The sequence below is a fragment of the Somniosus microcephalus genome, chromosome 7 (assembly GCF_052327205.1).
Source record: "Somniosus microcephalus isolate GS21.2 chromosome 7, FLI_Smic_1.0, whole genome shotgun sequence".
In the NCBI taxonomy this organism is placed as follows: Eukaryota; Metazoa; Chordata; class Chondrichthyes; order Squaliformes; family Somniosidae; genus Somniosus; species Somniosus microcephalus.
This window is the reverse complement of record NC_140993.1, coordinates 37,091,353-37,374,997: the sequence shown is the minus strand read 5'-3', so window position 1 is coordinate 37,374,997 and position 283,645 is coordinate 37,091,353. Positions and strand designations below refer to the sequence as shown.

The following is a 283,645-nucleotide window of genomic DNA, read 5'->3' as shown; positions in this document are numbered from 1 at the left end:
GTGCAATTCTGGCCGCTCTTTAAATGGTGCCTATAGAAGAGGCGCCTGTTTGTAAACTCTAGTTTTTTTGTTGCAGGCTTTTCCATGATCTCTTGCGCCTGTTTAATAGTTTATCTGCCAACTGTGTCCTGTTCTTCGAGTTTACAAATGAAATCTGATCCCATACAGAGTATTGCGCTCGATTATTTGACAACTGGGCTGTAGTAAAGGCGCCGATTTGTTTTATTTAATCGATTTTTACTTTTTTTGGTCCATTCCTGTCTCTTTCCGATCCCAATTTGATTATGTATAATTTTGATTCCAGTTTGTTGTATGGGGCTAATTGCAGTCTCCAGATTATGCATGCATTCTGTACGTTTCAGCTTGTTTAAAAAGGCTTTCGCGATTTCCAGCCACATTCCGACCTCTGTCTATTTTCGCTATTTTTGTGTACAGGCAAGTGCGTTGATTTCAGCGTTGTAGGGTAGGAGTGAAACTCCGATCACCTAGAATCCCTTCGGAATTGACTGCTATTTAATGGGAGGTGTGCATGTATATGCCTCCTAAAATGGAAGTGACAAGGAGGCCTGTTGGCGGAGTCTTTTTTAGAAACTAGAAATTGGACCGGCTTCATAAAATGCGTCGCTTTTGTAATCTTTCTGCTATGTTTTTTAAATGTCTTTTTTTGTTAAGCGTTTCTGTTGACGAACCTCGCGTTTTTTCTAATCTGTGCCATATTGACATTGACTGGGATTAGGTTAAACCATTCAGCCACAAAGGTCAGGACACGATTGCATAATATCGCATTTACCGTTACATGATCATTTCCATCAGTGACTGACTAGCTTTCCTGGTTCCAAGTCTTACTTTAAAAAAGCCTGCTGATATAACGTGAGCTTGACGTTACGTACTGCAGGCTGTAGATGTGAGGCTTTCTGCATTTTGGACTCTGCCGGAGGTGAGATGGGTAGGAACTATGCAAGTGAAAGATGAGCGAGTCGTTTTGTACTGACTTTTTTTAAATTAAAAAGTGAACATCATTAGGGGGGGGGGGGGAGAAGAGAGATTTTTGTAGTGCAGTATTGTTTAAAGACTTTTGGGTGCCTTTTTAACAGATAGAATTAATCGCTTTAGCTGTAGGTGCCTTCATTACGACGCTGCGTTCTTGCTGTCTTCTGCAACTATCGGAATAGAGATGTTCATTTTGGCCTCTATTCTGCAAGCTTCCTAATTAAGATAAATCGAAGAAATGCAATGAACTGGATTCATTTTCATAATTTTTGGTGTTAAAATGCAGCCAGTCCTTGCTGTATAATCAATGTTAATTTGAAAGCAAATTTGTGGATTAACTAGTGAAGGTTATTTTAGAGACAAAAGTATATTTTTAAAAGCTATGTGGACTCCACTTAATTAACGTACTGCAACTAGTCCGATTTTTTTTGGGTTGCTGCCTGGATCAGGGCTGGAAGCTTTTTTTTTTAAAGGAATTTTTAATGGTTCTGTGAACGTGTTACACTGAATAAATATTTGGTGTTTCCTGAAAAAAGGAATTGCTGTCCAGAAAGGAGCACAAGGGCTTCTTTGTGCCTGCTGGTTCGGATGAATGGTAAGGATTTTAGCACCAAACAATATCCCTGGAGCTTCTGTCTGCAAATAACCCTCAGACTTGGAACTAGTGTCTTCCAGTAAGTCGTCAATCTATTAACAAATTACTTGCATTAAATTTTAAATTGTGTTGTAGGCAATTTCCATAGTTAGTTCCCCATTTTATTCAAGCTTAAGATAATTGTTTTAGTAAATCCTTGGAGTTTAATGTGACTGCCCCACTATCTTTGTCATAGTTTAGTAGGAATATATGTGCAGCTGACCTTTTTTGGATGATCTGGAAAATATACAGTAGTGGGGGAAGAAAAACTTCTCAAATGCCTATACCTATTTTTAGGAACTGTAACCAGTAACAGAATTAAAATCTTGCCTTTTTGTATCAACCTGTTTTAGAACCTTTGTTACGATAATTATAGATATATGTAGTACTGCGTGCAAGCTTTAAACATTTAAAAAATATGTTCACAGAACCCACAGCTTTAATATTTTAGAACAAATCTGAATGTCATTTTTAGGGTGATGTATTTTACTCATAACAGAAAATCTATATATACGCAGCTGGTCAGTTAGCATTTGAAAGAAGCAGGTTGATGTTTTGGGTGGTTCTGATAAAGGCTCCCTCTCAAAACATTAACTCTTTTTTGTTGTTGACATGCTGTGTATTCACAGCATTTTCTGTGTTTTTTCTTTCAGGTTGTCAATCCTGAGTTTTTGTTTAGCATTTCTAATGTTAGATTGGCACATTTGGTAACCTTCATGCCTCCTGAGTTAGAAGGCTGTCGGTTCATGCTCCACTCTAGGACTTGGGCACATAATCTACACTGACATTTTAGCACACTGCTGAAGTTTGCTGCATTTTCGTACTGTCTTTCAGATGTGACGGTCAACCCAGAACCCCCCCCCCCCCCCCCCCCCCCCCCCCCACCCCCATCTGCCCGTCCAGGTAGATGAAAAAGATCCCATTGCAGGGTTTGAAAAGGAGCGGAGAGTTCTTCAATGTCTTGGCCAACATCCATTCCTTAATTATCACCAAAATAGATTATCCGATCACTTGTCATATTTGCTGTTTGGGGATCTTGCTGTTGATTGTCATGTTTGCCCACAAAATAACAGCGGTAACACTCCAAAACTAACTAATTGGCTGTAAAACACTTTGGGTTGTCCTGGTGAATGATGGTACTATAGATATGAGTTTGTTCTTGCCATTAATGATGTCGCCACTCCATCTTGAGAAAATTCAAAAACAAGCTTTGCATCAATTCTCTTGAAGGTGACCCATAGTCTGACTTCTCTGGAATCAAGGGGGGTGGGGTAGAGCAAGAGCGTGGAAGTATTTTTGGTAGAAATGAGACTGACAAAGACTGTACATTGTTCATTTTTAATGTGGTCTATTGTGCTACAAGAGGAGGGAAGGTTCTGGAACTAGCACGTGGATTTTTAAAAGGTTTATATGTGGATGCTCTGTCATTCCAAAGAGTCACGACCCTCTGATGAAATCTTTCCTCATCTCAGTCCTAAATGGCCGACTCCTTATCCTGAAACTATGCCCCCTAGTTCTAGACTCACCAGCCAGGGGAAACAACCTCTCAGCATTTACCCTATTAATCCCCCTCAGAATCCTATGTTTCAATGAGATCACCTCTCATTCTTCTAAACTCCAGAGATTACAGGCCCATTCTACTCGATCTCTCCTCATAGGACAACCCTCTCATCCCAGGAATCAATCTACTCAATTTTAATTGCACCCCCTCTAAGGCAAGTATATCCTTCCTTAGTTAAGGAGACCAAAACTGTACATGGTACTTCAGGTGTGGCTTCACCAAAGCCCTATATAATTGCAGCAGGACTTCCTTACTCTTGTACTCCAAACCTCTTGCAATAAAGGCCAACATACCATTTGCTTTCCTAATTGCTTGCTGTACCTGCATGTTAACTTTGTGATTCGTGTACAAGGATACACCTATCCTTTGAATACCAACATTTACTAGTTTCCTTTTATAAAAAAAAAAAAAAAAATTCTGCTTTTCTATTCTTCCTACCAAAGTGGATAAGTTCACACTTCCCCCACATTATATTCCATCTGTCACCTTCTTGCCCCATCTATGTCACCTTCTTGCCCAATCACTTAATCTCTCTGTATCCCTTTGCATCCTCCTCACAGCTTACTTTCCCACCTAACTTTGTATTGTCAGCAAGCTTGGATGCATTGCACTTGCTCATTAGTCATTGATGGATTGTAAATAGCTGAGGCCCAAGCACTGATCCTTGCGGCATCCCACTAGATACAACCAGCCAACCCGAAAATGACCAGTTTATTCCTGTTCTCTTTTCTGTCCGTTAACAAATCCTCAATCCGTGTTGATATATTGCCCCCAATCCCATGACCCCAATGTCACTACTTTTGAATTCTATACTCCTAGAAATAAATCCCAGTGCTTTGTTAGCATTTTTAATTGCTTTGTTGACCTGCAATGCTGTCTTTAATGATTTATTCATCTGTATCCCTTTGCTCTTCTGTCCGATTAAGTTTCTTATTTTCTAGGGTGTAGGTGATGTTTCTATTTTTCCTACCAAGTGCATCACCTCACAATTATAAGTTCATTTGCCACTTAACTGCCCAGTCTGCAAGTTTTCTAATGTCTTCTTGCAAAGTGGAATTCAGAAGGTTGGAGAAGAAAATATCAGTAATTATGCCTAGAGGTGACTAAGGCATCTAAAGATTTCACTAGCAGGGAGTAAGATGGTGGTGGTGTTGATGTCCAGTGTTGTGAAGGCAGAAATTGGTTATCTTTAATTGTAGCTAAAATGTGGGGTTTGAGGCTTGGCGTGAAACAGGATGAGGGATTGTGCACTAACCGGTTTCAGCCAAAGCGAGCAGCCGAGGAATGAAATTGAGTCTGAGTCTAGTGTATGAAGTTTGGATGTGGCACTTGTAGCAACCGCGGGCTCAATGAATTTTACAGGAATGACATTTGAGACTTGAGCAGTGAAAGACTAGTGGAGTATGAAGCTTCGCCCCCATTGGGGGACTCTAACGCTTGTGGCCTCGTGCTCTTCTTTTGCCAGTTTAAATTTGCATTGGCATGTAGTTCTTGTGATCAGCATATGGAATGGGCACCCAGATCATGGAATAGTTTAAGAAACAATTGGGCATGATATTCGGGGGGGGGGGTGGCTATAGGGTTTTTGTCAGGTGAACTAAAATAAGAACATAAGAAATAGGAGCAGGAGTAGGCCATTCAGCCCTTTAAGCCTGCTCCGCCATTCAGTGAGATCATGGCTGATCTTCTGCCTCAACTCCATTCACCGGCCCTATCGCCATATCCCTTGATGCCCTTACCAGTCAGAAATCTATCGACTTCTGTTTTGAATATACCTAATGACTGAGTCTCCACAGCCCTCTTGGGTAGAGAATTCCAAAGATTCACCACCCTCTGTGTGAAGAAATTTCTTCCCATCTCAGTCCTGAATGGCCTACCCTTTATCTTGAGGCTGTGGCCCCTGGTTCTAGATTCCCCAGCCAAGGGAAACATTCTCCCAGCATCCATCCTATCGAGCCCTGTAATCATTTTGTATGCTTCAATGAGATCCCCTCTCATTCTTCTGAATTCAAGAGAATACAGGCCTAGTTTACTCAATCTCTTCTCATACGACAGTCCTGCCATCCCAAGAATCAATCTCGTGAACCTTCGTTGCACTCCCTCTATGGCAAGTATATCCTTCCTTAGGTAAGGAGACCAAAATTGTACACGGTACTCCAGGCGTGGTCTCACCGAGGCCCTATATAATTGGAGTAAGACTTCTTTACTCCTGTACTCAAATTCTCTTGTAATGAAGGCCAGCATACCATTTGCCTTCCTAATAGCTTGCTGCACCTGCACATTCACTTTCAGGACACCCAGATCCCTTTTGAGCATCTGCATTCCCCAATCTTTCACCATTTAGGAAATACTCTGCCTTTTTTTTTCTACCAAAGTGGATAACTTCACATTTATCCACATTATATTCCATCTGCCATGTTCTCGCCCTCTCACTGAGCCTGTCGAGATCCCCCTGAAGCCTCTTCACATCCTCTTCACAACTGACACTGCCACCTAGCTTTGTATCAGCAGCAAATTTGGAAATGTTACATTTAGTCCCCTCATCCAAATCATCGATATAGATTGTGAATAGCTGGGGCCCAAGCACCGATCCTTGCGGTACCCCATCAGTCATAGCCTGCCATCCTGAAAAAGACCCGTTTATCCCTACTCTGTTTTCTGTCTGTTAACCAATTCTCAATCCATGCTAGTATATTACCCCCAATTCCATGTGCCCTAATTCTGTTCACCAACCTCTTGTGTGGGACCTTATCGAAGGCCTTCTGAAAATCCAAATACACCACATCTACCGGCTCCCCTTTGTCTACTCCACTAGTTACATCCTCAAAGAACTCCCAATAGGTTTGTCAAACAGGATTTCCCTTTCATAAATCCTTGTTGACTCTGCCCAATCTTACTATTAGTTTCTAAGTGCCCAGTTATTGCATCCTTTGTAATATATTCCAGCATTTTCCCAACTACTGATGTGAGGCTAACTGGTCTGTAGTTCCCTGTTTTCTCTCTCCCTCCTTTCTTAAATAGAGGGGGTTACATTTGCTATCCTCCAATCTGCAGGAACCCTTCCAAAATTCTATAGATTCTGGAAGATGACAACCAATGTGTCCACTACCCCAATGGCCACCTCTTTCAAAACCCTAGGATGTAGGTCATCTGGTCTTTGGGATTTATTGACTTTTAGTCCTATTAATTTTGCTAGTACTGTTTTTTTTTACTAATTTCTTTTAAGTTCCTCATTCTCGCCACACCTTTTGGTTTTCTCGTATTTCTGGGAGGTTTTTTGTGTCTTCAGTGAAGACAGAAACAAAGTGTTTATTTAATTTCTCTGCCATTTCCTCATTCCCCATTATAAATTCTCCCATCTCTGACTGTAAAGGACCTACATTTACCTTTGCCAGTCTTTTCCTTTTCACATACCTATAGAAGCTTTTACAATCCATTTTTAGCTAGCTTGTGCTCATATTCCATTTTTCCAGTCTTTAGCAATTTCTTGGTCTCCCTTTGCTGATTCCTAAAAAATCCCAATCCTCAGGCTGACTGCTTTTTCTGGCAACTTTATAAGCTTCCTCCTTTGACTTAATACTAGCTTTCATTTCTTTTGTTAGCCATGGTTGGATCACATTTTTCCTTTTGGGTTTTTATGCCCTAGAAGAATATGTTTGTTGCAAATTAATTCATCTACCTTGTTGCGAATGCTACGTGCATTTAGATAAAGTGCCTTCAACTGTGCCTGTTTAATATTTTTCTGCACTTTGACCTCTTTACTGTTGGCTTTTGTTTCTGCTCCTTACTAGTTTTGCTGATTACTTTTCTAACTTGCACTTCCAGTTTTGTTTCTCTCCATTCTGGGCCCACACTTGGGTTCCTAGCCCCCTGACAAACAAGTTTAAATCCTTCACAACAGCACTACCAAACCCCCCTGTGAGGATGTTGGTCCCGTTTCTGCCGAGGTGCAACCCATCCAGGTCCCACCTTCCCCAGAATCGGTCCCAATGCCTCAGGAATTTAAATCCCTCCCTCCTACACCATCTCTCCAGCCACGCATTCATCTGGTCTATTCTCTTATTTCTGCTCTCGCTAGCACGTGGCACTGGGAGTAATTCTGAGATTACAACCTTTTGAGGTCCTGCTTTTTAATTTATTTGCTAGCTCCCTATATTCTGCTTGCAGGACCTCATCCCTCTTTCTACCTATGTCGTTGGTACTGATATGGACCACGACCTCTGGCTGTTCACCCTCCCCCTTTCAGAATATCCTGCAGCCGCTCAGTGACATCCTTGACCCTGGCACCAGGGAGGCAACATACCATCCTGGAGTCATGTCTGCGGCCACAGAAACGTCTTATCTGTTCCCCTTACGATAGAATCCCCTATCACTATTGCTCTCCCACTCTTTTTCCTCCCCTCCTGTGCAGCTGAGCCACTCGTAGCGCCACGGACTTGGCTCTTGCTGCATTCCCCTGAGAAACCATCTCCCCCAGCAGTATCCAAAATGGAAAATCTGTTGGAGAGGGAGATGGAACCAGGGGACTCCTGCACTACCTTCCTAGTTCTTTTACTCTGTCTGGTGGTGCACTCTTTAGCTGCGGTGTGACCACCTCGTTAAACGTGCTATCCACGAAGATCTCAGCCTCGTGGATGATCACAGTGACTCCAGCAGCAGCTCCAGCTCCGAAACGTAGATTTCGAGTAGCTGCAGCTGGAGACACTTCCTGGACACATGTTCGCCCTGGACACCAAAGTGTCCCTGACTTCCCACATAGCACAGGAGGAGCACTCCACACTGCTGAGATGGCCTGCCATGTCCTACCCTTAATTTACTCCCTTTTTACTTCCTTTAAATTCACAGATTCACAGAAACCCCACAATGCAGATAGAGGCCACTTCGGCCCATCGAGCCTGCACCGACACATATTCCACCCTATCCCCACGTATTTAATCCCCCTAACACTAAGGGTCAATTTATCATAGCCAATCAACCTAACCTGCGCATATTTTGGACTGTGGGAGGAAACCGGAGCACCCGGAGAAAACCCACGCAAACTTAAGAATATTAAATACATTAGGGACCTTACTTCACTTTGCACACTACTTACTCTAAACTAGAGCCCTTACTTTTACTTTAACGACTGGACCGTAGAAATACTCACCAGGTCCTAATTACCAATCTTCCCTTGTGCCGACTTCACTTTTAATCTCTGACGTCACTTTTGAATGTTGCCTGTTGAGGTCCGCTCTTGCTGCTGCTCCCAATAGCTCAGTCTGGGCCTCGAGCCTCAGGCTTTATTTCCTTGCTCCTCCTTCGCCTGTTCCCTCACAGGTTGGTCCACTCTCTCTGCCGCTGAGCCCCCTCCTCATCCATATTTATCTTGTAATGCTTGGTTCAAGAAAAATATGAGTGCAGTTGAATAGATGAAAATCTGAGATTCAGGTAACATGCTCAAGTAATTTGTGTATGCACTTTTACTTTGATAGTGTTCCATCAGCAGCATCCTATTCTTACATTTTGAGGATGACTTTTTTTTAAAAAAAAGCACAAGGGACTGTTTCTTATTGGTCCTCGGACAGGTGGCATGCTGATTCAGTAAAATTGGAGAGCAATGCTAGTCGATCATGGTTCTCTGCTTGAGTAACATTCTCGCGCTGTCCCAGCATCAGTGTGATCATCCTTATTTGTCACCTCATCATTTCTGATCACTGCCATTGCCAGTGATGGGCCAGTAACCACCTGTATTTCACCCGAATGGTATACAGCTCTCCAGGCACCACCCAGGTTTGGAAGACAGAATGTGCAATTGTGCACCTAGTATTTATCCTTGAAGGAATATCAAACTGACTGGCTTCTGAATTTTTGAGCGGACTCCTCATGTTGTGGAAGAGTTGCTGGGATTTCCTCAATTTTGGACATCTGACCCCTCAAATTCTAAACGGAACTGCCAGTTAAATACAAACCAACACAGCCACATTGTTTAAGTTTGAATGATCTCTCTCTGGCCTGTAACCAGTCAAACCTGCAATACTATCTGGACAGGCCCAGCACGACACTTCTGGCTTTAGTTGGCTGCTAAGCTCTACGTACATACATTATAACTGTTTGACAGGACAGGTACCAAATCAACACTAGATTCTTAAATTTTTTTTTAAATGATTTTGTCAGTCACTTGGATTTTTTTTACCCAAATAATCTTGCATTGTCCTGTCCTCTCCCCTCATCATTATGCTCCATGGACAAGATACAAGAAACCTTTTTTTTTTTATCCGGGACCGGCATAGTGCCGGCTGATCAAAGTCCGGATTACAGAGAGGTATACTTACTGAGGTACGAGAGCCCCGTACACGGCCACAGATCCAGGCATCCCTGTTGCATGGCAACATGTGCAGGAACCCTGGTTACACGGCCACTAATATGAAGTAAAACTTACCTGAACCTACTCCTGAATTTTGCCGGTTAAGAGAGATTTCTGGTTATTTAGGCGCCGGTAAAGAGTTTCCTGTACAATTCTCCACTTAATTTTCTTTACAGCATAAGAAGTTGGGAACGTGGAGTGTGTCTTAGTATTGGGAGGGAACAGAGGTTGACATTTCTGATGAAGACTGTTCATCAGAATACCATGCTGGCAAGGCGTGTTTTTGCCTGGTGCCAACCCTTGGTGAGAACACAGTGATGACTGGGGTTTTGCCCCCAGAGTGTTGGTCTGTTATCTCCAGGACTGTTGGATCCATTGTGTTTTAATGGCATTTTCTGTTTGCAGTTCAATTGCAGGGAATTTTTCCTCTCTTTAACCAAGTTCCTCCATTTTCTCACTTTGTTTGTGGGTGTCTCCCAGGTCTTTTCACCTTCAACTACACACTTTTATTGAGAACTTGTATTTTTCTGTTGGAACAATGCAGATTATGAGAAGTGTTTAAAATTATGAAAGGATGGGACATTGTAGATAGAAAACAGCTTCCAGTTGTTAAGGGGCCCAAGAATGAGGAGCCATAGATACAAGACTAAATGCAAGAGATTTCAAACCAAGAACAAGGTAAACCTCTTAAAAGTTGAGGCTGTGGAATTCACTTCCAGGATTAATAGTTGAAATTGAAACTGGGCACGGTGGCATAGTGGTTAGCACTGTTGCCTCACAGCGCCAGGGACCCAGGTTCAAATCCGGCCTCTGGCGACTGTCTGTGTGGAGTTTGCACATTCTCCCTGTGTCTGCGTGGGTTTCCTCCAGGTGCTCCGGTTTCCTCCCACAGTCCAAAGATGTGCGGGTTAGGTTGATTTGGCTATGATAAATTGACCCTTAGTGTTAGGGGATTAAATACGTGGGGTTACAGGGATAGGGTGGGATATGTGTCGGTGCAGGCTTGATGGGCCGAAATGGCCTCTATCTGCACTGTGGGGATTCTGTGTTGCATTCAAGATTGGATTGAATAGGTGCATGACAGAAATGGGATAGGTCAACAGGGCGGGTAAATTTTTGATTAGGACTATTTGCTTGAGTGGAAAGTGACGCCAACAGACTGGTTGGGCTGATTATGTATTTGACTAATTCTGAACTTGTCTGTCTTAAGTCAGTTTAACGGTGTTATGAATTTGTTTTCCACCTGTCTGTCTTTGACTGTGACAATGTGTAGGCTATCTCCTCAGATTTGTACCACTGGAGCCATTCATGTTGCCTGCCAAGTTTTGTTCTTTTGCAGAACTTGCAATGTCTTCATTTATGAAGAAAATTATCGTGAATGGACTGCTCTCTAACCAGTGGCACTTAAGCCGTTTGTGGCAGTTGTACTGCTGATAACTTGTCCTACGCCCAGTAACAAACCAGATAAATCAGCCCTACATGAGAGAAACTTGCTGAGCTATTAAGGGAACAAGTTTAAGAATGTTTTGATAAATATTAGAGGTTAAATTTGTACGTGTGTTTTTGAATGTTTCTACTCCAACAAAGAAGGAAATACTAATTGGTCTCATTTTGGGTAATGAATCTAAGCAGGTAGGTGACCTAAAGTAGGGCACCATTTGGAAGCAGTGACCACAGTAAAGTTAGGTTAAGTGTAAGAATCTCAAAGTCAAAGACAAGGATACTTCTTTGAGTGGGAAAATAACACAGTTAGAAAAAAGGGATTGTGGCCAGATTAAATAGAAGGAAATTTGGCAAATAGAACTGTAGATCAGCAATAGGCAATATTTAAACAAGATGAAAAGGGCAAGTATATCCAGTAAGGAGAAAAGCAAGTATATCCAGTAAGGAGAAAAGCAAGTATATCCAGTAAGGAGAAAAGCAAGTATATCCAGTAAGGAGAAAAGCAAGTATATCCAGTAAGGAGAAAAGCAAGTATATCCAGTAAGGAGAAAAGCAAGTATATCCAGTAAGGAGAAAAGCAAGTATATCCAGTAAGGAGAAAAGCAAGTATATCCAGTAAGGAGAAAAGCAAGTATATCCAGTAAGGAGAAAAGCAAGTATATCCAGTAAGGAGATACATACTGCACGGTGCATACTAACCATACAGCACGGTGGCATAGTGGTTAGCACTGTTGCCTCACAGCGCCAGGGACCCGGGTTCAAATCCGGCCTCGGGTGACTGTCTGTCTGTGTGGAGTTTGCACATTCTCCCCGTGTTTGCGTGGGTTTTCTCCGGGTGCTCCGGTTTCCTCCCACAGTCCCAAGATGTGCGGGTTAGGTTGATTGGCCATGATAAAAATTGACCCTTAGTGGTAGGGGGGATTAAAGACTTGGGTGGGATGGCTGTCGGTGTAGGGACCGGGTGCTAGGGTTTGGATGATCAGCCATGATCTCGTTGAATGGCGGAGCAGGCTCGAAGGGCCGAATGGCCTACTCCTGCTCCTATCTTCTATGTTTCTATATCTAGTAAGGAGAAAAGCGAGTGCATCAAAGGCTGGTATTGCATCAAAGGCTGGCATTCCATAGATGAATAGGGAGATTAGTTGAAATTTGAAACTTAAAAAAAGAAACATTTAATGCTTACAGGGGAGAAATGAAAAATATATGGGAAAGTTCCAAAAAAAATTCTAAACAAGCATGAGAAAATTAACAAACATAAAGGGCAATAAAAAGGCTGCCTAAGGCATGTTGATGAGATAGTCAAGGTAGGGGTTGGGCAGCTTAGAAGAGATGAGACCAGCTTGTACTGGAGAATGAGTGGTAGAGATACCAGATGAGTACCCTTTTTCCACAGAAGTGTTGGCTATTGAAATTGTACAAGTTAGTGGGAGTTATTATTCAGAGATATGATCCTAAAGAAATTGTTCAGATTTGAAGTAGAAAAAGCACTTTGATTTGGTGGCTCACATCTAAGGATCTTGAGTGAAGCTGCAGATGAAATGATGCACATTGCGTGTAATTTACAAAAATTCTGTAGAAAGAAAAAATTGTCCCGGGGTGGTGGGGGTGTCTCTCTTTTCCCCCATAAAGGTTGTAAATTATAGCCTACTTATTCTTCAGTTATTTGTAAGCGCCTTGGAATGCTTTATGTTCAAGGTGCTGTATATAAACGCAACTTGTTGTAAAATATGTGCCTATAATAATGCGGAATTGAATTACTAACTATTTTGAGAAATGAGAGCTAATCAGGGCCAGGAAGCCCAGATTTCTGGAAGGCAGGCAGTGCTTGACTAACCTTTGAAAAGATGGATGAAGGAAATGAAGTACATTTACATTGACTTTTGAAAAACATTTGATAAGCTACCACACAAGCCTGAACATGAACACAAAGGGAATGTGGCTACTTGGATGCAAGAGATAATTGAAGGGCAGAGAGTAAAGGGTATCTTAATGGAATGGTGTTCCACAGGTGTTCATGGTAAGGCTGCATTTATTCACTGCAGACATAAATGATCTGGACTCCAGGATTGAGGGAACAATCAATTTGTTGATGTCACAATTTGCCATAATTTGTTCGGGATTGTGAAAGACTGCAGAGACCTAGATAGGCTAGCAGAATAGGTATATCGACGGTAATGCCGTTCAATGTAAAGTAATACATTTTGGAAGTAAGAATCGAGAAAGCAAATACATTTTAAAATGTTAAATGCCGTAGGGAAGCGGAGGGATGTTGGTGTACAGCTATGTAGGGAGAAGTGCAAATCAAAATGGCCACAAAACAGCAAATGGAATCCTTGCTTTTCTAACTAGGGGAATAGAATACAAAAGCAAGAAGCTTATCTTCTAAAAATTCAATATCTTAGCTGCTCCTCAATTGGAGTATTGCTTATAGTTTTGTGCACCTGCTTTCTATAAGAAAGGAAATGTGTAGTATCGATTCACTGGGTTCTTACCAGGGATGATAAACTTGAAATTTTGAGACCCTGTTGCTAGAGGTGAGATGGTTGAAGAGTGACCTGATAGAGGTCTTCAAGGTTATAACGGGTTAGAATCTTGGAGCACAGAAGGAGGCCATTCAGCCTGTCGTGCCTGTGCTGACTGTTTGAAAGACCTGTCCAACTTAATCCTGCACCCCAGCTTTCCCCCCCCCCCCCCCCCCAATAACCCTGCAAAGTAATCCTCTTCAAGTACAGGTGCAATCTTTTGAAAGTTCCTATGGAATTGGCTTCTACCATGCTTTCAAGCAGTGTTTCAGATTTTAATAACCCTCTGTGGGGGGGGGGGGTGGGTGGAATTCTCATTTCCTCCCTAGTTTCTTTTCTCAATTATTTTTTAATCTGTGACCACAGTTTACTGACCCACTTGCCAGAGGAAACAGTTTCTCTCCATTTGCTCTATCAAAACCCCATATTATTTTGAATACCTCGATTGGGTAACCCCTTAACATGCTCTGATGTAAGGAGAACAATCCCAGCATCTCCCATCTCTTTCCCATACCTGAAATCCCTCTTCGCTGGTGGTGTCCTGGTAAACCTCCTCTACCCTCTCCGAAGCCTTGACATGCTTCCTAAAGTGTGGTGGCCAGAATTGTGCATAATACTCCAGCTGAGGCCTAACTAGTGATTTGTAAAGATTTAACATGACTGCCTTGTTTTTTTATTCAATGCCCATACACTTAATGGCCTTATTAACTTGCCCTGACATCGTCAAAAATTTGTGAACATGGACCCCCCCCCCCGGTCCCTCTGCTCTTGCGCCCCCCCCCTTAAAATAGTATTATTTCGATTATACTGCCTCTCCATGTTGTTCCTCCCAAGTGCGCCACTTCGCACTTAGCAACATTAAATTGTGACTGCCCATTTCACTAGTCTTTATGTCCTCCTGAAGTCTGCTACACTCGTGCTCACTATTTACTATGTTGCCAAGTTTTGTATCATCCCCAACTTCAAAATTGTACTCCCCAGTCCAGGTCATTTTATATACAAGAAGAAAAGCAATGGTCCTAATACTGATCCCTGGGGGATCCTACTGCATACTTCTCTAGTCAGAAAAACAGCCATTCAGCGCTACTCTGTCTCCAATCCTTTGGCCAATTATGTACCACAGTTCCTTTTAATCCCATGTGCTTCTATTTTCTGAATAAGTCTGTTATATTAAATATGCAGCACAGAAATGGGCCATTTGGCCCAACTGGTCCATATCGGTAATAACAGAAAATGCTGGAAAAACTCAGCAGGCCAGGCAACATCCGTGGAGAGAAATTAGAGTCGACGTTTCGGGTCGAAACCCTTTTTCAAAACTGGAAAGGAAATGAAATAGATCGAAGGCAGGGCTGCGATAGAACAAAAGAAGTAAAGAGACATTAAGAGGTATTCAAAACCAGACGAGATGGTAATAGGACAAGTGGAGACAAAAGATGGCTCAGATTAGGTGTGAAGTGTACTGGCAGAAAGAGAGACAGCTGCCATGTGGGAGAGAGGGGGAAAAAAGGGAGGGGGGGGAGGGAAAACACAAAACAAAGGGGTGGAGAAAAAAAAAATAAGTAAAAATGTAATAGGGGCCGAGGTTATGATCTGAAATTGTTGAACTTGATATTGAGTCCGGAAGGCTGTAAAGTGCCTAATCGCAAGATGAGGTGCTGTTCCTCGAGTTTACGTTGAGCTTCCGTGGAACAATGCAAGAGGCCAAGGACGGTGAGGTCCGAGTGGGAATGGAGCGGTGAATTAAAATGACAGGCGACCGGTGTTTGGTCCACACGAGCCTCCTCCCACCCCTTTTCATCTAACCCTATTGGCATAACCTTTTATTCCTTTCTCCCTCGTGTTTATCTAGTTTCCCTTTAAGTGCATCTATGCTATTTGCTGCAACTGCTGTTCCACATTCTAACCATTCTCTTGTTTCTGCTGAATTCCCTATTGGATTTATTAGTGACTATCTTATATTTATGATCCCTAGTTTTGGTACACGCGCGCGCACACCCTTTCTTACAATATGCAGACCAGCCAATGTTCTCTGCGTTTCGATTCTGTTCCTTTAGAAATCAACCCCAGTGCTTTTTTTTTTTTTTTAATGGCCTTATTAACCTGTGTCGCTGTTTAGTGATTTACATATCTGTACCCCTAGATCCCTTTGCTCCTCTACCCCATTTACACTCTTATTTTCCAAGGACTATGTGGACGCCTTATTTCTTCTACCACAATGAACCACCTCACACTTGTCCATATTGGAATTAATTTGCCAATTGCAAACCCATTCTGCAAGTTTATTAATGTCATCTTGTATTTTGTTGCAGTCATCTTCAGTATTAACTATGGTAGCGTAGTGGTAATGTCACTGGAGTAATGATCCAGAGACGTGAGTTCAAATCCCACCACGGCAGCTGGAGAATTTAAATCCATTTAATTAAATAAATCTGGAATAAAAAGCTACTATCAGTAATGGTGACCACTGAAACTATCGGATTGTCGTAAAAACCCATCTGGTTCACTAATGCCCTTTTAGGGAAGGAATTCTGCCATCCTTACCTGGTCTGGCCTTTTATGTGACTCCAGTCCCACAGCAATGTGGTTGACTCTTAATTGCCCTCTGATATGGCCTAGCAAGACACTCCGTTGTAACTAACTGCTACGAAACAAAATAATAAGAATGAAACCGGACGAAACACCCGACATCGACCTCGGCACCAGCTACAGACACGGCAATGGCACACCCAGCCCAGTCAACCCTGAAAAGTCCTCTTCAACATCTGGGGACTTGTGCCAAAATTGGGAGAGCTGTCCCACAGACTAGCCAAGCAACAGCCTGACACAGTCATACTCACAGAATCATACCTTTCAGCCAATGTTCTGAACTCCTCCATCACTATCCCTAGGTATGTCCTGTCCCACCGGCAGGACAGACCCACCAGGGGTGGTAGCACAGTGGTATACAGTCGGGAAGGAGTGGCCCTGGGAGTCCTTAACATTGACTCCGGACCCCATGAGGTCTCATAGCTTCAAGTCAAGCATGGGCAGGGAAGCCTCCTGATTACCACCTACTGCCCTCCCTCAGCTGATGAATCAGTACTCCTCCATGTTGAACACCACTTGGAAGAAGCACTGAGAATAGCAAGGGCACAGCATGTACTCTGGGTGGGGGACTTTAATGTCCATCACCAAGAGTGGCTCGGTAGCACCACTACTGACCAAGCTGGCCAAGTCCTGAAGGACATAACTGCCAGTCTGGGCCTACAACAGGTGGTGAGTGAACCAACACGAGGGGAAAAACCTACTTGACCTCGTCCTCACCAATCTCCCTGTTGCAGATGCATCTGTCCATGACCGCATTAGCAGCAGTGACCACCGCACAGTCATTGTGGAGACGAAGTCCTGTCTTCACACTGAGAACGCCCTCCATGTTGTATGGCACTACGTCCGTGCTAAATGGGATAGATTCAGAACAGATCTAGCAGCTCAAAACTGGGCATCCATGAGGTGCTGTGAGCCACCAGCAGCAGCAGAATTGTATTCCACCGCATTCTGTAACCTCATGGCCTGGCATATCCCTCACTCTACCATTACCACCAAGCCAGGCGACCAACCCTGGTTCATAGAAGCGCATGCCAGGAGCAGCACCAGGCGTACCTAAAAATGAGATGCTAACCTGGGGAAGCTGCAACACAGGACTACATGCATGCTAAAAAGTAGAAACTGCATGCTATAGACAAGGCTAAGCGATCCCACAATCAACGGATCAGATCAAAGCTCTGCAGTCCTGCCACATCCAGCTGTGAATGGTGGTGGACCATTAACGGGAGGAGGAGGCTCCATGAATATCCCCATCCTCAATGATGGTGGAGCCCAGCACGTGAGTGCAAAAGACAAAGCTGAAGCGTTTGCAACCAACTTCAGCCAGAAATGCTGAGTGGATGATCCATATCGGCCTACTCCTGAGGTCCCCACCATCAGAGGCCAGTCTTCAGCCAAGTCGATTCACTCCACGTGATATCAAGAAACGGCTGAGCGCACTAGATACAGCAAAGGCTATGGGCCCCGACAACATCCCGGCAATCATGCTGAAGACTTGTGCTCCAGAACTAGCCGCGCCTCTAGCCAAGCTGTTCCAGTACAGCTACAACACTGGCATCTATCCGACAATGTGGCAAACTGCCCAGGTATGTCCTGTCCACAAAAAGCAGGACAAATCCAACCCGGCCAATTACAGCCCCATCAGTCTACTCTCAATCATCAGCAAAGTGATGGAAGGTGTCATCGACCGTGCTATCAAGTGGCATTTGCTCACTGATGCCCAGTTTGGGTTCCGCCAAGACCACTCTGCTCCCAACCTCATTACAGCCTTGGTCCAAACATGGACAAAGGAGCTGAATTCCAGAGGTGAGAGTGATTGCCCTTGACATCAAGGCAGCATTTGACGGAGTCTGGCATCAAGGAGCCCTAGTAAAACTGAAGTCAATGGGAATCGGGGAAAACACTCCACTGGCTGGAGTCATACCAAGCACAAAGGAAGATGGTTGTGGTGGTTGAAGGTCAATCATCACAGCCCCAGGACATCGCTGCAGGAGTTCCTCAGGGCAGTGTCCTCTGCCCAACCAGCTTCAGCTGCTTCATCAATGACCTTCCCGCCAACATAAGGTCAGAAATGGGGATGTTTGCTGATGAGTGAGGAGTTGTGAATGGTGCTGAACAGATAATGAAGCAGTCCATGCCTGCATGCAACAAGACCTGGACGACGTTCAGGCTTGGGCTGATAAGTGGCAGGCAACATATCTCCAACAAGCGAGAGTCTTAACCACCTCCCCTTGACATTCAATGGCATTACCATTGCGGAATCCCACACTATCAACATCCTGGGGCTTGCCATTAACCAGAAACCTAACTGGACCAGCCACATAAATACTGTGGCAACAAGAGCAGGTCAGAGGCTAGGTATTCTGCGGCGAGTGTCTCACCTCCCGACTCTCCAAAGCCTTTCCACCATCTACAAGGCACAAGTGAGGAGTGTGATGGAATATGCTCCACTTGCCTGGATGAGTACAGCTCCAACAACACTCAAGAAGCTCGACACCATCCAGGACAAAGCAGCCCGCTTGATTGGCACCCCAGCCACCACCTTAAACATTCACTCCCTCCACCACCAGTTGCAGTGTGTGCCAACTACAAGGTGCACTGCAGCAACTCGCCAAGGCTTCTTCGGCAGCACCTCCCAAACCTGCGACCTCTTCCACCTAGAAGGACAAGGGCAGCAGGCGCATGGGGACACCACCGCCTCCAAGTTCCCCTCCAAGTCGCACACTATCCTGACTTGGAAGTATATTGCCGATCCTTCGTCGCTAGGTCAAAATCCTGGAACTCCCTCCCTAACAGCACTGGGAGTACTATCACCACACTGACTTCAGTTCAAGAAGGCGGCTCACCACCACCTTCTCGAGGGCAACTAGGGATGGGCAATAAATGCTGGCATTGCCAGTGACTCCCTGATCCCATAAACAATTTTTTTTTTTAAACTCCCTAATTTGGTGGCGTCTGCAAATTTTGATTCCGGAGTCCAAATTGTTTATGTAAATAGTGAACAATGGTTCCAGCACTGATCCTTGAACACCACTTCCCATTTGTACAGATCAGCAACATGAATACTGAATTTTGAAATCTTCATTATGGTTAGTAGTCCTCTGAACCTTTTTTCATTCATTTCAAGCATCAAATATGCTCTTCCTCCACAAATCGTCAGTGTTGATATTACTCATTACAGTCTCCTACTCACTTATTCTTCTCGGATCTCAACTGTAAAACCTGTCCTCTCCCTCAGACTGTTCAAGCTTTTAAAACATATATTTGGCATCACCTGACCCAATTTACCTCACCTTTTACTCTCTCCAATCTTGATAGTGCAGAAAACAATGACTGTACCCTGGTCCCTCATTTTAAAGTCTTTTTAAAAAAAAAAAAAAAAAATTAAACTCTTGGACATTAACAAGTTCAAACTGCCTCCTCCTAACCATTCATCATGGCTTTTCTTGATGTGTTGTGATTGCATTGTATCCATGATTCTGGATACCTTGTAATGATTTCAAATATTTGTTAAGAGATACACGTCATGGTATTTCATCAAATGCTTTTTTTGAAAGTCCATATATATCTACTGCACTACCTTCATCAACCCCCTCTGTTACTTCATCAAAGAACTCAATCCGGTTACTCTGACACGATTTGCCTTTAACAAATTGCTGATTCATGTTCTGATTCAGGATTAACGACTACCAATGAAGCAACAAAGCAAAAACCATAAAGTTCAAATCGAGCAACCCACTGAATAAGAAATCGAAGTGCAAGGACTGGGTTGCTAAGGATTGAGGGTGGCATGTGGCCCACAGGTCACCGTTTGAACACCTCTGGTATATTCAGTCCTAAAGTTCACCTCTGCAGCACAGATTTTTGTGAGTTGCAAATCCTTCAGAAGGTGTTTGTTGCATTAGTAGTAGTGCTCAAGATTCCCATGTTTATGCCAGGAGCAAAAGCTGTTACAGCTGCATCTCAATATTGTGTAGTAATCCAAAAGTAAGTCTGGCAACAGCGTTTCTCTTGTCTGCAGACTGCCACTGGTGAAGTTGTTGCCTAGCACTTTGTTCCTTGGCAGTTCATAGCAGAATTAATCACCTTGTTGCACTAGGGCTGCAAAACATTAATTAGACAATGGGAAATTTGGCTGCTTTCGTTACCCTGGAACAATTTGTTTTTCCTGTACTCTGAGCAACCACTAGGGACAGATGTACAAGTCTTCTGTGCATGGTATACTGGAGTACAGCTGGAGACACCTGTACACCAACTAATAGTTTTTTTGTATAGTGGCTTACCTTTGGTGGTGCACACACTGCTTTTTAGGAAGCATCAACTTCCAACACTACATAAATTTACAAAAATTGCAATTTTATTCTGAACTTTGTATTTTCACTAATTCAAATAACACTAGAGAATTTCCTAGAAGCATAACATCACTGACATTTAATTGGTTTTGGTTTAATCAGTTGAAATAATGGACACCAACTGCACTTGCTTTGTTTATCATTTATTCTAGGGCGTCACTAGTAGTTTCACTGCCTGCATGATTGGAGTAGTGCCAGTGTAGCCAGTCTCTGCAGACTTCACTTGTTTGTTCAGTTTTCCACATAACCTAAAGATGTCCCAACATCTTGAGCCAGCTCATGAGCTAACTGTTGCCACATAATGGGGTGTTCTGTTTCCCATCACTGAAGTATTGTACATAGATTAAAAGATTTAGGCCTAGAAATTCGGTGGAGGCCCAAATGGGGCGCCAAGCTCGCCTGGGCGCCGGAATTACCACTGCGATCGGAGCAGTTGCTGTAATGTGTATATACCTTTTTAAGGGGGGAACGACTTTTTACAGCTCATGTATACTGTAGTACCGGCAGTGACCACACCTGTATATAGCACTGAGTAGTAATCTATACAGGCAGTTCCACTGTGAGCCACGTTGAGTAAACACCTGTTGTACCGTTTCTCCTGCAGTCCGTGTCTTATTATACACAGACACAACATTGGCGACGAGGCAAGTTCGAACCTACCTGCAACTCTGCATCACCTCCTGGGGATTCGTTCCTGGAGATCAGTGGATTGGAGGTCCAGGCCAGAGACTCGGGCGTCGACCACGGGCAACCGCCCAGTCATCCAGCAGCGACTCGAGAATTGTGGGGGAGGCTGTCGAGAGCCAGGCTTGGCTTTCCAGTCGAGGTGGTCCAGCGAAACGGGGGGGTGGGGGAGAAAGAGAGAAGAGCGCACAGGGCGCAGCCAGTGTTCAGGGGCCGAGCAGCGTCGAAGAAAGGGAGAGAGAGACGCGCAGAAACCCTCGAGGCGCCGCTATTGCCACGAGGACCGCCGAGAGCGGCGTTGGCAGCAGCGCAGGAGAAGCGCGCGAAACCTACAGGGTGCCGCCATTGCCACGAGAGCCGCCGGGAGCGGTGTTGGCAGCAGCAGGGGAGGAAGGAAAGCGCGGGATACGCCATTTTAAACCACAACCAAAATGCCGAAGAGTGGCAGTATCACCGCATTTGACAATGAAGTCGAAGATTGGACTACATATGTCGAACGAATAGAGGTGTACTGCAAGGCAAATGAGGTGTCAGATGACAAGAAAGCGTCGGTATTAAATCTAATGGGTGCAAAGACGTATAGATTATAACGAAATCTAGTAACCCCAACGAAGCCAATGGAAAAGAGTTTTGAAGACATAGTAACAATACTACAGGAACATTTAAACCCCACACCGCTGCTGATAGCAGAAAGATTCAAGTTTCACAAACGGAACCAGCATAAGGATGAAAGCAATGCTGATTATTTAACAGAACTGCGCAAACTATCGAAACACTGCCAGTTTGGAGCGGGACTGGCAGATACCTTAAGGGACAAGTTTGTGTGTGGGCTTCAAAGTGAAGGAACCCAGAAACGGCTTTTATCTGAAAAGGACCTTACACTGGAAAAGGCTTTCAGCATTGCGGTATCATATGAAGCAGCAGCACGGGGCGCTGCAGAGATACAGAGACCGCAAGAATATGGCACAAACGAAATGTCATATGGAACAGAGAAGTGCTATAGCTGCGGCAGAACAACACATGACCAGAATGATTGCTGGTTCAAAGACAAAGTGTGCAGACAGTGTGGAAAAGTAGGACACATAGCACGAGTCTGCAGGTCGGGAAAGAAAACCAGCAATAAGAAACCTACCAAAAAAAAGTACAAGAAGGTACATAAGATGACGGAGAATAGTTCAGATGAACAAAAGAGTGATGACTACTCCGAAAGCAGGGAACTGAGTTGTCTGAAACTACATAATGTGATCACAACGGAGGATCACCGAACCATTTGGGTCACTCTCAAGATAGCAGGAGTCCAGGTAAAGATGGAATTGGACACAGGATCAGCCCTAACCGTCATAAACCGACGGGACTACGAGCGGCTATTCTCACACATACCCTTGAGAGACACAAATTATTTTGAAGACTTACACGGGGCAAAAAGTCTACCCCAAAGGAAAAATAAGGGTGACCGTTATATATAACGGTAAGGAAACACCAAAACTAGACCTGTATGTATTGCAAGATGGAGGACCACCATTACTGGGACGTGAATGGATCTGGAAAATACAACTGGATTGGCATTCCATACAGGCACTGACTGTGGCTGACAAAAAGGATGACGACGTCACACCTGGGCGACTGTCAAAGATCCTAACTGACGCGAAAGAAGTGTTCCAGCAAGGACTCGGAACACTAAGGCATGACAGCGACGATTAAAATTGAAGAAAACGCAAGCCCAAATTTTTTTAAGGCCAGACCGGTACCTTGTGCGATCCGCCCAGCCGTCGAAGCAGAGCTGGAGAGTCTGGAACGTTCAGGTGTACTGTCCAAGGTAGACTGGAGCGAGTGGGCTACACCCATCGTCCCTGTGATGAAAAAGTCGTTGAGCAGCATGCCTGGGGAACCAAGGAAGGTTCACATCTGTGGGGACTTTAAGGTAACCGTGAACCCGGTCCTTCACACCGTACAATATCCACTTCTGCGGATTGAAGATATTTTCGCCTCGCTATCTGGAGGGAAACGCTTCACTAAGATTGATCTGGCCCAGGCGTTTCTGCAAATGGAGGTAGAAGAAGCATCAAAAAAATACCTCACAATCAACACCCATAAAGGCCTCTACCAATACAACCGGCTGGTATTTGGGGTAGCATCAGCTCCGGCTATTTGGCAGAGGGCAATGGAACAAGTCCTGCAAGGGATCCCAGGGACCCAGTGTTATTTGGACGACATCCTGGTCACGGGCGAAAATGACAGTGATCACCTTGCCAACCTGGAGCAGGTGCTCACTAGATTGCAGGAATATGGGCTCAGAGCTAACCGCCCCAAATGCGAGTTTTTTAGAAAACAGATCTCATATTGTGGCCACGTTATCGATAGAGGGGTTACATAAGTCCCCAGAGAAGATTGAGGCAGTAGTCAAGGCTCCAGCACCGGAAAATGTGTCACAACTGAGGTCGTTCCTCGGGCTGGTAAACTACTACCATAAGTTCTTGCCAAATTTGTCTACAATACTACACCCACTGAACACCCTACTGCAAACTGGGGTGCCATGGCAGTGGAGTGACGAATGTAGAAGAGCAAAACACTAATCACATCAAAAGAGGTATTGGCCCACTACAACCCGGCATTACCAATTCGGTTGGCATGTGATGCGTCACCCTACGGCATTGGAGCAGTGCTGTCGCACAAATTCTCGGACGGCTCAGAGAGGCCAATAGCCTTTGCGTCACGATCACTAACCTCCGCCGAGCGTAACTATGCCCAGATTGACAGGGAGGCCCTCAGCCTAGTGTGGGGAGTGAAAACATTCAATCACTATCTGCACGGGCAGAAATTCATCTTGCTGACTGATCACCAGCCTCTTGTCTCCATTTTTAATCCGAAGAAGGGCGTTCCGGTGGTGACTGCGCAACGACTACAAAGATGGTCACTTTTTCTAGGGGCGCACCACTATGAGATTGAATATAAGGGCACGAAACAGCATGGAAACGCTGATGGGCTATCACGCCTGTCACTGCCTACTGCGGAGGAAGCACCAGCAGTGGATCCTGTCGAAATATTCCATTCGACAAAATTGAATACCTACCGGTAACTAACGCTTGTATCGAAAAGGAAACCCGAAATGACCCGACACTGTCTCGGGTATATGAATTGACGGTGAAGGGATGGCCAGCACATGGCGACTCACTGTTGCCAGCATTCTCGACTAGGAGAGAACCGCTGTCAGTGTGCCGGGGGACCTTGATGTGTGGATCCCGAGTGGTAATTCCACCCAAGTTAAGGGATAGAGTGCTCAATGAGCTTCATGTGGGTCATCTGGGAGGGGTAAAAATGAAAAGCCTAGCCAGGGCTTGTGTGGTGGCCGGGAATCGATAAACAAATCAAGGACCTGACCAAGAGCTGCTCAGGAAGCCAGAGTCCAAAATGCACCACCACAGGCCCCTCTACACCCATGGGAGTGGCCCTCATCTCCATGGCAATGGGTGCATATTGATTTTGCTGGTCCATTCATGGACTGAATGTTTTTAATAGCTGTGGATGCGCACTCAATGGCCTGAGGTCATCAAAATGTCCTCCACCACCACGGAGAAAACTATTGCAGTCCTACAGACCATTTTTGCCAGGAATGGCTTGCCAGAACAGATTTGCTCCGACAACGGACCACAGTTTGTGTCCGAAGAGTTCCGGAGGTTCTTGAAAAAGAATAGGGTAAGGCATTCCACATCCGCCCCGTATCATCCAGCCACAAATGGATTGGCGGAGAGGTTCGTACAAACCTTTAAGAAGGCAATAAAGGCTTTGTACAAAGACAACATTCTGCTGCAGCACAAGGTGGACAATTTCCTGCTCGCCTACCGGAATGCGACACATGCGGTCACCAACCAGGCCCCAGCCATGATGTTCTTTTAACCAAAAGTTAAGATCTCGCATGGATTTGCTCAGACCAAACTTACGAAGAGATGTTGAGAGTAAGCAATTCCAGCACATCCATGAGAAGCCAACAAGGAGCTTCAATGTAGGGCAACCAGTCTTGGCCCGCGACTACCGAACAGAAAAATGGCAGCCAGGAATGATATGCACACGGCAGGGCCCACTAATGTACACAGTGGACGTTGGGGAGAGCATCGTGAGACGCCATGCTGACCAGATCCTAGAGTCACAGGAACAAGTCAACCCCATGCCTCGCCCATACGTACCTGGTGATGAACCCGGCATACAGGTCGCATCTACCCCAGAAACAGTAGCGTCGGAAGCTGATGAACCAACCGACGACAGGGGGCCAGAATCGCCTCCCCACCAAGAGCAAGACACTCTGGAAAGGCGCTATCCAGAAAGGATCAGGAAGCCTCCCCAAAGACTGAATATATAAATAGACTATTTTCAGCTAATGTTGCATGTTAAGTGTTAATTGTAAGTTTGATATTTAATTGTTAAATGAGTGTTATGGTACTGTTAATCTAAAAGGGGAGGAATTGTAATGTATGTACCTTTTTTAAGGGGGGAACTACTTTTTACAGCTCCTGCATACTGTAGTACCGGCAGTGACCACACCTGTATATAGCACTGAGTAGTGATCTGTACAGGCAGTTCCACTGTGAGCCACGTTGAGTAAACACCTGTTGTACCGTTTCTCCTGCAGTCTGTGTCTTATTATACACAGACACAACAGTTGCGACCGCCGGAAATTCAGCTTGAGCGCCCCAAGAAGGACGCGGGGCGCTGCTCGAGGCGCCCCGCGTCCCCCTTGGGGCGCTGAAACTGAATATCGCAGCGCAACGTGCGGCGCTGCGGTACTGCAGGCCTTCCTCCCCTTAAGGGGGAGGGGCCTGCACCAGCGCCATGACCGATCGAGTGCCGGCAAAAGAGCCCGGCACCGAGGCGAAGTGCTGGGCTCTCAGTGGAGGGCGGAATCATCAGGAGGCCGGGGATGGAGGTGCTGGCAGGCGGCCACTGAAAAAATGGCCGCCCCGCACCGCCACCTTAATTTGCGCCACTACCGCCACAGGTAGGCCCCGTGAACCGGGCACGATTTGCGATCAGCGTTCGAGGCGGGCACTGCCAAATATCGGGGCGGTAGCGGGGCGCTGCGCACACCGATGACGTCATCGGTGGCGGTGCAGAGCTACAGGCTAACGCCGCCATTAGCGCCCCGCTAAATATCGCGGGAGGCGCGGCCAGTGGCGCTAAAGCCACTGAGTGCCCTCTTTAGGCGCTAACTGGTGGCGCAGCCCACCAAATTTCTAGGCCTTAATGTTTAGAAATGGGTGAAAACTGGCTTTTAAAACTTCTGTAAATAATCCAGCATTATTAATTTTGCTAGTTTGTTTGTACAAGTTGTATAAAGCTATTACAAGCATTGGAATGGATGAATGAACAGATTCAGTTTTATCCTTTCTGGCCACATTAAAAATGACTTGCAGCAGTGCTTTATGGTCCTGAATTGGTTTTGTGTTTCTAAGAGCCATGTGCCCAAAATATAAACTATCAATCTTGCCATTTTTATAGGCATGAAATGTATTTAGGGTCAGTAGTGCCCTTTTTTAAGTTCTGGATTTTGTAATTGTAGAAACTTGGGAAGATTTCTCCCCTCCCCTGTATTAACCTTTTCAGCAGTTTCTTTGGGAAATTGGTCATAAACCAAGGTACATGCTGAATGTGAAATATTTTAAACCTTTTCAGTGTGAGAATGCAACCTCTTTAGTCTGCACTCAGTCTTGGAGTGTATACTATGGAAAAATTCTGTCTCTACAAAAGCAAAAGTTGATGATTATAGGTTGCAATAATTAGAATAATAAAAGAAAGAGTTGCATTTATATAGCGTCGTTCATAACCTCAGGACGTCCCAGAGCGCTTTAGTCAACAAAGTACTTTTGAAGTATAGTTACTGTTGTAATGTAGGAAATGTGGCAGCCAACTTGCGCACAGCAAGGTCCCACAAACCGCAATGTGATAATGACCAGATAATCTGTTTGTGATGTTGCTTGATGGAGAAATATTGGCCAGGACGCAGGGAAAAACTCCCCTGTTGTTCTTCGGATAATGCCATGGGATCTTTTACGCTTGGTTTAACATCTCATCCGAAAGACGGCACCTCCGCCAGTGCAGCTCTCCCTCAGTATTGCACTGGAGTGTCTGCCTAAATTTGTGCACGTGTCTCGAGTGGGACTTGAAACCACAACCATAGAATGATGCAACACAAGGAGACCATTCAGCCCATCGTACCCGTGCCAGCTCTTTGAAAGCTATCCAAATAGTTCCATAGCCCCGCAAATTTTTCTTCAAGTATTTATCCAATTCCCGTTTGAAAGTTATTATTGAATCTGCTTCCACCGCCCTTTCAGGCAGCGCATTCCAGATCACCATCACTGTTTTTAATTTAAAAAAAAAAAAAAATTCTGTGTTGCCTCTGGTTCTTTTGCCAATTGCCTTAAATCTGTGTCCTCTGGTTGCCAACTCTTCTGCCATTGGAAACCATTATTCCTTATTTGCTGTATCAAAACCATTCAAGGTTTTGGACACCTATCAAACCTCCCCTTAACCTGCGCTGATCTAAGGAGAACAACCACAGTTTCTCTTGTGTCGAAACAGGTCTTTCATCCCTGGTAACCATTGAAGTAAATTTCCACTGCACCCTTTCTAAGGCCATGACATCCTTCCTGAAGCATAGCCACACTACTCCTGCTGTGGGGCCTAACCAGTGTCTTAGAAAGGTTTAGCATAACTTCTTTGCTTTTGTACACATCAACCACATTACCCTCATCCACTCTGTTACTTCATCAAAGAACTCAATGAACACCGAGTCAAGAACAATTTTCCTTTAACAAATGGCTTTCATTTATTAATCCATATTTTCCCAAGTGCCAATTAATTCTGTCCCTAAAAGTTTCCCCACCACTGTGGTTGGGCTGACTGGCCTGTAATTGACATGTTTATCCACCTCCCCCTTTTGAACAGGGGTTTAACATTTGCAACCCTCCAGTCCTCTGGCACTATCCCCATATGTAAGGAGGATTGGAAGATTGTGGCCAGAGCCTCCACAATTTCCACCCTTGCTTCCCTCCGCACCCATCCCATTTGAACTAGGTGACTTTTCTACTTTGAGCACTGCCTACATTTTAAGTACCTCTCTCTACCTAATTTCTCTACTGTGATTTGGCAACATCTTCTTCAGTGAAGAGCATTCCAATGTACTTTCTGGTCCCTAATCGGCCCCACCCTTCCTTTGACTACCCTTTTACTATTTTATATGTTGACTTTTGGGTTTCCTCTTATTACCTGCTAATCTATTCTCGTACTCTCTTTGCCCCTCTTGTTTCCTTTATCAGTTCTCCCCTGTACTTTCTGTATTCAGCTTGGTTCTTGACTGAATTATGAACCTAAGGCAAAATACTGCAGATACTGGAAATCTGAATTATAAAACAATGCTGGAAATACTCCGGTCAGGCAGCATCTGTGTAGAGAGAGAGAGAGGATATTTTCTCCACGGATGCTGCCTGACCTGAGTATTTCCAGCTTTGTTTTTGTATTTATCATAAGCCTCCTTTTTCTGTTTCATTTTAATCTATCTTTCATTATCCAGGGAGCTCTAACTTTGGATGCCCTTCCTTTTCCCCCTTGTGGGAATGTGTCCAGTCTGCACCCAAATCATTCATCTCCTTGAAGGCCTCTTAACTCTAGAACCTTCTGAGTCGAGTCGGGCGAGGGTGCTACCACTGAGCTACGGCTGATTCTGGGCCGTGGATGGGAGTACTAGATAGGGTTTTTTTTTTCTACACAAGGTAGATGCATTTAAGGGCAAGCTAGATAAACACCTGAGGGAGAAAGGAATAGAAATTTCTGTTGAGGGTTCGAAGAAGAGGGATGGGAGGAGGCTTGTGTGGAGCCTAAACACTGGCGTGGACCAGTTGTGTGTATTTCTGTGCTCTACATTCTGAGGTAGCATTCCATATACGTAGTTTAGAAATTACTTGCTTTCTCATCCTATCCCACAACACTTAATTTTTAAAATATTAGTCTTCATTCCTCTACTGTTTCACCCCAGCCTATATACATACTCTAGTCATTCAACTATCTCTATCTCTTTTATGTATTCCACCCACACTTTGTAGCACCACTTATGACGACTGCTTCAGTCCGATTCTCTGAAAGTTTCTCCCTGCTTGTTTCACAAAAAAAACTTCTCAAAACTCATCTCCCACCAAACTTTGTCACTCCTCCTAATTCCCCACCATGCCTTGGTCTCTGTTCCTTTATTTTTTTCCCCCCAACCCACCCTTAAGATGTTCCCTATATTTAAAGAAGCTATATAAATGCAAGTTGTGTACCATCCCAAGATAAAAATGATTCTAATACCAAAGAATCAAAGCCAGCAATGAGTTTGTAACTGAATTTGATTGACATTATCTAGATGCAGCAAAGATAAGCTATTTGACTTTGAAGCTCTTCCCTCTAGTAAATTATCTGAATACTGCATCTAATTGTATAATATTACATTGTTCTCTCTCGCCTGCATTGGTAGATTATTCCAAACATTTATCAAAGTAGCACAATTAGGTTGTAAATTTACTTTTCATTAGTCTAATTGCCTGCTGACCCTATTTTCTTGGTTTACCTCTTCATTGTAAAAGACCTCTTTTTGTGCTAAATTTTCTGTCATGTATTTAAATGTGAATGCATTGAAGTCTCTAACAATTATGCAGCATCAGGTATAGGAACATTCTCTTGCAACACACAAGTGTGTCATTAGGAAAAACTGTTTACAGCATTTCCCAGCATGCTGCCAATTAACCATGGAAGTGAGATGTCGTGGGGGAGGGGAACTGCATTCATCTTCAGCTAGCCAAGAACCAAGCTGGGTTTTATTTACTATTTTAAGCATTTTTATAAATGGGTAAATCGCTGCATGGTATGGTGTCAGTCAGGTGCTTCTTCAAGGCCTTCCTAACAAACAACAACAGCAACTTGTATTTTTATAGCGCCCACCCCAAATGCATTACCTCACACTTCTCCGGATTGAATTCCATTTGCCACTTTTCTGCCCACCTGACCAGTCCATTGATGCCTTCCTGCAGGCTATAGCTTTCTGCTTCACTATCAACCGCACAGCCAATTTTTGTATCATCTGCATACTACTTAATCATGCCCCCTACATTGAAGTCTAAATCATTGATGTTTACCACAAAAAGCAAGGGAACTAGTACAGCATCCTGCGGAACCCCACTGCTTCCAGTCACAAAAACACCCGTCAACCATTACCCTTTGCTTCCTGCCACTGGGCCATTGTTGGATCCAACTTGTCACTTTCTCTTGGATCCCATGGGCTTTTCTACCCAGTGTGCCATTTGGGACCATGTTAAAAGCCTTGCTAAAATCCATGTAGACTACATCAAACGTGCTACCCTCATCGACCCTCCTTGTAATCTCCTCAAAAAATTCAATCAAGGATCCCTAGTAAAACTAAAGTCAATGGGAATTGGGGTGGGCAGGGAAACTCTCCACTGGCTGGAGTCATATATCTAGCACAAAGGAAGATGTTGTGGTGGTTGGAGGTCAATCATCCCAGCCCCAGGACATTGTGGCAGGAGTTCCTCAGGGCAGTGTCCTCTGCCCAACCATCTTCAGCTGCTTAATCAATGGCCTTCCCTCCATCATAAGGTTAGAAGTGGGGATGTTCGCTGATGACTGCACTGTGTTCAGTGCCATTCGCAACTCCTCGGATAATGAAGCAATCCATGCCCGCATGCAACAAGACCTGGACGACATTCAGGCTTGGGCTGATGAGTGGCAGGTAACATTCGTGCCACACAAGTGCCAGGCAATGACTATCTCCAACAAGCGAGCGTCTAACAACTGCTTCATGGCATTACCATTGCCGAATCCCCCACCATCAATATCCTGGGGGGGTCACCATTGACTAGAAACTTTACTGGACCAGCCACACACATACTGTGGCAACAAGAGCAGGTCAGAGGCCACAATACCCAGCGAGTGTCTCACCTCCTGACTCCCCAAAGCCTTTCCACCATCTACAAGGCATATGTCAGGATTGTGATGGAATACTCTCCACTTGCCTGGATGAGTGCAGCTCCAACAACACTCAAGAAGCTCGACACCATCCAAGATAAAGCACCCCATCCACCACCTTAAACATTCACTCCCTCCACCACCAGTGTACCGTGGCTGCAGCGTGTACCATCTGCAAGATACACTGCAGCAACTTGCCATGGCTGCTTCGGCAGCACCTCCCAAACGCATGACCTCTACCACCTAGAAGGACAAGGGCAGCAGGCGCATGAGAACACCACCAACTCCAAGTTGCGCACCATCCTGACTTGGAAGTACATCGTTGTTCCTTTATTGCCGCTGGGTCAAAATCCTAGAACTCCCTCCCTAACAGCACTGTGGGAGTACCATCACCACATGGACTGCAGCGGTTCAAGAAGGCGGCTACCACCACCTTCACTAGGGCAACTAGGGATGGGTAATAAATGCTGGCCTTGCCAGCAACGCCCACATCCCATGAACGAATATTTAAAAAAAGGTCTAAACTGACCATTGCCCTTCATTGCATCTATAAATATAAAGCAAGTCTGTCTTGCGCTTACACTTTGTCTTCTTGCAGTCACTTAACAGGCAAAAGCTAAAAATTTAATATTACTGCAATTTATTTATACTAGTATATTGTAGTATGTTGGTTCCTAAAGATGGGTACAACTAATGAATAGCATCTCTGCTTTCTTTTTGCCTTTTAAACTCTACATGAGGTGCAGATGCCTGAAACACTAATCCAAATAGAAGGAAGGTACCATTTTGAAGTTGCAGGCTACCAGAAACTCCCTTCAGAAGCCAGATGCCAAAATGACTACTTTTGTCTGCTGCCAACCCCTTAAACCCCTCTCCTGTGTCCCCCTCCTCCCCTTAAAATCCAGCAAGTAGAAAGAGCTCATGGACTTCTTTGTCAATAAGAATGAGACCACCATTCAGCTGCCTCTTGCTCCTTCAACCCTTGCTGACAATCCTGCACCCCTCACCCCTTTCCCAGCAATTTGGTGGGGGGGGGGGTGGGGATGGACAGGACATCTTCCATTGGTGAGCTAGGTTCACTGGTCAGACAGTGCCCTGGAATACCAGTGGTACTGTCTGGCTCCAGTATTGGATTACCAGGTCTGCCCAGGGGGTTGACATGATTCTATGGTTCTATTTCTGGTAGCTCATTGCTCCACCCTAAAAACACCTTGCTTTCTCTCTTTTTTGCTATGATTAGGCAATGAGAGTGTATTTGTAGGGCATATCAGGAGAGGTGTTTATGAACTTGCTGCTAGTTTTATGGTGATGGTATATCTAAATTGGCACAGATCTGAAAACTGCGTGCAGTGGGTCTAAATTGCTCGTTCAAAAATTAATGGTATATTGAGGTCACATTGGTCCCAGATTCTGCCCTTTTTGCTGTTCTAGACTAGGTATTAGAAGATATTGAGTAATATCTAACTATGCCGAGGCCCTGGTATACCGCCTGATGGTTCATTTTACTGTTAGTGAAAACGTTGTTAATGGTCTGCCAATTCAGGTATGGTTATCTCCCAGAAAGTTTGTGTATCGTATTTGGTGATTTAAAAATGATTTAGTTTTGACCGTCATTAGCTGTTTCTATTTCACCCCCGCTCCTTTAATGTTTATGTAGGGCTTGGTAGGCATATTTATTATTTTTCCCCAAACTTATTTCAGCCAAAGTTTCTCAATCTTTACAAATAAAAGAAAATAAAACTAGAAATCTGATGTAAAAGCGAAAATAAAAATGCTAGAAATACACAACGGGTCAGTCAGCACCCGTGAAGAGAAAAGACAAATTTACTTATTGCAGCTCTGGACTAAATACTGCGTACTTAACTTAAAAATTGTTAACTTTCAAGAAATTAGTCTTGATCTTATTGAATGGCGGAGCAGGCTCGAGGGGCCGATTGGCCTACTCCTGCTCCTATTTCTTATGTTCTTATGTAGTCTCTTAATGAGAACTGTATTGAGTAGCTGCTGCAATTTTTGTTTCCCTCTGTTTAAAGTGGGTGGGAGGGAAAGGCAAATTGAAGCTGGCAGGTTGCGCAAGTGGGCAAATCTGGCAGGTCTATTTAAGGAAGATCAGTTAATAAATTTCTTGTATGGCAAGTAAAAGATATGCACGTTAACAGGGTTTTTAAGAGGTGTTCTGGTAATCTAAATTGTGATAGCAAAACTGAGTTACCGTTTGTAACCTTTCCAACTTTATTTTTGTGGATAAGCCAATTGGAGTGTAATATGGATCTAGGTAGGCTTGGTGCACTCGGTATATGCGATGACTGCATATCTTTAGTTTGGATTTATAAGTAAGCAGGGATTTCTCTGAACCTGATGACATGCCTGCTCCAATAGCATCACTTTATTCTGATGTCATAACTCGTACTAGTATAGCATTTTGTACTGTAATGTGTGTAAATGACGTGATATACATTTCCACTTCATGGGTTTTTTATGCCAGGCTTTGTATAGATGAAAATTACTCTTGTACCTTGGGTCCATTCTGGTTCTTGCTAAAAGAAACTTCCTTAAATGTGCAATTTGAAGAGGTAGTTTAATGCATGCTGTTTAACTGGAATGTCAGCCAATATACAATGGTTTAACATCATTAAGTTGTGGCATAAGATAGTATAGTAAAGGGATTGAACTATGTTTGAGCAAGATATATGATCTGTAGAATGGAAAATGGGTTACTGAAGGTTAATTTCTGTTTTACTTTCTGGCAAGGCACCGTGTAATTGAAGTAGACTTCTACGTCATTCAGTGACTACTTAAATAAGACACTTGCTAAGCCAGGAGCGTGCTAATTAATTGATGTTTATTGGGTAAAACCCAAGTTAAGAATTCTACTCCAGAAAGTAACTTGGTGAATTAAGGATGTTTGTATCTTTTCTGGGTTCATGATGCCAGAAGTATCTTGACTACCTTTGTGATCAATTTCTAGTTTTTAATTGTAGATGGCTTGCATGTGCTCATATAGCAATTGTTGCTGGATCCGCATTCTGCATGAGACATTGATTGTTCGAAGCCGCTTGTTCGTTTTTGTGTGGAGGTTGGGCCCACAGACTGTCTGAGCTTGAAATCCTTATCCTTAAGTATGTTGTGCCCAACCTTCACGCAGCAGCATCTAGAGTTCATAGCAAAATACTGTGGATGTTGGAAATCCGAAATAACAACAGAAAATGTTGCCTGACCTGCTGAGTTTTTCCAGCATTGTCTGTTATTTCTAGAGTTCATAGTTGCTGGTTCGAGTACTTTCTACTTGACCACAGTCAAAATGCTGAGTGTGTCTTGATACAGTTTTTGTAATTGTATGTAGTAAATTTGCATTAAGACCTCAAGTCAGCTGAATTACTCCTACACCCAAATATTTTAATTTATATGGGCTTTTTTTCCCCCATCCCCAAAATTCTGGATGGGAGTGGGAATTGTGCCAGGGAGCCAATTCCAGCTGTTCTCAAACATCTGCTACTCAGTTGCTTCCAAAATAATTGCTGCACCCCAACCTGATTTTCCTCCCTGCCCCCGCCCAGCACTATTAGTGAGGTGAGCACTATTAGTGAGGTGAGCACAATTAGTGAGGTGAGCACTATTAGTGAGGTGAGCACAGTTACTGAAAAAGCAGTCATCTGTTTAAAACTGCTCGAGCAGGAATGGCTGATCTCAGATTTTCCACTTTAAAAAGTGATGGCAGATATTTAATATGTCTGCCCATATTTGAACAAACATAAGTAAATTGTAGGTTAATGATGAGAAAATGTTATTGGACACACTTCCTGTCTTTACAGCTATAGCATTTTTGGTGTCTGCCAAGGAGGTGAGGTGGACCAAAATGGATGGACTCAAGTGCCTAGTGCAATGGATAGTAGAGCAATGCAATAAATTAGACAGATATTCAAAAAAAATTCAGTTGGCACTGAGGTGCATCATGCTGAGTTTTGGCCTGTCCTGCCTGGATCTGTATACATGTAATTTTACAGAACATAACACTGGATGGCATTGAAAGATAGATTTTAGTCCAACATACAGGAACTGATGCCAATTGCAACATCCCTATTGCCATGGTTTTTTTTATAGTGCCGTGGGACTGGGGTGCTGCTGGCCGTGCTTCATTTATTGCCCATCCTTAGTTACCCTGTAACGGTCTTGGTGGACCATCTTGAACTGCTGCAGTCCCTGTGGTGATTGTGCTTCCACATGGTGTTAGGTCGGTGACTCTTGGATTTTGATTGGGCAATGTTGAAAGAACCGAGACCTGTCCAAGGCAGGATGGTGTGTGGCTTCAGAGGGGACTTGGTGCTGGTGTTCCCTTGATATTGCTGCTCTTGTCCTTCTAGGTGGTAGGTTTTGCAGGGCTGGAAGCTGCTGTTGAAGTAAATTTGGTAATTTCCTTCAATGCATCCTGTACATACTACATTATCATAACCACAGTATGCTGGTCATTGGACATAGCAGCCAATGGTAAGGTGCCAATAAAGTGAACTGCTTTGTTTTTGATGGTGTCAAGCTTCTTGAGTGTTGCAGCTGTATCCATAGAGGAAGTGGCAACTATTCCATCTTGCCAGGGAAGTGTCCTTGGACTAACCATCTTCAGCTACTTCAACAGTGACGTTTGCTCTCATCATTAAGTCAGGAGCAGGGCTGTTTATTGATAATTTCAGTGTTCAGCTCCATTTGCAACTCCTGATAAAGTAGCTCTTGACAGCCTACAGAAAGGCCTGGATAACATCCAGGCTTGGGCTAACATCCAGGCTTGGGCTAACAAGTGACTTGTTGGAGAACGTTACCTGCCCATCTCCCCTGACATTCAACAGTACCACCACATCTTGGGTGCCACTCTTAAACAGAAGCTTAACTGGATCATTCATATCAACACCATGGCTACATGGTCAAGGTAGAGACTTGGTGGTCTGCAACAAGTGCCTCACTTCCTGACACATCACCATCTGCAAGACTCAAATCAAGAATGTGATGGAATACTCACCACTTAACTTAGATGGGTGCAGCCACAACAAAACTACAGAAGCTTGACACCATCCAGGGCATATCAGTTTGTCGATCGGTGCCCCTGTCACTTAGACTCAGTGCAGCTACAGTGTGCCGATGGTGGATACTATGTACAGGATACAGTGCAGTACCTCCCTCCCCGCAACCTCTACTACGGAGAAGGACAACAGCAGCAATGTTATGGGAATGCCATGAACTCCAAATTGCATACCATCCATTGGGTCAATATCCTGGAATTCCCTACTTAAATCATCATTGGACCACGATCAGAACAACAGCTCAAGGAGAAGGCCCACAAGCACCTCAGGGCTGTTGGGGATGGGCAGTAAAGTTGCCTTGCCTGTGTCTCCCATCTTGAGAACAAATAAAAAATGTACAATGAGGAGCAAAATACTGCAGATGCTGGAAATCTAAAACAAAAATGGAAAATGCTGGAAATGCACAGCAGGTTAATCAGCATTTGTAAAGAGAACAGGCTAGCCAACATTTCAGGTTGGTTTTGCTGCTTCAATTTTTGAGGGCTGCTATTCTCCCACCATTTGCATTGAGCTCCTGTGTCCCGGTCTAGATGAGGACTGTGATTAGGTCTGGAGCCACGTGCTTCTGGTAGAACCCAAACTGATCATCGGTGAGTTTGTGATACTTGATGGCGCTACAACTCTGCCAATCACTGAGTATAAAGGAAGGCTAATTGGCTGGGTTAGATTCATGTTTACATTCATGATTCGTGTGGGTAGGACATACCTAGACAACTTTTCAACATTGTCCAGTAAATACCAGTGTTTTAGGAACCGGTCCAGCTACACTGAGAATTGTCGAATGTAGAAGCAAGGAAGATGAGTTGGGCAAGGAATTAATTTTGTGATGTTTTTAGACTGTTGGTATACAAATTTAAACAATTGGGTGTATACTGTAGAGGTATCTCTGATTGCTTTTCCAGTATTTTTTTCTTAAAAGTCTTAATTATGAACCCAGAAATTGGTTCGCTTAAGCCTCTAATGCTGCTGATGTGTTTGCAAACACACCCCTGGGATGATGTATATGAAAACATATTAAGAACTTGATGGTTCCAGTGCAGTCACAGCTCTTGGTCTATCATCTTTGGATTAGGTTCAGGCTCCAAGGTTGTAATCTAAATCTTCTTTTGGGTGGCTGACCATTCTACAACCTACTAGCACTGTTATTTATAAATACTTATTTATATATTTGAGTACCTGATGAGAGGGAACAGTTAACAATGTCGACTAACGTGGGCACCAGAAAAGGAAGTTGGGTGGTCAGCAGTTTGGTGGGAATGGGGTCGAGGGAGCAGGAAGTGGTCTCATGGACAAGGTGAGCGCAGAGAGGTCATGAGGGGAGATTGGAGAGAAACTGGAGAAAGATGTGAGTTCAGGGCTAGGGCAGGGGGGCACTTTGGAGGAAGTTTGGCCAGGGAAGGAAGGGAAGTGGCAGAGGCAGCCGAATGGATGGTCTCGATCTTAGAGAGAAAGAAGCCCATGAGCTCCTCACACTTGTTGTCGGAGGTGAGGGTGGAGGAGACAGGGGAGAGGGGTTTAAGAAGATGGTTAGCAGTAGAGAATAGAAGCCGGGGTTTATCTTCACTATTCCAGAATGATCCTGGAATAGTGAACAATTTTGGCAGACAAGAGCAGGACCCGATAATGCTTTGTGGTCCAGCCAGATCTGGCGGTGAATGGCTAAACAGTTGTCCGCCATATCTATTCAAGTCTCTGTCACTTGGACTTAAGGGAGCGAAGATGAGGGCTGTACTGGGGAACAGCCAGAGTGAGAGAGTATAATTGTTTTAATATGTGAACAGATAAACCCAGTCAAAGAAACCTGTGATACGAAGGTTTTCTTCATGATGCCACACTGAGAGTAATATTTGGAAAGTAGTGTTTCCTTTGTGAAACTGCTGTGACTCTTTATATATTGCCTCTTTGTATTTGCTTATGCACTTGGAACTGTATACAGGCAACACATTTTGTGTTTTTTTTTTGCATGTTTCTCCTGATCAAAATTACTTGATTGTCGAAAATCCTCAAATACAAAAGTGAAGCTTGGCTATATTGAAAGTGCTGCGACAGCTAAACCGGTTTATTGCAAATTAGCAGTGTAAACCGAGGAAACTCAGCAGTCACTGCCTTGGTAGTCATTCTCAGAGCTGTGCCATAATGGTCGGAAAAATTCTAATTTAGTGGAAATGGCTAGTGATAAACCTCATTTGAAGTCACAACCCCATCCTGTAACCATTATTATGGCTTTGATGGTCTTGACGTTGAACTTCCATTTACCATAGATTTCAGTAATGTATTTCAGCACAGCTGATGAGGAAGATGCACATGGTATAGATTGATTGCTCGATTTAGAATATCTTTCTAAATGAAAATGATTGCAGAAGTAAGTCCTGAATCCAAATTATTCTCCCCTGGCCAGTTTATGTAACGCACTCCATTTATCAGGATTCAACTACAAGCTGTGAACAAATCTAGCTTGGAATTTGTTTTGGTGAGTCACCAAAAGTCTGAGCTTTATACAAAAAATGTTCTATTCTTATAAATAATCTATGGTATAATTTAAATATTACATGAACCAATCTCTGGTACAAGTAGAGTCCTGGGAGTAAGCACTTTGTCCATCTGCGTTGAGAATCAAGATGGCGACCGAGATGGTCCAGTGCTAGCGTGCTCTCCCTGCTTTGGGCGGCCCGCTCGCTCCCGCAACCGGAGCGAGGTGTTCGGCGAGTCTGGCGGAGGCAGCGCAGCGCATCGAGCAGCAGCCACGTCGACCCACTAGAGCTCGTCGGCCGGCAGCTCCTCAGCGGGAAGGCATTCCGACTGGGAGGCGGGGAGCCGAGCATGGCCAGAGGCCGGACCGGAAGCGGGAGAAGCAGGCCCCGGGCCGTCGGACCGTGGAGCTGGCGACTGTGAGGTGGAGGCCGCGGCGACCGGAGGATGTGTTCGGCGAGTCAGGCGGAGGCAGCACAGCGCATCATGCAGCAGCCACGACGACTCGCAGTCCGACTGGGAGGGGAGCCGGGAATGGTGGCCAGAGGGTGAGCGGGAGAAGCAGGCCACCACACATGGAGCCGTGGTGATGAGGAGGACGGAGCAGCTGAGGGACATCGTGCTGCCACTGGATGCCAAAGAATTGACTTTCTGAACACGGCGCTGTAAGAATAGCTGACGTGTCCCCACGGGGAGTAAGCATTCCATTGTACTAGTTACATATGGCAAATAAAATTGAATTGAATGTTGTAAGTGGGATCTGGAGTTGGGAGAGGGATGGTAACTACCTGAGTGGTATAAGGACTTCTAAAGTGAAAATTTGAGTGTTGGAATTGGATGCAGAGCAGGAAGGAAGTGCTAAGTACACTGGCTGATATTATACACAAGTGAGAGAAACTTTTTAAAGTCGAACAACCTAACTAAATCCAATATTGGCGCCACAGGGAGGGAAAGTGATGCCGTTCCTGCTAGATATGAGTTCTGAGCACCTTGTGTTGGCTTGGACAAACGCATCTGTGGGAAAGTCGCCATCTCTGCTTGAGCTTACAATCTTACTTGAAGGAAATGGAAACGATTGGACACATGAGTTTTTCAAGCAAGGGTTTGCGAGGGTAGTCACATCACTGAGCGATGGGGAGCAGTCAGTGGAGGGGGAAAGACATTTGACTATCCGAGGGGTAGGGAAAAGGCAAGAATGAGTTCAGAACAAGAGTGCTCAGAGCTCCCATTCTCAACAGATTTGAAGCTGTAGCTTCCTGTGGAGAAATTGAGGACTGTGGGCAGGGCCATCAAATAAATATCAATAGCGCCAACAAAGCAGAGATGGCTCGAACCTTGTTACGTTTAGGTGTGTAGTACAGACTCATTGTGGGAATGAAATAGATTACAAAAAATGACAGAAGTATTTAGTAAGTACTTCATATTGGTCTTTACTAAAAAAGGAAAGACTTGTATTTTTATAGTGCCTTTCATGACCGCAGGACATCCCAAAGTGCTTCACAGCCAATGAAGAAAAGGATATCTGAAGAGGTGAATGCTGAAGTGATTGAGTGCAAAATGAGCAATTGTGATGAATAAAAGTAAAATATTAGATAAGTTGGCTAAAGGAAGACACAACACCAGTGCACAACAATACGTCTCTGGGTCCTGAGGGAGATCGGGAAGTAAATTGCAAAGGACTGAGAAATTGTATTTCAGGGTTCTATTGAGTTGCTTATGTGCTGGAAGACTGGGAACTGGCCAATTTTAGTACCCATTTTTAAAAAGGAGGCAGCTACTCTGGTTAATTACAAGTAGTCGGTTAGCTTGACATCTGTGGTACGGAAAATTTTCAAAACTATAAGAATGAAATTACCACGTAACTAGATAAAAGTAACTGGCACAGATTCGAGACAATTGTGCTCGACAAAGGGGACTTTAGGAACACCTTTGACAAGACACCACGTGGATGCTTAGTAGAGAAGATCAAGGGGCATGGAATTCGGGGCAGGATATGCAATACACGGCGCTGTATGAATAGCTGACGTGTCCCTACGGGGAGTAAGCATTCCATTGTAATTGTACTTGTACTTGTACTGGTTACATATGGCAAATAAAAATTGAATTGAGGATAGCAAACTGGAATTGAAATTGGTTAGAAGGGAAAAGGCAGAGTGGGAGTTGGGCAGTTTTTATGGTGGCTGGTAGTGGTGTCCCACTGAGTTCGGTTTAGGGGCCACGTCTGTTTGCAATGTATATCAATTATCTGGATATAGGCCTAGAGGAGTTGTGTTGCAGAAGATGCCAAAATAGGAGGTATAATTTATTATTTAATAGTGGCAGCTGGTGACTTTTTTTGACAGATGAGGCAGAGCTTTACATGCCTAACCAAGCCTGCATGTCACCGTGACCATGGAACCCACTGCGCAATGCATTTTATTTTCATTAGAACAGTGCAGATTGTGAGAGGATATGGAATAAAATTATGAAAGGAAGGAACAGGGTAGACAGAAGCAGCCTGTTTCCAGTAATTGAGAGGTCTAGAACATGGGCAATAGATATATTAAATGTAAAAGAATTGGAACGGAGAGCAAGAGAAATGTCTTCAGAGTTGAGGCTGTGGAATTCACTTCCAGGGTTAGTGGTTGAAGAAGAAACTATTAGATTAGTTTGGATAGGTCCATGAAAGAAAAGACAATAAAGGTACATCAGAATGGTAAATGCGATTTAAAACTATTCTCCTGTGGAGCGTAAATGCTAATATGGACTAGTTGGGCCAAGCGGCTTGTTTGTGTTGTAACTTATATGTCAGGCTCATTGAGTTTTCGAATTATAATAAGTGTTGCCAATTTAAAGAAAACAAACCTCCTTTAATGTTCAGACAGCACATACTGGTGCAGAAAGGATCAATATCATTTAGTTAATGTAGAACCTACAACAACAACTACTTGCATTTATATAACACCTTTTTAATGTAGCAAAAGGTCCCAAGATGCTTAAGAGAGTTATCTCGTGGCATGGTGTCAAAAAATTTTGCTGGTACCAGGTCAGGTGACTAAAAGCGTGGTCAAAAGGTAGGTTTTAAGGAGCATCGTAGAGAGGCGGCGAGGTTTAGGGAGGGAATTCCAGAGCTTGGGGCTTAAAATCAGGGATGCGCAAGAGATCACTAAGGCTTGCAGGGCTGGAGAGGTTACAGAGATAGAGGCCAAGGAGGGATTTGAAAACAGGATGAGGATTTTAAAATTTGAGGCGTTGCCAGACTGGGAGCCAGTGTAGATCAGCAAGCCCGGATTATGGGTGAATGAGGCTTGGTGCGAGTTGCAATTCACGTAGCAGGGTTTTGGATGAGTGCAGGTTTATGTAAGCTGGAAGATCATTGGAATATTCAAGTCTAGAGTTAATAGCGGCATGCATGAGGGTTTCAGCAGATGAGCTGAGCCAGGGTCAGAGTCGGGCGTTGTTATGGAGGTGGAAGTGGGCAGTTTTGGTGATGGAGTGGATATGTGGTTGGAAGCTCATCCCCTTGTCAAACACAACACCAGTGTTGTGAATGGTCTGGCTCAGCTTCAGACAGTTGCCAGGGAACAGGGATGGAAACAGTGGCCAGAGAATGGAGTTTGTGGCAGGGACCAAAAACAATGGCTTCAGTCTTCCCAATATTTAGTTGAAGGAAATTTCTGCTCCTCCAATACTAGATGTCGGACAGGCAGTGGGTCAAATCATACTGTGGAGGGGTCAAGGGAGATGGTGGTGAGATCGAGCTGAGTGTCATCAGCGTACATGTGGAACCTGATTTCAGATGATGTCACCGAGGGGCAGCATGTAGACAACCTATGTAACTCTTGATAAAGATCATGTTGAGTATCTACAATGAAGCTTTACAAAATACTCCCTGCTACTGGAGCTCTTTCCCAAAAATATAGTCTCTATATGCTGAAGTTCAGATGTAGAATAAGCGCTTGCACAGGTTACTGGAGCACATGTTGGGCAATGTAAATCTCTGATTTGCTCATGGACGCCACAGTTTCTTGATGCCTTACTCTGCTCTCGACGACCAAAGTCAAATTTTGAGATGTCTGTCCTTTATTGCAGTTGGTTATAGTTACAACTTTTGGGATCCAGTGCTCTGCTATAGCTTCTAGTTTACCTTAAAATAGCTTTTATAATACTTTAATGTAGGTATCTTTTAAAACCTATCTGCATATCTTCCAGCATAGACACGATGGGCTGAATGGCCTCCTTCTGTACTGTATCATTGAGATTCATTTTTTCTTCCCTTTTTTATGTTGCAGAACAGTCGCTCGATGGGGAGTAACAGAGGACCTCTTTGTGTCGCCTTCCCATCTCTATACTGCAAAGAAAACACCTCTTCTATAATGAAACTAGTATTAACTGAATGGCAATTAATATGGATTTTTAATAGACAATAAACAAGCCATAATTCAAAGTTTCTACCAAATAGCTTTTCTTTTGGTGCATGGTTTTTTGAATACATTTGAAGGAAATTGTGGAAGAAAAGTACTAAGCCTACAACTGAAACAGAAAACTAGAGGAAAAGACTTCATTTAAGCTTTTACCCCCAAAAAAGCGCATATTCTATATATTTTTATGGCAGCAATGGCTCCACAGAAGGATGACACAGAATCTATGCAAGCGCAAGAATTAACCACAAAATTGAAAAAGAAGGAAGATAAGGATGAAACTGTTAGTGAGGGGTCCATCGATCACATTCCTGTCAAATTATGGGTGATGCACGGTGCAGTGATGTTTGGCAGGGAGTTCTGTTATGCTATGGAAACTGCCTTGGTAACACCAGTATTGTTGCAGATAGGTGAGTGCTAAGAATCTAAGCAAGACTATAAAATGCCTCTGCAAATGTCTTTCTATAATTCAGCAGATCAGCTATATGGACCTAAAATATTGGGACTAGGCTGGTGTTATTTATACATGCGTAGGCTATTTCTACACACACTGACTGTTTACACTTTATGTAATAGGACAACTGATTTAAGAATAATGCAGTAAATATCTGCAGCCTTACTACAGCAAGTATGCATACCACTTTTTAGAAACAAATTTTGCATTTTGAATAAGAAAACACAAAATTCCCAAGACCTTGCAGGTGATATTCTGTATTGCTCTCACAGGAAACTTTCTGGTATCCGGCACTGATGGGACCGAGCTGGTGCCGTACCATCAAAACTGCCGTAGAAACCAGCGCTAATGTTAAAACATACGGAGCTTTTGAGCTCCGTGTGAATCAACAAACCCTGTTGCTTAGCAACAGCTTCAAAACAGTCGGCCGCAGCTTAAAAGCGTCTCTGTAGCTAAGCAACAGCTTCAGCTAGACCTTGCAGAGCCTGACTGGAAAAAAAAAGCAACGAGAAGAAAAAAAACTTATAGGAAACGGCTCCTGAATTTTGCCGGTAGATAGCGCTTTCTGGACATTTAACCTCCGGTTAAACAAAAGTTTCCTGTATTTACCGATTTTAATGTCACTTATGCCTCCAGGGTTTTAGGATTGCATCTGGACATACTACCCAGTCTAATACCACTATTGAGAAGATCACAACTGTACTTTTCTCCTGCATATTTTTATTTCTAAATAGAAATTTGATTTACAGTTCTTGATGAATACCCAATTTTTTGAACTTTTTTTCCATTTCTGCAAACACTGGCTGAATTCACCAAGCAGAGAAACTGTGTTGCTTGCTATTTAGCTTGTTTACTTCCAATATCTTCGGTATAGTAATTGCTAACTTGCAGTCAATTATTATATATTGGTCTCCATGATTATTGTGTGTAGTAGGATTTTAATCTTTGTAGGTAATTATACAGGGAGCCTGATCTAAATGTAGCAGAAGCTTAATGTTTATAGTAAGAATTAGCACGGCTGGGAGTACTTCTAATATTGTATTTTTATTAGCAACAATCTTTCAAATGTAATTTAAATAAATGGGGCAGCAGTTGGGTTTGCTCCGTTAAATAGCCAAATTGCAATTGCTGCCTTTGTGACGTTGCTAAAGAGGATCTTGTAATGAATACAGTAGAGAAGTTCCCTTAACAACTAACCCAGTAATACTGCAAAAAATGTAGCATCTTGAATTAGGAATGATGGTTAAAAGAGCTCTGACCTTTATAGTTAACCAGTAACTAATCTCTTTTTGATAAAACAAGATTATGTTGCTACCTTTTATAATTTAGATATCCATTAGTGTGTGTGTTCTCTGCACTGAATTAGTTGGTTCTGGAACTGTGCTGACAAGTGAGTCAGTGACTCGACTTTTTTTTTAATAAAAGCATTTGCAGCCTCGCAAATAGTGATCTTTTGGCTCTTGGACCACTCCTGATTTGTATCAAGATTTGGTAAACTGGTATTTCAAAAATGTATTTAGATGTATCATTTTTTCACTTTTTAAAAAAAAACCTGGATTAACTTTACTTTCTCCCATCTCCCATTATTAAGTAATGTGTCATCTACTTGCTTATTTACAACAACAGGTCTGTTGTTGAGCTGTTTCAAGCAAAACATTTCAAAACGGCACATGCCAAAGTAAATAGGCTTGTTCAGAACTTCCTCATGGCTGAATGTGTTTTGGGTGTATGTAGACCTAAAAAATAGTCTTAAATCTGTTGATTCTCAGCTGAGACGTGAGAAATGCATAACACCACCTCCTGGACTACTTCAGCCTTGTCCTGGGAAATAGTATAGGATCTAGTTCCTAGCATTGTTCAGTGTGACTGTGTTGACTTGTTTATGGAAATAGAATTGCCCTGACCTATCGCATTTCAACAATAGAAAAGGGTTGAACAATGCTGGAAAACTTTTTTTTCTTCTATCCTGGTAAATGTTAAGTGAAATAGGGTTAAATTAAATAATGCAGGTAATATTACCTCATAATTTAGCTGACAGTTTAACTGCTGTGATATTACATTGTGATCTTTAGATACCAGATAGATACTATCCATATCCATTTCTGTATTACTAGTATGAAATTATTCATCCCATTGTTTGATCATGGCTACATCAGTACAATTTCAGCAAGTCCCAGTTGAACAAAAGTGAGTTTAGTATGCTAATACAGCTATTGATGTCGATCTGTTGCTATGTCCACCAACGATAAGACATTAATTATGGAAGGTCAAGTGCAGTGGCACAGAATGATGAATGAGACCATTCCAAAACTGCTAGATGATTGATATTCTGGAGTAATTTTGATTGACCGCTGTGCTTGGGGTGACATTGTGGGTATTGCCTTCGCAAGAAGTCGGAGCCTGGTTTTTGCTGCTTTTTGGACAGCTTTATGGCTGTGCAAGCACATCTGGGACTGCCATCCATCTCTTCAGTCCGCTTGAAGCCAGCAGCAAGACTGAGCTGCATCAGTGACTTATTTACATTAAGTAAGCACCAGTGCTTCAATAATTATGTTGAGAAGTTGCTCAGTAGAAACACTTTTTGTTTGACATTTTGAGGAAGTTTGTAAACTACAGTAAATATACTGTTTGTACTGAGTACTGTTCATTTACTGTTAACTAAATTAGTTTAAAGACTGAGCCATGGTTGGATGTCATATATGTTCATCTGTCTACTAAAGACAAGGTTATACAAAGCCAGAATACAGTGGCGAGGGTACTATGTTTGACTGACTTGCTATTTAGTTTTTAGCTAGTTACCATCAAGTAAAACCTCTCAAGTTCATAGGTCAAGGCCACTTGTGGAGTGGTCAGTGACACTAGCATAAAATCCCAAAATGTTAGCAAATGGTTTTAGCTCTTAAACTAGCAGAAAGCTATTACAAATTGATTTTGTGGGAAAAATGCTCAAGGCTAGAGATACGTAAACCACAATGTAGAGAGTTCTGTTTTCTGTACAGTATTATGTAAATAGGGCAATCTGATGCTGTAAATCAAATGCCTAAGATGTAGTCCAGTACATGATTGAACCTGTTGGTAACCACTTCACGTATAAGCTGACTTTCAGCATTTTAGGAGGAGCTTGGACATGATCCCAGTCCTACCTAATTTTGACTCTTTCAACTGGATTGGCTGGGTCTCTCCTCTGCTGTTCCCACCACTAACGGAGATTGCACCACTTTATACTGTAAGGAGAAACTCTTGAGAATGATAGTTCCAGCCTACAGCATATAGAGGCTGCAATTGCTGCCGTTGATGAAGGGAAAGAAGAGACCCGGTGCTTTAGCAGCCAGCGTCTGGTAGGAGGAATGGCAATGGAAAGGGAGCAAATTAATGCTAATAAAAGCAAGGGCAATTAAATGGTAATTGTGGGAACAGTGCTTTGATGGAGGAAGCCTTTGGGATGGAATTGGAAGGGCAGTGCCAGCATTAACTAAAGGAATGCAGAGGGAGTGTGCCAACATGAACTTGGGTGGGGGAGGTGAAGAGCACCAGCTTAACTAGGTTACAGAAGAGTGGCAGTATGAGCTGGGAGGGTTGGAGACGTGAGAATCTCTGAAAGGTTAGTTTTAGATGGGCTGCGCTGAGTCCAAAATGGGTAGAGTGCCTTTGTGAACTTGGGTGCTGGGGGAGCAGTTGGACATAGGAAACTGGTTATCGAGTTAACTGTTAAGTAAGCTGGGCAGGGGCAGATGAAAGGGAATTTTGGTGATGGTGGTCATAATTTGGTTAGATTTAGTGTAGTTATGGAAAAGGACAAAGACCAGGAGTAAAAGTCCTCAATTGGGGAAAAGGCCAATTTTACTAAGCTGAGACGCGATTTAGCAAAAGTGGACTGGAAATAGCTACTTGAAGGTAAATCGGTGTCTGAGAAGTGGGAGGCATTCAAGGAGGAGATAGTGAAGATTCAGAACAAGTATGTTCCCAGAAAGACGGTGGGGCTCCCAAATCTAGAGTCCCCTGGATGTCAAGGGGCATACAGGGTAGGATAAAGAAAAAAGGGAAGCTTTTGTCGGCTACCGAGCGCTCAACACTACAGAAAGCCTAGAGTATAGAAATTGCAGGGGTGAAATTAGAAAAGCAGAGAGGGTATGACAAAAATATTGGAAAGTAAAACCCAAGATGTTTTATAAATACATAAAGGGCAAGAGGATAACTGAAGAAAATTAGGGCCTATTAGATGCCCAAAAGGTAACCCGTGTGTGGAGGCAGAAGATGTGGGTATGGTTCTTCATGAATACTTCATGTCTGTCTTCACTAAAGAGGGATGATACAGACACTAGTTGAGGTGTGAGATATTAGATGAGATAAACAGTGAGAGGAAATATTAATAGGTTTAGCACCTTTTACTGGAATTTTTTGAGGATGTAACTGGTAAAATGGATAAGGGAGAACCAGTGGATGTGGTGTATTTGGACTTTCAGAAGGCTTTCGATAAAGCCCTGCATAAGAGATTAGTGTGTAAAGTTAAGGCATATGGGATTTGGGGGTAAGGTACTGACTTGGATAGAGAACTGGTTGGCAGACAGGAAGCAAAGAGTTGGAATTAACGGGTCTTTTTCCGAGTGACTAGTGGGGTACCGCATGGATCGGTCCTAAGACCCCAGCTATTCACAATATATATTAATGATCTAGACGAGGGAACTAGATGTAATATCTCCAAGTTTACAGACGACACAAAGCTGGGTGGGCGTGTGTGCTGAGGAGGATGCCGAGAAACTCCAGTATGATTTGGACGGTTGGGTGATTGGGCAGATGCAGTATAATGTGGATAAATGTGAGGTTATCCACTTTGGTGGCAAAAACAGGAAGGCAGATTATTATCTGAACGGCAATAGATTGGGAGAAGGGGCAGTGCAATGAGACCTGGGTGTCCTTGTGCACCAGTCGCTGAAGGTAAGCATGCCGATGCAGCAAGCGGTTAAGAAGGCAAATGGTATGTTGGCCTTCATAGCGAGAGGGTTCGAGTACAAGAACAAGGATGTCTTGCTGCAGTTGTACAAGGCCTTAGTGAGACCACATCTTGAGTATTGTGTGCAGTTTTGGTCGCCTTATCTGAGGAAGGATGTTCTTGCCATGGAGGGAGTGCAGTGACGATTCACCAGACTGATACCTGGAATGGCAGGAATGACGTATGAGGAGAGATTGGGTCGATTGGGCCTATACTCGCTGGAGTTTAGAAGAATGAGAGGGGATCTCATTGAAACTTATAAAATTCTAACAGGACTAGACAGGCTGAATGCAGGAAGGATGTTCCCGATGGCCGGGGAGTCCAGAACCAGGGGTCACAGTCTAAGGATAAGGGGTAAGCCATTTAGGACCGAGATGAGGCATTTCTTCACCCAGAGAGTGGTGAACCTGTGGAATTCTCTACCACAGAAGGCAGTGGAGGCCAATTCATTAAATATATTCAAGAAGGAGTTCGATATATTTCTTAAGGCTAAAGGGATCAAGGGATATGGGGAGAAGGCAGGGACAGGGTACTGAATTTGGATGATCAGCCATGATCTCATTGAATGGCGAAGCAGGCTCGAGGGGCCGAATGGCCTACTCCTGCTCCTATCTTCTATGTTTCTTTGAAAGTAGATAAATCACTAGGCCCGGATGAAATGTATCCCAGGCTGTTAAGAGAAGCAAGGGAGGAAATAGCAGAGGCTCGGCCCATCATTTTCCAATCCTCTCTGGCTACAGGGCTACTGCTAATGTAGTACCGTTGCTTAAAAAGGGAGAAAGTGATAAACCGAGTAGTTCAGCCTAACCTCAGTGGTGGGCAAATTATTGGGAAACATTCTGAGGGACAGTATAAACGTCATTTAGAAAGTAATGGATTAATCAAGGACAGTTGTTACGGGAAGGTTGTGTCTGACTAACTTGATTGGCCCGCCTTGTTACCTCAAAATTCAGTGAGGGTAGTGTATTTGATGTAGTCTACATGGATTTTAACAAGGCGTTTGACAAGGTCCCACATGACAGACTGATCAGAAAAGTAAACGCCCATGGGATCCAAGGGAAAGTGGCAAGTTAGATCCAAAATTGGCTCAGTGGCAGGAAGTGGTGTTTCGCAGGGCTCGGTATATGTGATTTAGACTTCACTGTAGGGGACGTGATTAAGAAGTTTGCAGATGATACAAAAAATGGCCATATGGTTGATAGTGAGGAAGAAAGCTGTAGACTGCAGGAAGATATCAATGAACTGGGCAGAAAAGTGGCAAATGGAATTCAATCTGGAGAAGTGAGGTAATGCATTTGGGGAGGGCTAACAAGACAAGAATACGCAATAAACAGTAGGATACTGAAGTGTAGAGGAACATGTGTTGAGTGCATGTCCACAGATACCTGAAGGTAGCAGGACAAGTAGATAAGGTGGTTAAGAAGGCATATGGGATACTTTCCTTTATTAGCCAAGGCCTAGACTACAAGAGCAGGGAGTTTATGCTTGAACTGTATGAAACACTAGTTAGGCCACAGCTGGAGTACTGTGTACAGTTCTGGTCACCACATACAGGAAAGATGTGATTGTACTAGAGAGGGTAAAGAGGAGATTTATGAGGGTGTTGCCAGGACTGGAGAATTTTAGCTGTGAGGAAAGATTGGATAGGCAGGGGTTGTGTTTTTTTTGGGACAGAGGAGGCTGATGGGAGACTTAATTGAGTTGTATAAAATGATTGAGGGGCCTAGATAGTGCATAGGAAGGACCTATTTCCCTTAGAGAGGTCAATAACTAGGGGGCATAGATTTAAAGTAGTATGTTTCTATGATGTGATTGTCTGGTTTGTCTGTTCAATCCAAATGTTTCGGTGGGTGTCATTTAACAGTGTAACTATCCACTTTTTAATCTGAAAGTTTCAAATTCATTTACTCCTCTCATGGCCATTTGTCTTTATTCTTTGTTGGGCTGATTAACAAGTTCCAGATGACTGCCTAGATTCTGATACTGTTACACTGGATTGCTGCTGATGGATTAATTCATTTTCTCTTCTGTAATGAAGTGGTTCACTACTGCAAAATGTTCCTTTTATGGATGTGTTTTAAATTTCTATGTTTAAGTGTAAATGTGCAACCACTCTCTTCAAACCCTGCAATCCAACAGTGTGAATGTGCAGCAAGACTGACTGACTCTGCAGGTATTTGATGTGTCTTCACGCTAATGCTGATCCTGAAAAGCTGTGCAGCCCCGATTGCAGACAATGTGATGAGTTTGAGATTGTTGAATCTTAGCAATAGTGACTACACTAGAAGTGTCATCATCTCAAAAGGACCCAAATTAAAATTGTATTACTTCGAATTCTGCACTCGTAACCTACAGTGCTATCCACTATTAGTTAATGTCTATTGTTTTGAGAAATATTTGGCTAAATCTGTTTGAGATTTGTCATGTTTTTAACCTGCATAATTATGGTGAAACTTCATTAAGTTTGGGATTTAAGTTTTGCGTGGTCAGCAGCTTAAGTTCAGTGAAATGCTTATGTTCAGCTTGCTAGATTCAAAAAGGACACGTGTTGGTAGCATGTCGATAATATTGAAAAGCATATTTTTATTGGGATTTTCAGGATTTTATTAATCATGAGTCCGTTTTGTTAAGACCGTTTTCTGTATAACGCAGCGAAAGGTGGGAAACTATGGGCCAGATTTTCCTGTAAAAATGACTGAGGCTCACCGTTCTTTATATACAAATCGGACAGCAACTTCTGGTTACTGCACATGTGCAACACGGAAATCCAGAAGTTGCTTTCAGAGATGCCCTGCTCCTCCAAAAGCTTCCAAATAATGGCATTTCACTGTCTGAGTCACCATTTAAATGCATTGAATGGTGTGAAGTTACTGCACTTGCCTCATAGATACAGACTAAACTTGCCTCCCAAAAAATCAGGACTCACCCATTCCAGTTACATACCCTTTTAGTGCCGTGGTAAATCTTAATTACTGACAAACAACCACTGAAAATTTACATTTTTATGGAATCTAATTTCTTCAGCTTTTAATTATTGCCAGAGATTTTTAATGTAAATAAAAATGCATTTTTCTCACTCCCTCCCTTAAAATCCAATTTTTCTTTCCCTCATTTTGCTTTCTGTACTTGATTTGACATTGAATTCACTATTCTAACTGATGCTTTTTTGGTTCTGACTGTGCTGCTCATTAACAATTCTGATTGGTTAAGGAGATACAGTTGCTTGCCCTGTTCACACAGCTCCCAAATTCCTGGATCACTGGGTCTGCTTCTGGGGAAGGTGGGACCTGGTACAAATTGGACGGGTTGCACCTGAACCGGAACGGGACCAACATCCTTGCGGGAGGTTTGCTAGTGTTGTTGGGAGGGTTTTAAACTAACTTGGCAGGGGGATGGGATACGAGTGGAGCTATAGTAGGGGGTGATGCACAGCCAAATATAGAGGAAAAAACAAGTCAGCCTGGAGGGCAGAGCAAATATGTAATGGCACAAGGGAGTATGGCAAGGCTGGATGCCATTTATTTTAATGCAAGGAGTCTTGCGAGTAAGGCTGATGAATTGAAGGTGTTGATGAACACATGGGAGTATGGTATTGTTGCTATCACAGACATGGTTGAGGGAGGAGCAAGATTGGCAGCTCGGTATTCCAGGGTATAGAATCTTCAGGCGAGACAGAGGGGGGTGTAAAAGAGGGGGTGTCGCAATATTAATCCAAGGAGTCAATTACTGCTGTAAGGAGGGATGATATCTTAGCAGGTTCCTCTAATGAGGCCATATGGGTAGAACTTAAAAACAAAAAGGGGCAAGCACTTTGCTGGGAGTGTACTATAGGCCCCCAAAAAGTATGGGGGAGATAGAGGAACAGATATGTAGGCAAAGCTCGGAAGTGTAGAAATAATAGGGTAATAATAATATGGGATTTCAACTTCCCCAATATTAACTGGGATAGTCAGAGTGTGAAAGGCTTAGAGGGTGCGGAATTCTTAAAGTGCATCCAGGAGAGCTTTTTGAGCCAGCATGTAAAGTCCTACAAGAGAGGGGGCGGTACTGGACCTAATTCTAGGGAATGTAGCTGGGCAAGTGGTAGAAGTGTCAGTAGGAGAGCATTTTGGTGACTGACCATAATTCGGTGAGATTTAGGGAAAAAGACAAAGATGGACTGGAAATAAAGGTTCTAAATTAGGGGAAGGCTGATTTTAATATGATATGGCAGGATCTGGCCAAAGTGGACTGGGATCAGCTACTTGTAGGAAAATCCACATCGGAGCAGTGGGAGTCTGTCAGGAAGGAAATAGTGTACAACGCCAACATGTTCCCGTAAAGGTCAAGGATGGGACCGACAAGACCAGGGAACCCCGGATGTCAAGGAGGAGGTACTAGTGGTTTTAGTGGGCTTAAAAGTTGATAAATCCCCAGGCCCAGACGAGATGTATCCCAGGCTGCTGTGTGAGGCAAGGGAGGAGATTGCAGGGTTCTGTCACAAATTTTCAGAACCTCTCTGGCCACAGGGAAGGTGCCAGAGGACTGGAGGACAGCTAACGTAGTACCATTATTCAAGAAGGGTAGTAGGAATAAACCAGGGAATTACAAGCCAGTGAGCCTAACATCAGTGGTAGGGAAAGTATTGGGAATAAATGCTGAGGGACAGCAATAGTCTCCACTTGGAGAGGCAAAGATTAACCTAGGATAGTCAGCATGGCTTTGTCAGGGGGAGATCATGTCTAACCAATTTGATTGAATTTTTCAAGGGGGTGACTAGGTGTGTGGATGAGGGTAGTGCAGTTGATGTAGTCTACATGGACTTCAGTAAGGTTTTTGACAAAGTCCTGCATGGAAGACTGGTCGAGAAGGTAAGAGCCCATGGGATCCAGGGCAATTTGGCACATTGGATGCAAAATTGGCTTAGTGGCAGGAGGCAGAGGGTGATAATCGAAGGTTATTTTTGTGACTGGAAGCCTGTGTCCAGTGGTGTACCGCAGGGATCGGTACTGGGTCCTTTGCTGTTTGTAGTGTACATTAATGATTTAGATATGAATGTAGGAGGTATGATCAGTAAGTTCGCAGATGACATGAAAATTGCTGGCATGGTAAATAGCGAGGAGGGAAGCCTCCGGCTACAGGACGATATAGATGGGTTGGTCAGATGGACAGAACAGTGACAAATGGAATTTAACCCTGAAAAGTGTGAGGTGATACATTTTGTGAGGACTAACAAGGCAAGGGAATACACAATGAATGGTAGGACCCTAGGAAGGACAGAGGATCAGAGGGACCATGGTGTGCATGTACATAGATCCCTGAAGGCAGCAGGGCGGGTAGATAAGGTGATTAAAAAGGCATATGGGATACTTGCCTTCATTAGCCGAGGCATAGAATATAAGAGCAGGGAGGTTATGTTGGAGCTGTACAAAACGCTAGTTAGGCCACAGCTGGAATACTGTGTGCAGTTCTGGTCACTACACTATAGGAAGGATGTGATTGCATTAGAGAGGGTGCAGAGGAGATTCACCAGGATGTCACCTGGGCTGGAGCGCTTCAGCTATGAAGAGACACTGGACAGGCTGGGGTTGTTTTCCTTAGAGCAGAGACGGCTGAGGGGAGACCTGATTGAGGTGTACAAAATTATGAGGGGCATAGATAGAGTAGATAGAAAGGAACTTTTCTCCTTAGTAGAGGGGTCAATAACCAGGGGGCATAGTTTCAAGGTGAGGGGCAGGAGGTTTAGAGGGGATTTGAGGAAAAACGTTTTCACCCAGAGGGTGGTTGGAATCTGGAACTCACTGCCTGAAAGGGTGGTAGAGGCAGGAACCCTCAACATTCAAGAAGCATTTAGATGAGCACTTGAAACGCAATGGCATACAAGGCTACGGACCAAGTGCTAGAAAATGGGATTAGAATCGACAGGGCTTGATGGCCGGCGTGGACAAATGGGCCGAAGGGCCTCTTTCTGTGCTGTATAACTCTGACTCTCTTCCCTGCAACTTGCTGTGCAAAAGCCCATAGAAAGTCTGTGGGCAAGTACAAGTTTAACTGTTTGCCACTCAGTTTTTCAGTACATTTTCCCTCTGTCACCTCCCTGATCCTCACACTTCCAGTTTCACTAATGTGCTTACATTTATACAGTTTCATTGATTAACCAAAGGTTTCCTGAGCTTAGTATTTCTTTCAAAATTGTTGATCAGCAGGTTGGGTATAGTTTTGTAACTTTTATAGAATTTTCATTTGGCCAAAACTTAGTGCAAAACAGCCCACCTAAGATCTCTAATTTCCAGAAGACTTGCAGTTTGCCAGTGGTTGCTTTGAGGCATTTTATCAAGTGCCACAGATCGAAGTCTGTGGACAGTACCCATACGATGCCATGCAGTGTTGTATCATTTAAGTGTGAAGCCTATGTTATGAAAGTGTGTGCAATCTCCTCCCAATAAGGATTTTGAATCTCAATTCCAGGTTTAAAGATCAAGTTCTTACTCAAGTGCATGTCAAACAAGGAAGAAAATGTTTGCAGCAGCACTATGGCATTCCATGAAAAGTGCACTGGATGAGCAGTATTGTGTATTACATGGTTAGGGAAAAGATAAAAGGATCCTTGGACTTCATTCAACATTTGTAGTACTGTATTAATCACAAGCCCACTCGACCGTAGGGTTCAGTAATACTCTGCTACTGTGCAAGACCAATTTTTAGTATGTGACTCGAGTGCAGAAGTGTTTAGGACTGTTGGTCACCCTTATACAACACAGGTTTTGATCCCAGTCAATACCAGCAATAATGCAGATCAGAAGAAACTTCTAAGACTTTTAAAGAACTTTGTCAGTTGTTTTGGCTGCAGAGAACCTCTCTTAGCACATTGCTGACTTTACTAAAATACCTGTGTGGCTCATCTCCAGCTATGACACTTCTCCCTGGGCCACCAGTCCTGACGATATTGGCTGTGTTACAGGCTGATTAATCCATGGCCAGTGAACTTTTGTGTGAAATAAAGGAGGAGTATCCTTTGCAAAGGAGGAGGAGGAAAGGATCTTTGTCGGGCGCAGGAAATTGGGGCCATGGTTAATGCCCAATTTAATGTGCATTTCCTTTACAGTGCAATGACTAGATTGCATTTTCACTAGAAATTCAGATGCTAGAACTTTCTGGGGCTGGTAACATTCATTCACAGACTTGATGTAGGACAGACATTCCCTAACTCTACCTTCCATAGTATATAGTCACTAAAATTAAAATGGAAAATACTGGAAGCGGTTGGAATGTTGACCAGAATCTAAGAACAGATAAGTTCGATGGTCCACACCTGAAATGTTTACCCAGATTTTCCTGCATCAGCGAGATCAGGGACGTACACCATAATTTGGCCGATACCTTCCTCCATAATTTTCCTGCATTTCTAATTCGAATCGCTGCAGTGATCATGGCAACAAATCTGAAGCAACATGGTCATTTTCTTCCAGCTTTCAGATGAATATATTTTATCAGCTCACTAAGCTGGAAGTTTTCAGTCTCTCGGCAGCTTCTCCGTCTCCAAGAGATGGTCAGGCAGGACCAGCTTGCTTGTCTCGGATAATTCAAACTCGTACCTGTAATGGAGTCCATCGTGGTCTATAAAATAACGGCCACAGTTGTCCATGGGAGTCAGCTTGATGTTACTGGAAAATAGATTTGCCAGGAGGGAACCGGAGACACTGACCAGGGAATTAATTGTTTCTGATTTTTTTTTTAATATTATGATTTTTAAACACTCTCTCTCCTGGATTCCGACTTTGATATACTGAGAGAGTGAAGTTGCTATATGACTTAACAACTCCAAAAGGCAACATTCAGCTAGGGATCAGTCTCTAGGAGCTAAGCGAAAGAACTCAGACCAACAACTCTCACTGCTGTCCAATCACCAAGGGCCCTCCGGTGCTATTTTTAAGTCTCGAGTGGCAGCAGCTTAAACTGGCATTAATCCAGACATTTGTGATTGCCATTGATTTTAATAGGGTACCGTGATATTAAGTTCTCATTGTGCTCTAATGGTAGAGCAGTGGAAACATCCCAGGAGGAGTGGCGTCATTAATGGTGTAAGTCTCTTACACTCTTCAACTTTTACAGCGGTTACGGGCCCCTATACCATAGCAAGATGCAAGTCCCGAGGAAAATCTGGGCTGTTACTCATCTGTTCCTTCACAGATGCTGATTGACATCCTAAGTGTTTCCAGCATTTTCTGTGTTTTGATTTCCAGCGTCTTGTTTGTTTTGGCAAGTAATGAGAATTTGAATCTACTATTTAATGGTCGAACTGATAAACTTATTTAGCCTGCTTTTGATGAGTCTTTCAGAAGAACTAATGAAAATCCAGTAGAGGACCTTGTGTGAAACATGCCTTTTGCCTTCACTTGAATATATTGGGTTCCTTCACTTGAATATGTTGGGCAATCTCTATACAAATGGGTCATCAAATAATGGAGATGATGAATAAGTTGAGATTTTCCCAAATAAAAGGAACAAATCGGGAGAGGGAGAGAAAATTCAATTTAAAGCAGTTTCTGCAATTGAAACTAATTTCAATGTAGTTCAATAATTCCTTCCAATAAATGCCCTCTGTTTCTGCCACTTTGTATATCACACTAGCAGGTGCATCCATCTGTTTCCTGTTCAGATTACTAACTGCATTCATGGCCAGTAGTACTAAACTTATCCACCTGCCATTTATCTAGGGGCCAACAGGAAAAGCAACTTTTCTTGCGGCCAAGGAAAATTATGTCATTGTTCTGACCAAGCTGTGAGGGTGGACGGCCAGACTTTACTTCTGTAATGAGTAGGCTGTCGGTCAGCCTGAGTTTGAGTCATTCTCTGTGAACTGGAGAAACACAATAAGTGTTTTCCTGCATCATGGGATTTATGCAGACATTGTTTTCAATCAGCGAATTGATGCTCAATACAGTCACTTATCCTGTGTATGGCATTGTGAGAAAGGCTATTTCAACTAATCCCACTACTTTCCTGTTGTAGTAAAAGATTAGACTTTCCCTTTGATTTTGTTTTTGTTTTGAACGCTCCATTTCCATCAAATTATTGTGTACAATTACCATGAAAGATTTCCAAAAAATGTTTGATAGCTGCTGCTTTAATATGTAGAACGTACTTGTATAACTCACTAAGGTTTCTGACTCTTATATTCACGTGCGTTCAGCTTGAGCTCAAACAGAAATGAAAACCTAAAGCCCTAAAATCTTACAAATTCCACAAAGTTATCATGAAAAAATAATCTTACACAATAACTCCAAGTATCCATTGTTTTCTACCCTCCAGCTAGTTTCTTGTCCATCCCCAAGATTTATCCTGCATCCCCATAACTTTGACCTTGCGCAGTAGCCTTTCATGTGGAACTTATAATGTATTTCCACTCAAGTTGTCACTTGTCAGCCGATTAGGTAGGATCTTTGCATTCTGAATCAATGTTAACTGCAATTTAGTAGATGGTTATGCTACAGATAATCGATTCCATTTATACAACAATTTTTCTGCAATTGCTGTCTATTTTTACACTTTCTGAATATAAACATCGCATCCTGTTTCCAATCTACTGGTACCACCCCTGTGTCTACCGACTCCCTCTTAACTGCTAATGCGCCTCAAATCTCCACCCTAGCACTTAGCGATAAATGCCATCTGTCCCTGGGAATTTTTTCTTTTGAGCCCTTTTAGCCTCTCTGACATCCATCTCATTTATATTGAAGGAATTACTTTTTGCCGAGATCATTTATGTTTGAGGAGATTATGTTGCTTGTCTTCTCTGGTGATTTATTTGAAGGAAGTAGTCATAGAGTCATAGAGTTTTACAGCACAGAAAGAGGCCCTTCGGCCCATCGTGTCTGCGCCGCCCATCCATCCCTGTCCAGTCTAATCCCATTTTCCAGCATTTGGTCCATAGCCTTGTATGCAATGGCATTTCAAGTGCTCATCCAAATGCTTCTTGAATGTTGTGAGGGTTCCTGCCTCCACCACCCTTTCAGGCATTGAGTTCCACATTCCAACCACCCTCTGGGTGAAAAAGTTCCTCCTCAAATCCCCTCTAAATCTCCTGCCCCTTACCCTGAATCTATGCCCCCTTGTTATTGACCCCCCCACTAAGGGGAAAAGTTCCTCTTTATCTACCCTATCTATGCCCCTCATTATTTTGTACACCTCAATCAGGTCCCCCCTCCGCCTTCTCTGCTCCAAGGAAAACAACTCCAGCCTGTCCAGCCTCTCTTCATAGCTGAGGTGCTCCATCCCAGGTAACATCCTGGTGAATCTTCTCTGCACCCTCTCCAAAGCAATCACATCCTTCCTATAGTGAGGCGACCAGAACTGCACACAGTACTCCAGCTGTGGCCTCACCAGCGTTTTGTACAGCTCCATCATAACCTCCCTGCTCTTATATTCTATGCCTCGGCTAATGAAGGCAAGTATCCCATATGCCTTTTTAACCACCTTATCTACCTGCTCCGCTGCCTTCAGGGATCTATGTACATGTACACCAAGGTCCCTCTGACCCTCTGTACTTCCTAGGGTCCTACCACTCATTGTGTATTCCCTTGCCTTATTTGTCCGTCCAAAATGCATCACCTCGCACTTTTCAGGGTTAAATTCCATTTGCCACTTTTCCGCCCATCTGACCAATCCGTTTATATCGTCCTGTAGCCGGAGGCTTTCCTCCTCGCAATTTACCACCCCACCAATTTTCGTGTCATCTGCGAACTTACTGATCATACCTTTTACATTTTCATCCAAATCATTTTATGTAGATCACAAACAATAAGGGACCCAGCACCGATCCCTGAGGTACCCCACTGGACACAGGCTTCCAGTCACAAAAGCAACCTTCGACCATCACCCTCTGCCTCCTGCCACTCAGCCAGTTTAGGATCCAACGCGCCAAGGCACCCTGGATCCCATGGGCTCTTACCTTCTTGACCAGTCTCCTATGCGGGACTTTGTCAAAAGCTTTACTGAAGTCCATGTACACCACATCCACAGCATTTCCCTCATCCACCCCACTAGTCACCCCCTCGAAAAATTCGATCAGATTTGTTAGACATGATTTACCCTTGACAAAGCCATGCTGACTATCCCCGATTAATCCTTGCCTCTCCAAGTGGAGATTAATTTTGTCCCTCAGAATTTTTTCCAATAATTTCCCCACCACAGATGTTAGACTCACTGGCCTGTAATTCCCTGGTTTATCCCTGCTACCCTTCTTGAATAATGGTACTACGTTAGCTGTTCTCCAGTCCTCTGGTACATCCCCTGTGGCCAGAGAGGTTCTGAAAATTAGTGTCAGAGCCCCTGCAATCTCCTCCCTTGCCTCCCACAGCAGCCTGGGATACATCTCGTCCGGGCCTGGGGATTTATCCACTTTTTGGCCCGCTAAAACCGCTAGCACCTCCTCCCTCTCGATGCTAATATGTTCAAGTATGTCACAGTCCCCTTGCCCGATTTCTATGTCTGCATCGTCTTTCTCCATAGTGAACACAGATGCAAAAAATTCATTTAAAACCCTGCCTACATCCTCTGGCTCTACACACAGATTGCCACTTTGGTCCCTAATGGGCCCTACCCTTTCCCTGGTTATCCTCTTGCCCTTAATATACTTATAAAACATCTTAGGATTTTCCTTTATTTTGCTCGCCAGTGTTATTTCATGGCCCCTCCTCGCCCTCCTAATTTCTTTTTTAAGTATGCCCCTGCACTTTTTATACTCCTCTAGGGCTTCTTCTGTCTTTAGTCTTTTGTAACTGCCAAAAGCCCCCCTCTTATTTCTAATGCATTTTTGTATCTCCCTTGTCATCCAAGGTTCCCTTTGCTTGTTGGTCCCACCCTTGACCTTTACAGGAACATGTTGGCGTTGTACTCTCTCTATTTCCCTTCTGAAAGTCTCCCACTGTTTTGATGTGGATTTTCCTATAAGCAGCTGCTCCCAGTCCACTTTGGCCAGATCCTGCCTTATCATATTAAAATCGGCCTTCCCCCAATTTAGAACCCTTATTTCCGGGCCGTCTTTGTCTTTTTCCATGACCACCTTAAATCTCACCGAATTATGGTCACTGTCGCCAAAATGCTCTCCTACTGACACTTCCACCACTTGCCCGGCTACATTCCCCAGAATTAGGTCCAGTACCGCCCCCTCTCTTGTAGGACTTTCTACATGTTGGCTCAAAAAGCTCTCCTGGATGCACTTTAAGAATTCTGCACCCTCTAAGCCTTTCACACTCTGACTATCCCAATTTATATTGGGGAAGTTGAAATCCCCCACTATTATTACCCTATTATTTTCGCACTTCTCTGAGATTTGCCTACATATCTGTTCCTCTATCTCCCCCTGACTGATTGATTGGGGGCCTATAGTACACTCCCAGCAAAGTGCTTGCCCCCTTTTTGTTTTTAAGTTCTACCCATATGGCCTCATTAGAGGAACCCGCTAATATATCATCCCTCCTTACAGCAGTAATTGACTCCTTAATTAATATTGCAACACCCCCTCCCCTTTTACACCCCCCTCTGTCTCGCCTGAAGATTCTATACCCCGGAATATTGAGCTGCCAGTCCTGACCCTCCCTCAACCATGTCTCCGTGATAGCAACAATATCGTACTCCCATGTGTTCAACAACAACTTCAGTTCATCCACCTTATTTGCAAGACTCCTTGCATTAAAATAAATGCCCTCCAGCCCTGCCATATTCTCTTTTGCCTTCACATATTTGCTCTGCCTTCCCAGCTGACTTGTTTTTCCCTCTGTATTTGGCCGTAAATCACCCCCTACTATAGCTCCACTCTGTACCCCAACCCCCTGCCAAGTTAGTTTAAACCCTCCCCAGCAGTGCTAGCAAACCTCCCCGCAAGGTCATTCAAAAAATATACTAAAATAAAAACAGAAAATGCTGGAAATACTCAGCAGGGCAGGTCAGGCAGCATCTGTGGAGAGAGAAAGAGTTAACATTTCAGGCTGATGACCTTTCGTTCATTGACCATTCTGACGAAGGGTCATCGACCTGAAACATTGGCCCAGAAATTCGGGTCCCAACGCGTGAGTACGGACGGAGTACCCATGCGTGGACCCGATGGAAGTGCCGGTTTCTTGCATGCGCGGGAAACCGGCATTTCCGATCCTCTGAACGAAGGGGTTCAGAGGTCGAATGCGTGCACGCAGGAGTCTGCGCATGCGCGTTGAACTTCTGCTTTTTTTACAAGTTTGCCCGTGCGTGAAGGCCTGTACTTTTTGCACATTTAAAAACCAGACGTAAGAACTTCATTTTAAAAGGTAACTGGTCAATTAATTAAAATTAGAACATTTTTTCCACAGGTTTATTATTTTTAAATACTTTACAGTAAGGTAAGTGTATTTTTAGCCCCGTGTTTTTTTTTTTTTTATAAAATTATTTTTTTCAAAAATTTAAATTATTGTTTAAAATAGTTATTTAATTATTTATAGCTGATTTAAATAGTGATGTTTTTTTCAAATTTATTTTAAGGTTAAGTACTGTTTTGGGTGCCTGGAGTTTTCATGAGTTTGACAGTTCTTTCTGTCAAACTCATGAATGGACTTTTCCATCCTCCGATTGGTTGCCCAGTGCTCACGTGATCCCAGCTGACGCATCGCACTAACTACGCCGCTGGATCACGCAAGCACATGCACGCAGGCCCAGGCCTCAACGGCCGGCGCGCTAGGTAAGTGCAGGTCGGGGGCTTGCACCCGCGGGAAGCCCCCGACCTGAATTTCTGGGCCATTAACTCTGTTACTCTCTCCACAGATGCTGCCTGACCTGCTGAGTATTTCCAGCATCCACAGTATTTTTTGCTTTTGCAAAAAAAATACTACCTCGTTTTCATTCCCTTTTCATGTATGTTTGCAACTTTTTTGGTCCTACCCTCTTTATTTCACTTGATTTGTCATGCTTGTTTATTCTGATTTTTGTAGAAGATAAAGATTTTCTTTAACAAAGTAGAAGTCCATCTTGTATTTAGATCTATCCTCTGATTAAACAAGACTAGTTTGCCCATCATTTGAGTTATAATCTGACCTGGACACTTCAAAAGGAGGTCTCCTATGAATTTAGTGATGCTCAGCCTTGATTGGATGTAGAATTTATGTGGATCTCTTGACCCCTTTGTGTTGTAGTAACCTTTTTTGGCAGTATGGGAATATAAGTTTTATATAATTAATTTCATGTGATAAATTTATTTTTCTAAATTGGCATTAAACAAGGAAGTATATCCCCATTTAAAAACCGCTCACGGTACGATGCCGTTTAAATAATCAAATAGTAAATAAATGAGCATAGTACTATCAAATTTTAATTGTTGAGTAAATGAGGAGAAATATTAAGAGGGCAACTAAAGCAGGAATGTCAAAATGGGCCTTAGGAAAAACTATCATAGACAATTGCTGTAATGATGGCGAGGCTTTTTTGGTTATGTTGATGTAAATGAACAATGGTTAGTAATTCAAATTGTAGGCTAACTAAGTTAGGTGACTGGCTGATATTTATTAATATATTTATATTTCCTGCACACGTATCCCAGAAAAAAGGCCTAAGCAAATAGGGTTTTGGGTTGTATTGTTAGGACCATCCATTACAGAAAAAAGTCATTGATGAAACAGCTGAAGATGTTTAGGCCAGGGACTCTTCTCCTGAAGTGAGGCTCTGATGATGTGGTGATCACCATCTCCCTGTGTCTGGAATGACTCCAGCCATGGAGAGTTTTCTTTGAGCACGATTGACTTTAGTTTTGCTATATGAATTGCAACACTGGAGCACTTTAACCTATAATCGTCATAGGAATAAATTCTGCAGCTGTAGTTTTGATGTTTTTTTTATATATTGGTATGGAGACCGAATTGTGGGTTGATTATGGGGAGCTTTTGGGCTCACTTTTTAGTTGACATCTGTGATTGACTAGATTACTTTCAGGCCCTTCCATCAGAACTGGAATAAAAATAACAAATGGCATTTAGAAACAGAACAATGGGATGGGGAAAACACACAGGCAGTAGAGTGCTTAAAAGGAAAACCGGAGATTGTTAAATGGCTGCAGATACACGAGATGATGGGCAGAAGCAGCATAAAAAAGAAATGCTTTATTTATTTGTTTATAGGATGTGGACGTCGCTGGCGAGGCCAGCATTTATTGCCCATCCCTAATTGCCCTTGAGAAGGTGGTGGTGAGCTGCCTTCTTGAGCGGCTGCAGTCCTGGAGTGAAGTTACTCGCGCATTGCTGACTTTGTCGCAGCGGTTTGGTACAACTGAGTGGCTTGCTAGGCCAGTTCAGAGGGCAGTTCAGAGTCGACCGCATTGCTGTGGGTCTGGAGTGACCGGGTAAGGACGGCAGGTTTCCTTCCCTAAAGGACATCTGTGAACCAGATGGGCGAGCCGTGGTGAGATTTGCACTTGCGTCTCCGGATTATTACTCCGGGCCTCTGGAATACTAGTCCAGTAACATGACCACTATGCTATCATACCGTACATTGAGATGCAGAATGTGTGAATAGCTGAAGTGGTGGGTGTAAAGGCAGATCTGAAATGAAAGCAGGAGAAGCTGTCAAAGTAGAACAGAATCCAGCAGTCTAAAGAAATGAACGAGCTGATACCAAGGGTGCAGATTACCCCGCCAGCACAGTGTTCTGATGGAGAATCTCCAACCCAAGCTTCATCCTTCTCCCCATCTCCTCTCCCTTCTGCCCACCATCTGAACCTGATGTATCCGTCTTGCATTGCCAGCATCTCCTGTCATAAAGAAAGTGGGAGCTAAAGTTAAATTTTGAAGTTATTAAAGTCAATCATTAAGGCCAGACTTTAATCTCAAACCTTGCACTTCTTTGGAGCCCTGTGCATATAACTTCAGTATGTGAAATATGGAATCTTTTTAATTGTAATGAGAATATTATGTGCAATATAATTCCTACATCTGAATAGTTTGCTTCTGCTTACAGAAGATATCTTTATCTGAAGATTCATATTTGTTCTTGCAGGTCTTCCAGAACAGTACTACAGCCTCACCTGGTTTCTTAGCCCAATCCTAGGATTGATCTTCACTCCTCTGATAGGTTCTGCTAGTGACCGCTGCACCTTGACCTGGGGCCGCCGCCGGCCTTTTATCCTGGCTCTTTGTGTTGGAGTTCTCTTTGGGGTTGCACTATTCTTAAATGGCTCCCTCATAGGTAAATATGGAATTGTTGCACAGATTTCAGTAGTTACAGTGCAAGTAATATTTTGTATTCAAGCTTTGTAAATAATTTGGATGTAAATTGGCTTAAAATTATAATTCCAAAAAAATTTGGAATGTCTAAATTTCCTTGATTAGAAGCCTTAGAAGTAGTATAACATTCATTTTACACTTGAAACCTGTGTTTTGTTTGTTGCATATATGAAGCTGAAAGAATTAACTTCTGTGAATCCCACAAGCAGCTGTATGGATTAATGGACAACAAATATTGACGTGCAAGATCTTAGTTCAGTGTTTTAGTAACCGAAATGAGAAGCTGTTAAGTGGTAAGATAATGGGAGCTACAACCCACATTAAATACCACAACTGAACAGCCTCTGTTTCCCATACGCACAATTCGATTCAATATTAACAAAAATTTAAATACTGTAGTCTGGGCTTTGAGATAATGGGGTCAGGTTTGGGAAACTAGGAAGTGGTCCAAGATAGATCGTGACCCTTCAGGTAATGGTGGGTGTGTACTGAGGTTTAGTGAGGGTAGCGAAGTCTCTGGAGAGAGGAAATGGGAATTAATTGCGTAGGTTAAAAATCAGAGGATGAGTTGCCAATTGGTGTATAGACTCCAGGGAGACGTCTCGGCAAGGAAGTCTCCATGAGTCTTAGGATGGTGGTAAACAACGACTTGAAAGAAAAGTAGGTTTTCCATCATTCTGAAAGCAAATTATTTCTCCGTTGGACCACTAGGCCAAGAAGACATTAGAAAACTTGCAGACTGGGCAGTTAAGTGACAAATGAACTTTAACATTGGTAAATGAGGTGCACTTTGGTAGGACAAAATAGAAACTTCACCTACATTTTGGAAAATGAATGGGGTAGAAGGGCAAAGGGGTCTAGGGATACAGGTGAACAAATCATTAAAAGCAGCATCGCAGGTCAGCAAAACAATTAAAAATGCTAACAAAGCACTGGGATTTATTTCTAGGGGTACAGAATTCAAAAATAGTGAAGTTATGTTAAACTTGTGTAGGACCCTGGTCAGGTTGCACTTGGGAGTACTATGCAAAGTTCTGGTGTCCATACTATAAAAAGGACAATGAAGCACTGGAGAGTGCAAAACATATTTAGAAGGATAGTGCCAGAACTGTCTGGAAAGAATGAACTGTTTGGGGCTTTTTATTTTAGAAAATAGAAGGCTTCGAGGTGACCTGGTAGAGGTCATTAAAATTCTGAATGGATTGGACAGGGTAGATGTGAAGAGAATGTTTCCACTTGTTGGAGAATCCAAAACTGGGGGCCATAAATACAAGATGGTTACTAATAAATCCAATTGAGAAATGTCTTTACTCAGAGCGGTTAGAATGTGGAACTCACTACCACAGGAACTGGTTGAGGCAAATAGCTTGGCTGCTTTCAAAAGGAAACTAGCTGAGTACAGAGAGAAAAGGGAAAAGAAGATCTACTGAGGCAGATGGAATAGAGGGGACTCGTGTGGTGTATAAACACCACAGACTAGTTGGGCCGAATGGCCTTTTTTCCCCCCCCCCTGTGCTGTATATTCTATGTAAATGCTGCAAGTGCTTTTTTGAAAGCTGTAATCTGCTACTAAAGGTCATAAAGACCTGTGTTTTCAGAGACTTTGCAGCAAGGGACAAGTACCCGAGAAGATCTGAATAAGACGAAGCCAAGCAAAATTTCTATAATTGTTTGGCATACCTTGATTGCTTTGGTTATAATTTTTTTTTTTAAATGAACATTTCAATAATTCTTGACCTGGCTGTTCATTCATCGGGGACCCCAGTCTGAGCCTTCCACCTGCCCCAGACATGGACTATAAGAGTAAAGTGATAGCTTGCTCTGTGGTTGCCAAGGACTGAAGCAAAGATCAATTGCAGCAGCTTAAAAACCAAACAAATAGCACTTGATCAATATTGTGTTTGATGTTGGATATACACAGATCAGTCAGCAAATTGTCACCAGTGTGTAATAATATGCAAGTCGATATCTTTTAAATGTTGAATTTTGTTTTCACTATACAACAATTTGACTGTTAAATAGTGTGGCAGCCATGTTCATGCAGTGAGTACCTCTGGAGAGCGACTATTGTTTGTCGATGGCAAACTAAAACGCTTACATAATACAAGAAACTTTTTATCCGGCACTGACTGGACCGGCATGGTGCCGGTTGATCAAAAAGTCTGGATTACAGAGAGGTATACTTACTAAGGTATGAGAGCCCCGTACACGGCCACAGATCCAGGCGTCCCAGGAACCCCGGTTACACGGCCACAGATCCAGGTGTCCCTGTTGCATGGCAACAGGTGCAGGAACCCCGGTTACACGGCCGCAGATCCAGGAACCCCCATGGCCACTAATATGAGGTAAAACTTACCTGAACCTACTCCTGAATTTTGCCGGTTGAGAGACTTCCGGTTATTTAGGTGCCGGTAAAAAGAGTGTCCTGTACTTCTTTGACTTGCACGTAATGTGAAATTGTCTTGGATCATTTTATAAGTACATAAGACGTAGGAGCAGGAGTCGGTCATTTGGCCCCTTGAGCCTGCTCTGCCATTCAATAAGATCATGGCTGATCTGATCTTGGCCTCAACTCCACTTTCCTGCCCGCTTCCCATAACCCTTGACTCCCTTATCATTCAAAAATCTGCCTATCTCCACCTTAAATATATTCAATGACCCAGCATCCACAGCTCTCTGGGGAAGAGAATTCCAAAGTATGTAACCCTGTACTGCAATGCATTCCTGGACTTACAAATAATTGTTTAGGCTAAATAATGGTCAAAGCTTAATTTAGTAGTTAAACCCTGGTACTGGTAGAAAATGGGCTTTTCTGATCAGGTATTTTATTAGGAGCATGAAATTGAAGAATTTGAACAAATTACATTAGAAAATGTACACCCGAAACAAACTGGCTGGTTTCGTAGGCACTAATACTCTGGCAATTTGAATAGTGTCAATCCACAAGTACTGATGCTATTGGTTGCTAAGAATTTTAAGTGAAGTAAGCTTGATGATCCTTGATTGAGAACTGACCTGAATTTTGCCACAATTCAGGAATCTTACTGCGAGATTAGAGACAAACAAAAGTGCGTTCTGACTTTTTTTCTCCTCTCCCTTCCTCCACATGTTTTTTCCTCTCCCTTCCTCCACATGTAATGAATGTGCTATCTTTTCCCTTTTTTTTTTTAAAAGGTCTTTACGCCTTGACTCTTCCCCTATTTTGGATCCCACTCACACCCATAGTACATCTTTCCATTTTTATGGAAGTCCTGCTTCCTCATATTGGAACCTAATCCAGAGATGCCCAAGCTAGGGAAAAAAATGAGCATTGCTGACTACTCCGCCTTCAAACTAGTCCAAAGCACCTACTCCCACAGCAACTAATGGAGCCACTTCTAGACTTAAAACACTAAATATCCGCAGAGGAAATGAGTTGAAGTATTTAAGGTATCAGTAACATTGTAATGGATGCTCTTCCTAAATTGAAGATTAGATATTTCTCGCAAGTGGAAACACATTTCCCTGCACCACACAATGATTTGTGATTAGTTTCATTTATAAAAAAAAAAATCACAAAATACAAAAAAGATGATGCATTCTATCAAGGTGGAAGTTTTCAGTTTGATTCATTCACACGCTTTGGGAATTCCATAAATCCAACCTCTTTCACATGAGAAAAATGGTAGGAAGCAATTCAGAGGAAATGTTTCCTGTTGTTTTCCTTTTAATAAAACAATTCCCAAGCAATTGTCGGAGGAGTTTAGATCTACATCCTTTATTATTGGAACACTGCTCTTATCAGATTCAAATCTTTAAACCACCTCCTGTTATGGTTTTCAGAAGAAAAAGCTAATTTCTTCACAAATAAACACTTTCATATGTGCAAAAACACTTAACAGAACAAGCATTTTTCATGCAACATTGGCACCAATGAGATGACATATTCATTTAGAATTGCTTTCCCCATGGCTAAGAATCAGTGTGACTGGCACAGAAATTCAGATTTCAGCAAATCTTAGATTGGTGGGTTATATCTACACATGAAGCATACATTTACATTCAAGTGTCATCCTTGCTCTAAAAGTGTTTAGTAATTGGCTATATTTTAGGAGGCAGAGAGTAGTGAACAGATGTTTTTCTGACTGGAAAGAAGTATGCAGTGGGGTCCCCCAGGGGTCGGTATTAGGACCTGGACTTGGGTGTCGGGAGTACAATTTCAAAATTTGTGAATGATAAAATTGGCAACGTAGTAAATAGTAAGCAGACAGTAGCAGACTTCGCGAGGACATAGACTGGTGAAATGGGCAGATACATGGCAAGTGCATTTTATTGCGGATAAGTGTGAAATGATGCACTTTGGGAGGAACAACATGGAGAGGCAGTATAATTTAAATGGTGTTATTTTGAGGAGGGGTACAAGAGCAGAGAGACCTGGGGTGCATATTCACAAATCTTTGAAGGTGGCGGGGCAAAAAAAAGTACTAATTACAACTGACCATGCCTGTCTTAGAATCTACTTGAGTCTTAAAACGTTGTGCTGAGTTTGTTCTGCAAAAGGCCCATATGTTTACAGCCTAGAGGTTTTAAAAAAGACTACCCTGAATCTAATCCCAAAGTATAGTCACATAGTGCACTCTTTTGTTCATGAGTTTGTACAAACAAATAGGGTCCGGGTAAGAAAAAATGGTAAGACAAATAGGGCCAAAATACAAAAATAATGTTAAGATGTCTAAAAATGTTAAAGACAAATCTAAAAGCACCTTATCTGAATGCATGTAGCATTCGTAACAAGGTAGATGAATTAACAGCACAAATAGATGAAAATGGATACGATATAATTGTGATTACGGAGACATGGCTGCAGGGTGACCAAGGCTGGGAGCTGAATATCCAAGGATATTCGATATTTAGGCAGGACAGGCAAAAAAGAAAAGGAGGTGGGGTGGCATTGTTAGTAAAGGATGAAATCAGAGCAATAGTGAGAGAGGATATTGGCTCAGAAAATCAAGATGTAGAATCCGTCTGGGTGGAGCTACGAAGCACCAAGGGGCAGAAAACATTGGTGGGAGTCGTATATAGGCCTCCCAAACAGTGTGGTAATATAGGGGATGGCATCAAACAAGAAATTAGAGATGCATGTAACAAGGGTACTACAATAATCATGGGTGACTTTAATCTACATATAGATTGGCCAAACCAAATTAGCAATAAAACTGTGGAGGATGAATTTCTGGAGTGTATACGGGATGTTTTTTTAGACCAATACATTGAGGAGCCAACTAGATTGGGTATTGTGCAATGAGAAGGGGTTAATTAATAAACTTGTGCGGGATCCTTTAGGGAAGAGTGACCATAACATGATAGAATTCTTCATTTAAGATGGAAAATGAAGAAGTCCAATCCGAAACTAGGGTCCTAAATCTAAACAAAGGAAACTATGAAGGTATGAGGAGGGAGTTGGCTATGATACATTGGAGAGCTTCATTAAAAGGCATGATGGTGGATAGGCAATGGCTAATATTTAAGGAATGAATGCATGAGTTGCAACAGTTATATATTCCTTTCTGGTGCAAAAACACAAAAGGAAAAGTGGCCCAACCATTGCTAGCAAAAGAAATTAAGGATAGTATTAGACCCAAAGAGGAGTCATATATAAAGTTGCCAAAAAAAGTAGCAAGTCTAAGGACTGGGAGCAGTTTAGAATTCAGCAAAACAGGACCAAGAGATTGATTTAAGAGGGGAAAAATAGAGTGAGAGTAAACTTGCAAGGAACATAAAAGTGGACTGTAAAAGCTTCTACAAGTATGTAAAAAGAAAGATTAGTGAAGACAAATGTAGGTCCCTACAGTCAAACAGGAGAATTTATAATGGGGAACAAGGAAATGGCAGAGCAATTAAATAAATACTTTTGGTTTTGTCTTCGGTAGAGGACACAAATAACGTCCCAGAAATGCCAAGGTTCTAGTGAGAAGGAGGAATTAAAGGAAATTAGTATTAATAAAAAAATAGTGCTAGAGAAATTAATGGGACTGAAAGCTGATAAATCCCCAGGGCCTGATGATCTACATCCCAGAGTACTAAAATTAGTTGCCATGGAAATAGCGGATGCATTGGTTGTCATCTTCCAAAATTCTATAGATTATGGAACAGTTCCTGCAGATTGGAGGGTGGCAATTGTAACCCCACTATTTAAAAAAGGAGAGAGAAAACTGGGAACTACAGACTGGTTAACCTAACATCAGTAGTAGGGAAAATGCTAGTCTATTATAAAGGATGTGATAACAGGACACTTGGAAAATATCAACGGGATTAGACAAAGTCAATATGGATTTATGAAAGTGAAATCGTGTTTGACAAACCTACTGGGGTTTTTTGAGGATGTGAGAACCAGTGGATGTGGTGTATTTGGATTTTCAGAAGGACTTTGATTAAAGTCCCACAAGACATTAGTGTGCAAAATTAAAGCGCATGGGGTTGGGGGCAATATACGGGCATGGATTGAACATTGGTTAACAGACCGTAAACACAGAGTAGGAATAAATGGGTCTTTTTCAGGGTGGCAGGCGGTGATTGGTGGGGTACCGCAGTGATCAGTGCTTGGGCCCCAGCTACTCCATATATATCCGTGATTTGGATGAGGGAACCAAATGTAATATTTCCAAGTTTCCTGATGGTACCAAACTAGGTGGGGTTGTGAGCAGGATGCAAAGAGGCTTCAAGGCGATTTAGACAAGTTGAGTGAGTGGGCAAATACATGGCAGATGTAGTATAACGTGGATAAATGTGAAGTTATCCACTTCGGTAGGAAAACAAAGGCAGAGTATTATTTAAATAGCGATTGATTGGGAAATGTTGATGTACAAAGGGACCTGGGTGTCCTTGTATACCAGTTACTGAAAGCAAACATGCAAGTGCAGCAGGCAGTTAGGAAGAAGGCAAATGGTACATTGGCCTTCATTGCAAGAGGATTTGAGTACAAGAGCAAGGATGTCTTACTACAGTTATACAGGGCCTTGGTGAGACCACATCTGGAGCACTGTGCAGTTTTGGTCTCCTTACCTAAGAAAGGATATACTTGCCATAGAGGGAGTGCAGCGAAGGTTCACCAGACTGATTCCTGAGATAGCAGGACTGTCTTATGAGGAGAGATTGGGTCGACTAGGCCTGTATTCACTAATTTAGAAGAATGAGAGGGGATCTCATTGAAACATAAATTCTGACAGGACTAGACAGACTGGCTGCAGGGAGGATGTTTCCCCTGGCTGGGGGTCTGGAACAAGGGGTCACAGTCTCAGGATATGGGGTATGATATTTAGGACTGATGAGAAATTTCTTCACTGAGGGTGGTGAACCTGTGGAATTCTCTACCACAGAAGACTGTGGAGGCCAAGTCACTGAATATATTTAAGAAGGAGATAGATTTCTAGACGCAAAAGGCGTCAAGGGGTATGGAGAGAGAGAGAGCGGGAATATGGTATTGAGATAGAGGATCGGCCATGATATTGAATAGCGGAGCAGGCTCAAAGGGCCACATGGCCTACTCCTGCTCCTATTTTTCTATGATTTGAACAAAAAATAGCAAAACATTGGGTTCAATTTCCCACTGTACACTTCAAACACAAAGTTGTGAGCTAATACTCTGGAATGCAAACATTTCCACTGTATGCTGCAGATTTTGAAGTACATGGGTAATTTGAATACTTTTGAGGATAGACTAAAATGAAGACTTGGGCATGTATTTATATAGCACCTTTCACATCCTCACGCTGTTCCAAAGCACGACTAATGAGCAAATGAATTGCTTTTTGAAGTGTAGTCACTTGTGTTTTGGTACACAAATGTGACAGCCAATTTGCAAAGTCGCACAGACCTAACATTGGCATTGGTTGAGGACACTGGGGGGGGGGGGGAAATTCTGCTTCACTTTGGAAAAAGTGCCACTGGATCTCCAGTTGAACACTCGGACGCCTCTTAGTTAATCTGAAAGACAGTGGGCCGGATTTTCCGACCCCCACAGGTGCGTACAAGATGTGTACGCACCCATTGGGGTCGCGCAAGTGCCGGGTTTAGGCATGTGAAGCGCATGCGCTAAAACCCAGCACTTGCGATCTGTCAAGAGTCTTGACAAATCGCACGCATGCCCTGGGAGATGGGCCTGCGCGGGCAGGGAGTTGCTTTTTCTGCACAACTTCTGCCTGCTGAAAACCTTTAAATATATTACGCCTGGTAAAAGCGCGCGTAAGGCCTGCTTTTACCTGCATAAGAGTTTTAAAAAATAAAATATTTCACTGATTTATAATTTTAAAATACTTTATATTAAAAAAAAAGGTAATTTAAAAACAGGAAATGCTGGAAATACTCAGCATGTCGGGCAGCATACCTGGGATGGCAGGAATGACTTATGAGGAGAGATTGGGTCGATTGGGCTTATACTCGCTGGAGTTTAGAAGAATGAGGGGATCTCATTGAAACTTATAAAATATTAACAGGACTGGACAGACAGGACTGGACAGACTGGATGCAGGAAGGATGTTCCTGATGGCCGGGGAGTCCAGAACCAGGGGCCACAGTCTAAAGATAAGGGGTAAGCCATTTAGGACAGAGATGAGGAGGAATTTCTTCACCCAGAGAGTGGTGAACCTGTGGAATTCTCTACCACAGAAGGCAGTGGAGCCCAAGTCATTAAACACATTCAAGGAGGAGTTGGATATATTTCTTAAGGCTAAAGGGATCAAGGGTCAAGGGATATGGGGAGAAGGCAGGGACAGGGTACTGAATTTGGATGATCAGCCATGATCGCATTGAATGGCGGAGCAGGCTCGAGGAGCCGAATGGTCTACTCCTGCTCCTATATTCTATGTTTCTATCTGTGGAGCGAGAAACCGAGTTAACGTTTCAGGTTGATGACCCTTCGTCAGAACTGGAAAAAGTTGGAGATAGAAAAAGTTTTTAAGCAAGTGTCGGGGCAGGGAAAGGGGGGAGGGAGGGGAGGAAAGAATAAAAGGGAAGGGCTGGGCTGGAAGGCAGGAGAGATTAAGACAAAAATGAATGATGGTGCAGGACAAAAGGAGATGGTAATGGGACAAGTTAAGAAATAAAAGATGACTCTAGATGAAGTGTAAATGGCAATGGCAGAATGATCGACAGCTGCCATGTGAGTTTATTTTTTAGCCCTAAAAAAAAAAAACTTTTTTTCAATATTAAATTTAATGTCACTGAATTAATTTTAAATGTGATTTAAAAAAAATGTATTTTACTGTTAGTGATCCCCATTCATATTTTTGACATGTGCGTACAGACCTGTCAAAAGTGTGAAGGGGGATTCCCTTCTTTGAAACATAGAAACACCAGCGAGTATAAGCCCAATCGACCCAATCTCTCCTCATACATCATTCCTGCCATCCCAGGGATCAACCTTGTGAACCTTCGCTGAACTCCTTCCATGGCAAGAACATCCTTCCTCAGATAAGGCGACCAAAACTGCACACAGTACTCAAGGTGTGGCCTCACCAAGGCCCTGTACAACTGCAGCAAGACATCCTTGTTCCTGTACTCAAACCCTCTCGCTACGAAGGCCAACATACCATTTGCCTTCTTAACCGCCTGCTGCACCTGCATGCTTACCTTCAGCGACTGGTGCACAAGGACACCCAGGTCTCGTTGCACTTCCCCTTCTCCCAATCTATTGCCATTCAGATAATAGTCTGCCTTTCTGTTTTTGACACCAAAGTGGATAACCTCACATTTATCCACGTTATATTGCATCTGCCATGCATCTGCCCTATCACCCAACCTGTCCAAATCATCCTGGAGTTTCTCGGTATCCTCCTCGCAGCACACACGCCCACCCAGCTTTGTGTCGTCTGCAAACTTGGAGGTATTACATCTAGTTCCCTTATCAATATCATTAATGTATATTGTGAATAGCTAGGGTCCAAGGATCGATCCCTGCGGTACCCCACTAGTCACTGCCTGCCACTCGGGAAAAAGACCCGTTAATTCCTACTCTCTGCTTTCTGTCCGCCAACCAGTTCTCTATCCAAGTCAATACCTTGCCCCCAATCCCATGCGCCTTAACTTTACACGCTAATTTCTTATGCGGGACCTTATCGAAAGCCTTTTGAAAGTCCCACGTGATCCCAGGGATGCTTGCGAACTGCCTGGGCCTCTGCACATATCTTAGTGGAGAGGCCCAGGACCACAAGCCTCGGGACCTACGGAGCCAGCAGGTACGTTCGTAGAACTGCTGAAGTACGCTTGTGGATTGCTTGGCCCACAAAGTCAAGTTTTCACATGCAGTGGTGTAGTCATACAGGTAAATTAGGCCTTAATGTTTTCCAGTTGTAACTGTTGAAAAAGGTTTTGCACTGTTCAATATCAACAAAACTACAGCTCAGTTTAGATATTATGCAAGCATATAGAAAATAAAGCTACCAAATGTGCTGTAATTTTAGTACGACACTTCTGTACTTCTTTGCTCTTTGAATTTCTCCCATGCGTCCCTCATGCCTACTGAAATATGGTTTAAAGTTTTATGCAGCTTCCTGATGTTTAGTGCTGTTTTGACATTGCTTGTAAATGAAAGTCTTGGCAATGGTTGTGCATAGATTTTCACAAAATTAGAAATTACCACATCCTATTTAAATTTAAATTAGCCTACGTCCTTCTCCTACTTAGTAACCAAAATATTAGCGTGAAGTTCACTGTAGAAGACTAGATGACTGTTATTAGAGAGTGCACCTGCCAACCTAGAAACCTAGCAGACACAGTCCCGTGCTTCCCCCCCCCCCCCCCACCCCAAACTAACAACTTGTCTTAAGACGTGTGAAGACAGAGTTAAGTTTAAAATGCAGCAGGACACCACCTTCTCATAGGTTTAACTGCACTCTTGTTGCAACAAGGAAATAAAAAGTGCATAAGATGGAGTTAGAAGTTGCTGAATGAGAATGGAAGTTATGTATATGGAATTAGTAGTGAAGGTATAGATTCATTTTCTAATGAGTTGATTGACATTTGGTGCATTGTCAATTTTTGGAACCTAATGGACCAGACTTTTCTGTGAGCAGCAAATGAACGGCGCCCACTGTTCGTTAGACTTGCGCTTGCCCATAGACTTTCGATCAGATTTTGCACGACAAGTTACTGTCAGTGGGACATCCTCTACAGGGCATCTGGAACCTGAGAACAAGGCAAGCAACTTTTTTTTGATATTCATTCATGGGATGTGAGCGTCGCTGGCAAGGCCAGCATTTGTTGCCCATCCCCAATTGCCCTCGACGGTGCTAGTGAGCTGCCCTTTTAAACCACTGCAGTCTGTGAGGTGAAGGTACTCTCACTCGCACCCAGTGCTCGCTGACCATTGGCTCCCAGTGTGGCAACGCCTCTTTTAAAAAAAATTCTCATCCTTGTTTTCAAATCCCTCCATGGCCTCTCCCCTCCCGATCTCTGTAACCACCTCCAGCCCTACAACGTTCCATGATCTCTGCATGCCTCCCATTCCGGCCTCTTGCGCATCCCTGATTTTTTAATCGCTCCACCATTGGCAGCCGGCTGCCTAGACTCTAAGCTCTGGAATTCTCGTGCCCCCCCCCCCCCCCGCCAAACCACAAACCTCTCCTCCCTTTCTAGCTTGTTTTCCTTTTAAGACTCTCCTTAAAACCTATCTCTTTCACCAAGCTTTTGGTCACCTGTCCCAATATCTCCTTATTTGGCTCCGTGTCAATTTTTGTTAACGTGCCTGTGAAGGGTCTTTGGATGTTTTACTACATTAAAGGCACTATATAAATGCAAGTTGTTGTTGGCCCTCATGACCTTGTTATATCTCATGACTTGCAGGAGGATAAATTGAGACATTCTGACTTCACATTAAAATTCAAAGTTGGAATAGTACATATGCAAATAATGGCAATCTGGTATCAAGAGAATAGTCTTGAATGAAAAGTCTACTCTTCATTCAAGTTGCTTAATTTGAAACCTCTGATAATTCAGTTGTTTAAGCACTAATTTCCCACTTTGCTATTAATCAAATTTATTAAATAATTCACAATTTTAAGCAGAACAATAGACTTCGAATCATCAGGAGTAGACTGCAGTGAAATCTCGTTGTGCCCAGAGGTGCGTGTAATCGCGCGTAAAGCAAATACCCAGCGTAAAAGATAGCGGAAACTCTAGTGCATGTGTATCACATACATAATTACACAATACCCAAATTTCCTTGTTCTTGTGCTGGTTTCTGTGCCGATTTTGCTGCCAGTAATTTATGTCCAAATTTCCTGCGGAGCTCGTTTGTCTGCGCCAGAATGTAAACTGGCATACAACGAGTGCAAATTCAGCAATACCTTGTATTCTAAATGTCTGGACGGAGGCTTGAATCAATGGTTATTTTAGCCCTATCCTAATGAAGCTGATGCAAACTATACACCTGTATGCTACCATTTTTTTAAATAATCAAATTTAGGAATTACATTAAACATTGTTCTTCACTATGGCTAGGAAGCCCAAATGCAAATTTTTTGAAACACCGATCCGAATAGCAGCTACAACTGGCTCACATGGTTTCATACAAGTGCCATAATAAATTGTGTTGCTGAATTGGTCCAGTACCTATTCATTGTGATAAACACTTGCAAACTCAATGCTACCCAATGCGTCAATCTCTGTTTTAGCAAACCACAATATCGAAGAAGTGAGCAATTCTAATTCTACAACTCTGCAGCAGTGCTTTAGTTATTTACAAAACATGGGATAAAAAGAAGCATCCCGCCCACCGAGCTTTAGAAATTGCATGGGTGCACTAATACAGGTCTATGGAGAATGTGCTGGCTCTTCCCATTTATGTATTGCGGTTTGAACGTTCACTTCGATAAGTTGATGTGCACTGGAGGAGATGAAAAGGTATTTGAATCTCTAGGGCAGACACTGCAGTTTCTATAACAGTTTATTTATATAGAAGGAAGTAATTTTATTTTTGAACAAGGAACTATCAATAGTTATAAAAGTGACTCCTTTTTAAAAAATAAAAAAAAAAATAAAAAAAAAATTGTAAAGCTTCAGTCCTGAGATGCAATTACTCCTCCAGCTATGCCAATATCGGGTGACTTTGGGTCCTGCCATGCCTTAAGATTTTAGAGGTAAAACCTTCCATCAGCACGTAACACATAGTAATCATTTTTAAAATATAATTTATTTATATATTGAGATCTCTTTAATGCAGAAAACTCTCTTGAGCTGGTCTTTTGCACGGGGGTGGAGTTATGTAAATGAGTGGCAGATGGTTTTGGCAAATGTATCTCAAACAATCGAGGAAATTCACACGTAGCGATGTTTCGCCATACAACCGGCGTAAATCATTACACGTGAATTTGCTTGGAAGAAAAGGCGCAACACTGTTCTTGCGCTGTAGTTATGCCCAGGAAATTCCAGGCCTGCCATGTATCTTGTTTGCTTTGTGAAATGACGATTCCACTCTGAATTTTTGATAACATCAAGTATCATTGTCACGTGTGCTCTGGGTGTCGTCTTTCCATTATTGTGATTTAAAAAAATAGTTGCTGAAAATGGGTTATCTTAGTCTTTAACATACAGACAAAGGATTGACCTTTTTGCAGCAGGTAAGTCAGGACTCTCATGTTTTTCAACAATTTTTATTTTAAATTCCATGGAAATCAAATGGATTAATTACTTTAACCTTTTGTAACTTCTTTCCTTCCCCTCCCCAAAAGAAATGAGACTGAAAAGTCCAGCTTGTTAATGGCCTTCAGTGTGTCTCCTTGTAATTTATGCTGGTATAGTCTGTAGATATCTTCATTTTATCTCTTCTCTTGCCATTTTGCTCCCCCACCCAAACAAAAAATACTTAAATTAACCCATTGAGACATATAGGCCACATGTCAGGATTACTGTTCCCTCCGTACTTAAGGGTATGGTTGCATTTTTTTTTAGGTTTCCCCAGATCTCTCTCTCGGCTTCGTTCAGAAAATGTCCACTTTCTCCCAGTTGCAAATAAAATTATTTTCAGAGCTTGCGTGAAGGATGGATTAAATATTACATTTTGAATCACTTGTATTACTAATAATCTTCTGTATTTGAGTGCAGGTGAGTAGTGCTTGTTGCTGACACCTGTTAACCCTGTTCCACGTGGATATGCAGACACCTTCTGTAGTGCTACTTGGATACTATCTCCATGGCACACTTTTTAAGGTCAGATTTTCCGATCGGAGGCTTCCTGCGTGCGGATGCCTCTGATCGGGAAAAATCTACGAACTTACCTGCTTGCTCCGTAGGACCCGACACTTCCGATCCTGGTCCGAGCGCGCAGAAGCCCAGGTATCCCGGGGCGCAGGCAGTTCGCAAGCGTCCCTGGGATCACGTAGGCCATGGGGAACCAATCAAAGAAGGGAATCCCCCTGCGCACTTTTTTGACCGGTCCCGCCACATAGATCTGTCAAAATGGGGATCACATTAAAAAACAGTTAAACATTAAATAATTTTTTTGAAAATCACAGTTAAAATGACATTAAATATTTTAAACAAATTTAATTTTTGAAAAAAAGTTTATGGGGCTAAAAATAAACATACCTTTTATATAAAAAAAAAACCTTTTAAAATTATTAATGAGTGAATTTTTTTTAACTTTTTTTAAGCTCTTATGCTGGTAAAAGCAGGCTTTTACCAGGTGTAAGATTTTAAGGTTTTCAGCGGGCGGTGGTTGTGCAGAAAGCGGAACTCTCCACCAGCAGAGGCCCTTCTCCCAGGTGGGTGGATGATCTGGTAGGAGGATTCTTGACAGATCGGAAGTGCTAGTTTTCAGCGCCTGCGCTTCTTCGCATGCCTGAAACTGGCACTTGCGAGGCCCCTACAGGTGCGTGTACACCCGTGGGGGGTCGGAAAATCCGGGCCAATCTCTTATTTTCCTGCCTAATTTTAGAGAGAGGTCTAGAAGTGGGCTCAGTTGACTGGGGTTACCCAAGATCAATACACTGTAGCTAACCTGTAATGTTGGCAGTGAACAAGGCTCCCTTCCCAGTCTAGACGGTGTGAAACCAGATACTTGGCCCCCATTCTCCAAATAGCTACACATCCAGGTTAGATGGTGCATGTTACAGGATTTCTTCAGATGTGGCCTCTTCCCAAATGCTTGATCTTAGCACTGGGCTGGCCAGGTTCTAATCTGTGGGCTAAATGGCTTTCAGCTATCTGACTCAACTCCTTCTGTAGAATAAGGGACTTGTGCAGATCGTCCCTACTGTTTGAATGCAGTCTTGTGCACTTGGCTTCATGCTTCTGTTGTAGCTGTAGACTTGCTTCAGATGCCCTTTGAGCAGGTAGGATTGTCACTGAGCAATTGGAGGAGCTGCCAAAAATTTCAAATTTTATTGGTTCCAATACAGCGCAACAGGGCAAATTGTGATTCAACTGAATAAGACGATCTACAGTTACGCCTTGGGAAACCTTGAATGGGTTATTTGAAAGTTGTTTGTTTTGAGCAATCCTCATACTTAGATATATTTTTTTGAACCTCCAGCAGAAGGATTTTGCCTTTTGGTTGATCTGTTTCAAGGGGAAATATTCTTATAAAACATCCCGCTGATTCCATTGTGTGTTTCAATCAAAACCTTTGGTATTTGTTATTTAAGGATTTTTTAATTAGTTTATGGGATGTGGGCGCCACTGGCAAGGCCAGCATTTATTGCCCATCCCTAACTGCCCTTGAGAAAGTGGTGGTGAACCGCTGCCTTGAACCACTGCAGTCCATGTGGTGAAGGTACCCCCGCAGTGCTGTTACATAGGGAGTTCCAGGATTTTGACCCAGCGACGATGAAGGATCGGCGATATACTTCCAAGTCAGGATGGTGTGTGACTTGGAGGGGAACTTGGTGGTGTTCCCATGCGCCTGCTGCCCTTGTCCTTCTAGGTGGAAGTGGTCGCGGGCTTGGGAGGTGCTGCTGGAGAAGCCTTGGCGAGTTGCTGCAGTGCATCTTGTAGATAGTACGCACTGCAGCCGCGGTACGCCGGTGGTGGAGGGAGTGAATGTTTAAGGTGGTAGATGGGGTGCCAATCAAGCGGGCTGCTTTGTCCTGTATGGTGCCGAGCTTCTTGTGTTGTTGGAGCTGCACTCATCCAGGCAAGTGGAGAGTATTCCATCACACTCCTTACTTGTGCCTTGTAGATGGTAGAAAGGCTTTGGGGAGTCAAGAGGTAAGACACTCACCGCAGAATACCTAGCCTCTGACCTGCTCTTGTTGCCACAGTATTTATGTGGCTGGTCCAGTTAAGTTTCTGGTTAATGTTGACCCCCAGGATGTTGATGGTGGGGGATTCGGTGATGGTAATGCCATTGAATGTCAAGGGGAGGTGCTTAGACTCTCGCTTGTTGGAGATAGTCATTGCCTGGCACTTCTGTGGCGTGAATGTTACCTGCCACTTATCGGCCCAAGCCTGAATGCCGTCCAGGTCTTGTTGCATACGGGCATGGACTGCTTCATTATCTGAGGAGTTGTGAATGGCACTGAACACTGTGCAGTCATCAGCAAACATCCCCATTTCTGACTGTTGGAGGGAAGGTCATAGATGAAGCAGCTGAAGATGGTTGGGCCTAGGACACTGCCCTGAGGAACTCCTGCAGCAATGTCCTAGGGCTGTGACGATTGACCTTCAATCACCACAACCATCTTCCTTTGTGCTAGGTATGACTCCAGCCAGTGGAGAGTACCCCCACCCCCCCCCCCGCCCCCGATTCCCATTGACTTCAGTTTTACTAGGGCTCCTTGATGCCACACTGTCAAATGCTGCCTTGATGTCAAGGGTAGTCACTCTCACCTCGCCTCTGGAATTCAGCTCCTTTGTCCATGTTTGGACCAAGGCTGTAATGAGGTCAGGAGCCGAGTGATCTTGGCAGAACCCAAACTGGGCATCAGTGAGCAGGTTATTAGTGAGTAAGTGCCACTTAATAGCACTGTCGATGACACCTTCCATCACTTTGCTGATGATTGAGAGTAGACTGATGGGGCGGTAATTGGCCAAATTGGATTTGTCCTGCTTTTTGTGGACAGGACATACCTGGGCAGTTTTCCACATTGTCCGATAGATGCCAGTGTTGTAGCAGTACTGGAACAGCTTGGCTAGAGGCACAGCTAGTTCTGGAGCAGAAGTCTTCAGCACGATAGCCGGGATGTTGTCAGGGCCCATAGCCTTTGCTGTATCCAGTGTGCTCAGCTGTTTCTTTATCACGTGGAGTGAATCGAATTGGCTGAAGACTGGCTTCTGTGATGGTGAAGACCTCGGGAGGAGGCCAATATGGATCATCCACTTGGCGCTTCTGGCTGAAGATGGCTGCAAATGCTTCAGCCTTGTCTTTTGCACTCATGTGCTGGGCTCCTCCATCATTAAGGATGGGGATATTCACGGAACCTCCTCCTCCCGTTAGTAGTTTAATGGTCCACCACCATTCACGATTGGGTGTGGCAGGACTGCAGAGCTTTGATCTGATCTGTTGATTGTGGGATCGCTTAGCCCTGTCTGTAGCATGCTGCTTCCGCTTTTTAGCATGCATGTAGTCCTGTGTTGCAGCTTCCCCAGGTTGGCACCTCCTTTTTAAGGTACGCCTGATGCTACTCCTAGCATGTTCTTCTACACGCCTATTGAACCAGGGTTGGACCCCTGGCTTGGTGGTAATGGTAGAGTGAGCGATATGCCGGGCCATGAGGTTACAGATTGTGGTGGAATACAATTCTGCTGCTGCTGATGGCTCACAGCGCCTCATGGATGCCCAGTTTTGAGCTGCTAGATCTGTTCTGAATCTATCCCATTTAGCACAGTGGTAGTGCCACACAACATGATGCAGGGTGTCCTCGGTGTGAAGACGAGACTTCGTCTCCACAATGACACTGCGGTGGTCACTACTACCAATACTGTCATGGACAGATGCATCTGCGACAGGTAGATTGGTGAGGATGAGGTCAGGTAGGTTCTTCCCCTCGTGTTGGTTCTCTCACCACCAGTCGCAGGCCCAGACTGGCAGTTATGTCCTTCAGGGCTCGGTCAGTAGTGGTGCTACCGAGCCACTCTTGGTGATGGACATTGACCTTTCTTGGTTTGTGACTTTTGTTGGACTTTTCGAATGAACAGAATAGTTTTGTGGGAAAAGAGCCTGAGGGTCATGTGAATGACATATTGTTCCTGATGTCAACCATCTTAAGCCACTTGTGCTTGTGGTTCTTCCTGTTGGCTATCTGAGTTTTGCTATGTTAATGCCTCCATTCATAGGGTAAAGAGAACACTACAAGGTGGATAACTTTGGGTTTCTCGCTTTAGATCACTTGTGGATTTGACACATTATCTGGGTTTTTAATCTTGCCTTTATTCAAAGCAACATGGATCAATTTTCTGTCTTACAAAATATGAATACGGTTTTCTTTGATCAAGGGTTATCTTTCATTCCTTTTGTCTAAGCTGGGTGCAGCACTTTAATATGAAATGTGTTATTGATTAACCGCATTCTTTAGCATTTTTAATTATTGACTTGACTACCCATCAGTCTAGAATGGAAAGTATTTCAATCCAATTTTTATAATGCATAATGGAAAGTTGCAAATTAAAAAAAAAAAATTTTTTTAAAAAGCTGATTGGTGCAAATCAAATTCTACTTGGCATGTGTACGGGAGCAATCATTCTGGTGCTGTTGATTCAGCCAGTGTGAATGGAACTTTTGATGGGATGGGGAAAGTGAGTCGTCATGTTTTACCACTTGCTTCCTAATGGCTTCTGTTTATCAAATATTGGAATCCTTTATTGTCTATAAAGCTGCTCCTAATTTTAATGAACTTTTAAATAATGTGGAAGGCAATTCAAATGTGGGTCTCCACTAATGGTGACTAACGACCAGTTATGTCGTCTTAACAAAATTAACATTTGCTGAAGTATTTTTGCTGCTTATCTAAATAAAAATATACTCAAAAGGACAACTTGGCACGTGATGGTGCATGATGTGTTTGAGAGCATTTAAAAAGTTGAACAATATATTGTACAACAATTCTGTACAAGAATGTTTCACCAGTTATTGCATTTTAAGGGAAAAATAAAGATCTGCAACATTGCTAGTAATGTAGTTTAAGTATCTAAATCTTCCCCTCTACTGAAAGGTCTGACTTTTTGGCTTTTCTTCAAGACAACAACATTTTAAGATAAAGGAGCTTGGGATTGAAATGTATCCATTTTGGGAACTGTTGTGTAGTAACTTTTTAGTACAAGTATGTGTTTCTGGCAGTCCTGTTTATTTTTAGAAATTCTGTTTCTTAGGTCTAGCCATTGGAGACATCCCTGACCATCAGCCAATTGGTATAGTCCTGACTGTTCTAGGTGTAGTAATATTGGACTTTTGCGCAGATGCAACAGAGGGACCAATCCGAGCTTACTTGCTGGATGTGGCAGACACGGAAGAGCAAGATATGGCACTCAATATCCATGCATTTTCTGCAGGTATGTGTCTTGTATTGATTGCGAGTTTGACACCAGTCAATACGGTAATGTAATGTGTGAGTTTAACACCAGTTAATACGGTAATGTAATGTGCATTGCATTATGGGAATTACCTGGGAAAGCAGCAGTCAGCCATTTTACCAATAAAGTAAAGATCACAGTTAGAAGCCTGTCTGCCTGACTCCGATTTAATTTGACGTATCTACATGATTGAACGTATTAAAGCATAGATACAACAGTATGTAGTTTATAATCTGTTTACTTTTTTGTGCTGTTTTTAAATTTACCTCCGTAAAATGCGAGGGGGAGAAGACCTTGATAAAATGGGGAACTTTACACGATTGTGATGTGAATCATGTAATTGATCCACACAGGTACAAAAATAGTGTACAATTCAAAGTGCCAACCATCTGTAGGTGAAAGTATTCCCATATCTTTTGTTAAATTGTTCTGTTTTTAAAAGCCATTTGGACAATTTACTTTTTAGCTCAATATGCATGAGAAGCCTGTTTTTTTAAAAAGGAATTTTATATATAATGTACTTCACAAGTTACAAAATCCATTTTAAAAATAGACTTGCAATTCTGTATTGCCTCCGGACATCCCAAAGGGCTTTACAACCAATTAAGTACTTTTAAAGTGTAGTCCCTGTTGTAACGCAAGAAATGCCGGAGCAAATTTGCGCACAGCAAGGTCCCACAAACAGCAGTGTGATGATAACCAGATAATTTTTTTTTTTTTTTTTTTTAAGTGATGTTGGTTGAGAGATATTGTCCAAGACACCAGGGAGAGCTCCCCTCGAAATAGTGCCATGGGATCTTTTACGTTCACCTGAGAGAACAGACAGGGCCTCAGTTTAACGTCTCATCCGAAAGACGGAACCTCTGACAGTGCAGCACTCCATCAGTACTGCACTGGACTGTCGATCTAGATTTTGTGATCAAGCCTCTAGAGTGGGACTTGAATCTACAACCTAAAGATTTTTTTAAAACTTGCATTGAATACGTTGCTGTTTATTGCCCTAATGTATTGCACAAATATTCAGCATGGCTATTCCAACTGGTTTTTGCACTTGATTCTTACTAATTGTTTTATCCATTAATACTCCCACATCCCTCTTCTATATGGGAAATATATTCTCTAGTCAAGAGAAACTAAGCTTTTCTATCTTTGTGGGTGACATAGATGTGTATACTATAGAGCCTTGGAGGCCACACATAAAGTTTAAGACCCATCGTTTCAGCCTGTTCTTGCCCCGCGGAACTTATCTCTTCCTATCTTCACTTTTTTTTCTCCCCTTGTCCAGTCTCTCTCCACCTCCATCCGCGACTCTTCCGGCACCCTCCGCCACTTAACAGTTTCCTGGCCCCAACCGTCTCCTTTTCACTGGACATCCAATCCCTCTACACCTCCATCCCCCACCAGGATGGCCTGAGGGCGCTCTGCTTCTTCCTTGAACAGAGGCCCAACCAGCCCCCATCCACCACCACTCTCCTCCACCTGGCTGAACTTGTTCTCACATTGAACAACTTCTCCTTTGACTCCACTTGCTTCTTCCAAATTAAAGGTGTTGCTATGGGAACCCGCATGGGTCCTAGCTATGCCTCCCTTTTCGATATATATGTGGAACATTTTGTTCCACTCCTACTCGGGTCCCCTCCCTCGCCTCTTTTTCCAGTACATTGGTGACTGTATCGATGCCGTTTCCTGCTCTTGCCCTGAACTAGAAAATTTCATTCACTTTGCCTCCAATTTCCACCCTTCCCTCCTGCCATCTATCCTATCACAGACTTTCCCTTTTGTTCTTTCCTCCCCTCCTCCCTGTCCCTACACTTGCTTAAAATCTGTTACATCTCTAACTTTTTCCAGTTCTGACAAAAGGGTCATTGACCTGAAACGTTGACTGTTTCTCTCTCTACAGATGCTGCCTGACCTGAGTATTTCCAGCATTTTCTGTCTTTATTATAAAGTTTAAGGCCTTGCTCCCATAAACAATCCGTTAAACCATTTATTTTCATATAACTCTGGGTGACCATCTGTTTAGAATTTAAAGCAACAGTGCTAAGAACAGCTATTTCCAAACCTCCAGCCCCACAAAATTCAAACTGGATAAAGTAACAAATAAGAAATACAAACACAAACCAGGCCTTAAACTTTATATGTGGCTTCTGAGACTCTGCAGTATACACATCTATGTCGCCCACAAAAACAGAAAATCTTGGATTCTCTCCGATATAGAAGAGGAATGTGGGAGTATTAGTGGATAAAACAATTAGTAAAATCATGAGTATAATGGCAAGGGGTATCGAACATTTGTTCACCTCCCCTCTGCACCCTGGCCCTCCCAAGCTAGAGTACTGTCTACAATTCACCTTCCTGTAGTTGGGACATCCTAGCTTTTGAAGCAGATGCGAAGAAGGGCAACCAAACTTATGGGAATTAGGCACCGGAGCTACAAGAGGGAACTCTAGGTAGTTGGGGATGTTTACCTTGGAAAGAAGATTCACAGGAGACTTCATCAAAGTTTAAGATTCGAAGGGGCATTGATAGACTGATCCCATATAAATTGTTTGACATAACTGCAATGTTGTTAACCTGGTGGCAAAGACTTGAGCTCAGAAGAGTGAGTTTAAATGTAACTACTTCACACAGGGTAGTGAAGATATGGAACAGACTGCCTGGGTATATGGTAGCCTCAACTAATTCAGGAGACAGCTGGCAGTTTTCTTAATTGAATGAGTTTATGGAATTTTTTTGACCTTTTTGGGGTGAATCACACTGATTTTTTCTGATCCTGTACATTCCTAAAGTTCCTACTCCTTGGCTTTTTTTAGATGGGACTTAAATGATTTTAACTTTTTTGGGAGACGGCCCATAATTTTGACTAGAACTTGCATTTATTAAGGAGGGCCTGAAACCATTCAAAAAGATAGTTTCTAGATGCAGATTAAGAATCTAATTTGGTTTTCACCTCTAATTTCTCCCTAGGTCTGGGTGGAGCTGTTGGCTATATGCTGGGTGGCTTAGATTGGACACAGACCGCTTTGGGTCGGATCTTCAAATCCCAACAACAGGTCCTCTTCTTCTTTGCAGCCATCATCTTTTCTGTGTCTGTTGCTTTACATCTTTTCAGCATTGAAGAGGAGGCGTATAACCCTCAACAAGACCGCGTTGATGAAGAAACTGAGACACGGTCAACTGTTAAACTAAATGACGGCCTCCCACCACTCCCTCGGCTTGACCTGCTCCGCGACGAAGGACCTTACTCTGCTTCAGTCTTCCCTGATGAAACATGCTCCGTGCAAGATGTCAATCTCGATTTCCTGGATGTAAATATTGGACGCAGCCAAAGTGACTCTGTTTTGCACATGCCTGATGCAACAATAGAAATTGAATCGGAGTTGTTTTTTTTGCGGGACATTGAACCTTCCATTTTTCAGGACCAATGTGATAGCCAGTGTCACTCTTTAGCAAGTTTACCCAAAAGTAACAACCATGAGATTATATCCAGGTTCAATCAAGTGTCTGCTTTGCTCAGGGAACATGATTTTGAAGATGTTTTGCAGGATGATCTGAAGACTGATTCCAAAGCGGCAAATGGGCTTGCTGGTGACCTTACTAATGGTAGTATCAACCATAACACCTGCAGGGTTGGAATGAAACCATCGACGACCTGCAACTCCATGCGCAGACGGAGGCACATGTTCTACCGGCAGCCATCTCACACTTTTTCATACTACGGCAAGATGGGTTCCCACCGTTACCGCTTCCGTCGTGCCAATGCCATTGTCCTGATCAAATCCTCACGCAGCATGAATGACCTGTATGATCTACAGAAGAGACAAAGGCAGCGACAGAGACAACGTAACAAGAGTGGTGTGACCAATTCAAGCAGTGACACAGAGAGCGAGGAAGGGGAGACTGAAACTACTGTGAAGCTTCTATGGTTGTCCATGCTGAAAATGCCAAAGGAGCTTTTAAGACTCTGTGTATGCCACCTGGTAACCTGGTTTGCAGTGATTGGAGCTGCAGTGTTTTACACAGACTTCATGGGGCAGGTTATCTATGAAGGAGACCCAAAAGTAAGTTTTTATTTTTAATTTAGCCATTTTCTTTGTTCTTCATACTTTACATTCTTATTATGCAAGATATGGCCATTCTGCCCACTAAGTCTGTTTCTTCTACGAGATGTGGCCGAACATACAGTATTGTGGAATTTAAAACTATTTGGCCTTGCTATACCCAGAGTTCGAATCTAACCATCTAGATTAGACGACCCTGACTTTTTAGGGATGGGCAATAAATGCTGATTCTATAGATTCCATATTTTTTGCAACATGAGCCATACTGTAGTTGATCTTTGCAACTTTAGACTTTGTTTCCTAGATGATTATCTAGATTTCACAACATCAGAAATTTATAGCACTGAAGGAGGCCATTCAGCTCATCATACCTGTGCTGACTTTTGAAAGAGCCAAACACTTGGTCCTATTCCCCTGTAGAATTCTAAAAGGAGTTTATTGACCTAGTATTAACTGTTTATGTTGGTATTCTTTAGCATATCTACTGTTTGGAATGATAAATGTCTTCTAATATGCTGTTTAGTCCTTGATGAAACCCCTTATCTTTATAGCTTGGTGATGGGTGTCTCTTCATCTGATTTTTAAAAATTTGGTTTTAATTAAAACCACATTCAAGTTGCATAATTTCAGATTGAAATTCAAGCTGCTTTTAAACCCAGCCCAGTTATGTAAGCGAGGATAAGTCAAATGAAACTCCACACACACTACATAGGTTTAGAAATGAGTAGATGGGATGTTGCGATTATTGGACGGTTTGTTCTTTCCTTTACAGAGCATCTAAAGTAACAAGGTTATAATTAAAAAGTATAATGTGTATAAAATTCAGTTTGCTGGAAAACGTGGGTTTGCTATCCAAGGAAGACCCAGATTAAAAGAGTTGAGTGCGAATCCTAGCAGTGACATCACAGAATGTCCATTATGCTATTGCTAGCTTTTCAACTGTAGTGATCAACTCTACTCCTGTTTCTCTGCCCTTTTTTTATATTCCTCATCAACTACTTATTCGGTTCCCTTTTTCTCTCGATAGCAAATTTTGTTAAAGGCACCACCAGAGCTGTTGATGGAAATGGCGCAGGTTAAAGAAAGAACATAAGAGATAGGAGCAGGAGTAGGCCATTCGGCCCTTCGAGCCTGCTCTGCCATTCAATGAGATCATGGCTGATCTTCTGCCTCAACTCCATTCACCGGCCCTATCGACATATCCCTTGATGCCCTTACTAGTCAGAAATCTATCGACTTCTGTTTTGAATATACCCAATGACTGAGCCTCCACAGCCCTCTGGGGTAGAGAATTCCAAAGATTCACCACCCTCTGTGTGAAGAAACTTCTTCTCATCTCAGTCCTGAATGACCTACCCTTTATCCTGAGGCTGTGGCCCCTGGTTCTAGATTCCCCAGCCAAGGGAAACATTCTCCGAGCATCCACCCTATTGAGCCCTGTAATAATTTTGTATGCTTCAATGAGATCCCCCCTCATTCTTCTGAATTCAAGAGAATACAGGCCTAGTTTACTCAATCTCTTCTCATACGACAGTCCCGCCATCCCAGGAATCAATCTCGTGAACCTTCGTTGCACTCCCTCTATGGCAAGTATATCCTTCCTTGGGTAAGGAGACCAAAATTGTACACAGTACTCCAGGCGTGGTTTCACCAAGGCCCTATATAATTGGAGTAAGACTTCTTTACTTCTGTACTCAAATCCTCTTGTAATGAAGGCCAGCATACCATTTGCCTTCCTAATGGCTTGCTGCACCTGCACATTCACTTTCAGTGACTCATGTACAAGGACACCCAGGTCCCTTTGAGCATCTGCATTCCCCAATCTTTCACCATTTAGGAAATACTCTACCTTTCTGTTTTTTCTACCAAAGTGGATAACTTCACATTTATCCACATTATATTCCATCTGCCATGTTCTCGCACACTCACTGAGCCTGTTGAGATCTCCTTGAAGCCTCTTCACATCCTCTTCGCAACTGACACTGCCACTTAGCTTTGTATCAGCAGCAAATTTAGAAATGTTACATTTAGTCACCTCATCCAAATCATTGATATAGATTGTGAAACGCTGGGGCCCAAGCACTGATCCTTGCAGTACCCCGCTAGTCACAGCCTGCCATCCTGAAAAAGACTTGTTTATCCCTACTCTTTTTTTTCTATCTGTTAACCAATTCTCAATCCATGCTAGTATATTACCCCCAATTCCATGTGCCCTAATTCTGTTCACCAACCTCTTGTGTGGGACCTTATCAAAGGCCTTCTGAAAATCCAAATACACCACATCTACCGGTTCCCCTTTGTCTACTCCACTAGTTACATCCTCAAATCCTCAAAGAACTCCCAATAGGTTTGTCAAACAGGATTTCCCTTTCATAAATCCATGTTGACTCTGCCCAATCTTACTATTAGTTTCTCAGTGCCCAGTTATTGCATCATTTATAATAGATTCCAGCATTTTCCCAACTACTGATGTGAGGCTAACAGGTCTGTAGTTCCCAGTTTTCTCTCTCCCTCCTTTCTTAAATAGCGGGGTTACATTTGCTATCCTCCAATCTGCAGGAACCGTTCCACAATCTATAGAATTTATCAATTTCTTGGTCCCCCTTTGCTGATTCCTAAAAAATCCCAATCCTCAGGCTGACTGCTTTTTCTGGCAACTTTATAAGCTTCCTCCTGTGACTTAATACTAGCTTTAATTTCTTTTGTTAGCTGCTTAATTTTCAAGTTTGACCTGAAGCTAAAATATTTTTTGTAAATGGGAACAGGAAAATTTTAGTGCTGTATCCAGATGATTAAAAGTTCTTCTGACCACAGTTCAGAATCAGTACAAATTCACAAATTGGATAGTATCATTCCACCCTCATTTGGACCACAAAAGAGGTTTGTTTTTGTAACCAGTGACTAATCTTTCAGCTTCTGTTATCCTAAATTTGCAGCCTAAGGAAAGCCAGAGTGTGAAGCAGTCATGATTTAAGAAAACAGGATGAAATGCAAATGTGTGACTTGACCTTTTACTTTTAACAATATCCAAGCTCTTAAAACATCAACTAAATAAACGATAAAACAATTAATGAACATACTTTGTGCTACGGTCACATTAGATGTACACAATTTTTCATTCTATCACAAAGCATCCTTGATCTGTTTTCTTACAAAAAGCAAAAATGATTTTTCATACTTCAGATTTTCAAGTCGGTGCGTAGAGCATGTTGTATATTTGTTTTCTTTAAGGCGAGGGAACAAACGCAATGCTTTGTACATTCTAACATCTGAAATGATTCACTGGAAGGCACCTGACATGTCAATTTAATTTGTGTTCTCTTTCTCCTCCGCCGCCTCTTTCTTCCCCACCCCATTGCCGCAAAACAAAGAGCTTAGACAATAACTGAACTGAGAGCAGCAGTGATATCTTGGCCATATTTACACATTGCTATGACTTGGCAGCTTGGGGAGGTGTTAATAAGCATTACAGATTGACTTGTGGTCTCACTTTTTTTGTATAAATGACTCACTAACTAACATACAGTGCATTCTCAGAAGATTCGAGGTGAAAATTTGGATAAGAACTGCAAGGGAAATTGGTGTGCAACTTTTTTTTAAAGCAGTGTGTTTGTTGACCAGAATATGTCTAATTGTTTTAGCACCGTACATCCATTTCTCAAACTACCAGCCTGCAGTCAACTAATTTGGGAGGAAACATTGACTCTCTTCTATACACAAGCATCTAATGCTGACCAGAGAGCCTCAACTGAATGGATGTCTATAAGGGCTAAGTTTCAAACAATTGCTCAACTAATAAAAACTGGATAATGTGTATGTGTCCCTATAGCCAAAATAACTTTATTATGGTTGAACAAAATGCATAGAAATAACTTTAGCTCTTTATAATCAGATGAATTTCATCATGAGCTAGGTTTCAGCCATACTCAATCTTGGTCCCGTCATTAGATTAAAAATTAAACATGCCCACAGAGTCCTCTGAAGATTCATTTCCCCTTCCACACCACTCCACTCTTGACAAGTTGATTTGTCTCTGGCCCTGGCATTCATTCTCTTTCCTGCCCATGAAACTGGAGTATATTGAAATTTTAGTAACATATTGTAGTTATTGAGCCACAAATGGCAATTTTAGTTGTTAGTGTTGATGTCGTTGGCTTAATCAAAATTCTTCAAATAATGATTTGTTTCTCCAGGGTCCTTCCAATTCTACTGAGCTCTGGAACTATAACACTGGTGTGCAGATGGGATGCTGGGGACTTGTTATTTATGCTGTTACTGCTGCCATCTGTTCAGGTTAGTATTGAGGCTAACTGTGCCAGAACCAGGCTGAGGGCTACCATAAAATCCAGTCCTTGTATTGAAGCCAAGGTCTTGTTGACGTAATCAATTGCATGATTATGCTCGGTATTCATCCTAATACTCGTGTAATTAGACTGCTGTCAACTTGAGAGAAAAGTGCTTGTGCTGTAGGTGAAAGGCCCCAAGGCAACAATATGCAGGTCATGAATGGAGATTAGTTGGTGTATCCTTTAGTATTGACACAATGATACCCAAATGTTTTCATAACTATACAGTAGACTGTCCCTTTGTCTATGTAATGCTGCTTTTGGGAGCCATACAAAATGTGTGTTTTGTTAGAGGTTGTTTTAATGTGGCAATGAACAAGGAGGTATTGTTGTTTTTAGCACAGCAGGGACCAATTTGGCACAAGAGGAGCCAAGTACTAAAACCTGTGTAAACGCACTCCTCTAATTCATTACCATTAGTGTGTGTTTTTATACTATTTCTGAATTCAGTTAGTCTGATTCTCTTGACTTTACAGCAATAACTCTGCGGAATAATGAGGGGTTTGAAGACCAAATGAAATTTTAGATTGATGGGATGGGGGGTATACAATGCTTCTAAGATAGCCAGGATGTCTCTTGCCTATTATCTAGCTATAATTTATTTGGTTCTTCAAAAGTGTCTCTCTGAGGAGCTGCTGAACTTTCCAATTGAGTAAGATATTTTGAGATTATATTGGACAAAAGTTGTCTTTGTGCTATAGGGTAAAATGTATTAATGCAGATGTTGCTTTTTAAAAATTTACAAATTTACTCCAGTGATTAATACTTCTGAAAAGCTGCCAGTTATGGTAGTAAAACGTTCAGTAGTTTTGCTTCAATGTTGAATCAGTAAGTTGTACAGATATAAACAGCGAAGGGACAAAATGTGACACTTGGTGTTGGAATGTGGATGTGCCCCTGCATTTTTGGATAGTTTGCCCACCACTTGTGATATACATATTCAGTTTGCTACTCTGCACACTTCAGATTGCTGCATATATATCTGCAACGTCGGTAGATTTACCATGTGTGCAATTTCCCCTTCCCTATCACCCTGTTGAGTTTGGCTGTTGTGTACAAGTCGGGAGAGAGCACTTTACGCGAGCTCGAGTATTGTCAGAACATTGGACTAGAAACCAAATTATTAACTGGTGGGAAAATAGTGATTTAATTATTTTCAGAGATTGGTGGCTGTTGGTTAAAATACATTCACTCTGCTTAATTTCACAACAGTAATAAATAGTATCTCATTAAATCACTGATTTTGTAAAGTTCAATTATTTTTCTTTTTCCTGGCAGCCATTTTACAAAAGTACCTGGACAACTATGATTTGAGCATTAAAGTTATCTACATATTGGGAACACTGGGGTTTTCGATTGGTACTGCAGTGATGGCTATTTTTCCCAATGTTTACGTGTCGATGATAATGATCAGTACAATGGGAATCGTGTCCATGAGTATCTCTTACTGTCCCTATGCTCTTCTTGGACAATACCATGAAATGAAAACGGTAAGCAGCATGTTTGAGGGTTCTGTTTGCTGCCACAGTTTGAAAATTGCAGTGCTTGGCAGCAGAACATCATCCTAAAATGATGTAGACTAAAGGTGGGATCCAAACTGCAGTATAATGAATTATCTGTAATTAATTACTTTTGAGAAAAGCTGGTCCCCTATTCTAGGTGTGCCATTATGCATTCCAGGTGTTGTGCTGTAATGGAGCACACTTCTCCCATCTGGGTGCACCGAATGGCATAGATTGGAATTGGAACTTTTAAACCTGTGACTTAAATGAGCCACGAAGGGCAGACCAAGCTTTGTGTTGAAGTGTGTGGCACATTTTAAAATGTACAGTATCCCACAAATCTAAATTTGTGTGCTTTCAAATAAAAAGACTGGTTACTGTTTTGCTTTGTAAAGCCTTTAGAGAAAGGCACCCTTATTTTTTGTAAAGCATACAATTAGTGGGTTTGAGAGCCTTTGTAACATGCTTCACATTGTTCCTAATTTTTAATTTTATAATTGGTGAGCATTGTAGGTTTATAAAAAGGATGAATCTTCATTATCAAGACTAGTCAAACTTTTTTTTGATTTTGTTTTGCAGTACAGAAATCACAGTCCTGGAAACTCCAAGAGGGGCTTTGGGATAGACTGCGCGATCCTATCCTGTCAAGTTTATATTTCCCAAATCCTGGTAGCATCAGCACTGGGCAGTATGGTGGAAGCAGTTGGTTCAGTTCGAGTCATCCCTATTGTGGCATCTGTTGGTTCATTTCTTGGCTTTTTGTCTGCCTTATTTCTTGTGATATATCCTGGGAATCAGGAGGACCAAGTGGAGGAAGAGAATAAAGGGATTCTTATGGCATCTTCAGAAAGTGGGAAAAATACAGAGAAGCCCGTTGTACTGAAGCTGACTCGTAAAGGCACCATCTCTGAAGTGGAGATCGAATCGGCTGTTTGAATTGACACATCAGCAAAACATTCCAGAAATTGCATGATCAGAAATGCACAACAAATTTCCTGTCCTCCATTCTCTTCTGCAGTCTTAACCCACTTTGCAAAAAAAAAAAGCAAAAACTAACCACATTAGGTTCTGGTAAAAGCCTGCCCCAGCAGTCTGGTATTGTATACTGTGAACCAAGACAGTTTCATGAGTAACATTTTTTAATAAGTTTTAAAAATGAACATTTTTCAGAACAAATTTAACATTTTGCTGCTTTTATGTACCAACAGCTACAGTGAGGCATCAAGTGAATAGGCAGATTTTTGGTACAGTCAAAAAAAAATTGTCTTGATCCACTGCGCAAACACATTTTGTAGCTCGTAAAAATAAAATAAAAAATTCTATTTTGCAGTAATAATCGCTTTCCTAAAAAGTCACTTTTAAAAGTCTCAATTTATACCATTGCTGGCACTCCTGATTGAAACTTTAAAAGTTCTGACCTAGCTTAACATAAATAGAATGTTAAAATGGTAATTTGGAACAGGAAATGTGCCATTGATTTCTTAGTGTGGAAATGTTTGATCAGTATAATCTGAACAACTGATTATTTTCCCGGGCAACTTCAAAAAAAAAAAAAAAAAAAACTTCAAACTCCATTATGCAATTGTTTTTCCTTTTACATTTGCTGTCTTCATCCAGGTAGGTTTCCAGGTAGGCCATGAACATCTTTGGTCACCCTTTAAAATTCAAGAAGAAATGAGCTGCCAAATTTTCTCTCGTGTAGGATGCATATCGTTAGCTGACTTATAACTGGCTTTACCTGTTAACTATTGTGGTAAACCGTACACCACAAATACCCACTTTATATAATATCTGTGGGTAAGAGAGTTTAGTATAATAAGCCCTGATTTAAATGACAGAGAACTGTCTTGTGCTATTCTTATACAGTATACAACTAGAATGTTGGCCTCTTGAGATGTGAGCCTAGCCCATGAAGAACACTATCTGTTTTAGATAGCAACTGTCCAGGTTTTCGGTTGTTCGAGATTTTGAAAGCAGTCATTTACATTTTAATACTAACTTTGCTGTACGTTCATTTTTTTCATATCTTCATCTGGGGTTGACTTTTAAATGAAAGAACAAACATCTGACATGAATGCTACAAATTAATAGCCTTGATTAAATCAGCAAAGACTATAAATGAAGAACTTGCCCTGAAAATGCAAATGGCTTACAAATTCTTAGAAGATCTGCTACCTTCGTGCTGAACTTCCTATACTCTGCTTTGCTAGGTTGCTGGCTGTGTTATATATGTTCTAATTATATACTTTTGCTCTTTCGTCCAAGACTGTTTTCGTAGCTGCTTTATGATCAGGAGATACATTTCTACAGGATGGGAGTAGCTCTGCTAGTTTCCCCTCCACAGGGAAGATCTTCCATCTTTCAGCCTGTCCAAACTGCTTCACCTCTCCCAATGTGGGTTTCAGAGCTTGAATGTTGTTTGAGACGGCAACTCTGACTTTGAGGCATTAATAATTGGCAGTCCCAGCATTATAGCACTAGAAGTAATAGGTTAGCAAATTGTCTACTATGGAGGGAATTGTTCAAATGCCTGAAATGCCACCTATAGGAAAAGAGTGCAGCAGCCCAATCGGGGTTGCCTTTTATCACTGGGTGAAAGTTCAAGAAACATCATAAAATGCCAGTCTTTCGAAAATTGAGCTGGGGGCCAAAGAAGCCAGAAACTAAATGTGGCCTGGTTTTTAGAGAGAGAATTCTGAGGTGGGTTGAAGTTTGCCTGTTGCTATCGGGAAAGGACCGCAAAAATGTGGCATACAATAGTGACACTTCTGTTGCACAGAAGCTCTTCTCAATGCTGGAGCGAAAGAGAACTACTCGTCACAGCCTTGATATTTCCAGAATTAGCCTGGGCCTTACTCAGCTTGGTTTTAAATTGAGAAATGCAATTCAGAATGATTTTCACACTGACGAGGAAGAAGAAAAAACTGAGACTAACCACTGAGTTTTTTTGTTGCGTGCAGACGAATCAAACAAATGTTGCAATAATTTATCTACCTACCTTTGTTGTAAAATAGACTTCCAAATGCATGCAGAAACTGTGCTGTGTCATCACCAGGAAAAAATAATGGCATTGTATGTAACATCTATTCTGAACTCATCAGTAAACCCATTATTAGTACTTGAAGTGTGGGTGCAGTGCAGGGACATGTGTGTTTGGAACAAAAACACCATCTTGCCAAAGCAAATAGACATCAACAAATGGCAAAGGAAGGGACTTTGCAGGAATTCTATAGTTCGACATGTTGGTCCTGTACCATCAAAATGTTGACGACTAAAGCAAAACTCTATGAATGTAGTATGCTTGTTTTTTGAATGCTAAGGCAATCCAACAGAAAAATTGCACACAATTCTACATCAAAAGACTTTTAAACACTTTTTTTCAAGGTCCTATTTATTTTGCAATTATATTGTGAATTAATTTTTTTTGTAATTTAAAATACTACTGAACTTAGCAGACCTGTTCTAACAAAATGTCAACTTATGTTGGGTGAAGTTTATATTTGAACTGTTCTGATAAGGTAATTATCCTCAAGAATTTTTTTAAGTTTCAAATTTCCTTTTTATATTTGTATGGGGAAAAAATTAAAATTTAATGGGTCTTTGATTTTTCTGAGCTTGTCCAGAGTTTTAAATCTATTGCTAATCCATGCCCAGCAAAAGTGGAACTACTTGCTGTTCAAACATGCTATAATAGACTTTGAGGATAAAGATAATGGGAAAGTGCAGTATTTTATGAATACTCAATGCAATTTATAGTAAGGTCTGTTCTATGTCGATTGGGGGAAAAGCTGTTCAAATATAAGTTTAAATTTATTTATATTAACAATGACCAGGGACTAAGATCTTAATTTGTTTCAATGGTATGACTTGTTCACTTTATTTAATGCAAAGAATTGTGCTTGTTCACACCACCTGTTAAGATGTGCCCAGTTGACAATGATCAATGTATAACTTATTTTGTGTGAACAGGTCCCAAATACAATTGTAGTGTTTTCTCTCTGTTCTGCACATTCAGATCAACAGCTAAAGCAATTGTACTTTTAGCATGTCTGTTTGTTTTTAAAATCCTCATAATTGTGAAGAGGAGCCTGGCTGCGTGCCAGTTTTTTTTTGTTAAAATGCAGCAAAGATCTTGCATTTGACCCATCCATCAACAAAACTTAACTGAAATATGCCAAAATGACAATGATTGCTCCAAATTTGCACAGCATGTACGTGGTGTTTCTTTTCTGTATATTTAAGGATTACCAAAATTGTCTATATTAAGAGATCCATGGTTTTAGGAGGCTAGTGTCACCTTGTAACTATTGAACTGCACTTCGACGGAATGGAGGAGGAAAAACATCAAATGCCTCCCATTTATACCAATTGCTATATAAAGGCATCTCATTTTAAATATGGTTCCGTAGTGAACTGGCCAAAAGACAACTGCTTTTTTAATCAACTTATTAAGTTGGGGCACTAGTAGCTCTTGCTGAGTGGAAATATTAAATGTGTTAAACACATATGCTTTAGTTTTTAAAAAGGGATGAAAGCAAAGAATGTTTAAGATAGAATGATATGAGTGACTTAATGGCATAGACTTTATTTCTATATTTTCAAGCTTTTTTTGTTGGAGGGATTTAAAATGAGTCATTGCATGAAACAGTGACTGTTTAACTATGTTCAGCACTTTCCATTTTAACTGTATTCAGTTGATTTTAAGAAAATTAGAAAAGATTCTATTCTTCCATATACAGTGTGTTTCAATATATTCTCTTTCATGAAGAATAAAAATTTCAGTGACACTTTTTGTCTGTGTGTACTTACTTCCACTGCAGACTACCTTCCGTTGGGTAGTTCATTGTATGCCTGACCAATGCAGATTGTCTTTAAAATCGAGAATAGCCGACTGCAAATTATTTTTTGATAAATTTGCTGTAGCTGCATCATAAGCGTCAACAACATTGCACAATGACATGGAAATGCACTGGCAGTTGTCATGAATACAAAACTCAAATTACCCCATAAACCTTACCATCTATATAGTATAAACTGGAATGATTTGCAGGCTGTCAAGGTTTAGATCATAGTTATTTACTGGTTCCATTTGGCTTGTGTTATCTGAGCACCTTAACTGAAATTGGATTTCTTGTAATTTTATTTCCCTTACATTGCTTTATTTGGGCTGCAGTTAATGATTCATCCTCTGGCTGTTTGTTGGCTATGGTTTTGTTCTGTATTCTGTCATTCCTTCTCTATAGAAACATAAGAGCAGGAGTAGGCCATTCGGCCCCTCGAGCCTGCTCCGCCATTCAATGAGATCATGGCTTATCATCCAAATTCAGTACCCTGTCCCTGCTTTCTCCCCATATCCCTTGATCCCTTAAGGCTTAAGAAATATATCTAATTCCTCCTTGAATATATTTAATGAATTGGCCTCAACTGCCTTCTGTGATAGAGAATTCCACAGGTTCACCGCTCTTTGGGTGAAGAAATTCCTCATCTCAGTCCTAAATGGCTTACCCCTTATCCTTAGACTGACCCCTGGTTCTGGACTCCCCGGCCATCTGGAACATCCTGCATCCAATCTGTCCAGTCCTGTTAGAATTTTATAAGTTTCAATGAGATCCCCTCTTTCTTCAAAACTCCAGCGAGTATAAGCCCAATCGACCCAATCTCTCCTCATACGTCATTCCTGCCATCCCAGGTATCAGTCTAGTGAATCTTCACTGCACTCCCTCCATGGCAAGAACATCCTTCCTCCGATAAGGCAACCAAAACTGCACACAATACTCAAGGTGTGGTCTCACCAAGGCCCTGTACAACTGCAGCAAGACATCCTTGCTCCTGTACTCGAATCCTCTCGCTACGAAGGCCAACATACCATTTGCCGCCTTAACCGCCTGCTGCACCTGCATGCTTACCTTCAGCGACTGATGCACAAGGACACCCAGGTCTCTTTGGCAATAGATTGGGAGAAGGGGAAGTGCATTCAGATAATCTGCCGCTTTGTTTTTGCCACCGAAGTGGATAACCTTGCATTTATCCACATTATACTGCATTTGCTATGCTTCTGCCCAATCACCCAACCTGTCCAAATCATACTGGAGTTTTTCGGCATCCTCCTCACAGCACACACACCCACCCACCCAGCTTTGTGTCGTCTGCAAACTTGGAGATATTACATCTAGTTCCCTCGTCTGATCATTTATTTATTTATATATATAGTGAATAGCTGGGATCGTAGGACCGAGTCACTGCCTGCCACTCGGACAAAGCCGTTTATTCCAACTCTTTGCCTCCTGTCTGCCACCCAGTTCTTCCAAGTCAGTACCTTGCCCCCAATCCCATGTGCCTTAACTTTACATGCTAATCTCTTATGCAGGACCTTATCAAAAGCCTTCTGAAAGTCCAAATAAACCACATCCACTGGTTCTCCCTTATCTATTTTACCAGTTACATCCTCAAAAAATTCCAGTAGATTAGTCAAGCACGATTTACCTTTTGTAAATCCATGTTGACTTTGTCCGATCCTGTCACTTTTCCAAGTGCTCTGCTATTACATCTTTTAAATAATGGATTCTAGCATTTTCCCCACTACTGATGTCAGGCTTACCGGTCTGTAATTCCCTGTTTTCTCTCTACCACATTTTTTGAATAGCGGGGTAACATTAGCTTTCCTCCAATCCATGGGAACTGTTCGAGTCTATCATCTCTCTCTTTCTCCCTTCTCTTTCTCCACCCCACCCCCCAATTCAATCATTGTCTCCCGCCTTGTTTATCAGCAGCTTCATTTTGCATCTGATCAATTGCAAAGCAATGGTCAAATCACCAGATTTTGATTTACCCATGCCTTTTTGGGTTTCATATCTCACATCCAACCTACACTGCACTCCCTCCAAGGTCAACATATCCTTCCTGAGGTGTGGTGCCCAGAACTGCTCACAGTACTCCAGATGTGGTCGAACCAGGGTTTTGTACAGCTGCAGCATAACTTCTACCCCCCCTTGTACTCTAGTCCTCTAGATATAAAGGCCAGCATTCCATTAGCCTTTTTGATTATTTTCTGTACCTCAACACCCAAGTCTCTTTAGACTTCCACTGTTTTTAGTTTTTCACCATTTAGAACTTGCCCTGTTCTATCCTTTTTAGGTCCAAAGTGGATGACCTCACATTTGCTTGCATTGAAATCCATTTGCCACAGTTTTACCCATTCACTTAATCTATCAGTATCCCTTTGTAATTTTATGCTTTCATCTACACTACCTACACTGCTGCCTCTCTTAATAATAATCAACTTTGTCATTGTTAGTGCACAAGTGCAGTACAACGAAATGTAGGCTTGCGGCTCCCGAGAGTGTACATTTAGATTAAGACATTTAAACATTCAACATTCATTTGGCTTGTAATACATTAACATAAACATAACCATAATAAAGTGCATTGGCAGATGTGCAGGCTTTAGAGTTTATTTATTTGTGGAGTTCAGTAGGATGACAGCCCTGGAAAAGCTGTTCCTAAATCTGGTCGTTCGGGTGCAAATGCATCTGTAGCGTCTCCCAGATGGCAGGGGGGCGAACAGACTGTGGCTGGGGTGGGTAGGGTCTTTGATGATGGTCCGTGACCTCGGTAAACAGCGTTTCTGGTATATGTGCTCTATGGTTGGTAGCCGGGTTATCGGCAAATTTGGATATGTGACTTTCTATGTCATCTAAGTCGTTAATAAATATTGTGAATAGTTGAGGCCTCAATACAGATCCTTGTACATCCACTAGTCACATCCTGCCACTTAGTGCCAACCCATTATCCCTACTCTGTCTCCTGCCACTCAGCCAATTTCCTAACCAGGTCAATAATTTGTCCTCCATTCTGTGGGCTACTACCTTTGATAACCGTCTCTTTTTATATGGGACTTTATCAAATGCCTTCTGGAAATCCATATAAATAACATCCATAGGCATTCCCCTGTCCACTAATTTAGTCACCTCTTCAAAAAATTCAATCAGGTTTGTCAGGCATAACCTACCTTTCACAAATCAATGCTGGCTCTCTGCTCAACTGAGAATTTTTGAGGTGTTCAGTCACCCTATCTTTAATTATAGACTCTAGCAATTTCCTGACAACAGATGTTCAGCTAACTGGTTTATAATTCCTGGTTTCCCTTTCTTGCCATTCTTAAATTGCGCATGTTACTCCACCTTTTTCCAATCTAAAGGGACAGTTCCAGAATCAAGAGAACTTTGGAAGATTATACAATAGCAAAATACTGCAGATGCTGGAAATCCAAAATAACAAAACGCTGGAAAAACTCAGCAGGCCAGGCAACATCTGTGGAGAGAGAAATAGAGTTAACGTTTCAGGTTGAAGACCCTTCATCAGTTTTTCCAGCATTCTCTTATTTTGGAAAATTATAGTTAGGGCATCTGCAATATGCTCACCTACTTCCTTTAAAACCCTGGGATGGAAACCATCTGGCCCTGGGGATTTGTCACTCTTTAGTGCCATTATTTTCTTCTTCACTGTTGATTTACTTAGGTTAATTATATTGAGTCCCTGTTTCAATTAGTTTATGGGATTTCTGGCATGCTATCCTCTTCTACTGTAAATACTGATGCAAAGCAATTATTCAACATGTTCATTATTTCCCCATCGTCATTGACAATATCACCACTTTCAGTTTTTAAAGGGCCAACATTGCTCCTGACCACCCTCTCTTTTCTAATGTAACTGTAAAAAATCTTTTGATTTTGATATCCCTTGCCAGTTTCTTTTCATAGTCCCTTTTTGTAGCTCAGTAAAGAACCAGCACAAGAGGCATATCAGGTCTTTGCTAACAAAGGGCTTCCCATGGGTTCAGGCAAGGCAGAACATCTTTATCTCTCCATTAATGAGCCATCTCCTGGCCTGTGGTCTTGATGGCTTGTCTTCTGTCCCCATTAAAGGTTTTAAAGGAGCATCTTAAAGGAGGAAAGAGGCGGAGAGGTTTAGGGAGGGAATTCCAGAGCCTAGGCAACAGGAGGCACAGCCACCAATAGTTGAGCGATTATAGTCAGGGATGCTCAAGAGGGCAGAATTAGCGCAGATATCTCGGGGTGGGGTGGTGGTTGTGGGGCTGGAGGAGATTAGCGATGGGGAGGGGCGAGGCCTTGGAGGATGAGAATTTTGAAATTGAGGCGTTGCTTAACCGGGAGCCAATGTAGCACAGGGGTGATAGATGAACAGAACTTGGTGCGAGTTAGAACACGGGCAGCCGAGTTTTGTATCTCCAAGTTTACGTAGGTAGAATGTGGGAGGCCAGCCAGGAGCGTGTTGGGATGAGGCAACAAAGGGTTTCCGCAGCGGATGAACTGAGGCAAGGGCGGAGACTGGTGATGTTAGAGGTGGAACTAGGTGATCTTAGTTATGCTACAGAAGCTCATTTCAGGGTCAGATATGACAGCAAGGTTGCAAACTGTGGTTCAGCTTCAGTTAGGGAGAAGGATGGAGTCAGTGGCTAGGGAACAGAGTTTGTGGCAGGGACTGAAAACAATGTTTCTGCTTATCCAGTCAAGGATGTAATTTGTGACAGAGCTGTTTTGGTACTGTGGTAGGGGCAGAAACCTGATTGGAGGGGTTCAAACATGGAGTTGCAGGAAAGATGGGCACTGATTCGGGAGGCGACTACACCCACAAAAGCAAAATACTGCAGATGTTGGAAATACTCAGCAGGTCAAGCAGCATCTGTGGAGAGAGAAACAGTTAATGAAAACTGTTATTCTCCAACTTTTTTCAGTCCTGATGAAAGGTCATCGACCTGAAACATTAACTTTCTCCACAGATGCTGCCTGACCTGAGTATTTCCAGCATTTTCCATTCTTCTGCCATATACATTTAGTTTAGATTGACTGGGAAAATTTCAAACTGTTCCTTTTTAAAAAGAGTTGTTACTAGCTCTACCCTCAAGTGCAGCTCTGATCATCTGTCCCCAAGTTGTATAAAAACCATAGCATCCTGAAGATAACAGCAGAATCTTCTTATGCTTTCCCAAGGAGACAATGGGCCGGAATTTGCGGTCAGAGGTGTACCTCTGGAGAACGCCTCCGACCCATCATTCTTTAGACAGTAGTCTTTGTTTCCATGTCTAAATAAATCGCACAAATGATAAATACCTTTGTTTGACTATAATTTGTAGTCTGTACTTCCACCCAAGTGGTATAAATTACTTATGCCGCATGTAAAAATCCTACTCAAATAACCATAAAAACATAGATGGAATGAGTAAGCTCGTGCAAATTAGGATTTTGTACTGAGTATATCTTAACTACCAACAATCTGTGTATAGGACTGAATTTATGGATTGTGATATGCAGGTGCTGTCAGTGAATGCATTCTGTTAGCACTTGCTTGCAGGAGGTTGCGCTCTCCCGATTCAAGTCAGTTATGGATCTAAGGACAATAGTTTTATTTTGATATAGAATGATTAAGAAGTGCTGCCTGTTTTCCTTGGTTTTGAACATTTGCTACAAAAATAAAAATAACATTGCAATGCTGAAAAAGCCTCTGAACATCAGCATCAGATTAACCTCCCACTAAATTCTGCTGAAATGGAAAAAAACCTGCCTTCTACGAAAAACAACAACACTGGTTGTGCTGTTTGAGAGCAAATAAATTTCAGCACCACAACGGAATTATGAAGCAGAGTCAAAGGGTAAAGTTTTGGTATTTTGAAAGGGGGTTATAGCTATGATGAACTTTTGTGCTCTGCTTGAGGGATGTTAATACTCCTGATTGGTACACAAAGTGGAAAAATATTCCACAGTATCACCCATCAAACACACCCAGGTCAAGTATAACAGAGACCAGGTGCATAGTAAAACTTGTTCTACAGTCACACTTTCAAACTCCCAGCCGCCTAGCCTTTAGCTCCCCATTTGCCTTGACACTTCTGCAGCTGTCAATTTGCTCAACCACTCCCTTACCTCCTTTGTGTCAGCTGTGGCTCAGTTGGTAGCACACTTGCCTGAGTCAGGTGGTTATGGGTTCAAGTCCCACTCCAAGGGCTCGAGCACAAAAATCAAGGCCGACACTCCAGTGCAGTGTCGGAGGTGTCGTCTTTCGGATGAGACGTTAAACTGAGGCCCCATCTACTCTCGCAGGCGGACGTAAAAGATCCCATGGCACTATTTCGAAGAAGAGCAGGGCAGTTATCCCTGGTGTCCTGGCCAATATTTATCCCTCAATCAACCTAACAAAAACAGATTATCTGGTCATTATCACATGTGGGAGTTTGTTGTGTGCAAATTGGCTGCTGCGTTTCCCACGTTGCAACAATAACTCAACTTCAAAAGTACTTCATTGGCTGTAAAGCGCTTTGAGACGTCCTGTGGTCGTAAAAGGTGCTATACAAATGCAAGTCTTTCTCTCTTTCTGATATCCTTGTACCCAGCAAAACCTTCACTCGCTCCCATCCCAGTTGTACTCTTGGAACGGCCCCTATCTTCTATCGTGCAAGATTTGAGCATATCTGATGCGCAACATGTTTAGCCATCCACCACTAGATCTGTCTGGACCACATCAAGCAATGACGGGTTGCACTCCCTTCTGTCAAAACCACCCACTCCTCCTGGATCGTTATGGAAAGCAAAAATAGCCCATGGCTTATTTTCTCTACTGGCAGCCATCTCCTTAAACCCCTTTTCCCTACCCACGACAAGTGCAAGAAGCTCATGGACTTCTTTGTCACCAAGATTGAGACGGTGCTCCAGATGGGGTCTGACCAAGGTTCTGTACGACTGAAGCATCACTTCCTCACTTTTGAATTAAAACCCCCCTCGACAAAGGCCAAAATTCCATTAACCTTTTTGATTACTTTTGGTACCTGAGGTTTGTGTACATGGACACCTAAATTCCATTGTTGCTCCTAGTCTCTCACCATTAAGAAAATATTCTGATTTTTTTTTTCTTGGCTACAGAATGGATGACCTCACATTTTGCCACATTGAACACCATCTGCCATAGTTTTGCCCACTCACTTCCTGCTCCAATCTGCACAACTTAGTGAATCCTAACTTGGTATCATCTGCAAACTTGGATATACAACTCTATATTCTCTTATCCAAGTCATTAATATATATGGTGAAAAGCTGAGGTCCCAGTACAGATCCCTGGGGCACACCACTTGTCACATCCTGCCAATCAAAGAACATTCCCTTTATTTCTACTCTCCTACAAGTACATAAAATTTGTAAATGCAGGAGAAAGCTATATCCAACCAGTAAAACAAAACATGAGAGAAAAGAATGTGGGAGGGTTCTGACACTATAAATTATCAATTTGTTACAAAGAATCAGTGCAATCATGTCTCCCCCCAATGGCGAAGTGACAAAGTGCATCGATAGCAAAATACTGCGGATGCTGGAAATCCGACATAACAGAAAATGCTGGAAAAACTCAGGAGGCCAGGCAGCATCCATGGAGAGAGAAATAGAGTCAATGTTTCAGGTCGAAACCCTTCGTCAGGACTGAAGAAACACAGGAAATGAAACAGATTAAAAGGCCAGTTTGGGGGCTGGGAAATGGGGATGAGCGAACAAAAGAGAAGTGAAGAGACATTAAGAGGTATTCAAAACGAGACGAGATGGTGATAGAACTAGTGGAGACAAAAGACGGCTCTAGATTAGGTGTGAAATTCGCTGGCAGAATGAGAGACAGCTGCCATGTGGGAGAGAAAAAGGGGGGGAAGGGCACAAAACAAAGGTGTGGATAAAAAATATATATAATATTGTAATAAGGGCCGAGGTTCTGATCTGAAATTGTTGAACTCGATATCGAGTCCAGAAGGCTGTAAAGTGACAAAGTGCATCTCCTGTTGTAGTGCAGAGCTATACAGTACATATGGATCACAAAAGTCCCTGATTTGATCTAGGCTCTGTGGACGTCAAGTGAAGAGAGAATTGGGTTAAGCTGCAACATCCCCTATAATAAAATAGCTGGTCAGCCCTCAGTATCCGGTTAGCATGTCGTCAGCTCATCACTTTTGTAGGTCAGAAGGTTGTGTATTCAAGCTTCCACATCAGGAGTTGGGCTCATAAACCAGGGTGCCTCTCTAGTGTAGACTGAGGGAGCACTGCATTGTTGGGAGTTGAAACAGAGAACCTGACAATTACTTAACAATTATCAGAATAATATTTAAACTTAACATTTTCAAAAAACTATTTTTATAAAAGAAAAAATTCATACACTGCATTTCATATCTTCAGACAGTTCACACAAAAAAACCCTCAAAAATGGGCAATCCCAGACAGGATTGTCCTGTAAAAAGGCATCAGAGAGAAAACCGTACCAAGTTCTCAAAAAGTCAATCCTGCAAAAGTATAACCAAAATTAAAAACTTGGTCTCTGGAATGTGGTTGCAGTTGGAAGCACAGTAGTTCTCGAGACAGAGTCATCAGTTCGCTTTGAGATGTTGCACAATTGAAGCATTTTCTGGTTTTAGTTCAGATCTCCAGCACTCACTTTTTTTTCCATTTTATAAATGGTTGGGTTGTAAAGCAGCAGTTCCACAGGCAGCAAAACAAGAGTTGAGAATCACTTCCCGAGATTGGTGTTCTATCCCTCCGGATTACTGTGTTCAGTTTTGGGCACCGCACCGCAGGAAGAATATAGTCACCTGGCAGATTCGCCAGAACAATACTGGGGGCTTAAAGGGTTAAATTATGCAGACAGTATAAACTTGGCTTGTATTTCCACAAGTTTAGAAGGCAGAGGCGCGATCTAATTGAGGTGGTTAAAAAAAAAGGGATTCGATAGAGTAGATAGAGAGAAACGAGTTCCTCTGGTGGGGAATGCAAAATAAGTGGGCAGAATTTTATTAGAGCTAAGCCATTTAGAAAGAAGAAAAAAGAGACGACGACTTGCATTTCTATAGCGCCTTTCACAACCGCCGGACGTTCCAAAGCGCTTTACAGCCAATGAAGTATTTTTGAAGTGTAGTCACTGCTGTAATGTGGGAAACGCGGCAGCCAATTTGCGCACAGCAAGCTCCCACAAACAGCAATGTGATAATGACCAGATAATCTGGGTTTTTTTAGGTGTTGATTGAGGGATAAATATTGGCTAGGACACTGGGGATAACTCCCTTGCTCCTCTTCGAAATAGTGTCATTGGATCTTTTACGTCCACCTGAGAGCAGACGGGGCCTCGGTTTTAACGTCTCATCCAAAAGACGGCACCTCTGACAGGGCAGCACTCCCTCGGTACTGCACTGGAGTGTCAGCCTAGATTTGTGTGCTCCATTCTCTGGAGTGGGACTTTCGCCCCCGAGTCAGAAGGTTGTGGGTTCGAGTGCTACCCACTGAGCCACATTCAAGAGTGCAGCAGGTGATCAGGAAGGCCAATGGAATCTTGGCTTTTATTGCAAGGGGGATGGAGTATAAAAACAGGGAAGTCTTGCTGCAGTTATACAGGGTATTGGTGAGGCCACACCTGGAATACTGCGTGCAGTTTTGGTTTCCATATTTAAGAAAAGATATACTTGCTCTTGAGGCGGTTCAGAGAATGTTCACTCGGTTGATTCCAGAGATGAGGGGGTTGACGTATGAGGAAAGGTTGAGTAGGTTGGGACTCTACTCATTGGAGTTCAGAAGAATGAGAGGCGATCTTATCGAAACATATAAGATTGTGAGGGGGCTTGATCGGGTGGATGCGGTGAGGATGTTTCCACTGATGGGTGAGACTAGAACTAGGGGGCATAATCTAAGAATAAGGGGCTGCCCTTTCAAAACTGAGATGAGGAGAAACTTCTTCACTCAGAGGGTAGTAAATCTATGGAATTTGCTACCCCAGAGAGCTGTGGAAGCTGCAACATTAAATAAATTTAAAATGGAGATAGACATTTTCCTAGCTGATAAGGAGGAACTACTTCACTCAGAGGGTGGTAGGTCCATGGAATATGCTGCCCCAAAAAGCTGTAGAAGCTACATCATTACATAAATTTAAAACAGAAATAGACAGTTTCCTAGAAGTAAAGGTAATTAAGGGTTACGGGGAGCAGGCAGGAATTTGGACATGAGTCTAGGTTCGGATCGGACATGGCCCTGTGGGTAGCGGAGCAGGCCCAGGGGCCGTGTAGCCTGATCCTGCTCCTATTTCGTGTGTCTAATTCTGTTAGATTCAGGAGGTGGTTCTGTGATAGTAGATTGGCCGTTAGGATCAGATCAGCCATGATCTTATTGAATGGCGGAGCAGGCTCGAGGGGCCGATTGGCCTGCTCCTATTTCTTATGTTCTTATATTCTTATGTTACGGGGAGAGGGCAGGGAAGTGGACATGAGTCTAGATTCAGATCAGCCATGATCCTATTGAATGGTGGAGCAGGCCCGAGGGGCCGTATGGCCTACTCCTATTTCTTATGTTCTTATGTAACATTTTCTTGAACAACCTTATCCCAAAAGGCTATAGATGCTGGGTCAATTAAAAATTTCAACCAATTTTTATTAGGTAAGGGTATCAAGGGAGATGGAGCAAAGATGAGTAAATGGAGTTGAGGTACAGATCAACCATGAGCTAATTGAATGGTGGAACAGGCTCAAGGGGCTCCTGTTCCTATGTTACCACTGTTTATTATCCCTTTTCAATCTCATGAATTTGTATTTGACCACATTAAATTACATCCGTCAAACATCAGCCCAGCTCTCTATTAAAAAAAATTAAAAAAAAAATGCTGAATTATAGTTTGAACACGATATTTCTTAGAAGTTCGGCTCAAGTAGCATGAGATTTTTTTGCTAGTCAAGTAATTCAAGCCTTGAGATTTTTTTAGTGAAAAGTGAACATTTCACTAAAAATGAACATTAGGGCTTCAGATCAACCAAAACCATCTCACTTGGGATCCTTCAAAATGTCATTGCTGATACACCAGAAATTCACTTACAAACATGGTTTTCTGAAGGGAATATATTTTTAAAAAAGATAGAAATCTGCAGTTTTTTAAAAATGGTCTTTATTAAAATTTGTAGCACCACCTGAGAAATAAGTAACTGTATAAAAGTATATGAAATATAGCTGTTGTGCTGCATTAAGGATGTGATATATTATAGAATAATCAACTTTAGTGTACAATGCATCAAATTCTGATTTAACATAATTATTTCAATGTAACTGTTGGGAAAACAAAACACTACCAGTTTTCAGCAGTTTAAACATATTTTATATGCCCCACGAAGTCAATGGTTCTCAAACTTTTTTGGTTGAAGGACCCTTTTTCAAATCGATTAGTAATCATAGACCCCCCCCCCCATCTAAATTATAATACTATATAATACTCATAATATGAAAGTGCTACATGTAAAGAGTGTTTCAATAATGCTTTTAAGGAAACAGGTGGTTACTTAAAGATGGGTGTGCCTGCTTCTCTCACCGATTCTGGGTACTCCGCAGTCACTGTCAGCCACTGAGTGCTGGACAATTATTAAAGCAGTCAGCAGGCTGGCCAAGGTGAGTAAGGGCACGAGCACCCACGCACGTGCTGTTGGAAGCACGACTCACCGCCACGCTGTCCCACTGGCATGTCCTGTAACAGCTGCAATGTGGGCTTGTACGTGGTTACGTGAACACGTTCAGGCACTTGTTTGAAGGGCCCCCACAAGCGCTCCGATCACGTGTCGGGAGGATGGCACAGGGTTGCAGTGCCAGGGAGAGGAATCGGCTCGACCGGCAGGAGATTCTCATTCCAAAGTGAGCGAGAGCTGTGGGCCTGTGTGAGGAGGCAGGGCCAGCCGTTGAGAATAATTTGCAAGAACTGAATTAGTGTTGGTTTTATAAAGAGGAGCAGGCTTGAAATTACCTCCGGCCGTGGGCACCTTGGAATGTCTCTACGGGCCCCCAGGAGTCCGCAGACCTCAGTTTGAGAAACACTGCACTAAGTGTCTTCTTTTGGTTTTGATCATGCCTACTAAATATTGCTTGTTTTAAAAGGCCATTTGTGGTACTTAGACTTACTATGAATGATAGTTTTTTAAAAATTCTATGCCACAGCTTAACTGTCTGAAATGCTATACGTACTGTATTTAGTAATAAGACATCTCAATGAGAAGGGCTCAATCGCTCCATGGGTAAAATGTTATATGGATAGTTTCTATCACGACTCAACTACCAATCCAAGCATTCAATTTATTTTTAATTAATTAAATTACTGGAAATAAAATCTTTGACTGATTAAAACATTTTCATAATTAAAATAGTTACTTTACTGACTTGCCCAAATAGCTTTTGGATAACAAATCAACCCAGGAACTACATTTACATTTTCAATATTTTTTTTTAAAACTACCAGAATGCTACTAAGAAAGCCATTTTAAGCTGGGTTAATTATATTGCTTTAACAGATAATTAAAAAGTTAAATATTGATATTTGCACTTGGTCACTGATGAGTGTAATACACTAATACCTTTATTTGTTACAGCAATAAAAATATCTATTTTACAGGTGTGATAATCAATTATCTCACTACGTGCTGCACTGTTCATTCACTGCTCACCTCACAAACAGCAGCATCCCTGTGCGCACGATAAGGAGAAAAACATTAATATCAAAACGGACCCAAAAACTTTGTCGCGGTGGGAATCATAAATATTAATCGTTTTGTAAATCTCTCAGTAAAACAAAAAGATTTCCCATTAGTTTCCTCTTCTAAACTATAATGGACAGAATTATTTCACATAACAGTATGTACATCACTGGTTTTTACTCCGAAGAAACGTCTTAGAATTTACTCAAGCCTGCACTGATTATGAACTACTGAATTTCCACATTTGGGAAATAACCACTGTTGGAATAGCTTCTAGATAGCATTAAGAGTCTTCGGTAACAAATTAGCAGAAATATTCTTGCAGCATGGGCACCTTCCTATCAGGATACTGCAGTACCTGCCCATCTAGGACATGCGGATAACTAAGGTGGTCATGGCAGATAATGGTGAATGTGACAGTATCTCAACAACTGTACGCTCCAACACAATTGGGGGTTACTTAACAGTTCCTGGGGTTCAGATGGCATTCACAAACCTCTCGGGATTCACTTTTATAGAATAGGTTCATGATGAACCCTTGTGATGTTGCACCTTCAAACACACTTAATCGCCACTATTATAATAGGTTTACTGATTTGGGGGGGATGGGGGGGTAAGTGGAATGTAGCGTTGTAGTTTTCTATGGAAGGCTGAGGTTGATGGGCCGTTCTTATCTTCATGATGCAAAATTAGTAATTTAATATTACGCTGCAATTAACAGCATATATGTAGTAAGCCTATACAATGCATGCAAGACAGTGAATTGTGTTATTTGCCTACATTTCAGATTATTTAAATAAGAACTAGTAACTGATCAAGAACTTTAACATTTACACAATTACACAAATGGATGTAGGTTATTTAAACATATGCTATGATCAGTTAGAAGGGCAGTGATGTAAAATCACAGGCTTTAGACAACCTCCCCACACTGCTCAAGGTTCAAAGTTCCACAAGCTGCTCAGAGTTGTATTTCGGAGCTTTCAAATTACTTGAAAAAAATATTTGGGTATGATATTTCCTAGACACAGGGATTGGTCAGATGGACCACAATGGCCTTTTCCAGTCCTATATATTCCTTTATATAGCACCACAGACCTTTATTTAAAAAGACCACATAGCAGATCAATCACAATATACTGATCATATTCCATTTAATATTCAAGGCTAAGTTTGCTTCTTTGTAAAGCTCTTAAATTGCAATTAACTTCATTTTAAATATTTCCTTAGGTTATTCCCCACCCCATTTTAAAACATGGTTGCAATGCAATCTCCCTACAGCTCTGCGATGGTGTTTTTCCATTCAGCAACTTCTTTCGATTAAAGGAAAAAGTAATGCAATTGAGCAACACTTTAAACTGCAGACAGAATACAGAAATGTTGCAATCATATTTGGCAAGCTAGTTACTATTTTGTTGGTTATTCTGATATGTGAAAAAGTAGGTAATAGTCAAGTGCAATTTGATGGATAAGTCAAGTGACAAAATAGCAAATAAGTTATGGTCAATTGCACAATTAGAAACATTATTTTTCAAGGCTGCCCAGGACATTCCACTATAGCACAAGTTTAAATATGTCTTTGTATCTACTATTTAATTTCAACAGGTATTTTGTACTGTTTATATGGAATCAAAGTGAAAAATTCATATGAAATGTTTCACCTCTCTGGAGCCAAGACTACTCTGCATTAGTATAGATTCCTGATCACTCTATATAAAGAGGAATGTTTAACTAAAAATATTTTCAAAAATGAAGCAGATAAAGCAAAACAAACAGGTGTCAATGTTATAAGCAATAAGTAATTCTTGTGACAGTTTTTAAAAAGGGGTTTGAGACACGCTTTGAGAAACAAACATTATTTAACAGCTGCACGTAAGTACAGGACATTGCATGCTATCTTATGCACCCCTTTGATGAAAAAAGTTCGACACTATAGCATCATTGGGGTAAAATGTACACAAAGAAAATAAATTATTCTACTTTCCAGATGGCAACTTTCCCATCTTCTCTGCCAGCTCCACTAAGAACATATCTGTCTTCAGCACAGCACAATGCTCGAACCATGTCAACATGAGCAACCAGTTCCTTTTCAACACTGTATTTGTCTGTGTCGAGCACATAGATTTTCCCTCTGACTTTGTCTGATCCTTTGCCTCCAATCCAGATCTGAAAGAATTTAAAAAATAAATATTGGTATTAGCCACCTACACGCCTTTGAATACAACCAACACGTTAAATATACAAAATAACAACAGAAAATGCTGGAAATACTCAGCAGGCCAGGCAGCATCCGTGGAGAGAGAAACAGAGTTAACGTTTCAGGTCTGGGACCCTTCATCAGAACTGGAAAAAGCTGGAGATGCAACAGATATTAAGCAGGTGCAGAGACGGGGGGGTTAGGAGGGGAGGAAGAAATAGAAAGAACATCCTGTACTTTTGTAAGAGGCAGGAAAGATAAAATGTTGCAAATGGGAATGGCAAAAGTCATACTGCATGAAAAATGGGGGTAGGGATAATTATCTGAAATTGTTGAACTCAATGTTGAGTCCGGCAGGCTGCAAAGTGCCCAATCGAAAGATGAGGTGCTGTTCCTCGAGCTTACGTTGAGCTGCATTGGAACAATGCAATAGGCCGAGGACAGAGAGATCAGAGTGGGAGTGAAGCGGTGAATTAAAGTGACAGGCGACCGGAAGCTCAGGGTCACCCGTACGGACTGAACGGAGGTGTTCCGCAAAGCGGTTGCCCAATCTGCGTTTGGTCTCCCCAATGTAGAGGAGACCGCATCGTGAGCAGCGAATACAGTATATTAAATTGCAAGAAGTACAAGTAAATCACTTTCACCTGGAAGGGGTGTTTGGGGCCCTGGACAGTGGGAAGGGAGGAGGTAAAAGGGCATGTGTTGCATCTCCTGCGCTTGCACGGGAAGGTGCCAGGTGAAGGAGCAGGGCTGTTGGGGGTGATTGAGGAGTGGACCAGGGTGTCGCGGAGGGAGCGGTCCCTTCGGAATGCTGAAAGGGGAGGTGAGGGGAAGATGTGTTTGGTGGTGGGATCACGTTGGAGATGGCGGAAATGGCGGAGGATGATCAGTTGAATGTGGAGGCTGGTGGGGTGAAAGGTGAGGACAAGGGGAACTCTATCATGGTTCCGGGAGGGAGGGGCAGGGGTGAGAGCAGAAGTGCGGGAAATAGAACGGACACGGTCAAGGGCCGTGTCAACCACGGTAGAGGGGAATCCTCGGTTGAGGAAAAAGGAAGACATGTCAGAAGCACTAGTATGTAAGGTGGCATCGTCAGAACAGACGCGGCGGAGACGGAGAAACTGGGAGAATGGAATAGAGTCCTTACAGGAAGCGGCGTGGGAGGAAGTGTAGTCCAGGTAGCTGTGGGAGTCGGTGGGCTTGTAGTGGATGTTTGTTGAAAGCCGATCGCCAGAAATGGAGACGGAGAAGTCAAGGAAGGGAAGGGAAGAGTCGGAGATGGACCATGTGAAGGTGAGGGCAGGGTGGAAATTGGAAGTAAAGTGAATGAACTTATCCAGTTCAAGGCGAGAGCAGGAAACGGCACCAATACAGTCATTGATGTACCGGAAAAAGAGGTGAGGGAGGGGACCCGAGTACGACTGGAACAAAGAATGTTCCACATGTCCCATGAACAGGCAGGCATAGCTAGGGCCCATGCGGGTTCCCATAGCAACACCTTTAATTTGGAGGAAGTGAGTGGAGTCAAAGGAGAAGTTGTTCAATGTGAGAACAAGTTCAGCCAGGCGGAGGAGGGTGGTGGTGGATGGGGACTGGTTGGGCCTCTGTTCAAGGAAGAAACAGAGCGTCCGAAGGCCGTCCTGGTGGGGGATGGAGGTGTAGAGGGATTGGACGTCCATAGTGAAAAGGAGACGGTTGGGGCCAGGAAACTGGAAACTGTTAAAGTGATGGAGGGCGTCGGAAGAGTCGCGAACGTAGGTGGGAAGAGACTGGACAAGGGGAGAAAAAAGAGTCGAGATAGGAAGAGATAAGTTCCGTGGGGCAAGAACAGGCTGAAACGATGGGTCTACCAGGGCAGTCCTGTTTGTGGATCTTGGGAAGGAGGTAGAAGCGGGCTGTGCGGGGTTGACGGCCATGGAGGGAAGATCTCCAGAGGAGATGAGGTCAGTGACACACTTGGAAACAATGGCTTGATGTTTGCTAGTGGGGTCATGGTCCAGGCGGAGGTAGAAGGAGGTGTTGGAGAGTTGGCGTTCAGCTTCCGCACGGTAGAGGTCGGTTCACCAAACAACAACAGCACCACCCTTATCAACAGGTTTAGATCGGAGAGAATGGAGTGCTGCAAGTTAAATATACACCTGTTCCAACAGAAAATCATTAACAATGACTAAACTCTATATACGTTTTTGAAGAATTGTGATTTTATGCCGTTCAAAACATTAGATGTCATTGCTGGTGAGGTCACCATGCTGAAAAGCATGATCAAATACCTCATCCTACAACTCGATTTTGTTTTATTTGGGACCAGAGAAAAGAAACCTATTCCCACGTAAGTCAAGGAAATCTAAAACAGTTAAACACATTTCTTTACAAACTATGGGGGGGAAAAAATTGTAATAACCCTGCTAGACTGGGATAAACATGTGGTATCCAACAGATGATAGTTTGACTCCCACAAGGCCCACCTTAAAACAATGTTGGGAGGCACTTTTTAGCTGGTAAAAGACCAATCAGAAAACCTCTGAAAATCATGGAGGCAAATGTAACCTTTCCAACACAACGACAACTTGCATGTACATGTTGGAGGAACTCAGAGTTCGCAAAGTTGTAGGGCTGGAGGAGGTGAAAAAGATAGGGAGGGGCAAGGCCATGAAGGGATCTGAAAACAAGGATCAGAATTTTAAAAATTGAGGTGTTGTCAGACTGGGAGCCCATGTCGGTCAGCAAGTACAAGGGTGATGGGTAAGTGGACTTGGTGTGAGTTAGGATATGGGTAGCAGGGTTTTGGATGAGCTCAAGTTTACTGACAGGAAAAGGGTAGACGAGCGACACAAAGAGAGAGAAATAGGTGTACATTTTTCGTGATGATTGCAGATGGGGCTGGCACGTTGTGATGTAGGTTTTGCATCTCTGGGATCCTGATGTATCTTCTGGGGTCGGTCCTTAGGTATTCAGAACATAAATTGACCAGTATGAGGTGTCTTGCAAATTTAGGGCAGGATATCGGATGATGAAACAGCTATTTAAAGGTCTAATGTTTATTTAAAGGCAGCTGTTTAAGGACAGGCTCCTTTTTTGTGGAGGATGAGAATTTCTGCAGCAGATGAGCTGAGGCAAGGAGAGAGACAGAAGATGTTATGGAAGTGGAAGTAGACACCCCCTTGGAGAGGGTGCAGCACAGCTTCACCGGAATGATACAGGGGGTTAAAGGTTAAATTACGAGGGCAGGTTACATAAACTTGGCTTGTATTCCCTCGAGTTTAGAAGTCGGTGAGGTGATATCTAATTGACGTGTTTTGATAGGGTAGATAAAGAGAAACTATTTCCTCTGATGGGGAAATCCAGAACAAGGGAGTATAATCTTAAAATTAGAGCCAGGCCATTCAGGAGTGAAATCAGGAAGCATTTCTTCACAGAAGGATGGTAGAAATCTGAAATACTTCCCCAAAAGGCTGTGGATGCTGGGACAATTGAAACTTTCAAGACCGAGATAGATAGATTTTTGTTCAGTAAGGGCATCAAGGGATATGGATGAAAGGCGGGTAAATGAAGTACAGATCAACCATGATCTAATTGAATGGCCCGAGGGGCTAAATGGCCTGTTCCTATGCTCATTGTAATGGAAAGGATACGAGGTCAAAAGCTCAGCTTGGGATCGAATGGGATGCTGAGGTAGTTCAACCTGACACAGTGGCTATGGTGAGGTATGTAATCAATGGAGTTTGTGGCGTGGATCGAAGACAATGGATTCGGTCTTCCAAATGTTTAACTGAAGGAAACTACAGCTCATTCTGGACTGGCTGTCAGACAAGTAATCTGATAGCACAGAGGCAGTGGAAGGGTGAAGTGAAGTGGTAGAGAGGTAGAACTGATGTCATCAGCATGCATGTGGAAGCTGACCCATGTCTTCGAATGATGTCGCCAAGAGGCAGCATACAGATGAGGAAGAGGAGAGGGCGGAGGATATATCCTTAGGGGGACTCCAGAGGTAACAGTGCGGGAACGGGAAGAGAAGCCATTGCTGCAGATGCTCTGGTCATGATTGGATAGGTAAGAATGGAACAAAACAATGGCAGTCCCACTGAACTAGACAACAGAGGACAGACATTGGAGGAGGATGGTGTAGTCGATGGTGTCAAAAGCTGCAGAGGTTGAGGAGGTCAAATGCACAGAGGCTATTATTTGTGATATTCAGTAAGGCTGATTCTTTGCTGTGACTGCGGTACAAACCTGATTGGAGAGATTCAAACAGTGAAACGTGGGAAAATTGGGCACGAATTTAGAAAGCAACAATACGTTCAAGGACTTTGGAAGGAAAGGAAGCTTGTAGATGGGATGGTAATTTGCAAGGAGAGGTCGAGGTTGGGTTTTTTTTGAGGAGGGGAATGATTATGGCTTTTTGATTACAGGGGGACAGTATCCAAGCAGAGGGAACCATTTACAATGTCAACTAGCGTGGGGGCCAGGAAGGGAAGATGGGCGGTCAGCAGTTTATAGAGAATGGGGTCAAGGGAACAGGGGATGGGTCTCAGACAAAATGAGCTCAAGGAGGGCATATGGGGAGATAGGAGAGAAACTAGAGGAAGACATGTACAGTGTACTATAGCATGTGCTCTGTATGAAATAATTTCCTGAAAGAATGGACAAATAAATTAAAAATCATTAAAAAAATTGCAATGGCAGAACCTAGCAAGTATTCCTTCCATCATCTACTTAAGCACATCCATTCAAAATTAAATTAAATTGAAAAATCTAAAACACAACTACACATATTACAGCCAATATTTACTAAAAGTAAGAACCTGTAGAAAACAAACCTGTTACTATTAGTTTAACAATATTATTTCTTAATTTGTTTTTACAAAAGTCAAATGTGTTTGATAATTATTTATCATCACAAAATGAGACTGTAAGCAAACACTAAACCTGTAATTAGTGGGTCAAAAGTACCAACTCCATAACTGCAGTTCTTACTAATACTAGTCAGGTGTCTGAGTATCGAGGAACCTCAGCCTAACCACCACATGCCAGTTTTGGTTAGTAACAACTGAGGAAAGAAGTTGGGACATTTATGTTTGATAACAGAGGCTCGGAGTACGATTCAACAAGGTAGTATCGAGGAACATGGGCTGGAATAGCTTGGACTCGCTGCGTTACTGAGAAATAATATTACCATGCACTGTACATTTTCCAATCATTAAATAAACTTGAAATTGGAATTATATTACCTGCTTTTTGACAAATATCATACAACTAATACTGTTGCAGTCCTGAAGCTGAATCTTTTGCCAGGGTTTCGATAGATTCTTCATATCCCAAATACAAACTTCTCCTTTATCAGCACATGCTGTCACCAGTTGATTTTTCTAATGAGAGAATATGAATGAAATATTAAAGGAAAAAATACTTCGGAAAGTCATTACTGGCTGATGCAGCTTAAAAATGAGGTTAGCCTCATAAACCACGAGTTCCAAGATAACAGCTTCTGTCGCTACTAACACAGTAATCTATCAAGTCTAGAAATGTAACGCATGTATGTACATGCACAAGCATCACCTTCCAGTGAGCTAACTGGCCCATGGAATGATGTACTTTTCTCGTGATTTGATCAGTTGCTGCAAACATGTCCTTTTTCTAAAATTAAATGCTTACAACATTGCCAAGTTTACAGAAGGTCTAAAGTCATTACTATTAGCCAGGCTTATTTTCCCCAATCTGCCTGGCTTTTCCTGACATTGACAATTTTACTGATTTTTTTTTCTTTAATTTATTGAACATTGCATGTTTTATTTAACTTGAATATATATTTCTAATGATTTATAGATAGTGCCTTTCATATAGAAAAATATTCCAAGGCACTTTACAGAGGTGTAATTTTTTTTTTAAATGGATGCCAAGCTAAAGGAGGAGATATTAGGAACAATGATCGAAGGATTGGTCAAAGATGTTTTTTTTTTCATTTATGGAATGTGGGCGTTGCTGGCAAGGCCAGCATTTATTGCCCATCCCTAATTGCCCTTGAGAAGGTGGCGGTGAGCCGCCTTCTTGAACTGCTGCAGTCCGTGTGGTGAAGGTACTCCCATAGTGCTGTTAGGGAGGGAGTTCCAGGATTTTGACCCAACGACGATGAAGGAACGGCGATATACTTCTAAATCAGGATGGTGTGCGACTTGGAGGGGAACTTGGAGGTGGTGGTGCTCCCATGCGCCTGCTGCCCTTGTATATCTAGGTGGAAGAGGTCGCGGGTTTGGGAGGTGCTGCCGAAGAAGCCTTGGCGAGTTGCTGCAGTGTATCTTGTAGATGGTACACACTGCAGCCACAGTACGCCAGTGGTGGAGGGAGTGAATTTTTAAGGTGGTAGGGAGATGGAGTGGCGGATGGGTTTAGGAAAGGAATTCCAGACTGTGGAGACTAGATGGCTGAAGGCATTGCTTCCAATGGTGGGGCGAAGGGGAGGGAGGCCAGAATCAGAGGAATGGAGAGTTCAGGGAGGGGGTTGTAAGCTTGGATGAGGTTCGAGGAAGGGGGGAGGCCATGAAGGGATTTAAACATGAGGATGAGTATTTTAAATTGGGGGACTGGGAGATGATGTAAATCAGCCAGGACAGGGACTTGGTGCAGGATAAAACATGGACAGCAAAGTTTTGGATGAGCTGAAGTTTACGTAGGGTGGAGGATGGGAAGCCGGCCAGGTGAGCATTGGAATAGTTGTGACTGGAGGTGACAGAGGCATAAATGAGGGTTTCAGCAGTAGATAGGCTGAAGTGGGGGTGGAGGTGGGCAATGTTACGAAGGTGGAAGTGGGCGGTCTTTGTAATTGAAGGACATTAGGTCAGAAGATCAGCTTCGAGTCGAATGAGAAGGCTGAAAACAGTCTTTTTCAGTGTGAGTCAATGGGTGGAGAAGGGGAGGGGAATGGAATCAGTAGCAAGGCTACACAGCTTGTGATGGGGGCTGAGCAATGGCCTCTATCTTCCCAAAGTTTAGCTGGAGGAAATTAAGGCTCATCCAAGACAATCAGTCTGACAACATAAGAATTAGAGGGGTTGAGAGAGATGATGCAGAGGTAGAGCTGTGTATCATCAGCATACATGTGGAACCTGACCACAGTTTTATGGATAATGTCACCAAGGGACAGTATGTAGATGAAGAGGAGCAGGCTTAACATAACAGCGTGGAGGCGGAAACGCAACCCATTGCTGGAGATGCTCTGGCTAAGATCAAATTGCTAAGATGAAACCAAGTAAGGACAATCCCACTGAGATGGACAACAAAGTAAAGTCTTCGGAGGAGGGTGGGAAGGGATACGGCACACGGTCAAAGACACAGAGGGTGTCACTTGTTACTTTGGTTAGGGCCATTTTAGTGTTTTGGCAGGGGTAGAAACCTGACTGGAGAAATTCCAGCAGGATGTTTAACAACAACTTGCATTTACATAGCGCCTTTAATGTAGTAAAACGTCCAAAGGTGCTTAGTTCAGGAAAGATGGGCACAGATCTGGGAGGAGACAGCACATTCGAGGACTTTGGAGAAGGACAGTAGTTTGCAAAGATAGAAGGGCTAAAGATTTTGAGGAAGGGGTGATGACAGTGGTTTTCAAACGAAAGGGAACATTACCAGGATTTTTCTTTGCTCTCCAGGATGATCATGGAGTAGTGGGTAGTTTTGGCCCAATAGTGGTTGATGTGGTCCAGCCATATCTATTGATGGACTTCTAAACCAATTGTACACCAGATACATTCAAGTCTCCATTCCTTGGACTTAATAGAGCTCTTTAAGGAAATAACAGATGGTATTGATAAAGGAAATTTTAGTGGAGGTTGCAGGCATGAATTTTGGAAAAATATTTGATGCTGCATAAGAAGCTTGTTGATAAAGTTAAAGTACATGGTATTAAAGGGAAGGTAACAGTATAGATAGGAAGTTGGTTAAAGGACAGAAAACAGAGCACATGGTCTTGTTGGTCTATAACTTTTTCAGGTTCTTAAAAATTCTTACATACACACCAAAAATGAAGTTGTAGAGCTAGCAAATAAAAGATGCTATGTACTGAGTTGTGAGAGGGAAAATGTTCCTTGCCAACAAACCCATCGGTGAATGAGGTGGGAATGAAGAAAAATGGTAAATTGCACAGTAGGCACATTTTTTGGCAATCTTAACGGCCCAGAAATTTGGGTTGGGGGCTTCCCGCGGGTGTAAGCCCCCGACTTGCACTTACCTTGCGCGCTGGCAGTTGAGCTGTAGGGCCCCGTGGAATTCCGCTCCGGGGCCTGGCCCAGCTGCCGGCGCGCTGTGCTTGCGTGTCCCAGGGGCGTAGTTAGTGCGATGCGTCCCCTGGGATCACGTGAGCCATGGGCAGCCAATTGGAGGAGGGAAAAGCCCATTCATAAGATTGACAGGTAGACCTGTCAAAACTTATAAATACTATGGGCCCAAAATAGCAGTAAACCTTCAAATAAATTTTTTTTTTTTTTTAAATCACACTTTTTAAATAAACTATAAATTACATTAAATAACTATTTTAAACAATAATTTAAATTTTTGAAAAAAATAATTTTATAACGGGGCTAAAAATAAACTTTAAAGTATTTAAAAATAATAAACCTGTGGAAAAAATGTTTTAATTTTAATTAATTGACCACTTACCTTGCAAAAATCAGGCCTCATGCCTGCTTTTTAAATGTGTAAATCCTGCAGGCTTACCCTCCCGGGAAAACCTGTAAAAAAAAACTAAGTTCAAAGCGCACGCGCAGCCTCCCCTGCGCGCGTGTTCGGCCTCTGAACCCCTTCGTTCAGGGGATCGGAAATGCCAGTTTCCCGTGCAAATGCAGTGCATGCAGGAAACCGGCAATTCCATTTGGCCTACGGGTGAGCACCCCGTGCGTACTGACCCGGGGAGAGCCCAATTTCTGGGCCATTATTAACCACCACCCCAGTGGAGAAAATCATCTAGGGTGCCCATGTACAGAAGCGTGAAATACTTCTATCCCCAGTGGCACACCCACTGAATTTGCAGGTTATGCTAATGAAAAGATAAGTCCACAAATGGGCTGGCCTGATCCTCAATTATCTTCACTCAAGGAGAGAATTTTGTTTACTGTAACAGTTCCAAAATGTAAGGAAAGCTTTTGCTTCAGTACAGTTACTGTATAGCTCTTGTATTTCTAAAAGGAAATGAATTATCTTGTTTCCATATCGGAGGATGGAGGTTTTAGCTTATGAAAAAAATCAAACAAAGAACAAGACTCAACCAGAATTAGCTACAGGAAACTCTCTTTTAACCGGCACCTAAATATCCGGAAATCTCTCTTAACCGGCAAAATTCAGGAGTAGGTTCAGGTAAGTTTTACTATATATTAGTGGCCGTGTAACCGGGGTTCCTGGATCTGTGGCCGTGTAACCGGGGTTCCTGCACCTGTGGCCGTGCAACAGGGACTCCTGGATTTGTGGCCGTGTAACCGGGACTCCTGCACAAGTGCCGTGTAACCGGGGCTCCTGCACCTGTGGCCGTGTATGGGGCTCTCGTACCTTGGTAACTATACCTCTCTGTAATCTGGACTTTTTGATCAACTGGCACCACGCCGATCCAGTCAGTGCCAGATAAAAAAGTTTCCTGTAATTAGAAATAAATTATTTCACTGTTTTAACCTACCTCAGGAAAGACGAGGAAACAGCTAAAAGAGACGTGGCTTCCTTTTGGATTTTCCAGTAACATCACCCTACGGAACAGCTGCCCATTTTTTTTCACTTCCAGCAGTGCGTCTCCTACACCTAATAGAGTCGAGGCAGACGTGCTTGCAATATTATTGCCACAGACAATCATTTAGGTGGAAATATATAAGGCATAGTATGTAAGGAAACATCCTTCATATCAATTTTTAAGTGAATATTTAAATAAAATGCAGCATACAGTTGTTAATTATAACAAAAACAGAAAATGCTGGAGATACTCAGCAGGTCAGGCAGCATCTGTGGAGCGAGGAACAGAGTTTCACGAAAGGTTATCGGCCTAAAACGTTAACTTTGCTTCTGTCTCCACAGATGCTGCCTGACCTGCTGAGCATCTCCAGCATTTTCTGTTTTATTTCAGATTTCCAGCATCCGCAGTATTTTGCTTTTGTATGCGTGTTAAATAAAACACATTAAAATGCATCTGATTTGTAATTAAGCACTAGGATCTTTTATGCAATTTAAATAGATATACTATCAACACCCTCAATTTGTCCTTGATGCAAATTGCCGGAGAAGTTTAAAAATAAAAGTATCTTTAATACTCACAGCACCAGAGCATATAATTGTGGAGTTTAATGGCAGTTAGCTTGTGGCAGTTGGGCAACTGAAAATTAGTCTTTATCTCTAAAGTGCTCACATCCCAGCAAATGACTCTTCCATCCAGACTGCATGAATACACCTGCTTTTGACTAGAAATAAGAGAATTTTCAGTTTAACCAAACCTTAATTGTCTAATACAAACTTATCAATAAATGCTTACTCAAGTACTACCACATCCAATATTAATTCATTTATTATTCATATCTTACCTTTAAATACTGAAATTTTCAAAGCTATAAATTAAACTTCCAGGCAGTAGGAACATACTTGTTCAAGGTACTATACCTGAACTTTGAGCCCCGGTCCTCCAAGACCATGTCAGTGACATCAGTGCAGTGTTCAGTCAGTTGTTTGTTGCAGGACATGCTGCGAGTATTTATTATGTAAATAGACGAATCTTGTGAACCAATCCAAACTTGGCTGAACTCCACTCCCAGAATACAGTTCTGAAAATAAATGATAAATATAAGCAGCTAATTTCAATGTGGAATACAAGAGTTTCAACTACTAGAGATAATGCATTACCAGCACGATTTATTAATGCATCGTTAAAGGGGAAGGCAAGTCTATTAGAGTATATTTTGTCCCAAGTATTCACATTTTATACTGTAATTTTTGAACATTTGTGAAAGTTAGACCAGCCAGATAGACCCTCCCTCCCTGCTAAGCTACTCTGTGATGTTACCAACCCTGTACACACCAGAAGGGTTTCATTCAATGGGGCCACAACTTTAGACCCACTGGATAGCCAACCCTCAGAAACTATAATACCGGCCACGTACTTTGCAGATCTCATCAGTATAAAATGGGAGAGTATTTTGAACAACAACAAAAAAGTCCTGCAGGTATTCTGCATTAAGCATGGTTTTATTAAAACAATTAAATGGATAGTCACCTGGTACTGGATCAAAAAGTGCATTATCAAATGCAGCTAAAATGGCAATACAAGCAGGCAGCTCTATTCTATTGTTTCCTCACTCGCATTATTGTTGACTAGGGGGGAAAAAGGAAGAGCTCCACAAGCACATTCAAAAACTTGCATAGCGCTCAAATATGGAATTATACCATAGTGGTTGCACATCACTGGCATTGTCTCCAAGTGGTGATCCAAACAATTCTGGAATGCCAGATCAACAACTGAAATATTAGTAAGTATGGAATAAGAAATGCTCATTCAATCCTGTCCTTTTGCAGGCTACGTATAACGTACTAAATTAATCTTCATTTAACGTATTGTCTCCACAGGGAAGATTCTGTGTTGTTTTCCCCAATCAAGCAGAATTCCAAAACATCTATCTGACCTTGCAATCAATGTTCTGACCAATTAGGGATGGGCAATAAATGCTGGCCTTGCCAGCGACTCCCATGAACGAATAAAAAATTGTTTTCCACGACATGCACTCCCATGGGCTCAGCAGCTCAGAATCCATCCTGATTTAAATAGCATTTGTTAAGATCATCAAAATGAGTTTTTACCTATTTCCAGAGACAAATTCCCGGATTTTTTTTTAAGGTGATATATATATATATATATATTTTTATAATCGATTTCCTCCCGAATTTTCCAGTTTTCTTACCAAAAATCAGGTCTGGAGATGCACGCACATCACATCACTATCAGCACACACATTGCATGCTGTATCTGCCGTGCTGACATCATAGATGCAACGCTCACACATCCCCATACCTGATTTTCAGCAGGGAAAGAAACAAAGGCTGTGCAATTTGGATATTTTTTGATGTGGGCCTGAATTTTCTTGCTTTAAGGACAATATTCTTCATATTGCAGCAAACATCAGTCTTTCATTCCAAGTTAAAAGGTCAGCCTTGGCTCAGTGGTAGCACTCTCACTTTTGAGTTAGAACATCATGGATTCAAGCTCCTGGGATTTGAGCATATAATCTAGGATGACACTTCAGTGTAGTACTAATGGAACACCGCATTGTCAGAGCTGCTGTCTTTTGGATGAGACATTATATCAATGGAACAGAATACACGGTGGCGCATATAACTGGCGGCAGATGCAACACCGCCTGCTTTGCATCCCTGCTCAAGTCGGATTTTAATCCCATAGTGTACCCCCACACAATATTCCAAATGTTGCCTCACAATAGCTTATCAAATCCTTCAAGCTGTATCCCAGCACAAGGCCTATAGTACGACAGGGACATTAAAGTGCATCCTTCCAATAATCTCAACATGATTTGTGTAGTTTCACACCACCGATGGATTATTCTGCATTTGCCCAAATTCCTTTCCACATTGTATTTCACCTGCCTTTGATACTCTGTTGTATTTTTTAAAACTTTTTTAAATTTTTTTTTTAAACTCACCAATTTTGAGTTGCCCACTTGAATGCAATGCTGCTGAATGGACCAGGATGCTGCATTGAAGAGCACTACTTTTCCTTCACTTAATGCACACCATAACCTTGGATTTGTATTCTCATCCTCTTCCACTTGTATCAGATGACCTAGCACAGTGAAGTGTTTAATTCATGATTTAGTGCAGTACTGACAGCTTTGTAAAAAAAAAAATACAAACTCAAACAGAAACCTGCTATTTTTTTCATTTTAATGTTTGCAGTTTATTATTATTATTTTTTTTTTTTTTTTTTTAAAAAGGCTGGTTTAAAAAAAAATCATGTTATCCACCCTTTTGTTTCAGCACCACGACTGTTTCCCACCTCCACGTAGGATTTATACCATCTGATAACACAAACTGCCGGATACCAAAGAGTTTCCTGTACGTGTGTTATTTTTTCTGCCTGTAATTATTTTCTATATTTTCCCCTTTCAAACATTAATTTCCTCAATTTTACGCTAGGATCATCGTGGAGAGCAAAGATACACCTTGACTTCTTTTCTCCATTCCCAAATGCCTCCTCAAACTCCTCTCACTTGTCCTCTTTCCCCTCCAACTTCAACTCCAACAAATGCCAGGAGCTCAAGCACTTCATTGCCACCAAGATAGAGGTGATCCCTACATTTTCCTACAATATAACAGTGAATACACCTCAGAACAATACTTTGGCATGAAGCACGATGAGATGTAGAGGTCATTAAAGGCACCATATAAATGAAAGTTTTTTCTATCTATCTATTCATCTTCCTCTGCTTCCCACTTTCCCTTGCCCAAGCCAAACCTCCCATCAGACTCTCCAAATCTAGCTTTTCCCTTTCATTCCTAGATATTTTCCTCAGGTTCAATGTAACAGAGTACTCCTGTAACCACTCTAGAAGAAGACGACGACTTGCATTTCTATAGCGCCTTTCACGACCACCAGACGTCTCAAAGCGCTTTACAGCCAATGGAGTACTTTTGAAGTGTAGTCACTGTTGTAATGTGGGAAATGTGGCAGCCAATTTGCGCACAGCAAGCTCCCACAAACAGCAATGTGATAATAAACCAGATAATCTGTTTTTGTTATGTTGGTTGAGGGATAGATATTGGCCAGGACACTGGGGATAACTCCCCTACTCCTCTTTGAAATAGTGCCATGGGATCTTTTACGTCCACCTGAGAGCAGACGGGGCCTCGGTTTAACATCTCACCCGAAAGACGGCACCTCCAACAGTGCCGTCACTGACACTCCTTCAGCACTGCACTGGAGTGTCAGTCTAGCTTTGTGTGCTCAGGTCCCTGGAGTGGGACTTAAACCCACAACCTTCTGACTCAGAGACGAGTGTGCTACCAATTGAGCCACAGCTGACTCTACAACCTGGAGTGTGCCTTTACTAACCCCGTATTACTGTAGTCGTTAAAAAATGGTACGACCTGAACAACTGCCACAAGACTCCTCACAACCCAAGTGGCAACAGGAAAAACACAAGAATAATTGCAGAAATAACCACCAAATTCTCATACCAATCTTTTTACAAGGTTCTTTAAGCTGCTTTGGTTAAAAAAAAAAGCACAGTTCCTAACAAGGCACACCGCTAAGCCAGCAGAAAAATAGGAAATTGCATGCACGACACAACACGGTATTTTGACCTCACCTGCTTGGATCCAAACAATGAACTGGCATTGGTTTCTAGAGCCCTTCAAATTTAGTGTCAGTAACTTGGACATGGTGCTAAATAGATCGACATTCAGCATCACTGATCGCCACTCAATTTCCACCTCAGTTTTGCCCGTTTATCAGGCATAACTGATTGGAAAACCTAAGTCAATATCTCAGGGATCTGAAAGTATTTACATAGCAGAAACCATGTCTCAATTCTGATTTGTGAGGAGGCAGATACAATAATACGAGAATAATTTCTTGACCCAAATGGTGAGATCTAGCCACACCACCAAAAGAGGTGGGTTTGTGAAATGAAGAGGGTAGCCCTCTCATTCTTTCTGGGATCTACATGTCCACACCAATTCTTTTTCACAGATGCATATTCCTCGAAGTGGCAACCTCGCTGGTTAGGAGCTAAGTCATTGGCTCAGATCTACAGGAGAACCTCTGGGATGGATATTACGAAAAAGTAAGGGTGCTCCAAGATAGAATGCACAGGAGCGCTAGGCAGTAGTAACAAAGATCGGAGAGAGAGATTTAGCTATTGACTGTCTATTGAGTGACAGGGCTCTTAAGAAAGACCAAGGCCTAGAAATTCAGTATCGCCACGTTTGGGGCGTTATAGTTGAGCGTGTGCTAAATTTAGCGCCCGGCGCAAATTATCACCACCTTCAGCGAAATTGACCTGCTTCGCCCCAAGAGGTGCTTGGAGCGCTAAAGCAGGCGTTGCACGACTGTCCTAAGGCGCTAAGCCGGAGAAGCGAGGCGCTACCACCGAGGGCGGGCGCAGCGCAGGTGCGGCCAGTTAGCGATTGCAGGCAGACACGCTGGCGCAGGTCAGCTCTTAAAGGGGGAGGGTCGATTTGGACTGCAGCCACGCCCTGCACATTGGAGCCATGATTCTCGGCCTGGACAGAGCTGCTACCACATTCTAACGCCTAGGACCATGGAGAGGGCCAGGGAGCGAGCGCAGCGGTTCAGTGAGGGGGCCCTGAAGGTTCTGGTTGGTGCAGTGGCGCGCAGGCGATCTATCCTGTTTGTGGACAGTGGCAGGAAGCCGCTGCCCAACGAATATCGAAAAGTTTGGAGGGAGGTGGCACACAGAGTGACCTCCAGCAGCATGGTACCTAGGACCCCTGTGCAATGCAGGAAGAAGTTCAACGACCTCACTCGGATTGTCAGGGCGAGTACCCTTTTCAGTATCCTCTTCATCCCTGCATGTGCACCTCACTTTATGGCCAAAGGGTCCTGAAAGCCCCAATGCCCAGCCCTCATCCAGCACCTATGGGCCTTTCATGAAACTCACATGCACATTCACCACTTTACACACTGTAAGGGCTATTCGACCATGGGAGGCAGTGCAGCCAAGATCAGGGCTTCACACTGTACTTGGAGCCCGTCCTCTCTCTTGCAGGGCAAGCTGGCCCACAATAGGAGGCAGCAGCAATGGACCGGGGGAGGCCGGCCTGACCTCAAAGACCTCAGCGATCTGGAGCAGCGAGTGGAGCGGATTATGGCAGGCCGGATGATTGGCCCCGTCGCCATTGGAGATGCCGACCCCATTCTGGACAGCAATGGTAAGGTCATCACCTTTTTGACCTCTCTTCTTCCACTTGTGCCTCACACCAGCATCCTTTGCCACTATTGAACCAATACAGTGCATCGCAGCACTCATGCCTCCCTCGCTGCCGCCCTGTCCTCACGCTAAAGCAACTCTTGTACCTCCCTGCTTTCAGATGCTGATTCGCCAGGTGAGGAGGCAGGCCCTCAAGCTGCCACTGTGAGTGATTCTGAAGGCGAGGAGGAAGAAGAAGCCGGACCATCAGTGCCACCCTCAGCTGAGGCAGCCCATAGCCATAATGGGGACAAGTCTTCCCTGGAGGGGAGCGGGGGAGAAGGGTCTGAGGAGGGTGAAGCTCCGGGGCCCAGCAGGCTGCAGCAACGCGGGGGGGGGGGGGGGGGGGGGGGGGTAATGAAGCTCGGCGGCCTTCTCCCCGGAGGGAGAGTCTAGCCTCCAGTCCTGCCACAGTGAGCGCAGAAGAGGTGCGGCTCCTCACTGAAATGGGCGCCCAGGCGGAGCAGAGGCACACTGAGCTCATGGCTGCAGTGGCAAGGATGCCCGGCTCCATAGAGTCACTGGCAACGAGTGTCCAGGACTTCGGGGCAGCACTGGCAAGGAGTCTGCAGGAATTCAGTGCAGCACAGGTGGCTTCCACGCAAGTGCTTAGTGGTGCAATGCAGTCAGTGGCTGGTCTGATGCAGACACAGATTGAGGCCACACGAGCACTGACTGCTGCCACCCTCACTGCATCGGGCACGAATCGCCGGGGCCCTCGCCACGCCACAGAAGGCCAGCAGTCTGTGCTTCAGCAGATTGCTCTGCATGCTGCAGTGCTGCCCCGTGGGAGTGCCAGTGTGTCGTCCGACCAGGGAGTGCCTGTCCTCTGTCAGGATGGCAGCATTCCTGCTGCCAACACCGTCACTCCTCCACTGCAGCTGCCACCACACGAAGGACAGATTGCTGCCGCCTATGCAGAATTGGAGCAGTCAGCAGCCGGGCCCTCCAGGCCCAGAGCTGGTCCAGGCTGTACCTCAAGGGCATCTGCCGACTCAGTTTCTGACACTCAGCAGCCTTCCCCCAGCCTTGCTGCAGCCACTGGGGTCCCATTGCGGAGGAGCTGCAGGGTGGGAAGGGGCCAATCTCGCAAGCGAAGCAGATCACCCTCGCAGGCCAAAAAGTAGGGTGTGGCAAAATGCTGTTAATTTTTTTAGTGAAGGCCGAGGATCATGGTCATTTTTGGTTAACTCTTTTGTTCATTGTCTCCAGGTTGTGAGAGCCAGTTATGTGTCTGACTGTTTTTTTGGGGGTGTCTCTGTATTTCTTTGTCATGCGGGAAGGACACACAGCTTGTTAAATAAATAATTGTCTTTATTCAGATTGTGCATGTTTGCTCTTTGAACTATTTGTTGCCTTGACCGGCTCAGGGTTTGCGGAACCGTTCCATTCACGTTCTTTCAATGGCACAAGCCATTCCCTCAGAGGGGGCCTAGAACCGACTTGCAATAAGCCGCTGACGGATGGCCCTTGCACTTTGTGCCTCCTTCCTGTCTTGGTGCTCCTCCTCCTCCTCCTCTTCCTCTGGTGGTGCTCCAATGTCTGCTGGCAGTGGCTGAGTCCTGAGGATAGCCAGGTTATGCAGCATGCAGCACACTACAACGAAATGGGAGACTCGCTCAGGCGAGTATTGAAGGGCTCCCCCGGAACGGTCCAGACAGCGGAACCGTTGTTTTAGCACGCCGATTGTGTGCTCAATGATGTTCCTGGTCGCTTGATGGCTGTCATTGTATCGTTCTTCAGCAGGGGTGCTGGGCGCACAGAGCGGGGTCATCAGCCAGGTGCTCAAAGGATATCCCTTGTCCCCGAGAAGCCAGCCTCCTGGGTGAGCCGGGGCTTCGAAAAGGTCTGCTACAGAAGTCTGGCGCAGGATGAAGGCGTCGTGGCTGCTGCCTGGAAAGCGGGCATTGACAGCTAGTATCAGCTGTCTGTGGTCACACACCAACTGCACGTTCAACGAATGGAACCCCTTCCGGTTGCGGTAATCCTTGGCATTCTCTTGAGGCGCCTGCAAAGCCACATGCGTGCAGTCAATGGCGCCCTGGACCATGGGGAAGCCCGCTATTCTTGCAAATCCCATTACGCGCTCTTGCTGCTTGTCCAGGGTCATGGGGAAGGAAATGTACCGACGTCTCCTTTTGAAGAGGGCATTCGTGACTTTGCGGATGCAGCAATGCACCGCAAACTGGGAGACATCGGCACCTGCCGCTGTCCTAGTCTGGCAGCTATGTCCTTCAGGACTCGGCCAGTCGGTCAGTAGTGGTGCTACCAAGCCACTCTTGGTGATGGACATTGAAGTCCCCCACCCAGAGTACATTCTGTGTTCAACATGTACTGATTCATCAGCTGATGCAATCAGCAGGAGGCTTCCTAGCAATGGGGTTCAGAGTCAATGTTGAGGACTCCCAGGGCCACTCCCTCATGTATAACACTGTGCTGCCACCTCTGGTGGGACAGGACATACCCAGGGATGGCGATGGAGGAATCTGGGACATTAGGTACTTACACAGTTAGTGTGAGTATGTCAACTCTCCCAGTTTTGGCACAAGTTCCCAGATGTTAGTGAGGGGGACTTTGCCGGGTCGACTGGGCTGGGTGTGCCGTTGCTGGGTTGAGTGTGTCTTTGTCGTGTCTGAAGCCGAGGAGTCCGTCTGGTTTTATTCATTTTATTGTTTTCGTAGCGGTTGTGTACAACTGAGTGGCTTGCTGGGCTATTTCAGAGGGCAGTTTAAGAGTCAACCACATTACTGTGGGTCTGGAGTCACATATAAGCCAGACCAAGACGACAGATTTCCTTCCCTAAAGGACATTATAACCAGATGGGTTTTTAAGACAATCCGATAGTTTCATGGTCACCATTACTGATATTAGCCTTTTATTCCAGATTTATTTAATTAACTGAATTTAAATTCCCCAGCTGCCATGGTGGGACTTGAACTTATGTCTCTGGATCATTAGTCCAGGCCTCTGGACTACTAGTCCAGTAAGCTAACCACTATGCTACCGTTCCTATGATTACGTATTTGTTACTAAGTTTGTTAGCTGAGCATATCCAACTACATATATTCAATGTCTTACAGCTTAGTTATCTCTTCCATGGTAAATTTTCCATGTCAGAAGACCTGAAGTACAACTGTCGAGTCTGCAACTGATATATTGCACACAGGTTCAGCCATGTCTTTGTATTTCCTGTCTATTTTAGAGTTAGATATTGACAACTTGGATATCAATTACTTAGCTGCTTTTATATTGTGCTAAGACCATGTTAGTGGCAGCAGACCCCAATGCAAAGACTGCAAAAAAGTTAACTCACCGGAATTCTGCAAGGCCCATTTTTGTAGACTCTGGACTCAATATAGAGTTCAACAATTTCAGACTATAACCTCGGCCCCTGTTTTCTTTTTTCTGTCACATGGCAGCTGTTGATGATTCTGCCATTGTCAATTACACTTCATCTAGAGTCATCTTTTGTTTCTTTTCTTGTCCCATTACCACCTCCTTTTGCCTTGCACCATCATCCCTTTTGCCTTTTAATCTCTCCTGCCTTCCACCCGATCACAGACCTTCCCTTTGTTCTTTCCTCCCCTCCTCCCTTTCCCTGCCCCACACTTGCTTAAAAGTCTGTTACTTCTCCAACTTTTTCCAGTTCTGACGAAGGGTCATCGACCTGAAACTCTTAACTCCGTTTCTCTCTCCACGATGCTGCCTGACCTGCTGAGTGCTTCCAGCATTTTCTGTTGTTGTTCCATTTTTGTAGAGTTTTCCCAGCTGCCGACTTTAGTGAATACTAGCAAACTTACATTTGGCTTGCAGCCAGTGCCACTAGCTCAAGTCTTGACCATATAAAAGCTACTGATGTGATCGCTATCCACAGGGATGCGGCCATAAGGAATCTAATGAAAATTCCCTGCTCTGGTCTACACGCGATCCGAAGGAAAGCACCCACTCCAAGGGCAAGGATCCCTAGAACTATTGAGGTTTAAGGGGCCTCTAACTTTAAACATCTGTGTATTTGGAGCTGGAGTCTAAAAATGTGCACTCTTGATGGTTTGTCCCCATCTTCCTCTCTCCCTTGGAGGAGTTCTGTTCCCAATCATTTCCATGTAGCAGAGAATGTACACGAGAACCCATATTTCCACTGGCTATGGGTGTTTGGTCTGCTCCGTTATTGATGGAACTATAATTCTCATCAATTTCACTATCAGTTTCTTCAAAAAAAATTTCAGATGTCCCCAGCATAATGTCTGGAGGAGAGTAGCACATGAGCCTCCGTTACCTCAAATCATCCTTCCCAGGAGAGTTTGTGGGTGTCAAAAGATTGCACTCTAAACGAAAATGGTACAGAGGATAACCATATACATACTGATAGAGGAGGTTACCCACTTTGGATTATGATTTTTAGAAACTCTCCAGTGTCCAATATGTACATTTGTTTTTTGATGATCCCTTGGGGACTGCAGTCCAGTTGGTGATCTGTATTGTCTGGTACTGTGATGTGGTCTGACCAGAGCACTATACAATTTGATTATGACTTTCTGAATTTCTTTCACTTAAAGTAAATCTATTCTTGCTTCCTCTTTCATTTTTCTCTGGCTCTGTCATCAGATCTGTAGGCATCAGGTCAGTTCAGCAATACAAACTGGTCTGAATTCTTGACATTATTGCTGCCGCTTACAGTACTGTTTTGAACATGATTTTAAACCTTATACTTCTCTATTTAATTAGGTTAGAAACTGAGAATCAAAAAAAATATTTTGCACAACCTATAGTGGTAAGATTTCCTCAACCCTCCTAACATTTATCCCCCCCTTACCTTTCTCTCCTGAAGGCAGCAATTTGTGCTGGGATTCACTGGTGGCAATGATCATTTTGTACTTCACCTTTTCTTGGGTAAACTTGGTTAGAACATACTGCTTGGATATTCTCACTGTACGAGGCCAATACAACCTTGTCCAATACAGACAAAACTTCCAAAAGACAGGCTGGATAGTAATCAGCAAGTGAGTATTTATTTTCTCCTTTGCTACGGAGCCATACAGATGGGGCAGTTTAAGAGTGTTTCCTTTTAGTTCTCACTGATTAGTTGTATTTCATGCATTTTAATATTTTGGAACATAAAACGGTGCAGATTGATGGCCCTGTGAAATCCCCTTCAGACCAAAACAAACCTGTTCAATTTTAGAAAGTTTGATGCACATTTATATAAACATACTTCTGCAGTATCTAGTTACCCAAAATAATTGATTTATTCTTACCTGGTGTATACAAGAGCGCATTCACAGCCTGAGGACTAGTTTGACCAGCAGAAGGATTTATCTTGTGTTTTAAAGTCTCTGAAGTTGTTTTAGGAACCACTAGAACAAATTCACAATAAAACTGAAGTTAGACACAAAAGTCTAATATTAGAAAATGCTGGGAATGCACAGCAAATTAGTCAGCATCTGAAATGGGGAAAAAAAAGGTTGAGTACATTGAGTTTAGACATAGGAGAATTCTACACCCATGAACATTAACTATCTAGTCTCTCTGCATGGACCAATTGTGTATTTCAAGCATTTTCTGTTCTTATTTTAGATTGAGCATTTGCAGGTTTTTTTTGCAATTTAGATGTGGTAATTAAAATGAGTTTGGTTAACTAATGGGTTTATGAGTGTACTGTGCTGTCATTACAATCTTTAAACAAGTCAATATTGGCCAATATTTGTACTTGTATGTTTTACTTGTAATAAGCAATTAATGGTGACCTCGTGTCTGGAAACAAGATTGCTATAAAAAAATTAAAAGCAGTAAAAATAACAAAGATTTCTTTATTCCTACCCATATTCTTCATTTGGTCAAAATAAGCCAATCTGGAAGCTGCATAAATAGCTCGAGGTGACTGCATGCATCCAACCACAGCATCCATCAACAGAACATTTGTTAGTGCTTGCTGAATGTACTGCGGGTCCTAAAAATGAAGTTAAAAAAACATTCACTGCTGTTGGCAAATTAGACAATTATGCACTGCTGAAGTCTTGAGAATATTGAGATAATACAATGAAACTGGCTTCCACATTAATTCATTCGATTACAGAAATGAAGATGATCTACGTTGCAAGATTTTAGAAGAATTACTTAGCAGTCTAGAATCTATATATTTTCATCTAAGACTATCCAGATGAGCTCCCATGAACCCCAGCATTCCTAAAATATCTGAAATGTTTCTGTACCCTACTCCAACACTGAATATATATTGTTATACAGTGAAAAGGATTTTTTAAAAAAAATTAAATTTTTTTTTTTTTTTTTTTAAGTACATAATATGGATTTAGGATATTTGTGACACAAGCACATATTCTCCAAAACAAGATGTGGTCAAATTAGATTAGCTTCTGCACAGGATTGTTGGTGTACAGAAGAGTCTGATAATCTTGGAAAACTGTAATGCACTTTCATGCACATAACCAAAATTGTGACTGAAATCTGCCGTGATTATGATTGCGATTGTCCCTCCTTGCCCTCCAACCTCTCCCCATGTCACAATTAACTGAGTCATCCTCCTCCACCACCCAGCTCCAAGTGCCTGTTCTTGCATGGTTCCATTCTTAGCTATATGGACGAAGCCAGCAGACCTCCAACATTGGCTTTTCCTCTCTCCTTGGCACCATCACCTTGCAAGTCGCCAAAGGATCGATCATTGGTGCCCCCACCCCCCAGTCTTTCTTCTCTATGCACTGTCCCAGGTATGGGGTCAACTTCCATATTTATGCTGATGACACCCAGATCTAGCTCTCAATTCCACAACCACTTCTGTGCTGTTGGACTGCCTGTCTGACATTGTTTTGAATGAGTCACAACGTCCTTCAGCTCAACATCAAAGCTATCATTTTAAGTGCCTGCACTCCTTTGTCACTGATGCTACCCAACTCCCCAGGCACTTGCTTAGGAAAACAAAACCATGCACAACCTCACCATCATGTTTTGCCTTGTTCAGAGCTTCATACCCCACATCCCCTTCAAGTCCGCTTACTTCCACCTCTGTAATGTTGCCCATCTCCGCCTCTATCAGGCCTCTCTGCTGCTGAAACCCTGATGCACACATCTGTCACCTCCAGATTTGATTACTCCCACTCTTTGCTGGCTTTCCATCGTTCAATCTCCATAAACTGCTGCTTGCCCAAGATGCAGATGTCGCCTCCAGTTCTACACCAAGTCTTCCTCATTCATCAGCTCCACCAATCCTTGCTGACCTACATTGTCTCCCTGTCCTCTAATGCAACCAATTTAAAATCTTTGTCCTGGTCTTCAAATCCATCCACAGCTTCTGCACCCACTGTTGCTATGGATTCTCTTAAAGACATGCCTTGATACACTATTTTTGTTATCTCTGGCTCTCCAGCAAGAGAAAGCAAAAGAATAATGCAAAGCCAGAATGTGCTGGCACAGTGCAGTCAAAAGATCACAACTTCCCATCAGATTCTTGCCAAATGAGGATAGTTGGTATACCCATTGAAGTCAATCAGAGATTTGGATTATGTAAGTGTCATAAAACAAATTTAAAATACCAAGCATTTCAAAAAAACTATCAAACCTTGTGCTTATCTGCCATTGTTTTCCCAGCCCACATTTCCTTCACAATTAGTTGCCAAAGATCGCGTTCATTCTTCAGGTTTCCTACAAATGGCTCCTTCAGAGCGGTTTTAATTTTTAGAGCAGGGATTCGAAGTGGGAAAAACATCACGGATATGTTTTCAAGATCCTAACAATTGAGAGAGAAAAAAATGACAATAAAAAAAGACATTATTCAATGAAACACTTCAGAGGTGATAGTTTAGAAGTAAAGCTAATATTAATTTGTGCTATCAAGAATCATATAAAAAGCATAAAAGGACAGTAAAACATCAAATCTCCTCTCACCTCCATCTGATCAAAAGTGACTACAGAGGTGATTGAGCTATTTTTAAAACTAATTTCTTTACTTCCCATCTCTGGAAGCCCAATTATATGTTTATCTAAAGATCAAAGGATCTCAATGGTCAACGAACTAAGATATGAACCATTTCTAACACATATCTGGTGTTTTCTTTTGACAACAACAGAAACCATTCTTTTTTTTTTAAATGTCTGACTAGATTCTACAGATAAAATATCCATCGTTCTTTCAGGGCCGATTAATTAAATTATCCCTTTAGAACAAAGCTACTGTATCTTGGCAGATTTAGAACATAAGAAGTAGGAGCAGGAGTAGGCCATACGGCCCCTCGGGCCTGCTCCGCCATTCAATAGGATCATGGCTGATCTGAATCTAGACTCACGTCCACTTCCCTGCCCTCTCCCCATAACCCCTAATTCCCTTATCTGCTAGGAAACTGTCTATCTCCATTTTAAATTTATTTAATGTTGCAGCTTCCACAGCTCTCTGGGGTAGCAAATTCCATAGATTTACTACCCTCTTAGTGAAGAAGTTTCTCCTCATCTCAGTTTTGAAAGGGCAGCCCCTTATTCTAAGATTATGCCCCCTAGTTCTAGTCTCACCCATCAGTGGAAACATCCTCACCGCATCCACCCAATCAAGCCCCCTCACAATCTTATATGTTTCGATAAGATCGCCTCTCATTCTTCTGAACTCCAATGAGTAGAGTCCCAATCTACTCAACCTTTCCTCATACGTCAACCCCCTCATCTCCGGAATCAACCGAGTGAACCTTCCCTGAACCGCCTCGAGAGCAAGTATATATTTTCTTAAATATGGAAACCAAAACTGCACGCAGTATTCCAGGTGTGGCCTCACCAATACCCTGTATAACATATGAAATAACCTGTCAACTCTGGTGTAAGGAAGAACTTGAACTTATATAATTGGGCAGTGGCCCTGCTTCAGTTCCCTGCTTCACACTACCTGTGTCGAGCTTTTTAAAAAGACAAAAGAATTACAAAGCATTCAGAAAAAGCCTAAATCGTATGAACTATTCCAAAGCATTACCTGTATGTCTCTAAATTTGGCAATCTCAACATAGCCAGGTCTTCCCTCTATAAGAAGGAACAGTCGCTTCTGTGTCAATGCAATTTTGCCCACACCATAGTTGGTCTTCACAGACGACGACAATTTATAGACACTTTCATTTTTGTCTAGGTGTTCTATCACTCCCAGAGGCAGGTTAACTTCCCGAGCCTCAGTCTCGGATTCCTTCCAAAAGTTGTAAAAGTCTTTAAATGTCTCAGGATCAATCTGTTTCAGATGCCCTTAAATATGAAAAAAAATGAAATTCTTATTGCACGACTTACATTAAACAAGAAACTGACAACCAGTACTCCTTTCAAAAGTTAGAATTCCTTCTAAATGGATATTAAAAGACATCCTGAAGGCAATGACTATCTTTTAAGGCGGAAGATAAAATTCACACAAAGCAAGAAAGCAAAGCCAATATTAGTTTTTCTTTCACGCAATATCCAAAACAGCTATGAAAATGAACTTGACTGATTATTCCAAATTTATAATATTTGGGGTAAAAAACACAAGGACCAATTTTACAAATGCATGCTTCCAGTAGAAAGCCTCACCCATATGGAGCATATATTGGGAAATAGAGGCATTCATCCCAAGATTTTCCATCCATTAAAATTAATGGGTACAAAATTGTGGGAAGCACTGCCACGATTTCCTGGTATGTGCTCCCAGCAGGCAAAACTCAAATTCATAAAACTGACTGTAAAAAATGTATTGTGTTGGCAACTTAATAATGTGGCATGTTGGCACAGCATGCTGAAGCACCAAGACACAGTGAAGTAATAGGTCAATCCCCCTTAGCTGAATTATCAATTTTGCTGCATTACTGTGTAAAGCTACCGAATGCAAAGCAGCGCTTCCCCACAGGCAGGTAAAGGGAGAAACTATTAGTTAAAGCAAAGCAATGTTGAAGCCATAAGAACCACCTGAAACCGAGTAACCCAAATTACTAACCACAATTCCTATGTGTAAAATCATATAAATATACAGCATAGGAGGAGGCCATTCAGCTCATCAACATAAGAACATAAGAAATAGGAGCAGGAGTAGGCCAATCGGCCCCTCGAGTCTGCTCCGCCATTCAATAAGATCATGGCTGATCTGATCCTAACCGCCAATCCACTATCACAGAACCATCTCCTGAATCTAACAGAATTAGACACACGAAATAGGAGCAGGATCAGGCTACACGGCCCCTGGGCCCGCTCCGCTACCCACAGGGCCATGACGGATCCGAACCTAGACTCATGTCCAAATTCCTGCCCGCTCCCCGTAACCCTTAATTCCCTTTACTTCTAGGAAACTGTCTATTTCTGTTTTAAATTTATGTAATGATGTAGCTTCTACAGCTTTTTGGGGCAGCATATTCCATGGACCTACCACCCTCTGAGTGAAGTAGTTCCTCCTCATCTCAGTTTTGAAAGAGCAGCCCCTTATTCTAAGACTATGCCCCCTAGTTCTAGTTTCACCCATCATCGGGAACATCCTCCCCGCATCCACCCGATCCAACCCCTTCACAATCTTATATGTTTCAATAAGATCGCCTCTCATTCTTCTGAACTCCAATGAGTAGAGTCCCAATCTACTCAACCTCTCCTCATATGTCCATCCCCTCATCCCCGGGATTAACCAAGTGAACCTTCTTTGTACTGACTCGAGAGCAAGTATGTCCTTTCTTAAGTATGGACACCAAAACTGTACGCAGTATTCCAGGTGCGGTCTCACCAATACCTTGTACAACTGAAGCAATACCTCCCTATTTTTATATTCTATCCCCCTAGCAATGAAAGCCAACATTCCATTGGCCTTCTTAATCACTTGCTGCACCTGCATACTAACCTTTTGAGTTTCGTGCACCAGGACCCCCAAATCCCTTTGTACTTCAGTACTTTCCAGTTTCTTGCCATTAAGATAATAACTTGCTCTACGATTTTTCCTGCCAAAGTGCATAACCTCACACTTTCCAGTATTGTATTCCATCTGCCAAATCTCTGCCCACTTACTTAGCCTGTCGATGTCCCCTTGAAGGTTTTTTATGTCCTCCTCACTCACTACTTTCCCCCCCATCTTAGTATCATCTGCAAACTTTGATATGTTACACTCGGTCCCCTCCTCCAAATCGTTAATATAGATTGTAAAGAGTTGGGGACCCAGCACTGACCCCTGCGGAACACCACTAGTTACTGATTGCCAGTCTGAGAATAAACCATTTATCCCAACTCTCTGCCTTCTGTTAGATAGCCAATCCTCTATCCATGCCAGAATATTACCCCCAATCCCGTGATTTTTTATCTTAAGCAATAATCTTTTGTGTGGCACCTTGTCAAATGCCTTTTGGAAGTCTAAATACACTACGTCCACTGGTTCCCCTTTATCCACCCTATACGTTACTTCCTCAAAGAACTCCAGCAAATTTGTCAAACATGACTTCCCCTTCATAAAACCATGCTGACTTTGTCCTATTAAATGATGATTATCCAAATGTCCTGTTACTGTCTCCTTAATAATGGACTCCAAAATTTTACCTACCACAGATGTTAGGCTAACCGGTCTATAGTTTCCAGCCTTCTGTCTACTGCCCTTTTTAAATAAGGGTGTTACATTAGCAGTTTTCCAGTCTGCCGGGGCCATTGCCAAGTCCAGGGAGTTTTGGAAAATTATTACCAATGCATCCACAATCCCTACCGCCACTTCCCTCAAGACCCTAGGATGTAAGCCATCAGGTCCAGGTGATTTATCCGCCTCGAGTCCCATTATTTTACCGAGTACCACTTCCTTAGTGATTTTGATCGTGTTTAGCTCCTCCCCCCCTTTAGCCCCCTCTTTGTCCAGTGTTGGGATGTTCTTAGTGTCTTCTACTGTAAAGACTGATGTAAAATATTCAGTGTTTTTGCCATCTCCATATTTCCCACCATTAATTTCCCGGTCTCATCCTCTAAGGGACCAACATTTACTTTAGCCACCCTTTTTCTTTTTATATAACTATAAAAACTCTTACTATCTGTTTTTATATTTTTTGCTAATTTACTTTCATAATCTATCTTCCCTTTCTGAATCAATCTTTTTGTTATTTTTTGCTGTCTTTTAAAGTTTTCCCAATCCTCTATCCTCCCACTAGATTTGGCTACCTTATATGCCCTTGTTTTTAGTCGAATACTATCCTTAATTTCTTTACTTAGCCACGGATGGCTGTCTTTTCTTTTACACCGCTTTCTTCTCAGTGGAATATATATTTTTTGGAAATGTACACCACTGATCATGTATCGTCTTACCCTTTAATCTATTTTCCCAATCCACTCTACTCAATTCCGCTCTCATACCTTCATAGTCTCCTTTATTCAAGCTTAGCACGCTTGTTTGAGATCCAACCTTCTCACCCTCTAATTGAATATGGAATTCAACCATGTTATGGTCACTCATTCCAAGGGGATCCTTTACTAGGACATTTTTAATTAATCCTGTCTTGTTACACAGGACCAGATCTAAGGTTGCCTGCCCCCTGGTCGGTTCAGTTACATGCTGCTCAAGAAACCCATCCCTAATACACTCAATTAACTCATCCTCAAGGCAGCCCTGCCCAATTTGATTTGTCCAATTAATATGATAGTTAAAATCCCCCATAATTGTAGATGTTCCCTTATTACAAGCCTCAACTATTTCCTGATTGATACTCCGTCCGAGTTGCCACAGTTCAGAGGCCTATAGACTACGCCCACTAGTGTTTTTTCCCCCTTATTATTCCTTACCTCCACCCAAACTGTTTCATTGTCCTGGTCTTTTGACCCAATATCATTTCTCTGTATTACAGTGATTCCTTCCTTTATTAACATAGCCACCCCACCTCCCCTTCCTTCCTGCCTGTCCTTCCAGATCGTTAAATAACCTGGTATGTTTAATTCCCAGGCATTGTCACCCTGCAGCCATGTTTCTGTAATGGCCACAAGATCATACCCATATGTAGTTATTTGTGCCATTAACTCATCTATTTTGTTACGAATGCTACGTGCATTCAGATAGAGAACTTTCAAAGATGTTTTGTGACACTTAGTTCCTGCTTTTGCCCTTTTTATTACTTTACCTTTTACTCCATACCTTCTGCCCCTTCCTGACATGCTCTGGTTTTTAATTTCCCCACTGCTACCTAAGTCTATGACCTTCTCTGTTGTCATTTGTATTATTTGCTCTCTAGGAACCTCCCCCCCACTAGTTAGTTGAAAGCCCTCTCTGCAGCCCTAGTTATATGATCCGCCAGGACTCTGGTCCCAGCACTGGCCAAGTGAAGCCCGTCGCAACGGAACAGCTCCCTCCTGCCCCAGTACTGGTGCCAGTGTCCCAGGAAGCAAAACCCATTTCTCCCACACCAGTCTTTGAGCCACGCATTTAACTCTCTAATTTTATTTGTCCTAGCCAAATTCGCTCGTGGCTCAGGTAATAATCCAGAGATTATTACCCTTGTGGTTCTGCTGTGCCAGATCTCTCAAACAGCTATCCACTTAATCCCATTCCCCATACAAGCTTTCTTTTTCATTTATCCATTTCTGCCTCTGAGCAAAAACATTTTGCTTCAAGAAATTACGAAACTCAATATTTGATGAACTTAAAATTTTATTCATGCTTCTCCTGAACAACTCTGGGGTGTCAGCCTTGGCTCAGGGGTAGCCTCAGAGCCAGAAGGTCAGGGGTTCAAGTCTCACGCCAGAGACTTGAGCACATAACTTGAGCTCATAAGTGTATCCAGCTGCAGCTACTGACAGACCGCATTGCGGCGCTGGAGCTGCGAGTGGATACATACTGGACCATTCGCGATGCTGAGGACGTCGTGGATATCACGTTTAAGCAGTTGGTCACACCGCAGGCAAAGGTTGCACAGGCAGAAAGAGAATGGGTGACCACCAGGCAGAGTAATAGGCGCATGCAGGGAGTGCAGGGGTCCACTGTGGCCATCCCCCTCTCAACCAGATATACCGTTTTGGATATTGTTGGGGAGGATGGCTTATCAGAGGAAGGCAGCAGCAGCCAACTTCCTGGCACCGTGGGTGGTTTTGCTGCACAGGACGGGAGGAAATAGAGTGGGAGAGCTATAGTGATCGGGGATTCTATTGTAAGGGGAATAGATAGGTGTTTCTGCGGCACCAAACGTGACTCCAGGATGGTATGTTGCCTCCCTGGTGCAAGGGTCAAGGATGTCTCGGAATGGCTGCAGAACATTTTGGAAGGGGAGGGTGAACAGCCAGTTGTTGTGGTGCATATAGGTACCAACGATATAGGTAAAAAACGGGATGAGGTCCTAAAAGCTGAATATAGGGAGTTAGGAGGTAAATTAAAAAATAGGACCTCAAAAGGTAGTAATCTCAGGATTGCTACCAGTGCCACGTGCTAGTCAGAGTAGAAATAGAAGGATATTTCAGATGAACACGTGGCTAGAGGAAGGGTGCAAGGGGGAGGGATTCAAATTCCTGGGACATTGGAATTGGTTCTGGGGGAGGTGGGACCAGTACAAACCGGACGGTTTCCACCTGGGCAGGACCGGGACCGATGTACTGGGGGGAGTGTTTGCTAGTGCTCTGGGGGAGGGTTTAAACTAAAATGGCAGGGGGTTGGGAACCTGAGCAGGGAGACAGAGGAAAGGGAAACACGGATAGAAGCAAAAGGCAGGAAGGAGAAAAACAAAGGTGGCAGTCAGAGAAATCAAGGGTTTTAATCAAACATGGCCACAGTAAATCTAAAAGATGCAAGAGTGTTAAAAAAACAAGCTTGAACGCCTTGTGTCTTAATGCGAGGAGCATTTGTAATAAGGTGGATAAATTAGCTGCACAAATAGAGGTAAACGGATATGATATGATTGGGATTACGGAAACATGGCTCCAGGGTGACCAAGGCTGGGAACTCAACATCCAGGGGCATTCAATATTCAGGAAAGATAGGCAAAAAGGAAAAGGAGGTGGGGTAGCATTGCTGGTTAAAGAGGGGATTAACACAATTGAAAGGAAGGATATTAGCTCCGATGATGTGGAATCTGTATGGGTAGAACAGAGAAATACCAAGGGGCAGAAAACGTTAGTGGGAGTGGTATACAGACCTCCAAACAGTAATGCAGAGGTTGGGGATGGCATTAAACAGGAAATTAGAGACATGTGCAATAAGGGCACAGCAGTTATCATGGGTGACTTTAATCTACATATAGATTGAGCTAACCAAATTAGTAACAATACTGTGGAGGAGGAATTCCGTGGCTAACAAGGGAAACTAGGGATAGCATAAGATCCAAGGAGAGGACATATAAATTGACCAGGAAAAGCAGTAAACCTGAGGATTGGGAGCAGTTTAGGATTCAGCAAAAGAAGACAAAGGGATGAATTAAGAGAGGGAAAATAGAGTGAGAGTAAGCTTGCACGAAACATAAAAACTGACTGTGAAAGCTTTTATAGATATGTGAAGAGAAAAAGATTGGTGAAGTCAAGCGTAGGTCACTTGCAGTCAGAGTCAGGGGAATTTATAATGGGGAACAAAGAAATGGCAGACCAATTAAATACATACTTTGGTTCTGTCTTCACAAAGGAGGACACAAATAACCTCCCAGAGATGTCAGGCAAAATAGGGTCTAATGAGAGGGAGGAACTGAAAGAAATCAGTATTTGTAGGGAAATGGTGTTAGGGAAATTGACAGGATTGAAAGCCGATAAATCCCCAGGACCTGATAATCTACATCCTAGGGTACTTAAGGAAGTGGCCCTAGAAATAGTAGATGCATTGCTGGTCATCTTCCAAAATTCGATAGACTCTGGAACAGTTCCCATGGATTGGAGGGTAGCTAATGTTACCCCACTATTCAAAAAAGGTGGTAGAGAGAAAACGGGGAATTATAGACAGGTAAGCCTGACATCGGCAGTGGGGAAAATGCTAGAGTCCATTATAAAAGATGTAATAGCAGAGCACTTGGAAAACAGTGACAGGATCGGACAAAGTCAACATGGATTTACAAAAGGTAAATCGTGCTTGACTAATCTACTGGAATTTTTTGAGGATGTAACTGGTAGAATAGATAAGGGACAACCAGTGGATGTGGTGTATTTGGACTTTCAGAAGGCTTTTGATAAGGTCCCGCATAAGAGATTAGCGTGTAAAGTTAAGGCACATGGGATTGGGGGCAAGGTACTGACTTGTGTTGTGTATGTGCCTTTAGGAGAAGAACTGATTCTATACTGCAGTACCGGCAGTGACCACCCCTGTATATAAAGCCATAGCAGGCTTCTGTATTTCAGTCTTGACTCTGTTCAGTAAATACCTGTTTTATTGTTCTCCTGCAGTCCGAGTCTTATTGATCCTCGGACACTACACTGGCGACGGGCAGGTTTGAACTCACCTGCAGTACTGCATCACCTCACGGGGATCTTTTCCCTGAAGAAAAGCTTCTTGGAGGTTGAAGTCAGAACGGCGGGCGTCGACCGCGGGCAACCGCCCAGGGGTCCATCGGAGAGTTGCAGGGGAGGCTGTGGAGAGCTAGGCCTGGCTCCCCAGTTGAGGTGTTCCAGCAAGTCGTGCTGGTAGCAGGTAGTGCGCTGACCCTTCCGGACTGCGGCGGGCTCGGGCTCGATCGGCTCTGCAAAGGGGCCGTGCAGCGTCGTCGGGAGGAAGAGAGAGAGGGTGGAGCGCACAGGGCGCGGTCGGTGCTCAAGATCCGGGCAGCGTGGAGAGGATAGAACGCGGGGAAGGAAAAGTGAGACGCGCCAAAGCCGCGGGTCGCCGCCATTACCCTGTAGAACGCTAGGAGCAGTGTGGCAGCAAGGGGAAGAAGGAAAAGCGCGGGAGGCGCCATTTTATTCCATTGGGGAAGAAGGAAAAGCGTGGGAGGCGCCATTTTATTACATTGGGGAAGAAGAAAAAGCGCGGGAGGCGCCATTTTAAATCACCCAAGATGCCGAAGAGTGGCAGTATCACTGCTTTCGACAACGAGGTAGAAGACTGGACCACGTATGTGGAAAGAATTGAAGTGTACTGCAATGCCAACGAGGTGGCCAATGGAAAGAAGGCGTCGGTATTATTAAATTTGATGGGCGCGAGAACGTACGGCCTATTGCGGAATTTAATTACCCCAGCTAAACCAATGGAGAAAAGTTTTGAAGAGATTGTTAATATCTTACAGGAACACCTAAACCCTACACCGCTGCTGATAGCAGAAAGATTCAAGTTCCATAAAAGAAACCAGCACAAAGATGAGAGCAATGCTGACTATCTTACGGATCTACGCAAGTTATCGAAGCACTGCCAGTTCGGAGCAGGACTGGCAGACACCTTGCGGGATAAGTTTGTCTGCGGGCTCCAGAGTGAAGGAACCCAGAAACGACTACTTTCGGAAAAGGACCTGACACTAGAACAGGCTTTCAGCGTGGCAATATCCTACGAAGCAGCAGCACGGGGAGCTGCGGAAATACAACAGAAACCACAGGAATACAGCGCTAACAAAATTGCGTATGGAGCAGAAAAGTGCTATCGCTGCAGCAGAACAACCCATGATCAGAAGGACTGCTGGGTTAAGGACAAAGTATGCAGGCAATGTGGGAAAATGGGACACATAGCAAGAGTCTGCAGGTCAGGAAAGAAAACCAACACTATAAGAACTACTAAGGACAAGTACAAGAAAGTAAAGAAATTGACAGACAGTAGTTCGGAAGATCAGGAGAGTGATAAGGACTCCGGGAGCAGGAGACTAAGTTGTCTAAAGTTACACAACGTGATCGCAAAGGAGGATCACCGAACCATTTGGGTCACCCTCATGATAGCAGGGTCCCCAGTAAAGATGGAATTGGACACAGGATCAGCCCTAACTGTCATGAATCGACGAGACTATGAGCGGCTATTCTCACACATACCCTTGAAGGACACGTCCATTGTATTGAAGACATACATGGGGCAAAAAGTCTACCCCAGAGGAAAAATAAGGGTGCCAGTTGAATACAACGGCAAGGAAACACAGAAACTGTATCTATATATACTACCAGATGGAGGACCACCATTATTGGGACGCGAATGGATCCGAAAAATACAATTGGATTGGCATTCCATTCAGGCGCTAACTGTGACTGATAAAAAGGATGATGACGTCACACCTGGTCGACTGTCAAAAATTCTATCTGACGCGAAAGAGGTGTTCCAACAAGGACTTGGGACTCTAAAAGGAGTAAAGGCAACGATAAAAATCGAAGATGACGCAAACCCAAAATTTTAAGGCCAGACCGGTACCTTACGCGATCCACCCAGCCGTTGAAGCAGAGCTGGAGAGTCTGGAGCGTTCAGGTGTGCTGTCCAAGGTGGACTGGAGCGAGTGGGCCACACCCATCGTTCCTGTAATGAAGAAATCATTGAGCAGCACGCCTGGGGAACCGAAGAAGGTTTGCATCTGTGGGGACTTCAAGGTAACTGTGAACCCAGTCCTGCACACAGTACAATATCCACTTCCACGGATAGAAGATATTTTCGCCTCACTTATCTGGAGGGAAACACTTTACGAAGATTGATCTGGCCCAAGCGTATCTACAAATGGAGGTGGAAGAAGCATCTAGGAAATAGCTCACGATAAACACTCACAAAGGTCTTTACCAGTACAATCGACTGGTATTCGGGATAGCATCAGCCCCGGCTATTTGGCAGAGGGCGATGGAACAAGTCCTGCAAGGGATCCCAGGGACCCAGTGTTATTTGGACGACATCCTGGTTACGGGCGAAAATGACAGTGAACACCTTGCCAACCTGGAGCAGGTGCTCACGAGATTACAGGAATATGGGCTACGAGCCAACCACCCCAAATGCGAGTTCTTCAGGAGACAAATCTCGTATTGTGGCCACATGATTGATGAGGAAGGGTTGCATAAGTCGCCAGACAAGATTGAGGCTGTAGTCAAGGCTCCAGCACCGGAAAATGTGTCGCAATTGAGGTTGTTCATCGGGTTGGTGAACTACTACCATAAGTTCTTGCCGAATTTATCCACAATTCTGCACCCACTGAACGCCCTACTGCAAACTGGAGTAACATGGAAATGGAGTGATGAGTGTAAACGTGCCTTTCAGAAATGTAAATGCCTAATCACTTCAAAAGAAGTATTGGCCCACTACAATCCAACACTACCGATTCGGTTAGCATGTGATGCGTCTCCCTACGGCATTAGAGCGGTGCTGTCACACAAATTCCTTGACGGTTCAGAGAGGCCAATAGCCTTTGCGTCGCGCTCGTTAACCTCAGCCGAGCGTAGCTATGCCCAGATTGACAGGGAGGCCCTCAGCCTGGTGTGGGGGGTGAAGAAGTTCAATCACTATCTGCACGGGCAGAAATTCACCCTACTGACTGATCATCTGGTCTCCATTTTTAACCCAAAGAAGGGCGTTCCGGTGATGACGGCGCAACGGCTGCAAAGATGGTCACTTTTTCTAGGGGCACATCAGTACGACATAGAGTACAAGGGTACGAAGCAGCATGGAAACGCTGATGGGCTGTCGCGCCTACCGTTGCCTACGGTAGAGGAAGCACCTGCAGTGGACCCTGTTGAGATATTCCATGCGACCATAGTCGAATGTCTACCTGTTACAAACTCAAGTATAGAGAAGGAAACCCGAAATGACCCGACACTCTCGGGTCTATGATTTGACGGTGAAGGGATGGCCAGCACATGGCGACTCACTGTTGCCAGCATTCTCGCCAAGGAGAGAACAGCTGTCAGTGTGCTGGGGAACGTTGATGTGTGGATCCCGAGTGGTAATTCCACCCAAGTTGAGAGCTAGAGTGCTCAATGAGCTTCATGAGGGTCATCTGGGAGGGGTAAAAATGAAGAGCCTAGCCAGGGTGTTTGTGTGGTGGCCGGGAATCGATAAAGAAATCGAGGATATGACCAAGAGATGCACAGGATGCCAGAAGGTCCAAAACGCTCCACCACAGGCCCCGCTACATCCATGGGAGTGGCCCTCATCTCCATGCCAACGGGTACACATGGATTTTGCTGGTCCATTTATGGACTTAATGTTCCTAATCGCTGTGGACGCCCATTCGAAATGGCCAGAGGTCATCAAAATGTCCTCCACCACCACGGAGAAAACTATTGCAGTCCTACGGACCATCTTCGCCAGGAATGGCTTGCCAGAACAGATTTGCTCCGACAATGGGCCACAGTTTGTGTCCGAGGATTTCCGGAGGTTTCTGAGGAATAATGGGGTGAAACATTACACATCTGCCCCATATCATCCAGCCACAAATGGATTGGCCGAGAGGATTGTGCAGACCTTTAAAAAGGCCATAAAGGCAATGCATAATGACGACATACCACTACAACACAAGGAATGCGACACATGCAGTCACCAACCAAGCTCCAGCCATAATGTTCTTCAACCGAAGGCTAAGATGTCGCCTGGATTTGCTCAATGAGCCAGAATCGACTCCGCCGCAAGAACAGGATACTCGAGAAAGGCGCTATCCAGTCAGGATCAGGAAGCCTCCTCAAAGACTGAACTTATAAATGATTATTTCAGTTGATGTATATAGTACAGAGAAAATTGTAATTGTAATTAGTTATTATTTAATTGTTAAATGAATGTTATGTACTGTTTATTTAAAAGGGGAGGAATTGTTGTGTATGTGCCTTTAAGATAAGAACCGATTCTATACTGCAGTACCGGCAGTCACCACCCCTGTATATAAAGCCATAGCAGGCTTCTGTATTTCAGTCTTGAATTACTCTCTGTTCAGTAAATACCTGTTTTATTGTTCTCCTGCAGTCTGAGTCTTATTGATCCTCGGACACTACAACTTGGATAAAGAACTGGTTGGCAGACAGGAAGCAAAGAGTTGGAATAAATGGCTTTTTCTGAGTGGCAGGCAGTGACTAGTGGGGTACCGCAGGGATCGGTCCTGGGACCCCAGCTATTCACAATATATATTAATGATCTAGACGAGGGAACTAGATGTAATATCTCCAAGTTTGCAGACGACACAAAGCTGGGTGGGCATGTGTGCTGTGAGGAGGATGCCGAGAAACTCCAGTATGATTTGGACAGGTTGGGTGATTGGGCAGCATCTGCCATGCTTCTGCCCAATGTGGATAAATGTGAGGTTATCCACTTTGGTGGCAAAAACAGGAAGGCAGATTATCTGAACGGCAATAGATTGGGAGAAGGGGAAGTGCAACGAGACCTGGGTGTCCTTGTGCACCAGTCGCTGAAGGTAAGCATGCAGGTGCAGCAGGCGGTTAAGAAGGCAAATGGTATGTTGGCCTTCGTAGCGAGAGGGTTCGAGTACAGGAACAAGGATGTCTTGCTGCAGTTGTACAGGGCCTTGGTGAGACCACACCTTGAGTATTGTGGGCAGTTTTGATCGCCTTATCTGAGGAAGGATGTTCTTGCCATGGAGGGAGTGCAGCGAAGATTCACCAGACTGATACCTGGGATGGCAGGAATGACGTATGAGGAGAGATTGGGTCGATTGGGCTTATACTTGCTGGAGTTTAGAAGAATGAGAGGGGATCTCATTTAAACTTATAAAATTCTAACCGGACTAGACAGACTAGATGCAAGAAGGATGTTCCCGATGGCCGGGGAGTCCAGAACCAGGGGTCACAGTCTAAGGATAAGGGGTAAGCCATTTAGGACAGAGATGAGGAGGAATTTCTTCACCCAGAGAGTGGTGAGCCTGTGGAATTCTCTACCACAGAAGGCAGTGGAGGCCAATTCATTAAATATATTCAAGAAGGAGTTAGATATATTTCTTAAGGCTAAAGGGATCTAGGGATATGGGGAGAAGGCAGGGACAGGGTACTGAATTTGGATGATCAGCCATGATGTCATTGAATGGCGGAGTAGGCTCAAAGGGCCGAATGGCCTACTCCTGTTCCTATCTTCTATGTTTCTATGCCTATGCCAACACTTCAGTGCAGTACTGAGGGAGTGCTGCACCTGTCCAAGGTGCCGTCTTTCCAATGAGACGTTAAACCAAGGCCCCATCTGCCCTCAGGTGAACGTAAAAGATCTCATGGCACTATTCAAAGAGCAGGGGAGTTCTCCCTGGTGCCCTAGCCATTATTTATCCCTCAACCAACGTCACTAAGATAGCTAATCTAGTCATTGATCTCTGTAGAAGTCATAGGTTTCAACTCAGCCACTTGTGCTTCTCACATTTTCTGTTCAACTCAAAACAATAATGAACTGCAACTGCTCATACAAAAACTAAGAAATCTAGTGGCATGTGGTGGAAGGAATGAATAACCTGGAGCTGATTCCCAATGGGGACAAAAGCAGGAAAAAAATGAAACTGAAATCATAGGGTTGAAGGAAGTGCACCAATCCAGACAGCCATTTTAAAATGGTTAAAAGGTGGAATAAAGAGGCACGGGGCACACAACCTTGAGAAACATTAAATGTTTTCAGTATTAAATGGAGGTACTCTAATTACTGTGGCCATATCAAACATTTAATCTCCCTGTTAATTCATCATTTTGCAGTGGAAGACTTGACCAACTTATCACTGAGACATAATGCAACTCCGAAGTAAAATCTCTCTCCCCATGTCCCTCCCCAAGGTTCTTAAATTTTGCTAAGTACATGTTTCAAAATAGTCTCGAGACCCTTGGCCTGCTTTTACATTTGCTAAGTCTGTCCTTATTACAGAGCCCATTTGCCATCAGGATTGAGAAAACACATTAGGTTGGTATTTAAAAGTGCACTAAATTTCAACAACCAGATCTGTGCAATATATAGAACCATAAAATCATAAATGTTTACAGCACAGAAGGCGGCTATTCGGCCCATTATGTTTATGCTAGCTCTTTGCTAGACCAATCCAAAACTAATCCCACTCCGTACAAATCACCCCATAGTTCTATATCATCCCTGCTTCAAATATCTATTGTAGGAGTCTCTGCACTCCTAACAAAGAATCTATAATTTACTGGAAGTTAACAAACTGAATTTATTGTCTAAGAACTTTACAAAACAAGAAACTACAGGAGAAGCTCAAAACAGGTCTTTTCTCTTTCAATCCACACGAGGACTGGCTGGTCCCGCCCTCTACCTCCGACGTCATCACGTTTCCCGCCGAAGGGGACGTCACGTGACCCACGTGATGACGTCATTGCGTCAGATCGCGATGCTGTCGATCTAGCTCTGTTTAACCAGAGCCAACTTGAAAGGTAATAACATTGGTTACAGACAATTAATGCTAGAGGTAATAACATTGGTTACAGACAATTATGTAAGTCACTTAGTGGTTTTGCCACATACGCCCCCCCAGAATTGTCTTTAACGAAAAGAGTCAATCGCTGAGGAAGTCAGACAAGTCTGTTGGACCGACTCCAAAATTCCCGGAGGGGAAAACGCTGAGCAGGCGGCGAACTGGTAGGTGGTACGGCGGTGTCAGGTGTGGTAGCGGCCGGCGGCCGGCCGCGACGCAGAGGCTGCGCCAGCTCGATCGGTCGTTCGAGGTCCAGGTGCGCAGGCTTGAGGCGATCGACAGAGATGTGATCCGGTTTGCCCCCGACGTCAATCACGAAACTCTTGTCCCCTGCCTGCAAAACCTTGAAGGGTCTGGCATACGGCGGTGCGAGCGGGGTACGATGGCCGTCCTGGCGCACAGACACGAACTTGGCTTTCGACAACTCCCCCGGGACTTTGGACGAAAGCAAACCGTGCCGTGAGGTCGGAACTGGACGGAAACAGCGGGCCACATCCCGGAAGGTCTCTTTTTGTGTGGCCGCGGACCATGGTCGCGTAGGTAACGGCAGGAATTCACCTGGGACTCGAAGCGGTTGCCCGTAAACCATCTCCGCCGCCGACAACTGGAGATCTTCCTTCGGCGCCGTGCGGAGTCCTAACATCACCCACGGTAGTTTGTCGACCCAGGATGCATCCAGCAGGCTGGCCCTGAGCAACGCCTTCAAGGAGCGGTGGAACCGCTCGCACAAGCCGTTCGCCTGTGGGTGATGGGCGTTAAACTCCACCGCACTACGGCCTAACACGGAAATCACCTCGTTCCACAGTTCGGATGAAAATTGCGGCCCCCGATCCGACGAAATGTCCGCAGGGACACCAAAACGGGCTACCCAGGACGACACGAAAGCTCGAGCAACGTCCGCAGATGTGGTGGACGTCAGGGGAACTGCCTCCGGCCACCTCGTGGTGCGATCCACCATCGTCAAAAGGTACGTAAAGCCCCGGGAAGGTGGGAGGGGTCCCACTAAGTCGATGTGAATATGGTCAAATCGCCGTTCCGGGACCTCGAAGGTGGCGAGCGGGGCTCTGACATGGCGCTGCACCTTGGACCGTTGGCAAACAACACAAGTGTTCGCCCAGTCCCTGACGTCCTTGCGTATTCCCCTCCATACGAATTTGGAGACCAGCAGTTTTTGCGATGCCGCCCGTGTAAGGCATCGAAAATCGTACGACGCCATTTAGACGGGACGATCGGACGGGGTGCACCCAGCGAAACGTCGCAGAGCAGAGTGGTACCTGCGGAATGGAAAGGCACATCCCTCGGCTGGAGGCTGTTTGGAACCGAACGAAAACCCTGGGTCTCCGGGTCGTCCGCTTGGTCAACCGCCATCTGTGCGTAGTCAATGCCCAATTGGACGGCGGCGCAGGATAGGCAATCGGCGACGACGTTGTCCTTACCGGCCACATGTCGGATGTCGGTGGTGAACTCCGATATGTACGTCAGCTGCCGTTGCTGCCAAGCCGACCATGGTTCCGCAGACTTGGCCATTGCGAACAGCAATGGCTTGTGGTCGACAAACGCGATGAAGCGTCGTCCTTAGAGGAGGAAACGGAAATGGCGGATGGCCAAAAACAAAGCCAACAGCTCTCGGTTGAAAGTACTGTACCGGCGTTCATGCCGTTGTAGCTGGCGGCTAAAAAGGGCCAGGGGCTGCCACGCGCCATCGACCCACTGCTCCTGGACGGCACACCCGCATAGTCCGACGCGTCCGTCGTGAGAGCGATGGTGGCTCCCGGCAGGGGGTGTGCTAACATGGTCGCATTGGCGAGTGCGGCTTTCGTCTCCTCGAAAGCACGATCCATGTCCTGTGACCATTCCACATGGTCCTTTCCCGTCGAGCCTCCGCGGGCCTCAGAGGACGCATGAGCTGTGCAGCCCTGGGGATGAAACGATGATAGTTAACCATCCCCAGGAACTCCTGTAAAGCTTTCACGGATTTCGGTTTCAGGAATGCCGCAATTGCCTCCACCTTGACCCGAAGTGGCGTTGCCCCTGTGGGGGTTATGCGGTGGCCCAGGAAATCCAGTTGCGATAGGCCGAAACGGCATTTGTCCGAGTTAACGATGAGGCCGTGCTGCTGAAGACGTCTGAAAAGGACCCGAAGGTGCTCGAGGTGTTCCTCCTTGGAGGTGCTGGCAACCAGAATATCGTCCAAATAAACAAAGAGAAAATCAAGGTCCCGCAGGACTGAATCCATGAGGCGCCGAAACGTCTGTGCCGCGTTCTTAAGCCCAAAGGGCATTCGCAGGAATTCAAAGAGTCCAAAGGGGGTAATTACCGCTGTCTTTTCGACATCGTGAGGGTGCACCGGCACCTGATGGTAACCACGGACGAGGTCGATTTTGGAGAAGATGGACGTCCCTGCCAAATGTGCTGAGAAGTCCTGTATATGGGGAATGGGGTAGCGGTCGGGTGTCGTTATGTCATTGAGGCGGCGATAATCCCCACAGGGCCGCCATCCCCCGCTGGGCTTGGGGACGATGTGGAGCAGGGAGGACCAGGGGCTACTGGACCAACGGATATCCCCATTTTTTCCATCACGGCGAACTCCACCTTTGCTGCCGCTAGCTTACTGGGCTCTAAACGTCGCGCCCTGGCGTAAATGGGTGAGCCGGTAGTCGAAATATGGTGCTCCACCCTATGCTTGACGGTCGGAGCCGAAAAGTTGGGCTCAGTCAGCTCGGGGAAATCCTCGAGGAGCCGGGCGAAGTCGTCGGGCTGCGGCCGCGCACATGAAATCGTGTGTGACACAGCCATGCTGCGCGTCCCCGAAATATCGTCGAGCGTGGGCGGCACGGTGGCATAGTGGTTAGCACTGTTGCCTCACAGCGCCAGGGACCCGGGTTCAAATCCGGCCTTGGGTGACTGTCTGTGTGGAGTTTGCACATTCTCCCCGTGTTTGCGTGGGTTTTCTCCGGGTGCTCCGGTTTCCTCCCACAGTCCAAAGATGTGCGGGTTAGGTTGATTGGCCATGATAAAAATTAAAAAAAAATTGGCCCTTGGTGTTAGGGGGGATTAAATCCATGGGGTTATGGGGATAGGGCTTGGGTGGGATGGCTGTCGGTGTAGGGACCGGTTGCTAGGGTTTGGATGATCAGCCATGATCTCGTTGAATGGCGGAGCAGGCTCGAAGGGCCGAATGGCCTACTCCTGCTCCTATCTTCTATGTTTCTATGTTTCTATGAACGAGGCGTCGATTTTTCACGTCCACCAACAGGCCGTTGGCGCCTAAAAAGTCAGCACCCAACAGGGCCTGTGAGATTTGAGCGGTGATGAAATTACAGCTGAAAAACTGTCCACCGAAACATACTCGGACGAGGCGCTTCCCGCAAGTGCGGATCGAAACCCCGTTGGCCGCTTGCATAGGGGGACCACGGCTGCCGGAACGAAGGTTATGACCGAGGCGGGCAGTATGCTGCATTGCGCCCCCGTGTCGCATAGAAAACGACGGCCGGAGATGGAGTCGGTTATGTAGGTGAGATTCCCGGAAGCACCGATCGCCATCGCGGCAGCGGGGGAAGTACCGGGACCGGCGTGCATGACAACGGCGGTCTATTCGACGGTCTGGTAACGAAAGTGCCCGGTGAGCGGCAGCAGCGGGCCTTCGGGCCGAAACGAGCGTGGTAGTAGCAGAAACCGGTCGTCGGAGGCGCCTTTGTCGGAGCTGGGGCCGGGCTCTTCGTGGCGGGGCGTTGCGCGAGGGCGCAGTATTGTTGCCGGACCGCGTAAATCTTATCCGCCTCTTCGGCGAGCGCGGCGCAGTCTGCGGTTTCTGCTCGGGCAAGGGACGCCTGTACTTGCTCAGGAAGTTGAGTAAGGAACAGTTCGCGAAACAGAAAGCATTGGGGCTCGGACCCCAGGAGAGTCAGCATATGACTCATCATTTCCGAGGGTTTGGAGTCTCCTAACCCTGGTAGAGTCAGTAAACGGCGAGCGCGCTCCGCTTTGGGGAGACCAAATACCTGCAGCAATCGTGTCTTGATGGCGACATACTTGTCAGCAGTCGGAGGACTCTCCAGCAGGCTGATGATTCTCGACGCCATCGAGCTCTCGAGGGCGGAGACCACGTGGAGATATCTGGTCTGACCCTGAACGATGTTGCGGAGCTCAAATTGCGCCTCGGCTTGCACAAACCAAGAGGCTGCCTGTTGTTCCCAGAATTGGGGGAGCTTCAAGGCCACTGCGTTGGCCTTCATCACTGGCCTGTGTTCGGCGTTCACCGCGAAAAACAATCGCGAGGAAACGGGGTCACCAATGTAGGAGTCTCTGCACTCCTAACAAAGAATCTATAACTTACTGGAAGTTAACAAACTGAATTTATTGTCTAAGAACTTTACAAAACAAGAAACTACAGGAGAAACTCAAAACAGGTCTTTTCTCTTTCAATCCACACTAGGACTGGCTGGTCCCGCCCTCTACCTCTGACGTCATCACGTTTCCCGCCGAAGGGGACGTCACGTGACCCACGTGATGACGTCATCGCGTCAGATCGTGATGCTGTCGATCTAGCTCTGTTTAACCAGAGCCAACTTGAAAAGTAGTAACATTGGTTACAGACAATTAATGCTAGAGGTAATAACATTGGTTACAGACAATTAATGCTAGAGGTAATAACATTGGTTACAGACAATTATGTAAGTCACTTAGTGGTTTTGCCACACTATCCCATTTTCCCTTAAAAGTTGCTACAGCTACTCCCTGTAGCAAAGCATCCCATCAACCTTCTGTACAAAGAATTTTTTTCCTAACTACTCTCATCAATTTACAGTTGTTGCTAAAAGTGAATACACCACATTACCAATTACTGGAACAGGAATAAATGGTCTTTACCCATTTGAATATAGTTGTTTTTTTAAAATGTATTCGCAGAACGGGGGCAAAGCTGTAATTATTGCCCATTCCTAGTTAGCCTGAGAAATTGGTGGTGGGCCTTCTCCTTGAACCTCAGCAGTCCTAATTAATACATTTTAAAACTACTATATCCAAATGAGGATGTAACGAGCAGGGTGGATAAAGGGGAACCAGTAGATGTTGTGTATTTGGATTTAAAGAAGGCATTTGATAAGGTGCCACATAAAAGGTTACTACACAAGAGTTCACAGGGTTGGGGGTAATATATTAGCATGGATAGAGGATTGGTTAACTAACAGAAAGTCGGGATAACTGGGTCATTTTCAGGTTGACAAACTGTAACTAGTGGGGTGCCGCAGGGATCAGTGCTGGGGCCTCAACTATTTACAATCTATATTAATGACTTGGATGAAGGGACTGAGTGCAATGCAGCCAAATTTGCTGATGATACAAAGATAGGTGGAAAAGCAAATTGTGTGGAGGACACAAAGAATCTCCAAAGGGATATAGATAGGCTAAGTGAGTGGGCAAAAATCTGGCTGATGGAGTTTAATGTGGGAAAATGTGAGGTTATCCATTTTGGTAGGAAAAATAAAAAAGCAAATTACTGTATTAATTAAATGGGGAAAGATTACAGAATGCTGAGGTAGAGGGATCTGGGTGTCCTTGTACATGAATCACAAAAAGTTAGCATGCAGGTACAGCAAGTAATTAGGAAGGTAAATGGAATATTGGCCTTTATTGCAAAGGGAATGTAGTATAAAAGTAGGGAAGTCTTGTTACAACTGTACAGGGCGTTGGTGAGACCACACTTGGAGTACTGTGTACAGTTTTGGTCTTCTCATTTAAGGAAGGATATACTTGCATTCGAGGCAGTTCAGAGAAGGTTCATGAGGTTGATTCCAGCGATGAAAGGATTGTCTTATGAAGAAAGGTTGAGCCTATACTCATTGGAGTTTAGAAGAATGAGAGGGGATCATTGAAACATAAGATTCTGAAGGGACTTGACAGCGTAGATGCAAAGAGAATGTTTCCCCTCGTGGGGGAATCTAGAACTAGGGGGCATAATTTCAGAATAAGGGGGCACCATTTTAAATCGGAAATGTGGAGGAATTTCTTCTCTCAGAGGGTCGTGAATCTTTGGAATTCTCTTCCCCAGAGAGCTGTGGAGGCTGGGTCATTGAATATATTTAAGGTGGAGATAGACAGATTTTTGAAAGGTAAGGGAGTCAAGGGTTATGGGGAGCGGGCAGGGAAGTGGAGTTGAGGCCAAGATCAGATCAGCCATGATCTTCTTGAATGGCAGAGCAGGCTCGAGGGGCCAAATGACCTACTCCTGCTCCTACGTCTTATGTTCCAATGTTGATGGCGTTCCCAGTACTGCTACCACAAATTTCTACCATTTTATAAGATCGGTTACTAAAAATTTCCTTGCAGTCAATAAGGTCTAAATGCAAGTAATGGGAGACAACTAGTCATTTTTACTAATGAGAGAAGCTGCAGAGATGTAGTTTGAGCTAGCTTTGGGAAAAAGAACCACCATCCAGGATGAGCTTGCTTTCACTTTTCTTCCAATTATTTTTCTTCCCCCTTCTCCCAATCTCTTTTGAAGGTGCTGACTCTTGATAAATATGATTCCATGAGTGCAGGTAGCCCTCTAATACCTAATCCAAGTACCCATTCTTCATGAGTAAGTCCACACAACAAATTCTGCCAGGCATTTAGATAATGGGAACATTAACACCCTATTGCTTGATTCTGCTCTTGCCTAACATTCACACATGCACACTTTTTAATCTGGTACCAATGGGTAGTGATTGGGAATTGTAGAAAATATCAGGGCATAAGGGAGAATTTCTACCCAAAATTCACAAAAATATGCCCGGAATTCAGAAATTTGAATGACGACCAAAAACTCCCATACCTACTAGGGGAAGAGAGAAATTGCATAACACTAGCGGCACTCTATGTTACAGCTTGCCATAAACAGAGGGACAACCACTAAATACAAGAAAAGAGTATATATAAATTATATGAAAGTATATTTATACACTCAGGGATATATCTGTTTATACACTGTATGGATAGATCTGTATTTTTGTGAACAAACATGAATGTTTTCCGATGCTTTGGCAACATAAGATGTAACTTGTCATGCCAATAAAGCGATTTGAATTGAATTGAATTGAATTGAATTCAAACTCTATTTTTTGTCCTCCTTGGCCCAGAAGCTGTTGATGTCCAGTGTAGTGCCTCGACTGGCAGCGCTCAGCTAACCAAGAGAGAAAACCGTGGGCCTTCCTAGGCTCGACTGCTGCATGTAATTGATACCTGACCTTGTAATACCAATGATGCTCAAAGAAGTCTTGTGGGGGTGGGGATCACAACATTTGCTCAACATAACTCACCTCAGAAACAGAATGAAATGGGATCAAACTTCTATTGGCCCTATTTCATGGTACGTACTGAGCGTCAGTGCTCCAACACCCAGTACCACTATGCAACTCCTGAAAGTTATTTTCTGTTTTTCCTTTTCCAAAACTAAGTGGTGCCCAATTTTTCTAAATGTAAATGGATTAGTAATTCTGCCATTATAGTTCAGTTAACTGACAAGTGAAACTACAGAAGGCGAAAGGTTTCCTTGTCATTATTCAATTTTGACACTATACATAATTTCAACAACAACTTGCATTTGTACAGCACCTTTAACATAGTAAAATGCCCCAATGTGCTTCGCAAGAGCGTTAACAAACAAAATGACACCGAGCCACATAAGGAGCTATTAGGACAGATAACAACAACTTGTATTTATATAGCACCTTTAACGTAGTAAAACGTCCCAAGGCGCTGCACAGGAGTGTTTTAAGACAAAAAATTTGACACCGAGCCACATGAGGATAAATTAGGCCAGGTGACCAAAAGCTTGGTCAAAGAGGTAGGTTTTAAGGAGCTTCTTAAAGGAGGAGAGAGACAGAAGTTTAGGGAAGGAATTCCAGAGCTTAGGGCCTAAGTAGCTGAAAGCACGGCCACCAAATGGTAGAGCGATTAAAATCGGGGATGCGCAAGAGGCCAGAATTGGAGGAGTGCAGAGATCTCAGAGGAATGTAGGGCTGGAGGAGGTTAGAGAGCTAAGAAAGGGCAAAGCCGTAGAGGGATTTGAAAACAAAGAATTTTTTTAATCGAGCCATTGCCGGATTGGGAGCCAATGTAGGTCAGCAAGCACAAGGTGATGGGTGAACGGGACTTGGTGAGAGTTAGAATAATGAATCAGTCCATGTCCGCATGCAACAAGACCGGGACAACATCCAAGCTTGGGCTGATAAGTGGCAAGTAACATTCATGTCACACAAGGCAATGACCATCTCCAACAAGAGAGAGCCTAACCACTTCCCCTTGATATTCAATGGCATTACAATCACCAAATTTCCTACTATCAACATCCTGGGGTCATCATTGACCAGAAACTTAACTGGACCAACCACATAACTACTGTGACTACAAATGCAGGTCAGAAGCTGGGTACTCTGCGGCCAGCAAATCTCCTCCCAACTCCCCAAAGCCTCTCCACCACCTATAAAGCACAAGTCAGGAGTGTGCTGGAATACTCTTAACTTACCTGGATGGGTGCAGCTGCAACAAGGACAAATTAGTCCACTTGATCTGAACCCCATTCACCAGATTAAGCATCCATTCCCTCACCAATGTACTGTGTATGCACTATCTACAAGATGCACTGCAGCAACTCGCCAAGGCTTCTTCGGCAACACCTCCCAAACCCACAACCACCACCACCTGGACAGACAAGCGCACCAGGTGCATGGGAACACCATCACCTCCAAGTTCCCCTACAAGTCAAATACAGGAAACTGTGTGTTACCCGGAGGCTAAATGTCCGGCAAGCTCGAGCCACCGGCAAAAATCAGGATCCGTTGTCAGGTTTTTTTTTCTTCTCGTGGCTTTTTTTTCTTCTAACAGTCAGGCTCTGCAAAGTCTCTCTGAAGCTGTTGCTAAGCAGCAGAGACGCTTCCAAGGTACGGCCGACTGTTTAGAAGCTGTTGCTAAGCAACAGTGTTTGTTGCCAGATACGATTCAACATTAACGCTGGTTTGTCGGGCAGTTTTGAGGGAATGGCAACAGCTCGGTCCCGTCGGTGCCGGATAGCACAAAGTTTCCTGTACCATCCTGACTTGAACATTTATCGCTATCCCTTCATAGTCACTGGGTCATAATCCTGGAACTCGCTTCCTTAAAGCATTGTAGGAGCACCTTCACCACAAGGACTGCAGCAGTTCAAGAAGGCAGCCCACCACCACTTTCTTCAGGGCAACTAAGGATGGGCAATAAATGCCTGCTTTGCCAGCAATGCCCATAAAACGAGAATGAATAAAAGACAATTCAATCTTTAGAACAGTGGATGAGTTTGTGAAGATTCTGCAGCACTCTAGCATGACAATGTTGTTAAAAAGTTAAAAGGCATCAGCATGGATGTTAGCGGTTAGTTTTTGGAGATGGTCCAGTGTTACATTCTGCTTACCAGTCTCAGCCGATAAGTAAAATACTGATCTTGAAACCACTTTAGGCGTTGGAAATTGCTCCGATGTCATGTCACGATAATTAAGGTTGTTCTTTTCAGATTTGACTGAGGGAAAACAATAGAGGTAAAACAAAGAAGTGCATGTTTCTAGAAGTTGGTGAAGGATTACCTCCCTACTTAGCCTGTTGAATAGCCAATGCAGTCAGAAGCTATTCTGAATCCAACTTATAGTAATATCTCCGGTCCAACATCTACGATTCAGCATGTATGTAATTTAAAGGAGATGGGAGCTGACATTGGTGAAGCTTTAACTGACAAGGATGAAGCGATATACCTGGAAACCATAGACCAGTAAATAGATCATTAACGGCCCGGGATTTTGCGGTAGCAATAGTGGTGAGGCTATCGGCGCTCACCGTTAATATGGAGTAAATCGGACAGCAACTTCTGGTGACCGCACATGCGCAGTTAAATGTGGAAATCAGGAAGATGCTGTTCGATTTGCCCTGCTCCTCCACAAGCTTCACTACACTGGTACATCACCGAGAGACTCGGCGTTGCTCTCTCTCTCTCTCTCTCTCTCCCCCAGTCCCCTGAGTTTACACCATTCTTTGCACTTTTATATGCTCTTTCCTTCAGTTTTATGTTATCTCTCACCTCTTTTGTCGACCATGGCTCTTTTATTTGGTAAGTAGAGTTCTTCTCCCTTAGGGGTATATATTGGTCCTGTATTAAACTAAATTCCTTTTTGAACACCCCCACTGTTCATCTGTAGTTTTAGCTGATAACTGTTTTGACCAGTTTGCTGTCATCATTCTCATCCCATTAAAGTTAGCCTTACCAAAATCTAGAACCTTAGTAATTGTGTTAGGTTTGAAAAGGAGAAACTTTACATTGAATTTAATCATATTATGAACACGGTTGGATAAATGCCCACTTACTGTTAGATTATTAACCAAGTCTGGCTCATTACTCAATTAGTATGGCCAGCCTTAAGCTTGCAGATCTAGAAAACTTTATTTGCAATGTTGGTGTTTGGGCCTAATTCCTTAATAAACAACTAACTAGGCATAGATAAATGATACATTAATCTCACACTCTAAGGAATTTGCTTTTTTAGGAAAAGGGGCTGTTTGGGTATGTAGGCTTTTGGGTATAACAAAATGGTGTGTTTCCTACATTTTTGATCCAGAAACTGCTATTACCAAGCATGTCCACTAGATGACAGCAGATTATTATAGCAGCATTGGGATACCAACAGCATGAAGAGGTTAGTTTAAAAACCCTCAACCAGTCCAGATAGTTATAATTGTGCTAGTGGAAAAATCTCCTATTCTCTTGGTTCATACATACACGTACACATATGAAAAGACCATTGGGCCCATCAAGCTAGCTCCATCTAATGGTGCAGCCTCTTGCATCATTTACACATCCCCTAACTTAGAACATGGCCTTGTCATAACCAACACCTTGTTCCGGCACAGAGACAAGTACAAGGCTTCATGGCAGCACCCTCGCTCCAAGCACTGGCATCTGCTGGACTGCATCATCATCCGAGCATTGGACCGCAAGGACGTCCGCATCACCCGCGCCATGACAGGAGCCGACGACTGCTGGACAGACCACCGCCTAATCCGCTCTGTCAGCTCCATCAACGTCGCCCCAAAACAGCGGCGGCAACAGAAGCAATGCCGCAGGAAAATCAATGCTGGAGCACTCAAAGACCCCGCTAAGAAAGCCCTATTCAGCCTGCGCCTCACAACCAACCTGGTGACTCCCAGTGATTCAGAGACACGAGTGTCCACAGAGCCTGGTCTGCAATCAAGGCCTCCATAATCAGCAACTGTGAAGAGACGCTCGGTCACTCGACCAGGAAACACCAAGACTGGTTCGACGAGAATGACCAGGAGATCCAGGAGCTGATAAGCCACAAGCGCAAGGCATTCCTGATCTGGAAACAGCAACAGAACTCGAGAGCAACAAAGCAGCTCCACAGATGCCTGAAGGCCGAGGTTAAACAAAAAACTTGCAACCTAAAGAACAAATGGTGGGTGGAGAAAGCGCAGGAGATCCAGCAGCTAGCTGACAACCACGACATGCGTGAATTCTTAAGCGCAGTCAAGACCACCTACGGCCCAAGCACCCAAGGTCCTACCCCACTGCGGGCCAAGAACGGAGAGGTACTCATCAAGGACAGAGAGGCAGCCAGTGCCCGCTGGAAGGAGCACTTCGAAGATCTCCTTAACCGAGATTCTGTCTTCGACATGAGTGTCCTCAACTCCATCTTGCAGCATGCTACCCGCCAGCACCTCAGCACAACCCCAGCCTGGCATGAGGTTGAAAAGGCCATCCAACAACTGAAGAACAACAAGGCCTCAGAGGCAGATGGAATCCCCACCGAGGCGCTAAAACATGGCGGAGAAGCACTATTGGAGCGAATACATGAACTCATTTTTCTTATTTGGAAGGAAGAGGATGCCAGGGGATCTCAGAGACGCCGTAATCGTGACCATCTTCAAGAAAGGCGACAAGTCCGATTGCGGTAATTAGAGGAGTCTCCCTGCTGTCTGCCACGGGGAAAGTCATTGCAAGAATCCTCCTCAATCGCCTTCCTCCAGTGGCTGAAGAACTCCTCCCAGAGTCGCAATGCAGATTCCGCCCACTAAGGGGCACAATGGACATGATCTTCACCGCGCATCAACTACAAGAGAAATGCAGGGAACAGCACCAACTGCTGTACATGGTCTTCTTTGACCTCACAAAGGCCTTCAACACCATCAACCATGAGGGATTATGGAGTGTCCTTCTCAAATTCGTCTGCCCTCAAATGTTTGTCACCATCCTCCGCCTGCTTCACGACAACATGAAGCAGTGATCCTGAACAACGGATCCACCACAGACCCAATTCACGTACGGACTGGGGTCAAGCAAGGCTGCGCCATTGCACCAACGCGCTTCTCGATCTTCCTGGCTGCAATGCTCCACCTCACCCTCAGTAAGCTCCCCCGCTGGAGTGGAGCTAATCTACAGAACAAACGGGAAACTGTTCAATCTCCGTCACCACCAGACCGATCCAAGGTCGTCCCATCCTCTGTCATCAAATTACAGTATGCAGACGACGCTTGCATCTGCGCATACTCTGAGGTCGAACTCCAAACTGTTAAGTATGTGTATTGTATTGAACAATTAACACAAAGACTTAAACGTATAACTCAAACAGGTCTTTACTGGTTGGAGGTAGGGACTGCACGTAGGTCTTTACTTCAGGCCCACAGGCGGGAACTGAGGGGAGATCAGTACCCACAGTACTATTTATACCCCTTGGCCAGGAGTGGTACTGCGTATCACTACGCCCTACAAGTAGTGCAGTCCTGTCCATAGGTTCAAAGTAGCACACATATTACATACACAACATTCCTCCCTTCCTAGCTTTACAGTCATCTCCCCATTTAACATAACGTAATAACATATATACATATATAACTTCAGGTTTACATAACAGAATAACATAGATACATAGATAACTTCATGTCAAAACAGATCGCAGATTCAGTCTCTGCGGAAAACAGTTCACAGATTCAATCTCTGTGGTGTAGTCGGTTCACGTTGCTGGAGTGACTCATTCAATAGTCCTTCCATGGATTTAACAGTTTGAACTTCCGAACTGAATTGGCTCCGTTCGGAGGGACCACGTGTGTGATCTGGTAGAGGTAATAATGGTTCAGATGGGTCATCTTCTGTTTCGACTTTTCCTTTTCTGCTTCTTGGAGACTCTCTGGGCTCCACTGTCAGCTGCCAGCTGCATGCGCAGTTCCTCCTTCTCTTCCTCCTTTTTCCGTAGTAGAGCCACCTTCTCCCGATGTTCCGTAGACTTTCGGTGCTCCTCCATGATTTCTGTATGGTGGGAGTCGAAGTTACAAGTTGGGCAGGACAGGACATAGTAATATTCGGTGTCGTCCTGATCTAGGCCAGCGAGAGGGTATTCTATTTCCTCCATACCCAGCTGGGCGTTAGCCAGCTTTTGTTCCAAGTCCAGACATCTTTCCTGAAGAGACTTCTTCATGCGTACCTCTTCATCCAGCTTTTTCTGGGCTTTCAGCAAGTCGTTTACTAATGACTTCATTTGAGATTTTACTACTTCAACTTCTTTTGGAGATTGATTGATCGGACTATTCAATCCCTCTACCGGAGCAGCTGTTTCAGCGGTCTGTTGTTCTACGTTGACGTGAGTCAGCGTACTTTTGGCATCCAAGGGCTGCTCTGTTGCAGTCATCTCAGTCTGTGTTGCCACCTCAGCTCTTCCAATAACCTTTGAGAGCTCCGAACCCCTTTCGTTTGAATATTGAAGTTCGTGTTCAAGTTTTTCCCATTTCAGAGTCCTGTCCTTCAGCATATGCAGGAGTTGGCTGACCGTTAACTCCTCTGACATCAGACGTTTTGTGTGCTCCTGCTCCATTTTCTCCATCAGCTGCTTCTGTTGTCTTTCCAGATTCTCCAACTCTATATCAAAGAACTCTTTCGTTGCATTCAACTCTTGCTCAAAACGGCGAAGCATTTGTTCTAATTGCTGTTGTAGTTTGAAATGGAGTTGAGTTCGAGCCCGGTGTCCCTCAGAAATGGGCACATCAGTAGACTTGCCAGACTCAGAATCCACAGTTAAACTATGTTGTTGTTGCTCAGTGGAATTCTGTGCTGAAACTTTGTCTTTTGCACCTGAGTTGGGCTTACCATCATCCGTTCCAGAGTCTGGGCCGACTATCTTCACCGAGTTCTCACTCGTTATTGTTTGTAGGAAATGCCAGTCCATATTCATTTTCCTAATCCACTCCCGTCCTAGTAGTGGAGGACCTCCTTCAGATATCACATATAAGTCCATTATTTGACTGTCTTCGCCCTTGTGGACCACTGCAACCTCTATTTTCCCGATGGGGTACACTCTTTGCCCCGTGTATGTTTTCAATATAATCCCCGTATCCTGTAGGGGAATATGTTGGAATAACTTTCCGTAATCTTTCTTATTTATGACCGTCAATGCCGATCCAGTGTCCAATTCCAGTTTTACTTGGACTCCTTCTATCTGAAGAGTGACCCAAATTGTCTGGAGGTCTGCACCCTTACCAGCGTTGAGTACTCTTAAGCTAGCCAGTTCATTACAGCTTAAGCTAGCCAGTTCATTACTGCTAGCGTCTGAATCGGACTCATGTTCGGTCACCTTGTGTACCTTTGCGTATTTTCCTTGCGGTGACTTCTTGTTGCTGGTCTTCTTCCCTGACCTGCATACTCTAGCTATATGTCCAAGCCTACCACAAGTTCTACATTCTTGGTTTTTAAACCAACACTGGTTCTGATCATGCGTTGTCTTTCCACAACGATAACATTTGCCAGAACTCACACCCAATTTGTGTGCACTGAGCTCCGGTGACCGTAGCTGCATTACTGCCGTGCCTCTCGCTGCGGCTTCGTGTGCTGCTGCCATAGTGACCGCCTTCTCAAGCGTCAGCTCATTCTCCTCGAGCAGTCGCTTTTGTGTATCCTGTTTAAATAAACCACACACAAATTTGTCTTGTCGTGCATCTGTCAGTCCCGTTCCAAACTGGCAATATTTCGCTAATTTACGCAATTCCAGCAAATATTCAGCATTGCTTTCATGCTGTAGCTGCCTTCTGTCGTAAAATTTAAATCGTTCCGCTAGCATCAGCGGCGTGGGGTTTAGATGATCTTTCAGGACAGTAACAATCTCATCGAACGTCTTATCCGCCGGTTCATCTGGTGATAACAGGTGTTTCAATTGCCCGTATGTCTTCGCACCCATTAAATTTAATAATGTTAGAGCTTTATCTTGGTCACGAATTTTATTGGCCTTACAATAATTTTTTACTCTTTCAACATATATGGCCCAATCTTCGAGGTCACTATCAAAGGTGCTAATATTCCCGTGTTTAGGCATTGTAGATTTGCAATTTCTCAGATTTTATTTTGTTTACTTGTTATCAAAGATGGCGGCTTCCCGCTCTTGCCGTCGTCCTCCGCCCACAAAATGGCGGTTTTCCCGCGCTTGGCGGTCTTCACCCGTCCCCCGACGCCGTCTCCCTTCAGCCCCCGAGTGCGGCCCTTATCTTCGCCGCGATCGCCCGAGTGCGGCCCTTATCAGCGGATGCGATCGCTGGATCGCGAAGTGGCTCCCGACCGAAGCGGCTCTTGCTCGCTCCCTCCCGGGCTCTGGCTTACCTGCTCGCGCGTTTCACCGCGGCTCTTATCAGGGATTGCGATCGCCCTTATCTTCTCCAACTTCCCCAGCCCTGTCTTTGCAGCCAACGCTGCACGGCTTACCCCACCACCTAGGTTGAACAAGGAAACTGCAGAAAGACTTCTGTCAGTCGCTGGAAGCTGTCAGGATGGCTGCTGCACTCCAGTGCTCAGTCGCTGATGGAGGCTTCAGAGTCCTAAAGCCTGTCGCTTCTAGTGGGGTGGTGATGTTTGAAACCTCTCTTCAACTGCCGCAGGGTAAGAACCTGACTCGTCGCCAGTGTTAAGTATGTGTATTGTATTGAACAATTAACACAAAGACTTAAACGTATAACTCAAACAGGTCTTTACTGGTTGGAGGTAGGGACTGCACGTAGGTCTTTACTTCAGGCCCACAGGCGGGAACTGAGGGGAGATCAGTACCCACAGTACTATTTATACCCCTATGGCCAGGAGTGGTACTGCGTATCACTACGCCCTACAAGTAGTGCAGTCCTGTCCATAGGTTCAAAGTAGCACACATATTACATACACAACACAAACCATCGTCAACACCTTCACCGAAGCGTACGAGAGCATGGGCCTTACACTAAACATCCGTAAGACAAAGGCCCTCTACCAACCTGCCCCCACCACACAGTACTGCTCCCTGATTATCAAAATCCATGACGAGCCCTTGGACCACATGGACCACTTTCCATACCTCGGGAGCCTACTGTCAACAAGCGCAGACGTCGATGACAAAGTCCAACACCGCCTTCAGTGTGCCAGTGCAGCCTTCGGTCACCTGAGGAACAGAGCGTTTGAAGACCAGGACCTCAAACCCAGCACCAAGCTCATGGTCCACAAAGCAGCAGTGATACCTGCCCTCCTGTATGCCTCAGAGACATGGACCATGTACAGCAGGCACCTCAAAGCGCTGGAGAGGTATCACCAACGCTGCCTCCGCAAGATCCTGCATATCCATTGGCAGGATAGGCGCACCAACGTCAGTGTTCTCGCTCAGGCCAACATCACCAACATCGAAGCTTTGACCACGCTCGATCAGCTCCGATGGACGGGCCATTGTCCGCATGCCCGATACGAGACTCCCAAAACAAGCGCTCTACTCGGAGCTCCGACACGGCAAGAGAGCCCCAGGTGGGCAGAGGAAACGTTTCAAGGACGCCCTCAAAGCCGCCTTGAAAAAGTGCAACAACCCCACCGACACCTGGGAATCCCTGGCCCAAGACCGCACAAAGTGGAGGAGAAGCATCCGGGAAGGCGGCGAACACCTCGAGTCTCTTCGCCGGGAGCAAGCGGAAGCCAAGCGCAAACAGCGGAAGGAGCGCACGTCAACCCAAGCACCCCACCCACCCGCCCCTTCGACCACCGTCTGCCCCACCTGTGACAGAGACTGTAGGTCCCGCATTGGACTCATCAGTCACCTGAGAACTCATTGTTAGTGTGGAAGCAAGTCATCCTTGGCTCCGAGGGACTACCTAAGAAGAAAAGAACCACCACGCTAACTAACTTACCACAGAACTGTCCTTATATAATATGAAGAGGGGCCAGGTTTGGATCTGCAGAGGCATAGAATAATTCATCATTTTTAGTGGGAAATTCTGTGCTAACATTGATCCCTCAACCAAAACAGATGAACTGGTCTTTGATTTCTGTGGAAGCTTACTGTGCAAATTAGCTGCTGTATTACAACAGTGACTACACTTGAAAAGTCATTCATTGGCTGTGAAGCACTTTGGGATATCATAGAATCGCTACACCACAGAAGGAGGCCATTCAGCCCATCGAGGCTGTGCTGGTTCTCGGTAAGAGCACTTCAGCTAGTCCCACTCCCCCGCCCTTTCCCCGTAGCCCTGCAAATTTTTTTCCTTCAGGTACTTATCCAATTCCCCTTTGAAAGTCACGATTGAGTCTGCCTCCACCACCCTTTCAGGCAGTGCATTCCAGATCCTAACCACTCGCTGCTTAAAGTTTTTCCTCATCTCGTCTTTGGTTCTTTTGCCAATCACCTTAAATCTGTGTCCTCTGGTTCTCAACCCTTCAGGCAATGGGAACAGTTTCTCTCTATCTACTCTGTCTCGACCCATAATGATTTTGAACACCTCTATCAAATCTCCTCTCCTATCAAATAACCTCCCAGAGATGTTGGGGAACATAGGGTCTAATGAGAGGGAGGAACTGAAAGAAATCAGTATTTGTAAGGAAATGGTGTTAGGGAAATTGATGGGATTGAAGGCCGATAAATCCCCAGGACCTGATAATCTACATCCTAGGGTACTTACGGAAGTGGCCCTTGAAATAGTCGATGCATTGCTGGTCATCTTCCAAAATTCTATAGACTCTGGAACAGTTCCCATGGATTGGAGGGTAGCTAATGTTACCCCACTATTCAAAAAAGGTGGTAGAGAGAAAACGGGGAATTATAGACAGGTAGGCCTGACATCGGTAGTGGGGAAAATGCTAGAGTCCATTATAAAAGATGTAATAGCAGAGCACTTGTACAACAGTGACAGGATCGGACAAAGTCAACATGGATTCACAAAAGGTAAATCGTGCTTGACTAGTCTACTGGAATTTTTTGAGGATGTAACCAGTAGAATAGATAAGGGACAACCAGTGGATGTAGTGTATTTGGACTTTCAGAAGACTTTCGATAAGGTCCTGCATAAGAGGTTAGCGTGTAAAGTTAAGGCACATGGGATTGGGGGCAAGGTACTGACTTGGATAAAGAACTGGTTGGCAGACAGGAAGCAAAGAGTTGGAATAAACAACTCTTTTTCCGAGTGGCAGGCAGTGATTGTGGGGTACCGCAGGGATCGGTGCTAGGACCCCAGCTATTCACAATATATATATAAAAATGATCTAGACAAGGGAACTAGATGTAATATCTCCAAGTCTGCAGACGACACAAAGCTGGGTGGGCGTGTGTGCTGTGAGGAAGATGCCGAGAAACTCCAGTGTGATTTGGACAGGTTGGGTGATTATACAGCATCTGCCATGCTTCTGCCCAATGTGGATAAATGCGAGGTTATCCACTTTGGTGGCAAAAACAGGAAGGCTGATTATTATCTGAACAGCAATAGATTGGGAGAAGGGAAAGTGCAACGAGACCTGGGTGTCCTTGTGCACCAGTCGCTGAAGGTAAGCATGCAGGTGCAGCAGGCGGTTAAGAAGGCAAATGGTATGTTGGCCTTTGTAGCGAGAGGGTTCGAGTACAAGAACAAGGATGTCTTGCTGCAGTTGTACAGGGCCTTGGTGAGACCACACCTTGAGTATTGTGGGCAGTTTTGGTCGCCTTATCTGAGGAAGGATGTTCTTGTCATGGAGGGAGTGCAGCAAAGATTCACCAGACTGATACCTGGGATGGCAGGAATGATGTACAAGGAGAGATTGGGTCGACTGGGCTTATACTCGCTGGAGTTTAGAAGAATGAGGGGGGATCTCATTGAAACTTATAAAATTCTAACAGGACTAAACAGACTGGATGCAGGAAGGATGTTCCCGATGGCTGGGGAGTCCAGAACCAGGGGTCACAGTCTAAGGATAAGGGGTAAGCCATTTAGGACAGAGATGAGGAGGAATTTCTTCACCCAGAGAGTGGTGAACCTGTGGAATTCTCTACCACAGAGGGCGGTGGAGGCTAGTTCATTAAATATATTCAAGAAAGAGTTGGATATATTTCTTGAGGCTAAAGGGATCAAGCGATATGGGGAGAAGGCAGGGACAGGGTACTGAATTTGGATGATCAGCCATGATCTCATTGAATGGCGGAGCAGGCTCGAGGGGCCAAATGGCCTACTCCTGCTCCTATCTTCTATGTTTCTATGTTTCAACCTTCTCTGCTCCAAGGAGAACAACCCCAGCTTCTCTAGTCTATCCACGTAACTGAAGTCCCTCACCCTGGAATCATTCTCGTAAATCTTTTCTGCATCATCTCGAAGGCCTTCACATCCTTCCTAAAGTGCGGTGCCCAGAATTGGACACAAGACTCCAGTTGAGGCCAAACCAGTGTTTTATAAAGGGTCATCATAACTTCCTTGCTTTTGTACTCTATGCCGCTATTTATGAAGCCCAGTATCCCGTATGCTATTTTAACCGCTTTCTCAGCCTGCCCCATCACCTTCAATGATTTGTGCACATATACCCCCAGGTCTCTCTGTTCATGCACCTTTAGGATTGTACCCTTTAGTTTATATTGCCTCTCCTCGTTCTTCCTACCAAAATGTACCACTTTACACTTTCCTGCGTTAAATTTCATCTGCCACATGTCCGCCCATTCCACCAGCCTGTCTATGTCCTCTTGATGTCTATCACTATCCTCCTCACTGTTCACTATACTGCCAAGTTTTGTGTTACCTGCAAATTTTGAAATTGTGCCCTATACTCCCAAGTCCAAGTCATTAATATATATCAAGAAAAGCTGTGCTCCTAGTACGGACCCCTGGGAAACACCACTGTATACCTTCCTCCAGTCCGAAAAACAACTGTTTACCACTACTCTCTGTTTCCTGTCACTTAGCCAATTTCGTATCCGTGCTGCCACTGTCCCTTTTATTCCATGGGCTTCAACTTTGCTGGCAAGCCTATTATGTGGTGCTTTATCAAATGCCTTTTGGAAATCCATATACACCATGTCAACTGCATTACCCTCATCAACCCTCTCTGGTACCTCATCAAAAACTCAATCAAGTTAGTTAAACACAAAATAACAACAGAAAATGCTGGAAACACTCAGCAGGTCAGGCAGCATCGAGGAGAGAGAAACAGAGTCAACATTTCGAGTCGGGGGACCCTTCGTCAGAACTGGAAAAGGTTAGAGAAGGGAGATTTTTAAGCAGGGTCAGGGAGGAGGGGAGGAAAGAACAAAGGGAAGGTGTGTGATAGGATGGAGGGCAGGAGAGATTGACTGACAAAAGGGATGATGGTGCAAGGCAAAAGGAGAGGTAATGGGACAAGTTAAGAAACAAAAGATAACTCTAGATGAGGTGTGAATGATGATGGCAGCATCGTTAACAGCTACCATGTGAGAAAACAAGAGATAAAAAATTAAAAAATAAAGAAATACAGGGGCCAAGGTTATAGCCTGAAATCGTTGAACTCGATGTTAAGTCCAGAAGGCTGTAAAGTGCCTAATAGAAAGATAATAGTTAAAGACGATTTGCCTTTAACATATTGGATATCCTGAGGTTGTGAAAAATAAATTAAGTTTGTTCTTTTTTTCTTTCTATGCTGCAAAATTCTATGATTCTAACCAGAAGAATGAAGGGACCCAACCTCCTAAGTAATATTAACAGATAATTCAGAGTCCCCAATACATGTAGTACCGAACACCATTGACACAGGAATTAATACAAGTACAGCATAAATAGCAAATGAAGAGTTATGTAGTTTTATTCTTTCCAGTTAGAGTTGGAAAATAGAAAAGAAAAAGCGTTAGTGATACAAATATGCTGCAGACCACCAGACAACAAAAAGGAGGAAAACGTGGTAAATGGGAGGTCACTGAACAGATGAGTATGAGGTGATCATGGGGGTTTACAATCTTTCCATTATCTGAGGAGTAAACTGGCAAGTGGATTGTCCGCCCATTGAAGAACCCATCCGATTTTCATTTCCATTGTGGAAATGAAAATTGGGCAGGATCGTTAGCAGGCGGATGATCCATTCTGACGGTTTACTGCCCCAGCACTCAAGGTGAAAATCACCCCCATTGATTGGGATGTAAATTGCAGACAGTCTGCATGTAAGCAAGAATTTCTTGAAGTTGTAAGAAAAACTGTGAAACAGCATGTGAGGGAGCTACAGAGTAACGACGACAGTAGTTTGGAATTAACTAATGACGAGGCAGTGATAAACCATGCATAAGTAGGAATTACCAAGTGGTTGACACGGCCCTCGACCGTGTCCGTTCCATCTCCCGCACTTCTGCCCGCACTTCTGCCCTCACCCCTGCCCCTCCCTCCCGGAACCACGATAGGGTTCCCCTTGTCCTCACCTTTCACCCCACCAGCCTCCACATTCAACAGATCATCCTCCGCCATCTGCAAAGTGATCCCACCACCAAACGCATCTTCCCCTCCCCTCCCCTTTCAGTATTCCGTAGGGACCACTCCCTCCGAGACACCCTAGTCCACTCCTCTATCACCCCCAGCACCCCTTCCCCTGGCACCTTCCCGTGCAAGCGCAGGAGATGCAACGCCTGTCCTTATACCTCCCCCCTTCCCACTGTCCAGGGCCCCAAACACCCCTTCCAAGTGAAACAGCAATTTACTTGTACTTCTTGCAATCTCGTATACTGTATTCACTGCTCACGATGTGGTCTCCTCTACATTGGGGAGACCAAACGCAGATTGGGTGACCGCTTTGCAGAACACCTCCGTTCAGTCCGTAAGGATGACCACGAGCCGGTCATTTTAATTCACCGCTCCATTCCCACTCAGACCTCACTGTACTCTGGCTCTTGCATTGTTCCACGGAAGCTCAGCGTAAGCTCGAGGAACAGCACCTCATCTTCCGATTAGGCACTTTACAGCCTTCCGGACTCAATATCGAGTTCAACAATTTCAGATCATAACCTCGGCCCCCATTACATTTTTACTTATTTTTTTATCCACACCTTTGTTTTGGCCCTTTCCCCCCCCCTTTTTTCTCTCCCACATGACAGCAGTCTCATTCTGCCAGCGCATTTCACACCTAATCTAGAGCCGTCTTTTGTCTCCACTAGTCCGATCACCATCTCGTCTCGTTTTTGAAGACCTCTTAATGTCTCTTCACTTCTCTTTTGTTCTCTCCCAGCCTGGCCTTTTAATCTATTTCATTTCCTGTGCTTTTCCAGTCTTGACAAAGGGTTTGCCCCGAAACGTTGACTCTATTTTCTCTCCACGGATGTTGCCTGGCCTGAGTTTTTCCAGCATCTTCTGTTGTTATTTCAGATTTCCAGCATCTGCAGTATTTTGCTATCGTACTAGGAATTAACAAGTGCGATCTAGTGACCATAATATTTTTATTTTCAAGGTAGCAATAATGATGGAAATATAAAAGAAACCCAATCAAGGTCAATTTTAGCCAAGCTTACCATGAGCTTATGAGAGAATGCATGAAAACATGAAAATGAAAGAACACATTTAAAGCAAAGGATATGGAGGAAAAATGGAAAAACCCTACAAGGGATTTTTTTTTTTAAAACAAAGCAATTTATGCTGAAATAAGTTGAGTAAAATGTGGATGATAAAGTATGGGAGGAATTAGGGAGAAGGAGAAATGTACAACAGTTTTAAATGTTCAAGAAACAGGAAAGGGAGATCTATTAAAATAAACCGAGAAATCTGAAGAAATTGAAACAAGGCACTGATAGAACATGAGAAAAATATAGCTGCAAAGAAAGAACAAAGTTTTCTTCAAATATGTCAGAAAAGTTAGAGACACCGTCACTTAGAAATGAAAATGGCGAGATGGAGTCTGAGGACAGGGGGTTGCTGAAATAATGTTCATAGATGAAACAGGGGGAAATTGCCATAATTGAGGAAACAGTTGAACTGTGAGTGTGCACTAGTAATGTTCAAATTCACTAGGGAGGATATGATAAGATTGTGAATGCTCTAAAACATTTTCTGGAGCTCGCGAGAGTCGAATCATGTCCTAGACGATTGGCAAGTAGCAAATTGGCAGCAAGATTTTAGGAGCAATAGTTCATGCTTAACCAATTTATTGGACTTCTTTGAGGCAATTACAGATATAGTAGCTGGGGTAAGATAGTGGATGTTGTATCCCATGGATGGCATTTGGCAGCTTTATAGACAGCAGCAAGTTGTGGTGCGTGGGGAGGTATCTGCGTGGCAGGTGGTAGCCAGTGCTGTGTCATGAGGGTCTGTTTTATGACCACTATTGGTTTATCATTTTTATGAATGCATTATTTGCCACTACTCCTAAATGTCGTCAATGTGAACAAACACAAAACGAAACAGAAAAGTTGGGTTTCTGAGCAGAGAAGGGACAGATACAATTATAAAAGTGTAATGTTATGAGATTGGACAGAGGGAAAGATAGTGTGGAGTATGTACTAAATGCAAATATGCTTACAGTGTGACAAGGAAAAGATTTTGATCTTTTGGTGAACAAGTCACTAAAATCAGCAGTACAGGTAATTAGGCAAGATTGAAGGGTGTGAAGATTTTGGATCCAGACTGGTTTCTTTTGTGGGGGATATAAAATTCAAGAACAAGGAGTCATAGTTTCAAATTAAGGACAACAAAAGAAAATTGTAAGTTCAGAAATTTGTTTCAGTAAAAGGATGCTAAACATGTTCCTAACAATCCAAATTAGATTTTGTGTTGATTTCTTTGTTATTAAATTCTTGGATAAGTACCATCCTAATTTCTAACCATTAAGTGGAAGCTAATTTTACTGTCTCTGATATGTCACCAAATAAACACTTACTGCATTTAGAGGAAATGTTATTGGCAACGTTGATGAATATTCTTTTCAAATGACAATGGGAGGGGGTTAATTCTACCAAAGTTCAAGATGTAGGCAAAACTGTTTGGAAAAATAAACTGGGAGTAGAGGACATATGTATATTGGAACTCTACCTGGGAAATCTTGTCATACATCTCAGGCCACACTCTCCATTCCTTCAGCACTAGAATACTGATTTGTCGCTCCTCATGTTCACTGTACCATCAAAAGCTAATCCTTCAGCCATTAGATCCCCTTTACCTTGATATCTCTCTCCCTGCCTACAACCCCACACATTTGCTCAGTGTCCATTTCTCGTTCTTGTCAAATGCTTTGAGACATTCTTTTTTGTGAAAAGTGCTAATAATTTCAAGTTGTTGAATCTCTAATTAAACAGCTGAAATATAAGATGCAATTTTCAGGTTTTTTTAAAAAAACAGGCTAAAACAAAACTTAACTATTTTGCTCAAAAGAGAGCTAAAGCATAATTTCATGTTTGGCAAAAGAATTGGTAAACTTTCAACTAAACTTAAAGTCATGTGTTAAAGTGTGACCATGCACCCAAACATCCCAGCTTCATTAATCAAAATCTCCTCTTCCAGTTAGCAACTGATGTGCAATTTAGATCCTTGCACTTTATTCCTAAAAAAAAAAACAGATCTGGAGAAATATTTATTTTACATGCAATATACGAAGGGAGAGAGATAGAGATCGATCGACTAAACAGACAATACAACATGGCTGATTACTTGACCATGGTAAAGGATAGCAAACTGAGAAAAACCTTGACAATGTACAGACTTAGTGAACATAGCCTGGCCATCGAAAAAGGCAGACACAGGCAGACCCGGCTACCAAGAGAGGACAGGATATGCTCTCACTGCAGTCAGGGAGTGGTGGAGACAGAGATGCACTTCCTCACAGCTTGTAGAAAATATCAGGGCATAAGGGAGAATTTCCACCCAAAATTCACAAAAATATGCCCTGAATTCAGAAATTTGAATGACGACCAAAAACTCCCATACCTACTAGGGGAACAGAGAAATTGTGTAACCTTAGTGGCACACTATGTTACAGCTTGCCATAAACAGAGGGACAACCATTAAATCTAAGAAAAGAGTATATACAAATTATATGAATGTATATTTATACACTCAGGGATATATCCGTTTATACACTGTATGGATAGACCTGCGTTTATGTGTTCAACCATAAATGTTTTTCGATGCTTTGGCAACATAAGATGTACCTTGTCATGCCAATAAAGTGATTTGAATTGAATTGAATTGATCGAGAGTAAAATCAGGTGGGTTACAAAACAGGGTGCCGATCCAGTCACATCAGTTTCATGCTGAGTGGGTAAGGTTATAATTACACCAAAAAGATTAGCCTCAAACCCCTTCCCCAGCTCTCTGCTGGTATGTCATCCATGGCAACTACAATGTCTGTTTAGTCAAGACCCCTGTTGGTGTTTCTGGATGGAAACCAATTCAACGTTAGAGAAGCAAAAATCTCTAGTAGATGCCTGACAATTTCCATTGTCTCAAACTAATCTGGTGTGTAAGAAACACAATTGTAAGACACCTGGTATTCCAGTTAACTTTGTCCTAAATAACATCTTGAATAACTTGTGTGTTTCTGGGAGTTACTTCTTTGTGAATTGAATTTAAATTCATAGCAATATCATAAGACAAACTACCCTAAAATCCCTCCGAGGCAAAATAGGTAAAAATATTTGCGGCTCACCTTGGATAATCCAGATAGATTTCCAGATTTGATTATGGAATGCAGAGACCATGAAAGATCCTAAAAGCACTATTTTATTTAATGGCGATGCAGCCTTTAATCAAGTGGCCATATTAGTTACATAACATCCATTGATTTTGGTTTGCTGATTTCTTGATTAATCGAATCAGGGATTCTACTTGAAACCCAAGGTTACTCGAATATCCAAGTTATATTCAGTTAATTAGGATAGGGGTACCAAAAAAGGGTGCTTCAGTTCACTACATTTTCTACCAAGTGAAAAATTATATGGACGAGAGACATTTATGGAAAGTGCATCACTAACCTATAGTTAGGGCATCAAACAGCCGAAGAATGGTGTCAACATCCTTCACAATTCCAGATTCCTGGATCCGTTTCATAAAATCTTCTTGATGCATGTGTGTTTTAGGCAGCTCAAAGGTTTTGACATGTTCATCAGATACAGTCACATCTCGTTCTTTCTCTAACATCATGCTAATAAGTCGTTTTAGTTCCGGCTTCCGACCTGCATGGTTGCGTTGATCTGGAGGCATTGCGTCTATCACTTTCTTTACAAGTTCTTTCGGGAAAATGTCACGGTCAGTCTTGTAAAGGTTCTGGAAGTCCGAGAGTGCTTCCAGAAATTTTTCCTGCATCAAATAAGCCAACCCACGGAGATAGTAATACCTTGCCAATAGGCTTGAGCTTTCTGGTCCTGTGGCATTTATGGCTCTGCTCAGCAGGTTGATGAAATCTGTATACCATGCAATTACACTGGAATAAGTAAGTGGGGAGCTAAACTCCGGCAGCTTGAATGTTCTTATTGATTTCGTGTTTCTCTTCACAGCTGAAAGAAATGCATTTTAAATTGGCCAGAGATCATTCAATACAATGTCTATCAAGTACTGTATTTCTCATCTCATTGCATCTATTTTTGCAATGCACTTGCTAAGCATGCCCAAAAATCTCTGAAAGTAAGGTTTCTTCTTTGAAAAGTACATTAACCTTAGAAAAATTCTTTCATTTCATTTAAACCATGACATGAGGCTGCATGATGGACAACTATCTGAATTGCAGTTGTCTTTTAAGACAAATAAGCTATTGCTTTTGGAGATATGCCTATACGTTTTGTCAATATACAGCGCTAGCATTTTGCAATATGATAGCATAGTTCTCAGAAAAGATAGTTGATGAAAGTCTCCTCTATCAGCTGGCTGTAAGGTCCTATTCCTTTTCTAAATAAACCAATAAGGGGACACTGGGTTATCCCAGTGTCATCAAACAAAAAACAAACACAAGTGCCCCCTATTTAGAGGGCCACAACTATATTCATTGAGTTTGGACAGACTCAATTCAGTTGCTGATTGGCATAGCCCTACAGCATACAACTGCCCTAATGAAGCACTAATTGGCAAGGCTACTCAAAAAGCCCACGGGTGAGTGGTGTGGGAAATGGAAAAATGCCACATTGATGCAGTAAGGGGTACTGTAAGGTTGGGGCAGAGGCACGTGTTGCAGCAGGGTAGAGGGAGCTTTATTCTGTATTTGCCTGTTGTACCTAATCTGGGAGAGCTTGATGTTGGGTGTCTGAACTCAAGCATTAACATCTCTCACCTTGATGACCACAAAAAGAACTGAAGACAGCAGTCAATTTCACTGCTTCATATTTCAGTAACAGCATCAAATCTCCATCATCAGATATGGATTAGATACAATGCAGAGGCACGCGTTGTTGCAAAAATGCCATCCTAATCCAGGAGACGTTTATTCATTATCTTTTCTCCTATGACCTATTACAGAAGGTCATGATAATTGACAAAACTGTGGTATGAATCAACATTCAATTAAAAAAGTAACCAATTAAATTATATTGTAAATGAAGTTATGTGTACATAATTTGAATCATGTTGTTCCTAGTCGAAGCAAGTTAAATCCATCTATGGAGTCTATCTTTGGCTGCAGTTATACTATCACTTCTGCACTGATGTGCAGCTAAAATGATATAGAAATTGTAACATGGAAACCGGCTGTTCATCCCAGTCAGTCTGTGCTGATGTTGATCCTCCATACAAGATTTGTCCTAATCCATGATTCAACCCTGTTTCTATATCCCTTTATTCCCCTTTCCTTCAATCACCTACCCAACAATGTTCCCCCCAATTTATTTTTGGGTGTGCGGTCCCTTTAACGAGCTTTGCAGCCCATTCAAAATTTCACGCAGGCATTGAAAAGCCGGTGAACGGCCTGTGCGGGACCTCCAGACAGCTGTGCAGCTTAGCAGGAACATTGCTACCTAACCATAAATTAATAAATGTTGACATGGTCTCTGTTTCAATCATGAGCTCCAGTGGTGCATTCTACAACCTTACAACCCTCTGTGTAAAAATGTTTCTCCTGGTCTCTGACCTAAATCTCTTGCGTTTAATCCATATTTAAAGTTCCCTTATTCTAGGTTCATCAACCACCGGAAACAGTCTGTTTCTATCTACTCTGTCCCAACCCTTCATAATTTTAAACAGATCTATCAAATCATCCCCTAACATCCTGCGTGCTAACAAAAACAGCCCCAAGTTTTTCCAAGTCTTTCTTTGTATTTCCTCATACCAGACAGCATCCTAGCAAATATTGCCTTAACATCCTTCCTATAGTATGGAGCCCAAAACTGCAACACGCAGTACTCCAACTGTAGTCTTCCTAGATTCATACAGCACAGAAAGAGGCCATTCGTCCCATCTTTTTTGTGCCGGTTAACTAGTCCCACTCCCTTGCTTTTTTCCCCATAGCAGTGCAAATTTCTCCTTTTGAAGTACATATCCAATTTCCTTTTGAAAGGTTTCACATAGATTCACAATGACATCTGAACTTTTATATTCTACACCTCTTGAAACAAATATTCTATCAGCTTTTTTTTTTTTAAATGGCCTTATCCACTTGAGGTACTGCTTTTAACATCTTGTGACCCCGAAACCCCAAATCCCTCTGCTCTTCCACATTACCCAGCTTTCCCCCATTCAACGTACAAGTACTACTCGTACTTTTTAAAACCAAATTATACCATCCCACGTTTAATTTCATCTGCCACTTTTTTATCCACTACACCATCTTGTTTCACATCAGGTGGCAGTAATACTCAAGAGTCAGGTCTCAATCTGACTCGGTGCACTAAAGTTAAATGGTTTGAGACCATTTTGTACCAGTTTGCATCAGGTGCAGTACAAGAGCTGGTTGGACCTCCTGGACACTTTATAAACTTGTTTCAATTTATTAATCTTGGGATAAAGTGAACTACCCTCCTGCTAATATTAAATTAACTCTGCTAATATTAAATGCCAAGGGAACAGATGTGTTAACATACAAATGCAAAGAACTCTTCAGTCACGAACCTCAGTGCAATGTGCAGTAGAATTGTGGTCTACTGACTGTACATCACACTCCACAGATAACCAGTTTAAGATTGGTAACCTAAATCAATGCTGCAATCCACCAATACACACTGCAATAACCAATACATTTTCATATTGCTGCAATCCACTACTCCTCCATCCTCTCAAGCAAGGCGTGTGGATGAACTGCCTGAGTCATTGACTTCTTTGAAACTGTCAAGTGTTACACAGGATATTTTTGTAGTTCGATTTGAGACTAGCTCCTAGTATCCGCCAATGATGGATGCCAGTTTTGTAGTAGTGGAGCATTCTGAGGAGCCATTTGAAAACCAGCTAAGTTTGAATGAGTGCCAAGGCAGGAACTTAAACCTGTCAAGATGTTAGGTTAAAAAAAAGACCATCAAAAGTTAATTGGAAAAAGCCATTAGAATTAAATTATAGGAACATAAATGGGAATTAAAAAAAAAAAAAAAATCTTTACCAAGGTTAACAGCAAGCTTTGGAAAAGGAATAATATAACTTTTAACTGAATCTTTATCAATAATTCTTACTACCATTTTCAGGTTTGTTCTTCCTCATGGATAGATGCTCAACTGAAATATCGTGCATGATATCCACTGGTAGATTTGGCATGCTTGCAGCCAATCGCTTAACCATCAAGAAGTCAGAGTTATGTTCCTTCCTCATAGCCATCTCTTCCATTGTGGGCCTCCGTGGACTATCTAGCATCTTCAGCCTAGAACAATGTCAACCAATAAGCTATTGCTTATAACAATTGAGAATTTACAAGTCAGTATGCTATGAATAAGATAAGAGAAGTGAAATCACATATTTTTCCTCTGAGGTAACACAAATGGGTTTTAAGGAATCAGAACACAGTACAATGATATGGTGGTACATCAGACTGATGTATTCCAAAGTAATAGAACCCAGGTAGTAATTTTGAAAATTGTACCGAAAGTAAACAATAGCCTGCATTACTCTCATCTACCTCCTAATAACTGGTTTAAAGATTTGGATTGGTGACTTAATGTGCAGAAGAAACTAACAGAAAATGAAAGAGTAATCAAACAAGATAAAAATCATCACTCGAGTCTCGAACACTGAATGTCTGTTTGTCAATTCAACACTAACATAAGTTCCCTGCACTGCCTTCTGTCTCCTCTTTTTAACCTGATGGATGGTCACCTACTTCCCTTCCTCACTAACCTGTTCTATCTGTAGCATGACCACCTCTAGAAATGTGCATCCAAAGAACCCTTCAAGCATCCAAAAAGCAACAGACTGTTGCCAGCTGCTCGTCAGACTCAGACACCATGAACTTGAGTGCAGGCTGTCAGATCTTTCATAAGAACATAAGAAATAGGAGCAGGAGTAGGCCATTCGGCCGCTCTAGTCTGCTCCGCCATTCAATAAGATCATGGCTGATCTGATCTTGGCCTCAAATCCACTTTCCTGCCTGTTGCCCATAACCCTCGACTCGCCTGAAGTTCAAAAATCTGTCTCTCAGCCTTGAATATATTCAATGACTCAGCCTCTACAGCTCTCTGGGGTAAAGAATTCCAAAGATTCACGACACTTTGAGAAAAGAAATTCCTCCTCATCGCAGTCTTAAATGGGCGACCCTTTATTATGAAACTATGCCTCCTAGTTCTAGATTCCCCCACGAGGGGAAACATCCTCTGTGCATCTACCCTGTCAAGCCCCCTCAGAATCTTATATGTTTCAATAAGATCACCTCTCATTCTTCTAAACTCCAATGAGTATAGGCTCAACCTTTCCTCATAAGACAGCCCTTTCATCTCAGGAATCAACCTAGTGAACCTTCTCGGAACTGCCTCCAATGCAAGTATATCCCTCCTTAAATTAGGAGACCAAAACTGTAGGCAGTGGTCTCACCAATGCCTTGTACAGTTGTAGCAAGATTTCCCTACTTTTATACTCCATCCCCCTTGCAATAAAGGCCAACATTCCATTTGCTTTCCTAATTACTTGCTGTACCTGCATGCTAACTTTTTGCGTTTCAGGTACGAGGACACCCACATCCCTTGGTACCACAGCACTCTGTAGTCTCCATTTAAATAATATTTTGCTTTTTTATTCTTCCTACCAAAGTGGATAACCTCACATTTTCCCATATTATACTCCACCTGCTAAATTTTTGCCCACTCAATTAACCTATCTATATCCCTTTGCAGGCTCTTTGGCTGCGATTTTCTCAGCGGTGTCGGGATGGGGGCGGAAGAGCTAGTTTCCGGGTTCCGGTCCCACTCCCAGCTGCAGCCGATCTGTCAAAGAGATTTTCTCTTGATTGGCCTAGTTAAGCCCGCGCTGCAGGCTTCCCGGCCAATTAGCAGGAAGCGGGTCTGATGATGTCATTTGATGACGCGGCATCGGCCGGTTTCCTTAAAGGGACCATGGCAACATTGAGTTTGACAGTTGCTCCATCAGTGTTTGATAACATTGAGGTGCTGCAAACACTAACAAGCACTGCACAATGGTGGATGCTTGCACCCAGGCTCTCCATATGTTTATGGAGGGAGTCACAGCACGCAGGGAGGTTCTCTTCCCTTCCAAGGGCGGAAGAGGCCTCCCCAGGACACCAACGCAGCCTGGTTGCACAGGAGGACACAAGCAGGGATGTTGTCAGGGATCCCTGGCTGCAGTGGCACCAACCTTTTAATGATCTCAGTGGATCACCAAACGTTACTGCAAAGCCACACTCAACACATCCCCATCACTCTGCCTTCCCTACCCTTCTCCTGCACATCCTTACTAACACCAACTTACCTTGCACCTCCACCCAACCCTCTCTATCTACATTATCACTTCCCCCATCTCACTAGCCACCCCTCACACTCATCCTCACCCTCATCCTACTGCAAGCATACCAACTAACACACAAGGGTAGGAGCTTCAGAGATTTAGCCAATGTCCATGTGAAGTTTCTGCTAATGTGTTGTCATACAGTGAAATCTATATTTTCAACACTGCCCCTTATTGGACAGATCTGTGCGCACCTTGAGAAGTGTCTCACTGAGTTCCATTGAATGTTGAGACATAACTTTCTCCCCCCCGCCCCACCACTATAGTGATGAGCGTGCATGGAATGGCTTGGACATTAAAGGGATGCTTTACAGTGCTGGGGGGGGGGGGGGGGGGGGAAGGGGGGGATGGTGTCAACCTGGCGCATCATGTGGCAGCCAGGGTTTACAGCATCAAGTGAAGTAAATCTGGCCATGGTGGTGCCATCACTGGCGTCCCGGGCAGCAATGTTGTCAGGGGCTGATGTCCTGTGTAGCATCAAGTGATGGCGGAGAAGGTTGGTGATGATGTTGGTGTGCCTGGTGATATTGGTATTGGGGCTGATCCTGGAAGGATCCAGATGACCAAGGACTGATTTTTTCAAGGGCACAGAGGTTGCTGCAATAGATGGCAGCTACAGGTGAGATGACAGAAGCGATCTGTCAATGGTGAGAGAGGTTGTTCCAATGAGGTGGCACTGGACATACAGTTGCCTCTAAACACTTGCAAGCTAAAGAAATCTCTATATGTATTTCAAATGCAGTAACCAACAGTTTCTGCACTCTGAAACTGACCATCTGCAACATGGCATCCTTTACACCACTTCTGCAGCTGTCAGCTTATCAGATACATCAGAGCAGACTCAACTCACGCCAGGGTGAGCTGGCGTGTTCCCTGAGCAGCGGGTAACCCGTGGGGGAGCATGTAAAATTGGAAGGAAGCCTCAACAAACCATTAAATTGGCTCTTAAACAGCCATTCAATGAGCTCAATTGTCTCCCCTGCTGCTTGGTGTCGGGTCAGTTCTCCACTTACAGACCAGACACCTGGGAGACTCGCGTGGAAGTATGTTGAAAGCAGGTTTCCTACCCACTGTCAATTTTTGCTATTTTGACAGCGGACCTGCCTCCAATCCCACCCTCTGAGCGACGGCAAAATTCCGGCCATGGTGTCCTCCTCACAACTTGCTTTCCCACCTATCTTTGTATCGTCAGCAAATTTGGCTACAGTACACTCGGTCCCTTCATCCAAGTCATTAATATAGATTATAAATAGTTGAGGCCCCAGCACTGATCCTTGTGGCACCCCACTAGTTACAGTTTGCCAACGTGAAAATGACCCATTTATCCCGACTCTCTGTTTTTTGTTAGTTAGCCAATCCTCCATCCATGCTAATATATTCCCCCCAACACCATGAGCTCTTATCTTGTGCAGTAACCTTTTATGTGGCACTTTATCGAATGCCTTTTGGAAATCCAAATACACTACATCTGCTGGTTCCCCTTTATTCACCCTGCTCGTTACATCCTCAAAGAACTCTAGCAAATTTGTCAAACACAATTTCCCTTTCATAAAACCATGTTGACCCTGCTTGATTGTATTATGATTTTCTAAATGTCCTGCTACTACTTCCTTAATAATGGATTCCAGCATTTACCCAATGACAGATGTTAGGCTAACTGGCCTGTAGTTTCCTGCTTTCTGTCTCGCTCCTTTCTTTCTTGAATAGGGGCGTTTCGTTTGCAGTTTTCCAATCCAATCAACTGGGAAATTTCCAGAGTCTAGGGAATTTAGGAAGATTACAACCTCTGCATCCACTATCTGCAGATGACACGAAAATTGGTGGAGTGGTAAATAGCGAGGAGGGAAGCCTCAGGCTACAGGACGATATAGATGGGTTGGTCAGATGGGCAGAACAGTGGCAAATGGAATTTAACCCTGAAAAGTGTGAGGTGATGCATTTTGGGGGGACTAACAAGACAAGGGAATACACAATGAATGGTAGGACCCTAGGAAGAACAGAGGATCAGAGGGACCTTAGTGTGCATGTACATAGATCCCTGAAGGCAGCAGGACAGGTAGATAAGGTGATTAAGAAGGCATATGGGATACTTGCCTTCATTAGCCGAGGCATAGAATATAAGCAGGGAGGTTATAATGGAGCTGTACAAAACACTAGTTAGGCCACAGCTGGAGTACTATGTGCAGTTCTGGTCGCCACACTATAGGAAGGATATGATTGCATTGGAGAGGGTGCAGAGGAGATTCACCAGGATGTTACCTGGGCTGGAGCGTTTCAGCTATGAAGAGAGACTGGACAGGCTGGGGTTGTTTTCCTTAGAGCAGAGAAGGCTGAGGGGGGACCTGATTGAGGTGTACAAAATTATGAGGGGCATAGATAGAGCAAATAGAAAGGAACTTTTCCCCTTAGTAGAGGGGTCAATAACCAGGAGGCATAGTTTCAAGGTAAGGGGCAGGAGGTTTAGAGGGGATTTAAGGAAAAACTTTTTCCACCCAGAGGGCGGTTGGAATCTGGAACTCATTGCCTGAAAGGGTGGTAGAGGCAGGAACCCTTACAACATTCAAGAAGCATTTAGATGAGCATACAAGGCTACGGACCAAGTGCTGGAAAATGGGATTAGAATAGACAGGGCTTGATGGCCGGCGCGGACACGATGGGCCTCTTTGTGCTGTATAACTCTATGGGGGAAAAATTCAGTTGTTTGCGCCTCCCGTTAGCGTTTTAAGAGAGCGCTAATGGGCCGCAAAGCAACTAGCGCCTGGGCACGGCGATGTTTGCGCCGCTCGCGAAATTAATTAGACATTTTGCGGCGGCGCTAAACACTACTGCCACGATCTCCTGCGCCAGCAGATTGTGACATCAGTCAAGTGCGCAACGCCCCGGTAGCACCCCGGACCGGATATTGAGTGGCGCTCCCTGTCTTACCGCCTGCCGCTAGCAATGCCAGGTTGAGGGGAGCGAGTTGCATTCAGAAAGGGACTGGGCAAGCGCTATTTAAAGGCGACCGCTTCCTGCCTTTTTTTGTTGGTGACATTTTTGCACCACGCATTCGGAGCGAGAGAGAGACTTCTGGAGAGATTCAACGCTGCGTGAATGAGTTTCGGGTACTGAGCAGCACTTTGCAGGTTCATTTTGATTTGCTCTTCCTTGCTTCGCCCGCACTCCGAGGTAGCGCCTCGTTCCTCGGCATTTGTACCTTCAGACAGGTGTGAAGCGCTTGATTTAGCGCTCCAATCACCTCCAGGGGCGATAAAAGCCAAGTTTGCCATTGGAGGCGATAATTAGCACCAGGCGCTAAACTTTGCGCACGGCCGATAATGGCGCCCCAAACGGGGAGATACTGAATTTTTCCCCCTATGACTATCTCTGCAGCCACTTCTTTTAAGACCCTAGGATGCAGCCCATCAGGTCCAGGGGACTGGTCAGCCTTTAGTCCCATTAGTTTGCCTAGTACTTTTCCTCCAGTGCATGTGTGGTTATCTTGGACACAAAGTATTCAGGACCTCCCATGTCATGCAGGTACCACACATTATGGGCTTCAGCTGCCTTCTCCCCATCCCTGCTTTCCCCCCACACTAACCTGAAGAGTTTTGATAAAATCAACACAAAAACTTAGTGGCTCCCATGTTAGCTGATCTGGTTAATGGTTCTCTCTCCTCAGGTACTGTCCCCTTTTCCTTCAAATCTGCTGTCATCACCCCTCTCCTCAAAAAAACCTCGACTTCTCCATCCTTGTCAACTACCGCCTCATCTCCAACCTCCCTTTCCTCTCCAAAGTCCTTGAACGTGTTGTCACCTGCCAAATCCGTGCCCATCTTTCCCAGGTCTCCATGTTTGAATCCCTCCAATCAGGTTTCTGCCCCGCCACAGTACCGAAACGGCATTTATCAAAGTCACAAATGACATCCTATGTGACTGTGACAAAGGTAAACTATCCCTCCTTGTTTTCTTGATCTGTCTGCAGCTTTTGACACAGTTGATCACAGCATCCTCCTCCAACGCCTCTCCACCATCGTCAAGCTGGGCGCAACTGCACTCGCCTGTTTTCATTCTTATCTATCCAGTCGTAGCCAGAGAATCACCTGCAATGGCTTCTCTTCCTGCTCCATTACCTCTGGTGTCCCCCAAGGATCTATCCTTGGCCCCCTCCTATTACTCATCTACACGGTAGCAAATGTAACCCCGCTATTTAAGAAAGGAGGGAAAGAGAAAACGGGGAACTACAGACCAGTTAGACTGACATCAGTAGTGGGGAAAATGCTAGAGGGACATGGTAACAGGGCATTTAGAAAATAATAATAGGATTTGGCAGAGTCACTGATTTATGAAAGGGAAATCACGTTTGACAAATCTGTTAGAGATTTTTGAGGTTGTAACTAGCAGAATAGATAAGGGGGAACCAGTGGATCTGGTGTGTTTGGATTCTCGGAAGGCATTCGATAAGGTGCCACACAAGAGGTTATTAAGCAAAATTAGGGCTTATGGGATTGGGGGTTATATACTAGCATGGATTAAGGATTGGTTAATGGACAGAAAACAGAGACCAGGAATAAACGGGTAATTTTCGGGTTGGCAGGCTGTGACTAGTGGGGTACCACAAGGATCAGTGCTTGGGCCTCAGCTATTTACAAATTATTTCAATGATTTGGATGAGGGGACCAAATGTAATATATCCAAGTTTGCTGATGATACAAAGCTAGGTGGGAATGTAAGTTGTGAGGAGGATGCAAAGAGGCTGCAAGGTGATATAGATAGGTTAAGCGAGTGGGCAAGAACATGGCAAATGGAATATAATGTGGAGAAATGTGAAGTTGTCCATTTTGGTAGGAAAAACAGAAAAGCAGAGCATTTTTTAAATGGTGCGAGATTGAGAAATGTTGGTGTTCAGAGGGACCTAGGTGTCCTTGTACACGAATTACTGAAAGTTAATATGCAGGTACAGCAAGCAATTAGGAAAGCAAATGGTATGTTGGCCTTTATTACAAAAGGATTCGAGTATAAAAGTAAAGACATCTTACTCCAATTATATAGGGCCTTGATGAGGCCACACCTGGAGTATTGTGTACAGTTTTGGTCTCCTTACCGAAGGAAGGATATACTTGCCATTGAGGGAGTGCAACGAAGGTTCACCAAACTGATTCCTGGGATGGGGGGGATTATCTCATGAGGAGAGATTGAGTAGACTAGACCTATATTCTCTAGAGTTTAGAAGAATGAGAGGTGATCTCATTGAAACATACAAAATTCTTACAGGACTTGACAGGGTAGATGCAGGGAGGATGTTTCCCCTGGCTGGGGAGTCTGGAACACAGGCTCAGAATAAGGGGTCGGTCATTTAGGACAGATACAAGGAGAAATTTCTTCACTCAGAGTAGTGAATCTTTGGAATTCTCTACCTCAGAAGGCTGTGGATGCTCAGTCGTTGAGTATATTCAAGGCAGAGATCGATAGATTTTTTGTATATTAAGGGAATCAAGGGAGATAGGGATAGTGCAGGAAAGTGGAGTTGAGGTAGAAGATCAGCCATGATCTTATTGAATGGCAGAGTAGGCTTGAAGGGCCAAATGGACTACTCCTGTTCCTATTTCTTATGTTCTTACCTGCTGCCTCTCAGCGACATCATCCGAAAACATAGCGCAAGTTGCCACATGTACAGTACGACACCCAGCGCTACCTAACCACCAGCTCTCTCAACCCCTCCACTGTCTCTAAATTGTCACACTGCTTCTCCAACATGCGCTAGGATGAGCAGAAATTTCCCCGCCACAAACTCCGTTCCCTAGTCACCGACTCCATTTTTCTCCCTGGCAACTGTCTGAGGCTGAACCAGACTGTTCGCAACCTTGGTGTCATATCTGACCCCGAGATGAGCTTCTGACCACATATCCGCGCCATCACTAAGACCGCCTATTTCCACCTCCGTAACATCACCCTACTCCACCCTTGCCTCAGCTCCTCTGCTGCTGAAACCCTCATTCATGCCTTTGTTACTTCGAGACTTGACTATTCCAACGCACTCCTGGCCAGCCTCCCACTTTTTACCCTCCATAAACTTGAGGCCATTCAAAACTCTGCTGCCTGTGCCCTAACTCGCACTAAGTCCCATTAACCTATCACCCCTGTGCTCAATGACCAATATTGGCTCCCGGTTAAGCAACACCTTGATTTAAAAATTCTCATCCTCGTTTTCAAATCTCTCCAAGGCCTCACCCCTCCCTATTTCTGAAATCTCCTCAGGAGATAGCTGTGCTCCTCCAATTCTGGCCTCTTGAGCATCCCAATTTTAAATCGCTCCACCGTTAGTAGCCTTGCCCTCAGCTGCCAAGGCCTTAAGTGCTGGAATTACTCCCTAAACCTTGCTGTCTCTCTACCTCTCTTTCCTCCTTTAAGACGCTCCTCAAAACCTGCTTCTTTGACCAAGCTTTTGGTCATTTGCCCCAATATTTTCTTACGTGCATCAGTATCAAATATTGTTTGATAACGCTGCTTTGAAGCATCTTGGGGCGTTTTACTACATTAAAGGCACGATATAAAGACAAGTTGTTGTTGGTTCAACCCTCATCAAGTTTAATTTTAAGCCAAATGAACTTCAGGGTTGTGCTCACTCTTAAGATAGAACACCTGCTGAAACTAAACTTAAAACTCCCCTGACCTTTTGCTCTCCACTGACCTCTTGCTGCTCAAGTTTGATCTCGCCCTAATAAACTCAAATTTATACTGCCTAAACTGACAATAGTCCAAATGCCAAAGAAGAAAATAGGCAGACAATAGCTAATCACAACACTTATTGTAGTGTATGTAACCGTTCCACCTTTAAGAGAACTATTTTAAGGGTTGCACTACTTTATCTTGGCTGCTGTATACTGTAATACCGGCAGTGACCACACCGGTATATAAGTGCTGTGTAATGATTTATTGGGCAGTTCCGCCCTGACCTTCGACTAGTAAAGACCCGTTAAAAGTTTACTCTTGTGGTCTGTGTAATAATTCTCATTATAACACACAGACTTAACAGTGGCGATGAGTACGATCTTACCCTGTGACAGAGATACATCCAAGGCAGTTTAACGGGCGTCGAGAAGAGGCATCCGCCCTCATCATTCTGCTGAGAGAAGACTCGGGTCTGCAGAGCAAAGGAAGAATTCTGACACGAAGCCTTCCATCAGCAACAGGCAGTGATCATCCCTTCTATCACGGTGGTGGGTAAGCCAATCAGCGACAAGCAGCAAGTCGGCCACGTTGGCTGTGAAATAGGGGAGGGAAGAACGGAGGATATAAGGGCGGAGAACTCGACCACGGCCGGGGAAAAGAGCCGGACAGAAGTCGGGGCCAGAGGCGCTGAGACTGGGGCAGCGTAAGGCACGGGAGCCGCGGTGAATGCAGACGCAGCCGGTGAGAGAGACCGGGCTACAAGCGGGCTGGGAGACGCAACAGCGTCGAGAGAGAGCTCGACCGCGACCGGTGAAAAAGGCCGGGCAGCTACCGAGGCCGCGAGGCGCAGCGACCGGGTCAGCGTAAGGCGCGGGAGAAAATTTTAAAAAAAAAACCGCGGAGAACTCAGCCGCAGCCGGGGGGGAAAGGACCGGACTGCAAGAGGGGCTGGGAGGCACGACTGAAAACCGCTGGGGAGGGCGAACGCAGCAATACGGCAATCGCCATTACAGCCAGCGGGGGAGAAAGGCAAACGCGGGAAGCCGCCATTTTCGTAGGCGGGGGAAGCGGGGGAAGAAGACGAGCGCGGGAAGCCGCCATTTTGAAAAAAATAAAATAAAAGAAAAATTTCTTTTTGTCTCTCAAGAAGATTGCGAGGATGCCTAAGCGTGGTAACATCAACGATTTCGATCCCGATGTTGAAGATTGGGCCACGTATGTAGAACGCATAGAGATATATTGTAAGGCAAATAAAATATCAAATGAAGATAAAGCACTAACCTTACTAAACTCAATGGGTGCGAAGACATACGGGCTATTGAAGCATCTTCTATCACCAGCTAAACCGGCGGATCAGACTTTCGCTAATATTGTTGCTGTCCTGAAGAATCATTTGAACCCCACACCGCTGAGGTTAGCGGAACGATTTAAATTTTATGCGAGAACGCAACTGAAAGAGGAAAACAACGCGGAGTACTTAATTGAACTGCGTAAGCTAGCGAAATACTGCCAGTTTGGGGAAAGCCTGACAGAGGCACTGAGAGACAAATTAGTGTGTGGATTGTCGAAAGAAGGAACACAAAAGCGGCTGCTTGAAGAGAATGATCTTACACTTGATAAGGCTGTCACTATTGCAGCATCGCACGAAGCCGCAGCGAGAGGCACTGCGGAAATGCAGCTGAAGGCAGCGGTACTCAGCGTAGATCAAATGGCTTCGGGTACAACGAAATGTTATCGTTGTGGGAAGACAACACACGATCAGAACCAATGCTGGTTTAAAAACCAGGAATGTAGAAAATGTGGCAAGCTTGGTCACATAGCTAAAGTATGCCGGTCAGGAAAGAAGACCAGCAACAAAAAGTCACCGCAGGAAAAGTACAGAAAGGTACATAAGGTGGCTGAGAAGAGTTCGGATGAACAGAATTCGGATTCAGACTCCAACAGCAAGGAACTGGGTAGTCTGAGAATTCACAATGTGAGTAAGGAAGCTGGCCGACAAACTATCTGGGTCACACTGCAGATAGCAGGAGTCCACGTGAAGATGGATTTGGACACCGGATCGGCGTTGACGGTCATGAATAAGCAAGATTACAAAAAGTTATTCACACATATTCCCCTACGGGATACAAAGATAGTATTGCAGACATACACGGGGCAAAAAGTATACCCCATCGGAAAGATAAAAGTCAAGGCGATACACAAGGGCAAAGAACACCAAGGAATGGACATATATGTACTACCTGAGGGAGGTCCACCACTTCTGGGACGGGAGTGGATCAGGAAAATAAATATGGACTGGCACTCCCTAAAAGCAATAACGGTAGATTCCAGGAAAAACAAAGATGTCAAACCTGCACGATTGTCCAGAATATTGGATGAGGGCATATGCAGCAGTGACAGTGACAAAGCAGAGAGTGAGAACTCGGTGAAGACAATCAGCTCAGACTCTGGTACTGATGATGGTAAGACCAGCCCATTGCAAAAGACAAGTCTAAAATGGACTTGCAGACTAATGATGGGAAAACGAAGGAGTGCATAAATGCTTCAGGAGAGAACCAAGTATCAGAACAGAATTCCACTGAACAACAACATAGTTTGACAGAGAATTCTGCGTCTGTCCAGTCTACCGACATGCACATTTCTGAGGAACACCGGGCTCGAACTCAACTCAATTTCAAACTACAACAGCAATTAGAACAAATGATTCGCCGTTTTGAGCAAGAGATGAATGCAACGAAAAAGTTCTTTGACACAGAGTGGGAGATTCTGGAAAGACAGCAGAAGCAGCTGATTGAGAAAATGGAACAGGAACACACAAACCGTCTGCGCGATGAGGCCAAACGAATCAAAGCTGAGCAAGAAAGGGAATGTGTCAAATTCATCGAGCAGTTGAAAGCTAAGAAGAAAGAGCACCCTTTTGTGAGCAGTGTCAGCAGTAATAAGCCACTCAGGGAATTGGTGGCAGAGGCAAAAGCTGAAGTGATGGAGGAAATAGAAGACAATAAAGAAGAAGCAGACGATGATGACTCATCTGAACCATTATCACCCCTACCAGGTCACGCATGTGGTCCCTCCGAACTGAGCCAAATCAGACTGGAAGTAGAAAAACTTCCCAAGGTACTCGAGCCTTTAGAAGTCAGCAATGCTGGTTCTGCAGTTACGAAAGTTCAAGCAGTTAAGTCCAGTGAAGGACTATTAGATGAGTCACCCCAGCAACAAGAACCTACTACACCACCGAAAACCACTACACCACCGAGGCGTTATCCGGACCGAGTCAGGAGGCGCCGCCTCAGAGACTGAATCTGTGAACTGTTTTTACATGAAGTTGTGTATATATGTTATGATGTTATGTTTAATGGGGAATATATACGGTTAAGCTAAAGCTAAAAAGGGAGGATTGTAGTGTATGTAACCGTTCCACCTTTAAGAGAACTATTTTAAGGGTTGCACTACTTTATCTTGGCTGCTGTATACTGTAATACCAGCGGTGACCACACCGGTATATAAGTGCTATGTAATGATTTATTGGGCAGTTCCGCCCTGACCTTCGACTAGTAAAGACCTGTTAAAAGTTTACTCTTGTGGTCTGTGTAATAATTCTCATTATAACACACAGACTTAACACTTATGTAACCAATTGATTAACCAATTAGTGGCTCAAACCAGTCCATGGTAAACCACCAAAATAAAGTTTAAACAGGCAATAGTACTGCACTGCTAAAATGAAGTAAATTAAAATAAACCCAAACTATAAAATAAGTTGAATACTGATGCTCCTATAACTACTGATGAAGCTCAACTCCACACTCTTCTGGCGTTCTACACTCCACTAGCCTCTCGCAGCTCAAGACTAAAGTGATAGATTATGATTTATCATGTAGGATTCTGTTTGAATTCAACTATATGATTTTGTTTTAAATGTTGATTTGAATTATTAAGTTTTCTGTAACAGTTATATCATGGGTTATTGAAACTTAGCACATCAGCAGAAAGGCATCAATTACATTAGAAATTTGAGGGGGACAACATTCCAAATTATGGGATGCTAAATATATTATACATAGAAAAGTAATTACCACTAGGTAGATGAAACAATTCAACCTACAAAAATTAAGAGAGTGCTGGACAGACACTGATATGGGCTTGAAACCAAACCAAACAAATAAATAAATGCTCAATTTATGCAATGGTATAACTATATTCCTCCCCAAAATTAAACAAAATAAAATGCACATCGCTTTGTTTTAAAAAGGCTGCGTGAAAAATGCCATATAACCAGATGACGACCTAGGAAAAGTAGAGCAGACAGTGTAGAGGAGATGTGGAAGAGAATGTTGTCAGGGGGCATTCAGGCACTGAAGGGTGCAGTCACTGATTTAGACCAATCCTGTTGGAGAAAGCTGGACCCTAAGCCCCATCCTCCTCCTGGAAGAGAAAAGAGTAAGAAGACAGTAGAGAGAAAACTGAAGGTTTTTTTCTGAAGTAGCACCATGATAAATTGCCATGCACGATTTAGTTTCCGATAACACCGCAACTGAAATGACGAGAATCACCATTGCAGCTCATTACAGGAAGTGTAATTCACAAGCTATTCATAACTGTAGATTGTAACCCATATCCTAGCATCTGAATACATTAGTGGTAAATTAGCACATTCAACTTTAAACTCCAAACAAACAAGTGCGCAACTGTCCTAACAGAAGCCCAGCATGTTGCAACAACAATGCACCATGTCAGAGTGACGGGAACTGGTTTTACAACCACAATCTCCTAGATGCTAAATTCCCAATATCAGCAATGGTGCCATGCATGGGTTCCAAGCATTGGTCAATAAATCCCCACAGGAAGGGAGAAGAGAAAAAAGTCACCTGCAGCACTTGCTTACACCTCCTTGGGACTAGTTTAAAAAAGGAATTGAAGGCAACATGGCTTGAAATGTGAAAATTCTGTAGTAATCAACTCTTAATTTCGAAGCATAGAAAAGTGAAGAAACAAAACTTTACAGAACTAGAGCACAAATAAGTTGCATAGCAGGTCTGTGCAGTTTAGAGGAGTAAAATTGTGAAGTTCATTCTCCTCTATCACTTTTAAACTCCCCACACCATTTACTTTGGACACAAAGGCAATATCATTGCACAAATTTCATTGCCATCATTGATTGGACATGAGAGGAGACATAACTCACTCTTAGGTAAAATACCTCATCTCCCTATCTGGCAGAGATATGTATAAACAGCAGTTCAGGCTGAAATCCTGCTCAGGGTTCTCTGGATGGGAATCCAACACTCCACTGCTGCAACCACCAGAACATTCCTCAATTATTTTCAATTTAGCAGTTAATTCAGGATTTACTTTAATGGTCTACAATTTTCTACATGCTTTTTTGAAGAATTGTAATTACTAAAACATGATGTTCCTTCAGAGTTTTACCTGTCATTATCAGAGTAAATGCGGAGTTCCATGTGGCCGAACGCATCCATCTTTCCACTCAAACGAGCTTTAAGGAAAGAATGGAATATATAGGTCTCCAATACCTATAATTTGTAATAATAAAACCATCTTAAATATGTGCATCTTAAATAAGTGAATAGCATATCTAGTTCTAATGCAAAACCAGAGCTAGGAAGGTCTTAAAATACCCTCTGCAGATTTAAAAACACAAGGCCAGTTAGCATTCAGGACCCCATCTCACCAATTTTCATTATTTTGTAACCTCCTACCTCAAATTCATACTTTCCTTTAAATCAAGATGAAGGTAACGTATGAAGTGGAGAGAGAGATATTTGTGCAAAGCTATGACAGAGAAACAGGGAATTTATGACCTGAGAAAGTTAAACAAAAATTAGTAATTCATCCAATTCCTTTTTGAATGCTTGAACAGTCTCATTAATTACTACACTAGGCATAAAGCTTTACTCTGTAAACTATTTGTAGTCAAACTGTGTGAGTCCATTCTTTAAAAACAGGTTTATGATTTCATTACACACACGCAAATAAGAACATTCCCCTGGGTAGCATTTTATTCTCAAATATAAATGATAAAACATGTTAAGGTTACTCTTTACACCAGGTTTAGGTTTTTGTTTCCTTAATATAAACATTTCCTCTGGAATTTTCTACCATGGTTTTGCACTAAGCATGTTCGTGTCCACCTTATATCCCTTCATTAATTTAAAAACTGGGATCATATCTCCATTACATTCTTGTTTCTTTCAAACAGTATCTAAAGTCAAAATATAACATTGTAGAATGTAGAACATTTTTAATTTAAAATCATTTTGAACAATTGTACTGGAAAGCTCATCATATTTTGTTAGGAGCTATATTCTACAAAAAAAATAGCAAAAATGGAAACATACTCTAAATGGTATAATATTGAAAGGAGTAGAGGAATAGAAAGATCGAAGAGTGTGGATACACGGATTTTGAAAAAAACAGGACTGAAGGCGAGAAAAACGATACAGGAAACTTTGGTTTATCCGGAGGTTGTATGTCCGGAAACCTCGATCTACCGGCAGAAATCAGGAGCCGTTTTGTTCATTTTTTTTCTTCTCGTGGCTTTGTTTTCAACAGTCGGGCTCTGGAAAGTCTCTCTGAAGCTGTTGCTAAGCTACAGAGACGCTTCCAAGGTACGGGCCGACTGTTTACAAGCTGTTGCTAAGCAACAGTGTTTGTTGTCAGATACGGAGATGATAACCTCCGTATGCTTTAACATTAACTCTGTATGTCCGGCAGTTTTGATAGATCGGCAACAGCTCGGTCCCGTCGGTGCCGGATATAACAAAGTTTCCTGTAATAAGAGCAAGTGGGTTTTAAATATTGGGGCACCAAGTACAATGTGGTGATGAGTGGTGACCAATCTGTATAAGACCTTGGTTAGGCCACACAATTAGGAGTATTGTGTGACGTTTTCAGCACACATTATAGAAAGCATCTTGCAGCCATTGAAAATGTGGAATGTAGATTCACTAGACTGGTACTGGGGTCAATGGAATGAGCAGGAAAGATTAAATGAGGAACAGGGGAAATAAGAGAATCGAACAGAAGTGTTCAAAATTATGAAAGTGTTTCAGAGAGTAAATAGTGAAAGATTTTTCCACTCATCAGTGAAATGGCAACAATGAGCATAAACTTCAAATTAGCATGTGAAAAATAAAGGGGGGAGATTACAAGGTCTTTTTTCTGCAAAAAAGGACTTTTAGAATATGAAATGCATTATCACACAAGTGGGTATTGCAGACAGTCATTCTTGACAATGAAGAAGAAATTAAATAAACACGTCAAGATACATTAGAAGGGACAGGAAAACAACAGTGAAATCAAATTAGAGCAGATAACTTCATTGCGTGAGATAGCACAGTAAGGATGGACCAAATGATTTCCGTCTGTACTGAAATTTGTACCAGTATAACTTTCACATGTGCAAACTGTATGTAAGTGATTACCTTTTTGTAAAAAGGCCGATCAGAAACTGTTCTGGTCTTCAAAAATTCTTCACTGTTAAAGACGCGATATTCATAATTGAGATGGTCTGACACTTCCCTGCAATAATAAGGGTTTTTGTGAATTCTGTAGTGAAGTCTTTGGCAGTTTAAAATTTTAACGGATTGGCATTATTTTGGTACCCAGAATGTAAGAAAGTTAAAATTATGGAACATGGACTGAAGACAAAATATTTCAGTGCATGAAATATTACACAAGTTTTATTTAAAAAAAACAAGAACTCTGCTTTCATGTAACTGTGGCTAAGTTAAAGATGCACCGCATCTCATAGTAAAACTGCAGTATCAGAAATTTAGCAGAGTGATGTCTTGTACAATACTATGATGCGATTTTGTATTTTTCCATGCTGGTTTACCAGAGGAAGTTCTTTTCAATTCATTTGTAGTAGAGGTGAAAAAACAGTTCAGAGGCAATCATTTTATTTTAAGCAAGTCCATTTAAACAACTATGACATTACTGAAATGACTTGCTTCCCACACATGGCACTTTTCCCTGTGCTGACGGTCATACTTTTTCTTCCACAAAAAAGGATTCAATAATTTATATTTCCCAAGAAGAGGGAATGTGGCTGGCTGCAAACTTGGTATGTAGAGGTTGTTTCCAACAAATCAAGATCCCACCAAAGAATCATCTAAATATCTTCATTCTAGCATTCCCCATGTATTGCAGGAATCTGAATCTGTAGTAACAAGGAGTAAGGTAGAGTATCTAACCTGAACAGAGCTTCCAATTGTAGTTCTATCTGATAATACTCACTGAAAATGGTGCAGTTACTCGAGTAGCAGCCCTATTTAAAGTGAGCTTTTAAAAAGAGGAGCGAATTAAGTGGAGAGAGATCTGGTGAAGTGGCACCCCACCAGTTCAGGTTTCCCATATAGAGAATAATGTGGGTTACATTCAACCAACTATTTTGCCATGATAATCATTAAAAACATCTAGGGGATCATTAACACCAATTTTTAACCAATTTCCACCAATAAAATCCAATTTTTTTCACATGGTGAATCTTTTTTTTTTTTTAAATTTCCTCCTGAATTTGAGGGATAAACAGAAATTTCTCAATTGTCTACTTAAAGATCAGGTCCAGGGACACAGGTATATGACATCTGTGATGGCAGCATGCAAATTGTGTGCGCTCCTTCCGCTGTTTGTGCTTGGCATCCGCTTGCTCCCGGCGAAGAACCTCGAGGTGTTCGGCGCCTTCCCAGATGCTTCTCCTCCACTTTGTGCGGTCTTGGGTCAGGGATTCCCAGGTGTTGGTGGGGATGTTGCACTTTTTCCAAGGAGGTTTTGAGGGTGTCCTTGAAGCATTTCCTCTGCCCACCTGGGGCTCTCTTGCCGTGTCGGAGCTCAGAGTACAGCGCTTGTTTTGGGAGTCTCATATCGGGCATGCGGACGATGTGGCCCATCCATCGGAGCTGATTTGAGCATGGTCAAAGCTTCGATACTGGGGATGTTGGCCTGAGCGAGAACACAGACGTTGGTGCGCCTATCCGGCCAATGGATTTGCAGGGTCTTGCGGAGGCAACGATGGTGGTACCTCTCCAATGCTTTGAGGTGCCTGCTGTACATGGTCCATGTCTCTGAAACATACAGGAGGGCGGGTATTACTACTGTTCTGTAGACCATGAGCTTGGTTTGAGTCTTCAAACACTCTCTTCCTCAGGCGACCGAAGGCTGCACTGGTACACTAAGTTGGACTTCATCGTCGACGTCTGCCCTTGTTGACAGTAGGCTCCCGAGGTATGGAAAGTGGTCCACGTTGTCCAAGGCCTCGTCGTGAATTTTGATAATCAGGGAGCAGTACGGTGTGGAGGGAGCAGATTGGTAGAGGACTTTTGTCTTACAGATGTTTAATGTAAGGCCCATGCTCTCGTACGCTTCGGTGAAGGTGTTGACGATGGTTTGGTGTTCGACCTCAGAGTGTGCGCAGACGCAAGCGTCGTCTGCATACTGTAATTCGATGACAGAGGATGGGGCAACCTTGAACCTGGCCTGGAGGCGATGGAGGTTGAACAGTTTCCCCGTTTGTTCTGTAGATTAGCTCCACTCCAGCGGGGAGCTTACCGAGGGCGAGAAGAGCGTTGGTGCAATGACACAGTCTAGCTTGACCCCGGTCCGTACGTGAATCATTTCTCCACCATCAAAGTAGTAGACTGGCCTGTGCCACACCCCCCAATCAACCAGAAGGGTGCTGCTCCAAAATCCCACTGGGTCTGTAAGGCGAGCACCCCAATAACACCATTAATCATATAGATAGGCCCTCAATATGCAAATAATTTGGAACTGGTCAAGGCAAGGGCAAAGGAGTGGATGGAAGTCCCCATCCCACTGCACAGCACCTGAATTCACCAGGCTGATACCTGGGATGGCAGGAATGACGTACGAGGAGAGATTGTGTCAATTGGGCTTATACTCACTGGAGTTTAGAAGATTGAGAGGGGATCTCATCGAAACCTATAAAATTCTGTCAGGTCTGGACAGACTAGATGCAGGAAGGATGTTTATGATGGCCGGGGAGTCCAGAACCAGGGGTCATAGTCTAAGGATAAGGGGTAAGCCATTTAGGACTGAAATGAGGAGGAATTTCTTCACCCAGAGAGTGGTAAACCTGTGGAATTCTCTGCCACAGAGGGCGGTGGAGGCCAGTTCATTAAATATATTCAAGAAGGAGTTGGATATATTTCTTGAGGCTAAAGGGATCAAGGGATATGGGGAGAAGGCAGGGACAGGGTACTGAATTTGGATGATCAGCCATGATCTCATTGAATGGCGGAGCAGGCTCGAGGGGCCGAATGGCCGACTCCTGCTCCTATCTTCTATGTTTCTATAACATCTAAGCTAGGTGCTTCAATTTTTTTTAATTTTAAAAAATTATTGAAAAGTTAAGTAAGAGTCCAGTGGTGAACACCATAAAAGATGTGTCCATGAAATTGCTGTTCATACCTGAAGATATTAACAATCAGCTCCAAGGATATTTCCTGAATCTGCGAGTTCAGATTCCGCTGCCAGTCCCTTCTGCGTATTCGTAAATCTGAAATATCTGTGCAGGAGCCCAAGTGAGATAGTTCCAGATCATAATGCAACTGTAGGCTTTCAACCCTGGAAAAAATAAAGTTTTTTTTAAATATAAATTAATTTTCTGGTAATAGAATCAAGCTTTGTAAGGTCTTTAAAGGAAGCATCCTTCAGATACTACAGGTATAAGCTTAGGTTAACAATGGGGAAATACACAAAGGATGCAGATTATTTAAGACATATTACATTAGTGATGTCATGCTTACAACCTTTCTCTCCCACCCCAAATAAACAGTATCAGTCTACAGGAGACAGAACAAACAGTAAATAATGTAAGTTATAATAGCATCTTCTCTATAGATAGGCTTACTGTCCAGTGTTATCCTCATGATGTGCATTCTGGTATACATGTCAGTCTTGGTTTTGAGATGGTATAACTGGACTTGTCTTACATAGTAGTAGCTGCCATGATTTATGGATATACTTTACCCTGTTTATGCAATGCAACAAATTCCGATTAGCATAACATAAACCGTAATCTAATTCTAACTTACACAAAGGTTCATTAAAACAAGAAATAGCAGCTAACTATTTTAAATTAAACACATCAGAATAATTTAGGCTGAGATCTGATGATAGCTTGATTATCCTGGCAGGAGATATAGCTGATTGGATTTTTGCCGTCACAGAATCTTTGGGCTAAAATCATCACAAATAGAGCACAGTTTTCAATGCAATAAAAATCACAAGAACGCCAAAGATTCAAATGAAGTGCATGCAAGTTTTTAAAATACAGGTTAAGAATGGTTTTGGGGAACCTGTCCATTTCATGAAAAGGACTATCAATTCCAAGTGAACCTTATCGAAAGGAACAGAAGAGGGGCCTGCTTGGTCTGGATGAAAGCCTTCACTATTTCAATGGAGAGACCAGGCCAAAAGATTGAGCATTCAATGATTGAATGCCTGAGATGCATGACTCCAAAAGATAGTATGGTCATCAAGGTCAAGACATTTTTTTTTTTGCATCTTTACTTTTGTAACCCTCTTGGAAAAAGAAATAGCTCCCAAACAGCAATGGAGTCAATACCATATAATTTTTGAGTCATCTGTTTTCCTATCGACATTATTGGCCTGAAAAGTGACTGAATAGCTCAGATACCAGTTACCACAGAATTTAACAATAAAGCCTACCGCCAGTGAACATCAAGCAGGAACCCACATGTAGAAAGTATGAGTGCAATACTTCTTCCTGTCAGCATATGAAGAAAATGATTGATCCCAGAGGAACTCATCATGAATTCCTGACAACTGGGAGAAGATGGAGACACTAACTCATCTCTGCCCCCACTCAATCCATGTGGCATTGTCATAATCATTAGCAACTCTAGAAGTATCAGAGTAGGTGGAAAGCTCCTCAACCAAACTGGGAACGGTAGCATAGTGGTTATGTTACTGGACTAGTAATCCAGAGGCCTGAACGAATGATCCAGAGACATTCAAATTCCACCATGGCAGCTGGGGAATTTAAATTCAGTTAATTAAATAAATCTGGAATAAAAAGCTAGTGTCAGTAATGTGACCATGAAACTATCAGATTGTCGTAAAATCCCATCTGGTTCACTAATGTCCTTCAGGGAAGGAAATCTGCCGTCCTTTCCCGGTCTGGCCTATATGTGACTCCAGACCCACAGCAATCTGGTTGATTCTTAACTGCCCTCTGAAATGGCCTAGCAAGCCACTCAGTTGTAACAAACCGCTACAAGAAACAATAAGAATAATAAAATCGGACAGACCACCTGGCATCGAACTAGGTACCAGCTTCGGGCATGACAACGGCACAGTCGACCTTGCAAAGTCCTGTTCACTAACATCTGGGGACTTGTGCCAAAATTGGGAGAGCTGCCCCACAGACTAGTCAAGCAACAGCCTGACATAGTCAAACTCACAGAATCATACCTCCATCACTATCCCTGGGTATGTCCTGTCCCACCAGCAGGACAGAGGTGGCGGCACAGTGGTATACAGTTGGGAGGGAGTGGTGGCGCCCTGGGAGTCCTCAACATTGACTTCGGACCCCAAGTCTCATGGCTTCAGGTCAAGCATGGGCAAGGAAACCTCCTGTTGATTATCACCTATCGCCCTCCCTCAGCTGATGAATCAGTACTCCTCCATGCTGAACACCACTTGGAAGAAGCACTGAGAGTAGCAAGGGCACAGAATGCACTCTGGGTGGGGGACTTCAATGTCCATCACCAACAGTGGCTCATTAACACCACTACTGACCGAGCTGGCCAAGTCCTGAAGGACATAACTGCCAGACTGGGCCTGCGACAGGTGGTGGAGAGCCAACACGAGAGGAAAAACTTACTTGACCTCGCCCTCACCAATCTACCTGTTGCAGATGCATCTGTCCATGACAGCAGTGACCACCGCACAGTCCTTGTGGAGACGAAGTCCCATCTTCACAATGAGGACACCCTCCATCGTGTTGTGTGGCACTAATGCTAAGCAGATCAGATCAAAGCTCTGCAGTCCTGCCACATCCAGTTGTGAATGGTGGTGGGCAATTAAACAAATAACGGAAGGAGGAGGCTCCATGAATATCCCCATCCTCAATGATGGCGGAGCAAAAGACAAGGCTGAAGCGTGTGTAACCACCTTCAGTCAGAAGTGGATGATCCGTATCGGCCTCCTCCTGAGGTCCCCACCATCACAGAAGCCAGTCTTCAGCCAATTCGATTCACTCCACGTGATATCAAATAACAGCTGAGCGCACTGGATACAGCAAAGGCTATAGGCCCCAACAACATCACAGCTGTCGTGCTGAAGACTTGTGCTCCAGAACTACAGCTACAACACTGGCATCTATCCGACAATGTGGAAAACTGCCTAGGTATGTCCTGTCCACAAAAAGCAGGACAAATCCAATCCGGCCAATTACCGCCCCATCAGTCTATTCTCAATCATCAGCAAAGTGATGGAAGGTGTCGTCGACAGCCCTTTCAAGTGGCACTTACTCACCAATAACCTACTCACCGACGCTCAGTTTGGGTTCTGCCAGGACCACTCGGCTCCAGACCTCATTACAGCCTTAGTCCAATCATGGACACACGAGCTGAATTCCAGAGATGAGATGAGAGTGACGGCCCTTGACATCAAGGCAGCAATTGACCAAGTAAGGCATCAAGAAGCCCTAGTAAAATTGAAGTCAATGGGAATCAGCGGAAAAAGTCTCCACTGGCTGGAGTCATACCCAGCACAAAGGAGGATGGTTGTGGTTGTTGGAGGTCAATCATCTCAGCCCCAGGACATCGCTGCAGGTGTTCCTCGGGGCAGTGTCTTAGGCCCAACCATCTTCAGCTGCTTCATCAATGTCCTTCCCTTCATCATAAGGTCAGAAGTGGGAATATTCGCTGATAATTGCACAGTGTTCAGTTCCATTCACAACTCCTTGGATAATGAAGTAGTCCATGCCTGCATGCAGAGAGACCTGGACGACATTCAGGCTTGGGCTGATAAGTGGTAGGTAACGTTTGCACCACACAAGTGCCAGGCAATGACTATCTCCAACAAGCGAGAGTCTAACCACCTCACCTTAACATTCAACGGCATCACCATCGCTGAATCCCCCACCATCAACTTCCTGGGAGTCACTATTGACCAGAAACTTCACTGGACCAGCCACATAAATACTGTGGCTACAAGAGCAGGTCAGAGGCTGGGTATTCTGTGGCGAGTGTCTCATCTCCCGACTCCCCAAAGCCTTTCCATCATGAACAAGGCACAAGTCAGGAGTGTGATGGAATACTCTCCATTTGCCTGGATGAGTGCAGCTCCAACAACACTCAAGAAGCTTGACACCATCCAGGACAAAGCAGCCTGCTTGATTGGCACCCCATCCACCATATTATACATTCACTCCCTCCACTACCGGCGCATCGTGGCTGCAGTGTGTACCATCTACAAGATGCACTGCAGCAACTCACCACGGCTTCTTTCGCAGCACCTCCCAAACCCTCAACCTCTACCACCTAGAAGGATGAGAGCAACAGGCGCATGGGAACACCATCACCAGCAAGTTCCCCTCCAACTAACACACCATCCTGACTTGGAAATATATCGTCGTTCTTTCATCGTCGCTGGGTCAAAATCCTGGAACTCCCTCCCTAACAGCACTGTGGGAGTACCTTCACCACAAGGACTGCAGCTGCTCACCACCACCTTCTCGAGGGCAATTAGGGATGGGCAATAAATGTTGGCCTTGCCAGCGACACCAACATCCCAGGATCGAATAAATAAAAAATCCATAGAGCAGGGGCGGAGCTGGAAATAACCCATGAGGGAATGACATCCTACTACTTTGCATACTTTCCGTCTTGCCTTGCGACAGTGTCATTCAGGAGTAACCCAAGACTTTAAGAAAAGACAGACATGTGCCACCTCGTCAAACTTCCACAACAATTATTTTCAATTGATGAAGTTCACAAGAACCACTTAGTTATAGTGTACTTATACCAGTCTTATCTTTGCAGCGACACCAATGCCAGATAGAGAAACAAACCTTCTCATTTTCTTAACACTGTCACGGGCAAAGGTTTAGTATTCAACAGATGCACTCCATAAGACAACTTACAAAAGGGCAAAGACAAAATCAGGTCCAATGAAAACTAAAGGGGAAGTAGAAACAGAACGCTCAATCCCAGTTGCCAATGAATTTGCTTCATCATTGGCAACCATCAGTGTTACCTCAGAAAACATCTGTGTTAGAAGTGATCAATCCACAAATAACTTGGTGATCTTTGCAAGGTGTCAGACATCACAAGAACTGGTATAATAATAATGTAGAGTGCTGCACTGTCAGAGGTGCTGTCATTTGGATGAGACGTTAAAACGAGGCCCTGCCTGTCCTTTCAGGTGGACATAAAAGATCCCACAGCACTATTCGAAGAAAAGCAGGGGCCGTTCTCCCCAATGTCCTGGTCAACATTTATCCCTCAACCAATATCACTAAAACAGATTGTCTGGCCATTATCACAGTGCTGTTTGCGGAATCTTGCTGTGCTCAAACTGGCTGCCACGTTTTCTGCATTACAACAGTGACAACACTTCAAAAGTACTAGATCTTTTCTAACAATTGGCTGTAAAGCACTTTGGGATGTCCTGAGGTCATGAAGGGCACTATATAAGTGCAAGTCTTTCTTTCTTAAAGACCTCAATCACTTAATACAATGGCTTGGAGCTTTCAACTATTTTGATAATTTCAGAAAGTTTAATGACTTTTTTCATCATTAATCAGTAAAACAAAAAGCACACAGGAAAAAGTGTGTTTCCTGCACAGTGATGTTAGATTGCTCGGTTGCTAACAATGAGGAAAAAAAGAGTTTCAACCTTGTAGCAGTGCAGTTATATGGCATGCGAACGATCATGTGAAAAGCTTAAAATTGTCTTAAAAGGACATCAGCCTGAAATTATTTCTATAGTACAGTATGTGGAGAATGCTATAATAATTATTTCACCACTATAAATTACTTTTTATTGTACCAACTAACTATATTACTAAAACACCTCAAAAGAGTCTCAAAGACATGCCCGTAACACATATCTACTAAAAATTAAAAGAAAATTATACTTTTCAAAATTCTTTGTTTTAGCAAGCATCAAAACAGCATTATAAAGTTTGTCTGATTTACTGATGCTTTGTATGTGCTAAGTGAAACCTTGTTCAATATACTGCATTTGCATTTACCTTTGTGCAAAACATTCTGCAGCTTCTAAAGGAACGTCAGGTATTTCTGGTTCAGTATCTGCCAAGTTTGAGAATTTAATCGTTCCTTCGTCAATGTTCACCAATATTAACCCTTCAACTTCCTATATAATCAGTGACAAATAAACAAGGTTACCTTTAGGCTTGAGTTTTAAGTGGATTAAAACGTTTACTGTATGACGTAATGCAATTATATTTAAACATTTTCTAGATTGCAATAGTTTAAATACATTTTCCTATCGTTTTGATTTTTTTTTTTTAAATTAGAGCACAAGAACTTTTAGGAACAGGAAAAGGTTGTTGGGTTATCCACGTCAGATGGATCTCAAACCAATGATATCATCATATCCTGCAATCTCAATTTACAATACACTGAAACTTTAATTGTGTCTAGGGATCTGTCTAGCAGATAATGGAAATTAACCCAAATAATCAAGAATCCCCAAAATACACTGCTAATTGCTAATCTGAATTTTAAATGAGTTGCATTTCTTCAAATGCCCAATGCAGAACACTTGAACAGCGTTCCTCTCTATTTCCCTGCTCCGAGCAGCAAGATCAGCTGCAGCTTGAACAACTGATATAATGGCTTGAAGCTCCTTCACTACATTTGCTTTCGATTCCAGCTACCAGACTCAAGCAAGTCAGTGTAAAATGCTGCTCTCCTGTCAGCCATAGCCATCCCGCTCCATCATCACCCCCATACAGTGGGGAGCGCCAAAGACATACTGTAGCAGCCATCCCCAAGATTGGCACTGCAGGCGCTGCTGTGGCATTAAGCATCATCACCAACTGGTTACTGGACACTTACACCACTCAGCAACATTAAAACAGTTGTGTTGTTTGTAACATTGGTAGCTCTGCTGAGATCCATGCTGCAGACTGGATCACTGGAAGGAAGTGAAAATTCCACTTGCCGCTCACCCCTGCGAGACCAGCAATGGCATCAAGGAGAACTTCTGGTTAGGTCTCAAGCCTGTGGCAGATGCAGTTCCAAGTGGGTCCCTGGAGGAAACTTCGAGCCAACAGATCATGCCAGCAGGACCAGGACAGAGGTAAGTGAAAAACCATGCTGCCAGCCTTAATTCCTGCTGGTCTCCTACTACTCATGGAGATCAGGAATATGGGACGAAATATCTATGTGGTTAATTGAGGCTCCACTAATCATGCATTTTTTTCATTAATGATATAATATTTACAGAGTTAACTTCTTTAAAGTAATCAACGTGGCAGCCCATGAGGAAAGCTGTTGGTGCCATCAGAAAATCCATCATTCCTTTGGACAGGATAGGCACATAGGTATGTTGCCACTGGAGCGGGTGAAGATAGAGAATAAAACATTCTGCAATGAGTGTCAGCAAAGCCCAATCAGCTGACAGAAAGACGATCCTCTGTTCAATTAAAATACATGTCAGGATCTACGAGGAAAAAAGAAAATTTGAGATAATCATCAACTCTTGGCATTTATCCCCTCTCAACACTTTATTTATCCTTCAAATCTCTTCACTTATGCACATCGCTCTGCATTAATATAGTTTTTGACTAAAATTAAGCTTGTCATATTCCATATATTGTATTTTATAGATTGTCTAGTCTGATGGAGGAGGTAGAACAGGAGAAAACTCACTGTGCATAGCTGGCGGATTTGAGTGCCGCTCACCCCTGCGAGACCAGCAATGGCATCAAGGAGAACTTCTGGTTAGGTCTCAAGCCTTTTTTAAAAAAAAGCATTTAAATCATGTCAACTGCACCTTCCATGGGATCTTGCAGCATTAAGCTTAAAAAAAAAAATCAAAGTTTTTCCTCCAGGAAAAACATTGGCCTGGAAATTGTGGTCGGAGGCTTGCCGCCCAAGTACGCCTCCAAACCGAAAGAAAACTACATACTTACCTTGCGTCTCCGGACTCTTGCGGTCCTGGGCCTGCAGGCGTAAGCCTGTGTAAAGGCCCACGCATTCCAGGGGCGCATGCGGGTCGCAAGTGTTCCAGGGATCACGTGGGCCAGGCCAACCAATGACAAAGGGGGATTCCTATTATGCTTATGAGGATTCCATTTACATACCGAATCCCCATAAGCATAATAGAAATCACCTAATAAATAAATTTTACACCACCGAAATAAAAATAAATGATCACAGGTTCAAAATTTATTAAGATATCTTTTAATAAAACATTTAAAATAAAAATTTAATTTTTTGGAAAATAAATTTAAACATTTTTAAAACGGGACAAAATTTACATGTAAGTGAATGTTTAAATCATTTTTAAAATGTTATTTTAACCCTTACGCTGGTAAAAGGCGACCTTACACATGCTTTGACCAGGGGTAAAGGTTTCGCTGGGCAGTAGGTGGGCAAATAGCCCAACTCTGCGCCAGTGAAAGTGAATTATAACTCATTTGTATATTGTACACTGCATTTTAACTTATACTTATTATACTTATACTACCATATATACTTATTATATTACATTACTATTACTTCCAGTGGTAATGAGGCTTTTTGCACTATTCATCATATCCTGCAACTTGGACTGTCATTGTTATACTTATTTGCTTATTGTTTCTATATTTATACTTGGTTTTACTTTTGCTTTTTAAATTTGTACTTATATTGTGGAGTGAGTGGGGAGTAAGCATTCCATTGTACCAGTTACATATGGCAATAAAATAATCTTGAATCTTAAATCTTGAATTTACAGTGGATGCGGATGATCTGTCAAGGAGAATCTTGACAGATCACAAGTTCCGGGTTCTCGTGCATGCGCATCGCATCTAGAAACCCGGAACTTGCGGGGCCATTCACAGAGCTTACGACTCATAGTCCCCGTAAATCCCAGGCCATTATATTAATGACAGCTTCTGAATAGATTCATTAGATATTCTCAATATGTGCATAGTTGGTGCATGTGTGCTTCTGACCTACTTATATAAATGATTTGGATACAGGTAGAATAATATCAAAATTTACTACCGATATCAAATTAGACAGCATGGTAAACTGAAAGGAAAAATGCAGCTGGGCATCAACAACTTAGTGGTGTGAGCAGATAAGTGGCAGGTGCAGTTCAATGTAGTGAAACATGCAGTTTTTTTTTGGGGGGGGAAAGACAGTAAAAGGAAGTATACCCTAAATGTAAGCTCTTTAAGGGAATGTTTTAGAGAGAGAAGGGATGGGGCAGGGAAATGAAATTAAGTGGATAGCTCTTTCAGCCAGCTGGAGCAGATGTGACAGGATAAAGGCTACTTTCTGTGCTGTAAAATTCACACAATCTACCTGCAAAGTCACCTTGGACATTCTTTTCTACATGTCCCCCACTCTCTGTCGAAAGGTCCACCACTCTCTGCCGAAAGTAGTTAAATCTAAACTGTCTGTGCACCTTCCCTCTTCTATGCTTGAGCCCATGTTTGCTGGCTTGTGGCAATCTCAGAAATATTATCAGGGTTCAATTCATCTATTCCCTTAAGAATCTTGAATACTTGCAGGGAGGAGAGTTTAGGATGAACTGAAATTTAGAGGTGGAGGATCAAAGACAGGCCAGGAGAGAAATGAAATAGTTGAGCCTGGAAGTGACAATGGTATGGATGAGGATTTCAGCAGCAGATGGGCTGAAATAGGGCCAGAGGCAAGTGAGGAGGAAGTAGGCAGTCTTTGTGATGGAGAGAACTTGGAGTTGGAAGCTCAGCTCGGAGTCGAATAAAACACCAAAGTTGCTAACAGTCTGATTCAGCCTGAGTGCGAGACCAGAGAGGGAGATGGAATCAGTGGCAAGCTTGTGGTAGAGGCCAAAAATAATGGCTGCAGTCTTCCTGATGTTTAACTGAGGGGAATTCCAGCTCATCCAAGACTGGATGTCAGACACGCTACCTGACTGTATAAAGGCAGTGGAGGGGTTGAGAGATGGTGCAGAGGTAGAGCTGGTGTTCTCAGCCTACATATGGAAGCTGACCCCATGTTTGTGGGTGACATTGCCATAGGGCAGCATGTAGATGAGGAAGAGGAGGGAGCCAAGGATAAATCCTTGGGGGACTCGAGATAACGATGCAGAGTGAGAAGAGACTCCATTTCTGGAGACGTCCTGGCAATAAAAGGAAAGGTAAGATGCAACCAAGCAAGGGCAGTCCTATTGAGCTAGACAATGGAGGAGAGGCATTGGAGGATAGCAAAGTCGACTGTGACAAAGGCTACAGAAAGGCAAGAGAATGGTCAAAGCCCCACAGAATGTCATTTGTTACTTTGGTTAGGGCCGTTTTGGAGTTGCAGAGATGGAAACTTAATCAGAGAGATTCAAACAGAGTTGAGGGAAAGATAAACATGGGTTTAGGAGGATACAACATACTGTATTAAGGACTTGAGAGGAAAAGGAGGTTGGAAATAGGCAATAGTTTGCAAGGACAGAAGGTCGAGGGTATTTTTTGTTTTTTTTAAAAAGGGGGGGGTGATGATAGTAGTTCTGAAATGGAAGAGGAAAGTACGTAAAGAAAGGGAACCATTTACAATGTCAGCTAGTCCGGGAGCCAGGAAGGATGTTGGGTGGTCAGCAGTTAAGTGGGAAAGGGGTCATAGGAGCAGGAGGTGGTTCTCATGGACAAGATAAACTCAGAGAGGGCATGGAGGGAGATTAAAGACAAGCTGATGAGAGATGCAGGTTCAAGCTTAGACAAGAGGAGAAGGGGAAGGAAGGAAGCAAGCAGTAGAGGCAGCTCAATAGATGGACTCATTCTTAGTGACAAAGAAGTTCTTGAGGTTCTTGCGCTTGTTGTTGGAGGTAGAATGAAGGGGGCAGGGAAGAGGGGATAAGGAGATATTTAGTAGTCGAGATAAACTGGGCACTATCTTGGCTTTCAAGAATGATCCTGGAATAGTCAGCAATTTTGGTAGAGGAGAGTGAGGCCCTGTAGCACCCAATATGCTGTAGCAACTTCAGGTGAGGGCAGATGTGCGGTTAAACACAGAAATCCAAAAATTGCTGTCCGAGATGCGCCTCTCCGCCATTAGCTTCACGAAAATGGCATCTCGCTGTCTGCCTCACCAGTCAAATACATCGAATGGCGTGAAGTTGCTGTACTTGCACGGTAGATACAAACTAATCTTGCCACAGAAAGTTAAGTCTTTTCCATTTAACGACATGATAAGTTTAAATTACCGCCAAACAACCTCTCCTGGCACTGAAAATTAACTATTGCAAGAGTGGCGTCTCATTCCATAAGGTTTTAATTACTGTTGGAGATTTTATGACTAGAAGGCTGTTTCCAGTGGGGTTCTGCAGGGCTCAGTACGAGGTCCCTTGCTTTTTGTGATATAAAGCAGTGATTTAGATTTCAATGTAGGGGGCATAATTAAGAAGTTTGCAGATACACAATACAAGAATTGGCCATGTGGTTGAAAGTGAGGAAGAAAGCTGTAGACTGCAGGAAAATATCAATTGACTGGCGAGTTGGGCAGAAAAGTGGCAATTGGAATTCAATACGGAGAAGTACGAGGTAATGCATTTGGGGAGGGCTAACAAGGCAAGGGAGTACACAATAAATGGTGGGAAACTGAGAATTGTAGAAGAACAGAGGGACCCCCCCCCCGCCCACCACAACCCTACTTCCTTCTGTGTCCACCCCTGGAAAAAACTCTCTCACACAACTGCACTTATGAAATCCCAACTGTCCAGCCTCTGGCCCTCCATTTTCCATGACATTTCTGCATCTACCAATCTGCTCAACCACCCCCTCACCACTATCTTTGATGCCCTAGTCCCTACTAAAACAATTACCCTCTCTCACCCTGGCCATTCCCCCTGGTACGGTTCTCATCTTCACTCCCTTAAGTCCAAGGGACGCAGACTCGAACGGATATTGCGGAAAACTGGTTTAGCCATTCACCCCCAGATCTGGCTGGACCACATAAAGCATTATTGGGTCCTGCTCTCGTCTGCCAAAATTGCTCATTATTCCAGAATCATTCTGGAATGCAAAGATAAACCCCGGCTCCTATTCTCTACTGCTAACCGTCTTCTTAAACCTGTCTCCCCAGTCTCCTCCACCCTTACCTCCGATAACAAATATGAGGAGCGCATGGACTTCTTTGTCTCTAAGATTGAGACCATCTGTTCAGCTGCCTCTTCCCTTCCTTCCCCAGGCCCACTGGGCCAAACTTCCTCTAAGGTTCCCCCCTGCCCTTGCCCTGAACTCACATCTTTCTCCAGTTTCTCTCTGATCTCCCCTCATGACCTCTCTGAGCTCATCTTGTCCATGAAACCCACTTCCTGCTCCCTCGACCCTATTCCCACCAAACTGCTGACCACCCAACTTCCTTTTCTGACTCCCATGTTAGCTGATATTGTTAACTGTTCTCTCTCCTCAGGTATTATCCCCCTCTCCCTCAAATCTGCCTTCATCACCCCTCTCAAAAAAAAACACAAATCTTGATCCCTCGGTCCTTGCAAACTACCACCCCATCGCCAACCTCCCTTTCCTCTCTGAAGTCCTTAAACGTGTTGTTGCCTCCCAAATCCATGTCCATCTTTCCCGCAATTCCATGTTTGAATCCCTCCAATCAGGTTTCCAACCCTGCCACAGTACCGAAACGGCTCTCATCAAAGTCACAAATGACATCCTTTGTGACTGTGACAAAGGTAAACTATCCCTCCTCGTCCTTCTTGACTTGTCTGCAGCCTTTGACACAGCTGACCACTCCATCCTTCTCCAACGTCATTCAGCTGGGTGGGACTGCACTCGCCTGGTTCCATTCTTATCTATCTAATCATAACCAGAGAATCACCTGCAACGGCTTCTCTTCCCACTCCCGCATCGTTACCTCCGGTGTCCCCCAAGGATCCATCTTTGGCCCCCTCCTATTTCTCATCTACATGTTGCCCCTTGGCAACATCATCCGAAAACACAGCGTCAGTTTCCACATGTACGCTGACGACACCCAGCTCTACCTCACTGCTTCTTCTCTCGATCCCAGACTGCTTGTCCGACATCCAGTTCTGGATGAGCAAAAATTTTCTCCAATTAAATATCGGGAAAACCAAAGCCATTGTTTTCAGTCCCCGACACAAACTCCGTTCCCGAGCCACTGACTCCATCTCTCTCTCTAACATCTGTCTGAGGCTGAACCACACTGTTTGCAACCTTGGTGGCATATTTGACCCTGAAATGAGCTTCCGAAAACATATCCGCAGCATAACAAAGACTACCGCCTACTTCCACCTCTGTAACATCGCCTGTCTCCGCCCTGCCTCAACTCATCCACTGCTCAAACACTCATCCATGCCTTTGTTACCTCTAGACTTGACTATTCCAATGCATTCCTGGCTGGCCTCCCACATTCCACCCTACGTAAACTTGAGGTCATCCAAAACTCAGCTGCCCGTGTCCTAATTCGCACCAAGTCTCGTTCGCCCATCACCCCTGTGCTCGCTGACCTACATTGGTTCCCGGTTAAGCAAAACCTCGATTTCAAAATTCTCATCCTTGCTTTCAAATCACTCCATGGTCTCGCCCCTTCCTATCTCTGTAATCTCCTTCAGCCCCACAATCCGCACCCCCCACCCAGAGATATCTGCGCTCCTCTAATTCTGCCCTCTTGAGGATCCCTGACTATAATTGCTCAACCTTTGGTGGCCATGCCTTCTGTTGCCTGGGCCCTAAGCTCTGGAATTCCCTGCTTAAACCTGTCCGCCTCGCTACCTCTCTTTCCTCCTTTAAGACACTCCTTAAAACCTACTTCTTTGACCAAGGTTTTGGTCACCTGCCCCAATTTATCCTTATGTGGATCAGTATCAAACTTTGGCTTAAAATACTCCTGTGCAGCACCTTGGGACATTTTACTACGTTAAAGGCATTATATAAATACAAGTTGTTGTTGGTGTGCATGTCCACAGATTCCTGAAGGCAGCAGGACAGGTGGTTAAGAAGGTATACAGGGTACTTTCCTTTATTACCCCAGGCATAGAATATAAGAGCAGGGAGGTTATGCTTGAACTGTATAAAACACTAGTTAGGCCACAGCTAGAGTACTGCGTACAGCTCTGGTCACATTACAGGAAAGATGCAATTGCACTAGAGAGGGTACAGAGGAGATTCATGAGGATGTTGCCAGGACTGAATAATTTTAGCTATGAGGAAAGGTTGGATCGGCTGGGGTTGTTTTCTTTGCAACAGAGGCTGAGGGGAGACTTAATTGAGGTGTATAAAATTATGAGGGGTGAAGAGGAAGGACCTATTTCCCTTAACAGAGGGGTCAATAACCAGGGGACATAGATTTAAAGTAATTGGTAGAAGAATTAGAGGGGAGTTGAGGAGGATTTTTTCACCCAGAGGATGGTGGGGGTCTGGAACTCACTGCCTGAAAGGGTGGTAGAGGCAGAAACCCTCATTGCATTTAAAAAGTACTTAGGTATGCGCCTGAAATGCCATAATCTGCAGGGGTATGGACCAAGAGCTGGAAAATGGGATTAGGCTGGATAGCTCTTTTTCAGCTGGCACAGACACACTGGGCCGAATGGCCTCCTTATGTGCCGTAAATTTCTATGATTCTATAGCGGGAATTCCATAGCGTGGGCTGCTGTGACATCAACAAGCTGCCTAAGCAGCCAACCAGACAAGGAACCAGGAAGTGAAGAAGCTCCTTTTATTCTGACTTTTTAAAAATGTTAGAGAGCAAAACAAAGATTGAGGCTTTCACATGGGGAAATGGTAAACCTGAAATAAATATTAAACTTTAAAAAAATTTTTTTTTTTTTTTTTAATTTCTTAAAAATTGTAATTTATCATCAACATGGAGAAAGTTGACACTCCAGAAAATTAACATCAGTTTTTCAGGGCCATAACATTTGTTTAGCAGTCAATGCTCTGTTAAAACTCCAGTTACACCTAATTCAGCAAAGTCTTTCAATGAGGTATTTAACAGCTATTTTGCTGCAGAAAAGCCCAAGTTTTCATCAGTTTCATTGATTTCCCTGATTACATCGATTACGGCTATGCGGGTGGGGGGGGGGGGGGGGGGGGGGGGGAAGAAGAGTTGTGGCAGCCACAGCGCAACCAGTGTCAGCGCAGTGAATAACTGACCGTCACTTCAGGATTTCCACATCCGAATGCACATATGCTAAATCCTGAAGTTACATACGAATTAGGAGCAGGAGTAGGCCACTCGGCCCTTCGAGCCTGCTCCGCCATTCAATAAGATCATGGCTGATCTGATTACTCCACATTCCCGCCTACCCGTGATTACTTTTCACCCCCTTGCTTCCCAAGAATCTATCTACCTCTGCCTTAAAAATATTCAAAGACTCTGCTTCCACCGCCCTCTGAGGAAGAGAGTTCCAAAGACTCACGACCTTCTGAGAAAAAATGTCTCCTGATCTCTGTCTTAAATGGGCGACCCCTTATTTTTAAACAGTGACCCCTAGTTCTAGATTCTCCCACAAGAGGAAACATCCTCTCCACATCCACCCTGTCCAGACCCCTCAGGATTTTATATGTTTCAATCAAGTCACCTCTTACTTTTCTAAACTCCAGCGGATACAAGCCGAGCCTGTCCAACCTTTCCTCATAAGACAACCCGCCCATTCCAGCTATTAGTCCAGTAAACCTTCTCTGAACTGCTTCCAACGCATTTACATTCTTCCTTAAATAAGGAGGCAATACTGTACACAGTACTCCAGATGTGGTCTCACCAATGCTCTGTATAACTGAAGCATAACCTCCCTACTTTTGTATTCAATTCCCTTCGCAATAAACGATAACATTCTATTAGCTTTCCTAACTACTTGCTGTACCTGCATAGTAACCTTTTGCGATTCATGCACTAGGACACCCAGATCCCTCTGCATCTCAGAGCTCTGCAATCTCTCACCATTTAGATAATATGCTTCTTTTTTACTCTTCCTGCCAAAATGGACAACTTCACATTTTCCCCACATTATACTCCATTTGCCAGATCTTTGCCCACTCACGTAACCTATCTATATCCCTTTGTAGACTCCTTGGGGGTGATTTTCATTCAGAAGTTGGGAAGGAGGCGGGACTACAACTTTCGGGGTTGTAGTCCCGCCTCCATCGAGATGCGGCCAATCCACGCGATTTTCACTTGATTGACCTTGTTGAGCCCGCCCAGCAGGCTCAGCAGGCCAATTAAGGGCCACCCGGCAACAGGTGACGTCACAGACTGAAATTTCATCTGTCAAGACGTGTTGACAGATGAAATATCAGTGTTTCACAGCTGTTTGAAGCTGTCAAACACTGAGTCTTACTTCTAACCTGAGTCCTTCTACGCAGACTCAGTTAGAAATCTCGCCGGCACTGAAAGCTGCAGGCTGTCACTTTTGGCAGATCACAGCCATTCTGCTTTCTGTGCCGGCTGAATGATGGACTCCTGAAACCTAGAGGAAGGAAGGCTGTAAAGGTAAGTACAGGTAATTTAAACTTCTTTACACACTTTAGACACACCAAACACACTTACCTTTGCACTCATGCACCCATCACTCACCTGAACACAGACATCTCGACCCCTCCAAGTCCTTCAACCCGACAGCCCGACTCCTCTAACTTGGCGTGGTTTGGAGCTGTCGGGAATCCCACACGACAACCTTCAAAATAGGGATTAGGCTGAAAACTGCCTGTTAACTACCTGTTAACAGGCAGTTAATTGGCACTAATCCCTGCCCGCCTCGGGTCGGCGGGTCCCAGTGCGGGGCGGGTACCCGCCTCCTTTGAAACTTACATGGAGGCGGGTTTTGGGCGGGATGGTGTCGGGACCCCCGAATTCGGGAATTTAACCCCCCGCACGCCTCCAATCCCGACTCCACGGCACACTGAAAATCGACCCCCTTATGTCCTCTTCACAATTTACTTTCCTACCTATCTTTGTCTCATCAGCAAATTTAGCAACCATACCTTCGGTCCCTTCATCCAAGTCATTTATATAAATTGTAAAAAGTTGAGGCCCCACCACTGATCCCTGTGGCACACCACTTGTTACATCTTGCCAATCAGAAAATGGCCCATTTATGCCTAGTCTCTGTTTCCTGTTAGCTAGCCAAACTTCTATCCATGCCAATATGTTACCCGCTACACCATGAGCTTTTATTTTCCGCAATATCCTTTGATGTGGCACCTTATCAAATGCCTTCTGGAAATCTAAGTACAGTACATCCATCGGTTCCCCTTTATCCACAGCACATGTTACTTCCTCAAAGAACTCCAATAAATTGGTTAAACATGATTTCCCTTGCACAAAACCATGTTACTCTGCCTGATTACTTTGAACTTTTCTAAGTGCCCTGCTATAATGCCTTTAATAATAGCTTCTAACATCTTCCCTATGACAGATGTTAAGCTAACTGGCCTGTAGTTTCCTGCTTTCTGTCTCCCTCCCTTTTTGAATAAAGGGGTTACATTCGCTATTTTCCAATCTAATGGAACCTTCCCCAAATCTAGGGAATTTTGGAAAATTAAAACCAACGCATCAACTATCTCACTAGCCACTTCTTTTAAGACCCTAGGATGAATTCCATCAGGACCCAGGGACTTGTCAGCCCGCAGCTCCAACAATTTGCTCAGTACCACTTCCCTGGTGATTATAATTTTCTTGACTTCCTCCCTCCCTTCCATTTCCTGATTTACAGCTATTTCTGGGATGTTACTTGTATCCTCTATAGTGAAGACCGATGTAAAATATCCGTTCAATTCAACTGCCATCTCCTTATTTTCCATTATTAATTCTCCAGACTCACTTTTTATAGGACCAACGCTCACTTTGTTAACTCTTTTCTTTTTAAAATATCTATAGAAACTCTTACTATCTGTTTTTATATTTCTAGCTAGCTTTCTCTCGTACTCTAATTTTTCTCTCCTTATTTATCTTTTAGTCATTCTTTGCTGCGTTTTTATATTCTGTCCAATCTTCTGACCTACCACCCATCTTTGTGCAATTATATACTTTTCCTTTAAGTTTAATAATGGCCCAGAAATTCAGGTCTCCACTGTAGTGTATGTACCTTTAAGGGGAGAACTACTTTTTACAGCTCCTGTATACTGTAGTACCGGTAGTGACCACACCGGTATACAAACCCTGAGTAGGGATCTGTACTTCAGTTTTTGAGTAACCTGCATCCAGTAAACACCTGTTAATTGTTCCTCTGCAGTCTCTGTCGATTTATTGAAGAATACCATACATTAACATTCACGGATTCAACAGTGGCAACGAGTTGATTCGAACCTACCTGCAATTCTGTAAAAGAAGGCCGATTCCACCAGTGCGGGCGTCGACCATCCGGAGAGAACTTGAACATCACAGAGGAGGCTGTGGAGAACTGGGCTTGGTTCCCCAGTCGAGACGATCCAGTACAGCGGGCTGGCAGCAGGTACAGCGCAGACCCTTCCCGGACGACAGCGGCTGGAGCCGATCGACGGCACACAAAAAGGCCGAGCAGCGTCGACGGGGTAAAAGAGAGGGTGAAGCGCACACGGCGTAGCCGGGGTTGAAGACCGAGCGGCGTCAACGAGAGAAGGTAAAACGCGCAGAGTGCGGCCGGGGTTTCAAGGGCTGAGCAGCGTCCGCAGGGGAGGAAAGAAGCGCGGGAGACGCCATTTTGAGCCGGCGGAGAAGAAGGGAGCGCGCGGGAGACGCCATTTTTAACCAGTCTAACCACACCCAAGGATGCAGAAGAGTGGCAGTGTCACAGCGTTCGACAATGAAGTCGAAGATCGGGCAACATATATAGAACGTGTAGAAGTGTACTGCAAGGCGAATGAAGTGCCAGATGCCAGGAAAGCACTGGTATTGTTGAATTCCATGGGTGCAAAAACATACGGCTTACTGCAAAACCTAGTAACCCCAGAGAAGCCAGTGGAAAAGGATTTTGAAAGCATAGTGGCAATCCTACAGGACCACTTAAACCCCACACCGCTGCTGATAGCCGAAAGATTTAAGTTTCACAAAAGGAACCAGCATAAAGACAAAAGTAATGCTGAGTATTTAACGTAACTGCGCAAACTATCGAAACACTGCCAGTTTGGAACGGGACTAGCAGATACTTTAAGGGACAAGTTTGTGTGTGGGCTTCAAAGTGAAGGAACCCAGAAACGGCTTCTATCAGAAAAGGATCTTACGCTGGACAAGGCTTTCAGCATGGCAGTATCACACGAAGCAGCCGCACGGGGCGCTGCAGAGATACAACGGAGACCGCAAGAATATGGCACAAATGAAATGTCATATGGAACAGTGAAGTGTTATCGCTGCGGCAAAACAACACACAAGCACAAGGACTGTTGGTTCAAGGACCAAGTGTGCAGACAGTGTGGAAAAGTAGGACACAGAGCAAGTGTCTGCAGGTCGGGAAAGAAAACCAGCAGCAAGAAATCTCCAGAGGAGAAGTACAAAAAGGTACATAAGGTGACGGAGAGTCGTTCAGACGAACAGAAAAGTGATACAGACTCCGTCCGGAAGCAAGGAGCTGGGTTGTCTGAAACTACATCATGTAATCAAAATGGAGGATCACCAAACTATCTGGGTCACGCTCAAGATAGACGGAGTCCAAGTGAAAATGGAATTGGACACAGGATCAGCCCTAACAGTCATAAACCAAAGGGACTACAAGCGGCTATTCTCACATATACCCTTGAGAGATAGAGATTTTCTTGAAGACGTACACGGGGCAAAAAGTCTACCCCAAAGGAAAAATAAGGGTGAACGTGATATACAACGGCAAGGAAACACCAAAAATGGATATATATGTATTGCCAAATGGAGGACCACCACTACTAGGGCGTGAATGGATCCGGAAGATACAGCTAGGTTGGCATTCCATACAAGCACTGACTGTAGATGCCAAAAAGGATGACGACATCACACCGGGACGACAGTCAAAAATGCTAACTGACGCACAAGAAGTGTTCCAGGAGGGACTTGGAACACTAAAAGGCATAACAGCGACGATCAAAATAGAGGAAAATGCAAGCCCAAAGTTTTTTTTACGGCCAGACCAGTACCTTATGCGATCCGCCCAGCCGTCGAAGCAGAGTTGGAAGGTTTGGAACGTTCAGGAGTGCTATCCAAAGTGGACTGGAGCGAGTGGGCTACACCCATCATTCCTGTAATGAAGAGGTCGTTGAGTAATATGCCTGGGGAACCAAAGAAGGTTCGCATCTGTGGGGACTTTAAGGTGACAGTGAACCCAGTCCTTCACACTGTACAATAGCCGCTTCCGCGGATTGAAGATATTTTCGCCTCGCTATCTGGAGGGAAACGCTTCACTAAGATTGATCTGGCCCAGGCGTACCTGCAAATGGAGGTGGAAGCAGCCTCGAAACAGTACCTCACGATCAACACTCATAAAGGTCTCTACCAATACAATCGGCTGGTGTTCGGGGTAGCATCAGCTCCGGCTATTTGGCAAAGGGCAACGGATCAAGTCCTGCAAGGGATTCCAGGGACCCAGTGTTATTTGGATGACATCCTGGTCACGGGCGAAAATGACAGTGATCACCTCGCCAACCTGGAGCAGGTGCTCACTAGATTGAAGGATTATGGGCTCCGAGCTAATCGCCACAAATGCGAGTTTTTCCAGAAGCAGATCTCGTATTGTGGCCACGTTATTGCTAAAGAGGGGTTACATAAGTCCCCTGAAAAGATTGAGGCAGAAGTCAAGGCTCCAGCACCAGAAAATGTGTCACAACTAAGGTCGTTCCTCGGGTTGGTGAACTACTACCATAAGTTCTTGCCGAATCTGTCTACAGTTCTACACCCACTGAACACCCTACTGCAAACGGGGGTACCATGGAAGTGGAATGACAAATGTAAACGAGCTTTCCAGAAGTGCAAAGAATTGATCACATCAAAAGAGGTGTTGGCTCATTTCAACCCGGCACTACCAATTCGGCTGGCGTGTGATGCATCACCCTATGGCATTGGAGCAGTGCTGTCGCACAAATTCCCGGACGGCTCGGAGAGGCCAGTAGCCTTTGCGTCTCGGTCACTAACCTCAGCCGAGCGTAACTACGCCCAGATTGACAGGGAGGCCCTCAGCCTAGTGTGGGGAGTGAAAAAGTTCAACCACTATCTGCACGGGCAGAAGTTCACCTTGCTGACTGACCACCAACCACTTGTCTCCATCTTTAACCCAAAGAAGGGCGTTCCGGTGATGACTGCGCAACGGCTACAAAGATGGTCCCTTTTTCTAGGGGCACACCAATATGATATCGAGTATAAGGGTACGAAACAGCATGGATACGCTGATGGGCTATCACGCCTGCCACTACCTACTGCAGAGGAAGCACCAGCAGTGGATCCTGTTGAAATATTTCATTCGACTATAATTGAACGCTTGCCAGTAACTAACGCTGGTATAGAGGAGACCCAAAATGACCCGACACTGTCTCGGGTATATGATTTGACAGTGAAGGGATGGCCAGCACATGGCGACTCACTGTTGCCAGCATTCTCATCCAGAAGAGAACAGCTGTCAGTATGCCAGGGGACCTTGATGTGTGGATCCCGAGTGGTAATTCCACCCAAGTTAAGGGAGAGAGTGCTCAATGAGCTTCACGAAGGCCATCTGGGAGGGGTGAAAATGAAAAGCCTTGTTAGGGCTTATGTGTGGTGGCCGGGGATCGATCAGCAAATTGAGGACCTGACAAAGAGCTGCTCAGGATGCCAGAAGGTCCAAAATGCACCACCACATGCCCCTCTACACCCATGGGAGTGGCCCTCATCTCCATGGCAATGGGTGCACATTGATTTTGCTGGTCTCGAAATGGCCGGAGGTGATCAAAATGTCCTCCACCACCACGGAGAAAACTATTGCAGTCCTACGGACCATCTTTGCCAGGAACGGCTTGCCAGAGCTGATTTGCTCTGATAATGGACCACAGTTTGTGTCCGAAGAGTTTCGAAGATTTATGAAAAGGAATGGGGTAAGGCATTACACCTCCGCTCCGTATCATCCAGCCACCAATGCATTGGCTGAGAGGTTTGTACAAACCTTTAAAAAAGCAGTAAGGGCCATGTGCGATGACAACATTCCACTGCAGCATAAAGGTGGACAATTTCCTGTTAGCCTACAGAAATGCGACACATACAATCACCAAGCAGACCCCGGCCATGATGTTCTTTAACCGAAGGTTGAGATCTCGTCTGGATTTGCTCAAACAAATGTACGAAGAGATGTTGAGAACAAGCAATTCCAGCACATCAATGAGAAGCCGACAAGGAGCTTCAATGTAGGGCAACCAGTCTTGGCTCGCGACTACCGAACAGAGAAATGGCAACCAGGAACGATATGCACACGGCAGGGGCCACTAATGTACACCGTGGATGTTGGGGAGCACATCGTGAGACGCCATGTCGACCAGATCCTAGAGTCACAGGAAAGAGTCCACCCCAGGTCTCGCGTACCTGGTGATGAACCCGACATACCGGTAGCATCTACCCCAGAAACAGTAGCATCGGAAGCTGATGAACCAACCGACGACAGGGGGCCAGAATTGCCTCCGCACCAAGAGCAAGACACTCAGAAAAGGCGCTATCCAGAAAGGATCAGGAAGCCGCCCCAAGACTGAATTTATAAATGGACTATTTGCCGTTAATGTTACGTGTTAATTGTTAAATGAATGTTATGGTACTGTTAATCTAAAAGGGGAGGAATTATAGTGTATGTGCCTTTAAGGGGAGAACTACTTTTTACAGCTCCTGTATACTGTAGTACCGGTAATGACCACACCAGTATACAAACCCCGAGTAGGGATCGGTACTTTAGTTTTTGAGTAACCTGCATCCAGTAAACACCTGTTAATTGTTCCTCTGCAGTCTCTGTCGATTTATTGAAGAATACCATACATTAACATTCACGGATTCAACATCCACGGGTGAGTATACACGGGGTACTCACCTGTAAGCCCAATGGAAGTGCCGGTTTCCTGCATGCACTGCGCATGCGCGGGAAACCGGCACTTCCGTTCCCCTGAACGAAGAGGTTCAGAGGTCGAACGTGTGCGCGGGGGAGGATGCGCGTGCGCATCAAACTTACGGTTTTTGGGTTTTTTAAATTTTTTTAAAACAGGTTTCTCCGGGATCGTAAGCCTGCAGGATTTAGAAGTGTAAAAAGCAGGCGTAAGGCCTGCTTTTTACAAGGTAAGTGGTGAATTAACGAAAATTTAAAAAAAATTCCCACAGGTTTATTATTTTTAAATACTTTAAAGCAAGGTAAGTTTATTTTTAGCCCCGTCAGAATATAAAATTATTTTTTTCAAAAATTTAAATTGTTTAAAATAGTTATTTCATGTAATTTATAGTTTATTTTTAAAATGTGATGTTTTTTAAAAATGTATTTGAATGTTTAGTGCTATTTTTGGGCCGTAGTATTTATAAGTCTTGACAGCTCTTCCTGTCAGACTTATGAATGGGCTTTTCCCTGCTCCGATTGGCTGCCCATGGCCCACGTGATCCCAGGGGACGCATCGAACTAACTGCGCCCCTGGGATACGCAAGCACTGCACGCCGGCAGCTGGAGCACGCCCCGGATCGGAATCCCATGGGAGCCCAGAGCTCAATGGCCGGCGCGCTAGGTAAGTGCAGATCGGGGGCTTGCACCCGCGGGAAGCCCCCGACCCGAATTTCTGGGCCACTATCTTTAACCTTTTTAGTTAACCACGGATGGTGGGTCCTCCCCTTGGAATTTTTCTTTCTTGTATATATTGTGTATTTTGAAATATCCCCTTAAATGTCTGCAACTGCAACTCTATTGACCGATCCCTTAACCTAATTTGCCAGTTCACTTTAGCTAGCTCTGCTTTCATGCCCTCACACTGTAATTGCCCTTATTTAAGTTTAAAATACTAGTTTTGGACCCACTTTCTCTCAAACTGAATGTAAAATTCAATCATATTATGATCGCTGCCACCTAGGGGCGCCTTCACTATGAGGTCATTAATTAATCCTATCTCGTTGCACAATACCAGGTCTAGTATAGTCTGCTCTCTGGTTGGCATTCCATGAACTCCTCATCTATGTTACCTTTGTCCATCTGATTTTTCCAGTCTATATGCAGATTAAATCCCCCATGATTATTGCCGTACCCTTCTGACAAGCTCCCATTATTCCTTCCTTTATACTCCATCCTACCATGTGGTTACTATTAGGGGGCCTATACACCACTCCCACAAGTGACTTCTTGCCTTTATTATTTCTCATCTCTACCCAAACCACTTCTACATCCTGGTTTCCTGAACTTGGGTCATCCCTCTCTATTGTGCTAATACCATCATTAATGAACAGAGCCACCCCTCCACCTTCCTGTCCTTCCTTGCAGTCAGTTTCAAAGGGGTAATTACAGGGAACGCCGTTCGTTCGCTGTTGTTACCCACCGCAAATTCCGGGCTTATAGTCACTAATTACATCATTGATTTTCATTTCATAGTGCTCTAATAAAGATGTCAAAGCTAGTAGTGTGAGAAGTATATACTCAGTCGCTACTAGGTATGGCAATCATTTTATAAAATGAGGAATCAAACAAGGAAAATGTTCGCATTAAATCAATGTACAAAGCTATAGTGTCCCACAGCCACTCAGTGAATGAAGGAATGGGGAACAGTTTTAAGGTATCCAGATTGCACCATAAAATCTCCTGAATTATGGATGAGTGGGACAAAGAGAGGATACATAATGAGATTAGATGAATATATTTTCCTAAAATATGACATAAGGCTGTATAACTTATGAGTGACAGCCATAAGTGAACCATGGTCATCAGCTTATTAAATCAAATCAATTTAGTAACAGCAAATACCTGCAATATTCTTCTTTTACAACTTTTGTTGGATGAGGTTTAGAGTTTACAGTTAAAAACTGAGATTTTGGTTGCATATGGTGTTTTTATTTAATAATGAGGCATTGTACACATTGAATTCCCTGAACATGGCACTTGTGACTTTGGTTTGTGTCTGACCAAAGAGGCTGCAGTACGGGACTCAGCAACAATAATTCAGGGTGGGGTGCCCAGGTTGCTGCCTTTGGGCCATATGTGGCCCACAAAGTCCCACTGATCCAGCCGACGAAGACCCTTCGGTTCCTTTCTTCTTTGCACACTTTTTCTCCCAGACCTGGAGGACTAGAAAAGGCCACTCCATGTTTGGTGAATTTTGACCAATCATAAAGCACAGAAGGAAGCCATTCGGCCCATCGAGTCTGCGTCGGCTTTTTCGAAGAGCATTCCAGTTAGTCCCAGTTCCCCGCTCTTTCCCCATATCCTTGCAATTTTTGCTCCTTCAAGTATATATCCAATTCCCTCCAAAAAATCTGCAATCAACCTTCGTAATCTCCAGGCTAGGAACTTTAAAAAGCTGAATCTTCCAAGTTTTCAAGCTTCAGAGTGGGTGAATGAGGAAAGACAGCTCTGCACAACCAGGTATATCTGAAAGTAGAAACCTAAATTACAGATACCCATTATATTCATTCTCTTATCCAAGGAACCTAACTCCAAATCTCGGCTCTCGTCAGCCCTACCCTCACCAACTCTGCTTCTTAACCTCCTCAACTAGCACTCACCCTGTTCCTCCATTCCCCATTATTGAATCAAAAACCATTCCACTTGCTCCCCTACAGGCCAGATAGTCACTCCTCTTGCCCTCCCAAGCTCCACTGCAGGCTTCACATTTGCTCTTCTCCGACAGCATACTTTCCATCCACGCTTATCTTCGATTAGTCAAAACCACCCAATTACACACAACTTGCATCCTACAACCATCAGTTTCCCAGCCCCTCTCTCTGGCTTGACAACCCACTGGCATTTCCTTTGCCCTCAACTTCTGCCTCTTCAAAACCCAGCACCGATCAGCCCAGAGAGAAAATTAGTTTGGAAGGCAACCCTTCTTGTAACACTCAAGCATACCTTCTAAGAAGCCTACCAAAACAATGATCCTAACAGTGTCTACAGGGTGAACTGAGCTAGAGTATTCTGTTGATAATCAGAATGAGGATATGGGATTGAAATAAGAGAGACAAACAACATTAACAAAACAAATAATAGAATGATCACCTTAAAATGTTAATGCAGAGAACACAAAGTGCATAAATGAACGTCTGAAGCTTATACAGATTGGAAAATACAACTCCAAATTATGGAGCACTAGTTACCTGAAGGATACATTTCGGTTTGAAGCAGAGAAAAGGGGTGTGAAGGTCCAAATCTATTACAGGGTATTTGGGATCCTCTCTTGAAGGCAACACAACCTGCAGAGGGTTCATGTTAAATACCTGAGAAAATATGAAAAATGCTTTATTACAAATTGAAGTCATTTCAATTTATCAATAAATGAAACTAGACATTTTTGAGAATCAGCAGAAAAAGAGAGTTATCTTCAAACAAGGTGAATAAATCTTCAACATTAAAGGATTCAACAGTGTACATTGTTGTAAAAACAGTCACTCAAACACCAAGAATTAATGGTATGGAAACAAAGAACTTGCATTTATATAGCACCTTTCATGACTTCAGGATGTCCCAAAGTGCTTTACAGTCAAAGAAGTACTTTTGAAGTGTAGTCACTATTGCAATATAGGGAAACACGACAGCCAATTTGTGGATAGCAATGAGATAAATGACCAGATAATCTGTTTTAACAATATTAGTTGAGGGTTAAATATTGAGCATGACATCAGAACTCCAATGCTCTTGTTCAATTAGTGGCACAGGATCTTTTACGTCTACCTAAGGGGAGTTAGGATCTCTGTTTAACATCTCATGCGAAAAAGCAGGACTTCCCAAGAACTTCACTGAAGTATCAACCCAGATTATGTGCTCAGAGTGGGGCTTGAACCCATGACCTCCTGACTCAGAGGTCAGAGTTCTACAACTCTCTAATACACCAGGAAATAGCTCTACAAGATACACAAATCATATATAAACCAATGTTGGTGGTGGTGGTTGTGGTGGTGATGGGGGGTTGTTGCCATTGCCTGATACATGACTGTCCAGCTTCTTATTAGGCGACGGATATTTTCAACCTCGCTCTAATATCACAGGAAATAGACCAATTCTCTCTATATGTGACATAACATTAAAAGAAACATCTGGCATTTATAAAGCCTCCATCAGGGCATGGCTAATTTAGCATCTTTGGTCAGCAACTCAACAGGATAACAATTTTTTTTTTATAATTCCAGGAAATGGGCATCGCTGGCAAGGCTGCCATTTTATTGCCCACCCCGAATTGCCTTTGAGAAGGTGGTAGTGGGACAACTTCTTGAACCGCTGCAGTCCGTGTGGTGAAGGTCCTCTCTTGTACACACACACAACCCTCAAGGAAGCACTTTTTCCCCTCACTCAGTTGTTCACCTTCATTGATGACCTGGTGGAGATTGTAAAAATTGACAATGTTGTCTTTGTTGATGTTGCCACCCTCCATATAGAGTATTCAACTACCCGTCTGGAATACAAGGGCAACAAAATAGCTGAGCAGATCTATGCAGAATTGAAAAGGCAGTAGAAAAGTATGCACTATCTTCACACTGAGTAGATTGGGTCAATAACCATCAAAAAAGATGGGTCTTGTTGTTCACCCACTTCCACTATCATACTAAATTCTTGGATTACATAGGAACAGGAGTAGACCATTCAACCAGAATGTTCACGACCTCAGCATCCTACTCAATCCTGAGCTGAGCTTCTGACCTCATATCCTTTCCATCACAAAGAGCATAGGAACATGAGAAGTCCATTCAGCCCCTTGAGCCTGTTGCACCATTCAATTAGATCATGGCTGATCTGCACCTCAACTCCATTTACCCACCTTTGATCCATATCCCTTGATACCTTTACTTAACAAACCGATCTGAGTCTTGAAATGTTAATTGATCCAGCATCCAGTCTTTTCAGGGGGCATTTTCCAGGTTTCCAGTACCCTTAGCTGTGAAAAGGTGCTTCCTTATTTCACTCTCGAATGGCCTAGCTGTAATTTTTAAAATGTGCCACATTGTTCTGGATTTCTTCTACCTGAGGAAATAGGTTCTCTGTATCTACCTCTGCAAATCCCTTTATTATTTTAAACACATCAACTAGATCACCACTCAACCTTTTAAAAAGGGAATACAAGTCAAGTTTATACAACCTGTCCTCCTAATTTAACCCTTTAAACCCACTCATTCAGCTCCGGGCTAGCTAATCACATTTAAGCCCTGTTGCAAGAATGCAGAAAAGCAGGAAAGTTAGACTCAGTTATTATTGGCAACTTCAGTTATTACAAAATTTATTTCCACCCAGAGATTGATTATTGTCGTCTTCTCTTGCTCCAGTAACACAAGAGCTGCTGTACTTGCATATTAATTTCCAGTAAAGCATTTGAAACCATAGAAAACTCAGTCTGCCTGATTTTTGGAAGTATAAATTTATGGTAAATGCACAACATCTTACCAAATGGAGCGTGCCAGGCGGTGGACTGGGCATCAAAGCTAATTTTGCTGCAAATTGTCTAACTTTATGATCAAAATCCATCTCACGACACGATTTCATGTGCACTGTCAGACTAAAAGAGAAGATCGCATACCTTGTAAACAATATGAATTAAACAATGCAATTTACAACACCTCCTAAATGCTAGATTTGAGGAATCTAAAAAAAAAATTGGTCAGCAACATCAAATGATTAACCAAGAAATTCACACTGGGAAAACACAGATCCAATTCCAGGTTTGTGCTACATTGGCTGACCCCAGCAATAGCAACACTTAGGACATCAATCCTGGGTAAGAGGCAGGCGAAAACAAGTCAGCCAGTATTTCTACCCCAAGCTGCTACCCCTGCTAGAAGAATCGACCAGCCATATACAACGTAGATACAAGAGCAGGGCAGAGGTTCTATCCTCTAACAAGCAGATCACCTCCCCTGACCACTCAATGCCTCTCCACCATTCATAATGCTCAAGTTAGAAGTATGATAGAATACTCAGCACTTATGCGGGTGGATGCAGCTGCCATAACACTCAAGAAACTCAATACCTTCCAGGTCAAAACAATCCTCTTGAAAAGCACCAGTCACTGAACTCATATCCACCCTCTCTACCACTGGTGCACTATCAGTGCAATATACATTATCTCCAAACTCTCCAAATTTACTTTAACACCACTTCCCAGCTACACAATCTCTACCACTGAGAACAAAAGCACGAAGATAATGGGATCACCATCACCTTCAAGTTCTCTTCCAAATCACACACCTTACTTCCTTGGGCATATAACGCTAGTTCTCAATCAATGCAGAGCTAATATCCTGAAATTCCCAACCTAACTCCATTGTGGGAAGACCGGCAATGGTTCAAGGAGAAGACCCAAAACCACCTTCAGAGTAATTAGGGGTAGGCATTTTGCCTAGTCACTTCCTCAACAAATTCAATCATATTGGCAAGGTAGGACTTCGGTTTTGCTTTTAATTGCCAAACTATCCAGGTGATTGTAAATCACGTCTCTTACAATGCTTTCCAGGAGCTTGCTCACAAAACCTACCCTTGTTACTAGAATCCACCTGGGAGAAGGAAGTGTGAAAAACATAGAATTACGTAGAATATACAGCACAGAAACAGGTCATTCAGCCCAACCAGTCCATGCCGGCGTTTAAGCTCCACTTGAGCCTCTTCCCATCCTTCTTTATCTACCTCTATCAGTGTAACCCTCTATTCTTTCCTCCCTCATATGCTTGTCTAGCCTCCCCTTAAATGCATCTATACTATTCACATCAACCACTCCCTATGGTAGTGAATTCCACATTCTCACCACCTTCAGGGTCAAGAAGTTTCTTCTAAATTCCCTATTTGATTTCTTGGTGACTATCTTATATTGATGGCCTCTAGTTTTGCTCTTCCCCACAAGTGGAAACATTCTCTCTGTGCCAACTCTAGCAAAACCGTTCATAATTTTAAAAACCTCTATTAGGTCATCCCTCAGCCTTCTCTTTTCAAGAGAAAAGAGATGTAGCCTGTTCATATCCTTTCCTGATGGGTATAACCTCAGCATTTCTGGTATCATCCTTGTAAATCTTTTTTGCACCCTCTCCAGTGCCTCTATATCCTTTATAGAATATGGCAGCCAGAACTGTACATATATATATCACACACACACCGAGATCCAAGCCACAGCCTCAAAATCTCATAAAAGACATTTGGGGGGAAAAATTCGGTTGCTTTGCGCCTAAGAGGGCGCTAACGGGGCGCAAAGCAGCTAGCACAAAGGCGCGACGATGTTAGTGCCGCTCACGAAATTGACCAGTCGTTTTGCGGCGGCGCTAAACACTACCGCCACAATCTCCTGCGCCCGCAGATCGTGACGTCAGTCAAGCGTGCAACGCCCCGGTAGCGCACCAGACCGGATATTGAGTCGCGCCCCCTGCCTTAGCGCCTGCCGCTAGGGACGACAGGCACAGGGGAAGGTTTTCAAGTCGGGAAGGGGCTGGGGGAGCGCTATTTAAAGGCGGGTGCTTCCTGCCTTTACTTGTTGGTAAAATTTTTGGATTTAACGCTGTCCTAAGGAGTTTTGGCCCTCAGTAACACTTTTGAGGTTCCTAAGTGCCGAGCTCATTCCATGAGCCTATCCATTAGTGTTTCCAACACAATTGCTTTGGAAGACTCTCCAGGCCGAGATTCAAGGCTGCAATGAGCAGGGAGTGGCTGGCCAGCAAGAACTGGATGGTGCCAGTCTGTCTGGCTTCCATGGTAATTGGCATTGCCTGAGCTACAGTAGCGTTCTGAGGTAGCGCCTCGTTTGATCCTTAAGAGAGGTGTGTAGCGCCTGATTTAATGCTCAAATCACCTCCAGGGGCGATAGAGGCAAATTTTGCAGTCGGAGGCGATAATTAGCACCGGGCGCTAAGCTTTGCACCCGGCTGATATTAGCGCCCCAAAATGGGTGATACAGAATTTTTCCCCCTTGGTACCTTAGAGCCAGGCTGCACCTCACATGACAGAACCACTCTCTTCTCCTCTGCTAAAGTCATGGCCAGTTCTTTCTTCCTGGTATTGACGGTGCAGTAAATTATTACAAAGGAGCACTGGTGCCACCCAAGGTTAATTACAAGCAAGTCAGTGAGCAAGCATTATCTGTGTTGCCATTTCATGAGCTTGTTGGAGAAAAAAAAATTGAAGAATTTCTTTTGAACAAAAAAGTAGTCAGAAAAAGAAATGATGGTGCAAATCCCAGAGAAGGACGTTGAACAACCTGCTGGAGCCAGATACTGTCTTCATTCAGTCAAGTTCTAGCTGTTTTGCACACATGCAGGTGAACCAGCTGTCATTTCGCAGCGTAAAGCAAACTACCAGCAGTTAAAATGCACAGGCTATGAGCTCAGTTCAACCAAACAAAAAACACAACCATATGCTAGTGCTTACCAGGAGAGGCAATCCTTAAAGGCTGTATAATAGGGGAATTTGGATATCACACAAACACTGAAGGGAGCATACAGCATGGACATCCTAGGGTTGTGCACAGTTACATTCCAATGTGCTTGTCCATGTTGGAAACTATTTCCTTCCTGTGAATAAAGAATGCAGCACTCATCTTAAAAAGTAACATTTATTGAAGTTTTATTACAAAATATAAATTAATTTATGCAGAATTAACCTATGGCTGAATTTGTAAACTGCATAATCTACTTACCCACTCCCTAGTGAAGTAAATTTTATTTCAAGAAAGGAAAGGAAAAAAAATCCACCATGCCCAATGGATCAACATATGTAGAGAGCATACTGATAATTCCTCCAAATGTAACAAATTGGGTAATGTCGGGCTCAATGAAGCATTAGTCAGTGAAACGGAAAAGCCTAAGTTGAAGGAAAGAAAATAGGGAGCTGGATGGGTCAAAGTTAAAAGACGTTTCAAGAGAGAGGAAAGAAGATCAGAATGGTTACTCAAGATGTTACTGTAACAGATATCAGATTCCTACCCTCACAAAGTACAAATTAGAATGTAAGGATAAGACTGGCAGAATGCCAGAGAAGTAGTGTGACAAGGCAAGGAAGCAGTAAATGAGGCATAGAGAGCAGTTGTACGGCATTTATTGCTAATAAAACTGGACAGCTGTGTGTGTCAAAGATAGTGCGTTGCCTCCCTGGAGCTACAACTATGCACATTAAGAAAAAAATAGAGCTACTGAAAAGAACAGAAATGAAGCCAGTGGTTGTCAGAAATAACAATATACGGTCACATCATGAACAATCAAGGACATATATGTGAGAATCACCTTGAAATGTAATAGGAGACATCAAGTATCAAGTTTTCAATAATACTTCAGGTGCTTGGTAAAGTAGGTAAGTTTACTAACAAAACATGGGGGTAATATCAGCGCAATCCGGGCAAAAATGGCCGAACCAGCGCTAAACATCAGGGAATTATAGACGCGAGTTACGCCCAAAACCACTTGCATTTGTGTTTTCCGTGATCTTTTTATGTTAGTTTAAGATTCAATGGGCTAGATTTTCAGGGAGCCGTCAGGCGGGGTTTCAGGCATGTTGGGGTGGGGGGGGGGGGGGGAATCCCGACTTTGGGGGTCCCGCCACCATCCCGCCCATAACCCCGCCCCACGTAAGTTTCAGGGGCGGCGGGTACCCGCCCCGCACTGGGACCCGCCGAAACCAGGCGGGAAGGGATTAGTGCCAATGAACTGCCTGTTAACAGGTAGTTAACAGGCAGTTTTTAGCCTAATCCCCATTGAGGGGTTTCGTGTGGGTTTCCCCGACGGCTCCAAACCACGCCAGGTTAGCGAGGCGGGCTGTCGGGTTGAATGAGTTGGAGGGGTCGCGATGTCGGCGCTCAGGTGAGTGATGGGTGCATGAGTGTAAAGGTGTGTCTAAAGTGTGTAAAGAACTTTTACTTACCTGTACTTACCTTAACAGCCTTTCTTCCTGTAGGCGTCGGGAGTGCATCACTCAGCCGGAACTGAAAGCTGAACGGCTGCGATCTGTCAAAAGTGACAGCCTTCAGCTTTTAGTGCTGCTGGGATTTCTAAATGAGTCTGCGCAGGACTCATCTTAGAAATCAGACCATCAGTGTTTCACAGCTTCAAACAGCTGTGAGACACTGATATTTCATCTGTCAGGAAATCTTGACAAATGAAATTGCAGTCTGTGATGTCGCCTGTTGTCGGGTGGCCCTTAATTGGCCTGCTGAGCGGGCTCAACAAGGTCAATCAAGGGAAAGTCGTGCGGATTGGCCAGACGGCGAAGTAGGCGGGTCAAAACCCCGAAAAGGGAAGCCCCGCCTTCTTCCCGACAGGTTCCACAAAATCGACCCCAATGTGTCCAAATCAGGCCCCTCCCACAAAACTGGCCATGCCCCCGGATCGATACTGCACTAGTTAAAGAAAGCTCTTCAAATTGCCCTCACTGCGCTCATTTTCTTGGGTGTACAGGCACTGGTAGAAACGATTTAAAAGTATTTTCAGGTCAAAAAATTATCTAATTTACTAATAAACTGACTAGTATACACCAATGAAACTCGTAAATGGTTTAGTATAGTTTTTAAAATGTAATTTTTAGTGATTTTAAATCAGGTTACTCACAGGTGGAGGACTGGACACTCAATAAAAATGTTTCTTTTTGGTGATAAACCCATTTTCAGCTGTATTAATAAAACTGCACCAGGTTACCGCTCTTAAATACATCAAGGAATACTTTTTAATGGAAAGAAAAAATAACAATTAAGTTCAATTACGCTGCCCGATTGTGCTGGCTCATGGAAGATTTTACGTTTGTGATTCTGCAAATTAATTTTAGCAGAAACTTGAATTGTAACCTAACCAGCACAATTTCAAGCACATTTTGGGTATAATTTCCTGATTTTGCCCGAAGCAGAAACTCAATAAATGGCTGACCAGCTACAACAATACTAATGACATTTTCAAAATGAACTGGGATTGTTTTCAGGTTAAGATAATAGTTTAGTCCAGCCCTATGACCCTCGCAATATCTGCCAATTCTGGCTTCTTGAGCATCCCAGGTTTTAATTGCTCCACCACTGGAAGCCATGCCTTCAGCTGCCGAGGCCCTAAGCTCTTGAAATCTCTTCCAAAACCTCTCTACCTCTTTCCTCCTTTGAGGCGTTCCTTAAAACCTACCTCCTTGGTCATCTGCCCCAATATCTCATGTGGCCTGTGTAGAGTCCGCGCCTTAATAATACACGGACTGCGGGAGAACAATAAAACAGGTATTTTACTGAACAGAGTGTAACGTCAGACTGAAGTACAGAAGCCTGCTAGGGCTTTTTATACAGGGGTGATCACTGCTGGTACTGCAGTATAAAACCAGTTCTTCTCTTAAAGGCACATACACAATTCCTCCCCTTTTAGATAAACAGTACATAACATTCATTTAACAACTAAACAATAACTAATTACAATTACAATTTTCTCGGTACTATATACATCAACTGAAATAATTATTTATAAGTTCAGTCTTTGAGGAGGCTTCCCGAGCCTGACTGGATAGCGCCTTTCTCGAGTATCCTGTGCTTGCGGTGGAGTCGATTCTAGCTCATCGTCATTGGTTGGTTCGTCAGCTTCCAAAACCACTGCTTCTGAGGTAGACGCAATCTGTACTTCGGGTTCATCACCAGGTGCACCTGCTAGTGGTATGGGTTTGGCTTGTTCCTGTGACTCTAGAATCTGGTCAGCATGGCGTCTCACGATGCTCTCTCCAACGTCCACTGTGTACATTAGTGGTCCCTGCTGTGTGCATATCGTTCCTGGCTGCCATTTTTCTGTTCGGTAGTCACGGGCCAAGACTGGTTGTCCTATCTTGAAGCTCCTGGTTGGCTTCTCGTTGATGTGCTGGAATTGCTTATCCTCAACATCTCGTCTTATGTTTGGTTTGAGCAAATCCAGGCGACATCTTCGCCTTCGGTTGAAGAACATTATGGCTGGAGCTTGGTTGGTGACTGCATGTGTCGCATTCCGGTAAGCAAACAAGAAATTATCTACCTTGTGTTGTAGTGGTATGTCGTCGTTATACATCGCCTTTATTGCCTTTTTAAAGGTCTGAACAAACCTCTCAGCCAATCCATTTGTGGCTGGATGATATGGGGCAGATGTGTAATGTTTCACCCCATTATTCCTCAGAAACCTCCAGAAATCCTCGGACACAAACTGTGGCCCATTGTCGGAGCAAATCTGTTCTGGCAAGCCATTCCTGGCGAAGATGGTCTGTACGACTGCAATAGTTTTCTCCGTGGTGGTGGAGGACATTTTGATGACCTCTGGCCATTTCGAATAGGCATCCACGGCGATTAGAAACATTGAGTCCATAAATGGACCAGCAAAATCAATGTGTACCCGTTGCCATGGAGACGAGGGCCACTCCCATGGGTGTAGAGGGGCCTGTGCTGGTGCATTTTGGACTTTCTGGCATCCTGAGCAGCTCTTGGTCAGGTCCTCGATTCGTTTATCGATTCCCGGCCACCACACATAAGCCCTGGCTAGGCTCTTCATTTTTACCCCTCCCAGATGACCCTCATGAAGCTCATTGAGCACTCTATCCCTTAACTTGGGTGGAATTACCACTCGGGATCCACACATCAAGGTCCCCCGGCACACTGACAGCTGTTCTCTCCTTGGCGAGAATGCTGGCAACAGTGAGTCGCCATGTGCTGGCCATCCCTTCACCGTCAAATCATAGACCCGAGAGTGTCGGGTCATTTCGGGTTTCCTTCTCTATACTTGAGTTTGTAACAGGTAGACATTCGACTATGGTCGCATGGAATATCTCAACAGGGTCCACTGCAGGTGCTTCCTCTACCGTAGGCAATGGTAGGCGCAACAGCCCATCAGCGTTTCCATGCTGCTTCGTACCCTTGTACTCTATGTCGTACTGATGTGCCCCTAGAAAAAGTGACCATCTTTGCAGCCGTTGCGCCGTCATCACCGGAACGCCCTTTTTGGGTTAAAAATGGAGACCAGATGATCAGTCAGTAGGGTGAATTTCTGCCCGTGCAGATAGTGATTGAACTTCTTCACCCCCCACACCAGGCTGAGGGCCTCCCTGTCAATCTGGGCGTAGTTACGCTCGGCTGAGGTTAACGAGTGCGACGCAAAGGCTATTGGCCTCTCTGAACCGTCAAGGAATTTGTGTGACAGCACCGCTCTAATGCCATAGGGAGACGCATCACATGCCAACCGAATCGGTAGTGTTGGGTTGTAATGGGCCAATACTTCTTTTGAAGTGATTAGGCATTTACATTTCTGAAAGGCACGCTTACACTCATCACTCCATTTCCATGTTACTCCAGTTTGCAGCAGGGCGTTCAGTGGGTGCAGAATTGTAGATAAATTTGGCAAGAACTTATGGTAGTAGTTCACCAGCCCGAGAAACGACCTCAGTTGCGACACATTTTCCGGTGCTGGAGCCTTGACTAAAGCCTCAATCTTGTCTAGCAACTTATGCAACCCTTCCTCATCAATCATGTGGCCACAATACGAGATTTGTTTCCTGAAGAACTCACATTTGGGGCGGTTGGCTCGTAGCCCATATTCCTGCAATCTAGTGAGCACCTGCTCCAGGTTGGCAAGGTGTTCACTGTCATTTTCGCCCGTAACCAGGATGTCGTCCAAATAACACTGGGTCCCCGGGATCCCTTGCAGGACTTGTTCCATCGCCCTCTGCCAAATAGCCGGGGCTGATGCTACCCCGAATACCAGTCGGTTGTACTGGTAAAGACCTTTGTGAGTGTTTATCGTGAGGTATTTCCTAGATGCTTCTTCCACCTCCATTTGTAGATACGCTTGGGCCAGATCAATCTTCGTAAAGCGTTTCCCTCCAGATAGTGAGGCGAAAATATCTTCTATCCGTGGAAGTGGATATTGTACTGTGTGCAGGACTGGGTTCACAGTTACCTTGAAGTCCCCACAGATGCGAACCTTCTTCGGTTCCCCAGGCGTGCTGCTCAATGATTTCTTCATTACAGGAACGATGGGTGTGGCCCACTCGCTCCAGTCCACCTTGGACAGCACACCCGAACGCTCCAGACTCTCCAGCTCTGCTTCAACGGCTGGGCGGATCGCGTACGGCCTCAAAAAATTTTGGGTTTGCGTTATCTTCGATTTTTATCGTTGCCTTTACTCCTTTTAGAGTCCCAAGTCCTTGTTGGAACACCTCTTTCGCGTCAGTTAGAATTTGTGACAGTCGTCCAGGTGTGACGTCATCATCCTTTTTGTCAGTCACAGTTAGCGCCTGAATGGAATGCCAATCCAATTGTATTTTTCGGATCCATTCACATCCCAATAATGGTGGTCCTCCATCTTGTAGTATATATAGATACAGTTTGTGTGTTTCCTTGCCGTTGAACTTAACTGGCACCCTTATTTTTCCTCTGGGGTAGACTTTTTGCCCCGTGTATGTCTTCAATACAATGGACGTGTCCTTTAAGGGTATGTGTGAGAATAGCCGCTCATAGTGTCGTCGATTCATGACAGTTAGGGCTGATCCTGTATCCAATTCCATCTTTACTTGGGACCCTGCTATCGTGAGGGTGACCCAAATGGTTCGGTGATCCTCCTTTGCGATCACGTTGTGTAACTTTAGACAACTTAGTCTCCTGCTCCCGGAGTCCTTATCACTCTCCTGATCTTCCGAACTACTGTCTGTCAATTTCTTTACTTTCTTGTAGTGCTGGTTTTCTTTCCCGACCTGCAGATTCTTGCTATATGTCCCATTTTCCCGCATTGCCTGCATACTTTGTCCTTAAACCAGCAGTCCTTCTGATCATGGGTTGTTCTGCCGCAGCGATAGCACTTTTCTGCTCCATAAGCCATTTCGTTAGCGCTGTATTCTTGTGGTTTCTGTTGTATTTCCGCAGCTCCCCATGCTGCTGCTTCGTAGGATACTGCCACGCTGAAAGCCTGTTCTAGCGTCAGGTCCTTTTCCGAAAGTAGTCGTTTTTGGGTTCCTTCACTCTGGAGCCCGCAGACAAACTTATCCCGTAAGGTGTCTGCCAGTCCTGCTCCGAACTGGCAGTGCTTCGATAACTTGCGTAGTTCCGTAAGATAGTCAGCATTGTTCTCATCTCTGTGCTGGTTTCTTTTATGGAACTTGAATCTTTCTGCTATCAGCAGCGGTGTAGGGTTTAGGTGTTCCTGTAAGATATTAACAATCTCTTCAAAACTTTTCTCCATTGGTTTAGCTGGGGAAATTAAATTCCGCAATAGACCGTACATTCTCGCGCCCATTAAATTTAATAATACCGACGCCTTCTTTCCATTGGCCACCTCATTGGCATTGCAGTACACTTCAATTCTTTCCACATACGTGGTCCAGTCTTCTACCTCGTTGTCGAAAGCAGTGATACTGCCACTCTTCGGCATCTTGGGTGATTTAAAATGGCGCCTCCCGCGCTTTTTCTTCTTCCCCAATGGAATAAAATGGCGCCTCCCGCGCTTTTCCTTCTTCCCCAATGGAATGAAATGGCGCCTCCCGCGCTTTCCTTCTTCCCCTTGCTGCCACGCTGCTCCTAGCGTTCTACAGGGTAATGGCGGTGACCCGCGGCTTCGGCGCGTCTCACTTTTCCTTCCCCTCGTTTATTTTCTCTCCGCTGCCCGGTTCTTGAGCACCGACCGCGCCCTGTGCGCTCCACCCTCTCTCTTTCCTCCCGGCGACGCTGCGCGGCCCCTTTGCAGAGCCTCTCGATCGAGCTCGAGCCCGCCGCAGTCCGGAAGGGTCAGCGCACTACCTGCTACCAGCACGATTTGCTGGAACACCTTGACTGGGGAGCCAAGCCCAGCTCTCCACAGCCTCTCCCGCAATTCTCCGAACTCCGCTGGATCCTTGGGCGGTTGCCCGCGGTCGACGCCCATTGCTCTGACTTCGACCTCCAAGAAACTTCTTCTCAGGGAAAGATCCCCGTGAGGTGATGCAGTACTGCAGGTGAGTTCGAACCTGCTCGTCGCCACTGTAGAGTCCGCGCCTTAATAATACACGGACTGCGGGAGAACAATAAAACAGGTATTTTACTGAACAGAGAGTAACGTCAGGCTGAAGTACAGAAGCCTGCTAGGGCTTTTTATACAGGTGTGGTCACTGCTGGTACTGCAGTATAAAATCAGTTCTTCTCTTAAAAGGTACATACACAACAGCCTGGTGTCAAACTTTGTTTGTTAACGCTCCTGTGAAGTGCCTTGGGGTCTTTTGCTATGTTAAAGGTGCTGTATAAATTCAAGTTGTTGTTGTTGTAGTGAAGATGGGTTTCACATCAACAATGCAAGAACCTCAAGGTTTGCAAAGAACATAGAAGCAACCACTGCAAAATAATTTTAAAATAGATGATGGTTTGGGAAATTGAAATGGAGGGGGGCAGGGAGATAACTGGATCTCATACAAAACCAATACAGGGATAGCCAATAAACTAGAAGGATTTCACTATCTCAGGGAGAAACGCTGGATCCAGCCTCCAGCAGGAGTCAGGCACGGAGGACAAACAAGAAGGAAAAAAAAAAATCATAGTAAGTCAATTATATACGAAGACCATCATAGCAGTAGGGAATCAAAATATGGCTTACCCTGGCAGATGGAGAAGAATATGACATAGTAAGGTACAGAATGAGTAGGAAAGATAGAATAGATTGAAAAGGAAGGGGCATAGATCTATATGTTAGAGACACATGGAAAATAAAGTAAACAGAATAAATATGGCTAGAGGTTTCAAACAGAAAAAGAACTAAAATAATAATGTGCCAAAGGCTGCCAATTCTAAATATGAGAGGGAAGAATACTTTGAGAAGATAGGAGGGTGTGTGAAAATAGGAATGCTATATCATTTAGAGATCTGTTTCTACCATCTCACTGGGGAGCCTATTCCATTGAAGTAACCACTCGCTCATCGAAATAATATTGCTGCAGATTAGTTTTGAATATACCCCCCTCTTCAAACGCAGACCGTGTACCCTGGTTCTACTGTTTTGGACAAGGTGAAACAGCTGGTCATGGTCTACATTATCTAGTCCCTTTAGAATTCTATCACCTCTCAACCTTCTCTTTTCCAGTGAGAAGATGCCTAATTTATGTAAATCACTCCTCGAATCCTTCCATCCCTTCAATCATTCGGGCTGCCCTCTTCTGTATGTTTTCAATAGCTGCAAAATCCTTTTTGTACTACGGCGATCAGAACTATAATTTTAAGTGCCGTTAGCACTAATGATTTCTAAAGTGGCCGGATTACCTTACTATTTCGACTCAATATTGACCTTTTAATACATCCCATTTGATTTGCTTTACTCACTGCCAAGCATTATTGTGATAGCTTCAATTTATTTTCAATGAAAATTTCATCCATTTAAGTAATAGACCCTTCCTGGATTTTTTTGTCCCCATGTGAAGCACTTTGCATTCCTCTACATTGAATTTCATCTGCCACCTGTCTGCCCAATTCCCAAGTATATTCAAATTCTGCAGCATATCCTGTTCAGCTTTGCAAGGCACCACCTTCATGAGCTTTGTATCATAATTGGCCACTGTGCTTGTGACTGCTAACTCCAGATCATTTATGAAGATATTAAACAAAAAAGAGGTCCCAAGCATACCATAGAAAATAGAAAAGGGAAGCCAAAATACAATTAGAATAGTTGGGGATATCTGGTTTCGGGTGGGGTGGAGAGTATACATTGTGATACACAAGGAATCACAATTGTGTGGGACAGGCTCGATGGACCAGAGGACCTGTCCGTCATTGTTCGTATGCTACCAATGTTCAAAATTATGAGGCGTTTATTGGGAAAAACTATTTTCACTGATCACTAAGCTGATAACTAGTGTATAAATTTCAGATCACCACCAAAAAAAAAAAAAAAAAAAGTGGTTAGGAGTTTAAAAAAACATAGAAGGTGGTTAACGGGAGAGACAAAAGATTCGCAGAAAAAGATTTGAGAAGATCAGCTTAAGATGTTCAAACTAATGAGGGATTTTGGTAAGGGACATCAGGTAAAACAATTTTCTTTGGTCAGTAACCCTGTAATTAGAGGGTATAAATTTAAAATTAGCAAAAAAGAGAAGTTTGGATTTCTTTTAGCCTGAAGGTTGTTCGGATATGGAATGCCCTACCAGAAATAGTGGTAGAAGCAGAATTGATGAGAGTAAATAAATACTTGAAAAAGACAAATTTTGAAAAGGTATGGGGAAAGGGCAGGGGACTGCAACTGATGGTAGCTCCTTCAGAGCACTTGCACAGGCATGATGAGTCAAATGGCCTCCTGTGCTTATAAAATTGTATGATGCTATGATTTAACAGCCGAGCCAGAAACTAGAACTCACTATTTGCAAAGGTACATTGGTAAACTAATGCACTTCACGTTATGTAAAATTCTATTTTCAATTCCACCTGCAAGAGTCGCTGAGTATCAAAAAGGGGAAATTTCCCATAGTTATTCCTTTTCTCTGTAGGGAAGTCTTGCACATGTGTACAAGTGATTAGTGCACTGACTAGTACACATTTATTCTCCCCCCACCCCCACCCCCAAAAAAAGTACAACACTTAGCACATCAGTTTGAGAAAAGCACTGGCAGGAACTCAGCACTTCCATTTGGCAACAGCCTAATTAAGACAGATTGCAAAAGACACACATTTCCTGTGGAAACCTACAGGTGAGAATCTACACACTGCATTTTTCAAGTTAAAAGGAGTTATTACTGTACACTTTATATACCTGAATAGGTCTGTAGAACTGCACTACCACACCATAGGTCCTTGTTCCAAAAACATCCGTGAACACCAGGAAATGATAGTGGTCCTCCTTTGGTTCAGTCTCTATTTGCAGTTCTCCTATAAATGAACAAGCAATATTCCGCAGAACAGCATATTATTTTTGTGCAGTTTTTTAATGTTGTACGTAATCAGCAAAAATGTCACCATGCAATGATGCTACTTATATGCAGACAAACAACGGGTTTATATTCCTCAAAATAATCCCAGTTTGAAAACAAGGTTTTTTTAATGCTCCATTTTTAATTCGGTTTATTGTAATAGAATATAAAAAGTTTTATTATATACCTTCACAGTTTTCAATCACATGGGCATAACTAGGACCATATGCTATCTTCCTGGAGCCTGTAGATCGAGTCATGCCCACAAGATTGCCAACTGTCATCGAACAATAACAGTTTTAACATGTTGCAGATACAATAGCAAGTTTGCTATTATGAAAATGCTTCAGAATTCAATTTAAATAAAAACAACGGCCTAGAAATTGCAGTCGGGGGCGTACCTCTGGAATCATTTATGAAGGGAATCCCCAAATTATATTTTTTTAATTCGTTCATGGGATGCAAGGTCAGCATTTATTGCCCATCCCTAATTGCCCTCGAGAAGGTGGTGGTGAGCCCCCTTCTTGAACCGCTGCAGTCCATATAGTAAAGGTACTCTTACAGTGCTGTTAGGGAAGGAGTTCCAGGATTTTGACCCAGCAACGATGAAGTTATATACTTCCAAGTCAGGATGGGGTGTGACTTCAGGTGGCGGTGTCCCCATGCGCCTGCTGCCCTTGTCCTTCTAGGTGGTTGAGGTTGCGGGTTTGGAAGGTGCTGCCAAAGAAGCCTTGGCGAGTTGCTGCAGTGCATCTTGTAGATTGTACACACTGCAGTCACGGTACACCGGTGGTAGAGGGAGTGAATGTTTAAGGTGGTGGATGGGGTGCCAATCAAGTGGGCTGCTTTGTCTTGGATGGTGTCGAGCTTCTTGAGTGTTGTTGGAGCTGCACTCATCCAGGCAAGTGGAGAGTATTCCATCACACTCCTTACTTGTGCCTTTTAGATGGTAGAAAGGCTTTAGGGAGTCAGGAAGTGAAACACTCGCCGCAGAATACCCAGCCTCTGACCTGCTCTTGTTGCCACAGTATTTATGTGGCTGGTGCAGTTAAGTTTCTGGTCAATGGTGACCCCCCCCGAGGATATTGATGGTGGGAGATTTGGCGATGGTAATACTGTTTAATTTCAAGAGACGCTGGTTAGACGCTCGCTTGTTGGAGATAGTCATTGCCTGGCACTTGTGTGGTGCAAATGTTACCTGCCACTTATCAGCCCAAGCCTGACTGTCGTCCAGGTCTTGCTGCATGTGTGCATGGACTGCTTCATTATCTGAGGAGTTGTGAAAGGAGCTGAACACTGCAGTCATCAGCAAACATTCCCATTTCTGACCTTATGTTGGAAGGAAGGTCATTGCTGAAGCAGCTGAAGATGGTTGGGCCTAGGACAGTGCCCTGAAGAACTCCTGCAGCGATGTCCTGGGGCTGTGATGATTTACCTTCAACCACCACAACCATCTTCCTTTGTGCTAGGTATGACTCCAGCCAGTGGAGAATTTTTGCCCCGATTCTCATTGACTTCAGTTTTACTAGGGCTCCTTGATGCCACACTCAGTCAAATGCTGCCTTGATGTCAAGGGCAGTCACTCTCACCTCTCGTCTGGAATTCATCTCTTTTGTCCATGTTTGGACCAATTCTGTAATGAGGTCTGGAGCAGAGTGGTCCTGACGGAATCCAAACTGGGCATCAGTGAGCAAGTGCTGCTTGATAGTACTGTCGATGGCACCTTCCATCACTTTGCTGATGATTGAGAGTAGACTGATGGTAATTGGCTGGATTGGATTTGTATTGCTTTTTGTGGACAGGACATACCTGGGCAGTTTTTCACTTTGTCAGATAGATGCCAGTGTTATAGCTGTACTGGAACAGCTTGGCTAGAGGCACGGCCATTTCTGGAGCACAAGTCTTCAGCACGGCAGCCGGGATGTTGTCGTGGGCCACAGCCTTTGCTGTATCCAGTGCACTCAGCCATTTCTTCATATCACATGGAGTGAATTGAATTGGCTGAAGACTGGCTTCTGTGGTGGTGGGGACCTCAGGAGGAGGCCGATATAGATCATCCACTCGGCACTTCTGGCTGAAGATGGTTGCAAACGCTTCAGCTTTGTCTTTTGCACTCACGTGCTAGTTCCACCATCATGGAGGATGGGGATATTCATGGAGTCTCCTGCTCCAGTTAGTTGTTTAATGGTCCACTACCATTCACGACTGGATGTGGCAGGACTGCAGAGCTTTGATCTGATCCGCTGATTGTGGGATCACTTAGTTACATGCATGCTGCTTCCACTTTTTAGCATGCATGTAGTCCTATGTTGCAGCTTCCCCAGGTTGGCACCGCATTTTTAGGTACACCCGGTGCTGCTCCTGGCATGCCCTTCTGCACTCCTTATTGAACCAGGGTTGGTCCCCTGGCTTGATGGTAATGGTAGAGTGAGGGATATGCCGGGCCATGAGGTTACAGATTGTGGTGGAATACAATTCTGCTGCTGCTGATGGATGCCCAGTTTTGAGCTGCTAGATCTGTTCTTTATGCAACGGAATCCCCAAATAATTATGCAATGTACAGAATTCTAATTATACAATGTACTGAATTGCAATTTTTTGTAAGTTCCTTCATTGCACCAATCTCAATAAAAATTGAATTTTTTGATAAATAATTTTAAACATCTTAATCTGGGCCAATATTTGCCTAAACTCATTTAAAGTGTATGTACATAATTTGGGATTTTTAAATGTTTTATTTAAGCCTTATATATACCCTTGCGCTGATGCAAGCAAGCCCAAGCCTGCTTTTACCAGTCCTAAGAGTTGCGTGGGCAATTGTTGAGCAAATAGCCCAACTTGACAGATCGCAAGTTCCAGATTTCGCACATGCAGACACCGCAATTTCAGGGCCATAACTGTGGCTTCAACTGCAATGATCAGGTGGAAGCAATGTTAAGACCTGAAGAAAAACAAACAATACACACAAGCACACATACCCAAGCATGGCATGTACTTCGGGTTGAATTCCAAACTCATCACAAAACAGTGATGAAAGCAGAAAATGTGCCATCACATTTAGTAAAAGGTCCTCGCCTGGTTGGATGTGCAGAGGAGAAAAATAAATGATTTTCAAATATAAATAACTTACCTGGGAAACATAACTGAAGTAGCCCTTGGAGATCTATATTATTTGGAATGCTAAATTCTTCAGTCTGTGGCTCTTTGTGACCTGAATTTGCGTTGCTTGAAGCAGAAGTTGTACGCTTGCATTCCTTTTTCTTTTTGAATGAGCGGCGTCTTGGAGTTCTGGTAAAGTTTTGAGCAACGTAACCAGGCTGACTGTCCTCTTTGCTAACAAATGGAGGAACATGAACTGATCGAACCTCTGGGCTAAGACAATTACTCGATCGAGCACTACCTTTATGGGCTGCCTATAGAAAGAAAGACAAACCAATGCTATATACAAGCATTACTGAAAATATAACTGACAAGTGTATTACAAGAACTATGAACACCGCTGATGTTAATTCAGGTAAAGTAAATGCTTAAGTAGTCTTTATATTGCACTTTGTGATGACAAAACACAATTTTTTTTAAAATATACATACAAAACGCTAGCTCAAACAACCATTTAAAGTTTTACTGGTCTATACAATAAAGCACCAAACCTGATGCATAGTACTATATTATAGACTAGAAAGTCCCTGGTTCAACCCCAATTCTGCACTATGTTAACTGATAGCAATGAAGTGACCTCAGCTGGAAAGTGCACATTTGTGGATATTCGGCAAGGACAGGATCAGGTTTAGCGGTGATCATTTTCAGAGTTAACTGGAGTGGGGATTTGAAGCGGGGGGGGGGGGGGGGGGGAGGAGGGGGAGGACAGTTGTTTAATTTAAATTTAAATAGATAAGAATAAAAACTTAACTAACATTCATAGTACGAATGACAGCACAGGAAGGCAAATTAAGTTCTTTGCAGGACATTGGAGTTGAGTAGCAGATCTTGACTCGGACAAACATATCTACAGGAAGTGTCTCCAAAATTACTTGAGCTCAAGATCTGGGAATTCAGGTGGCATTGGAGATAATCCACACATCAGGGAGGGAGGGAGGGAAGTTTCTGGAGCAAGGGTTTCAGAGGGTCGTAGCCCACTGAGAGATAGGGAGAAATCGGTGGTAGAAGGAGCAGTGGAGACGATCCACAGGCTAGAGCAGTAATGTCCAGAGCAAAATTACCCTCTCCAACAAGTTTCAAGCACTGGCTTCCCGTGGGCAAGATGAGGACTCTGGGCAGGACCATCAAATAGATTACAATGTCACCAAAAAACAGGAGATGGTTCAAGGGGGAGAGATTAGCAATTCAGTTGGGAATGCAGCAGTAATAAGAAACTCATTAGTTGGAGAGGTGGACGCTATCCTTTGATGTTGTGACCGAGTTTCCTTGATCCTTTGTTGCCTCTCAGATGTAGGGTAAGGAGCATTTAAAAAAGACTGAAGATCATGGTGGAGCTTAAAAACAAAAAGGGGGCAAGCACCTTGCTGGGGGTGTACTATAGGCCTCCAAACAGTCAGGGGGAGATAGAGGAACAGATATGTAGGCAAATCTCAGAGAAATGTGCAAATAATAGGGTAATAATAATGGGGGATTTCAACTTCCCCAATATTAACTGGGATAGTCAGAGTGTGAAAGGCTCAGAGGGTGTAGAATTCTTAAAGTGCATCCAGGAGAGCTTTTTGAGCCAGCATGTAGAAAGTCCTACAAGAGAGGGGGCGGTACTGGACCTAATTCTAGGGAATGTGTCTGGCCAAGTGAAAAAAGTGCTAGTAGGTGAGCACTTTGGTGACAGTGACCATAATATGGTAAGATTTAAAGGTGGTCATGGAAAAGGACATGGATGGGCCGGAAATAAAGGTTCTAAATTGGGGGAAGGTCAATTTTAATAGGATAAGGCAGGATCTGGCCAAAATGGACAGGGATCAGCTACTTGTAGGAAAATCCGCATCGGAACAATGGGAGGCTTTCAGAAGGGAGATTGAGATCATACAATGGCAACATGTTCCCGTAAAGGTCAAGGGTGGTTCCAAAAACCACAGGGAACCTTGGATGTCAGGGGATATACGAGAATGGATTAGGAAAAAAAGGAGGGCTTTTGGCAGATACAAAAGGCTAAAGACGGAGGAAGCCCTAGAGGAGTACAAAAAGTGCAGGGGGATACTTAAAAAAGAAATTAGGAGATCAAGGAGGGGCCATGAAATAACACTGGCGAGCAAAATAAAGGAAAATCCTAAGATGTTTTATAAGTATATTAAGGGTAAGAGGATAACTAGGGAAAAAATAGGGCCCATTAGGGACAAAAGTGGCAATCTGTGTGTGGAGCCTGAAGATGTAGGAGGGGTTCTAAATGAATTTTTTGCATCTGTTTTCACTATGGAGAAGGACGATGTAGACATAGAAATAGGGCGGGGGGACTGTGATATGCTCGAACATATTAACATTGAGAGGGAGGAGGTATTGGTGGTTTTAGCTGGCCTAAAAATGGATAAATCCCCAGGCCCGGATGAAATGTATCCCAGGCTGCTGTGTGAGGCAAAGGAAGAGATTGCGGGGGCTCTAACACATATATTCAGGACCTCTCTGGCCACAGGGGATGTGCCAGAGGACTGGAGAACCGCTAATGTAGTACCATTATTCAAGAAGGGAAGTAGGGAAAAACCGGGGAACTACAGGCCAGTGAGCCTAACATCAGTGGTAGGAAAATTATTGGAAAAAATTCTGAGGGACAAAATTTGTCTCCACTTGGAGAGGCAAGGATTAATCAGGGATAGTCAACATGGCTTTGTCAAGGGAAGATCATGTCTGACTAATTGGATTGAATTTTTTTGAGGGGGTGACTAGGTGTGTGGATGAGGGTAACGCAGTGGATGTGGTATACATGGATTTCAGTAAGGCCTTCGATAAAGTCCCGCACAGGAGACTGGTCAAGAAGGTAAGAGCCCATGGAATCCAGGGTGCCTTGGCACATTGGATACAAAACTGGCTTAGTGGCAGAAGGCAGAGGGTGATGGTCGAAGGTTGTTTTTGTGACTGGAAGCCTGTGGCCAGTGGGGTACCACAGGGATCGGTGCTGGGTCCCTTGCTGTTTGTGGTCTACATTAATGACTTGGATATGAATGTAAAAAGGTATGATCAGTAAGTTCGCCGATGATACAAAAATTGGTAGGGTGGTAAATAGCGAGGAGGGTAGCCTCAGTCTGCAGGACGATATAGATGGGTTGGTCAGATGGGCGGAACAGTGGCAAATGGAATTTAACCCGGAAAAGTGCGAGGTGATGCACTTTGGGGGGACTAACAAGGCAAGGGAATACACAATGAATGGTAAGACCCTAGGCAAGACGGAGGGTCAGAGGGATCTGGGTGTGCAAGTACACAGATCCCTGAAGGCGGCGGAACAGGTGGATAAGGTGGTAAAAAAGGCATATGGGATACTTGCCTTCATTAGCCAAGGCATAGAATATAAGAGCAAGGAGGTTATGATGGAGCTGTATAAAACACTGGTTAGGCCACAGCTGGAATACTGTGTGCAGTTCTGGTCGCCACACTACAGGAAGGATGTGATCGCGTTGGAGAGGGTGCAGAGGAGGTTCACCAGGATGTTACCAGGGCTGGAGCGCTTCAGCTATGAAGAGAGACTGGGCAGATTGGGTTTGTTTTCCTTGGAGCAGAGGAGGCTGAGGGGGGACATGATTGAGGTGTACAAAATTATGAGGGGCATAGATAGGATGGATGCTGAGGAGCTTTTTCCCTTAGTAGAGGGGTCAATAACTAGGGGGCATAGATTCAAGGTAAAGGGCGGAAGGTTTAGAGTCTGCAGCCTTCCGGACTCAATATCGAGTTCAACAATTTCAGATCATAAGCTCGGCCCCCATTTCATTTTCTCTTGTAATTGTTCCACTCCTTTCCCCCCCCCCCTTTCCTTTTGTTTCTCTCTCACACCTGGCAGCTATCTTTTGCCCTGCCAGTACACTTTACACCTAATCCCAGCCTATTACCATCTCGTCTAGCTTCTAATCTCTTTTACTTCTTTTGTTTCTTTTATTCTTTTGTCCGATCGCAGCCCTGCCTTCGATCTAGTTTCTTTTCTTTCCAGTTTTGAAGAAGGGTCCAACCCGAAACGTCAACTCAAATTTCTCTCCACGGATGTTGCCTGACCTGCTGAGTTTTTCCAGCATTTTCTGTTGTTATTTAGGTTTAGAGGGGATTTGAGAAAGAACTTTTTCACCCAGAGGGTGGTTGGAGTCTGGAACTCACTGCCTGAAAGGGTTGTGGAGGCAGGAACCCTCACAACATTTAAGAAGCATTTGGATGAGCACTTGAAATGCCACAGCATACAAGGCTACGGACCAAATGCTGGAATATGGGATTAGATTAGACAGGGCTTGATGGCCGGCGCGGACACGATGGGCCGAAGGGCCTCTATCCGTACTCTATGACTCTATGAATGGGGAGGTAGAGCAGCCAGTTATGGTAGCCCATGTGGGAGCCAACAATATAGGAAAAGAAAAGCCTGAAGGCCTGCAAAAGGAAGCAAGATTAGGAGTTTGGGTAGCAGGTGTAGGAGCTGGACAACAAGGGTGGTAATCACTACATTAGTCCCCCAACCATGCTGGAATCAGGAAGGTTATGAAGATAAGGGAGCTCAAATAGCTAAAGGGGTGGTGCTAGAATGAAGGTTTAAAATTTATGGGCCAGCGGCACCAGTTTTCAAGAAGAAGGGAGCTATTCTGCAAGGATGAGCTACATATGAGCAGGAAGGGAGCTAATGAATTCACAAAATTGCAGTATTGAAAGGATACTGAATTGTCAGAGGTGCCATACTTCAAATGAAATGTTAAAATGAGGTCCCAACTGCTTATTCGGTTGGATGTTAAAATTCCATTTCATGATTCCAGGAAGAGCACGGATTTCTCCCAGTGACCTGGACATGCCTTTTTTAACCAACGCCATTAAAAATAGATTAACTGGTGATTCATCTACTGGTTTGCGGGAACTTGCTGTGCACACAATGGTTACCAACAAAATAATGCTCACACACCTCACAGTAATTCATTTTATGTGTTGTGCTTTCAGACACTTCAAAGGGTGATAATAAAACCAAATCTTGCTTTTAAAAAGCACTTAAAAAAAAAAAACTGCAGGGGCATGGTGAAATAGTGCAACATGGAACCAACTGTGCTGTCGGTCTTGACCTTGCATCACAGTCATCCTAAGTTGCCAATCCTGCCATGATACTGTGGGGAGACGCCAGAGGCCAGGCGTGTCCACTAGGGGCTACATGGGAAGGCAAATCACAGGGAAAGTCAGCCCAGTACCATTCTCGGGTACCTCCAACTGTCCAGTTTTCAGCATTGGTAAATGGTAGACACCAGAAACAGATTTTTTTTATTTTATTTTTTATTTTTTATAAATACTACTTACCTGGCAAACTTCCTTCAATTTTTCATTAGATGCTCCCACAACTACACATATTTCCAATATTGCATTAGGTAGGACATCAGCCATGATTGCCTTGTCTTCTAAGGCTCTGAGTTGGAGAGTCACACAGGGGGGGAAAATGGGGAAAAGTTTAACTTTAAAAACTTGCCTGCGGTATATTAAACATTAAACAACATCTTTAATAATATGCCACTAAGGATTTAAACATTGTATAATCTCGTTAAAAACATAATATTGTAGAATAATTATGATCAATCCAGTATTTTTGTTAGAAATTAAACAAAATGAAACAGTCTTCATCTAAGCAAAAGGACTTAACAAGCCATGCAGTCATGTGTCACACTGATGCTCCAGAATACACAGTACAATGGTATGGCTGAAAAATATGCTCACTATTCCTCAAAGAAAATTCCAGATGTCTATTTTTCCTATTAAGGGATGACATGCAGGAGCCAGACAACTCCGCACAAGAAGCTGTGGGAGAGTACACATAGTGTGGAGATGCCGGAGTTGGACTGGGGTGGACAAATGTAAGAAGTCACACAACACCAGGTTATAGTCCAACAGCTTTATTTGAAATCACAAGCTTTCGGAGCGCTGCTCCTTCTTCAGGTGAAGTGGAGAAATGCATAAAGACACAGCTTATATAGTCAGAGAATCATGTCAGATGTTTACAGGTAACCTTTCCAACTGCCATTTATCGCACCTCGGCAGAGAGATAATCACAGCAGTCAAAGATAATCACAGCATTCACACCTTTGACTGCTGTGATTATCTCTCTGCCGAGGTGCGATAAATGGCAGTTGGAAAGGTTACCTGTAAACATCTGACATGATTCTCTGACTATATAAGCTGTGTCTTTATGCATTTCTCCACTTCACCTGAAGAAGGAGCAGCGCTCCGAAAGCTTGTGATTTCAAATAAAGCTGTTGGACTATAACCTGGTGTTGTGAGAGTACACATAAGCATACATGTTTAAATCCAGACTGCTCAAACAGAGAAAACCGGGAACTACAGGCCAGTTAGCCTGACATCAGTCGTCTGGAAAATGCTGGAATCCATTATTAAGGAAGTGGTAACAGGGTACTTAAAAAAAATCATAATATGATTAAACAGAGTCATGGTTTTATGAAAGGGAAATCGTGTTTGACAAATTTATTAGAGTTTTTTGAGGATGTATCTAGCAGGGTAGATAAAGGAGAACCAGTGAATGTAGTATATTTGGATTTCCAAAAGGCATTTGATAAGGTGCCACATAAAAGGTTGTTGAGCAAGATAAAGGCACATGGGGTTGGGGGTAAGGTATTAGCATGGATAAATGATTGGTCAACAGATAAAAAAGAGAACAGGAATAAACGGGTCATTTTCAGATTGGCAGGCTATAACTAGTGGAGTGCCGCAAGGATCAGTGCTGGGGCCTCAGCTATTTACAATCTATATTAATGACTTAGATGAAGGGACCGAGTGCAATGTATCCAAGTTTGCTGACGATACAAAGCTAGGTGGAAAAGTAAGACGTGAGGGAGACGCAAAGAGCCTGCAAAGGGATATAGACAGGTTAAGTGAGTAGGCAATAAGGTGGCAGCTGAAGTATAATGTGGGGAAATGTGAGGTTATTCACTTTGGTAGGAAGAATAGAAAAACAGAATATTTTTTAAATGGTGAGAAAATATTAAATGTTGGTGTTCAGAGAGATTTGGGTGTCTTAATACAAGAAACAGTGAGTTAGCATACAATTATGAAGGCAAATGGCATGTTGGCCTTCATTGCTAGAGGGTTGGAGTACAAGAGTAAGGAAGTCTTATTACAATTGTACAGGGCTATGGTGAGACCACATCTGGGGTACTGTGCACAGTTTTGGTCTCCTTCTCGGAGAAAGGACATACATGCCTTAAAGGCGGTACATCAAGGGTTCACTAGATTGATCCCTGGGATGAGAGGGTTGTCATATAAGGAGAGATTGAGTAGACGGGACTCTCTGGAATTAAGGAGAGATGATCTCATTGAAACTTAAGATTCTGAGGGGGATTGACAAGGTCGATGCCGAGAGGTTGTTTCCCCTGGTTGGAGAGTCTAGAACTAGGGGGCATAGTCTCAGGATAAGGGGCCGGTCTTTTAAGACTGAGATGAGGAGGAATTTCTTCACTCAGAGGGTTGTGAATCTTTGCAATTCTCTACCCCAAAGTGCTGTGGATGCTCAGTCGTTGAGTATATTCAAGGCCGAGACACAGATTTTTTGGACTACAGAGGAATCAAGGGATATGGGGATAATGCAGGAAAGTGGAGTTGAGGTCGAAGATCAGCCATGATCTTACTGAATGGCGGAGCAGGCTCGAGGGGACGCATGGCCTACTCCTGTTCCTAATTCTTATTTTCTCATGCTCTTACTTACAGCTTAACCTCAAAATTGATCGAATCCTGGGAACATATCATATACCTTTCCTCTTTGTCACAGCAAGTGCCACAGATAAATTGAGAAAAAGCACTAGTCACAAAAAATGTTAAGCAAGACTTTGGCAAGGATAACGTTGATGCAGTGCTCCTTCCCCAGTTCACTCAAGCACTCTTCCCCGTCCCTCAGATCAGAGATACTCGTTCCCTCTTCCACAGGTTCATGATAGCATTCTTTACCCAAGCTTTTCTTCAGAGAAGTACTTTTGCCCCAATTCATCTCTTACTGCCAGTCACGACTGTAGCTACTACCTGATGCCACTGCTTTATTCCAAGATCAAACTCTGCCACAAACAGGAATTTGTTAATATCGCAATAATTTTGCCATATTAGGAATTCCCATCCAAAGCATGCAGCTCAGTAAGATCTTGGAGCATAGCAGCATCATCAGGTGAGAACTGCAGCCAGGTCCAGTAGTGAGGGTTGAAGCATGGCAGGGCAGCAGGACAATTTTTAGGAGGGGAACAAAATAAACAGATTTTCTGCAGTTTAAAAATTAACTGTTTTTAAACAGTATCTTCTGAAAATATGACATAATAGACTTGCCACAGTACTTATGTTCTCATCCTGCAGAGTTTGATTGGTTTTGCCAAAGAAGTTGGCTTGGAGATGATGCTGAAACCTTGAGATCAATCTTTTGTGTATAACAAGCTACCTACCACCTTGAGCCTGACTTCTGAGGTCAGTCGATGACACACATAATAAGGCTATTCGTTGCACTAATTTTAAACCCAGTGTGCTATGGTCATGAACAGGAAACAATAATCAGGAGTCAGAAAGCTCAGGACCACTGAGATGCAACAAGATATTATGCACATAAATTCCTGCTGCGTATATCAAAACAAAAAAAAAGATTTTTAGCAGAAATAATTGGAAATATACACCAATGCAATTCAAAAGAGCAAAATTGAATGATTTGAAGTACCAAAAACAATGGCCTTGATTTTAAACACCCCCCCACACGACGGTCAGGATACGGTCGGGCAAGCGGTCAAACAGCTGTGATATTAACAATGGGGAGTATCTGGACCAACGAGTCTTCCACGATGGAAAGGCGGAAGGCTCATGAATATATTTAATCATATGATGCAATTAGGACTCCAATATGATTTTAACTACTGCCACACAGGGTTCGAGCAGGTCGGCAAGGTCACCAGGAGAGCCGTGGCAGCAATAGTCACAACTTGATCAATGTAGTTAAAATAAAAGGAGGCTTGATCTGAATAAAGCTGCTGCACTCACAGGTGCTTTCTCAGTTCATTGTAGGCTATGGTTTTGTGAGAATAGTTTGTTTGGGATTGAGATTTTGATACTTTCAACTTGGAAAAGGAGAAGTTGATTGTGGATGCTGCTTCAGCTGTACACTATTGGGAGTGAAGGAGGAGGAAAAGGAGCACCAGCAGCAAGGGTATGCTGAAGAGGGAATTGCAGGTGAGCAGCAGAGAAGGCAGCAACAGAGGGGTCATGTTCACAGTAGGCCTTACCCACCTAATAGGGCGTATAGACAGAGGTTCAGCTTCCTTGACCTGTTTGAGGCGCGGTGCTTTCGGAGGCTACGAATGCCAAGGCAGGTGGTCGCCGACCTCTACAGCCTCCTCGACGAAGACCTCCTGCCTGCTGGACCTGGCGGCCATGCCATGACAGTGGCGGCGAAAGTCACCACCTCCCTCAAGTTCTACGCATCTAGATCCTTCCAGGCAGCCACAGGAGGCAGAGCTAAGGTGTCACAGTCAGCCACGCACAAATGCATCAGGCAGGTGACCGATGCATTATTTATAGATAGATCACCTTCACAGCTAGGAACGGTAGTAGAGTGGTAATGTCACTGGGCTAGTAATCCAGAGGCCTGGACTGATGACCCAGAGACGTGAGTTCAAATCCCACCACGGCAGCTGGGGAATTTAAATTGTTAATTAAATAAATCTGGAATTTAAAAAAAGCTAGTATGAATAATGGTATCCATGAAACTATCGGGATTGTCACTAATGTCCTTTAGGGAAGGAAATCTGCCATCCTTACCTGGTCTGGCTTATATGTGACTCCAGACCCACAGCAATGTGGTTGACTCTTAACTGCCCTCTGAAATAGCCTAGCAAGTCTCTCAGTTGTAACAAACCGCTACGAAACACAAGAAGAATGAAACCGGACGGACCACTCGGCATCGACCTCGGCACCAGCTACGAACACGGCAACGGCACAACCAGCCCAGTCGACCTTGCAAAGTCCTCCTCACCAACATCTGGGGACTTGGGGGAAGGCCGATTTTAATATGATAAGGCAGGATCTGGCAAAAGTGGACTGGGAGCAGATACTTATAAGAAAATCCACATCAAAGCAGTGGGAGACTTTCAGAAGGGAAATAGAGAGAGTACAACGCCAACATGTTCCCGTAAAGGTCAAGGGTGGGACCAACAAGCAAAGGGAACCTTGGATGACAAGGGATATACAAAAATGCATTAGAAAAAAAGGGGGGCTTTTGGCAGTTACAAAAGACTAAAGACGGAGGAAGCCTTAGAGGAGTATAAAAAGTGTAGGGGCATACTTAAAAAAGAAATTAGGAGAGTGAGGAGGGGCCATGAAATAACACTGGCGAGCAAAATAAAGGAAAATCCTAAGATGTTTTATAAGTATATTAAGGGCACGAGGATAACCAGGGAAAGGGTAGGGCCCATTAGGGACCAAAGTGGCAATCTGTGTGTAGAGCCAGATGATGTAGGCGGGGTTTTAAATGAATTTTTTGCATCTATGTTCACTATGGAGAAAGACGATGTAGACATAGAAATCGGGCAAGGGGACTGTGATATACTTGAACATATTAGCATCGAGAGGGAAGAGGTACTCGAGGTTTTAGCAGGCCAAAAAGTGGATAAATCCCCAGGCCCGGACGGGATGTATCCCAGGCTGCTGTGTGAGGCAAAGGAAGAGATTGCAGGGGCTCTGACACAAATTTTCAGAACCTCTCTGGCCACAGGGGATGTACCAGAGGACTGGAGAACAGCTAACGTAGTACCATTATTCAAGAAGGGTAGCAGGGATAAACCAGGGAATTACAGGCCAGTGAGCCTAACATCTGTGGCAGGGAAATTATTGGAAAAGATTCTGAGGGACAAAATTAGTCTCCACTTGGAGAGGCTAGGATTAATCGGGGATAGTCAGCATGGCTTTGTCAAGGGTAAATCATGTCTGACCAATCTGATTGAATTTTTCGAGGGGGTGACTAGGTGTGTGGATGAAGGAAATGCTGTGGATGTGGTATACATGGACTTCAGTAAGGCTTTTGACAAAGTCCCGCATAGGAGACTGGTCAAGGTGGTAAGAGCCCATGGGATCCAGGGTGCCTTGGCAAGTTGGATCCTAAACTGGCTGAGTGGCAGGAGGCAGAGGGTGATGGTCGAAGGTTGCTTTTGTGACTGGAAGCCTGTGTCCAGTGAGGTACCTCAGGGATCGGTGCTGGGTCCCTTGCTGTTTGTGATCTACATAAATGATTTGGAGGAGAATGTAAAAGGTATGATCAGTAAGTTTGCAGATGACACAAAAATTGGTGGGGTGGTAAATTGCGAGGAGGAAAGCCTCAGGCTACAGGACGATATAAACGGGTTGGTCAGATGGGCGGAAAAGTGGCAAATGGAATTTAACCCTGAAAAGTGCGAGGTGATGCATTTTGGACGGACAAATAAGGCAAGGGAATACACAATGAGTGGTAGGACCCTAGGAAGTACAGAGGGTCAGAGGGACCTTGGTGTACATGTACATAGATCCCTGAAGGCAGCGGAACAGGTAGATAAGGTGGTTAAAAAGGCATATGGGATACTTATATTCTATGCCTCGGCTAATGAAGGCAAGAGCAGGGAGGTTATGATGGAGCTGTACAAAACGCTGGTAAGGCCACAGCTGGAGTACTGTGTGCAGTTCTGGTCGCCTCACTATAGGAAGGATGTGATTGCTTTGGAGGGGGTGCAGAGAAGATTCACCAGGATGTTACCTGGGATGGAGCGCCTCAGCTATGAAGAGAGGCTGGACAGGCTGGGGTTGTTTTCCTTGGAGCAAAGAAGGCTGAGGGGGGACCTGATTGAGGTGTACAAAATGATGAGGGGCATAGATAGGGTAGATAAAGAGGAACTTTTCCCCTTAGTAGGGGGGTCAATAACAAGGGGGCATAGATTCAAGGTAAGGGGCAGGAGGTTTAGAGGGGATTTGAGGAGGAACTTTTTCCACCCAGGAGGGTGGTTGGAGTCTGAAACTCACTGCCTAAAAGGGTGGTAGAGAAAGGAACCCTCACAACATTCAAGAAGCATTTGGATGAGCACTTGAAATGCCATTGCATACAAGGTTATGGACCAAATGCTGGAAAATGGGATTAGATTGGACAGGGCTTGATGGACGGCGCAGACACGATGGGCCAAAGGGCCTCTTTCTGTGCTGTATAACTCTATGACTCTATGACTTCTCCCAATTTTAGCATAACAGTCACACAGACGAATCAAGCAACAGCCTGACATTGTCATACTCACAGAATCATACCTTTCAGCCAATGTCCCAAACTCCTCCATCACCATCCCTGGGTATGTCCTGTCCCACCAGCAGGACAGACCCACCAGGGGTGGCGGCACAGTGGTAAACAGTCAGGAAGGAGTGGCCCTGGGAGTCCTCAACATTGACTCTGGACCCCATGAAGTCGCATGGCTTCAGGTCAAGGATGGGCAAGGAAACCTCCTGCTGATTACCACCTACCGCCCTCCCTCAGCTGATGAAACAGTACTCCTCCATGTGGAACACCACTTGGAAGAAGCACTGAGAGTAGCAAGGGCACAGAATGTACTCTGGGTGGGGGACTTCAATGTCCATCACCAAGAGGGGTTCGACAGCACCACTGCTGGCCGAGTCTTGAAGGACATAGCTGCCAATCTGGGCCTGCGACAGGTGCTGAGAACCAACACGAGGGAAAAACCTACTTGACCTTGTCCTCACCAATCTACCTGTCGCAGATGCAGATGCATCTGTCCATGACAGCATTGGTAGCAGTGACCACCGCATAGACATTGTGGAGACGAAGTCCCGACTTGACACTGAGGACACCCCTCCATCGTGTGGTGTGGCACTACAACCGTGCTAAATGGGATAGATTCTGAACAGATCTAGCAGCTCAAAACTGGACATTCATGAGGCGCTGTGGGCCATCAGCAGCAGCAGAATAGTATTCCACCACAATCTGTAACCTCATGGCCCGGCATATCCCTCACTCTACCATTACCACCAAGCCAGGGGACCAACCCTGGTTCAATAAGGAGTGTAGAAGAGCATGCCAGGAGCAGCATCAGGCGTACCCAAAAATGAGATGCCAACCTGGGGAAGCTGCAACACAGGACTACATGCATGCTAAAAAGCAGAAGCAGCATGCTATAGACAGGGCTAAGCGATCCCACAATCATAGGATCAGATCAAAGCTCTGCTATCCTGCCACATCCAGTCGTGAATGGCGGTAGACCATTAAACAGCTAACTGGAGGAGGAGGCTCCATGAATATTTCCATCCTCCATGATGGTGGAGCCCAGCACGTGAGTGCAAAAGACAAGGCTGAAGCGTTTGCAACCATCTTCAGCCAGAAGTGTTGAGTGGATGATCCATGTCGGTCTACTCCTTAGAAGACCCGATCGACTATGTCCACCAATGTATCCATTCTAGAACAGATATTCATTCCCAGAGCGTGCACAGCGGCAGTAAGCAAGCTACAACGGCTGGTAGCAGTGGCTCATGTGAGCACCCGGCTGCAATTTCCATTGAGGTAGCCACACACTCGCAGAGTTAAAAAATCCTGCGACATCGCCCCACATATGGTGGAAATGAACTCCTCCATCCTCTCTTCCATAGTGGGCAGTGTGTCAGGCAGGAATACCAATACTTCACACAACTGCATTCTTCTTTTCATTGCTGGCCCCCAGGGGTTCTGCATCTCTGTCCTGTTGAGCAGTGCTTGGAGAGGATGGCTCAATCCGCACGTACTCTCTTCTGCTGTCCTTGCCACCACTGCCTGCTCCTTCTCATTTGTGCCAGGAGAGTCACCAGGTGCCGGCCCACCTACCCGACTGAAAGTCCCAACCGAGGTGTTGGTATCTGTGCTGGTGCCTGCAATGCATGTATCCTGTGACGGTGCGTCCTCAGCAGGTTCGGTTTCCTCTGAGGAGTCTTCGTACTCTTTGTGTGATGGCACTGGTGTAGAGAAGAAATGGATAAGATTTAGTGATGGTACTTTGAAAATGTTGATATGCACATGAATCACTTGACCAGAGTTGTTGATGTTCTTAAGTCTACTGAAAAAGTGAAGTTCCTTCGTGGGAGATGCGGGTCGGAAACCCTACTCTGGTGGTCCACCAACTTCGCCAACTCTGATGCTCAAGGTGCCACTTATCTCAAGTGTCGTCTCCTCTGCCAGAGTCACTTCTGCTATCTCCTGAAGTCCTCCACTGGTCCTGGCACTCCCCCTGGCATTCTGCGCTCTCTTCTCCAGCAAAGAGGGTACAACAGACTTACGAGTAGCTCTCAAGAATGTGTGCATCCTACGGATGTAGTGCATATGGTGAAGATGAGAATCAGGCAGACGTAAAAGGAGTGGGAATGGCATTCCATTGAAGCAAGTGACCACAGTGCCATTTCAGGATGTGCAAGTGGCCACAGTGCCATTTCAGGATGTGCAATGAGAGTGGGTGGAAGTCGAGCAGGTCAGGTCAAATGAGATGAGGATTGGGGTTATTGGCAGTAGAGGAAGTAGGAAGCGGGAAGTGAGCATGTTACGGGAGTGAGGAGGAGAGGAGGTGCATCGAACCGCTGAAGAAAGTGATGGGGTGAGGAGTGCTGTGAATGGTGTAGAATTGACGAGAATAGAGGGGGTGCTGTGCAGGAGTTGAGTAAATATTACTATTTGCTGACCATTTCTGACCTAGTCAGGTCATGGAAACGGTTAACACTGTAACCACAACTTCATCTTTACACTCCTGCTACTAACTTCTTCAGCCACCTCTACTCATGTTGTGGCAGCTGTTTTTTTCTTACCACTTGTGGGGAATTGAACATTCCTCCTGGCCCTTACAGCACCCAGCAGAACATCCAGGAAAACATCACTAAATCATAGAGAGACCTTCCCTCTCTATGCAGACATTTCATTGATAATGTTCTTCTATGCTTCCTTCAAAATACCTCCCAACTCTCTACCTCTCTTCCAGAGCAGCACTGGACCATTAAGTAGGCGCTGGGAAATTGCCTCGAGTGGGTGGGCATCACACTCACGGACGTCCGTTAAAACTGGCCAGGCTTCCACATCACCTGTTAACGTCCCCCCACGCTCCGTTCCAATCTCCAGGTTAATATCAGGGCCAATGCCTTTACACCTGTCCCCTCCCAAACACACATACCTCAACCTGTGAAATGCCTTGTAATGTCTAGCCTGAGAAGCCAGGTGCTTCCCATTAAAAGTACAACATACTAAACTTCCTTTCATTATTAAATGAGATATTTCCACCATAATTAAGTCTGTATAAATGGACCCAACATGCATTGGAAGCACATATCCAGCAGCTTGGTAAATAATTTGGAATCAGTGACCCAAAATAAAATATGCCTACAATTTGATAGTTCCAACAGGAGGGAGGGGGTACTCTTTTTTGTGCACGATAGAGATGGTAGTCAAGCACAAGACTAGCAGCAAAAAAGTACAATATTTGCATACATTTCTAGCACTGGAGCTGCAAACTTGTCCAAAAGAGTTTAAAAACTCAGAGTATCTATCTGCATCTTTAAAAACTGAAAACCATATATTGTAGGAATTGTCAGATTCCTAATCAAAAGACTAAGATCGAGTCAGTCTGTTAACCAAACGAAGTTTAATACTATTTTGCAGAAGTAACAATCAAACGCAGGAGAACTAACAGGTCTATGCTCAATGCTGGCTCCACGAGGACTGAGGGAGAGAGCTCCACCCTCTGACGTCATCACGTTTCCCGCCGTTGGGAACGTCACGTGACCCACGTGGTGACGTCATCGCGTTTGGTCTTAACCCTCTAGAAACCGCGCTATTTACATGAAATAAAACGAATACAGGTACAGATTAATTCTGTTACAGATAATTATGTACATCGATATAAGAGTCCCTTGGTGGCTCTGCCACAATATTACATTTGCTTTGCATAATCAAAATTAATGTGATAATGTTATTTGGTAGCAGTAAACAAGTTTGAAAGTTTTTATTTAATTAAAATGTACATAAAGAAGTAAATTCTATCCACAACCCTTGGTACTGTCACATGGAAAGGTAAGGTAGCATGGTCTCAGTTTACATTGCCTCTATTTCTTTTTAATGCTGATTAAAAACATGTGACTGTTTTACATTTCCAACACCAGCTGTAAATAGACTTGGAAATGATTTTCCATTCCACTAAATTGTGCCTTCGTGGGAAGTGGGGTGTTTCACAAGCTTCACTGAAGTACAAGATTACATATTGATGCAGTTTCTCACAAGTGCTCATCAAAATTTGCATATAACTGAAAAATAACTGCTGGATATGAACCACTCAAATCAAAAGCCAAAACTGTTGGTGTAAAGTCACCATAACAGCCAGACTTTATAAAGTTGCACATCTGAAGACTTTGAGACGCCAATCAAAAACCTAAAATATCAAGCTAATTGATTGTGATGAGCATTTAACATATCTAGGGTGTATTTCTTGGACTTCGGTGTTTATTTTTAGCAATTTTTTATTTGCATCAAATTGGGTGCTTTGATTTTATGAAAAAAAAGTGAAACTCAGGTTCACATTTGGGTGAAGCCTAGTTCCAGGCTGAATGCATACAGCCAAGCAAGGTAAGCATTCAAACAAGGCCAGTGAGGGTCATGAAAGCGAGTTGGGAATGGAATCAGAATTATTGCTCAACTTTTATTTTGCTAATCATACAATAGATAGAAGTAGACATATACACACATCTGACGTAAAGGCAAAGGGTCTATTTTTGGAGAATGAAAGGGGATTGAGTCCGGATTAACCAGTCAGAAAAAATGGCAGATCAAACAGTAGACCATCAGCAGGAAATATTTAAATGCATCATGAATAAGATGCAGGTTGAGCAAAGAGAGTGCGTCAACGGCAGAAGTTCCATGGATAAACAGAAAAGTTAGAACAAAAAAAAGTTTTCTTCCATGTTTTTAAACTTTAAGAAATATAAAAAGCATATAGAAACTGAGCAAAAAAGATGAGCAAGGCTGCAAAGGAGTATGGAATAAAACAGGCAGCCAATATAAAGAGAAGCAGAAAGCACAGGAGAGGTAAAAGGGTAGCTGAAGGAGTGGGACCACTTAAAGATGAAGGGGGCCATCATGTACTTGAGTGAAGCTTGTGAAACGCTCCTCTTTCCATCACATGATGCGGAACAACACAGCAAAGCCATATTGATGTTGGTTTAGTTTGTGGTGTCAGCCGTGGCTCCGTGGGTAGCACTCTCGCTTGAGTCAGAAGTTTGTGGGTTCAAGTCCCACTCCAGAGACTTGAGCGCAAAAATTTTGGCTGCTGCTCCCGTGCAATACTGAGGGAGTGCTGCACTGTCAAAGGTGCCGTCTTTCGGATGAGATGTTAAACCAAGGCTCCGTCTGCTCTCTCAAGCGGACGTAAAAGATCCCATGGCACTATATCAAAGCAGGTGAGTTATCCCCGGTGTCCTGGCCAATATTTATCCCTCAACATCACAAACAGATTGTCTGGTCATTATCATATTGCTGTTTGTGGGACCTGGCTGTGTGCAAATTAGCTGCCACGTTTCCTACCTAACAACAATGACTACACTTCAAAAGTATTTTATTGGCTGTAAAGCGCTTTGGGACATCCTGAGGTTGTGAAAGGCGCTCTATAAATGCAAGTCATAGAGTCATAATGACACAGAAGGAGGCTATTCAGCCCATTGAGTCCATGCCGGCTCTCTGTACAGCAATCCAGTCAGTCCCATTCCCCCACTCTATCCCCGTAGCCCTGCAAGTTTATTTCTCAAGTGCCTATCCAGTCTTCTCTTGAAAACACTGAGTGTCTCCACTTCCACCACGTCCGAAGGCAACGACTTCCAGGTCATCACCACTCACTGCCACAATCTGCGTTTGGTCTCCCCAATGTAGAGGAGACCGCATCGTGAGCAGCAAAGACATTATACTAAATTTCAAGTACAACAAGTAAATTGCTGTTTTACTAAATTGCAAGTAGTAAAAGTAAATCGCTGTTTGGGTGACCGCTTTGCGGAACACCTCCGTTCAGTCCGTAAGGGTGACCCTGAGCTTCCAGTTGCCTGTCAATTTAATTCTCCGCTCCACTCCCACTCTGACCTCTCCGTCCTAGGCCTCTTGCACTGTTCCAATGAAGCTCAAAGTAAGCTCGAGGAACAGCACCTCATCTTTTGCTTAGGCACTTTGCAGCCTCTGGACTCAACACAGAGTTCAACAATTTCAGACCATAACCTCTGCCCCTATCATTTTTTTTCTCTCTCCCACATGGCAGCTGGCGATAATTCTGCCATTGCCATTTACACTTCATCTAGAGTCATCTTTTGTTTCTTAACTTGTCCCATTACCATCTCCTTTTGCCTTGCACCATCATCCCTTTGTCTCTTAATCTCTCCTGCCTTCCATCCTATCACAGACCTTCCCTTTTGTTCTTTCCTCCCTCCCCCTATACTTGCTCAAAAACCTGTTCCATCTCCAACTTTTTCCAGTTCATCGACCTGAAACATTAACTCGGTTTCTCTCTCCACAGATGCTGCCTGACCGGCTGAGTATTTCCAGCATTTTCTGTTTTTATTTCAGATTTCCAGCATCTGCAGTTTTTTGCTTTTGTATTAGTGATATATGTTTCCTATGCAGAGGCTAAAATGGGAAGGCTGTTCCAAATACAGGAAACTCTCGATTTACCGGCACCTAAATAACCAGAAATCTCTGTTAACCGGCAAAGTTCAGGAGTAGGTTCAGGTAAGTTTTACTTCATATTAGTGGCAGTTCCTGGATCTGTGGCTGTGTAACTGGGGTTCGTGCACTTGTTGCTAAGCAACAGGGACGCTTGGTCTGTGGCCGGAGTTCCTGCACATGTGGGAAGCCTGGATTTGTTGCTCTGTACGGACCTCTCGTACCTTTTAACTATATCTCTCTGTAATCCAGACTTTTTGATAAACCGGCACCACGCCGGTCCCGTTGGTGCCGGATAATAAAGAGTTTCCTGTATATTAAGCAAGGACCCACAAGTATAGCCAATTAAAGCTTTGAGCTAGGGTTGTAAAATTCTGGGAATTTTTTTTAAAAAGGAGGAAACTTTCCATGGGAATTTTCGGGAATTTCGAGTTTTTTTGCACACTGATGCTTTTTGTCTCTGACCCTTATATTGTCTTTGTCATCAAAATAGACATACTGTTCCATACAAATAAAAACAGGCTTTCAAAACTTTATTTTAGGTTATAATTTTGAACTTTATTGAACCCCCACAAAAAAAAGACCCATCTAAAATAAAACAAAAAGAGCGTCAGCTTATTTAGCCTGTAATTTGTCCTTATTTTGTCCCTTTGAGTCTTCTACTCATGAATCTTCTGAGTCTTCTACTCATCATTGATCCTCCCGATTCTCTGACTCTGGCTCTGACGTGTTCATTTCCTCCTCTGTGTCACTGTCCAGCTGTGGTGGACACTTCTGTATCTGGCTCAATAAGTTGTAGGTTCGCCCGGATAGCCACCAGTTTCTCCACTCTCTTGTTAGTCAGCCTGTTGCGCACCTTTGTATGCATATTCCCAAAAAGTGACCAGTTTCGTTCAGAGGCCACTGATGAAGGTGGGATTTGGAGTATCACCGATGCAATGGGTGACAGGGCCTCAGATGCACAAAGTCCCTTCCGCCAGGTATGCGCACTGATATGCTTGCATGATTCCCATATCCCGTCCCCATTCCAAAGACCTTGCTTGGTAGAGAACTTTGCCAGACTTCCCAGAACTTTGCCCACGTCCAGATTGAGGTTGCGTGAGAGGATAGAAATCACACTGTAAGCACTGTTGATCTGATCTCCAGAAAGTATTGGTCTCCCAACATGCTTTGGGTCCAGCATGTATGCTGCAGCATGAATCGGCTTGACACAAAATTCCTGACGCGTCTGTATGAATTGAACAATTGCCTTCTCCTCTGCTTTGAGCAGCAGGGATGAGAGATGGGCAATGCTGATTTGTTCTTTTAAAATCAGCAAAAAGCCTGAGAACATCTGACAAGACAGCATCATCTCCTTCAATCTGAGCAATTGCAGATGCTACTGGTGAGAGTAGTTTAAGGCTGCTAACCACTCTCCCAAAACACATCATCCAGCAGTATTTTCTTGATGGTGGTTTCTATATCCCCAGACTAGGATATTGCCATTTCTTGCAGCGACTCCTTACCCTCCAGAAGGCTGTTGTACATTATGACAACGCCACCCCATCTGGTGTTGTTGGGCAGCTTCAGTGTGGTGTTCTTGTTCTTTGTCATTTGCTTGGAGTTGTAGGTTGCTGCAACTACCTGTTTTCCCCTGACATACTTAACAACTTGCTTGGCTCTCTTGTACAGTGTTTCCATGGTTCTCAAACCCATGGGGCTAAAAATTAAAGTAGCGCCCCAATTGGGGCGCGAACTTCGCCGGGGCGCTAAAAGTAGCGCCCCAGAAAAATTAGCGTCCCCACGCCGGAAAGTGAGTGGTTGCGCCCCAAGAGGGAAGCGGGGCGCTACTGGAAGTCAATATTGCGCTGTTACATGCCGCTGCGGCACATCACGCCGCGGTATTGCAGGCCTTCCTCCCCTTCTTAAAGAGGAGGGGCCTTGTGCAGCGCGACCTGGGGCCCAGCTGGGCCCCCGGGGATCGGGAGTGCAGGCAAAAGAGCCCGGCACTCAAGAGAAGTGCCGGGCTCTTGGAGTGCAGCCAGCACTCCGCACGGGGGGGGGGGGGGGGGGGGGGGGCGTTTCAGGAGGCCTGGGACGGGAGCGCAGGCAGGTGGCCAGCAACAAAAATGGCCGCCCCGCACCTCGCCTTTAAATTGCGCCTCCCCGGCTGCAGGTAAGCCCCCCTGACTTCGTCGGACATAGTGTCCGGCGGTAAGTCAGGGGGCGCTCCCGAAGATAGTGGCTGGGGCATGAGCGGGGCGCTGCGCACACCAATGACGTCATCGCCAGTGGCGCTGCGCCATGCTACCGGTTAGCGCCGCCACTAACCTCCCGCTGAATTTTGCGGAAGGAGTGGGCAGTGCCGCGCCAGGGCGCGAGTTGCGTTGCGTCCCGTTAGCGTCCCCTTAAGGCGCTAACGGGAGGCGCAACCACATGAATTTTTCCCCCATGATGTCCTTGAGGAGCAGGTTGAGCCCATGAGCTGCGCACCCAATAGACGTAATATGAGGGTAGGCCTCCTCCACTTGAGCCCAAGCAGCCTTCATATTCGCAGCATTGTCAGGAACTACTGAAAAGACCTTTTGTGATCCAAGATCGTTGATGACCGCTTTCAGCAATGTATGCGCCTGCGTGTCTGTTGTCCTTCGTGTCTGTGCTCTTGAAGAACACTGGGAGAGGAGTGGAGGCGATGTGGTTTATGATGCCCTCCTCTTGTACATTTGACCACCCATCTGAGATAACTGCAACACAGTCTGCCATCTCTTATCGTTTCTTTGAGCTTTCCTTGGACTCTTGTTGTACTCAGCCTCCAGCAAATAAGTAGACAAAGCATGTCTGGTAGGAGGACAGTATGCAGGGTGAATAACATTGAAAAATCTCTTCCAGTACACATTGGCTGTGAGCATGAGGGGTGAACCTGTCACATATACAGCTCAAGCAAGGCACTCATCTGCATTCTTCTGGCTATGGTTATCCATTGTATCAAAGATCCTTCCAAGTGGGCCAGGAGTTGCTGATAAGGAGCCTGATGATGAATGTGAACCATCATCTTCTTGAATGGAAGCAGAGGAACTCTGGGCTGACTGCTGTGAGCTTTGAGTGAAGTTGTTGCATTTGGATAAATGCTGCTGCATCTTTGTGGCATTCTTTACATATGGCTTTGTTCAGTGTTTGCACATGTACACAGTCTTTCCATCTTTAATGCCTGGGGTAAAATGCTTCCACACATCCGATGGCAAACGTGGCATTGTTCTATGCAGAGAAATAAAGGGCATTCGTCTCTGTGTTGAACTGCGGTCGATCAGCACGATTGCAACAGGGTGAGCACATCTTTCCATGTGATGGAAGCATGACCTGTGCACGCACAACGCTACATCACCAATAAAGGGAGCTAATCACTCATCCAACCTATCTGGACACTTTTGTTCACAGTCACACACAAAACTTGTAATTATTAAAACAAGCCAAGTAAGAAAAACATATTTTGATTAAGAAATTCCTTAATAATTAAGATTCCATCTCTGTTAGTAATTTTAAAGAGAGGATCTGTGGAAAAAAAAGAAATACAAAAAACACAATATTGTGCATGTGCTTTTTTGGGCAAAATTCCCAAGCTAAACTTCCTGCGGAAAATTTCCGGAAACTTTCCACCCCTTCGCAACCCTACTTAGAGCTATATTATTTGTCGCTCACCCACCCTTTCTCTGCTCCTCTGCTAAAAAGAAAGCATTTCAAAAAGCTCAGTTGATGCAGAAGTGGAAATGTCATACTGTTTAGATGAGAAGTGGTTACACAAGGTGCATGCTGCAGAACCATACAAACCAATCTTAAGTTCAATCACTGAGCTGAATTTCCCAATCTTAGCTGTGACAGCTAGCATAACAAAATATTTAACCAATGTCCTATGCCTGGGAGGATGCAAAGAGGAAATAAAGCCATATTACTACTTCCAATTGTTCTTTAGAGACGCACACATACACACTTTTTTCCACAGTGCACTAGGATGTAGCATTAGAAAGGAGAAACAAAGCTCACAAAGGATGGGGGGAGACAGAAAGCACTAGAGTAAGAAATCGTCCAGTATTAGGTAGGGTCAGACTAAGAGAAAATACAAGAAGGTCTAAGATAGGTTTACACACTGTAAACCTATGAAGCGTGGTAAATAAGGTTGACGAGCTGCAGGCGCAAATGGCCACATGAGAATATGATGTTGTGGCGATAACAGAGACCGAGCTCAAAAAAGGGTAGGATTGGGTTTTAAATATTCCTGGATATAAGGTGTTCAGGAAAGAAAGGAGGTGGGGTGGCAGTGTTCACAGAATCACAGAAACCCCACAGTGCAGATAGAGGCCATTTCGGCCCATCGAGCCTGCACCGACACATATCCCACCCAATCCCCGTAACCCCACGTATTTAATCCCCCTAACACTAAGGGTCAATTTTATCATAGCCAATCAACCTAACCCGCACATCTTTGGACTGTGGGAGGAAACCGGAGCACCCGGAGGAAACCCACGCAAACACAGGGAGAATGTGCAAACTCCACACAGTCGCCCGAGGCCGGATTCGAACCCGGGTCCCTGGCGCTGTGAGGCAACAGTGCTAACCACTATGCCACCGTGCTGCCCTTGTTTAAAGAGAATGTTACAGTGCTGGAGAAAGAGAATGTCCTGGAGGGGGTCAAGGGCAGAATATATTTGGTTAGAGTTAAGAAATAATGGAGATGCCATTACACTACTAGGTGTAATCTTTCGGCCACCAACTAGTGGGAAAGATATACAGGAGCAAATTTGCAGGGAAATTACAGAGAGGTGCGAGAACTATAGAGCAGTGATAATGGGGGACTTCAATTATCCTAATATAGACTGGGATAGTAATAGTGTAAAGGGCAAGAGAGGGGGAAGAATTTCTGAAGTGTGTTCAGGAGAACTTTCTTGATCAGTACGTTTCCAGCCCGAGGAAGGAGGCATTGCTGGTTCTGGTTCTGGGAAATGAGGTAGGTCAAGTGGAGCAAAGGTTAGTAGGGGAACTTTTAGGGAACAGTGATCGTAGTATCATCAGGTTTAGATTAGCTATGGAAAAGGACATGGAGAAAGCTAGAGTAAAAATACTTAATTGGCAGAAGGCAAATTTCAGTGGGTTGAGAATGGATCTGGCCTGGGTAAATTGGAATCAAAGATTGGCAGGCAAAACTGTAATCGAACAATGGGCTGCCTTTAAAGAGATGGTTCGGGTACAGTCGAGGTACATTCCCACGAGGGGGAAAGGTAGGGCAACTGAAGCCAGAACTCCCTGGATGACAAGAGATAGAGAGTCAGATGAAGCAGAAAAAGAGCGCGTATGACAGATGTTAGGTTGAGAATACAAGCGAGAATCAGGCTGAATATAGAAAGCTGAGAGGGGAAGTGAAAAAGAAAATAAGAGCAGCAACGAGAGAGTAGGAGAATAGATTGACAGCTAACAAAGGGAATTCAAAAGTCTTCTATAAGCATTTCAGTAATAAACAGGTAGTAAAAGGAGGGGTGGGGCCAATTAGGGACCAAAACGGAGAGGCAGGGGGCATGGCTGAGGTACTAAATGAGTACTTTACATCTGTCTTCACCAAGGAAGATGATGCTGCCAAAGTCATAATGAAGGAGGAGGTAGTAGAGACACTGGATGAGATAAAAACTGATAAAAGGGGAGGTACTAGAAAGGCTGGCTTTACTTAAAGTTGATAAGTCACCAGGACCAGATGGGATGCATCCTAGAATGCTGAGGGAGGTTAAGGAAGAAATCGTGGAGGCACTGGCCATAATCTTCCAATCCTCCTTAGATACGGGGGTGGTGACAGAGGACAAGAGAATTGGAAATGTTACACCCTTGTTCAAAAAAGGGTGCAAGGATAAACCCAGCAAGTACAGGCCAGTCAGTTTAACCTCAATAGTGGGTAAGCTTTTAGAAACGATGATCAGGGACAAAGTTAATAGTCACTTGGACAAGTGTGGATTAATTAAGGAAAGCCAGCATGGATTTGTTAAAGGCAAATCATGTTTAACTAACTTGTTCGAGTTTTTTTGATGAGGTAACAGAGAGGGTTGATGAGGGCAATGCTGTTGATGTGGTGTATATAGATTTCCAAAAGGCATTTGATAAAGTGCCACATAATATGTTTGCCAGCAAAGTTGAAGCCCATGGAATAAAAGGGACAGTGGCAGCACGGATACGAAATTGGCTAAGTGACAGGAAACAGAGTGTAGTGGCGAACGGTTGTTTTTCAGACTGGAGGAAGGTATACAGTAGTGTTCCCCAGGGTTTGGTTCTAGGACCACAGCTTTTCATGATATATATTAATGACTTGGACTTGGGAGTACAGGGTACAATTTCAAAAATTGCAGATGATGCAAAACTTGGAAGTATAGTGAACAGTGAGGAGAACAGTGATAGACATCAAGAAGACAGACAGGCTGGTGAAATGGGCAGACACATGGCAGATGAAATTTAAGGTAGAAAAATGTGAAGTGATACATTTTGGTAGGAAGAATGAGGAGAGGTAAAAGGGTACAATCCAAAAGGGGGTGCATGAACAGAGAGACCTGGGGGTATATGTGCACAAATCATTGAAGGTGGTGGGGCAGGTTGAGAAAGCGGTTAAAATAGCATACGGGATACTGGGCTTCATAAATAGCGGCATAGAGTACAAAAGCAAGGAAGTTGTGCTGTCTCTCTGTAGCAATTTATGTTAGTTTTCCAGTTAATTCAGGGGTTTGAGTAAGTTGGGTCGATTCCCATTGTGTGCCGCCACCTAGTGGCTATTTGGTACCTAGCAACTGCAGTAAAAGCACAGTAAGTGCAGTAAACTACTGTATATATTACAGACCTACAGTGGCACATGCTCTGGAAAGTATATTGCTCCCACGCCTGAGTCTTGGATATTATTTGTCTGTAAGTACTTGAGAATGTTATAGATGATTAGTGTACACTGTATGTTGCAGAAAATGCTTAGTTTGTAACTTTTCTCTGCAAGCAAACTAACACAGCTAGCCGTGAAGTGCTCGCTCTCTGTCTAGCTGGTTAACTAGTAGCTGTATTTTGATGCACTATGTACAGGGCTAATTTAAAGAGAATGCCTTCCAGTTTGCTAAATGTATATTCACAGTAAGCTGTGTTTCCACGTGTTTGGTAATTTACATGCCAAATGTACTGTGTTGCTCAGGCGTACCTAAATTTGTGTATGCATATCAGTTATGCGCTTGTATATACTAATGTGTGCTTCCATTTCTGTGTTGTATTTCAGTTTTACAATTAAGAATCTTTCAGTAAAGCTTTACAAGAAAAGTCAAGCCTTGTGATTTTTATGGGAAGATATCAAGTTGTTAGCTGTCTAGCTCTGCATAGGAACGCGCTGCGAGGGCAGAAAAGAAGTTATGATGCACTTTTATAAAACACTGGTTCGGCCTCAACTGGAGTATTGTGTCCAATTCTGGACATCGCACTTTAGGAAGGATGTGAAGGCCTTCGAGAAGGTCCAGAAAAGATTTACGAGAATGATTCCAGGGATGAGGGACTTTGGTTACGTGAATAGACTAGAGAAGCTGGGGTTGTTTTCCTTGGAGCAGAGAAGGTTGAGAGGAGATTTGATAGAGGTATTCAAAATTATATGGGGTCTAGACAGAGTAGATAGAGAGAAACTGTTCCCAATAGCAGAAGAGTCAAGAACCAGAGGACACAGATTCAAGGTGATTGGCAAAAGAACCAAAGGTGACATGAGGGGAAACTTTTTTTATTCAGCGAGTGGTTAGGATCGGGAATGCACTACCTGAAAGGGTGGTGGAGGCAGACTCAATCATGGCTTTCAAAAGGGAATTGGATAAGTACCTGAAGAAAAATAATTTGCAGGGCGATAGGGAAAGGGCGGGGGAGCGAGACTAGCAGAGTCGGCACGGGCTCGATGGGCCGAATGGCCTCCTTCTGTGCTGTAACCATTCTATGATTCTATGTACATCCTGTACACGGGGTACTTTTTGACTCATATGGTAAAGAAGCAGTGGGGGGGGGGGGGGGGTAGATGAATCTGGCTTTGTGCTTGTCTTGAAACAAAGCAGTACAACATAATTGAGTGGTATCAGACTCATCGATAAGGAGACCGCAACAAAAACTCGTTTTATGAAGGCACAATTTGGGGGAATGAGGAAGCGGTTGATGGAGCTGGACTGGAATAGACTGATGCGCAGAAGTGGTATACTTTTAAATGCACATTGCAGGAATTACAAAATTAGATTTAGATCAGGTAAGAAACACAATAGGAATTTGAGCAAACATATCTGGGCAACAAAGGAAGTAATACAGAGAGTAAGGACAAAAAAAAAAGGAAATGGCTGAATAAACTGGTTACAACATGGGAATCAGGAGTGTACCAAAGGATTGGAGAGAATTAAATATAACACCTATCTTTAAAAAAAAAGGGCAAAACGGCTGCCCTAGAAATTACAAGCAAGTGAACCTGACATCCATCATGGGTACAACGTTAGAGGCTATCCTGAAGAAGCGTTCCACAAAACTCCATGGTGAAGCTTGAAGTCATTAACACAAGTCAGCGTGGCTTTACAGGGGCAGGCGAAGATCATGCTTGAATTCTGAGGAAATATCACAGTTTGTTGATAAAGGGAGCTCTGGGAATTTTTTTAATCTAGACTTCAGCAACATTTGTGATTCAGTATCACACTGGAAGTTGGTCGATAAGGTAGAGAAGTATGCAATAGGTAGGCAATTATTGAAGTGGATTAGCAACTGGCTCTGTCAAAAACGACAAAGGATGGTCGTTCATGGAGCTGCGTCTTCGGCATGCTACTGGAGTGCACTACGGATCAGTTCTGAACCTTGCCTATTCATATTTATAAGTGGGGATGGGGAAAAAAAACTGTCAGAATTTGCCAATGACACCAAGGTGGGGGGGCAGAGGATCCATCAGTATATACTTTGGAAAGAAAGGACTTGCATTTATATGGCACCTTTCACAACCTCAGGACTTCCCAAAGCGCTTTACTTTTGAAGTGTAGTCACTGTTGTAATGTAGGAAATGTGGCAGCCAATTTGTGCACAGCAGGGCCCCACATACAGCAATGTGATAATGACCAGATAATCTGTTTTAGTGATGTTGATTGAGGGATAAATATTGGCTAGGGCACCGGGTAGAACATCCCTGCTCTTCCGAGAAATAGCACCGTTCGAAGTTGGCGCACATTTGTTGCTTCAAACCTCAACTACTTCTTGGTGGTCTGCCATCTTCCAAAATTTAAAGTACTGCACATAGAAAGGAAAAGGGAGCAGCATGTGTAGCCCATGAATGGTATTGAAATAGCCAAGAATTAAGTTGAAAGTGAACGAGGCATCTTGATAGACTCAACATATCATAGCAATGCAGAGCAGCAATCAACCTTGAGGAGGTGATGGTGGGTTGTCTTCTTGAACCATTGCAGTCCATGTGGTTTTTGTGGCAGTTTTTTTTAATTTTTTTTATACACTTCAGAGGGCAGTTAAGAGTCAACCATATTGGTGTGGGACTGGAGTCACATATAAGCCAGGCCGAGTAAGGACCGCAGGTTTCCCTCCCTAAAGGACATTAGTGAACCAGTTTTGTTTTTTCAAACAGTCCAACAGCTTTCATTGCCACTTTTCCTGATGACCAGCTTCTTTATTTCCAGATTTTTTAAAACTGAATTTAAATGATCAAACTGCCATGATGGGATTTGTACGTCACCAAATGTTTGAAGGTTAATCTTACACAGACAAATTAACTTCAACATCAAAGTAGGGAGTTTGTCAAACAGTGACGAACAACGTAAAAGACTTCAAGAACATGTAGGACGGTTAAAGGAATGGAGGTGGCAATGTGGAGAAGGGTGAGATAATGTATTCTGGAAGGAAAAATGAGGGATGTCAATATATACTCGATGGAAAGATGCTGAAGGGTGTGGTTGAACAGAAACACCTCGTGGTTCCAAATCCCTGAAACTTCAAGTGCAGGTAGATTAAGCCATCAAAATGGCCAAGGGCATTTGGATTTTTGGAAAGAGGATAGAATACAAAAGCAACAGAATTGAGAAATTTGTCAACAGGCAATGGTTAAGCCACAGTTAGAATCTTTGTACAGTTTTGGGCACCCAATTGTAGAAGGGACGCTAAAGCCACAGTAGGTGCAAAGTTGATCCACCATAATGATGCCTGGGATAAGAAACTATAGTTAGAAGAGGAGATTTGAGATACTGGGACTGCAGCAGAGAAGAATAAAATGAAATTTAATAAAAAGGATTTTAAAATTTTGAAGGACTTTGATGGGGTGAATAAGGCGACTATTTTGTCTGTTTGGGGACTCAATGACAAGGAGTGATCAATTTTAAATAGTCACTTAAGAGAGTGAGGAGAACAACTTGGAGTAATCTTTGCACAAAGTTGTTAGCGCAGGCAATGCTTTACCACATGATACAACACAGTGTCAGCTGTGGCTCAGTGGGTAGCACACTCGCCTCGGAGTCAGAAGGTTGTGGGTTCAAGTCCCACTCCAGGGACTTGAGCACATAAAGCTAGATTGACACTCCAGTGCAGTACTGAGGGTGCGCCGCACTGTCAGAGGTGCCGTCTTTCGGATGAGATGTTAAACCGAGGCCCCGTCTGCTCTCTCAGGTGGACGTAAAAGATCTCATGACACTATTTCAAAGAAGAGCAGGGGCGTTGTCCCTGGTGTCCTGGCCAATACTTATCCCTCAACCAACATAGCAAAAACAGATTATCTGGTCATTATCACATTGCTGTTTGTGGGAGCTTGCTGTGCGCAAATTGGCTGCCACGTTTCCCACATTACAACAGTGACTCCACTTCAAAAGTACTTAATTGGCTGTAAAGCGCTATGAGACATCCGGTGGTCGCGCTATAAAAATGCAAGTCTTTCTTTCATGAAGTCGTTGAGGCAAAGATTATTGCATCTTTTAAAGTAAAAGTGGACTAACATTTGAAGCAGAGGATAAATAGAGCTATGGGGAGACAGCAGGTCAGAGATTAAGTTTGGACTGCTCTAGCAACAAGTTGGCAATAACACAACCGGCCAAAATGACCTTTCTCTGTACTGCAAGTCTCTATGGTTTCTCTGTTGTTCAAAACATCTCACACGTTTTCAATTAAAGTCATATGAGATACATGTTGACCTAAAACAGAGTATATTTAACTAGAAATTATCTACAACAGAAAGATTCACATTGATTTGACCAATTTGAAGGGCAATTGCTTTTGCTATATCGGTGGAGTGGATGATCCAATTGAAACGAAGAATTGCTGCACTGACCCACCTACCGATCCAGTAATAAAGAAAACAAGGTTGTACTATATATAGTCAAAATCTGAAGGACATATTGATGGCGGATTAAAAGCTCAGTACAAGCTAAAATAATGCTCCATCAATTCACTGACATCAACCCTTGAGCATTCAACAACTTGACACTCTTTCCTTTCGAGACAATGCAGACCTTCTGAAATGGGGTTTTGCCTTGCTGCCTTCAATCCAAACTGCCACCGCAAACAAACAGTCGCCACACAGTCAGGTACGTCATTGTGGGCCTACACACTAAGACACCAAGACCACCCATACATGCTTATACTGAACTTACCCCAACATTCAGGAAGGTCTGGCTTTGCTGGCAAAGTCCCGAATGTAATTTTACACGAACTGCGCAGGCATGAATCTCACAGGAACTGTAGCAGTAAAGCTGCACTCATGATTGGAAAAACTGCGCATGCAATTCGTGTATGCAATTCTTTCTTGTTGCCACTGAAAGCAGTCCTATCATATAATAGGGCTATCAAAAGCTGACATACACACAAATAACCTTTGATTGCCATTCCTTCTATCAAGAGAAAATATTCTAATACAGGTAGACTATCCTTTATCCGAAAACCTCGGGACCAGCCGTGTTTCAGTTTTAGGAAAATTTCAGATTTCGGAAGGTGCGCGAAAACACTTCGGTTTTCAGAGTAATTCGGTTTGCGGGAGTGCGGATAAAGGATGCACTATCCCTTATTCGAAAGGGTGGGGGTCAGCGGGGGGTGGGGGTCGGCGGGGGGTCGGGGTCGGGGGGGGTGGTCGGGGTCGTGCGCACGACTTATGCTGAGCGATTTCGGTTTTCAGAAGTTATGCTTTGCGCCACTTTCGGCTTTCAGAGGTTTTCTGGTTTCGGATGTGCGGATAAAGGCTGGTACACTTAAGCTGAGCAATTTCGGTTTTCAGAAGTGTGGAAAAATGCTACACTATCCCTTATCTGGCTAGGCCTGTAAGTCGTGCGCCACTCTGGTCATGTCGTGCGCACGACTTATGCTGACCGAAAAAACCTTCGGTTTTTAGAGGGTTTCGGTTTTCGGAAGTCCGGATAAAGGGTAGTCTACCTGTATTGGCATCACCCGCATCTCACCAGATTTCAAACACCAAGTTTTAGGAAAAAGTTGTCAATTTGGTGCATTTGTTTTTTTTTCCCCTTTTGACCCTTGTGGATATATATAGCAAAGAAAGATAAGATTCACATTAACTACTATCCAGTGACCATTTTAATAAAATGCAATTGTCAATTAAACTAGGCTGTGAAGAATTTGGACTTTTCAAGAATGGACTTAGGAAAAGAGCAAGATGGGTCAAATGTATGAACAGCAAATGAAAGATAACTTGTGCAGTCAACACAATTGGGACAAATTTACAGTTAGACTAATTTGGGATCGATAGCCCAAGGGATACACCACTGGAGCAAAGGACAATGGGAACTTGACCGAAATCAGAAAGCATGCTGAACTATTGTTAAACTTGACCAAGTTCAAAAGGCATCATGGGCTTGTATTGCTTCAAAGTGCCTTGGGAAAGGCTATTTTGTCTGTAGGCAAGGACAAGAGACAACAACAACATGCATTCATATAGCACCTTTAATGTAGTAAAACGTCCCAAGGCGCTGGTCACATAAGGAGCTATTAGGGTAGATGACCAAAAGCTTGGTCAAAGAGGTAGGTCATAAAGGAGGAAAGAGCATAGGGCCTCAGCAGCTGAAGGCACAGCTGCCAATGATGGAGCGATTAAAATCGGGGATGCGCAAGAGGCCAGAATTGGAGGAGCACAGATATCTCGGAGGGTTGGAGGATATTACAGAGGTAGGGAGGGGCAAGACCATGGAGGGATTTGAAAACGAGGATGAGAATTTTAAAAATCAAGGTGTTGCTTAACCAGGAGCCAATGTGGGTCAGCGAGCACAGTGGTAATGGGTGTTAGGAAACAGGCAGCAGAGTTTTGGATGACCAAGTTTACAGAGGGTAGAACGTGGGAGGCCAGCTGGGAGTGCATTGGAATAGTCAAGTCTAGAAGTAACAAAGGCATGGATGAGGGTTTCAGTAGCAGATGAGCGGAGGCAGGGGCGGAGTCGGGCAATGTTACGGAGGTGGAGATAGGCGGTCTTAGTGATGGTGCGGATGTGTGGTCGGAAGTTCACCTCGAGGTCAAATATGACATCAAGGTTGCGAACAGTCTGATTCAGCCTCAGACAGTTGCCAGGGAGAGAGATGGAGTCTGTGGCTAGGGAACGGAGTTTGTGGCGGGCCTGAAGTCAATGGCTTTGGTCTTCCCAATGTTTAGTTGGATGAAATTTCTGCTTATCCAGTACTGGATGTCAGACAAGCAATCTGACAATTTAGATACAGTTGAGAGAGGAGGTGGTGGTGGTGAGGTAAAGCTGGGTGTCGTGGAAACTGATGCTATGTTGCTGAGGGGTAACATGTCGATGAGAAATTGGAAGGGGCCCAAGGATGGATCCTTAGGGGATACCAGAGGTAACGGTGCGGGAGCGGGAAGAGAAGTAATTGCAGGTGATTCTCTGGCTTTGACTTTTTTTATTCATTCACAGGATGTGGACATCACCGGCAAGGCCAACATTTATTGTCATACCTAATTGCCCTCGAAGGTGGTGAATACAACTGAGTGGCAGAGGGCAGTTAAGAGTCAACCACATTGCTGTGGGTCTGGAATCACATATCCAGTAGTTTCATGGTCATTCATTACCGATATTAGCTTTTTAATCCAAATTTGTTTAATTAACTGAATTTAAATTCCCCAGCTGCCGCGGTGGAATCTGAATTCATGTCTCGGGATCATTAGTCCAGGCCTCTGATGTACTAGTCCAGTAACATAACCACTATGCTCCCGTTCCCGTCATAAATAAGGTAGATAAGAATGGAAACAGGCGAGTACAGGTCCTGCCAGCTGGACGGCGGTGGAGGGGGATGGTGTGGTCAACCATGTCAAAGGCTGCAGTCAAGGACGAGTGATAGTTTACCTTCGTCACAGTCATATAGGACGTGATCCCATGGCACTATTAAGTGTCAGCTGTGGCTCAGTGGGTAGCACACTTGCCTCCGAGTCAGAAGATTGTGGGTTCAAGTCCCACTCCAGAGTCTTGAGCATATAAAGCTAGACTGACACTCCAGTGCAGTGCTGAGAGAGTGCTGCACTGTCGGAGGTGCCATCTTTCGGATGAGACGTTAAACCGAGGTCCCGTCTGCTCTCTCAAACGGACATAAAAGAGCCCATGGCACTATTAAGAAGAGCAAGGGAGTTATCCCCGGTGTCCTGGCCAATATTTATCCCTCAATCAACATAAGAAACACAGATTATCTGGTCATTATCACATTGCTGTTTGTGGGAGCTTGCTGTGGCCAAATTGGCTGCCGCGTGTCCTACAGTACAACAGTGACTCCACTTCAAAAGTACTTCATTGGCTGTAAAGTGCTTTGGGACATCCTGAGGTCATGAAAGGCACTATATAAATGCAAGTCTTTCTTTCTTTTAAAAATCTGATCGGGAAATAAGGAGAAATTTCTTTACTCAGAGAGAGTGGTTAGAATGTGGAACGGGCACCAAAGGAAGTGATTGAGGCAAACAGCTTAGATGCTTTCAAAAGGAAACTAGATGAATACATGATGCTGAAAGACGGAGAAAAGTTAGATGGAATGGAAGGATACTAGTTTGGTGTATAAACACCAGCACTGACTAGTTGGGCCGAATGGCTTGCTTCTGTGCTATATATTCTATGCAATACAAAAAGGGACAGAATTGCAGGAAAAAAAGCCAAAAAAAAAGAAAAAAAAGAGTAGAATGTTACTTATTCAGTCTCTACAAAGCAGCGACTCTGATTATGTCCTACCAGCATAACACCCCTATTGTTGTAAAACAGCATATCCTCTGACTCAAAGTCAGCAATGCCACAAAGTCAGCAATGCCACAGGAAACAAGACTCACTTTTCTTACTTCATTTACTCACTTCAGGAAACACACACAAATATCCTTGCATCTTACATAGCAGTTTGAAAATACTGATGCCAAACAATCTGCAGTTAAAAAAAAAGCCTGTAATTTTTTTTCCAGTTAATTTCCTTCCCAGAAATGAATGCCTCAGAACAAGTTTGAAACTCTCTTGCTGGACCGAGTCCCAGAGAAGATTAAAGCCCAAGACTTGGCGAAACAGGAAATGAGATGGGGAGCCAAACTGTGCCCCACAGAGAAACTCAAAAGAAATCTCAAATCAAAATGCGGCATGCAACATCAACAATCTGGAATGTGAAAAGCATGGAAGTATGTGCAGGTAATAAACCGAATTAAATACTTACGATATAGCTTAATAGTTGTGAATGACCATGTACGGGTCCCAAAAACGAGTTTAAAAATCAGGAAAATAGCACCATGTCGCTAACCTAACTGCACTGACGCGGTTTAACACTGAGAACACAACTTTGTCCAACAGCTGACTGGCGGCTTTCCCCCGACTCTTCATCGGAAAGTGTTGGGCCAACTGTGATCACATGATTTCCTACACACAAAAATACTTCACATTCCCCTATTAATTTTTTTTTTCTCCCTTCTCATTATTTCCTTGGTGGCCAAATGCCGCTTCGCTCGGTCTTGATTCGCCACGTCCTGTCCGGCTCCTCCTCCTCCAGCACACTCTCAGCGGCTCGCGCCCGCCGCACTTCTCTCCGCGGCGACGTTCCCCGCGCGCGCGCTCCCTCTCTCTCGCCCGCCCCTGCCGGCACGCGCGCGCGCGAGGCCGATTCAAACTCGGAGCGGTGTGTGCGCGCCTGCGCCCGCGCTCCTTCAAGAGAGAGTCGCCACTGCCTCGGTTGTCAAGGCCAACATTGGACAGCAACCGGCATCTTTCCTGCCTCCAGTGCAGCCGAGCACGGTTTGAAAAGCAAAATAGTCTTCACCTCTAATGCCTCCACACACACAAAAAAAATCGAACGTTTCAATCTATTAAGGGGAACTGATAGGGTAGATAGAGAGAGAAACTGGTTGGGGATTCTAGGACGAAGCCGGCATACATAGTCTAAAAATGAGATCCGGACGTTCAGCAGTGAAATTAGGAAACACTTCTACACACAAAGGGCTGGTAGAAGTTTGGAACTCTCTTACGCAAAGGGCAATTGATGCTAGATCAATTGTTAATTTTAAATCGGAGATTGATAGCTTTTTGTGAACTGCAGGTATTAAGGGATATGGGCCAAAGGCAGGTATATGGAGTTGGGTCGCAGATCAGCCATGATTTCATTGAATGGCGGAACAGGCTCGACAGGCTGAATGGCCTCCTCCTGTTCCTATGTTCAGACCTTTGTCAGATATGCAATCAACATCACTAAAAATACAGATTATCTGGTCATCACATTGCTGTTTGTGGGAGCTTGCTGTGCACTAATTGGCTTTCGATAAGGTCCCACATAAGAGATTAGCATGCAAAATTAAGGCACATGGGATTGGGGGCAAGGTATTGACTTGGATAGAGAACTGGTTGGCGGACAGAAAGCAAAGAGTTGGAATAAACGGGTCATTTTCCGAGTGGCAGGCAGTGACTAGTGGGGTACTGCAAGGATCGGTCCTAGGACCCCAGCTATTCACAATATATATTAATGATCTGGACGAGGGAATTGGATGTAATATCTCCAAATTTGCAGATGACACAAAGCTGGGTGGGAGGGTAAGCTGTGAGGAGGATGTCGTGAAACTCCAGTACAATTTGGACAGGTTGGGTGATTGGGCAGAAACATGGCAAATGCACTATAATGTGGATAAATGTGAGGTTATCCACTTTGGTGGCAAAAACAGGAAGGCAGATTATTATTTGAATGGCAGTAGATTTGGGAGAAGGGGAAGTGCAAAGAGACCTGGGTGTTCTTGTGCACCAGTCGCTGAAGGTAAGCATGCAGCTGCAGCAGGCGGTTAAGAAGGCAAATGGTATGTTGGCCTTCGTAGCAAGAGGGTTCGAGTACAGGAACAAGGATGCCTTGCTACAGTTGTACAGGGCCTTGGTGAGACCGCACCTTGAGTATTGTGTGCAGTTTTGGTCGCCTTACCTGAGGAAGGACGTTCTTGCCATGGAAGGAGTGCAGCGAAGATTCACCAGGCTGATACCTGGGATGGCAGGAATGACGTATGAGGAGAGATTGTGTCGATTGGGCTTATACTCACTGGAGTTTAGAAGATTGAGAGGGGATCTCATCGAAACCTATAAAATTCTGTCAGGCCTGGACAGACTAGATGCAGGAAGGATGTTTCTGATGGCCGGGGAGTCCAGAACCAGGGGTCATAGTCTAAGGATAAGGGGTTTAGGACTGAAATGAGGAGGAATTTCTTCACCCAGAGAGTGGTGAACCTGTGGAATTCTCTGCCACAGAGGGTGGTGGAGGCCAGTTCATTAAATATATTCAAGAAAGAATTGGATATATTTCTTAAGGCTAAAGGGATCAAGGGATATGGGGAGAAGGCAGGGACAGGGTACTGAATTTGGATGATCAGCCATGATCTCATTGAATGGCGGAGCAGGCTCGAAGGGCCGAATGGCCTACTCCTGCTCCTATCTTCTATGTTTCTATGCCACGTTTCCTACACTACAACAGTGACTACACTTCAAGAAAAAGTACTTCATTGGTTGTCAAGCGCTTTCGGACGTCCAGTAGTTG

General features: G+C 43.8%; 2 protein-coding genes across 6 annotated transcripts; one reads left to right on the top strand and one right to left on the bottom strand.

Moving 5' to 3' along the window:
- Positions 1 to 31: 31 nt before the first annotated feature.
- On the top strand, positions 32 to 98,897 carry LOC147114612 (polyamine-transporter SLC45A4-like). Of its 4 annotated transcripts, none has more exons than XM_085992430.1 (8): positions 32 to 937; positions 42,930 to 43,468; positions 64,496 to 64,684; positions 84,001 to 84,180; positions 87,169 to 88,262; positions 92,456 to 92,555; positions 93,887 to 94,098; positions 94,690 to 98,897. In XM_085992430.1, exons 2-8 carry the CDS (start codon positions 43,246 to 43,248, stop codon positions 95,044 to 95,046), a joined length of 2,355 nt encoding a protein of 784 aa, XP_085848556.1. In that variant the 5' UTR covers positions 32 to 937; positions 42,930 to 43,245; the 3' UTR covers positions 95,047 to 98,897. The 4 variants fall into 4 exon arrangements, with proteins under 4 accessions (XP_085848556.1, XP_085848558.1, XP_085848555.1 ...); XM_085992429.1 differs by lacking the exon at positions 32 to 937 and adding an exon at positions 1,039 to 1,585; XM_085992432.1 differs by lacking the exons at positions 32 to 937; positions 93,887 to 94,098 and adding an exon at positions 1,035 to 1,585.
- A 12,600-nt stretch (positions 98,898 to 111,497) lies between these two features.
- On the bottom strand, positions 111,498 to 281,696 carry dennd3a (DENN/MADD domain containing 3a). Of its 2 annotated transcripts, XM_085992426.1 has the most exons (25): positions 281,303 to 281,696; positions 252,265 to 252,370; positions 246,935 to 247,217; positions 243,648 to 243,763; positions 233,359 to 233,501; positions 230,398 to 230,509; positions 228,123 to 228,242; positions 209,197 to 209,415; positions 207,980 to 208,101; positions 202,162 to 202,317; positions 199,158 to 199,254; positions 197,143 to 197,246; positions 182,790 to 182,971; positions 179,178 to 179,699; positions 162,404 to 162,508; positions 138,750 to 139,009; positions 137,358 to 137,525; positions 135,605 to 135,734; positions 135,043 to 135,141; positions 126,500 to 126,639; positions 124,452 to 124,612; positions 124,113 to 124,255; positions 123,487 to 123,605; positions 119,063 to 119,200; positions 111,498 to 113,803 (listed from the first exon to the last, which is right to left on the bottom strand). In XM_085992426.1, exons 2-25 carry the CDS (start codon positions 252,346 to 252,348, stop codon positions 113,609 to 113,611), a joined length of 3,918 nt encoding a protein of 1,305 aa, XP_085848552.1. In that variant the 5' UTR covers positions 252,349 to 252,370; positions 281,303 to 281,696; the 3' UTR covers positions 111,498 to 113,608. The 2 variants fall into 2 exon arrangements, with proteins under 2 accessions (XP_085848552.1, XP_085848553.1); XM_085992427.1 differs by lacking the exon at positions 162,404 to 162,508.
- Positions 281,697 to 283,645: the final 1,949 nt, after the last annotated feature.

What these genes read in the sequence shown, in the direction of transcription:
- dennd3a (XM_085992426.1), bottom strand. Translation starts at nt 252,348, where the DNA reads ATGGCTGATGTCCTACCTAATGCAATATTGGAAATATGTGTAGTTGTG. An exon ending in ACTTTAAAGAAGTTAACTCT is followed by an intron (nt 208,102 to 209,196) that starts GTAAATATTATA and finishes CTGATTATATAG; the next exon opens with GAAGTTGAAGGGTTAATATT. An exon ending in CAATGGCAGATAAGCACAAG is followed by an intron (nt 135,735 to 137,357) that starts GTTTGATAGTTT and finishes CTTCATTTTTAG; the next exon opens with GACCCGCAGTACATTCAGCA.
- LOC147114612 (XM_085992430.1), top strand. Translation starts at nt 43,246, where the DNA reads ATGGCAGCAATGGCTCCACAGAAGGATGACACAGAATCTATGCAAGCG. An exon ending in ACCAGTATTGTTGCAGATAG is followed by an intron (nt 43,469 to 64,495) that starts GTGAGTGCTAAG and finishes TTGTTCTTGCAG; the next exon opens with GTCTTCCAGAACAGTACTAC. An exon ending in TCTATGAAGGAGACCCAAAA is followed by an intron (nt 88,263 to 92,455) that starts GTAAGTTTTTAT and finishes TTGTTTCTCCAG; the next exon opens with GGTCCTTCCAATTCTACTGA.